Genomic DNA, 288358 nt, shown 5'->3' with positions numbered 1-288358 from the left:
CATTGTTCCTTTTAAAAAAAAAAGTTTGACAGCCAGCTGGTTTCTGCAAGACTGACGAGCCAAAACAACAGAATGCTCAATCCGAATCTGCTGAATCAGACCCAAAACTTTGCTGATTTTGATCATGAACTTGCCTTTGTGACTGCCTTCATCACCTCATGTTCCTCACCCCACCCCAGACCATTTAAGAGGCAGGGGGATCATTTTAATCATTTCTTTTTGAAGTAGATATCTCTTTGATGGCGAAAAATGCAGTGTCATGGAATCAGCTCAGACACAAAGGGCTCAGGTGACATCAAACCTGGTGTCTCCATTGTTAAACTTCCAACAACATCTGCATATGTTAAGCCTACCTAGGTTCCTGTGGGGATCAGGCTTTAACATGAGGAAGTCGAACTTGAAAGCATAGGAAGACCCACATTTTGCACGCGTTTGCATTTAACTCAGGAATTTCTCCCTCCCCCTCCCCTTCTGGACTCCCTCCACAGAATCTCACCAATCTGCCACAACCCCTCCCTGCCCCCGGCACTCGCAAATGCAAATCACTCATAGAGCAGACCAGACTGAGCTGTCAAACTCTCCTTCTTGTTCTGGAAATCCACTCAGCAAACATGAAAAAACAACAACACACACACAGAAATACAAGTTTGGAAAAAAGCTGAATTATCCTCAATGGCCCCTCCACACATCACAGATGAGCACTGGGGCATACCTGAAGCCTCGGGATTCCCCCCACCAAGCCGCTGAAAACAGAGGATTTTGACACAAAGAGTTGGTGGAGGGCAGACGACTGCAGAACCCTATGTATGTGTTTATTAACACACCCATAGGGGCGACACAGAAAGTTAGTTGCCATATACTGAGTCAGACCTTTGGTCCATCTTGCTCAGCACTGTCTGGCAGCAGCTCTCTAAGGTTTCAGGCAGGAGTCCCTCCCAGCCCTTCCTGGGGATGCTGCCAGCCAGGGACTGCACCTGGGACCTTCTTCATGCAAAGCAGAGGCTCTGCTAGGGAGCTACAACCCTGTCCCCAGCCGTGTGTGGCAGGCAAGAAGAGAACGGCCAGCAAGGGATCATAGTGGAAGAGGGCGTTTGTGTTCTCAAGCCGTGGATTTGGGTGTGGGAAGAGGCACCTTGGAGGTCCTCCAGTCTGCCCTGATTTTCATCTGCATGAAGATGGCTGCCAAACCAACTTGGCTCCGGAGGGTGCCAGGAGCTAAATGCCACTTTCTCCAGAGCCATTCAGCCTCCTGGCTCAGCCTATCTTTTGTGATTTAATCATGAGATGTGATTTTCCTTTTGCACGGGTGTGCGGAAGATTCATGTGGCTGTTTCCCGTCTGCTGCCTTGCCTGTCTCAGCCAGGTATTCCACTCCATGGCCATGTCCTGGCATACCACAACTCTTTCCTCTCGATCCTGCGTTCACAACTACATGCACGCACAGAAACATCATCAGGCAGCTGATTGAACCAGGACATGGTGGTCTTCCAGGATATGGAAGCTGCCTTCTACTGAGTCAGACCATTGGTCCATCTAGCTCAATATATATTTCTCTAAGGTTTCTAAGAGACTCCTGGGAAAGATTCCAGCCATGTGTGCAGGCGCATAGCCTCCATAATGGTCGCTGGGCCACCGGGTGGCAGCCGAAATCCATCCAAGGGGCACCTGGACGGGTGAAGAGGGGCATGATGAAGGCTGGCAGGGGGAGGTGGGACCTCCACAGACACACAAACACACACGCCACTGTCTCCAGGAACTCCCCCAAGGGGGAATAAGGTTTAAAAAAAAGAGATATATTTTTAATTTTTTTTAAAAAAGAAAATGGTCGGTGAATTCCCCGCCCGGACCGGAACGGGGGGAGGGTTCGAGGGGATACCAGACCAAACTAGCCCAGTCTAGTTCAAGTCCGGTCTGGACTCAAACCGATCCGGGCCAGCCAGTTCTGTGCACATCCCTACTGAACATGGGTCCTTCTGCATTCAAGACATTTCTTGAATTCTTTTCAAGACCGGTACAATTTATCTAGATCCAGGAGAAGGAGGAAGATGTCAGCCCTCTCTGATGGACTTCACAGAATGCCAGTCTCCCTTAAATATATGGATTGTGAGCTCATACTAGTAACAGAGCCTGACGCTGAACATCACCAACAGGCAGTGCAGAGACTTAAAGAGAGGAGAGATGATCCGTGTGACAGCAGAGAGGATTTGTCGAGCCCCCTCTGAATGGACTGGAGACTGGGCGTACAAAGAGACCATGTGACTGAAGCCAGGAAAGGGGGAAAGAATTGGAACATAGGAACAAAGCAAGCTGCCTTATACGAGTCAGACCATTGGTCCATCTAGCTCAGCATCGTTTACTCTGACTGGCAGCATTTTCTTAAGGTTTCAAGCACGAATTTTTCCCAGCCCCACCTGGAGATGCTGCCGGGGGTTGAACCTGGGTCCTTCAGCATGCAAAGCAGATGCTCTTCCACTGAGCGATGGCCCCCAGATTAAGCTTTTTGCTGCCCAGGTCTGGGGGTGAAGATGGCTGCAACGGCTGCAGGGAGAGGGGTCGAGGGGAATGTCCCCCCTTTTACCTTTTAAAAAACCCGTTGCTGCACAGCAGGATGGGGCCAGCGAGGGCAGCAAGAGATTCTTCCAGCTCTCCTTCTGCCTCCCAGAGAAGGGTGGCAAAATTTGCCACTCCTCAGATTTCGCCGCCATAGGCAAGTGCCTACTTTGTCTGTCTGTTAATCCGCCCCTGATGGCCCCATCCCCTAAGCTAACCTCCTTCTAATGGTTATGCTCCTGGGTTATATGATAGGCATATCTTTCTCATATGTTCTCTGCAAAGAGAATTAATGGACATAGCTCAGTGGCAGAACATCTGCTTTGCAGGCAGGTTCAATCCCTGGCATCTCAAGCCGGGCTGGGGAAGGCTCCTGCCTGAAACCTTGGAGGGTGGCTAAGCCAGTCGAGAAGACACCATCCAGCTAGATGGACCAAGGGTCTGACTCAGTGTCAGGCAACATCTTAGGGGAGGATGTTGCCAGCCTACCAGTCAGGAAGCGTCTTGGGCTGGTGGTCCAGCAAGGAAGCCATGCTGATTGCTTCCAGTTCCAGCTGCTGGCACAAGAGGCAGAAGTGGGAAGCCGGACCTTCAGTGATCTGATGGTCCACCATGGAGCCATGCAGGGATGGGAGGAAGCCCCAGGTGCTCCCACAAGCCTGTAAGAGATGCAACGGGTGCACCCTAAGACAGTGCAGGGATGTGCAAACAGGTTCAACATAAAACATTTTCAACGTTGAACCGGTTCGATTTGACCATTCGAGGTTGAACCGAACCACCCCCTATTTGGTCCAACCCAGGACCGAACACCCACCAGGGGGAGTTGTTAGAGGTGGCAGGGGGGAGGTGTCTGCAGAGGTTTCCCCCTCCCCCTGCCAGCCTCCCTTGATGCCCATACTTTGACCTATTCGGGCCTTCCCCCTCTGGCGCGGCGGACATTTTGGAGGCCACCCCGCCTGCACAATTGGCCTCTGCATGGTCTGGGTCATGCAAAAAGTGAACAAAAAATGTCCGTGAATCCACCCAGACCGGACTGGACCAGGAGGGTTCGAGGGGGTACCAAACCGAACTGGCCCGGTCTGGTTCAGGTCCTGTCCAGACTCAAACAGAACCAGACCAGCCAGTTCCGTGGACACCCCTGTGTCGCGAAGGAGAAGGAACCGGTGAGAACAACAGTCTTGATTCCTAGAGAGGTGCAGGGCTGCAGAGATGAAGCCAGAGGGGAGAAGGCAGTGGGTTATGTCAAACCCTTTATCTCCAGTTTGAGGCACTTGGGGAGAGGGAGGCCACTGGGTGAACATGTGGGGAGCCCCAGGACACAATTTGGAGCCCTGGGAACATAGGAACATAGGAAACTGCCATATACTGAGTCAGACCATTGGTCTATCTAACTCAATATTGTCTACACAGGCTGGTAGCGGCATCTCCAAGGCTGCAGGCAGGAATCTCTCTCTCTGCCCTGTCTCGGAGATGCTGCCAGGGAGGGAACTTGGAACCTTCTGCTCTTCCCAGAGCACCTCCATCCCCTGAGGGGAATATGTTACAGTGCTCAAACATCAAGTCTCCCATTCAAATGCAACCAGGGCAGACCCTGCTTAGCTAAGGGGACAAGTCATGCTTCCTACCACAAGACCAGCTCTCCTCTCCTCTGGGAGATACTGTACTACCTCGTAGGGTTGTTGTGAGGATAAAAAGGGAGGGGAAAACCCATATGCGTTAGGACTTCGTTTCTGCTTGGGAGAGCTGCAAATTCCACTCAGTAACCAAGAGGGGGCGAGGCCCAGGGCTGTGTCAACCAGCAGAAGGGATTTCCCACGTGTTTTCCTCATGTCATTCATTACCAAAACAGTGTGGGTTGCAGCCACAGGGAAGAGGCTCCCACGCTGCTCTGTTTCCCTGTGAGCCAGGCTGCAGAAAGGCAGGATAGTTGGTTTTTAAAGGACAAGGAGTTGGAAGCAGATGCAAAGCATGATCGGAAGCCAGAGGAGAAACTCGAGGAGGAGGAGGAGGAGGAGGAGGAGTCCTGACTGTGACAGGAATGAAGGAAGAGTTTTACCCAAGGAGGAGCAGGAGGGAGGGGAGAATGCTTTCTTCCGTGCTCATAGAAGAAAGGGCTGCCATTTCCACAGGGAAGTTCAGCTTTCTTGCTCCCTGCAGTTGCTAAACAAGCTGCCGCCTCCTTGGGCTTCTTTGGCCTGCTTAGGATGATTGTGGCCAGGTGGGCGCTGCCTGCTTCCATCAGGGATGCAGAAGAGATCCTCCAGGGCCCTTAATTAGGCTCCCGCCAGAGGTAGCGAGAGCCTGGCACATCCTGCCGGCCGGCTTTGACGGGCCCACAGAAAGGTGATGCGTCAGATCTGATAAATCCTCATTTGGCTGCTGACAGGATTTCCCCCGGTGCATTTCTCGGGAGCAGGGGGGGAAATGGCTTCATTAAGCTGCCGTGCTGGCAGCCGAAGAGGCCTGTTCCTGCACTGACATCCTGGCTTGCGAACGCAGAGGCTGCTAGAGATGTGCACAAAACCGGAAAACCCGGTTCGGTTCAAGTAGAACCGGACTTGAACCGATCTGCTTCTGTGCACAATAGAGCCGGGCCCTGTCCAGCTCAATTCTGAACTGGTTCGGGCCCAGAGCAGGTGTGTGTGTGGGGTCGGGGGGGGGGATGGGAAAAAAGATTTTTTTTTAATTAAAAAATTGCAGACTTACTGCCTTTGCAGAGGGGTGCTGCCACAGACACAGGAGGGTTGTGACCCGAGCCATGCAGATGGCCAGTGTGCATGTCTGGCGGCCTCTAAAATGGCTGGGCCGAAAATGGCTCGGAAGGGGCCAAAAATGACCAGGAGGAGGCCAGCAGGGGGAGGGGGAACCTCTGGATACTCTTCTGCAGCCATAGCAGCAACCCCAAAGCCTAGAAATGGTGGTAAGTCTGCCATGTTTTTTAAAAAATAACAAACAAAAAACCCGAACCGGCCTCGGATCGATGAGCCCTTGAGCCAGGCCAGTTCGAGGGCAAGCCAGCTCATCCTTAAGCCGGCTCGTTCATCCCTAGAGGCTGCACCAAAACTGCCCTTTGTGACCGGATGCTGAAATAAAGACTACTGGTCAGACCCATGGCTGGTTATGCCAGGAACCAGACCTGGCCAGGGCTGGGGTGCCAGTTTCAAAAATATTTACTTACTTACCTACTTGAAGCGGGGAAGTGACTTGACTAGCAAGCCAGAGGTTGTCAGTTCAAATCCCTGCTGGGATGTTCCCCAGACTATGGGGAAATTCCTATATCGGGCAGCAGCGATATACAGTAGGAAGATGCTGAAAGGCATGATCTCAGACTGCGCGGGAGGAGGCAATGGTTCTGTTGTTTTTATCCCCCCCACCAGATTTTTAATTTTGATTTGTTTTCTTTCCCTCAGTGGTGTCTTTTGAAAATGAAAGTAACATATGTTTATTACTTTAAGTAATTGCTCTGGACTGAAGTTCTGTTTGTCCTCCTCCTATGAATATTTATATTTTTCAACAAAAGGTCTCAAGGCAGTTTATATAGACAAGCAAGCAAGCCAACAAAAGATGGTTCCCTGTCCTACAAAAGCTCACAATCTAAAAAGAAATATTAGGCAGCCTTCAGAAACAGCCACTGGAGGGATGCTGTGCTGGGGCTGGATAGGGCCAGTTGCTCTCCCCCTGCTAAATAGAAGAATATCACCTCTTTAAAAGGTGCCTATTGGGCATCTTCACAGTGGCCGTGTTTTTTCATCTGAGGTCCCAAGGCTGGGAACTTCTGGTGTAAAGAACTGCAGAACTTGGTTTTCTGTAGCTCCCCCGTGTAGATACACTTAATACAGGTTAATGTTCTCCACTGGACTTCACCAGAGATTTCAAAAGAGAGGTTTCAGAAGAAAAACACCAAAATAAATGAACCCACTTTTGAAAGTGCCCTGAAGACGCATTTCTTTTAAAGCCAGGCTTTTAGTAATCTTTGAATGCTTTAAATGATTTTAACAGCTTGTTTTATTTTGTTTTTGTTGTGTTTCTTTTTGTGAGCCCCCCAATGGAGTCAGGCAGTATATAAATCAACCAACCCAACCAAACAAACAGTTAGAGAAATAGAGAAACAAACAAACAAACAAACAAATAAAATGGCCCAAGTTGGGTAAGAAAGGTTGTGTGGGTGATGTCAAGTAAGTGCACGTATGCAAACATCAGAATTTGCATAATGGATTTCCTTTGGAAGAACTGCCTGTGTTTTCTCATGGAATTCAAAATCATTTAGTGTTTGCAAATGGAACCACTTGAACAAGATGAGCCATTTCATTTCCAGGCATTTCGGTGGAGAGGAAAGCAGGCCAGCCTTGCCGTGCGCCCCCTGGACCCTGGCCTCTCTCCCCGGCCACCGCTCTGCCTGCCTCCACCTCTGCCCCCCCCCCCAGCCTCTGCCAAAATGTCCTCCCCACTCCAGCCTGCCACCCCCATGCTAGCTACCCCAAGCACGAATCAATGATATTTCACACACGGGCAGAAATTAAATATTGACTTTCGTTCGGTTTGAACTTTCCCGTTTGTGCTTCCCGGAGGCTTCATGCGGCCTTGCTACGGATATTGGCTGGAGGATTACGGAGCCCCGTGCTGAGTTAGAGGAGACGGCTTCCAAAGCGCAGGGAGCCCTCATTCAAAGAGAGAGCAGCAGCAGCGTTGTGGTCCCGGGACAATCTGGAAGGCTCTGGCTCCCCTCCACTCTCCTCTCTGACCAAAGCATCCTCATTTGGAAGTGGGACATGGCGGGCCAGTGACAGCTGGTCCTAAGGAGCCAAGGGGGGCACCAAAGGAGGCAGTTCAGGTGGCTTCTTTTTCTCTCTCTCTCGCTCTCTCCCTGAGAGCCACACTGACTGCAGGCTGGCCATTCACCAGGCAGAGCTGTGCACTCTACCTGACGAGTGGCCAGCTTGCAAGGGTGGGGTGGGGAGAGAAACGACCTGAGCTGCTTCCTTTGGTGCCCCTCCGCACCCTGGCTTATTTGGGATGAGCCACTACTGCACCTGACTTGTTCTAATGACCGACAAACGGGGGCCATCCGGACAGGTACCAAGCCCCACGGGTGCTCCTGAGAAATGGCCAAGTGTCAGCAAAAATCAAGGGAGGAGGAGGGGGAAGTGGCCATGTGCTAGCTAAGATCGGGTACTTTGGTAGCAGCCAACCTACATAGTGAGCTCTTTCTCCTGCCAGTAGCTCCGAGGTTCGGGGTGCCAGGACGTGCTGACCTCTGCTGCGCCACCCCCCGGAGCTCCAATAACACACCACGCAAGTGTGCAGTGCATTCCTGGGATCTCCCTGCCCCATGGCTGACACATGCTCAGGAAAACGGCGTTCGGAGAGTGCTCGCTTTCCTAACCCCATTTTGAGGGGAGGCTCCACAAGTGGGTTTTCCACCGTGGTGCCGCTGGGATCAGATGTGATCCCGGCAATTCACGCACACGTGCAAAATCGGGCTGGGACCCCTTAGCCCTGTTATGCACGCATGTGTGAATTTCCTCACTGTTGATATACATAGACATTGGCATCTCACAAGTCCATTTGCACACAGCTCAGCAGCTCTTTAGCCAAAGGGTGCCTCTCTTCAGGCCGGCTGTTCCCAGGGAGAAGAATGTTTGGCTCTTTCCCGGCTATTCCACCCCCCGCCCCCAGCTGCCCTGGGCAATGCATATCTTTGTAGGAGAATAGCTTGATGTGGAACAGCCCTCGATCCAAACTGATTTAGTAAAATTTGCTCCCAAATCCAGTTTTTCTACACAGACAGGGGCGACCCAAGGTACCGCAGTACCTAAGGCGAGGCACAAAATGCGACCTTGCCCCCACACCCCCAATGGGGGCCAGCCCCCTTTCAGAACCAACCCTTGCCAACTTTGAAAGTGGGGCCAGGTTGCCAGCAGCCTCCTCTTCTCTCCTGCTGCTTCTTGCAAGTTTTGCAAAGGGTGTGAGGAGAGGCAAAGGGCCAGGACGGTCCCAAAGAGCTGCTCTTTGTTGCCCTGTGGGCAAGGCTGGCCCGTGGATTTTTGGCCCTCCAGACAAAGCCTGGCTTTGGCACCCACTCTGCACCTGCCCCCATGGGAGGCCGAAGACACGGAGATGCCCGTCCTCCCTGCCACACGCCCCCTCCCTCGCCTGCCCAAGGCCAATGCTGCCTCCATCTCACTCAGCTGCTCAGGGACCCCACTGCTGCCGCCACCTCCTACCTGCCCACCCAGCTGCTTGATCACCTACCTGCCCTCTCCATGCCAGTCTCGGCCTCTGATATGTCATTATAATATGGCATGGTGTGCAGAGGTGTCATGTTAATGCACGGCACATTGAAGCCCAGCCAAGGCCCCGATTGGCGATACTAGACAAAGCAGATGTGGCCGGTGGGCAAGCGGGCAGGCAGGCAGGAGGCGGCGGCAGCCTCAGGCAGCCGAGCGCATGGCAGCAGGGCTGGAGGCGAAGGTGGCCCCACAATGGGCAGCTGATGGCCATGGCTGTGCCCCTCAGCCTGGTGCCGTCGGCAGCTGCCTAGGTGTGCCTCCTATCAGATGGACCAGCCCTGCCTGCTGGTGGCATCCCAGGAATCTGCCACCTGAGGTGACTTGCCTGACCTTGCCTCAGGAAAGGGACACCCTGTTCCCATCTATGTACGAAACAATGTTGTATGTCGCAGTCCCTCCGTTTGCCAAGCTCTGCTCCTTTCTCTACTAATCACTGTCCCTGTTTCCACTCGTTAGGGGTGTCTTGTGAATTTTTCGGGGTGTGTTGCTCGAATTGTCACTCATTCTTCAGGGTGTCGCTGAGGGCTCTCCCTAGGTTTTGGGGGGCCCAGGGCAGGAATAATTTGGGGGGCCACCCCAAGATGAATCAATATTGTTTCAGCCACACCAGCACCAGAAGCTACTCTACTGCTGTGCTGCAGTTTGGGGTGTCTGTAAGCACGGGGGCCCTGGGTGGCCACCCACAAGCCCCTTCCTTCAGACAGGCCTAGTTGAGCTCCCTCCAAGGATCCCTAGAACTTGAATCTCTGAACTCACAGGGGGGTGTGCCTGCCTCGAGTACGCACTCCTCTCAACACATAGGCATGAGCACTAAGGTACCACTCAGTATCTGGCTGCTATTGCACACCCGGCCTTCAGCTGCTGAATCTGTTCTCAACAACTGGCAATATACTGTCGGGCAATTATGTTTTTGTCCTCTATCTTTAACCAAAAGAACAAACCATGTCGCGGGTTTGTTTTTTTACATCACTGGAGGACAGGCTGCTGCAGAATAAATGAATGCAGCATTAAGCATTAATATTAAGCAATAATAATAATGCACGCACAATTTAATCTCAACAACTGACATGTAACTGCATTTGCTATTCATCCATCATGATATGGACCTTTCCCCCCTGTTTTCTCAAGTCCTTTGTGAAGCGTTACAGCCGGAGGACTTTCCACGTTTCCCGCAGGTGGCCAGAGCCTCTGTGAAGGCACCGTTCTGGAATCAAAGGCACTTTCCACAGGAGCCCTGCACACATTTTCATACTCAACAGAACGTCCTGCAGAAATTCAGACTCGGGAGGGCCCCAAGCGAAGCTGGGTGGGAGGAGCATTCGCTTCGTGGATGTTGAGCCGCCTGAGGACCACCCATCAACCTAGTCTGAGATGCTGCTGCTTCCTCCAGCAGCAGGGAGATTCCCATCATGCCCTTCCCTCTCTCAGTGGGCTCCCAGTTAATAATGGTTCTCTTTATCATCTTTTTAAAAAACGTCATGCCTATCCTTGTAATCATTTATACATGTCCCTAGGCTGGGCCGCTGAGTCGCTGCACAAGTATAACTAATTAACAGTGAGGCAGAGAACGCAGCAGCTGGCCAGGTCACTGTGAGACTCCTGTGCGCATTAGATGGGCAGGCAGATATGCAAAGGAGGCAGCCACGATCGGAACATGCTTGCCCATTCTTCTGCTGTCTGTAGGATGCTTTGCACTAGAAAGACCACAAGCTTTTTGCTCTCTGAGAGAGAGAGAGAAAGAGAGAGAGAGAGAGAGAGAGAGAGAGAGAGAGAGAGAGAGAGAGAGAGAGATCATGGTTACATATTAAACAATACATAAATCAAACACATATTCTCTTATTGGATTGTGCTTTTGGCAGTGAAGCCACGCCATGAAAAGCACATGCATCTAGCAGAAAGAGGCAGGAGAGAGGAGAGTGTGAGAGAGAGGGTGTGCATATGGGCCCTATGCTCATGCGCATAACGGATTTCCTTTGCACAGGAAAATCTGGGGAGCTTTCCCTCCTGCCTTGCTTCCACACAATCACTTCTGCCCAGGTTTTCCTCCTTCCTTGCTTCCACACAACCGGAAATTGGGAGCAAACAGCCCCCAAACCTGGATAGGACACAGTTTTTCGCTTGTGTGAATGAGCTCTCTAAGGCATCTGCAAGCAGGTTTGAGTTCCAAGCATGCAGCAGGGGATGCAGCTCTTGTGGCTCTCAGCTGTTCAGTTCAGTTCAGTTCAGTTTGTGGCTCTCAGCTGGCAACTGGGGTTGGGGCGGACGAGCTGGACCTCTCCAAGAGGCCTTGGCTTGCTTGTCCTTGCTCTAAAAAGACTTGGCCAATGAAGAACCCCTGAGAAGCGTGGACAGCAGCAGGTGTGCTGGGCTGATGTTACTCCCAGGGAGGAGGGCAAAGGGTTAACTCACTGGGTAATTGAATCAAGGAACACAGGTGTGCCGTACAAACCAGAAGGCCCTGGCAGAGTATTACACCACTTGGACATGTCTGTATCAGCAGGTGTTGCAACTGGGGAAGAGCCTGAATAAATGAGGTGAGGAAATTTAAAGTGGCAGATGTGCTAATTTCCAGCTTGGAAAGGAGCCGTAAATGCAGAACAAGCTTTTCGCGGAGGGATGGCCAAGAATGAGCATAAATCGGATCAGGGAGCGAGAACAAGCGGGCGTCCTTGACGCCAATCATGATGCATATAGCTGAGCCCTTGGCACGGCTGAGATGTGCAGGCAAAGGGCAGAGAGAGAGAGCGAGAGAATAGATGATCCACAGACCCATGGCCAGTTGGAACAACCCAGCAAAATAGTTCCATCATAATGTCGTTAGCAAAAGGCCCCAGAGGTTTGCTGTGTGGTTAAACAAACAATTTCCTCCACTTAGTACCAGATGACAAGCACTGAACCCATAAGGCATCAGGGAAGATGGAGGAGAAGCAAACTTTTCCAGCAACGTTCAAATCCCAGGCTGCCTTTTTGCGACATTGCGTCAGAGATGGGCAAAATATTTCTAAAATGTATTTTAGATACAAAATACAAATACTCGAGCAAATGTATTTTAGATACAGAATCCAAAATACCTGGTAAACAACCAATAAAAATGCAAAATACAAAATAGTATTTTAAAATACATCTTAAAATACAAAATACAATGCCTGGAAAAAGGAAACAATTTTGAGATGTTCATTACTTATCTGAACTTGTTTCCATTTCCTTTAAGAAATACAAGTTTTTCAAAGATAAAATCACTCAAGTTGTGCCTTCTGGGGCTGTGAATCATCCCAGCACAGGAAAATAATTGTTCTATGGGACCACATGATGTTAGAGTTGTATTATATCTTAAAAAGTAGCCATTGAACAATGAGATACCTATCCGACATACTAATGTGCTTGGATTTGTCCTGCAAAAACTGGAGTATTTCCAGCTGTTTTAACACTCAACCAGATCAATAGTTCCAAAACAACTTAATATCCTGTTTCTTTTTGCTATGTTTCTCCATTCTCACCATCCTCTCTGGGCACCTGCAGGCATTTTTCTGGGGTGGGTGAATATACACAAAGTATGTCAATAGAAATCAAAACACAACAGGATTATCCACCATTAATCTTGCTTAGAGTAGACCCATTTAAATAATTGAAAGTTAGTCATGACAAAGTCTGCAATCCTATCGCTGTGGTATAGACAAATGAGTTGTATTTATGGTGAAGAAATCATATGGTCAAATCATATGGGGAGGAGAACAATTCCTTTCCCCCCAATTCATCCACTCCCTGCTTTCCTCCCTTCTCGATACTATTCTTGAAGCACTGAGAGCAATGGTGGGGTGCGTGTTTTACAGGAATGACTCAGAATCTTCTAAACCCAGGCTGTTACTCAGTAATAAGCTTTTAATCCAGTCTATGCAGCAAGGGCTGCTTGATTTACTGCATTGTTCTGTGTCTCCCGCAGTGATACTGAGGCTGTTCTCATGACCGGCCTAACCCAGTGTGAAGTGTCGAGATCCTCACGTTAACCTCGTTTTCTGGATCGTGTCATTATGGCAAACACACTCAGGGGGCTGGAGGGGGGGGTCCCAAAAATGCACCACACACTCGCACTGTGCATTACTGGGGTTTGGGGGGGGCGCCTGACAGAGTTGCCAGATGAGGTGTGGGAGAGCAAGCCGCTGCTCGTCTAGGTAGCCGATCCGCCCGCCCAGCCACGGGTGAGTGCTCGTCTGCGGGGAGGATTGGGCCAATCCACTCTCCCTGCAGACTGCCAAGAAGCTCTTCGCACTGATCATGAGAAGAACTTCTTAGTGTCTTGCAGGGGTTCTCAAGCTTGGGTCCCCAGATGTTAGACTACAACTCCCGCCATCCCCATGATCTGGAGGCCCAGTTTGAGGTAGAGCATTTGTGCCTTGTATGCTTCCCTGCCCACGCCGACCACATGTCTCACAATTTCATTTCTTTGCAAGGAGCTTTCTAATTTGACCCTAACTCCATCTGTCCTGCACGGAGCTTCGCCATCAGTTTTCTATAACGGGGCAAAAGCACCCCTGGCAGACTCTGAAGGCCTGTACTTTCTCTCCCAAGCCATGGTGTCAGCAGCTTGCATTTACAACCTAGGCCAGTGTTTCTCAAACTTTTTGGAGTCAAGGACCGCTACATTCTTCGTGCAGAGTTTCAAGGACCGCTACATTCTTCATGCGCAGTTTCCCGGACCAGCAGTTAGTAAAGGGGTTTCAAGTCTGTCTGTCTATCTATCTATCTATCAGACTTCTGTACTGCCCAAAACTTGCATCTCTGGGCAGTTTAGAATGAAAATAATATAAGCATTAAAATAATTAAATTTGGAATCTTTTGCAAACATGGAATATTAGGGGTTCTTAACCTTGGGTCCCTCAGTTAAACTCCCATAACCCCCAACAACAATGGCATTTGGCCATTATGGCTGGGGATTATGGGAGTAGAAGTCCACCAACGTCTGGGTACCCAGGGTTGAGAACCCCTGAATCTAAAAGCCTGGGTGAACAAATTTGTCTCCAGTATGTCTGGAGTGGAGGTGCTTGTGATTACTCAATGGAGAGGGGATGTTGGGCCATTAGAAAAATTCAAAAGCTACATGGGGCCAATGAAAACAACATACAAGCAAGCCCCACTGATGCAAGAGGGAAACAGCGTTCCCTCTCAAGGCGCCTCGACCACAACAGGCAGCTCGGTTTCAATCAACCAACCTTTGGCTGCAAACAATGAGCATGCAAGAACCAGCAGCCCTTCAAGTGGCGCCCACTGCCATACTTTTTCCTCCATGCCCCCGCACCGCATACAGTTTGAAGCTGTAAAGATAGGGAATAAGATAGCTGTAGGAAGATCTCAGCAGCACGTGGAGGCAAGGCACAAGAAGGGTCCCATGCCTCCGTGATACTCTTCCTGTTCCGTGCCATGTGCAAAATTGAGGAAGTGAGTGCCTTGATTTCAGTTGTGGGGGGGGGGGTTTGACTCCCAGTCAGGGACCGGCACTCAACCCTTCGGGGACCGGCAGCGGTCCAGGGACCGGTGGTTGAGAAACACTGGCCTAGGCGATTCCTCAGCACGATTTCCAAGAGGAATCGGCACCAACAAGCTAGATTGGCGAATGGGCAGCCAGCAAACACATCTCCTCTGCTGTAAGCAGCATTTAATTTCGGTTTTCCATGTGAAAAGCAGACAGAGCAGGGATGGAGATCTTTTTCGTTGGGCAAAAAACCAATTTGGTCCATTTCACTTCCCCATCCCCACACCAGTGCTGGGCCATAGGCAGCCACAGCAGATAATTATATTGTGAACCGCCCAGGGACTTTTTTGAATGGGGTGGTATATAAATGTACTAAATAAATAAATGAATATCAGATTCGGGTATTATCCTTCCTCCTTCCGGGAGGCCTAGGTTCCAGGCAATGTGGAGAAAGTGTGCTGAAGCAGAGACATTTATTGGCCTGGGTCAAAGTTCTGGTATTTGCCCAAAGAGAGTAGGAGGCAGAGAAGCATAAAGCTGGAGACAGATAAAAGAGAGGGAAAGGGTGGGGAGTGGAAGAGAACCAGCAGTGACTCACCCTATTCAGCCCAGGGGCACCAAAGGAGGCAGTGCAGGTGCTCCTCTCTCTCCTGCCCTGCCCAAGAGCCATGCTACCTGCAGGCTGGACATTCATCAGGTAGAGCTGTGTGGTTAACCTGATGAATGGCCAGCCTGTAGGCAGCATGACTCTTGGGTGGGGCAGGAAGAGAGAGAAAGGAGCTACTTGAGTTGCTGGAAAGCAGAGGCAGCTGCACCTCCTTGGCTCTCAAAACATGCCCCCTGCCAGTTCGTCTGCCCATTTGGACATGTCCATCTTTGTTTTTGCCTGGGACAGTGACCCCACTCTCCTGGGGTTGCTGGAAATTGGGGTTCCCTCTCCCACGCAACACCGGTCCGGGAATTTTGAATGAGAGTAAAGATCTGTCCCTGGTCCCAGTGTTTCCCCAGTCTGCCCATCCGGCCACGCCCGGATACATGGAGTGTCAAAATCTCCTTGGGGCGCACCAAATGTTTCCCTGGAGAGGAGGAGGGTCGCTATGCAAAAGTTCTATCATTAACCAGAGAGCGCGGGGATCCCACGCGAGCGGGACCCCTTTGTTGGTTTAGCTCAGCTCATGAGCGCGCCGTCTGATGAAAGACCAAAGGTTTTGGAGAGCCTAAGGTCCTCCCCAGTAGACTGGCCCTCTCATGAGACTGCTAGTCCGCCGGTGGCAAGCCGCCACGGAGGCAGGAGTGTGGTTTGGTCTGCACAGACTGGTTTGCCAGGGTGAGCCCTGGCAAGAGCATCCTTGGTCACAGCGGGCCAGCAGACTCCCGGGTCCTTTCCCCTCCCGCATTTACCTGTCTCCTCCTAGGAACTCCTCCTTCCCTTTCCTGAGTAACAGGAAAATAATGCCGCCAAGATTCCACCCCCCAATAAATTGTACTTGTGCAAGACTGTTTTGTTTTGGGGCTCTTATTTGTTTTATTTTATTTATTTAACACATTTGTATACTGCCCAAAACACAAGTCTCTGGGCAGTATACAACAAAACAATAAAGACAACCAATAAAAAGGTTAAAACATTACAACAATTTAAAATGTAAAACTTTAAAACTATTAAAACCACAATTAAAACAGTATCTAATTAAAAGCCTGGGTGAACAAATGTATCTTAACTGCCCTTTTAAAAGTTGTCAGAGATGGGGAGGCTCTTATTTCAGCCGGGAGCGCATTCCAAAGTCTCGGGGCAGCAGTGGAGAAGGCTCGTCCCTGAGAAGCCACCAGACAAGCTGGTGGCAACTGCAGATGGACCTCTCCAGATGATCTAAATGGGAGGTGTGGTTCATAGCGAATAAGACGTTCTCTTAAATACCCAGGGCCCAAGCTGCTTAGGGCTTTATAGGTTATAACCAAGACCTTGTATTTTGCCCTGAAACATATCGGCAACCAGTGTAGATCTTTTAAGATAGGAAACTTATCAGCAACCAGTGTCGATCTTATGAGACTTGTGGTGCAATTGCTGTCAGAAGAACGTCTGGCATGGCATGGGATGGCATTTAAATGGTTTTAAATGCCCTTTCCCTGCCGAGGGCGGGCAGATGATTCTGAAAGGCACAATCATGCTCAGCACACCCCTTTCAAGATTGTAACCAATGGCTACCACTCAATGGCTGCTGATGCCTTGCCCACAGTCTGGAGATGTGAGAACTATGGAGCTTGCTGGGATGAGAGGAGAGCTGGTCTGGTGGTAGCAAGCATGACTTGTACCCTTAGCTAAGCAGGGTGAGCCCTGGTTGCATATGAAAGGGAGACTAGAAGTATGAGCACTGTAAGATATTCCCCTCAGGGGATGGAACTGCTCTGGGAAGAGCAGAAGGTTCCAAGTTCCCTCCCTGGCAGCATCTCCAAGGTAGGGCTGAGAGAGAATCCTGCCTGCAACCTTGGAGGAGCCTCTTCCAGTCTGTGAAGACAATACTGAGCTAGATAGGCCAATGGTCTGACTCAGTATATGGCAGCTTCCTATGTTCCTATGATGCAGCCTCAGCGAACCAGGAAGAGGGAGAGGCTACTCCCTCTTATTACTGCGTACAATTCTGGTCACCACATCTTTAAAAGGACATTGTTGAACTGGAGAAGGTGCAGAAGAGGGCAACCAAGATGATCAGGGGCCTAGAGCACCTTTCTTATGAGGCAAGACTACAATACCTGGGGCTTTTTAGTTTAGAAAAAAGACTACTGCGGGGAGACATGATAGAGGTCTATAAAATCATGCATGGTGTGGAGAAAGTGGAGAGAAAGAAATTCTTTTCCCTCTCACACAACACTAGAACCAGGGGTCACTCCATGAAATTGATTGCCAGGAGGTCTAGGACCAACAAACGAAAGTACTTTTTCACACAACTTGTGATCCACTTGTGGAACTCTCTGCCACAGGATGTGGTGACAGCCAAGAACCTGGATGGCTTTAAGAGGGGTTTGGATGACTTCATGGAGGAGAGGTCTATCAATGGCTACTAGTCGGAGGGCTGTGGGCCACCTCCAGCCTCAAAGGCAGGATGCCTCTGAGTACCAGTTGCAGGGGAGTAATGGCAGGTGAGAGGGCACGCCCTCAACTCCTGTCTGTGGCTTCCAGCGGCATCTGGTGGGCCACTGTGCGAAACAGGATGCTGGACTAGATGGGCCTTGGGCCTGATCCAGCAGGGCTGTTATTATGTTCTTATGTTCTTATGCCCTGAAAATGGAGGTTGCCGGACACGGTTGGATGAACGTCTGATTCACGGCTAGAAAAATCAACCGCAGGTCCGGTGACCTCCAGTTTCATGTTACGTGTGAATGCGGCCATAATACGATGCTTTTCTTATATTCTTACCAGCTTCCCTATCCCCCCTCCCCATTCCTGACTCACAAATGCCGTATCTATAAGTATTAAGCAAGGTCTTAAAATCCTGTTAACCACATTAGTCAAATTTAATTCCAAGAGTTATCAGTTACTACAGATTTATCTTCAGGGGCTTACTGTAATGAAAAATGTATGGGCATTTAATAAACCACTGGTCATAATGCAAACGACAACCAAAATATACCTTTCAAAAAATAGCCCCATGGTTGTAAAAATAAACCTTGTCCTCTTTTATTTGGCATCTATGAATGGGGCCTGGTGCTGTTAAGGATACAGACATGTCAACAGAGTTACCAGGAGACTTAGAAAACGAGCACAAATCCCCTGGTTATTTTGTTCATTTTCTAATTCCCTTTTAAAAAGAAGTATAATATTTATTCTATTACATACATGGGAGCAGTGCGAATAGCAAAAGCTGTCGTCAAACCAAGAGAAAAATAGCCCCGTCCCCACCCCTACCCCCTGATTCTACTCCCTTGCTCATAAAGTTTGCACCTTCTTAGAAGAAGACTAAAGCATAGGAACATAGGAAGCTGCCATATACTGAGTCAGACCAGTGGTCCATCTCGCTCAGTATTGTCTGCACAGACTGGCAGCAGCTTCTCCAAGGTTGCAGGCAGGAGTCTCTCTCAGCCCTATCTTGGAGATGCTGCCAGGGAAGGAACTTGGAACCTAAATGCTCTTCCCAGAGCGGCTCCATCCCCTGAAGGAAATCTCTTCCAGTGCTCACACATCAAGTCTCCCATCCATATGCAACCAGGGTGGACCCTGCTTAGCTATGGGGAAAAGTCATGCTTGCTACCAAAAGACCAGCTTCTCCTCTCCTTATATGAACATATTATGCCACCTTCTACTGAACCCGCCCACAAGTGCAGCTCCAGAGGATTGGCCAGGCTGGGCAAATGTCCCACCAGAAAAGTAATCCCTTTACCTCTCCACCCCCCCCCCCCATTTCTGTTTCAGAAATCGAATGTGTGAGACAGCGCTTGCCCATCCAGAAATACATTTTGTCACTTCTGCCCCCCCCCCCACAATTGCAAGGATAACATGGGACAAAAGGCAGCAAATGAAGGTACCCACCCTTCATTCAAGCCATAAGAACAGCCCTGCTGGATCAGGCCCAAGAAGGCCCATCTAGTCCAGCATCCTGTTTCCCACAGTGGCCCACCAGATGCCACCGAGAAGCCCACAGGCAAGAGGTATGTGCATGCCGTCTCTCCTACTGTTGTTCCCCTGCAGCTCGTCTTGAGAGGCATCTTGCCTCTGAGGCTGGAGGTGGCCCATAGCCACCAGACCGGTAGCCATGGATAGATCTGGAGAGCCATGGATAGATCTGTCCCCCATGGATTTGTCCTACGTCAGCTCTGAGTGCATTTTCCTACGACCAGCTACCTTTCCTGCGGCCTCACTTCATTGCGAGATTGGCCTGACAAGGAGTCTCCGGCATGCCGCGCCAGCAGGCTGGAGATCAAGGTGAGTTTATCTGTGGGTTCCAGAAGCCGCCCCGAGCCAACATGCAGGCAGGCCGATGAATCACGACAGCCGTTTTTTATTTTTAGTGCTCCGCTGCATCGGAGGATGCCAGGAGTAAATTAAAGCTGCCATTCTGCTTTTCCTGGCCCCTCGCAATATTAATTACAGAGAGGCTCACGTTCCCGCCATGCCACGTCACGTGGTCGGCTGCTGCTGTGGCTTTGTCTACACTGCAGCCAGGCTGCAACCCAGGAGGCAGAGATTAACCGATCTGGAGCAGCATGCAGGGAAACGGCAAGACGGCAGGCAGCCCCGCTTAGGGGAAGCTGCCGCCCCCACGTCTGCCTGCATCCCAAACTGGCGCTGACCACTCTACAGAGAGTCTTGGCTCCAGCTTGCACTGCGGTCGGAAATGGCATAGTCCCAGCCTGCTCGGGAAGACTCTACCACCTCACCAGACAGCATGTTCTGAACTAGCCAGTAATGTAGGGTGCGTCCCAGCTGTCTCCGTTTTCTAGGGACATTTCCTATCTCCTGGAATGTGTCCCTGCTAAATCACGGTCCCTGCCTGCTCCTTGTTTTTGCCTCTTGGGGATACCTTCTTCAATTGTGTGTTGCCGGAGTGGCCATTCTTTAGGTTTCAGCCAGGAACAGCTGGCCCCAAGGAGCTGGGGGCAAATGGGACACAGCTGCCTCTGCTACCCAGTGCTCCCTTTGCTCCTCTCTCTCCCACCCCTGTAGACTGGCCATTCATCAGGTAGAGTTGTGCAGTTCACCTTCCCAGCCCAGCATTACTGGGAGTCACGCTGTCTGCTGGCCGGCCACGCACAAGGGCTCCAGTTCCGTTCCTGGCAGCATCTCCAGGTAGGGCTGGGAAGGACCCCCGTCTGAAATCCCAAAGCAGCACCACTGCCAGTCAGTGGAGACAAGCCCGAGTTAGCTGAACCAATGGTCTGGCTGGGTGTAAGGCGGCTTCCTATGTTGTGAAAGGATCCAGTTTGCATATTAACATGCCTTACTTTACATAATTTATTTGACTTTTCCGAATCAAGAGAAGGGGGCACAGGGCTTATGGAGGAGACTGAGACCCCACCACTCCCCGGAGTAGGGGAAATCTTACCCAGTCCCTCCGCCTGGCTTTTAACGTTTCTGTGGGGATTTCCTAAAGCCTATCTGCGCAGCAAGAAGGCCTAGGAACTTGGTGGGGTGGTGGTGGGTTAAAAAGAATGCTCTGATCCTTTTTGAAAACAAACAAACCTCAGCATTGAATTCTGCATCTAATACTGGAGCTTTCCCAGACAGCAGGCTTCACCGCTGGTTTACTGCGAGTTCAAAGTTGCCCCAGAAAACTGACACAAAGAGGCTCTTCACATGGCAGGTCACGGAGCCGGTGGGGGCTGCAGGGAATGGGGGCTGTGTGGCCCCCAGAAGTTCCTGCCCCGCACGAGCACGGGGGGCATCCTGGAGAGACCCCCGAGCCTGGGAGGGGGCTTGCAGCCTGCCAGTCAGGGGTCTACTCATGTGTTGCTGCATGTCGCAGTAACACACGAGCACAAAAACAAGGATAATGGAGCGATCGCTCCGCTAACCTCGTTTAAGGGGAGGGGGATTCACGGTGGCTTGTGGCTCCCGTTGCCGCACACGATCGCCCCAAAGTGGGCTGGGCTCCCTTAGCCCGCTGTAGGGCGATCATGGGAAGAGCCTCAAAAAGTGGACTTTTACCCCAGACTACACTCTAACGTGCAATTAAAAAACACAAATTGTGTGTGTGACGTGTTCCCTAATGGCTCGCAGGGATTTCAGGGTAAATCGGGCTGATACGTGAATGCACCCCCTCCATTCCAGAGGAGATGTGAGCTGAACGCTGGGTGTGAAGAACTTCCTGCCATGTAAGTACATGTCTTTATTGTTGTAACCACTGGTCATATCTTAGTTAGCAAGTGGCTACCGTTGCTTTATTGAGGCAAGTCTTACAATCAGTGGGACCCGCCTTGAAAGGGTTTGCGGGGAGAGCCGGCCTTACACGAGCAACACAAATCGGGCTAGGCTCTCCTAGCCCGATTTTTGCTGGTCGTGAGAATAGCCTCATTGAGGCTCACGATTAGTGAGAAGAGCCTGGGGAGGGCGTGCGAGGAGAGCGGGTTAAGCCCGCTCTCCCCGCAGACGAGCAGCAAGTCCTTTCTGGGCGGCGGCTGTGGCCACCCACACGACAGCCGGCCCCGTCACGGAGCCGGCGGGGGCTGGGGAGTTCGGGGGCAGCACTGCCCCCCCATAGTTCCTGCATGCCATGCGCGAGCGCACAGGGCATACCGGAGAGACCCCGAGCCGGGAGGCTGCTTTTCAGCCTCCTGGTTGGGGGTCTCTTTGCGAGTTGCTGCGACAACTCACGATCCACGAACCCCGGTTAGCCACGCCGCACCAACGGCAACTCACGATCCATTGCCCCCGGTTAGCGGAGCGCTGCTCGTGGGAATAGCCTCATTGTCTCTTAAACTTTGAAAGAGATTTATATCTACTAAGCTTTTCTCTAAATTGTAGAGAAAGGTCTTATGCCATATGCTTTATTTATTGATATAACTGCAAATAGGATTTTAGGCTAATATTTTTAATTGTCTTCTATTAAGATTTTTTTCCTTTTTCTGTCACGTTACGTTTATGTTATGTTTCATGTTTTTTGCTCTGTTTTAGTGTTATGTTTTATGTTTCGTTATGTTATGACTAGTGCTTACAACAATAAATAAATGTACTTAATAATGCAGCGTTTGTTTGGGTTTGTGCTGCTCCCACAGAATCACAGCAACACATCGCCCTAACACCGCCTGCCACGCAGGAGCTCTAGGTAAAGTGGTGAAGGGTGCCAAGGAGTCAGTATCGACTCCTGGCACCCACAGAGCCCCGTGGCTGTCTTTGGTAGAATACAGGAGGGGTTTGCCATTGCCTCCTCCCATGTATGAGATGATGCCTTTCAGAATCTTCCTGTATCGCTGCTGCCCAATAGAGGTGTTTTCCATAGCCTGGAAAACACACCAGCGGGGATTTGAACCAGGAACCTCTTGCTCCCTAGGCAGATTGCTCCCCCGCTGTGCCATTAGGTGACCTTGGACTGGGCCTAATAATGAAGCTTTTATATGCCAAGTATCCTTATCCCTAAACTGATATGCCTTCAGATACTTATGACAACGTATAAACGGAGTCAGACTCTGGTCCATCTAGCTCAGTACTGTCTACACAGACTGGCAGCGGCTTCTCCAGGGTTGCAGGCAGGAGTTTCTCCCAGCCTTATCTGGAGATGCTGTCAGGGAGGGAGCTTGGAACCTTCTGCATGCAAGCATGCAGAAGCTATTCCCAGAACAGCCCCTTTCCCTGTGGGGAATATCTTACAGTGCTCACCGGTAGTCTCCCATTCAAATGTGAACCAGGGTAGACCCTGCTTAGCAAAGGGGACAATTCATGCTTGCTTCCACAAGCCTCACCCCCTCCACATTGTTCTAGAGGGACCCCTGGACTGAGCTAGTAGGGTTCCTCTCTGGGCATAGTTCTATATATCTATATTTGAAATGTGTCCGTCATAGCTTCTCCCCCAGTCCAGTTTTCTGTATTCTGTACAGTCACCGCTTGCCAACCAACCACTATGGTTCCATTCTGGCAAAACCTCACTGTTGGCAAATTCATGGTTGGCGAGGCATTAAATTCTAGGGGGAACCATGGCTTAGGGGAACCATGGCCTCAAAAAAAACTAAAAATAAAAGGCGAAATTGGAAAAAAAAGGAAAAAGCTTAAGAATCACAAACAACCTGTAATATCGCCAAGAGTCACCAAGAAGAATGGGCAGATCGAACCTCTGGAAATTTTTTCAAACCTTCCCCCCAAATCACTCAAAGGTATTTTAAATTGGCAAGGGGCAGCGAGGGGCAGCAAGAGGAATGAGCAGATTGAACCTCTGGAAACCCCCCCCCCCAATGCTGAAAAAAAAAACCCCATCACAAAAAAACCCCTTGCCAACCGTGGTTATTCAGGCTGTGGTTGCCAAGACCTGTCACAATTTCCCATCCGCATATACTCAAAACCACGGTTGGTATAACCATGGTTGTCAAGGGATGGCTACATATTTCCATATTAGGAGGGATGATGGGATGGGTAGAGGATATATATTTCTCCGATGCATTTCTGATGTTTTGTCGTGCAGCCATAAACAGCTCCCAAAAAATTGTGAAGGAGGGAACTGAAGCGAAACCCAGAGTTTCCTTCCTTCCTCCAGAGTAGAAGACGGCCCCTGGGAGCAGATGGAGATGCTTCCTTCTCCAGGAAGGAAGGAAGCAGCCGCCAATATGAAGCGCTCTGGGATGGCTTTTCCGATAGACTTCTAAGGCTTTGTGCTCTTAATTCCACATTAATTGGATATAGGTGACAGTGGTGTGAAACGCGGCTTGAATTTTAATGCAAGAGGCCACGGCTACAACATTTATTTAACACACAGTAATTGACTTACAAGACCCAAAGAGATAATCTGCTTTCCCCCCCGAATTGTTAAATATGTATCTAATAATGGCCCTTTTGGCTCTCAAGAGAAACACACCAGGAGGAATCTATAGAAAGGAGACTCCTTTACCTCTCTGGAAATGTATGCAACGTCTTATGGGAATTTCCAAGGAGACGTTAAGAAGGAGAAAGGAATTGCAAAAGGTCTGGATTAATCTATAGGGGGGCAGGTGGGCTTGAGGGCTCCGTTTAGGTGAGCCACAACAGAAGGGCGGGTAATAGGAAGGCTTATTCACCATTCTTCTTCTGGCTATTTAATAATGGGGGTGGCAGGGGAGGGTTTCAGCTCCTGTCGTGGAAGCGAGGTCAGAACAACAGGTTCTTATTATTAGGAGGGGAAACAGGTCAAATGTGGCTGCATATCACACTTCTGAAGGATGTGAACAGAATTAATCCTCATGCTGAAGAGCGCTAATGGATATTGCATTTTCCTCCACTTAGAAACAAAAAGAAACAGACCTGGTCTACACATCTACAAGGTAAGGTAAAGTGCGCCATCAAGTCGATTTCGACTCCTGGCGCCTCCAGAGTCCTGTGGTTGTCTTTGGTAGAATACAGGAGGGGTTGACCATTGCCTCCTCCTGCACAGTATGAGACGACACCTTTCAGCATCTTCCTAAACCGCTGCTGCCCAATATAGTACCAGCAGGGATTCAAACCAGCAACCTTCTGCTTGTTAGTCAAACATTTCCCCGCTGTGCCACTTAAGGTGACTCTACACATCATCAACAACTACAACTGCAACCAATATTTATATACCACTTTTCAACAAAAGTTCCCAAAATGGTTTAGGAAAGAAAGGTTGTGCCGTCGAGTCGGTGTCGACTCCTGGCGACTAGAGAGCCCTGTAGCTTTCCTGGTAGACAGGAGGGGTTTACTATTGCCATCTCCCTGCGCAGTATGAGATGATGCCTTTCAGTCCCTTCCTACATCACTGCTGCCCAATATAGGAGTTTCCCATATTCTGGGAACCACACCAGCGGGGATTCGAACCAACAACCTCCTGCTCTCTAGGCAGGTTACTTGCCCACTGTGCCATCAGGTGGCTCAAAGCAGTTAACACAGATATAAATAAATAAACAAACAAACAAACAAACAAATAAATAAATAAATAAGATGGCTCCCTGTCCCCAAAGGGCTCACAATAATAATAATAAAAAGAAAATAAGAGAGACCCCAGCAACAGCCACTGGAGGGGATGGAGTGGGCCAGTTGCTCTCCCCCTGCTCAATAAAGAGGTTTGCCGCTTTAAAAAGGTGCTTCTCTGCCTAGTTAGCAAGGATATACTTCAAGTTTCCTGATGTCCACTCAGTTAATTTTAGATTCCGCTCAGGTTGAATTAGGAAGGTGCCACTCTGAATGCAGGTCCAGAGTGCCTTGATATTGCCACCCAGAACAAAACCTTTTGTTCTGCTTCTGCACTAAAACCCTGCCCTTAACCACTGAGAATCCTGATTTATCCACCCTGCTGGTTTCTGAAATTTCACTGGAGGTTGTCCACAAACGTAAGCCTTGCTCAGTTGTTCTGTAACCACACTGCAGGGGTGAGTATTGTGGCGGGGATTATAACCAATTGTGTACACTGTCCAGGGGAATAGGTTTATGAGTCATGTCTGGGGAGACAAACACTGTCCTCAGGGAGAGATTATCCTGGCGAATGTGAAAAATGCTGGAATGCAAGCCATTGTAACCATGGGGAGGGAGCATCTCTTCCTGAACACAGCATTTGTCTCTTTCAACAAACAGTATCCTTGGATTGCGGCGGGCTCATGGGATACATTATCACTCGGTCAGGGCTTACGGGTATATTTGCAACCCTATGACTGAACAGGGCTTTTGTTTCAATGGCACGTTCAATCTTATGGGCTAGAAACTTGCTTTTGCTTTTTTAAAAAGATGTTAAAGAAACCTCCTTAAAACGAACCTGCAGATAATGAGGCGCTTCACACAATGCGTGTGAAGCACCTGGCGTGGGCCTGTGGGGAGAGTGGGCTTAGCCCGCTCTCCCCGCAGACAAGCAGTCGCTCATAGCTGGGTGGCTGAGCTGGTGGGGGCTGCGGGGATCAGGGGCCGTGCAGCCCCCGGAAGTTCTAGGATGCCCTGCGCAAGCACACAGGGCATCCTGGAGAGAGCCTCCCAGTCGGGGGTCTACTCATGTGTTGCTGCGTGCCGTGGTGGCACATGAGCACAAAAACAAGGTTAACAGAGCGATCACCCCATCAACCTCGTTTAAGGGGAGGGGGGTTTATGGTGGCTAGCTGCCGGGAGTCGTGTGGCTCCCGTTGCCGCACATGATCACCCCAAAGCGGGCTGGGCTCCCTTAGCCTGCTTTGGGGCAATCATGGGAATAGCCTCAACGTTTAACTCATAGCTTGGTCCTCTGTCTTTTCAGGAAAAAAAATGAAAATAGCAGCCCTGGAGGTCAAGTGAATCAGGATGGAGACTGCCACACATGGAGAGGGGATATTTGTGATGTAAACTAGAAGTGGCTCGTCCTGATGAGCTGTGGGTGGGGTACCCAAGGAAGCACCGATGCCTTGCCTTTCTGGAGCTCTGTTTGCCCCTCTCTCTTTCTCCCCACTCGAGCGTTAATGAGTGCCACACTGCCTGCAGGCTGGTCATTTGTCAGGTGGACAATTAACTGCGCAGTTAACTGGGCAGCTCTACCTAATGAATTGCCAGTCTGCAGCCAATGCATAGGGCGGAAGAGAGAGAGGATCAAATGGAGCTCCAGGAAGGAGAGTCAGCTGTGCCTCCTTTGGCACCCCAACCCCTACATGGCACTTTAGGATGAGCCCTCCCTCATCTCAGCTTCCTCTTTCTTCCTGCAGGCTGGACATTCATCAGGTAGAGCTGCACAGTTAACTGATGAATGGTCAGCCTGCAGATAGTGCGGATCTCATTAATGCTGGGATAGGGTGGGATGGGAGAGGAGCAAATGGAGCTTTGGAAAGGAGAGACGCCTGCTTTGGTGTCCTCACTTGCTCATTAGGATGATCTGCTCCTGGAACGTGATGAAAATCCCCCTTGTCAACGTTGATATTAGTTTCGGGAACGAAGTTTCTCTTGGCCCCAGTGGGAGCTGCCCTCCCAGGGCTAACAGTGCTCAGGAGGACCAGTTTCTGGAGGCGACCATGCTGCCATAGGAAAGGGTTGAATCCCAACTGCCACTTGCTGCAATCTTGATTGGGGGCCCTCTGTGGAATATACTTGTATGCAGGGGCATAACGAGGCTGGAGTGGGCCCAGAGACAAAATTTTAAAATGGGCTCCTCGCTGATACGCACACACTCACTTCACATGTTACTTGCCTCTGGGGGGCCCCTCGAAGCGTGGGGGCCCCCAAGCAGCCGCCTCCCCTTGCCTGATGGTAGTTACGCCCCTGCTTGTATGTGAAAGAAATAACAAGTTGTTCTAGTCAGAACTAATCAACCTACTTTCCTTTCTCTGTCTCTACAACTGGACTAAATTTGGTTCAAATTGAGGTCCACAAGCTAGATCTCTGGCACCTCAAATGTTCATGTGTCCGCCATCTTGGATTGGGGTGGATGATGTCACTACAAACCACACCATTGAGGTTTCCCTGTGTGTAACTCACTACAGCTGTACCAAATGTGGTCCAAATTGGTTAGACAGCCCTCAAGTTAGCCCAATTGTGCCTCAAAAATTTACACATCTGCCATCTTGGATTGGGCTGGCTGACACCATCACCAACTACGCTGTTGAGGTGTCCCTATGTGTCCCTACAACTGTACCTGATTTGGTTCATATTGGTCCAGGCATTGCAAAGTTTATAGGGATACACACACACACACACACACACACACACACACACGGACACACTGAGGCTCTTTTCACAATTGGCGAGAAGAGTCATGAGGGGGTCTTGAGACGAGCCTGCTAAGCCCACTCTCCCTGCAGACGAGCAGTCAGTCTGCTTCGGGCGGCCACAGTGGCTGCCCACATGACTGCCAGTTCCATCATGGAGCCGGCGGGGGCTGGGAAGTTTGGGGCCCACGCAGCCCCCGGAAGCTCCACAAGTGTGCAGGGCATGCAGGAGAGACCCCCGAGCCGGGAGGCTGCTTTTCAGCCTCCCGGTCGGAGGTCTCCTTGTGAGTTGCTGCAGTGTGGAGTCGTGCCGCAGCAACTCACGATAAAAAAACCTGGGTTTGCGGAGCACTTGCTCCGCAAACTTGGTTTAAGGGGAGGGGTAGTTTGGTGGGTTAACCACCTGGAGGCAAGCCTGGTGGTTCTCACAATCCACAAAAATTGAGCTAAGCTCCCCTAGCCCGATTTCAGTGGACCGTGTGAATAGCCTCACCGAATGCCCAGTGATCTGGAAAGTAGGCTAAAAATGGGGGTCCAAGCTGTGGGTTTGACGTGCAGTCCGGCCCAGACAAATGCCATCAGAGCAACCAGGTTAAGTAATATGCAAACAGTGACTCAGTTACCGTGGAGAAATAACCGAGATGAAACACTCCGAAGCTGCCGCTCTACAGATCCTCAGGGAGGCCTTATCTGGCTCCCAGCTCCTCGTCAAACACATCTTTTATGCCTCCGAAGGCAATCGCGATGTTAAATGCCATTCCATTTCATTTTACACATTATACCATGAAATCTGGTACAAGGAACGAGGGAGGGCAGCCGGAGCCGTCACATACAAAAGGAGGGCCGCTGTGCTTTCCTCCTCTCCGTGTGGGGGAATGTTGCGATGGGAGCCTGAAGGATCGCAGGCTCAATTAGCGAAATTGATTGCAGTAAACATCTCACATGCCACACTGGGTTTGGAATAATGGTGTGTGTGTGGGGGGGGGGGTGACAGTTACCCATCTAGATGGCAGAGGGGTACAGCCAGGCACCCACCTGGGAAGGGTTAGGGTTGCTCTCCTTTAAAAAAAAAAGTCATTACACCCCTTGCAGTGCTCAGCACCAACTTTATTTAGTATCCTAATCCTACCATGCGTCGATTCGTTCTGTGTGGGTTCCAATCCTTCTCTTCCCGACTCGTGCTCAGCCCCTCAGATTACATTGTCAGGCTGCTGAGCAATCATAGGACTGAGTCAATGCGACTCAGCTGGGACTTGGATTTCCTTTCAGATGCCTTCGCCTGAAGGGCTTCCGTTTGTGGTGGTGTTGCAGAACATTTGCAGCACTCAGTTGTCATGACATCGACAGAACATCAGATCCCGAGTTTCGGCAAAGAATGATGCATGGCTCCCTCTCTGCCTTGGCCTCTTTCATCCGGCCTCATGTTTGGGGCTTCAGGCAGGGGTTCTCAATCGTTGGCCAACAGCAACCATCATTCCCCACCACAATGGCCAAAGCTTAACCAAGGGGCAGTTTCACCCCCTGCCCCAACCATCTCTACATTTGAGCTGAAACTGAAGGTTGGGAAATGACAAGAGGAAGTACTTTTTCACACAGCATGTAATTAAACTATGGAATTCAATGCCACGGGATGTGTTGATGGCCACCAGCTTGGATGGCTTTAAAAGGGGCTTAGACAGATTCATGGAGGACAGGACTATCCATGGCTACTAGTCTGGTGGCTATAGGCCACCTCCAGCCTCAGAGTCAAGATGCCTCTCAATGCCAATTGCAGGGGAGCAACAGCGGGAGAGAGAGCATGCACAGAACTTGCCTGTGGACTCCCCAGAGGCATCTGGTGGGCCAATGTGTGGAACAGGATGCTGGACTAGATGGGCCTCCTTGGGCCTGATCCAGCAGGCCTGTTCTTACGTTATGTTCTTAAAGTCCTCAGTGGAGAACGTTAGCCTCAGCCCCCCTCTTTTGTTTGAAGATGAGAGCAACTCTGGGGGTGCTCACTCCACACCCAACAAACGTTGCTAATCGCAATGAAATACGTTTAGCTTCCTCGACATTCTTGTGGACGGCTCACCTTAACAGGAACCTGCACATTCATTTCCATAGCACCGACTACGTTGGGTAGGAGTGAGGGCATCCATCTGTCAGGGCTGGTCTGGGAGCAGCCAGAGGCAAACCTAGACCTCAATACAGGCCTTGGCAGGTCCCGAGTCCCAGATAGGGTCCACGAAATTTTGCTGGCAGGGGTGACCCAAGGTATCACAGTTCCCGAGATGAGGCTCCAAATGCTGCCTTGCCCCACATCCCTGGTGGGGCCCAGCCCCCTTGCAAGCTTTGGAAGTAGTTCTTACCAGGCAGGGAGGACGGCAGGTTGCCAGCAGCCTAAGATCACAGGAAGCTGCCTTCTACTGAGTCAGACCCTTGGTCCATCTAGCTCAGTATTGTCTACACCAGGGCTGCTCACCTTCGGCCTCCTGCAGATGTTAGTCGACAATTCCCATAATCCCTGGTTATTGGGCACTGTGGCGGGGGATTATGGGAGTTGTAGTGCAAAAACAGCTGGGGGGGGCTAAGTTGAACAGGCCCAGTCTTCACAGACGGGCAGCGGCTTCTCCAAAGTGGCGGGGAGGAGTCTCTCTCAGCCCTTTCTTGGAGAGGTTGCCAGGGAGGGAACCCGGAACCTTTTGCATGCAGAACCCGGAAACCTTTTGCAGAAAAAGAGGGAAATTCCCAAATATTCCCAGATATCCCTGCTTTCCACCTCTGTTATCTTTCAAAACAGGCATTTTACAGCAGGAATTTGAGCCCCGTGGAATGTTGACAGAGCCCTAAAGAAAGAGATATTCTCACAGGCTTCCAAATTCACAGAGATATTATGGTATACAACTGCATCGGAGGAAGAGCATTCCTTTTTAAAATATAATTTTTATTAATCAGTTTTACATATCTTTTTAAAGAAAAGGTGGGGAGGCGGAATCAACAAAGCAGTTTCACAGACAAAAATCAGCAATAATGTGGCAAGATGTTAAGCTTACCGCGAATATCTATCAGATACAAGACAATCAGAAAAAGAAAAATCATATAAAAAGAACTATTCTCATTTCAGAGAGAGAGAACATCCTTCCAAAATGTAAAATGTCTTCTAGAACCATGTAAGCTGTCTGGATGTTGGCTTGCATATGAGCACTCTTCAGCTCTGAATGGGTCAGCAAAAGACTGGATAAAGAGCTGATTGATACCCACCCAGCATCTTTGGGATTCCTTTTTCTTTTGGCTGATTTATCAGTCCTCTTCCCTCCATCCCCTGAGGCCAGAGCACACACACCCCCCATCATGGGCAGCCCCCCTGGTTCCCAGTTCAAGCCCCAGAGTGCCTGAGAACATCTCTCTGAGCAAGATGGGAGCAGTAGCTTTAACTGCAAGAAGAAATGCACTTATAGGAAAATAATAAGGCCATGTCCTAAGGAGCCGGGATGGGTATTCCAAAGGAGAAGCAGCTGCCTCTGCTTCCTGGCAGCAGCTCCTGTTGATCCTCTCTCTCCCACCCCACCCAAGAGCCACACTGCCCACAGGCTGGCCATTCATCAGGTAGAGCTGTATGGTTAACTACATAGCTCTACCTGATGAATGGCCAGCCTGCAGGAAGCGATGCTCTCTGGTGGCATGGGAGAAAGAGGAACAACCCGAACTACCTCCTTTGGAGCCCCCTTGGCTTTTTACAATGAGCTGCTGCTGTAGGAAAATATGATGCTATAGAGCAGGTGTTTCCACTGGTCCTCCAGATGCCGCTGAACTACAACTCCCATCAACCCCCGCTACAATTTATTGTGGCTGGGGATGAAGGGAGTTGTGGTTCGGCAACATCTGGGGGACCACATGTTGGGGAGCTCTGCTAGAGAGATTCAGTGGGTCATCCAAAGCCTTTCCACATCTCTCCTCTCTCAAAACCTTTACAGCAGGGACCTGAGCGCCCCCAGATTCTGACCCAGCTCCAAGAAATATCGGTCTTTCTCTGCGAGCTTCCGAATCCCCAGAGAGGGTGGGTTTTACTAGGGGATATGTGACTGGGGTGAGAATTCCACGGAATTCTGCTGCTCGCAGACACCCGTACTGCACGCTCCCTGCCTCTCTGTCTTGCTCAGCGTAGCTTCGGTGCTGCCAGCATTCAACCCTGAACCTCAAGTCCCCAAGCAAAGCGTTACAGGCTCAAAGCATCGCCTCTGCCAGCTAATCACAATCCATCAGCATCCAGCCAGACACTTGGGGATTCAAGGCCCGGACCTGAAGAGGCCTTTCCAGACAATGAAGTTAACGAAAACACTCCAACCCGCGGCTGACGGGGAGCCGCCATGGCAGCTGCTGAGATATGGACGCCGCGTTTAATTAAGTCAGCATTCTTCTCCTTCCCCTTCTTGCGGAGAAATGCATTTCAGGAGAGGCACCCCTGGCCTCCTCCCCCCCCCCGTCCCTGCTCAGGAATGGAAGAGCGTTACATGTGACTGCGTGCCGTTTGCTCCCGCTCCCCAAAGCTTCTTGCAGAATCGCTTCCTCGGCACAGCTCAGCCTCCAATGCATCTGTCTTCATTAACATGTATTTATTTAAATAACCCATCAAGAAAACTCCAGTAATGAAGACAGGAGACTTGTGCCACCGCCTGTAGACGGCCCGCAAACTTCAGGCCCCACACTCCCGCCACGGCTTTGTGGCAATGCACCACGGGAACCTTTCAGCACCACGGGAACCGGACTCAAGATCTGATGGGGCGCCTCTGCACTCAGCAGTCGGATTTCGTTTTTTAAATCAGAGGCTGTGCTGTCTTCCTGAGAGCTGTGCTGCCTGCAGGCTGGCCATTCATCAGGTAGAGCTGCGTCTCTACCTGATGAACGGCCAGCCTGCAGGCAGTGCAACTCTCCAGCGTGGAGAGAGAGAGAGGAGCCACCTGAGCTGGCTCCCTTGGCTCCGTGGGCATCCGTAGGACCTTCTTCTCACACTCCTGTATCAATGTCAAATGCAGGGAACTGTGGCCAGTATTGGGAGGAGGGACAGATCCACCCCTCTCCTCACCTTCGGCAGTCGGCACTCCTTCAGTGCTGGCTGGGGGCTAATTTCTCTGCCTCTCTGAGACAAAGAAAGAAGCTCACCACTGAGAATCAGGAAACGGGTGGAGGTGGCTCTTTCCCCAGTCCTGGCCACACCCCTTGCATCACCGTCAGTCTGCAGTGGCAGAGAAAGTAGCCCCCAGCCAGCACTGAACGAAGCGCTGACTGCCAAGGGTGGGGAAAATGGAGCTGCCCCTCTTCCCAATACTGACTGGATCCAGGGGGAGCAGCGGCCCCCCTGGCCCCCCTGTGGACTCCCATGTTTGGCACCCCTGATACATTAGGAGTTGTGATGTGCACAGAACTGTTTCTGCCAATTTGGTTTGAATCAGAAACGGATTTGAACCGACCCGGCCCTGTCCAGTTTCGGTCATGGGTGGAGGTCACTAGAATGGGCTAGAGAGGGCTCAAACTGGGCTGCCACCAGACCTGTCTACTCTAGGGGAGTCTGGTGGGGGGTTGTGAGGGGGGGGAGCAGCTGCCACCAAAAATTAAGTGCCCCTGACTCCCCTCCCACCCCCTCTTTAGCCTAATGGAAGCCCTCCTGCCCCTTTACTGGTAAGGGGGAATCCTCACAGGATTCCCCTTTGCCAGTGGACCCCGATCCGGTCCGGTTCAAAATGGGGCCAGTCCAGTTCACACTGCAGTTCGAATCAAACTGGTTTGCACACCCCTATTTAGGAGGAGCCACTACTGCTTCCTACCACAATTGCAAAGATCATGCCTTGAGCGGAGCTACAGTTCACCAGCGCAGCCATGAGCAGCTCGAAGTCTGTCAGGACCTGACCCTGGCATCCAAAGCCTGAGAGTTCTCAGGCAGGCATTTAGCCCCACCACTGAGCTCTGCACACCGGAGAGAACTGGAGGGTAGCCAGCAGAGGTTCACATTAGCTTCTGAAAGAACGAAACAGGCATGGAGTGGGGTCCATGTTTTATACATTCCAGATGAACGACCAGAGCTCCAGATAAATGTGTCCTTCACCCTCCACCAAAGGTTGCTTGCTTGCTTTATTTGTTTGTGTATTGTATTTCTGTACTGCCTGAAATAGAAATCTCTAGGCTGTGTACATGTTAAAGCACAATATAAAAACAAAATAAAACAGAATTCATGAAATAGGTACTGCTTCTCGGCCTTTTGGCTAAGATCAAGAGAAGCATAAAAAATCTTGATAAGTTAAAAAAAATATGAAAATTTCAATTTCAATTAAAAGCCTGGGAAAACAGGTACGAGTCTTCCGCCCTTATTTATTCCCTTATTCTTCCTGTCTGGGAGTGAAATAAGGCCCAGGGCAGCATTCGGGTTTTGGTTACCTTTGGAGGAGAGTATTTACTTTACACACACACACAGAGGCAAGCAGCATGCACACACCTAGCTGGCCGCCCATTATATGCTACCCGACAGCAAACCCCCAGGCAGAGATCGGTGTTCCCCTATAAAAGGGATGATGATGATGATGATGATGATGATGAATTCAATTTCTATACTGCCCTTCCAAAAATGGCTCAGGGCAGTTTACACAGAGAAACAATAAATAATTCCCAGATGTTGTTGACTACAACTCCCATCATCCCAGCCACAACAGCCTTTGACTGGGGATTATGGGAGTTGTAGTCAACAACATCTGGGAGTCAACAATGATCCCTGTAGTCAACTATGCCCACTTGCATACTCAGCATTCGCCCCTTCTGTCTATCTGTCCTTGAAACTGCCCAAATTTGGTCTCTTCACACTCTCAGCTGCCCCTGCCTTCAGCAAGAGAAGGGTGATCTTTGTCACCGTCCCCAAACTCTGATGGTTCTCCCATTCCAAACACTCCCAGCAATCACCAGCCATCTCCCAACCACTACGGCCCTTGGGGAAACATGAAGCAACCATCCTGAGCCTTTAACAAATGACCTGCTTGAAGCATGGTCTTCAAAACAAAAACATATTTTTGTTTCAACTTGTTTCCAGACAGATCTGAGCCCCAGTGTGAGACCCCCCCCCCAGATGCCTTAGCATCCATTTAGCTAGAAATTAAATACAGGAAGCCTCTAATCTTACCTGCAGCCACAGCCTGGTCTCCTGGCAGATGAGGTGAGGTGATTCTAAGTGGAGTTGGCATTTCCATTAGATACAAAGCCGGGGGTGCATTTATTGGAGACCCCTAACCTTACCCATAATCCTAAGCTTGATATGCCCTCTGAGTCCAACCTCTCTGTTGCTAGAAGCCTACACAGTTGCACACCTCCCCAGTTCTTTAAAACAAAAAAAAAAAACAACCTAGAACAAATCTCATTTTATGCACAAAGCAATTTTTGGCATGCTTATTGCCAAGTTTATAGTAACTGCACGATGTGTTTGCACCACAGAACCATAGTTGCACATGGGGTGAGGTGGCGGGATCAAAGTGAATGCATTGCAAGAGTTTCAGTGCATAATGCAGATGGTTACAAAGCACAACTGAGGATTCTTTTGAGTTCTCATCTGAATATATCCCTGGACGTTGGTGTTCTGAATTACCTACTTTTGTTTCCAAAGTGGAACCAATGCATTAGGAATCCTCCAGGGTTCTGTTTTTTAATTATGAATGTAATGGGTTGGTGATTGGCTGTAACTCACTGGAAAAGCACCTGCTTTGCATGCAGAAGGTCCCCGGTTCAATCCCTGGCAGCATCTCCAGGTAGGGCTGAGAAAGACTCCCATCTGAAACCCAGAGTATCCGACCAGGGCTGCACAACTTCAGCTCTCCTATGTTGGATTACAACTCCCATTATCCCTGACTATTGGCCACTGTAGCTGGGGGTGATGGGAATTGTAGTCCAAGAACTACAGTTGGGTCAAAGTTGTGCAACTCTGGTATAGACAATACTGAGTGAGTTGGTCTGACTTGAGAGAGAGAGAGAGAGAGAGAGAGAGAGAGAGAGAGAGAGAGAGAGAGAGAGAGATCTGTATTTATTTGATTTATATACCGCCCTTCCAAAAATGGCTCAGGTGGTTTACATCAAAATAAAAACAATTAAAAATAATTAATTAAAATCAAAACTAAATCAATTAAACAATTAAATTCATTTAAATGTTAAAATCATTAACATTAAAATCATTTAAAACCAACATTAAAAATTTAAAACCATAAATCTAATTAAAAGCCTGGGGGAACAAATGGGTCTTGGCTGCCTTTTAAAAAGTTGTCAGAGATGGGGAGGCTCTTGTTTCAGCAGGGAGAGCGTTCCAAAGCCTCGGGGCAGCGATGGAGAAGGCCTGTCCCCGAGCAGCCACCAGACGAGCCGGTGGCAACTGCAGACGGACCTCTCCAGATGAGCTCAATGGGCGGTGTGGTTCATAGCGAAGAGAAGATCTTCTCTTAAATTCCCAGGGCCTTAGCGGTTTAGGGCTTTGTAGGTAATAACCAGCACCTTGTATTTTGCCTGAAAACGTATTGGCAGCCAGTGCAGTTCTTTCAACACAGAAGTAATATGGTATCTCCTAGATGACCCAGAGATCAACCTGGCCACCGCATTCTGGACCAACTGCAGTGTCTGGATTAGGTACTTTGTATCCTTTGTATCCTTTGCATCCTTTGGAGCCCCACATAGAGTGCATTGCAGTAATCCAGCCTAGAGGTTATCAGCGTTTGTATCACCTTTTTGAGGTTATTCATCTCAAGAAACATATGCAGTTGGCGTATCAGCCAAAGCTGATAAAAAGTACCTCTGGCCACCGCCTCAACCTGGGACACCAGGGAGAGGTTCAGATCCTGAAGCACCCCCAGACTGCGTACTTGCTCCTTCTGCGAGAGTGTGACCCCATCCAGAAATCGTCTCCTGAGTTCTGACCCTGCACAATAAGTACATCTGTCTTATCTGGATTCAGTCTCAGTTTGTTATCCCTCATCCAGCCCACTACTGCCTCCAGGTAGGCATTTAGGGAGGTTATGCCTTCTCCTGATGATGTTGACATGGAGAAAAAGATTTGGGTGTCTCCCAGCGGTTTCATGTAGATGTTAAACCACATCAGACACAATATGGAGCCCTGAGGGACACCATAGGAAAGTTCAGATTTGGAAGAACAATCTGGAATCTGCCCGTGAGGTAGGAGTGGAACCACTGCAAAGCAGTGCCTCTCACCCCCAATCCCCTCAGATGTTCCAGAAGGATACTATGGCCGATAGTATCCAAAGCCACTGAGAGATCCAAAAGGACCAACAGAGTCACACTCCCAATTGAATTCCCAATTGAAGATCATCCATCAGGCTGACCAAGGCAGTCTCCACCTCATAGCCCTCCCAGTTTGAAATGGGTCTAGATAATCCGTTTCCTCCAAGACCGCCTGGAGCTTGGAGGCCACCACCTTCTCAACCACCTTGCCCAGCCATGGAAGGTTGGAGACAGGCTTGTGGTTGCTTAACTCTGAGGGATCAGAGTCAAGATATCATGGTTTGACACGGTATAAAGCAGATTCCTAATTTTTCACAGACTGCTGTGAATGTGCCGTTTGCCATAACTTTCAGTTCATTCATTCATTCATTCATTCATTTGATTTCTATACCGCCCTTCCAAAAATGGCTCAGGGCAGTTTACACAGAGAAATAACAAATAAATAAGATGGAACCCTGTCCCCAAAGGCTCACAATCTAAAAAGAACCATAAGAGAGACACCAGTAACAGTCACTGGAGGTCCTGTGCTGGGGGTGGAGAGGGCCAGTTACTCTCCCCCTGCTAAATGAAGAGAATCACTACGTTCAAAGGTGCCTCTTTGGCAAGTTAGCAGTTCCTTCTCTTAATTTGCGTCCTTTGGCTCCCTACATTACCAATGTACAGTGATACAATTGCCAAAAAAGCGGACTTGAATTGGTACAAGATTCCTTTTGTGGGGTGTTTTTCTAATGTGCAGAAATGCATGCGTGCATCATTAAAACACTGCACATAAATAAGCTCAATGACATCATACATCAAACCATGCATCTGATTGCTTTTCTCTGTGCAATGCGGATATGTGCATCAGTAATGTGTGTGGGGTGCGGAAGACAGGAATGGACTGAAAAGTCTGCTCCAATGACAGAATTAATTTTAGAAATTCTTCATGCTAAGCTGGGATTTAAGAAGAGTGTAATGCTGGGTGGAGTAAGGAAGCAAGGACTGGCACGGAGGTGGATCTGCTCATCCATATGGCAACATAACCCCTTTCCGCATGGGAATCAACCTCCCAAATTTGTGATACAGCACAGAAAATGTGCAATAGGTTTTCCAGGGCTAAGAGAAGCTGGCAAGAGGGATGGGATCTTCAAAGTAACTATCAAAGAGCCCAGTCACCCACCATCAGACGGCCAGATCTTTAACAGCTGAACAAAGTTGAACTGGTGGTAACCTCATCTGTTTTAAAGCACTTTCTTCAAAAGAGAGGAGAAGCCTTGATCCAGTTTCTGTGGTGTGTACGCAGACTCCGGCTTTCTTCAAGAGAGGAGAGAAAAAGAGACGGGGAGAAGTGGGAGGTCAAGAAGCATCAAGAGAAGGTCGCTCGGCGAAGAAGCCGTGGGTTTCCACGCTCGGATACAGCCCAGGAACCCGAAACATGGAGCACGAAAGAGAGAGCAAACGAGTGCGATTTTGGCCAAGCAGGAATTGTCAGGGCGGTAGGGCCATGGGGCAGGAAGGAGGAACAGCGAGGAGACTGAGGGAGCCCCGAGGGCAAGTGGGGAAAGAAGGGCCAGCCCTCCACTGCATGCCGCCCAGCCACCCAGCGAGAAGGAGGAGGAGCTTGCGTTATCACCTGGGGACTCTGTGGCAGCCTCTCTTCCCCCTTGGCAAAAGGGGGGTAGTCATAGTGGTAGTGCTGGTGGCAGCAGGAGCCCTTCCCCTTTCATTCATCCATGGGAAGAGTGGAAGGGAGAGGCAGCACAGCAGTCCCTCCTCCCCTCCCCTCTCCCCTCCTCTCCTTCGTCCATCCTCTACCCTTCCTCCCCTCCCTCCTCCCCCTCCTCTCTTCCGCTCCTCTCCTTCCTCCCCCTCGTCCTCTACCCTTCCTCCTCCTCCTCTTCCTCCTCCTCTCCCCATCAGCTTACCTCCCAGAGGCCCCTCTGCCCTTGCAAGAGGCTCTGATGGGCAAGGCAGGAGAAGGCAGCACTGCCACTGGCCTTGCCCATCCACCTCCCCATCTGCAAACCGGGACATCCCCCAGCGGGGCAGGGAGATTCCCACTGGTGGATGAAGAGTGGGGCAGAAGCTCCGGGGAGTCTCCTCAGGTGCATCAATATCCTAAGCTTTCTCGGCGCACTCTTACTGCAGCAGGGGGGAACCCCTAGAGTCGCCCCCCCACCCACCGCCGACACAGTTCTCCAAGAAAGCTCAGAACTGTGGAGCTAATTCTGAGGCCAGCCGGAGGGAGCTCACCCATCAGTATCACACACACGTGAGCGGCAGGCAGGAGAGCAGGGGAGTGTGTGGCGCCCTGAATTGATGGCTGGACCCAGAGCCCAAGGGCAGTGGGGCCACTAGCAGCTTGGCGTGCCGTCCCCGAGACCCAGCAAGTGTTTCTATCCCATTAGCCACAGGAGAGGCATTCTAGGCTGCAGCTTCCTCCCCCCCCCAGGCTCCTCTTACTGTACTTTGCCTCTTATTTGTAAATCAAACTTCTACAGGGGAAAAGAAAGCAACACGCCACGTCAGGAGCAATCAGTCCTTGCGAGCTGTAAATGGTATTTTACTGACCCAGAACTAATCATGAAAGAAAAAAGAAATTTTCCATTAAGTCCTAAGTGCTCGGTTATTAAGCATATTTATGCACCTCGAGTCTGTTAGTAACTCACAGCAAAAAGTAAAAAGTAAAAAGTAAATCAAGCGGGGTGGGGGGTGGTTGATGTATTTTTCTTCTTCCTTAAAGTTTTACTTTCCTCCACAGAGAGAAAGAGAAGAAGTTTGGAAGGGCTGGAGTTAGAACACAACATGTTGCTCACCAGCTCAGTTCTCTGACAATGGGCATTGCCCAGGCTCTTGTGCTAAAAGCATGCCCTCCTCTCCCATCTCTAAAATAGACTTTGCCGTCTACCTTCTTAAGCCTCTGGCCTAGCTCCCTGGGGCTTTCTGCTTGACTCCAGATTCCCACAGACTAGTATGGTCATAGGGCTGCAAGAAGCCCCCCTCCCATTCCTGAGAAGTTTTGCTAGTCTTCCTGAATTGCTGTGGTTGCCCCTCGGTGTTTAGCACATGGTCCATCTGAATAGGAGGAACCCCAACATTTATAATGAGATTTCACTGTGAGGGAGACCCAAAGCTGTGCAAAAACCTCTCTGGGAAACTTGACAAGTCTTGTCAAAATCACATCATTTTCTCTGGAAGCATCTTGAGGCTATTCTCACTAGCATTGGAACATAGGCAGCTGCCATATACTGAGTCAGTCCATTGGTCTATCTAGCTCAGTATTGTCTTCACAGACTGGCAGTGGCTTTTTCAAGGTTGAAGGCAGGAGTCTCTCGCAGCCCTATCTTGGAGATGCTGCCAGGGAGGGAACTTGGAACCTAGATGCTCTTCCCAGAGTGGCGGTTCCATCCCCTGAGGGGAATCTCTTCTAGTGCTCACACTTCTAGTCTCCCATTCATATGCAACCATGGAAGACCGTGCTTAGCTAAGGGGACAAGTCCTGCTTGCGACCACAAGACCAGCTCTCCTCTCCTGCCTCCTTAGCCAAGCCTGGGATTAGCTGCCCAGGACAACCACTGGCATCCACGTCGATCCCAGCAGTGCCACCTCACCACATCCAGCACCGAAGCCTGGCTCTTAGCCCACGTTAAGGGAACAAATGCACCATGAAACCGACTGCAACGATCTTATGTCCGTGTGGGCTCCTTGCAGCTTGTGCTGACCCAGATACGGGGGCCTAGAGCACCCATCCCCTGGGAGAATCCCCCAGTGAACCATGTACTGTGGGCTATGTGGAGGCTGGGGCAAGTCCCGGCCTCAGAGCGATCCACCCTGCTTTGTGCTGCACAGAGCACTGCTGATTGTGTGGGTGGGACTGGAGCCACCATTGGGCAAAGGGGTTCAAAGAACCCGGGCTGCCACCCCCAGGGGCTGCACCTCGTGGCTGTCAGATGCAGGGGGCGTGGCTAGCCAGCCTCTTCTGCATCTGACATCAGACGTGGGGGGTGGGGCCTGCGGCAGTCGCAGAACATGGGCCACCACCAGCCTCCCTCCGCCACTGTGTGTGGGAGTGCGCTCCACTCTCTTCGTGGGCACAGGGAGAGAGGGGAGCTGGTCTTGTGGTAGCAAGCATAACTTGTCCCCTTAGCTAAGCAGGGTCCACCCCAGTTGCATATGAATGGGGGGCTGGAAGTGTGAGCACTGCAAGATATTCCCCTCGGGATGGAGCCACCACTCTGAGAAGAGCAGAAGGTTTTGAGTTCCCTCCCTGGCTTCTCCAAGGTAGGGCTGAGAGAAAAATTCCTGCCTGCAACCTGGGAGAAGCCGCTGCCAGCCTGGGAAGACAATACTGAGCTAGATATGCCAATGGTCTGACTCAGAATATGGCAGCTTCCTATGGTGTTCCAAGCACAGCATGATCATCTGGGGGGATGTCAAAGTTTGTGAAGCCTTCCCCCGGCCGGCCTGCTTGCCTGGTAGGTCGTGTGAATGGCCCCCTTAGCTGCAAATTCGGGAGCCACCTGCAGATTCACTTCAGCTTTTGCTTGAGGTGAAAATAAGAACTGAAAACCTCAGATAAAACAGACAGACCCTATCCAGATTCAGCAACCACGAAGCAGACACATGCTAGAAAAGCAAAGTCACATAAGGAAGCTAGCATAGATCAACAGCCGCCCTGTGGCCTCTGAATCAGAGAGGAAGGGCTCTGAGGCTCTCCTTTCCCTCCCCATCCCGGGGAACCATTCTCCTTTCAGGCTGATCCAATCCTGAGGCCAAGCAGTCCTCGATTACTGGCTTCTCAGTGTCCTCTCTGCTGCCCTCTTTAACAAATGCCTAGCAATCCTGCAACCTCCAAAAACTGGGAGGGGAGCTTTGGATGTGTGTGTGTGGGGGGGGTGTACTTAATGGCTGGCACAGAGGGAAACACAAAAGCAGGAGCGTGGAAGTAACAAAGGGGAACGTTGCAAAAGAAAGAGCTAGACGTTTCTGCCACAGAGGCCTGTGTTGCTCCTCAATACACATCCTAGTACCTCTTTGGAGATGGAGCCTGAAAGGGTACACGGCTTGCCAGGAGCACCGAGGTGTAACAGGGAGGCTTTTCAGATCAACAGCAGCTGCACCCCTGCAGAGTCCTCTTGTAATTAAAAAGCTCCCCTTGGCGATGCAATGCTGTTGAGGCTCTCATCAATCAAACCGATCCCAAACCCAGGCCTGCCTGGGCTCCGTCCTCACTGTGCTGCTGGTTAACAGAAGATCCAACAATGCATGGATTCATGAGATGGTTTCCTGTCCCACTGAACAGAAGTGGAAACGGTTCAATCTGGGGTCCAGTATGAGTTATGTGGATGCACTTTGGTGTGAATAAATTTGGAGCTAAGCAGAGTCTACACGCAGGCAGCAGCTAAAAACACTTGTCTGCCAAAAGAAAGAAAGAAAGAAAGAAAGAAAGAAAGAAAGAAAGAAAGAAAGAAAGAAAGAAAGAAAGAAAGAAAGCAGGCCTCAGTTGCTGTTCAAGTGAGCCTGACATCTTCTACAAGAATTGCAAAGGAGCTTGGCATGCCCAGGCATATTGTTAACCTGAGAAACTGCTGTGTGTGTGTGTGTGTGTGTGTGTTTGGTTTGGGGGGGCACATTTGTGGGGGAAGTGAGGCCCAGGGAAAATCACCAAGTGAGTTGGAACCAATGCCTTCCTGGATCCCACATCAACCTTTTGAGTGTGATGTGAGAGCCAGGAAGGCATGGGTTAAAAATCTCATCTGGGAACTCACTTGGTAGTCTTTGGTACGATATTCTGCCCAGGCCTCACTTCCCCCATTTGCAACATGGGGATTATGATTGTTGATGAGCAACTAGGGCCGTCCTTAGAGAGCCTTGGCGGGGTGCAGGGCCCGGGCAAATCAGTCAGTGCAGGGGCCCTTTCCAGTTAATACTAATGTGTTGTTGTTTTTTAAAGAGCGGGTCCCGGGGCGATTGCCCTGCTTGCCCTGCCATATGGACAGCACTGTGAGCACCTCCTCTGTCCCCAGTCCTGGTCCAGCAGGGCTCTTGCCAACCTTGAGCTTCAGCTGGAGCAAGTATCTGGGTGAAGACAAGAGTTGCAGAAGTGGATTTGGACCTTGGACAACTCCAAGGGAGATCAAGAGTGAAGCAAGGAGATCAGAGTCTCAGACAACTCCAAACAGGGAGTACTGAGTGAATCTTAACACAAAAGCAGCAAGATTTGTTCCAGCAAAGGGCTGGAGAGCTGGTCTTGCGGTAGCGAGCATGAGTTGTCTCCTTTGCTAAGCAGGGTTTGCCTTGTTTTGCATTTGGATGGACTGCATGTGAGCACTGTCTGCTGCAAGATATTCCCCTTAGGTGATGGTTCCCTGTGACAGGGATTCCCACTGCCAGATATTGTTGACTACAACTCCCAGAATCCCCAGCTGCAAAGGCCTTTGGCTGGGGATTATGGGAGTTGTAGCCAACAACACCTGGGAATCCCTGTTAGAGTGAACATTGATGCTGAATCAATGATGCAGGGGATTCCCCCTGATGCAGGGGATTCGGGCAGTGCCAGGCACTTGGAGTCTGGGCTGTGGTGGCTTCCCCCTATCTCATCCCTTAAATCTATCTCTGGATAGGGAAGTTTCTGGTTCTGGGGATATGATACCCCCGCCCTTTACTCATGTCAGATTAGCCCCAAAGTGGGATACTTTCCCCAAATCAGAAATTACTCGGGTTATTTTCTGAACCATTCTAACTTCTGAACCATCCTGCCCTCTCACCCACCCAGCTCCAACTCCCCAACCACCTCCTCCCCCTTCTCTGTAAACAACACGTAACCAACTGGGGCAGCAGTGATGGTGTTCCAGTTGAGGGAAGAGGGGAGAAAACAAATCCCCTGTTGACTGAGCAAAGAGGCACCTTTTAAAAGTGATGATATTCTGTATTGAGCAGGGGGAGAGCAACTGGCCCTATCCATCCCCCAACAAAGCATCCCTCCAGTGGCTGTTGCTGGTGTCTACCTTATGTTTCTTTTTAGATTGTGAACCCTTTGGGGACAGGGACCCATTTTTCTTTCTTTCTTGTTATTTCTCTGTGTAAACCACTTTGGGGACTTCGGTTGAAAAGAGGTATATAAGTAGTAGTAATAGTAGTAGTAGTAGTATAGTGGTGGTCATCTCTCTCTCCCTCCCCCAGCACAGTAGTAGCAGATCAGCAAGGCCCAGTGGACATTTTTTGGGGAAAGTGAGTTTCCCAAGAGCCACTGAGTCCTTTCTTTCAGAGTGCTCCCATTGCGTTAGAGAAAAAAAGGAGGGACAGCTCATGTCTTGCTCCCCCCCACGTCCTACAATCAGAGCATCTCTCCTTCCCTGGATGGGTAAGTGTTGTTTAATGGAAAACTGGGGCTTTGGGGTTAAAGGGGCTAGGTGAGTGGGTTGATGGGTGAGCTGGGAATTCTTCTCTGTCTTAGATTGCATCTGAGCCACAGAAGAATTCAAGGGCTTTTCAGTGCTTACTTCTTATTGGCTACCTCTTCTTTTAGGTGAGGATTATGAGCCCCGAAAGCTCATATCTTGACCAAGCCTGGCAAGTTTCACCAGCATCACTAATAATAACAGATTAGCCCCACAGGGCTGCTGCAAGGATTACTGAGATAATCTACATGGAGAACACTGAGCATTTAAAATGCAATATATATAAATAAGAAGCATTTAAAGTGTTAGCCTGCAGGCAGGATTTTCTGATTTTAATTATTGTTGTGCAGTGTCTAGTAACTTTAAGCATTAAAAAAAAAGATGATGGCAATGTCAATTCTAAGTATTATTATTTCCAATGTTTGTCTCGTTCCATTAGCTCAGATTCTCCCTGAGCTGGCCAGCGTAAAACTTTGTGTGGCATAGAAATGCAAGCAGTACGTTTCCTTTCTCCAAACTAAGCCCTTGTGGAAGGAACAGGGAGACAGGGGACTGTGTATCTGGAAACCCTCTCCTGCCAACAAAGAAAGCCTTACAGTACTTACATATGCACAGGTAGGAGAATTCCCACCAGAGGGTAATAAATTATTTAATCGGTTACATTCTAATTACTTGGGCCCTCAAAGTGGAAGCGTGAGCTGGGAAACAAGTAAGCAAGCACCTCTCTCCTTGTTAGCTCCCTCCCCCCGCCCGCCCTGGGCTCACTCACCAGAGAGGTGCATCCACCAACAGACGCGATTTTCATTCCACTTCCACTAGGCGAACAATCCATTTATACTAGTTCTCGGCCGCTTTTGAGGTTCAGGGATTTCTCTGCTCTGCTTACTGAGTTGCTAATGGCTGCAGCTAAATATACATCTGTGTTTGTAACAAGGTGTGCCAAAAAAAAAAAAAATAGACATCAGGAAGGGCAAGGAAGAGAAGACAGAGGGTTTCAGCAGGGCAGGCACTTTCGCTAGGCAACCAACTTCTCAGGACAAGCCCTTTGCAAAAAAAGGCTGGTACTGACGGGGCCAAAAGGGGCACCAGAGGATCAACGAAGAAGCATCAGAACCAAACTTCTTGTCTTTCCTCCCAAGCCCTCCTTTCCTCGTACGTTTCTTCTCCACTGATGTCCCACACAATCAGCGTACTAGGATCTGGAACATCCAGTATGAATCCTAGCAAACAGATCCAACAACCATAAGCACAAAAACACACATGAGAAATGAAGTATAATATGAGAAAGTGTACTTGGATCAATGTATAATATAAAAATAGTTATAATGAATAATCATATATAAGAATATAGATCAAGATGTAAGATACAATAAATAATGTATAACCTAGTAAGACACCATAAGATATCATTCCTAACATGTACATCATTATAGCACACTCCATCGTAACATACACAAGAGAAACCCAGTGAATCACTGTTTCAAGAAACTTTACCAAGTGTCCAAGTATAGATCCCAAGCTGTTTCTTGTAAAAACAGGTAGTATCTTCAAAGTGAATAAGAACCATGTTGAAGAACTTTGAAAACATAGAATAGGTCCTCTTTCAAACTTCCAAATCTTTTTCCTCTGTAGGTAGATGCGTTCTAGTGCACAGTCATCTAATTCACATATTTCCAAAAACACTGACCTCCCAGTCTTTTCTTCTATATGACTTCAATTGCGCAGTCATATAATTCATATATTACCTAAGAGACATGTCATAAATCAATATTCTAAAGGACTTATAAAATTATTTAAGATCATCTTATAATTTGAACACACGGCCAACAAATTTCATACCATGAGCTAAAGCACTCAGAGAGGATTGTGGGTACTAGATCATTATTTAATAATGACTCTTTAGACAATATTGTAGTTTTACAACAATGGAAATTTCTTATCAAGAAATCTATTAGATTAGCTTTATATGCAGCAGCTTTATCAGAATATTGTAAAAATGTGATCATTCCTAGAGGTCTGAGGATCAAGAAGAGTCCTGGTTTATTTGTCGGAGATCTGACATTAAAAAAATCAGTGGGCCTCCATTTTGAATGTTTTACGCCAATTGAATTTGAATTTGAATTGAATTGGTCAGTTTCCATTTGAATTCAAATTGAATCTGAAAGTTCAATTCATGCACATCCCTGTTAGGAGAGATTTGGATGACTATTCCATGCATTTAAACATTTCTAAAATTAAAAAATTTAGATGAAAAAGATTACAATAATGAATCACTATATCCATGGTTACATCAGAGACCTTTTGGTCGCAAGGTTTCCTTTCAGACTTCTTCTAGTTATTCTTCTGATGTGGACTATACAGATGAGCAAATTGGCTCTGTTGATGCCTCAGATATGGAAGATATACATAGTGATCTTTAACCCCCCCCCACAGACACAATGTGTTTGTTTTTTTTAACCACAACCATTCTTCGAAAATCAAAACTACAGAAAGAATAAAGGAGGGATGTTTTCAATAGGGGGGGAAAGCTGAGTTGTTAATCTATTGTCCTGTATATTGAGTCCAAATGAGTTGTCTTTATTGAACAAAGGAATGTCTTTTGTTCCCACTTCAACGTATAATGTACTTATGACTACGATAGAGCTTTTATAATTGGCCAGATTACTAAAATAAATTTTGGTAATGTTTCTGAAGATAAATATGACAAGTTTAAAATCAAATCTACCTTTACACCTGTTTCATATAATCCCTATATATGTACCTTGAAAAAGTTGTTTTAAGGGACATTGAACATATGGAACATAGCCAACATATGGTTTATCATAATTATTCTTTAGAAGAAAAAGTTGCATTAGAGTCCTAAAAGAAGAATTCTGATATCGTTATTAAGCCAGAAGACAAGGGAGGTGCTGTTTTTATCTTGGATGAGAAAGATTATTTGCTAGAGGTTCAACTAGTATTGCTTAGAAGCTGAAGGTCTACCCATAGCAACACCTTGAACTTGCAAATAATATGTGTCCTCAAAACAAAAATGTTTTTTCTCCAACATGATGTCTAACAGATCCAATTAAAAAATGGGCAGGAGGATGTAACGTCGCTCTAGAATAATGTTATTCTAACTGTATTATATATGTTAGAAACTAACATTATTTTGGATAGAGATGTAAATCCATATTACAAATATTTACTTTATTGTGGGTGCTTTATTGGTGATATTTTCATCATTTCAATATCAGATTGCTCAATTCAATTGTTTGTTGATTGGATTATCACTATTAATGTGCACATCCAATTTCCCAGCCAAATGGATTCACACCAAATTCCTTTTCTGGATGTGAGGGTATATAGAGAACCGGGTAAAATCATGACAAAAGGATATCATAAACTGATAGATAGGAATTCTGTTCTACATTATGCTAGTTTTCTTCCCAGACAAATGAAGGACAATATATCTTCTCGTCAATTCCTATGATTAAAACGGAATTGTACATCCTCGCAAATATTTCGACAACAAAGAGCTGCATATGCATTAAGATCAAGGGGCTATCCCCAACGAATTATAGAAATGGCTGTGAAACTATCTGATGAAAGTTCCTAGATACAAACTTTTTGCAACAAAAAATGAAAACAAACCAAAGAGACTATATTGGTCTATTGAATTTACACGGACTATTCGATGCATCATTTTTGAAACATTGGCACTTAATCCAAGACTTGCCTGGATGTATTCTTCCTCCTTGTATTGGATATTGTTGTAAATATAGTTTAAACATCTTTGATATAGCATATCTTTAATACATCAATTGTCTGAGAGACTATTTTATATTGGTTTTTCATATACTAATTTCAATTTGAAATAACTCAGTAAGAGCCTTTGAGAGTGAGCAGTAACCAGTGTATTATGTATACAATTGAGAAACCATTGCAACTGGGGTGTACACAGTAATTGTCTTTCTCTCTTTAAGACCTTGGGGTCAGGTCAGCAGATTCCACACCACTTTTTCCTGAGAGTTACTCAGTATTCCTGAGACCTTTCAGAAGCAAGGGTCAGTTTGCAAAAGAGTTCAGGTGAGATATCTTCTTTATAGTTTATGAAATGATTATATAAATTTGGGGTTTAGTCTGTTATGTCTTTGAGAGGATTTACTCAGATGGACTTAAAGAGATATGTATTTCTTGAGGATTGTGTATAGACACAGACTATTGTTTAAGGAGCTTGTGAATTGCAAATATTGTTTAAAGCATTTGTGAATTACAAAAGGGCCAATACCTTTGTAGATTTGGTCATTCTGAAGTAGTACTTTAGGTCATGGTATGAAATTGGTTGGTTGTGTATTCAAATTATAAGATGATCTCTATAACATTTGGAATATTGATTTATGACATGTCTCTTAGGTAATATATGCATTATATGTCTGCACATTAGAAGTTATCTACTCACAGAAGAAAAGAAAAAGTCAGTGTGTGTCAGTGTGTAAAAGTCAGTGTGTAAAAGAGTTTGGCAATGTGTGAATTAGATGACTGTGTACCAGAACTTAGGGATGTGCAAACCGGTTCAATGTCAAACAGGTTTGACATCGAACTGAAGCCCAACCACCCCCATACGGCTTGACATCGGACTGAACCCCCCTGGCTGTTCGGGGTGGGTGGGTTGCAAGCTTTTTCTGTTAAAACATGTTTTTGTTTTAAAAAAATGTACTTAACCTCTCCGGGGGTCTTCTCTGAGGCCACTGGGAGGGGTGTGTCTCCGGAGGTTCCCCCTCCCCCCAAGGGCCTCCATTATGCCTCAAATTGCCCTATGCGGGTGGTCTTCGGCCTGATCTGGGCATTTTGGAGGCCGCCGCGCATGCCCAATGAGCTTCTGTGTGGCTTGGGCCACACCGTACCTTTCACCTTCCTTCATGTGCAGGCCATGCACAGGGTAGGGTGAGGCTGCCATTCCCTCAGGAATGGCCCGTGGTCTGCCATCAGAAGGAGACCCCCTCACCTGGTCCTGGTAGGACCAGACCTGCTGCCACGCCTTGGCTAGATAGGTAATTGCAGCAGGCCTGTCTGGTAGCATCTTGGGATCGGGCCTTCTCTGTAGCCAGCCCTAAGCTTGGAACATGCTCCCTGCTGAGATATGAGGCTTCACATTTTTGGCAGCCTTCGAGAAGGCCTTGAAAATGCATCTTCTTTGGCAGGCTTTTGGCTGAGTCATTGTTTTTAATGGTTTTAATTGCTTACATTGTTTGTTCTAAGCCCTGTGAGACGGTTCATGGAGCTGGATCAAGGAGTTAAGCCCGGCTGACCTTCTAATTAATGCCACTCAAATCACTGAACCACACTGTCCCTTTGCCATTGGATGCAGAAAGATGATTTAGCAGGATGTTCTGACAATATCACTTTCCTATCAAACCTTTTTCCTCATAGAGTTAGCCAACCGCGACACTCTGCATAAGAACCTAAGAACAGACCTGCTGGATCAAGCCCAAGAAGGCCCATCTAGTCCAGCATCCTGTTTCACACAGTGGCCCACCAGATGCCACCAAGAAGCCCACTGGCTAGAGGTGAGGGCAGGCCCTTTCTCCTGCTGTTACTCCCCCACAACTATTGAGAGGCATCCTGCCTCTGAGGCTGGAGATGGCCCACAGTCACCAGACTAGTAGCCATTGAGACATTGAGTAGTCACCAGACTAGTAGCCAGAACCTGTCCACCATGAATCTGTCTAAGCCCCTTTTAAAGCCATCCAAGCTGGTGGCCATCACCACATCCCATGGCAAGGAATTCCATAGATTGATTGTGCGCTGTGTGAAAAAGTACTTCCTCTCGTCGGTCCTATATTACCCAATCGTCAGTTTCATGAGGTGACTCCTGGTTCTAGTGTTGTGAGAGAGGGAGAAAAATCTTCTCTCTGCCCACCCTCTCCACTCCATGCATAATTTTATACACCTCAATCATGTCTCCCCTTAGTCACCTCTTTTCCAAGCTAAAGAGCCCAGATGCTGTAGCCTTGCCTCATAAGAAAGGTGCTCTAGGCCCCTGATCATCTTGGTTGCCCTCTTCTGTACCTTTTCCAGTTCTACAATATCCTTCTTAAGATACGGTGACCAAAGCTGTACGCAGTACTCCAGATGTGGCCACACCATCGTTTTGTATAAGGGCATTATAATATTAGCATTTTTATTTTCAGTCCCCTTCCTAATGATTCCTAGCATGGAATTAGCCTTTTTCACAGCTGGTGCTCTGGCCTTCGATCCAGCACTGTTTTTGGGTTGGGAGTTAATTTGAGGAATAAATCTCCCAAGGAGGGGAGTCAGCTCTTTGACATCCATACATCCCATGACCCCCCCACCTGCCACCACCTACCCTGTGTGCATGCATGCATGCACGCACACGCACCCTCTGCACAATTCACTCTCTGGTGCCTTGAGCAGGAGCTGGCTTCAGAGAGCCACACCGCCAAAGCCAGCAAGCTCCAAGGCCTTGACCTCTGAGTAGTCATTAATGGAAGCCACAGCAACATTCACAGATGCTAAAAGGCAGCGGGTGCTGCAGCCTGGCCGAGGACCAAAGAGGGTAATTGACTTCAGCATCCCTGGATTTGCTGGCAGCCTCGGCTGGAAACAGAATCCATAAAAACTGTCCGTGTTGTGAGGGGCAGCAAGGCACGGTGAGGCTTCAACTGCTTTCTGACACAGCCGTCTCAGGGGTGTGTGGACTCCTGACCTCAGAGCCTCAGCTGGGGACCCATGAAGTCATTGTTTCACAGCCAGTGGTGATTGACAATGGAGCTCAGGGGTCAGCAATTCCTGGGGGGCGGGCGGGGGGGAGTGCGGTTTACAAGTAAGGATGTGCGAACTGGCTCAACCTCAACCCCGGTTCCCCCTCCCCCCGGTCATGACCTGGCCAGGGTGCGTGCGTGGCGGCCTCCAAAATGGCCACTGCCATCTCAGAAAGGGCCCAAACAGCCTGACAATGAGACTGGGGGGAGGCTGGCAGGGGGAGGGGGAACCGCCAGAGGACCTCCCAGCGGCTGTGGCAGCACCCCCAAGGCCACCACTGAACCCGGCAGTGAGTAAAAAATAATAACAATTTCTAAAAAAAACACTTTACAACCCCGGAACTAGCTCAAATTCGAGCCAAGCCGGGGCCCCTGTTTGGGGCCATAAAACTGAACATGCCCGGTTTGCCCAAACCAAACCAGGCAACCTGGTTTTTGTGCATGCACCTATTTGCATGCAGTTTTGAAAAAAACGGCGGCAGTTGTAGGCTGCTTCTAAGCTCTCCTGGTGGGTCCGTGAGTTCTGCAGTGTCTTTAAAAATGCATTTTACCTATTCCTCTCTGTTTTAATTTCTGCATATTATTGGCTGATATTCTGTGTACCTGCCTTGCACCAGAGCACTTGTGCAGTTGCTCAAGAGTGTGATTGTGCACACACAGTTGTGCGATAGAGGGCCATTAGAAATAATGGTGCTCTCTTGTGCTACTCTATTTGTGCAATTCTCCAGCCTTTGCACAGGAATGCTCTTTTGCAACTGTACAAACACTTCATTGGAAAGCAGATGGAGGGCTGTGAGTTTTAATGCATATTTTAATTTTCAGCCAGTTGTTCTAATGCATATTTTAATTTTCTAGAATGGCAGGGTACAAATATTGCCAATAATTAAATACATACATACACTTTTACCAGTTGGATGAATATGTATCATGCTAGGTAATCTGGGATCTGAAGACCTCCGGATTCTGTAGAGCTCTATTCCTGATTGGTGGAGTTTGGGCAGGCTCTGTCCAACCTCTGTGTGCAGTTTGCTACTGTGGTGTCCAATCTGAGCAGAGAATCCACCATGCTCAAAGTACTCAGGGACCTCTGAGTGACATACAGATAAACTGATCATATTCTTCAAGTACCATGGCGGGTAACAAGAGTAGTCAGTGGTGTCCTATGCAAAACACGCAGGAATTAAAGCCTTTGCAATTCCAAAGTGCAATTTCTTTCTCCCAATGAACAAATGAAATGCCACAGATGGCTCAGAGTATGATACTTGAAATCTGCACACGTTATCATTGCATTCTTGCCTGTTCAAACAAACTGTCTCCAAGCCCTAACGGAACACAGGAACATAGGGAGCTGCCTTCTACCAAGTCAGACCACTGGTCCATGTAGCTCAGTATTGGACTGGCAGCAGCTTCTCCAGGGTTACGGGCCAGAATCTCTCTCAGCCCTATCTTGGAGATGCCAGGGAGGGAATCTGGGACCTTCTGCATGCAAGCAGGCAGGTGCCCTTCACAGAGAGGCCCCATCCCCTGAGGGGAATCTCTTACGGTGCTCACACATGTAGTCTCCCATTCAAATGCAACCAGGGCAGGCCCTGCTTAGCAAAGGGGACAAGTCATGCTTGTTACCACAAGACCAGCTCTCCATGCATTGCTAAACATAATGCTTTTCTACTGCTTTTCTGTTTTGCCAGGCTTTTAGTTGTGTGTTTTGTGTGTGTGTGTGTGTGTGTGTGTCTCGCGGGGGTGGGTTGTTTTGTCTTTGTTGTTGTTGTTTTAATTTATGTAAACCGCCTTGAGTCTAAGGAAGTCGGGTGGTCAATAAATCTGCTAAACAAACAGATAGACAGACACACAAACAGACAAACAAACAAACAAACGTCACTCTTTAGTATACTGATCACTGCGATGAACCCTTCAATAGTGTCCATGTCTTCACTGTGAGTTTCCTAAACCCCAGTAATGAAACCCTTCCACAGCTGTTGTATGCTGGCTCCATACAATTGTTCACACAGCCGCAAACAAAATAGGAGAAACGCCCAGCCTGGGTCGGAGAGCTGGATGTGCTCCTGATTGGCAGTTGTCTGCGTGCAAACTTTTTGGCAGGAGGAAGGCAGCGTGATTGTGTGTGAGGCAGCTGCTGGCAAGGACAAGCACTCCCTGCCTAGATTCCATCCTCCACTTTTTGCCAAGATTGGTGGAAAAGCCATCCTACCCAGCTTGACCCACGACCCACGACCCATCTCCCCACCTCCTACCTTGATGTTTCCAAGCACACGGCCAAAAACTGGGAGTGCGTCCAGCTCTCTTGCCCAGGCTGGGCCCTTCTCCTCCTCTGCCAGTGGCCGTATGAACAAACCTATCAATTAGTGCAGACACAGTCGGGTGATTCACATGATGAATACTAGGGTAGGAGATGACCCTTGTTTGGGAGCGGTGCACATTCCGGATACTTGATTGTCTGTGAGGAGAAAACAAGGTCAAAGGCTCCTTCTGTGATCGTGTGCTAAGCAGAGACTGGCCTGGAGGCAGCTACAGTTAGGGGCCAGCATTGAACAAAGCCCTGACTGCTGAGGATGGGGAGAGGCACAGAGCTGTCCCCAATATTGACTGGATCCAGGGGGGAGCAACTGCCCCCTTCTGGACTGCCACACTGCTGGAGTCACTATAGCCCCCTTTCCGGAGAAGCCCGGTGTCTTCTAGAGCCTTGTGCTTGCAAGGCGAGAAGAGACGGCTTCACTGCCCGCCCCCTCCTCAAGGCAGCCAGATGAAATAGGTGAACAAGGATGCGGCAGCATGAGACATAATTTAGAAGGATTGGCCTTCCCCCAGAGCAGCGGCGTCCTGGCCCAATGAGGGATGTGAGGAGCTGTAATGGGAAGGTAATGAGCCTGCATAAGATAAAGGGACTCTTCCATCCATGATGCTAAGGCAACATGGGCAGGAGGATTTCTACGATCCGCCACCCACCCACCCAAGCTCCAGCATGTCCCAACGTTCTGCTCGGCTGACTGCCCGCAGGGCTTCCTGGGGCTCAGCTCCAGAATCTTTCGGTTCAATCTCAGAATGCATTTATACATGTCCTGGGGTGTTTCTAAAAATATTATTCAAAGCGACATACAGGATAAGATGACAGTTAAAATGAACCAAACTGAATAAAACCATTGAGTTAACATAACATCTAGATTAAACACAGCAGTCACAACAAGAAAAAAATAAAACTGCCTTGAATGTTTGTTGAGGAACATTTTTGGCATAAAAGGAGGGAGGGTCTGGAAGGGCCCAGAGCTTTGATTTTATTCCTCTTGCTTGTACATGGCTGCAGTTTTGATCAGCTGCTACTTTGGCCCCCATTTTTTGTTCAAATCACTCTTCTCCTGCTAAGAAGAAGGACGCCGTCATGGAGTCAACCATATTTGGCTGTGTGATGATGTCACGGAAGGTAAACAGAGCTAATTCAGAGTGAGGGCAATGCCTTTGCTTCATTTGTACTCAGTGGTGTTGTCATGATTTGGCAACCCAATGACGTCACTGAGGCCAAATGAAAAGAACTGAAACTATTAAAGACTACTGGCTAAAATGAAATTTGAAAGGGTTTAGCCTAGACAAAGCAAAATTAGCAATTTAGGGGGGATTTCAATATGATTAGCAATGTGGGTGGGTGGATGTGATACGTCGCTCAGTTGGGTTGGCACCATATCCCATCTACGTGAAACTGGAAGTTTCATTTGGAGGATCCTGCTCAAGCATACCAAAGGGTTTCTCAGCTGAAACGAGCACGAGTTTTCAAAGGAGAGCTGTGTGCATCTTTGGAAGATTCGAGCCATTTCCTTCCTAACAGCCTCTTGTCAACAGGAAAGGGTGGGAGGCGGCGAGACCTTAGCCACTCCATTCTCGGAAATGGTTCTGAATAAGTGCTGAGGTTTTCCACTCCTGCGCCCCTTCTCCTGCATTCCAAAATCACCTTCTTCTGCATCTGAGAGCAATTAGACCAGCCTCTTGCCTTTAAAAGAATGAGTCCATTTGCAGTCGGGTGGCGTTTCCCGTTTTTGCTTTTCAGCTCTCTAATGGGGCCGAAATGAATAAACCGGCACTGGAGGAGAATAATAGATGGCAAAGGAAAGTCAGCAGGGATAGAGGGGGAAAGGAGATGGGCGCCTCGATAATGAGGAAGGAAGGCAGGTGGAAGAGGGGAGACACCCTGCCGCTCCTGGGAAGAGGCATTCAGGAAACCAGAGGCAGCCGCCTGAGCAGGATAAAGTTGGAAGGAGTTTGTGGGACAGGTGTGCCTGCCTGCTGGATTTAGAGAGGAGAGGTGTGTAGTCAAAGCACACTTGGGCCACCGACTCAAAGCTAGTTCTGCTTCCCCGTAGCATTGTGGGTGGGAAGGGCTTCCCCATTAGTGATGGTGCTGAAGTTTGGAAACGAGAGGACTGAGAACAGACTTCTCTGCTTCAGAAACCCCTAAGCCCATTCCAAGCCAACACCAAGTTCCCTCAGAGGTTCAGGTCTGGCTTGTAATGGGCTTGGTCCCTTCTGGACACAGCCGGCCACCCTCTTCCTTTTACCACGAGGACCTACCAAGCCATACAGTGTGTGCAACCATATCCTGGGAACAAAGATACTTGATTTTGTCTGCAAACATTGGAGGGTCTGGGCTTGGCTCACGTGCTGGGGGAATCTGGCCCTGGACCACCAGAGTCAGATGCAGAGGTGTTTGACCAAGACCTGGCTCTTGATGGGCACCTTGGCAATGAGTCTGAACCGAGTCAGGCGGGGACTAGAACTGATGAGCCAGGCAGGAGTCCCTGACATGCCCACTCAACCCCCAGTTAGCATGAAGACCACCGAGGCAGGGAGTAGGGACCCCCCTGAAGCCCTTCCGGAGGCCTTGGGACCAGGGGACGCTGCAGCGTGAGTCTCCCTGTGCTCTATGAGACAGCTACCTGGACCATTGTGGGTGTGATGGGGGGTCCCTTCAAAATCCCCACTGGACGCAGATTGGCAGTGGCTTCTCCAAGGTTGCAGGCAGGAGTCTCTCTCAGCCCTATCCTGGAGATGCTGCCAGGGAGGGAACTTGGGACCTTCTGCATGCAAGCAGGCAGCTGCTCTTCCCAGGGCGGCCCCATCCCCTAAAGGGAATCTCTTACAGTGCTCACACATGTAGTTTCCCATTCAAATGCAAACCAGGATGGACTCTGCTTAGCAAAGGGGACAATTCATGCTTGCGACCACAAGACCAGCTCCCCTCCCAAATATTTTCATCAGTGAAATGTTACTGCATATCTCAGACTCTGCCAAAGAATATGTGAGCATGGCTTTTAGGCTGAGTCCTGGCCAGCCCAGCACTTACACACACACACACACACACACACACACACACTAGGAATCCCAACACAGAGGTGGAATGCGGGTGCAGGCTGATCAAAAGCTTTGCTGGTTTCCCAATGTACACCCCCCCCCCCGCCCCCTGCCCCCACTACCGGCACATTCAAGGGCAATCACTTTATCTGATGGAAATAGAAAGCTATTGCCATAGTCCCTTTGTGTGGGTGATTTGTTCCTTTCTATTTTTGAACCATTTGAAATATTAAACAATTAAATTGTAACTCAAGGCACAAAACACACTTACATGCATGCCTGTGTGCATTTTCTCCACTAAGAGCTCAGGCTGGTCTTTGGCCCTAGAGGTAGCCGCGCCATCCATTATGGCTGAGAGTCGGAACACCACACGCCCTACTTTCTCTCTTCTGAAAAGGGGCCAGTTCCCTCCCAGGGTAATGACCCTCCATTCAATTTCCCAGGGTGGGGGTGGGGGTGGGGAAAGTAAAACACATTTGCCCCAATCTACAAGGGCGAGTGCCTGACTGACTGCCAGTTGGATGGAAGATGAGCCGTGCAACCTTTCCTGCCCCGCCTTTGTGTGCTTGTGATGAGAAGTGAAAGGCTGCAAGAGACGATGCCGTGAGACGCAGAAGACGTGGGAGAAGGTTGCTAAGAGGGCCACCCTCCCGAGCAGTGGGTCGCCCAGGGCTTGCTCCCACAGAGATACTTCACTTGATTCTTCCGTTCGCCAGTTTTCCCTCGGGCTGGGCCAAACTTTGGCCTGCATCTGGGAGGAGCTGTTCACCACCTTTGGCTTTTGCCACCACTGGTGTGTTGTGGCAGCTGGCAGTCACAAGTCCTTATGGCTGCGACTCGTGAAGTCGCCCATGTTTCCGCCGGAAGCTGCCTGTCAGGGCTCAGCCATGGGCAGGAGCCACTCGGGGGAACGAAGCTAGAAGAATACGCATACGAATACGACAAATATTTGTAGATACCGCTTTTCAACAAAAGTTCCCAAAGCAGTTCACATAGAAATAAATAAAATGGCTTCCCTGTCCCCAAAGGGCTCACAATAAAAAAACAAAATAAAACAACAACATAAGATAGACACCAGCAACAGCCACTGGAGGGATGCTGTGCTTGGGATGGAGAGGGCCAGTTGCTCTCCTCCTGCTAAAGAAAGAGGATCAACACTTTAACAAGGAGGCCTCTTTGCTCTTTTAGCAGGGATGAAGAACTCTGGATGAGGAGAACCAGGCAATCCGTTTAGGGTTCAGAGACCAGAGGTCAAGCCAAGCAGACAGTCCGGGGTCAAGCCTGTAGCCAGAGGTCAGGAAAACAGCCAGAGTCAAGCCAAGGAGACCATTTAAGGGAGCCAACAGCCCCCACCCGTCACAATGGAGACATTTATACCAAGGCAAGGCCTGCCTCGGGCAGGAAGCATTTACACTTCTTCCTGTGGGGAGGCGGGGGAAGGGGTCACCCCACAGGGTTGCCAAGGGTCTATAAGTTCTGAACCCAGCTGCAGTGCCGCAAGTTGCCACAAGGGGCAGCCACATGTAGAGCCTCAATGCAGGCAGACCTTCATCCTTCCTCTGTATGATGCTGTAATACTAGAAGTTCTAAAAAAAAAAATGCACGGCTGAAAAACAGAATGACGTCACATAACCAAACTGATGGCAATCCGTTCAAAGAATACAGGCCACAGAACTTGGATTTACTTACTTAGTCATATTTACATATGATATATATAAGAGACAGCCAAAGCCAACACAACAGTTGGAAAATAATCTACAGACATTATTAAGCAGGGTATGAAAAAGTACTAGAGTGAGAAAACAAGCCCTTGAAGAAGACCGGTGTCTGGGCCGAAATGTGTTTGGTGACTCTCTAGTACATATGAAGAAACCTTATTTTGGAATTTATTATTATCTTGAACATTAGTAAGTAAGTTTATGAAGCATTATCCCATCTGATTGACCATGATTTCATCTTCATTTGGATATCCTGGACAGCGACAGAGACATCAATTGCCCTCTCTACATCATAGGAACATAGGGAGCTGCCATATACGGAATCAAACCATTGGTCTATCTAGCTCAGTATTGTCTTCACGGACTGGCAGCGGCTTCTCCAAGGTTGCAGGCAGGAATCTCTCTCAGCCCTCTCTTGGAAATGCTGCCAGGGAGGGAACTTGGAACCTTCTGCTCTTCCCAGAGCAGCGGCTCCATACATCGAAGAACTATTTCCTTTTGGAATTTAGTACAATTTCAGACACTGACAGGATTGGACTTTGGACATATTCTGTTAACAAGGGATGTGTACGAAATGCAATTTGGTGTCCGAATCACAGCACATCCTTTTAAAACAGAGGACTTACACAGTCCCTTTAACACGGAGGACAGCAGGTCCATACCAGCTCCTCTGCCGCTTGCCGCCACTTCCTTAATTGCAGTGCTCCTCCCAGCTGCCCTCACACGATGCCAGCACACAAATGGCTTTGGTAGCCATGTGCGTGCTGGCAGCTGGGGGAGAGCACTGCTTGCATACAATGATATCTGGGACTCCAACTGCCCCCACCCCCACAATCAGTACCTCTCTCTCTTATTTGGATTCAAATTCAGTTTCTTATCCCTCATCCAGCCCATTACCCCCTCCAGGCAGGCACTTATGAAAGTGACAAATGCACTTATGAAAGGCACTTATGAAAGTGACAAATGTTCTCTTCTGGAAGAGTTCTTACACTGACGCTTATGCAGTTATATGAGTTCTGTTGTTTGGAAGCCACTTTGATATTTTTAAATAATTAAAAGTAGGATATAAATGACATGAAATGTTTGGGTGGTGGTGGGAGATAGAGGGAGGATAGAAATGGCAAGATTTGCCACCTGGGAGTTGCAAGTTATGTGGAGGATGGGAATTGCCACCTCTTGCTTTGAAGAAAGGCGTGACAAATCTGAGCAGGTGAAGCCATTTCTAGCCTGAAGAGATGGGGAAATCTTCACAAGTTTAATTTCTATATGCCAGGGATCTTCTAACGGCACAGGAGCAGGAGAAGGTAGAGTTGGCAACCCTGCCTGCTGGTGCCTCGTGCCCACCACTGGGGCCTGGGAGTTCCGCCATCCTTGCTTAGATTCAGAAAGTGACAGTTGCTGAGCTGCATCCCGGGGCTGGGTTTGTTGACCTGGTTGCCATGGCGCTGGGGTTCCGACGGATCCTGATGGGGCTGGAGGTTCCGCTGCTGCCCTGGGAGCCCCTGGACTTGACTGGTGGTGTCGTTCTCTCCTGATGCTCACGCCAAATTTGGTCCATTTTGGGCCACGCGGGAGCACTGAACGTGGCCTCCTCTGGTGAGGAGTTCAGAGGGAGGTTTCACCACCCTACCCCAAAGAAGCCCAATGTGGGGATGGGGGGAGAGACCACCAAAGTTCTCAAAGCGGTTTGGATCAAGGTGGGAAATCTTGGAGGTGAGTCCCTCCTGGTCCCTCTGGGCTGACCCTGGTGGGTCTGAACAAACTGTCCCAGCCCATCCTCACTGCTGCTCTCCTCTCTCCTTGGCAGGACATGGGAGAAGGATGCCCCTTACTCCGCGGCGTGGGCAGCCTTGGTGGGGCTACTCCTGTGGCTCCTCTCAGGTATGTCCTCCTGCTCCTCCTGGGTTATCTGGGCCCAGTCTTGATTTATGGCACCTTGGATTTGAAGACCACTTGGGACCCTCTCAAGAAGCATGGCCCCTGCCAGGGTTTCATAAGCTGCCCCCCCAAAAGAGGTCCCTGTTCACAAGAAGCACCAGACAGAAAGGAAAGGCAGCAAGGGCAGGCAAAGGGATCTCCAAAGCCCATCAGTCTGAGCTAGCTGGGCTTTGGGGGAGGCTCCAGGGGTTCAGGCACAGGAGGCCAGGGAGGGTTCTCATGCACACTGAGCTCTCTTCTAGGGTTTCAAAGGAGGATGGGTGGGGTGGGGGGATCGGTCCCCTAGTCTGTTCTCTGAGGACTGGGGGGCTGAGAGGCTCCATGGGCTGGTGTGCCTGGCCCAGCATTTCTCAGCCCCTGGATTCCAGGTGAGCCCTGCAGCCACCCAGAGCGGGAGGCTGGAGCCAGGTTTGGCTGGCTGCTTCTTCAGGGCTGGATGCCCTGGTGCCTTCTTGAGCGGTTGCAGGGGAAAGGGAGCAGTTGGGATGGGGAGCAGTGGAAACCCCTCTGGGGGGCAGAGGAGGTGGTCATGGCAGCCCCTCGGAACAGGTGGTGCTGAGTCAGACCATTGCTCTGCTCGGTTCATGGTGGTCTACTCTGACCGGCAGCCGCTCTCCAAGCCCCAACCAGGGAGCTGAGATCTTTTTCCTAATGGAGATTCTGAGCTTCAGGACCCCCCACCCCAAGCTACAGCCCAGCCAGGGGAGAAGAGGGGACTTGGGCAGGTGCTGCTTGTCTCAGCAGAGGGCTCCCGGGGTGGGAGAAGCTGCACTTCCCAAGTCCTACCAGTCATAGCTAGGAAGCCCCACCAGTGTTTCCTCTAACAGGGAACCCCAGATGTTGTTGGCTACCAATCCCATAATCCCCAGCCAAAGGCCATTGCAGCTGGGGATAATGGGAGTTGTAGTAGTCAACATGGAATGCTCTGTTAGCAGGAATGCTGAGCCCCACCCTCTGGCTACCCCAGACTTCCTGCTAGTGATACGGAAATGTTCACTAAGTTGCTGGGTGGGTGCGTGGCAGGTTGTTGCTTTGAAGGCTTTGAGGGAGGACTAGGCCTCACTGAGAGCCTGGCCGGGTCTTTCCTAATAAGGGGGAAAGCCCCGAAGCACAAAACAGGAGGACCAATGCGGGACTCACACTCACAGCCCCCAGCAGAGGAAGCGGCTTTTGTTGTGTCCCAGGAGTGGCTGGGAAGCTGTTGGGGAAATGGGAGGGCAAGATCCTTGCCTGTGAGTAGGAAGATCGGGTCTGGCTCCGTCCGGTGCGTGAGGGAAGTGAGCTTCCTTTATTGTATTTCTGCTAATAATGAAAACTATCTCTTCCAAGCTGCTTTATGAAGGGATGGTTGTTCCTATTGCACACTCTTGTTTTTCTTCTAATCTAGTGCTTGTTTTTATTGCACTCTCTTGTTTTTCTTCTAATCTAGTGCTTGTTTTTATTGCACACTCTTGTTTTTCTTCTAATCTAGTGCTTGTTTTTATTGCACTCTCTTGTTTTTCTTCTAATCTAGTGCTTGTTTTTATTGCACTCTCTTGTTTTTCTTCTAATCTAGTGCTTGTTTTTATTGCACACTTTTTTTCTTTTAATGTAACTCTTGTTTTTATTGCACACTTGTTTTTCTTTTAATCTAATGGTGGCCATTTTGGAAGCAAACATCCAGTGAGATGGCGGCACATGGTGGGTCACGTGATTAAACAGCATGGTCATGGGTGTGGGGAGCCAGCTGTGCTCCGGAGCTTCTCTCCAGACCCAGAAGTTTAGGAAGAATGCATTAGAGAAACAAAAACAAATAAGAGCAAAAAGAGGCTATAAAATTAACAAAACAAAAGGTAAATTGAATGAAAAATCAGCTGAATGAAAAATGAAAAATAAAGACAAACATGAAAATAAAGTTTAAATGAAATGTTTGGGGTTTTTTCTTTTTTTGCAAGACTCTAAATACAGGTAGTAGCTTAAAAACATCATCAACAAAAAGCATTTTGAGAACAGGAAGTGTCCCTTTTACTATTTATTTATTTATTTATTTGATTTATATACCCCCCTTCCAAAATGGCTCAGGGTGGTTTTAGTCAGCAATGCAGCTGATTTGGGCCCAATTTGGCCCAATTTTGTATGGCAGCATGGTGTGCAGTGGGAGGCTGAAAATTTTTAACTCTGAAAAATGGTTTTTTGCCTTGAACCCAGAATGTTGGGGGCAATATGCTAAATCATTGTAAACCGCTTAGAGAGCTCCAGCTATAAAGTGGTATATAAATGTAAGTGCTATTGCTATTGAAGTGGCCACGCTCCTTTTCCAAATCCTCCTCCCAAACACTGTTTCGAGGTGCAGAGGAGCCACTTCCTGCTTTATGAGCATCTGTTAAGGACCCCTTGAAGGAGGTGTGACCTTTGGACCCCAGAGGCCCTGGAAAGATCAAATGGGCGCTAGAGGACCCATTCCTCTCTCTTCCCTTCTTCACAGAAGTCATTCTTGGATGGCTCCATGATTTGCAGTGTGACCAATGGGAAGGAGATCCTGGATGAAGCAGTTGCCACCAGTTCCCCGAGGAGGTAGAGTTTCTTCTTGAAATGTTGTGTAGGGAGGTATTCTGACCCCCTGCCAGCCTGGATCTGGGATGGATCCAGTGCGGCTGACAGGGCAGACAAAAATGGCGTCATCTTACATCTCGTAGAAGAATTGACTCCTGCAAGATGTGGTGATGTCCACAGGGGATAGCTTCCTGGAGGCATCGGGCTGTGCCCTGTTGGAAGCTAGATGATTCTTTGGCCTGATCCAGCAAGGCTCTTCTGAGGTACTCGTGTTGTGTCTTGTTTCTCACTGCAGTGTCTATAATTGTCACTTCAGACCGACCTCTGAAACCACATGGAGAGAGGAAGTGGCTTAGGAAGACCACAACAATGGGAAAGCGGAGGTTGGGGAAGGATTCTGCACCCCTTTGCCTCTCTCCCAAATCAATCGCTTTCTGGGTGCATGTGGTTTGGACGTGAGGCATCAAACGGTTCCCAAGACCCTGACATAGTTCAGTTAATGAAAGGGTCTTTCTGCAAATTCTGTATACTAGCTGTGCCTTAAAGAAATGCACTGATATTTCTTTTAAATATTGCTTTTCTTTTGGTACAGAAATAAATTTTGGATTCTGACTTGACATGCTTTCTTTTTTTTGACTGGAGCTCCACGGTGCAGCCAACAGATACCAATGGCCATTTTGAAGGATGGTGGCCATTTTAAATAAGGGCTGCCATTTTGTTGAGCACAATGCATCATATCACAATGAAACAAAATGTCCACAAGTATGTGGTGGCTGTGTCAAAAATCAGAGCCCCCAGAAAGTTCAACATGAGTACAAGAGCATGCATTCCTCTCCTCTGTCTCATTTGCAGGGTCCTGACACCCAAGAGGCCGAGATCCCACTGGTCAACATGAGGGCACAGCTGGATGTGGAGAGCTTCATCAGTTCCTCGAGGTACTCTTTTCTCAGCTTGAGGGGCAGCTCCAGAGCTCATGGAAGCAGAGAGCCTTCCTTAGGAGCCCAGTGTGTGTGTGTATGTGTGTGCGTGTGTGTTGTGTATGTGTGTGTAGCAGGGGGTGGGCCTGGTTAGCTCAGCAAGAAGAAGCGGGGCTGGAGCGGAGAGCAGGTCTCAAAGCCCTGAGTACCATGGGGGGTTATTTTTCTCCTCCTCTCACAATTCTGGAAGTGACGTTCACCTGATGAACTTGAAGGGCAGCAGGTAGAGGACAGAGGAGTGTAGGCCCTCATTACAAGAACAAGATATATGGAATTCATTGCCACAAGATATGCTGATGGTCACTAGCTTCAAAAAAGATTTAGAGGTGATCCTCTTGGAAAAGAGCCCCATTTAAGGGTTTTAGCCACAATATGAGTGGAACTTCCATACCCCTGAGATGCCTAGAGAAACGCATGGGGTGTGTATATGTGTGTAAAGTTGCCAGCTCCCTTGGATTTCCAGGTATTTCCTGAATTTAAATCACTTCCCCCAGCGCCTGGTTAGCCCATTAGCTTTCCTGGATCCCCAGCTTCTTTTTCTTTTTCAAGCTAAGCTCTAGCCTTAATATAATCGGAGTTAAGGAGCAAAATGTGCGGCCGCTGTTCTGTTCAACTGCTGGACTTTGAGAAAGGCCGATGAAGCACAGGAGACTGGCTGGGAGAGGTTCACACCATAAGTCATCCCCTGAGGAATTTTGCCTTTGTTTTTTGGCAGCTGGGGATCTCTATAGGGCACTTGAGAGGATCGCTTGAATTTGATGAAAACCACTGCCTACCTGTGTATTGTAATTGTGGCCAACTGGGAGAGGGTATCTTGCCCTGGACCTCCCCCAGGTTCGTTTAAAAAATCCTCCGGTCGAGCGGCCACCAGTCTCCTATGAGACAAAACTAACACAGAAACCTTTTAAAGAGCATGTAAGCCAAGCAGGCACATGGGGAGACAGAACGGAGCACGTCTCCAGCCCTTGCAGAGAATGAAGCCTCCTTTTAGGAGGAGGAAGCAGGCATGTGGTGGTGGTGGGGGGACACTTCACCTCACAGGCATGTGAGCGGGGGGGAGGGGGAGACACACACTTTGGAGACAGCAACCTTCTCTTCTCTGCAAGGAGACCTCACAGATTGTCCGGACCCTGCTGGAGAGGGTGGCCCTGGAGAAGACCTGCTGGGAATCCCTGTGCTCTCCGCACAGCTGCCTCCAGGGTGTGGCCCTCTTGGTGAGGTAAGAGGGCAAGTGCTGAGATTGCTCAGGAGGGCTGGGGGAGATTTGGGTCAGGCCTGCACTCTCAGGGCAGGCCTCCCTCTCAGGACTCAGCAAGGGTGTGTTGCAGGGCTCTCTTCCAGACACCCTCTTCAGGCTGAAAGAATACTTGGCTTCCATCTTCAGCCTGGAGGAAGATCCTCGCAGAGGTGGCCTCACACTCTCTTCTGTTCTCTTCTTTTAAAGGCAGCCAAGGGCAATCTGCACCTCCTGTTGGAAACTCCCCCCCCCCGCCCCTGTGACACCTGGAGGGTGGCCCTCTGGCTTGCAGAAGCTGCTCCACAAGATCTCCAAGTGCAGGGGCGTAGCTAGAGGAGAGGGGGCCCATGTTCATCCCTCTCTCTGGCGGCCCCCCAGAGTGAGGGAGATAATGAAGAAAATAGGGAGGGGTGGACCTGGAGGGCCCTCAGGAGCTGGGGGCCTGTGTTCTTTGAACCCTTCTGCTAAGTTATAGCTACGCCCCTGTCCAAGTGTCTGGTAAGAGCAGCTCCTCCCTGTCCACCCTTCGGCTCTGAATCAAGGTCACTTGGGTGGCCCTTTATTCTCACAGGATTTGTCTTTGCTTGTGATCCCAGATTCGGGAGCTCAGCTCCGAGAACGCCGTGGAGATGGAGACCTCCAATGCCCTGGGATTCTTCCATGGCTAGCAGGTTTCCGTGAGGAGAACCGCTGCCATGCTCATCAGGAAGCGATACGGGATGTTTGGGTCTCCCGTAGTGGGTCATCTTGGTGGGCCACATTTCACTCTCTTTGAAGGCACTACCAGAAGAGTGTGAAGGTGCAGGAGATGTTCCCTCTCCAGGAGGGCTGGCCCACTGAGCGTTCGCTAGGTCTCTTGGTGTTATTTCCTCCCAGGGTGACTTAAGAGGAGCCCCTGCAGGAATCGCTCAATCTGTCAGCCAAGAACAGATGTGACAGATGCAAGTGGTGCTGTGCCGAATGTCTGGAAACAAAGGATGGGGCAGACACAACAACAATTTGCACACAATACTCTCCTGCCTCAGCAGCCTGTCCATGCGCCCACCCGGGACCAGGACCTGAAGGCTGACGTGTGGCTGATGAGGGTCTTTCTTCCAGCCGGGGAGCCGCCCCCACCCCCTGCCCCTGGCAATACACATCTCTTGGGCAGCAAGTAGCGGGTTATTGCATAGCTCGTTGGAAAGAAGCACAGTCCCCCGCCCCGCCCAGCTACACAGGGCTACCTGGCACAAGCAAAGCGGCTCCCTTTCCTGCTCAAGGAGTGCTGCTCCTGGGCGGCTGGAGGACCCGATCCATCCAAGAAGACCTTCGAAACATTGCCATGCCTCCAAGACTGGGCTGAGTAGGCAGCGACTCCCTAAAACTTGGTTGACCTTGCCATCCACCCCTCGTTGTGCACAATCCTGGGCTTCCAACCCTCCCAGGGAGAGAATGGGCTTTGCTGGCCAACCTGTTGGGGGACGAATAGGAATTTATTTTGCTTTCCACTAGATTGGCCTAGTGGGAAAGTGTTTTTTGTTTTTTTTTGCCTACTCCATTTCCTCTCTAGTGAATTCAAGTTAATTAGAATTGTCATTACCAAAGTTGTCGTCTATGAATAAAGCTGCAGCCCTTTCATTCCTATCCAGTTGTGTCCGAGTTCTCATTGGCCTCCTGCCTTTCTGGGTGTGGTGGCCATGCTTTTTTATGATGGTTGATGTCTGTGCCAGCTCTCTTCAGTCATCACTGCATGGTGCTGACTGGTCCACCTGGTGGTGGTGGTCTGTGTTCTTCTGCTCCTCCTGTTCCTTGTTCATTTGATAACTGGAAATGGTGCTCCTTCCTTCCGGCTCCCAGTGATGGGGTCGCTCCCTTTCATAAGTGCCCCACGCCATGGCAATCTGCTTCCGGGCACGAGGCCTTGAGTGCCAATGCTTCTGTGGAACTTCTCTGTTCCCCCAGAAACAAAGCTTTTCCTTCACTGCAGCCAGGATGTAACATCCACTGTTCCCTGGCCATTTAGGCTTCCAGGTGCCCAAAGGCTCTACTGCTCTTCTCTGAAATTCCCATCATGCTCATTGACACTCTCCTCCCCCCACACACAGCGCCTTCCAGGATACAACAGCATTGCAAGCCAATGTGAGGAGAATTGGGTCTTGATTGTTGCAGCCCTGTGAGTTCTGAAGGCAGTGATCCGAGATGTCCCCCCGGCCGCACACTTGGCTTTGGCCTGAGCGAGGGGTGGCCAACCTGAGGCTCTCCAGCTCTTTTCAGACTACAACTCCCATCACCCCTAGCTGATTGCAGCTGGGGGTGATGGGAGTTGTAGTCCAACAGCTAGATGGCCTTGGGTTGCCCATCGCTGCTCTAAAGGCCTTGGCAAAGGACTGGGCTAACATTGGGGCGGGGCAACCATGCATCTTGCCTCAGATTGTTCCTTCCACCCCAGGAAGGAAATATTCTTCCCTGGCTAGAAACTCTCCTCCCCACAATTCCGAACTGCTGCCGCTTTGCAAACCCACCCGTTCTTCTCTTCAAAGAGGATTGGTCTCTTGTTCCTCCTGCCGTGCTGGGCTGAAGAACAGCTGCCAGACCGTGGTGGTACCTGGCCTCACCTCTTCTGCAAGGAGCTCTGTTGATGTGGCCGTTTTCCATCCATACTAACCAGGTCACTCGGGCTCAAGGCGATCTCCAAATTCTGCCCCCCCCCCGTATTTATTGTCAAGTAATGCCATCCTTCCCTGTTGTCTCTAGAAAAAACCCCACAGCAGCTGGGGAGGAGATGCAGGTGTTTGGTTGGTTTCCTTGCAGGATCCCCTGGAGCTTGGTGGAAATCAGCAGCACAGGTTAGTGGTGCACTCACTCCCATACAGATCACTCTGGCATTGACCATGCGCTGGGCTCAGCTAGCACAAGATCACTCCTCTGTCCTCCCTCAATTTTTGCTGACAGACAAGCAGTTCTGGGGAGTTGGTTCTTTGGTTCCCAAAGGCATGGGGCTTGGAGCCTGGCTGGATGCTACCCGGATTTTGGTGCCTATCGGGAATCTCTGCACTTCAGAAATCATGATTTTGCAATACAGGAAAAAAAATCACCCATCCCTGATTTTCGCTTCCTGTTAAAATTAAGGTTTTAGCTCACGCCTCTCAAGCCCCCTTTGCCTTTTAAGAGGTGGTTCCCATTTTCCATTTTGAGTCAGATAACTAAGTCAGCACACTCCTGAAATCTATAGTGAACATAGGAGATTCCTCCTCACATGAAACATTTCAAGGGAACCCCAATGTATTTTTGGCACTCTACCTACCTAGGTGGTTACCAAATTTCGCCAACAGCAAGAACAAAACGGAATTCAGAGGTTCTTCCTCAGGGAAAAGGGAGGAGGCTTGGGCAAAGTCAAGAGTTTTGCTAATACTCTGAGTTTCTCCAGGACTTTTTGAACCCATTTTCAGCACTGGCAACTTCTAAATTCACCTTGAATGTTGCTTGCAGCAGAGAAAGAAAAAGTGATGCCAACCCCAGAGGAGATGTCTCTTTCTATGCTGGTGAGGCCTCTCACCAGGAGCGGCTTGTCCTAACAAGCCGGGGGCAGGAGGAAGAGGAACAGCCACCTTTGCTTACTGGAGCAATGCCTTTTCCTTTCTCTCCTGCTCCAGTATTAACAAGAGCAGCACAGCTGCAGGCCGGCCACTCGTCAGGTATTGCTGCCCAGTTAACCGCACAGCTCTACCTGACTAATGCCAGCCTGCATGCAGCTGGCCACGCAGAGAGAAGCAAAAACACAGAGCAGGAGAGAAGAGCAAAACAGAAGTCCAGGAAGTCCAGGCAGCTGTGCCTCCTTGGGCAACCGCCTTCCTTCAGCTCGCTAGGAGGCTGGAGGAGTGCAAATCCCATGTGCAAATCATTGATGCCCAAAGAACAGGAAAACTGAGACCCAGACAGCAGCAAAGATCCACAGAGTGAATTTTTATTTCCAACAAACACAGCGCCTGCCCGGCCTGGGATAGAAGTGGGGATGGGGGCAGAGAGAGAGGGGCGGGGTGCTCCAGGGGGGAGAGTGGCTCAGATTCCAGCCTGTGTGGGATGCGGCGGAGAAGAAGCCAAGTCTTTTGCCCTGGGTCCTGGGTCCAAAGATTGGGAAGAATGGCGGAAGGAGCAGTGTCTTGAAGGCCGGGGGGGGGGGGGGGACGGGACGCGGGGCAGCGACTTCTCTCCCAAACCTCTGGCTGGCCATGCACACAGTGCATGGCGTGAAGAAACGTCCAGATAGAAAAGAGTTAAGATCGGCTCTCTGCACCCAGGAGGGGGCGCCCTGCCCCACCGCCCGAGTCCTGTGGGTGCGAGGATCAGAGAGCCATCGGCGGCGTGTGATTGTGTGCGCGCTTTTGTGTCCTGACGGTGAATCACTGCAAGGAAGAGGGGCAGCAGGAGGCGTGGGGAGGTCCGGGGAGACAAAAGAGCCCCCCTCATGCTCTCCAAGTGGGCCAGGTGCCTGTGGGGTGTGCATGGCCGTGTCTATGTGACAGCTGGGGGGAGGGCACAGTAGCTCCTGCTGCCCCCTTCCGCCCAACAAGCATCTACAGGGGTGGCCACGGTTGCCCAAAAAACCCAATAAAACCACCAGAAGGGAAGGAATTGTCTTTGCTTTGTTTTCCTTCTTTTTCCAAAGTGTCCGTGTGAAAATATATATATATTTATGTATATATATATATATATCTATATATCTAGAGTGCCAAATCCCAGAGTCCACGAGGCTCACACTTCCGTCTGGAAGTCCCCCTCGGACAGATCCAGGCTCATGCAATGTTTCTCCCAGTCAGCCGAGTGCATCTCCAGTTTCTCCCGGTGCTTGGAGGGCAGGGAGCTCAGCGTCATGGCCTTGAACGTGCTCCAGGACTTCTGCTTCTGCTGCCGGCTCTCTGGGCTGGTTATCTCCTGCTGCGGACAGCGGGGAGGAAGGAGAGGCATCAGGCCACAGGAAATGCGAGGCTGTCTCTGGAAAGGGGAGCCCCCCCCCCGTCAAGTGAGGTCCTTCCCATAATGTTGAGCTCACATATTCACTCCCAGTTCCCCAGTATTGGCTGCCATTGGTGGGGTGGAGAAATGCACCCCAGACGGGTCCAGTCACAGAGCCATGGGTTCTGTGCAATGCCCCTGAGCCTTGGGCCTGCCCCCCAGCCACGCCCACACAAGCCACCAAGGAATTCTGCTTCCGGTGTAGCCCAGAAATAAAGCCAACCAATTTTGGGTGCTTCTCCCTCCCTCCCTGGCATTAAACAGAGGTCTGAAAATCATGCCGAGCCTTCAAGAAAGGTCCTTCCCCTAGTCACCATCTGCCCCACCTCACAAGACAGGGGACCCCTTTCTGAGGGTTTGGGCAGGCTCCTATGGGAGTAGGCAGTCCTGGTTCCTAAGCCATTCAGGACTTGAGAATCTGATGCAAAATGGCAGGGGGTGTGCATATCCTTAGATCTTTCCCAGATGTCCTAATGTCCTCATGGCATGCTCCTTTATCACATGGGGGGCAGTCTGTCCAAATCACACACCCCATGTGATAAAGGACCAGCATTCTCTCTAACAGGGAATTCCAGATGTTGCTGACTACAACTCCCAGCATCCTCGGCTGTGATGGCCTTTGGCTGGGAATTATGGGAGCTGTACTCAACAACATCTGGGATTTCCGAAGGAGGTGGGTAGAACCTTGGACCGGCCTAGTCTCATGTGGAAGGATCGAGGCCAACGAGCAGGACCCATTGGCCCAATCAGCACCGCCCTCTTGGACCACTGATCACATGCCCTAGACATCCTCTGCATGCAGTGAGACCCTTTTGCTTGGATTTCCCAAATGATAGGGGACTGTTAGCTGTAGTTCAGGGGCAGGCAACACTGCCTCTCTAGCTGTTGTTGAACTACAACTCCTATCATCCCCAGCAATAGATTGTGGCTGGGGATGATGAGCATTGTAGTTCAACAACACCAGGAGAGCTAAGGTTACATGCCCCTGCTTTAGTTGTTCTTCTGATGGTCTTGGTCCATCTCCTACCTGTTGCATCTGGGGCTAGGTGGCAGAGAAGACCACATCCTCCCCTGCCCCATTGCTCTCTCCTCATCTCTGAGTATCAAAGGGCACTTACACTGGGCATATTCTTCTCCCCGCTCCCTGAAGAGACGCTCCACCGCTTCTCTCTCTGCACAAGAAGAGCAACAATTAATTCCTGAGGCGAAGGGTCCTCTCAGCATCCAAATCAACACAGCTGGAGTTTCTTGTCTTGGTGAAGGGTTTCAATTTTTTGGCAAGGTTTAGCTGAGGGGACTACTCGATTTGGGAGCAGTTCTCCAGTATTTCTGCTTAACAGGTGAGATCCACAGGCTGTTGGGAAACATCACGCCTGCTATAGCAGGCGTTTCCAACCAGGGGTCTCCAGATCTTTGCAGTCCAACATCTGGGGACTCATGATTGGAAAGCACTGCTCTGCACCACACGTGGTCTTGGTCAGAGGCCTCTCTTCACCATCAGGGAATTTGGGGCCTCCTACTTCTCAGCACGAAGCTTCCATTTCTAGTTATTGTAGCTAACTGTTTCCGCCTGCTTGACAAGATCATTGGAGGGGGCTCTGCTCCGCATGCCGATGGTGAGATCGGCTTGGCTGTCACGCCCACGGGACAGGGCCTTCTCAGTCATTGCCCCCAGGCTTAGGAATGCTGTCAAGGCTGAAATCCGCCCCTCAGTCTCCATGACAGTTTTTTGGAAACAAGTAAAGACGTGACTCTTCACCCAGACTTTTAAATGAAAGTATTGTTTTCACTGCTGCTGCTTTGTGTTTTTATGTATTATTGCCTTTATTTATTTGTTTAACATATTTTTATACTGCCCAAAATTCACATCTCTGGGCGGTTTCCAACAAGCAACAAAGTTAAAGCATTAGTTAAAACAATGACAACAGAAAACTTAAAACAGTTGTTAAAACAAAATAAATGATATGGTAAAAGTTAAGATATTACAATTCAAATTTTAAAACAATGTTAACACTGTTAAAACAAAATTTAATTAAAAGTGTCTTTAAAGACTTTTAAAAAGTTGTCAGAGATGGGGAGGCTCTTATTTCAGCAGGGAGCACGTTCCAAAGCTTTGGGGCAGCAGCGGAGAAGGCCCGTCCCTGAGTAGCCACCAGATGAGCTGGTGGCAACTGCACCTCTCCTGATGATCTCAATGGGTTTTTTAAATGGGTTTTTAATTTTAATAGATATTTTTATATTTATATTATCTGTACTTTTGTATTTTAATTATGCATTGCTTTAATTATATTGTAAACCACTCCAAGATTATTTTAATGAAACACGGTATACAAATTGAACAAACAAATCAATAAAGAATGCTGTCTCAAGCCAATCTGGGCACCTTTTTCAAACAATCATGTGTACTGGTGGCCATGACAGCAGTCAGCAGCAAAAAGTTGTGCAGGTTAATTATGTACTGTGTGGGGCTGAGCTCTGCATATGGTCAGAGGCACAATTATTCCACCCGTTCCAGGGGTGTTCTGCACAGGTACGGGAGCTGCTGAACCCTGGCACGGAGGAGGCCCTGCTCAGTTCTGCCGCCAGGTGCTACTTACGTCTCAGCGGGGAGGGGTTTGCTTTGCTCCAGCCTTACCTTGGCGGCATTGGTCGCTGGGGCCCGATACCGATCCAGCGTGTGGAACTTCTGGTTCAACTCATGGTAGAGTTCCGAGTGGCGCTTTCGGGTGTGCATGACTTTCTTCAAAGCCCCGGACAGCGGAAGGAGAGCAAAGAAAGTCAGATGCATCACTGGAACCTCCCTAGCCACAGAGACATCATCTCAACCCCGTCCCAGCCGCACATCTATCCATTGCAATCCTAGTGGTTAAAAGCACAGTGGCTTGTGAGGCCGGCCGCGGCTGGATAGGGCTTGAAGGGGAGGCAAACTTACATGCCGCCACACCCAGCATGGTGCTGACCCCCTCAGACAGCTGCCGTGCATGTGTGGATGCTAGCTGAGCGATAGGGACAGGGCGCCCTCCCCGTAGGCTGCTAGGCTGGCCATCGCCAGTTCCCGTAGGGTGCTGGGTGGCGGTAAGCTTGCATTTGCTTCAAGGGATATCCCACGGCCCTCACCACCCCCACAGCAGGCCTCACAGGCTGCTAGTGCTTGAAGAGATCAACGGAGTTAGGAGCCCTTCCCCCCCGTTCTCTTCTTCACTCAGCCTTAAGCAAGCTCCCCAGTTCCAGTACATGAGGGCGAGTGATACAGACCAACATCTAAAAGTTTTTAGGAGGATTGCCAATGTAATTTATGGGGAAAGCTTAGTACATATAAGGGGGGGGAATTCTGGGCTAGTTCGGATGATTTCTCCCCACCTGAACCAGCCCATGTGATTCAAAAGGAGGCTACTGAGAGCGTGGACATCCTTAGCTTTTCCCCAGGTTTTTCTCCTGACATGTTCCTTTATCTCATGGGTGGCAGCCTGGTCCAAAGTACACACACACACACACACACACACACACACACACACACACACACACACACACACAATATGAGATAAAGAAACCCACTGGGAGGGTGTCAGGAAATGTAGGGAAGCCCAAAGGACGTGGGGTTCTTGGTGTGTCCCAATTTTAAGCACGTGGGCCGATGTGGGGTGTGTGGCGAGGAGAGGGGAAGATCAACCAAGTTGGCTTCATTTAAAAAAAAAACAAAAACCCGTTCTCCTAATCATAGCAGAATCCTGCAAAATAGCAAGCGTGACACAAAACCCATCCAGTTGTTTTTGAGCCATGGCTGGCCCAAGAACAAGGAAAGGGTCCTTGGGCAAAACGCAGGAGGGAGTGCAGCTGGTAGAAGACAATGGTAAGAGAGCCGAAAGCCACTTGATCGGGATGTTGCTTCTGGTGGCCCAAATGCACCGGGGGTGGCCCAAGGGATGGCAGCTCCTGCGGCAAATGCTGCCTGGCCAGCCCTTTTTCCGGGGCAGGGAGGAGGGCAGGTGGCCAGCAGCTTCCTCTTCCCTCCATGTGAGCTTTGCAAAGAGCAGAAAGAGAAGTGCTCCTGGCAAGGCTGAGACACATCCCGAAGAGCTGCTCTGATGGTGGCAATGGGGGGCTGTGCTGCTGACGCCCCTGCCAATCGGCTGCCTGAGGCAACTGCCTGGCCCGGCCTCATGGAAGGGCCGCCCTTTCCATACACACACCCTTTCAACCTGCTTGTCTCTCTGGTCAGACTGCTTTGGAAGGGTCTCCGAGCACTACAAAGCCCAGCAAAACCTGTGAACAGGGAGAAGGCGAGCGGGGCCCCCTCCCACAGCTGAGAAGCGAGGGCCTGGCTCCTCCTAGACATTACTGGATGGCAGACAGATCCAGAGTGCTTCTCCTTTCCTCAGCCGAGGGCTCCAATAGCAGGAGATTTTGTCAGGTCAACATTTACAGGCTGAAACCAGCTGATGGCAGATCTCTAAGGCCTGTTGGAACGACGCTCCCCTATCAAATCTTTCCCCATAACTGGAGGGATATTACCTCTTCCCCCATAAACCCAGCTAAAATACTCCCGTCCCCGACTCCAGCATTTTAATCAACTGCTAACAGTCTTTAGTGCCCGTTATAAAACTTGGGGGCCCGTTTCATCGGATTATGCTTAAATCAGAGCCAAGAATGTGGCTTGGGAAGAGAAATAAACCAAACTGATATGATTTTAGAAGCACGGGGAAGGGCAGTATCATCAGTATCGTTTCATGGCGAGATGCCCAAATGTGGATTGGTCGTCTGACAAGAAAGAATCTCTGGCAAAGAAAAGGCCTATTCATCTGTTGCACTGTATGCATGTCTAGATGTCTGCACACATGTTCATGCTGGTGTGCAAAGGGATGTACATGCATGCATGTTCAAAGAGAACCTGTGTGCAGGGCCCCTCAAATCCAGGGTATCTATGACAGTGCCCAAGTCAAGCATAATCTGCGAACAGTTTCACATAAGTACAGATCCATCTGTGTGCACATTGTATGCAGACTGTTCATGCGTCGAATGTAACGCGTGGGTAAGGCTATACTTTTTCTCTCCATTCACATCTGGCTCCCCCACCAAAGCCCTGATGTTATTGGCCAAAATGTGGTCTTCAGCTGCACATCTGCGGCATTTTGTGGTGGCAAGCATGAACTGTCCCCTTGGTTAAGCGGGATCCATCCTGGTTTACATTTAAATGGAAGACTACATTTGTGAGGACTGTAAGACGTTCCCCTTAGGGGATGGAGACACTTTGGGAAGAGCATCTGCATGCTTGCATGCAGAAGGTTCAAAGTTCTCTCCCTGGCATCTCCAGGATAGGGCTGAGAGAGACTCCTGCATGCAGTCTTGGAGAAGCCACTGCCAGTCTGTGTAGACAATACTGAACTAGATGGATGAATGGACTGACTCAGTAGAAGGCAGCTTCCTATGTTCCTCCTTCCAAATAGCCACAGAATGCATTGAATTTCTGAATGGCCAATGGCCAAGTGAAAATTCTATGCATTCTTATGGCACTTTGGAATCAACCAGAGCTTTTCAGTGGGCATTCCCTGTCATCCATTTCAGCACATTCCCTAGGCCTGACACATCTGCTTTGCATGCAGAAGTTCCCAAATCCTCTCTATGGCATCTCTAAGAAAGGGGAGAGATTCCTGCCTAGAACCTTGGAGAAGCCGCTGCCAGTCTGTGTAAACAATACTGAGCTAGCCGGACCAATGCCTGGCTCCGCAGAAGGCAGCTTCCTAAGTGGGACTGTATAGAGCAACAGGTATCTGTTCACCATAATCCTCCATTTGCAATTATGAGGAGTCACTCCTATGTTGAGCTTGGCCATAAGTGGAAGTGAATGTTATCAGAGGGGGAGAGGAAAGAGTCACACATGTGTGAGAAAAATTATCCCCCCTCACATGACCAGAATCTTTAGACAGGGGCACTGCAGAGGGAGAAAAGCAGAAGGAAGGAAGATGATAGAAAACTGAGTCCAGGCTGCAGTGAAAAGATGGCCCACATCTGAAGAAGGCGACTAAAGCAACTGGACTTGAACCAACAGGCAGCTTGGCAGATGGTGTGCATGACCATTTTACAAAGTGTATTGGTTTTATATCAGTTTCACTTGCATGGCTTGCCCTGCAAAGAATCCTGGGAATTGTAGTTTTGAAGAGGGCACAATTCCGAGTCCTCCCATCTTTGAAGCTACAATTCTGAGGGTGTGATGGTGAAGAGGGCGGGATTATTAAGCCAGTCTAAGCCTGCGGTGCAGATTCACTGAGATCAAGGCAGATCCAAATATCGCACCAACTCCTACTGGGCAGAGCATGAGAAGACACTCCCACACAGCCAGGGATGCCGCTGCGCTCTATCAGGGAGAGAAGAATGGGCCCAAGGGAGGGAGGGATGTCAAAGGGTTCACCTACCTCAAAGTCCAGGTCGGAGTACCGGAGCCTTTTCCTCTGGGGAGGGTGGTGTGAAGCAGAAAGAGAAAGAGAAGCAAAGAAAAAGCCATTTACTCATTTGCCCAGCAGTGTGTGGTGTGTGTGTGTGTGTGTGTGTGTGTGTGTGCGCGCACACAAGAGAGAGGTTTGTGTTCAGGTGGTGGGGCAAACCACCCAAAGAAGCAGATGAGTGTGTGGCATGGAGAGGCGAACTGTAATCAGCATGGGAGGGGGCTGGAACAGAATTTTGCCAAAGCACTCAAGGAACAGGGGGAATCTTTATGGGGACTGGGTAGGGTAAGGAGTAAAGGGTCCCAGGACATTCTGGTTTCTAACTGAACGTGTGTGTCTGTCCATCTGTGTCCCATAGAGCTTGCCCCATAGAGATGCAGAAGGCAGAACACCCCCCACCATCTGTGTCCTGATCCTGTCGTCCACAGTGGCAGTCTTCAAATGGAAACTGGGAGTGAGGGCTGCGCATCACCTGAGCGGGTGTTTTTTTAGCTCTATGATAGGGGGCACCCAAGGCATTATGGGAATGAATGGAGGGGGTTCATGTGACGCTTTAGGGAAACTGACATTTTTGACCCCCAAAGTAGCTTTTCTGCCAGATCGCCCACTTTTCCTTGAGGGGATATCACATTAAAGAGACCACTTGGACCTCCAAACAAGAACACGATCCATTATGGCTACCACCTCCCCAACGCCTCTCTGTCTGCCGTCCTGTATGCCAACATTTAATGACAACCCAGGAGCTTTTCTCCCACCCAGCCAAGCCACAATTTCCTTCCCGCCTGCAAAAAGCCATCAACAACAGTTGCATTGTGTGGTTTCACACAGAATCAGCATGTGCACATTAGCAACCCCCCACACCACCCCCATCACCCAGCGTGTCAAAGGCAGCAGTTAATTAACCGGGTTTCCCCCACAGCCAGCTTTGCCTTTCTCCATGAAAATCTGCACTGGAGGGTGGGAATCAAAAAGCTCTCTCCAGCCACAGCAATGGGGAAGCTCACAGGTCGGGGAGGCTGAGCAGATGCCATGTCTGATGAGTGGCAGAGGAAAGGCCGGGGAGCAGAGGGGAAATTGGACCCCAATGAAGCTCAGGGCTCTTACCCAGGAGGGATTACCTTGGCTGGCAGAAAAGAGCCTTCAGCTGGTGGAAGGACAGGCTCCTTCCATGATCACTACTGAAGCCACTGAGCCAGGACTATCTAGCTACTTACAGAAAGGAAAGTTTCCAACTTGTGGCATGCACATCTCCAAGGGACACAGCTATGCTGGCCTTAAACAGCTTTTCAAGCCAGGCACTCACCCAGAGGAGCCTGGGAGCTGCTGTTTTATGGGAACAGAGGAAGCTGCCCTATACTGAGTCAGACCCTTGGTCCATCTAGCTCAATACTGTCTACACAGACTGGCAGCAGCTTCTCCAAAGTGGCAGGCAGGAATCTCTCTCGGCCCTCTCTTGGAGATGATACTCTTCCTAGAGCGGCTCCATCCCCTGAGGGGAATATCTTACAGTGCTCACACATCAAGTCTCCCATTCATATACAACCATGGCAGACCCTGCTTAGGAAAGAAGTCAATTCATGCCTGTGACTACAAGACCAGCTCTCCTCTCCTAGACCAAGAAGGGGCTAGGGATCTCTAATAAAGGATTCTTAGCATCCTTTCATATTAACATTGCTGGGATTCTTTGGAAGAGCCATGACAGTTGCAGTGATATAAGTGTCTGGTGGCGACTCAGGACCGGGCTTTCTCTGTGGCTGCCCCGGGGCTTCGGAATATGCTCCCCGCTGAACTAAGAGCATCTCCTTCTCTGCTTGTTTTCAGGAAGACCCTCAAGACTTTCCTGTTTCCGCAAGCTTTTTATTTAGATTTTTTAAAAATAATTTGTTTTATATTGTTTTTATTTTGTTTTATGTGTTTTAACTTGTGATTTTTAATGTTGGAATTTGCACACTGCTTAGAGATTTACATAGGTGGTATAAAAATATGATAGATAGATAGATAGATAGATAGATAGATAGATAGATAGATAGATAGATCTGTCACGCAGAGAGAGAGCTATGCTGCTGTTGATACATTGCAACCATCTGTTGCAGTGATTCATGGGCAGCCACCTCTTTTGTGGAACCCATATTCACACCCAAGCATCCACCTGGATTTCTGCACATGCAGAGTGGTACAGGTTGAGTATCTCTTATCCAGACATCCGAAATCCGGAATGCTCCAAAATCCACACCGTAACAAAAACAAAAAACAAAACGCCTCATCTCACTCGCTCGCAGATTCCCAATTTTGCTGCTTTTAAACATGCAGTCAAAACTTTCTTATTTCAGAAGGCTGTTAGTGACGGGTTTTGTCTGTAATTCTCCCTAGTTGCGGCTCTGTTTGAATGTGAAGCTTTTTAATGTTTTTGATGTTCTTGCTTTGGCGCTAGGGGGAAAAGGGAAAGCCTCGCCTCCACTCCCTGCTCAGTTTTGTGCCTGCTCTGTTGGTGTCTGTTTTGGCGCTCTGGATCCCATGCCCAAGATATCTCATTATTCAAATATTCCGAAATCTGGAAAAATCCGAAATCTGGAACACTTCTGGTCCCAAGCAGTCCGGATAAGGGATACTCAACCTGGTACATGCTTTGATATCTATGCAGATGTAGAGTTCTATGCACACCTCTAACATTGCTGAAGCACACGGGGGTCTTAATTTGCCTGCTCAAACAAGCACACAGGCGTGTGCACAGAGCCAACTGTGTGGTCAGCAGACTCATATGGAGACACTCTTCCTGGATCATACTATTTCAGATTGCTGGCAGGGGATCATGTGTGTGTTTATTCCCTTGTATTAAAAAGTAAAAATGAAAAAGAAACAAAATCCCACCCCTGTGCATACAAAACACTGGCAAGCTTGAGAGAAGGCTCAGCTGAATCCTTTCCCCCTAATTTGCTAGATTTTGATGTGACGGCAGGAGGTTTTCGTTGGGTGGAGAGCCCTTCCAACATGGAAACGCTTGCCTGCAGTCTGAAGTGGTGTGGTCCACAAGGGCTGGGCCAATGAGGTTGCCAACTGGCTAGCCTGGACTCTTCCCAGAACATCTTAAAGCGTAGGGCGCCTGCGGCAGTGAAGCCAAGGCACAGACAGGGCAGGCATCAGCCTGGGAGGAAGGAGCCAGAGAGGGCTGTGCAGGACAGAGAGGCAGGCTTAGGACACCCTGGTGGGAAAGGCTGCAGGGGGTCATTCCATGTTTGAAGGGAGCCGGCACTGGACTGCAAGAGGTGCTGAACCCAGCCAGCTCTCAGATAAGCATATCTCATCAGGGCATTTCTCCTGCCTCAGGTGTCCTCCTGAAGCCACCGAATGGCGCAGCGGGGAAATGACTGGCCCAGCAAGCAAGAGGTTGCCGGTTCGAATCCCTGCTGGTATATTTCCCAAACTATGGAAAACACCTGTATCGTGCAGCAACAATACATGAAGGTGCTGAAAGGCATCATCTCATACTGTGTGGAGGCAATGGTCAACCCCTCCTGTTTTCTCCCAAAAGAAAACCACATGGCTCTGTGGGCGCCAGGAGTTGACACCAACTCGAGGGCATAACGTTACCTTTAGGTGTTGTCCTACAGCCAAATAGCAGGAAGTTTTGCTGTTTTAATATATTTTTCCAGATCCTCCAACTGGAACTCGAGGGACTACCCAACTAAAGGAGCCATTTGGATCCAAAGGCCAGAGAACCACCCAAGACACGCACCATCTTCTTCTCCGCCCCTCCCTTTCCCATCTTGTATGTTGAGCTCTTGGGACATTCCAAAGCCAATGAGTGAGAAGCAGGAGCAGCTTGTCCTAATGAGGGTGTGTGTGTGTGTGTATGCGCCTTCCTGGAGCTCTGCTTGCTCCTCTCTCTCCCACTTTGCCTTGAGGGTAATGAGAGCCGTGCTGCCTGCAGGCTGGCCATTTGCCAGGAGTGGGGCTCTCATTAATGCTGGGGTGGGGGTTGACTGCACAGCTCTAGCCAATGCTGGGGCATGCAAGAGAGAGGAGAAATGGAGCTCCAGGAAGGAGAGGCAGCTGTGCCTCTTTTGGTGTCCCCCCCACTCATTAGGACCTGCTGCTCCTGCTCAAAGGGAGAGAAAAGGATGGCAGCCAGCCACTATCTGCCAAGAGTACATAGGAACATAGGAAGCTGCCATATACAGTCAGACCATTGGTCTATCTCGCTCAGTATTGTCTTCACAGACTGGCAGCGGCTACTCCAAGGTTGCAGGCAGGAATCTCTCTCAGCCCTATCTTGGAGATGCTTCCAGGGAGGGAACTTGGAACCTTCTGCTCTTCCCAGAGCGGCTCCATCCCCTGAGGGGAATCTCTTCCAGCGCTCACACTTTAGTCTCCCATTCATATGCACCTGCTTAGGTCATGTTTGCGACCACCAGACCAGCTCTCCTCTCCTGGTTCAATCCCTGGCAGCAGCATCTCCAGGTAGGACTGGGAGAGACTCCTGCCAGAAATCTGGGAGAGTGGCTGCCAGCCAGAGTAGGCAACACTGCTCTAGATGACCCAGTGGTCTGACTCCGTATACGGCAGCTTCCTGCGCACACCGAAGCCCGTGCAAGCTGACTCTCGCTCTTACCTCCAGGGAGCCCACTTTCATGGTGGATCCGGGCACTGTGCGTGGCATGGTGCGGCTACGCTCCGTCAGCTCCGAGGCCAGGATCTGCCGCACCGTGGGGTGCTGTTTGAACTGGAGGCCGTACGGATGCTTGACCGTCCCATAGGGCTGGTTCAAGTTCACGTTGATGTGGTCCACGGAGGCAAAGCTGGGGTAGGACTCGGCCTCCACTGCGTGGCGGCCCTTCGCCAGGCCCGGTGCCTCGTCCAGCTTGATGTTGAGCTTGCCCTCCTCCCTGGCGAAGGGCTTAAGGCTCACGGTCCTCCGGGGCAGCACCATGTAGTTGCTCTCCAGGGTGGCCTCTTGCGGACGCAGCCAGCCGTACTCCAATTGCCGCAGGTTGCTCTCGCCGCACAGGTAGACCGGCCCCCGCATGGCGTCCAGGTTGATGTCCTTCTTGGCCGGGGGGTCGCTGAGTTCGTTCAGCCCTTTCACCACATTATGCGTCATTTTGGGCACCTGGACGAGGATGGAGGTGGGCGGGATATTCCCAGGGAGGGTGGAGAAGCCCAGGCCGCCCTCGGAGCTGGTGTTGAGCTTCGGATCTTCGTCCCCATCCAGGGAGATGCGCGACAAGGTGCTCGTGATGGTGGCTGGGTTGCAGGTGTTGACCTCTTTGAAGAGGACTGGGAGGGAAGAGGGCAGTCCAATGGAAGGTGCAGTAACAGGTCTCGAGATGGACCAAGGGGGTGTGTGTGTGTGTGTGTGTGTGTGTGTGTGTGTGTGTCCCTGCTCTGTGGGAGCTCCTCGTCTTATGGGGGAGGGGAGCATGCAGACACCCTTCCGTGGGGATCCATCCCAGTGTTTAAACTTATGGGGTGGGAATGCCAGTCGCTGGACTGGGTCACCAGAGAGAGAGATAGGTGAGGCTCTTCCAAGCACCTGGACACCTAGGTGGGTCAGAGAGACCCGAGGTGAGGCTGGGATGGGCCCGCGCATGTTTCTCTACACATGCAAAGTGTGAATATGTATATTTTTAATGATGCTGGTCTGGGACGGTTCTATCTACATGTGCAAAGTATACACACTTGAGATTTTTAGGGTGGGAAGCCACCTAATGGCGCAGTGGGGAAATGATGTGACTAGTAAGCAGAAGGTTGCTGGTTCGAATCCCCGCTGGTGTGTTTCCCAGACTATGGGAAGCATTTCTATCGGGCAGCAGCGATATAGGAAGATGCTGAAAGGCATCATCTCATACTGCGCAGGAGGAGGCAATGGTCAACCCCTCCTATATTCTACCAAAGACAACCTCAGGGCTCTGTGGGCGCCAGGAGTCGGCACTGACTCGTCAGCACACTTGACCTTGACCTTTATGGGGCATGACATGTAGGGAGAAGCGAGCGTCTGGTGGCCAGCTGTAAGTATAGGATGTTGGTGAGGAGTGTGCCTGGGAGACTCATTAGCCGGAACCTGAGAATTCCCGGGACCAGCAGCTGGCCCCGCTTGCATCCTGACCCAACCCCACTTCCTGCAGTGTGTGCTGCCTTGGGGCCCAAGAACGGGTGGCTGGGATTAGTCTCATCAGCCACAAAACTCCTGATCCCCACCTCACTGGGACTCAAGTTCTGTAATGTCCTGGCAAATAACTTTAATAGGCTCCACCCCGATTGGACCCACAGGTTGTGGCCACTGGACTGACCCAGCCCTCCCTTCCACTAACCCAAGCAGGTGTCAGGAACAGAAGGAGATGGCCTCACCTGTCTGACACGCCAGGTCAACATCCTTTTCAAAATCTGTCTATAAAAACACAGGAAGAGGGGGAGAAAGGCAGAGAGAGAGAGAGAGAAAGAGAGAGAGACCAGCGAGAGAGATAGAGAGAGGAGAAATGAATGCATCGTGGGTAGCAAATTAAGTTCAATTATATTAATCAATTTAGCTGCCCCCCTCCCACTAATGAGACAAACGTTCTGGCAGGAAGGGCGTGCTTTTTGAACTTTTAATTTTTTAAAAAATGACCAACGGCAGGAAAATAAACCCACATTCAAATGGCTCCATTGTGCATGCCCAATTATATCCAATATGGCGGCACCAAAATGGATGACTGCTTGAACATGGACACAGGCAGGTTGTGTGCGTGCTCAAGTATCTCAGAAATGGCCTTGCCCATTTCCAAAATGGCAGTGCCAACATCTTGACGTGAGAGTGGCCATCTTGGATCTACCCAGGGCTGCTCAGTGCAGTGCCCTTCACTGCAAGGCCTGGGGGGCCAGCAAAGGCTGACTGCAAACAGAAGGGTTATGGAGGAGCCATGAGTACTGCCTCCTCCTGGAGCTCAGGCTGGTCCTGATCCAAAGCAGTGCTTCAGCTGGCCTCCTTAGGAACCCCTGGTAAGGGAGGGAGGCCCCACACAGTCAGGTGAACACTTCATCTCCACAGTCAGAGTTTAGCCTTGTCCCGGCATCATCGCTGCTCCTGGGATCCCAGGGGCAATGGAGGGGGCTCTAGGGCCAGGACAGGAGCCTTTGTGGGTCCTCAGTGGTGTTCTAAGGGGGAAAACAGCAGGAGGGGCAACAAACTCTGTAGGATCTAAGGGGATTTCATTGGGGCCATGCTCATCCTCCCCCCGCCCCGAGAGGGAGTCCTCTGGGTTGGAGTCTGGATCATCGGCACTCCCCCAGTCTCACAAATAGGGAAAGCAGGCTGTCCGAGCTGGGCTGCAATGGTGCGGTCCAACTGGTCTAGCTGTGCTCCTAGGACACATGTTGCCTGCTGCCCCCTTCACTTCCTGACCGCCAGCCACAGCATGGGCCCCACACTCACTCACCATGATCTGGACTTGCCCATTCTTGCACGAGTCGGGAGAGTTCTCATTCTCGTCGCTCTTGCACACTCCGATCTGACACTTGACCACGTCTTGCACCTGGGAGAAGCAGGGGACCTTATGATAACTGACGGTAACCTTCGGGTAACCGTCTAGTTGCCCACCTCCTCCCTTGCTAACTCATGATGTCCCACCCTATTTTCCACACCGGGATTACAGAAGACCAAGCCCCACCTGAGTTCATGGGGCAGATCTTTGCCAGATTACATTATAATTATTTCTGGTTTACACAGACAGGTGTTATTGACTGGTTTGTTTTATCCAGACATCGAGTCCTTCCCAAGGACCTGGGACGGCTGAATTTTATTATCAATATTGTTGCTATTATTATAGATATTGTTGCAAAATATAGGCTGTTCCCAGTAAAGTTGCTTTTTGTAATTGGCTGATGGTGATTTCTGTGGCCCCTATGGTGTTGAGGTGCTCTTTAAGTTGTTTTGGAATTGCACCAAGGGCATATTATTAATTACTGTTAATAATTCGATTTCTATAACACCCTTCCAAAAAATGGCTCAAGGAGGTTTACACAGAGAAATAATAAACAAATAAGATGGCTCCCTGTCCCCAAAGGGCTCACAATCTAAAAATAAACATAAGACAGACACCAGCAATAGTCACTGGAGGTCCTGTGCTGGGGGTGGAGAGGGCCAGTTACTCTCCCCCTGCTAAATAAAGAGAATCACCATGTTCAAAGGTGCCTCTTTGCCCAGTTAGCAGGGGTGATGTGGAGATTTGGTGCCTCTCTTCAAAAAGTGCTGGACCCAACATGTAGCTCATCTGGCAGCAGAGAGGAATGGGAGAGGGGGTGCTCAGGGGCTTGTAGGCCAAAGACTGAAATGTACTAGCTTTCTGTTAGATGTGTGCACTCGGGGGAAAACATTCTGATTCTTTTCTTCTTTTTTCATTTGGTCATTATTTTAAGTCATATTCATTTAAAAAAAAATTGTAGGAAAGAAGGGCAAATCTTGCTTTTTACTCCAATACACAGCTGCCTCCTCATTACAGGATGTTTATTACCCATATACCCCAAAGTGCAACTGCCTCATCTGGTGCCTTCTCCGTGGTGGCCCCTGGACTTTGGAATGCGCACTCTGTTGAAATAAGAATCTCCCTATCTCTGGAAACTTTTCAAAAGGCATTGAAGACGCATTTATTCACCCAGGCTTTTAATCAGATTTATGGTTTTAATTTTTAATGTTGGTTTTAAATGATTTTAATGTTTAAATGATTTTAATTGTTTTAATGTTTTAAATGATTTTAATTGTAAACTGTCCAGAGATGCCAGTTTTGGGTGGTATAAAAATATGATAAATAAAATAAAATAAAATAAAATAAATTTATTTAAAACCCACACTGCTTCACAACCATGCTGCATCACAGGGCACAGGGGTCCCAAAGATAGCCTCCGGAAGAAGGTGCTTCTGTGCTGCACCTCCTGCTGGGAGCTACAGTCATTCTGGGGCCCAAGAATTGGTCGCTGGGATTAGCCTCATCAACCACGAAACTGATCCCCACCCCAACGGGACTCAAGTTCTGTAATGTCCTGGTAAATAACATTGATTGACTGTACCCGAGATGCAGGTTTTGGGTAGTCTATAAATATGTCAAATGAAATAAATACATGCATACATAAAGTACGATTTACTTTCTCCCTACAAAATAGAAAAACAAAAGCAAAACGGAATGGCAACGAATAGGGTTCCAAAAGCAGATATCCTTCCGTCCAGTGGCAAGTGTGCGTCAACATCAAGTATTACTAAGAATATTTCTATACCGCTTTTCAACAAAAAGGTTCTCGAGTGCTTTACGCAGCAAAAGAAGTGAGAGGATGGTTCCTGGCCCAGAAGGACTCATAATCTAAAACCAAAAGGGCTCAAGGGAGACAGCAACAAAAGGACACTGGAAAAGACGCAACACTAGGATGGAGAAAGGCAATTGCTCGCCCCTACGAAACACCAGAGAGCCCGCACTTAAGTCAGGGGTGGGCAATCCTGCCCCCCCCCAGCTGTTGGTGAACTCCAGTCACCCGCAGCCACAATATACAGCTGGGGGGCCAGGACTGCCCACCCCTGACTTAAGAGTTAGTTGCCTCTTTGACCAGTTAGTCCAAAATTTAACTGCACAAAGGAATGCACAGATCTCTTTTCAGCAGTGCAGGGACCAGCATCTACTGACCTCAGGGGCCAAATCTGGCCCCTTGAGGGATACTAGGGGTGGCCCTTTATGAGGCAAGCAGAGGCACTGGCCGCAGGTGGCAGAATGCTGGGGCACCCGCAGGGTTGTAGGATGCCCCCTGCCACGGTCATCGGAGCAGCTCCCTGGGACCCTTCCAAACTTTGGTCAGGCGCCTTTCAAACCCTTGCAGACCCTTCGAAACGTTGCAAGGAGTACCTCTCCCCGCACTCTTTGCAAAGACTGCCAGAGGCGAAGGGGAGGCAGCTGGCACACATCCCTCTCCCCTGACTACTGGGCCACTTCCAACATTTGCAAGGGCTGGTTTCGCAAGGGGGCTGGCCCCACCATGGCTGAGGCACTGCAGCACTTTGGGCCATCCCAAGGCTTGTACAGAGGCCAGAGTGCATGCAGGTAGGCAGCAGTGGTCATAGATGTGGGACTCGGGGGGGGGGGCGGGGGGCAGCAGGACTTCCTTGCCTGCCGCCCTGAAGATTCTCCTTCATATAGGGCCAAGGGTTAGGGGGAATTCCCTGGTGTGTGTGTGTGTATTTGAAGGGGGGGGCAAATTCTGGCCAGGAATGGGTCCCCTTCCGTGGCTGTCTCCAGTTCTGCAACAACACATTTCTCACGGCTGTCAATGCTTTTACCTTGAGAGTATTTATGAGGCATTATGCCAGCCTCCAGCCACGCCACCCCGGCCTTTTGTTTATTAGCCTGTATAAATTCTGACTTCTCAGCTTAGCGGGCCTAAAACACACCGGCCGTCCCGGACGACCTTCTCAGCACCTTAACATCAGATTTAATGGCGCTAAGCTACTGATTTTGCAGCAAGGACGCGGCCGTTACAGCCACCCCCTGCTCCTGACAGGAGAGTGAGCGATGTGGGGAGCAGCTGCGGGCAGCGATGGGTGCTGCCCGCCCCACTTCCGCCCACCGGTGGTTTATGTTTATGGAGCAGTCACTTGCCGCCCCTCGTGGGAAGACAAATGGGGCATTGGAGGGGAGCTCCGGCCTCCGGAGCAGAGATGGATGAGATCGGAAGGAGAAGGTTGTCTCCAGGTAGACGGGAGGAAATGTAGCCAAATCCCTGCCCACGTCCCAGACGGCCATTAATTGGATTGATTGATTTAGAACGGGAGGAAACGCTGGGAGTGCAGCGTGGCAAATGCTGTTGTAAATAGTTGGGGGCATAAATTTCTTCACGGCCCTCCCTCCTTCTCGGAGTCCCCTCTCGAAGGCTAGCTGAGTTGCTACATCCAGCATGCCACTGCCCCCACTGCAACGGGCCGGGGGGGGGCATCAAAGGAGGCACAGCAGCCTCCTTCCCGGAGCTCTGTTGGCTCCTCCCTCTCACCCTTCCCACTGCTTGCTGACTGCAGGGTGGCTGTTCATCAGGTCAAGCGGTGCTGTTAAGCCGATGAATGGCCAACCTGCAGGCAGCATGGCTCTCGTTAACGCTGGGGCAGGGGAGAGAGGAACACACGGAGCTCCGGAAAGAGGCGCCCTCCTGGCTCTTAAGGATGAGCTGGCTCCTGCCCATAATGTATAGGACAGTCTTTTGCAAGTGTTTCTGAATTAAAACTGGAAGTATGCTTCACGCTTCCAGCCCAGGACGCTTAACTTGGAGCATGCAAGGGTAAGAATTGCCCATCCCTGGAGGAGCTCAACTCCTGTGTTTCTACACAAGTCACTGAGCTGGGCATGCCTCCCGACTGGAAAGTGATGAGCCCGGGGCAGTGACTCATGCGTGGAGGCAATCAGCAGCCTTCTGTGAAGAGGATCATTCTACGACACGGGGAGTGCCTGGATGATCGAATCGCATCCAAGGCACTCAGGAGAATTATCTACCCTCTGGTGGGCGGCGGATCAGGAGGAGGCAAGCTGAGAGCAGGGCATCGCCCAGGGACACAATGGAAAGCCTCCTCTATTGGTGAGGGCTCGGGGGTTTCAGAACTTTAATTCGTGAAGTATTTTCGTTCTTGCAGACAGGTAGCCCCCATGCTCCGTGGTCCCGCAACCCTTAGTTTTGTGTAGCTCTTGTCAGGCCACGTGCACCCAGCCTTGTTAGTAATAGTTCAGATTCACCTATCCGTGGTTCCTAGGTGGCTGGCCTCTGAGGTCATTTCTGGCCACATTTTTGCTGATCGGAGCCAGATTGTGGCTCTTCCATAAAAGTTTTTTTAAAATTCCTTGCAATTTTTCATGGAAAATTGGCACAATTGCTGGACAGCTGGAGACCTGGAGAACATGGTATGTTACTTCCTTTCTCTTATTTCTGCCTCTTTTTTTGCCCTCCACGAACCTAACCCCCCCACAATTCCCATTCACTCAAGGTCTTGTTATCCATGTTTTCGTTATGCAATTGTAGGCGGGACTGGAAGCCCCACGGATAAGGAGGGACACCTGCATTTGTCATGCTAGCTCTTGCAGCAAACAGCTTGGGAATCATTCCGCTGATAGCGTTTGCCTTTTATTCGCCAGGCTTCAAACTGCTCTGTCCCTGGGCTTTTCTCTGCAGTCTGTGCCCTTCCTCCTATCGAGAAATGCAAAGATGGTCTGGGAAGGGTGCTGTCCAGATCAGAGTGTCCCTGCTGCGCTTGCAACACTATCATCGCAAGTGCACTGAGGCGTAGAAGCCTTGCCAATTTGTAATTAATTCGTGGGGGAAACCATAGGATTCATGTTCAGCCGCCAGTTAAATTAATCTGTTTCCCCGCTTGCTGAATTCAGAATTGGTGCCCCTGGCTGACCTAGGAGAGAGCAGCAGCAGGGATATGTCCCCCATGCCAAACCACCCAGCGATCTGTGCCCGGTGCCCACCTCTCTGCGCAGAAAGCAGTGGACAGTGATGATGACGAAGCCCTGGACCGAGTTGAAGACGGCGAAGAGGACCTGGAAGAGGATGGAGCGCCGGTCGGTCATGGCGAGCACGGCCGACATCCAGGTGAGCGCCAGCAAGGGCAGGACCACGCAGGAGCTCCACAGCGATGCCCTGGGAGGGGGGTGGGAGGGGAGAAGGTGAGAGAGACAGGCGCAGGAGCCAATCACAAAAGGAGAGGGGGGCTTCGAGGAGGCGGGGAGAGCACAAAGGGGGCCACCCATGCCACTGCACAAGGGCTCTTTGTGTCCAATCGGTTGGTGTCCAGAGGAACCCGGATGGCTGGCAGGGAAGGGCAGGCAAGGCTCAGTGCTGGTGAACGAGGGCCCTGGGGACAAAGATCGGTTCAGCCCACCTCCCCGCCCCCGGTGCTTAAATTTTTAGAAAGGGATGCGGAGGCTCCGATCCATCACGCGACACCACACCCTAAAGCTGGCGAGGGAAAGGCACTCTGCACTTGCTCAGAGGCATTTCCATCCATTCCTGCTGCACGCTTTGGCCCAAATCTGGTGGATTCCGATGGCCTCTGTCCAAGAGGGTGAGAAGCAAGGCCCCCATTCTGCACACCCTGCTCCTTCTCTTCCCTATTCCAAATCTGTCTTTCTTCAACAGTCCCTTGCCTGAGCCCCACTAAGTATGTTTTTGCTGCCTCTCCTCAGCTGGTTCCCCATCCCTCCCAGCTTCCAATTTTCTGCTCACTCTGATGTACGACTGCATTGCTTTTGCCTTATACATGCTAAACAGACAGTCAAACAAGCTTGCAACCCTGGGATGGGATTCCTGGTTCTTCCTGCATCTCTGTTCTGAGGGGGAAAACCCTCAAAAATGTCCTGCACACAGAACTTAGAACAAAGTATGTCTTGTGAAACCCTGCCTAGAACAGCACTGAATTAAAATGCCCAAGAATTCACATTTCCTACAGTTCATGTCTGCTGTCACCTTTTGGGGGGGGGGCAGTTTCTCTTTTTGCCTTTCAAATAAATATCATCTATATTCCTGTTTGTTTAAATAAATCCACTTATTAATTGCATCATGTACCATGTCCATTTACCCTCGGCCTTCCCACGCTGTCCTGGGTCACGTTATCAACGCTTCCCCAGGATAAAATTAGGGTTTTGTTCTTCTTTTTAGAAGGTGAGTTTAATATGTTGTTTTGGCTGCTTGGACAGCCAGATGGTGTAAATTTACTGAGGTTTTTGTAGGTTTGGGGCTCCATGGGAGTCTAGAATGGGGAAAGGTAGGCTAGGAAATTAAGGAACATCTTTGTGCTCCCTTAAAGGTAAAGTTGCGTCGTCAAATCAGTGTCGTCTCGACAGCGACCACAGAGCCCTGTGGTTTTCTTTGTAGAATATAGGAGGGGTTGACCATGGCCTGCGCAGTATGAGATGATGCCTATCAGCACCTTCCTATATCGCTGCTGCCCGATAGAGGTGTTTATACCAGTGGGGATTTGAACTGGCAACCTCTTGCTTGCCAGGCAAGTTACTTCCCCACTGCGCCATTAGGTGCCCCCTTATCCCTCATCCTTATCCTGTGTTGCATTCTCTTCCTAGATGGGTCCTAATTGTTTTCCAGACCCCTAATAGTCAGGGGTTCTGGAAAGCAAGCTTTATACACATGCCCAGTTGAAGGAGCTGGGCATGTGTAGCCTGGAGAAAGGGAAGACTGGGGGGGGGGGCATGACAGCACTCTCTGAATGCCTGAAAGGCTGTTGGGTAGAAGGTTTTGCTGCCTCAGAAGGCAGGACCAATGTAATGTGCTTCCCTTACAGGAGAGTAGATTTTGGTTGAACATTAAGAGAAGTGTTTGACTGCTAAGAGCAGTACAAGGGAACCAGCTGCTCGGGAGATGATGAGCTCCAGCTTGCAGGATGGCTTCAAGCAGAGACCAGACAGGCACTGGTTGGGGATGCTCTAATTCTGGATTTTCTGCACTAAGCGGGGTGTGTGTGGACTAGATGACCTCTAAGAACCCCCTCCAATGCTAGGATCCCATACTGCTGTCGTCTTTTCAAAGTGGGGAGAAATGAAGAGGCAACATTTTTCTAAGCTGAAGATGTGGCTGAAATATCTGCTTCGATCCATAAATGTCAAGACAGCTCCAGCAAAGAAGCCCCACCCCCACCCCTGCACACTCTTAATTAATCTGGTTGCATTTTTAAGGGGTGGTGGGATGAGAGCAACGTCAGAGAAACCCCTTTCAGCTCCAGCGCTTCAACTCAACGTGAGTCGCCATCTTTGCCTTCCCAAGGACACAAATGATAATGAAAAACTTTCCTGGGCAGGATGGATTCCTCTGTCTGCATCTCGGTCGTCCTCAAGCAGAAAGCGAAAGAGAGGCAGAAAGGGGGAGGGAAGGAAGGCTGGAGCTTATGCATGCGATTAATTAGATCTAACTATCTTTTAATTTTAATGTTTCCTCTCGCGCTACGCTCGGCTGTTATATGCTCATTAAAGCAAATGCAAGGAAACACAGAGAACATTCCTGGCAATTTAAGTGGGGACTCACACAGTGGGACCCAGTGTGGCTTTCGCCCCATTGCCAAACATAATTCGAGGGTTTGTTTCCTTTACAGCAGGGGGTTCCCAAGCTTGGGTTCCCAGCTAATCCCCTAGCCACAATGGCTGGGGATGATGGGAGTTGTAGTCCAACATCGTCTAGGAACACAAGCTTGAAAACCCCTGCAGTGAAGCATCTTCTCCTTTGGACAGCGGAGAATGTTTATGTCAACACTGACAGTCTTAATTCTGTTCTCACAAGGAAGGGTAATGCACTGGGAAGTTCTCCTGCACAAGACCCATTAAAACATATGGGAACTGGATTGTTGCCATTATGGGAAGCCAGTGAGGCACAGTGTCAAACTACGACTGGGGGTCTTGGGTTCCAATCTCCCTTCACATATGAAACTTTGTGGGGGCTCAAGGGCCAGCTACTGTCTCTCAGCCCAACCTTCCTTGCAAGGCTGTTAAGAGGGTAAAATGGGGCGTGGGGAGAGATCCACAAACACTGCTCTGAGCTTGCTGGAGAAAAGCCAAGATTATTATTATTTTTTTAAAAGGGGGGGCCTCTTTGCTGGAAGTTTTCAAACAGGCTGGACAACGATTTGGCAGGGATGCTGTTGTAGACTAAAAGACCTTCAAGGTCCCTTAAAACTCTGGTTCTAAGGAAGCTGCCAATGAGGCCTAACTTTAGAGGTAGCACTAATCCATTTGCAAGAGAAAAACGGAACTCTCCTGTGGCCCCAGGCTGGATGGGGGAAGCAAGTATGTTTTCTGCCCCACTGCCAAAATAATCCCTATCTCAAGCAATTCACACACCAGAGCTCTTTTTAAGGGCTTCTTCAGCAAGGAGGTTTTTACTGTCTTTAAACATTAAATCCACTCCCCCCCCCCCCGTAAGCCACAGCAGCCTTGATTCCCTGCCCATCTCCCCGGATGTCGTCAGCAAGAGAGCCGGGAGCAGAATTGTAACTGATGGCGGAGTGAGTACAGCCTGAGGGCCTTGCAGGTAGCAAATGTGTCCTGCAGCTGGGAGCAGAAGCCTCTCTGTTGACGGATGGCAGAAGGGGCAGAGCAGTTACTATGCATCCTAGGATGCCAACGCCTTTCCAAGAGCAAAGGCTGGCCCATACAGAAGGCCAAGTCAAGCAGATCTGGGGGCCCCTAAAAGGGCACCTTATGCCACCTAATGGCGCAGTGGGGAAATGACTTGACTAGCAAACCAGAGGCTGCTGGTTCGAATCCCAGCTGGTATGTTCCCCAGACTATGGGAAACACCTATATCGGGGAGCAGTGATATAGGACGGTGCTGAAAGGCATCATCTCAGACTGCCCAGGAGGAGGCAATGGGAAACCCCTCCTGTATCCTACCAAAGACAACCACAGGGCTCTGTGGTCGCCAGGAGTTGACACCGACTTGACAGCACACTTTTAAAGGGCACCTTAGGGTTTCAAAAGCACTTGCAGATGTATTTTTGAAAGCTAGGCAACGGATTAAAGAATTGCCCGTTTTCTGCCCTTTTATTGACAAAAGTATTTTGACAGTTGCGTGAGGGCAGAAGCTGAGACACAAAATCCATCTCACTCCTCTAGAATGTGTGGGCTCACTGGTTCACGTACACATTTTTGGCAGTGCTGGAAAGCACCTCCTTTCGGGATGATTTTTCAGCAAGGAAATGCTTGCTTAGTTGTTTCAATTGTCTTCCCGAAGGACTGCCTTCTCTAGCATCAGGCAGCTACCGTGTCATGATTTCATCATTCCCTTTGTTACACGACCCCTGATTTTGTGGGGTAACCCATGGGACTAATCCGTGAAGAGAGAAGCAGAAGCCATTGGTGGTGGGTACAGAACTGAAAGAACAGCAGCCTGAAGAAACTATGGGTAGCATCCAGTGACTCATGACTAAGCAACACTGAAATCTATGTTAGTCATGACTAACTTACGTCCTATTAATTTCAGTGGACCTTAGTGCTAACTAGCTTAATCAACAGCAACAATGAATATTTACATACTACTTTTCAACAGAAGTTCCCAAAGCAGTTTACATTGAGAAATAAAAATAAATAAAAATGGCTCCCTGTCCCCAAAGGGCTCACAATCTGAAAAAGAAACATAAGATAGACCCCAGCAACAGCCACTGGACGGATGCTGTGCTGGGGCTGGATAGGGCCAGTTGCTCTCCCGCTGCTCAATAAAGAGAATCGCCACTTTTAAAAGGTGCCTCTTTGCTCAGTTAGCAGGGGACTCTTGAATCTGAATTCTTGTCTATAGCACCAAATAGAATATAAGAAAATGATATATTCAGATATATACATATTTGCACAGGTTTGGTTGTGCTTTTTTGTGGGGTGGGGAATTTCCACCCTTATATAAATGGCTATTTTCAGCTCCAGAATGAGATGGGGTTTCCACCAAGGCAGGGATCAGAGAGAGACACAGATCTTGGACAGCTCCAAAGCGGAAGGGGATCAGCACCTCGGCTAGCTCCAAGCAGAAACCCACAAGAGCTGGGTCTAGCTCTAGCCCAGGGCTGCACAACTTCGGCCCTCCTGCAGATGTGGGACTACAGCTCCTATCATCCCTGACTAATCGCCACTGTGCTAGGGACTATGGGAGTTGTAGTCCAAAAACAGATGAAGGGCCAAAGTTGTGCAGCCTGGTCTAGCCACATAGGGAAGTGGTTGCCCCAGTGGCTGCCTGAAGCAGACTGCCCATGGCTACTGCCCACAGCTGCTGCTCAGGCAGAGTAGACTGGCCCCACCCCTTCCTCAGGAAGGCTCTGTTGCTTAAAGGGGCCTTGCCCGAGTTTCTAAGCACTGGCGCTGACAGCGCTGGGGGACCTCTACATGGGCAAGCAGGCCCTCAAGGGACTCCTCCTAGTCAGAGGATGAAGGCAGTGCCATCTCCTTGGTTCATGATGGGGTGCTGGCTCAGATCCCCCCACCCCCCGGTGAGAGGGGTCCTGGAAGTGCGGTGTTGCTCAAAGTCTGGGCCGTGGGATCTTCCCACCTCGTCTCTTTCCCTAAACTATCTGCTTCATCCTTCCGTTGTGTGTGGAGTGGGGGTCCCAGATCTGGGATTATGACTAAAATTGAACATACTGGGCACAGTCCTGGTTTGGGCAAAGGATCGGTTCAGTGGTAAGGCATGTGCAATACACGCAGAAGGTTTGAAGCAGTTTCCCCTGTAACTGGGATTTCCCAGATGTTGCTGACTACAACTCCCATCATCCCCAGCCAAAGGCCATTGCAGCTATGGAGGATGGGAGCGGTAATCAACAACATCTGGGGATCCCTGTTACAGGGAACATTGTCCTGAAGTTCAGATCCTGGCATCTTCAGTTACGCATTCTCAGAGAAAAGGGCTGGTAAGAACTTTTGCTTGAGATCCTGAAGGGCTGCCGCTGGGCAAGAATAAACAATGCTATATGAGTCAACTGCCTGACAGTATAAAGCAGCGGTAGGCAAACCTGGCCTTCCAGCTCTTGCTGAACTACAACTCCCATGGCACCCCAGCTCTTGCTGAACTACAACTCCCATGGCACCCCAGCTCTTGTTGAACTACACTTCCCATGGCCCAAGATTGCCCACCCTGGTATAAAGTCACTTAGTACGTTCAGAAGTAAAGAACAAAGCTGTTTTGCAAGTGAAGAAACCATGCTCATTAAGCGGCTGCTTGCAACGCCTGTCAGAGTGAGCAGCGGCTTCTTTGAGTGAAAGGGCTTAGCATGCGGCCAGCCGAGAAGCAGCATCCCTCAGCATGCATCGTCAACAAGAGAGCAAGAGCCAGAAGGGAGCTGGACAGAGCAAGTGCATGAGCACTGCCAGGAACTAACATGGCGCTGTTGGCCGTGGAAGAGAGCAGGGCCGTGCTGGAGACCACCCCACACGTGCTGCATTTTAGCAGCAGGCTGCCACAGGGGGGGTTATTGAAGCTGGGGGGGAGGGATGTCCCATTCCACCAGTGCACACCATTCCACAGCACGCCCCCACCCAGCCCGGTGTGGAAGGGAAGGGGGCACAGGCAGGAGAAAAAGCCGCCGGAAGCAAAAGGAAGGCCGAGGCCGCGAGACAGACAGGAGGCAGGAGGGGTGGAGGACACAGGAAGAAAGCAAATGGTGTGGGGGGTGACAGAGAAAAAGAGAGAGAGCCTGGATTAGTTGCAGGAAGCACAGCTTGTTAATGGCTAGTGTGGCAAGGCAGGCATAAATCCAAGGGCAGGCTTTATCTCCTTCTCCAGGTGCTGGGAGGAGGGAGAGACTGCCTTTCCGGGGGAAAGGAAGAGACTCCACTGGAACAGGCTTTTCTGTCTCAGAACTCTTCCTCCTCCCCTGGGGAGGGGAACTGGTCTTGTGGTAGTGAGCATGACGTGTCCCCTTTGCTAAGCAGGGTCTGCCTTGATCTGTATTTGGATGGGAAACGATACGTGAGTGCTGTCATAGATCCCCGCCTGTTACCTTGAAGAGCCACTGCCAGCCAGTGTGGACAGTACTCAGTTGGATGGGCCAGTGGTCTGACTCGGTAGGAGGCAGCTTCCTATGTGCCTAAGAGCTTGGCTGGGACCGTTCTTCTCCCCATCTCTCCCCTTCCATTCTAACTGCAGGCAGAGCTGGCTTCCTATCCCACCACACCCCAGAGATTCAATTCAGCCCCCCCCCTTTCTTCCCTGCTCCCCATCAGCCCAAATGGTGTGGGTCCTAAAGCTCCGAAGGGAGGCTCTCCCCAAGAAGAGAGGCCCAGTTATGGGGTGCCCCCCACTTTCACGATTCAGGCACAAGCCTCTTATGTGTGTGGGGGGTTGTTTTGGGGAGCCTAAAGAGCAAACACCAAAGCGCTGGTAGGCCTGGAAGAATCCCCCTGCAGGGCTCAACTTGGGTGGAGCTGTGCCTGCAAGCTAGCCCTGCCCAATTCTGGCAGCTCACTCTTCCACTGCTGGCTTAACCGGCTGTGTCCCATGGGGAGCAGAAGTGCTGGTATGTCCTTGATTCAGAGAGCTCTTTAGGGTTCCCAAATGGAAGGTGGGAAGCAGACTATACTTCTTATGACAGCTACTAATTCAAGGCACTGTGCCACCATGGGGTGCCTTTGCTGGAGGCTTCCGTGGCACATCCTTCTCCGGCTAGAACGCGACTCCCAGCTGCACGGCTGCCACTTCCAGCAGCATCCACCCCTCTGGAGAGCTCTCTTCCAACAACCTCTCCGCACTACTACTGCTGCCTGCCTGCCTGCCTGCCCACCCTGCTTCCCACTGTGCCTGGCTTCGTCTCGGTTTCGGAGCAGCAGAGGAAAACCAAGGGAGCTCCTGGCAGGGGCCTGTCGCAGAACAGCTAGCTGCTACTGGCGCCCGGAAGCTTCACACCAGGTAGGAACCACGTGCACAAGCTCCAGTGTGAACTGGGGCTTTCACGGCAGGGCGTTCTTTTTTCTCCTCTTGCTGCCTTTAAGAGGCAGAGCATCTCTGTCATGAATGAACAGTGAGGCAGGAGCCAGGCACATCTGCTTGGGCAGCCTGGTCCCATGCATCAACCTGGCCTTTCTGACATGACAAAGATACTCGTTGTCGAGAATATTATACCTGACAGATTGGCTGGTGTGTGCACGTGTGTGTCTGTATACACACAAATACACACACACACACACTGGCCTAAATACACATGGCTGGCCTAAAAGGTTTTCTTGGTGGAGGGTGCACCAAAAAAAAGGAGAGGGGGCAGGTTTGATCTTTAGTTGCTCTCCATTACAATACAACAGTCAAAATATATTTATTCCTAAAAACTTTGAGGGGAGCAGGCCTGCCTTAGCCTCCACAACCCCCCCCATCCCCAACTATGGGTTTAAAAGAAGGAAAGGTTTTATTCACACACTGGCCCAGCAATTCCATCCTCAGCCACAGGCCAATTCAAAGGTGACACTGAAAGCAAAACACAGACAGAATCCTGAGGATCCTATTAGGGCGAAATATTGGAAGTTTCTCTGAAGAAAGTTAACAATAATATATATGTATTTATGAAATGAGCAAAATCCCAGGAGAGGGGTGGAATGGGCTGCATTTATTGTACATCTCCAAGTTGCCCCCAAATTTGACCTCCAGTGAATTCGGGTGAATTTGGATGGCCATTCTCAAGTGAAAAGTCGATATGAATTCTCAAGGGATGCTAAAAGAGTAAGGTTAGGGATGCTTTCTCGTGGGGACGTGTGTGCCTGCAAATCTCTTCCGTTTCCCTCCTCAAGCGGAAGCAGCAGTCCCATGGCATAAATGGGAACTGCAGGAAGGGCCAGGGTGCCTGGTTCTCCCGTGGTGAGCATGGCCACTTCACTGCAGAATGAACGATTCCGGGGCAGAGGGGCTTTCTGGGGCTGGAGAGTGGGGCAGGCTTACCCAGCTCGCTGCTTTTTGGACTTATCTGAGATTCCATCCCGAGACATCAGCTTGTTGAAGACAATGATTCCAATCAGCATGTTGACCTACAAAGGGAAGCAAGGAATTGCATTCATCTATTAGGGGATTTTAATCTTGCGTTTTCACTAGAGAATGCCTAGGGCGGTTTATGATTGGAATCCAAATACAATTAAGTAAGAAAAGCAACAAAGCAGCAAGATACTCCTTTGTCTTCCTGGCTAATCTCTCTCACCTCACCTCACCACGGTACCAATAGAAGAGCAGGGGACAGAGGGATTGAAAATGTCTCTCCTGGTCCTGCTAGCTGCCACGGGCCATTTTCACTGCCTCTCAGGAGTGGGGTGAGTGAGTGGAGGGTCAGCCTCGTTTACCTCCCAGCCCCAGAAATGGCTGCTCATGTGGGCAAGGGTCAGTCTATTTGAAGGGAGAGGTCATGTGACCTAGGCCAAGATATTCTATTGGCTCATCCTCCTGACTGGTCTCTTTTGTCTTCTTCACACAACCAAAGGCGCATAAGCAAGAAGAACAGGAATGGAGGAAATGCCCATACATGGATGGGCATTGCAGCCCCAACGCAAGCCCCAGTGCCCCCCAACATGCCTTCTGCTTCTGCCCATGCCAGAACCCGACCCCCTCACAAGCTGTGGCTCGTCTCAGAGTGAGAGGCAGTTTGGGTCAGCTCTACTGGAATGAGCGCCATTAAATTCCCTTGGGCTGTGCCTTTACGGGGGGGGTCTTGTACATCAGCACAAGGGAATCAGCACAATGAAATGGAACCACGCAAGAAGCCAACGAGCCGGATGGTGCCCATGGCAGAACAACCTCCAGGTACCTACCAGAACGATCACAGCAGCGGGGCCGACAAAAGCGTAGAGCAATCCTCCTTCAAGGGACAGCCAGCAGCTGGGGAGAGAAGGATGACGTCATCACCAGAGAAGAGGACTCAAAAGAGGCCTTCATTTGGAGACCCCTCTTGCATATTCCTGGGACATGTATTTAAGGCTGCTAAGCGGCTTGCCCTCACTCCACCCTCTCTCTCCATTCCTTAGGTCAGAAGCCCCTCCAAGGTCCTGCCTGGATGTACTGTATCTGGGGTGTAGAGCTTCCTTTTCAGAGCCTCAACGCTCCCTCCGATCACACTCTCATTTCAATAGGGCAGGGAGAGCACTGCCCCTCCCATGAAACTTACTAGCTGGACGTCCCATAGCCTTTGGTCCGAGTAAAGCCAACGGAGACGGCAACCACCAAGGCCGGCAACCCTGGGCGGGAAAGGAATAGTCAAGGTGGTGGATGCGATGGTGGAGGGATTCAGAATCTCAGAGGACCCGTGGAGAAGTGCTCCTCTCCCCGTAGGCCTCTCTGTCAAACAAGGTCTGATTCAGACCACTTTTGCGTCCCAGTGGTTATAGGGGTGAAGTCGCCACACCCTCACTTTGAGTTCTGCTGCAATTGGAGACGGGCAAAAAGCTGGCCTCCGGACTTGGTTTGGAATAGGCCTGATCTCGAACTCTCAGAGAATGTTTGAGCCGTTCCCTAGAGTTCTCTGAAAGCTCAGGCCTGGGGAAGTTTCCCACCAGTGCTTTGCCATTCCCATCCTTCCTTGGTGAGGAGGGCCCATCTTGACCTCCTGGCCCACACAAGGTGCATTTTGGGAAAAGAAAAAGCAAACAGCAAGGAAGAGCAAGGAGAGCCAATCCCAAAGTGAGCCAAGTCAAAACTTCAGAGGGAGGACTTGGCCCACCTCATAACCCACTTGGGTTTCCCAAACTGGTGCTATTCGTTTCTGAACCTATTCAGGTGCAGAATTCTGTGTCGTCACCAGAGCTGATTCTGTTGCACACCAGATAGGAGGCCCTGGAGTAAAACTCTTTACCTCCATTTTTAAAATACATGAAACTCTCCAGAGGCTTTTTTTTTTTTTTGGCCAGAATTAGTTCACACATGACTGCTCAGCACCACGGATGCTTGCCACCACTGAAAAGTACTGGGTGGGTCAGTGACAGCATGGAACCGTACGGAAATTCCATCCATGGTGTTGGAACTGCAATGATGCCCATGGCCACTTGGTGCTGTGGCCCTCAAGTGATAAATGCTCACATATGACCCACCCTCCCACACAAATCCCTTTGGTGCCTCTCCCTCTCCCTCCCTCCCTCCACCACTCAGTGACTTCTAGAGCTTACAACCAAGGACACCAAATTCTGACTCAAGATGAGGAAAAGACGGCCTCCTCTTACCCCATCCGAGGCAGAGGAAGCGTTTACGGACTAGCCGTGTCCGGATCCGGCCAATGACAGCCAAGTAGGATTGCCAGGCCTCCGTCAGCACCCAGCAGAAGGAAGAGAGGAAGAAGAAGTGGAGGAAAGCAGCAGTCATGGTGCAGACACCCTGGAGACGCAGAGGGGAGGAAGAGGAGGAAGCAGAAAAAGAAGAGAGCCAGAGTCATGAGAAGACGGAATGGGACAGGCTTCCCCGGCTTCCCCACATGGAGCAGCCAGCTGGCTCCTCAGAAAGGGCCACTGGGGGTCTCCTTTGAGCAAACACCTTTGGTGGGAGATCTGGGTTCAAACCCTAACAATAATCAAATTTAGCATCTATGTCACTCATCTGAAAGGCTCAGAACAATGCACACAGACTGTTCTGGCAAACCTTACAACCAACCTAAAAGGTAGGCCAGACTCATTACTACCACAATGCTGATGGAGCCTGAAGCTGAGAGATTAGAGGCTTGCCTGCTACGGCCGCCTACTGAGCAGTGTCCCCTCTGACAGGGATTCCCAGATATTGTGTGCTACAACTCCCATAATCCCCAAACAAAGGCCATTGTAGCTGAGGATTCTGGGACTTGTAGTCAACAACCTCTGGGAATCCCTATTAGAGGGAACACAGCTGCTGAGCCCCAAGTCAAAGAGGCTATTCACATGATGGGACAAAATCAGGCTAGCGGAGGCTAGTCCGATTTCGTCCCATCGTGTGAACCACCAGGCTCAGCTGCGAGCCCGGTGGTTCCTAAGCGGGTAACCCGCCTAACTACCCCTGCCCTTAAACCAGGTTTGCGGAGTGAGCGCTCCACAAACCTGGTTTTAAAAATCGTGAGTAGCTGCAGCGCGGCTCAGCACAGTGGCTACTCACGAGGAGACCCCCAGAGGGGAGGCAAAAAGCTGCCTCCCGGCTCCGGGGGTCTCGCGCAGGGCATGCTGGAGCTTCCAGGGGCCAATCAGCCCCCGATCCCCCCAGCACCCGCCGGCTCCATAATGGGGCCCGCTCTCCCCGCTCACCCTCCCCAGGCGGGTCTCATTGATCGTGAGACCCGCCTCAAGGTCTGCTTCTGAGCCGGGGTTTTCCACCTGAGCTGCTAGGTTAGTACACCCTGTTGTTTCTCCTGCGACATCACCATGTCAGATGCAGTGTTGTGGTGCTGTCGGCAGCAAAACTGCATGGGTTGTCCCAGCCTGCTGGGTTAGTGCGGGCAAATGAGGCTGACGGCTGGAGGGGGGGGGGGCCAAGGAGCAGGGAAATGCCCCAAGAGAGCGTGTCTTGGAAACAGGAGGCGCTCTGTGACTCTCGGAACACAAGAAGAGGGAGATGTTGTCCGGCTCTGCCGTAGCTGCAATGCACATCTAGGCAGCTGGAGAACAAATGCAAACGGGCGAGCCTACCGTTCCTGACACAGGATGATGGCTATTGTTTGTCTGCAGGTAGTAATTCCTTCGAATTTAAGACCAGCTCTGTATACAAAACACGGGCAGCCCAGTCATGTATCATGGTGGTGCCGGATGCCAAAGCCCCAGGCAAGCAGCACAACTGATCTACCCTCTTGTTCCCGCCGCTCAATAAAGCACACGCAGCCCACAAGCCACCCCGCTGCAAAGTGCCTGCTGTCCCTGCCAGCCGTCACCCATTGCTCTGGTTTTAATCAATGGCCGTATCAGGTTGCTGTCATGGTATCACAGAGACAAAGTGGCAAAGAGGGTTTTTCTCCTCTGGCTGGGCTCCGCAGACTGGAAAGGAGCCGCCTGCTCTACAGCACCGAAGAGAGAACCACCAAAGAGACCACAAAGCAAAGTTCAGGGAAGGACGATCCTCCAAATGGGGAGAACCCCCCATGTTGCAACAGAGAGCAAGGTGTGACCCACCAGTGACTTGAGCTAATCCCAGCTCTGAACTTCCAAGTCTCCATGGGAGGAACCCTGAATTGTTTCATTGAATTTCAATGTTTTGTGGGAGAAACTCTAAAATTCAAATTTCCCTTTGGAGAAATTCCAGGTTTGAGTGCCACCTTGCAGAAGTAACCCTACCCCTAAACAGCTCAGGTCGGTGTCCTTAGGGCACAGTCTAGGGGCACTGACTTAACTGGCTTGCTAAAGCTAAGCAGGTCCAGGTCTGGTCAGTGCCTGGATGGGAGACCACCTGGGAACCCCACGTTCCCTGCCTTGAGTTCCACCATGACACAAGAAAAGTGGGATATACCATATATGAAGTAAACAAAAACCTGTATCCCACAAAACTATTCCAAGGGCAGCGGACACATACTGCAGCCTTTCAGATGCAGTTCCCTGCACTCCCCTGCTGACCTCTGACCAATCAAGTTGTGCACGTCTTCAAGGGCTACAGAAGCCTTTAATGAATACAGCAGTGCAGTTAAGTAAAGTATGCACACCATGAGCAACAATGTCTGTATCATAAACTCTTTGGAAAACATACCCCTCTCATCCAAGCTCACAAGGATTGCAGCTGGCAAAATAGACCCTGCGCTGCACAGACGCACCAACAGCTCCTCTGGCGTAAACGGCCCCCTCCTTGTCCTCCTCGTGCCTCTAATACACTTTCCCAGCTCCTGATGTCTCTGGTACATCAAGGGAAAATGCCGTGGGGTGGTGATCTATTATGCACGAGGCTGCTTGCCAATAAGGGCGGGAGCAGTGGCTGCGCTGCCTGGGGCTGGAGAGGAAGGCGGCAGCATCCTTTGATCTGCCTCAACCAAATGCATGCGTTCAGCTGGAGGGTTCACACTGCAGAACTGGTAGGTGTGAAGGAGAGAATGGATGAAGGAAGGCTTGCTCCCCACTGGAATCGCCCCCGCCATGGAGAGAGACAGAAATGGCATGGCCAAGCAGTCACTGCAAGCAGTGTACATACTCATTCCCCCCTCCCTCAGCCTGCTACCTCTGGTCAAAGGGGTGCTGTAGGCTTTTGTTGTGCTTCAAAACCTTCAAGACTGGTTTGACCAGAGGCCACAGCATGACAAGAGAAATGACGAAGTGCAACCATGCCAAAGCACCACCAGCCATCTTTAAACACGTGGTCTGTTTTAAGACCTGGAATGGATTGGGTGGAGGGTTTTTTTTGGGGGGAGGGGTCCAAAAAGCTGGTGGCCTGAGCTCTTGTGGTGGGTACGTGGACGGGGGATCGACAAGAGGAAACCACAAGCAGCTTGGCTTTTGTCAGACAACTCAGTCTTGGCAGATTGTACACGGAATTGGCATCTAGTTGCAATCTAAGTAGGGACAGGAAGGACCCAAACGTTAGAGTGGATTGGGGAATCTGGAATTGTGTCAAGAACCCCGGAGACTAGAACCAGGAACTCCCAGCTCTGTGCATGGCTTCTTCTGTATTGTGAGAAACCAGGCTGTGTTTAGGAGTGCTGCTTGGAGCAGTAAGGGTTCCCAGGCTCTGGGCAGACTCCGCCCACCTGGGGCATCAGGGTTCCCAGGTTCTGGGCGGGCTCCACTTACTCAGTCTGGTCATGGAGCCCTCATTGTTTGGGCTAGGACCTTGCCCGGGCAACCCCTGGCTCTGACTCCTGACTTTCCCCCCTTCCTCTGACCCTTGATGCTCTCGAGCTCCACCCTGACTCCTGCCCATGGCTCAGTCTGGAGAAACTGATTCGGCTACCCATTCTGGCCCCATGCAAAGAGGCCTAACATGGCTCAGCCTTTTTGCACATGCCCCATGGACTCCAATACAGCAAGGGGGACAGTGAGGCTTCCAGATATGTGAGGCAGGGGCCTAGAACCATGTGGGGATCCCTCCAGCTGTTCTAGGTCCATCTCACAAGCTGCTTCCAGAACATGCCCAACAGAGCCAAGTTCTGTTTCCAAACTATTTCTTGCTGGTCTGGCACTCTGGGTTCCAATTTGGTGGTGTGGGGACTGTTCTGGGAGCAAAGAGGTATAGTCACTGTAATTTTGAGCTGGTCTGGAGAAGAGGAGAGCTGGTCTTGGGTAGCAAGCATGACTTGTCCCCTTAGCTAAGCAGGGTCTGCCCTGGTTGCATATGAATGAGAGACTTGATATGTGAGCACTGTAAGAGATTCCCCATCAGGGGATGGAGCCGCTCTGGGAAGAGCATGTAGGTTCTAAGTCCCCTCCCTAGCAGCATCTCCAAGACAGGGCTGAGAGAGATTCCTGCCTGCAACCATCGAGAAGCCACTGCCAGTCTGTGAAGACAATGTTCCTAATCCTCTCCCTAGCCCTCACATTTACAGGGGTCCACTTAGGGTGTCCTGCTCATCTCACCCCCCCACCCACCCCCCAAAAATCAACCTCACTCTGGAACTGATGCCTACCTCCATTCCTGCCTCCCTTTTCAACCTTCAGGACTAGAAACTAGCTATATAAATAAATGAAAAAACAGAGCTGCCGGGTACTGAACTCAGCACCCAATACCAAATTCCACACAATGCCTACAGTGCTGCCTTTGCCTCTGATAAATTAAGGACTCCCCAGCGGCCGCTGCACCTTGCTGTTCTTCCCCACCCCAACCCGCTTCCTCCCTGGTTGCACAGGCTGCAGATAAGCAAACATTTCCATTCCCCCCATGCAGACAAGCCTACAAGGACAGGCTCCCCCACTAAGCATGACTCATCTCCAAGCAGCTGCTGCTCTGTCACCCTCAGGGACACAGCCCCAGAGCAGCCGGCGAGAGCTCCCAGGAAGGCTCCTCGGATTCTGCAGGGATTGAGCAGAGGCACCCCGAGGGAGCAGAGACAGGGATGCAGAGTCCAGCGTTCAGTTCCCAACTGCATTCTGCTGGCCTCTGGAAAGCAGAGTTGCTGTGCTGCCATTCGGAGAGGCTGAAAAACAGGTTCTGGAGACAAACGCTGCAGAGACATCTGGCCAGCAACTGCTGGAAACATGTCGTGGCATTAAGTGGACCCACTGTCTGACCCAGCAAGGTAATTAAACTGTCTTGACTGAGCTCACCACTGCACAAGGCAGACTGTTCCACTGATGAACAGCTTCCTGTGGAAATCTTCCTAATGAACAGCCTAAATCTGCCTCCTTGTCATTCCAACCCATTGGTCCTAGCCTCAGGAGCAACAGAGATCAATCCTGCTTCTTCTTCCGCTGTGTGGCAGCCCTTCAGACATCTGAGGTCAGCTATTCGATTGTGCCCCAGTCTTCCTTTCTCCGGATTAAACACACCCATTTCCTTTGTGTGTTCCTCATGAGAACATAGCTCCCAGACAGCTCCCAGAGAGCTGATCTTGTGGAAGCAAACATGAATGGTCCACTTTGCTAAGCAGGGCCTGCTTGGGTTTGCATTTGAATGGGGGGACTGCATGTCTGAGCACTGTAAGGTATTCCTCTGAGGGGGTGGGGCTGCTCTGGGAAGAGCACCTGCATGCTGGCATGCAGAAGGTTCCAAGGTCCCTCCCTGGCATCTCCAAGACTCCCAGCGGCATCTGTTGGGGCCGCTGTGTGAAACAGGATGCTGGACTAGATGGGCCTTGGGCCCGATCCAGCAGGGCTGTCCTTATGTTCTTGAGATAGGGCTGAGAGAGACTCCTGCCTGCAGCCTTGGAGAAGCCGCTGCCAGTCTGCAAAGACAATACTGAGCTAGATGGACCAATGTTCTGACTCAGTATATGGCAGCTTCCTATGTCCCTATCATCTTTGCTGCCTTCCTCCGAGAACCCTTTCCAGTTTCTCAAAGTCATCCTCAAAAGGACCTTCCCACAGTGGCCTTGAGAAGCCACACAACCAGGAGATGAAGGCATGCCACCTCTCCATCCACTGTGTCCCTGCAGCTGGTATTTGGAGGCATCCTGCCTCTGAACGTGGAGGTAGCCTACAGCCGTCAAGACTAGTAGCCACTGAGAGACCTGTCCTCCACGAATTTGTCTAAGCCCCGCTTAGAGCCATCCAAGCTGGTGGCCATCCATCACCACATCGCGTGGCAGAGATCCTTGATGCTACCCGAGCGATCGGTCTGGGACTGAGCCTTCTGGTGGGTGATGGAGAGTCTCGTCAATGGCAGTGGGAGCCAGCCCATGGCTCAGCCTGAGCTGCTGCTTGCCTGGGCATTGGGGGCCGATTAATGGCACATTTTGCCCGACGAGGCACTTCAGGGTGATTTTAGACATTCCAGCTTGCAAGAGCCAGGTGAGGAATGCCACGGGAAGACTGATGCATGGAAGCAATTCTCCTCACCTTACTGAGCATCTGGGACTGTCCCACAAGGATCAACACATTGGAAGCCAAGATGGAGACGCAGAAATTCAGGAGGATGATGGAGCGCTCCGATTTGATAAACCTGTGAGACAGAAGGGAGGGAGAGGAGTGTGTCTGCATCTGGGTCCTAGGGCACTTATGTGGACCGCTGACTGCTACAAGAACACAATACGAGGAGCTTCCTTTCCCCAACAGCGCTCCAGTGACACATCGGGCCCAAACCATATGGGGCTGTTCAACGGCATGAGTGTTCTCCACAGAGCCAGCAACACGTTCTTTGGTGGGGTGCAACAGATTCCATGGGGAACATCCAGATGATCAGTCTCACTTGTGTGGTTTTCCATTATGCTCCATTTCATAGAATTTTAGAACTGGATGGGACCTTGGAGATTTTCTAGCTCAGTGCAGGAATGCTCAGTTGCAATCTGCTCTGTGCAGGCATGTCTGCTGGAAATTTTGAGATTTTCAAAAAATAATAGGAGGTAATGAAGCTGATGACGAAAATGACTGCTTGTAGATTTGGCACCAAATTTAAGGTCTTGCTTTTAAATGACCCTCAAAATCAAATTTTAAAACCAAACCAGAAGGTCAGATATTATTAGTAGCAGTTCGGCCTAAGGAGCTGGGGGGTGGGCACCAAAGGAGGCAGCTTGAGATGATCCTCTCTCCCGCCCCACCTGAAAGCTGTGCTACCTGCAGGCTGGCCATTCATCAGGTAGAGCTGTGCGGTTAACCACCCAGCTCTTCCTGATGAATGGCCAGCTTGCAGGCAGTGCGGGAGAGAGGGGAGCAAGCCTCCTTTGAAGGCGGGGAGCAAGCCTCCTTGGGTGTCTCCCTGGCTCCATAGGACAAACCATTACTAGATACTAGAGGTTTATTTATTTTTGGTTAAAAATAATAATAATAAAACCAAATGTGTGCAAAAAACCAACATACACTACAAAACGTGTTAGCTGCCCTTCACCCTTTGGCTTCAACCCCCCAGGGCTATTTCAACTCAACTTCAGAAAGCCACGTCCCACTGCCACACCCTCACTCCCCAGATTCTGATCTAACCATGGTACATCGTTATAGCTGCACTGGTATTTGGGTTAACCATGGCTAGCTAAAACCAGAGTTTGCGTCATCACACCTAATCATGGATTGCTGGGCCAACCTACCTCCAAAAAGCAGCGTAGATCACCAGCAGGGTCAACAAGGCCATGCAGGAAACTGCACAACCAATCATAAGTGGGACTGAGGGGGACGTGCCAGAGTCCATGACCTGCAAAGAGAGAAAGAGGAAGGCTGCAAAGGTGAGACGCTCTTGGGAAGTCCACGTTCAAAGGAAGAAGCCGCAGCCACAGGAACCTGCTGCACAAGAAATAGAAATCCCCCCTCCTCCTCTAGGAGGCAAGAAAGGTCCACCAAGCCTTGGGAGAAGCCAAACTGATGCACGTTTTCACTGAGCTGGCTCCAAGGTTCTCCCTGCCACTCTTGATATATGCTCAAGACTCAGGTTCTGCGCAGAGAGGATTTTAGACAGACTGATATCATACGAGCAAATCAAGATTACAAATTTCTGTCAGCGCCACAACAGTATAACTGCCATGGCCACCCCCAAAGAATCCCGGGAATTGTAGTTGGTTTTGATCGGGAAGAACTGTAGTTCAGTGGAAGAGCATCTGCTTTTCATGCAGAAGGTTCCCCGTCCCGTCCCGTCCCTGGCAGCATCTCTGGGTAGGGCTGGGAAAGCCCAAATTTAATAACTGCTGCCAGTCAAGGAAGATGATGTTGAGGGAGATAAATGGTCTGACTCGGTATAAGGCAGCTTTCTATGTCATTTGATGAAGGTGCTTGGAATCCTCTCTCTGTCCCCGAACTCCAAACGACAATTCCCAGGAACCTCTCAGGGTGGGTGGGGGAGCAGGGAAGAGGAAGGGATGACTATTAATCCAGCTTAAGTCGATGGCATAAATATTCCTTTTGACCTAAAAACCTCTATATTAATGGGGCGAGGGGTGGTTTCAGTAGCAACCCGTAACAATGTGCGGACAGACCCTGACTCCTCCAAAGCAGCCCCCCTTCTCCAACAAGCAGGAAAGCCGTCACCCTGGAACAGCCAGATTGGGAGCCTGCCTGCTTCTGTTTTGCTTCCTGGAGCACATGCCTTTGGGCCTGGAGGTGGCCGGGAATCAGTTGCAGCTTCTCTGCATTCCTCAGGGGTGACTCTCTATCTCCTTGCCAACCGTGCGTGCTTCTGGAATACCAATGACCTGGCCTGGCCAGGGGAGCCTGAAGGAGACCCAGCCGCTGCAGGCAAAGAGTGCAGATCTGGAGCTTGCCTCTGCCCCTCACTTGCGACAGCAGCGGAGTCGGATTCCCAAGCACGCCCCCAAGATGGTCGCCTGTTTGCTCCTGGCACTGGCTCCCCCCCCCCCTCCAATCGCTCGGCATATTAATGCCTTGAAGGCTTGCTAATAACCCTTGTAAATTTCAGCAGTCCCAGCCGAGAGCCTGGTGGGTGAGAAATGCTGCAGAGAATAGATCTACATTATCTACTGCAGTACTTAAGGCTGTCTGGGGATGAGAAGGGTTCAGAGAGAGGGGAGAAAGTAGGAGGGTGGAAACAAAGGGAAGGTTTGGGGAAAGAAGTGTGCGGGGGTGGTAGTCCCTGGGAAGGGAGAGGGAAAAGGCTCATGCTGGGGAGGGGAAGAGGGAGAGAAACAATCAGTGCTTAAAACTTCCAAGATAAGCAGTGCTGGAGAGATTCAAGGCTTTCTGGGCATCATATTCTCTGCTCTTCACAGGAACACAGGAAGCTTTCCTATACTGAGTCAGACCCTTGGTCCATCTAACTCAGTCTTGTCTACACTGCCTGGCAGCGACTCTCCAAGGCTGCAGGCAGGAGTCTCTCCCAGCCCTACCTGGAGATGCGGCCAAGGATTGAATCTGGGATTTTCTGCATGCAAAGCAGATGCTCTTTCATGGCGCCATGACCCCATCCCCTAAGGGGAATATTGCACAGCGCTCACCTGTAGTCACCCTTCCAAATGCAAACCAAGGCAGTCCCTGCTTAGCAAAGGGGACAATTCATGTTTACTACTGCATGACCAGCTCTCCTCTCTGAAGCCACTTCCCAAAAGGGTTGAAATGGTTATCCAGTAACAAGGGGATAGGCATTCTGCACACGAACAGAAACACTCTCTGTTGTAGCCATTTCACATGTACTCTGTCTTGGGGGACCAGTTCCTGGCCAAGATTGGAGAACATGCATGATCTGAAGAATGGGAGCACCAGGGTGGGGTGAGGAGGGAGGGAGGGATGGCAGCTGTTCAGGAAATTACAAGATGGTGAGTCCTTACAGGGAAAGAATAACCACTGGCAGTGAGAAAGGCTGGAAGGAGAAGCTTTAATATTCATTCATTTGCCATCACCTATATTGTCCTCCCCCCCTCCCTTGCAAATGAAGGCTGAGCTTCTCCATTTATTTTGCATATGGTTGAGTGAGCAGACTTCCGGCTTGTGAGTTGTTTTTTTGTTTAAATGAGCTGCAACATGTAAAGGACTGCCTCTGGAGTTGTTAGGTTGCACCTTGCTCTGGAAGGTCCACCACCCGGAGCTTTTGCCTCTGAGCACATCTACAGCCAAGGGATTTATTTTCAGTCAGCAGCAGAACTGCGCTCACAGCTTTCCTGCACAAAAGTCCGCTCCTGGTCTTCCCGCAGCCCTTCTTCATTTCAACAGCCGGATTTGGGAGAACGGCAGAGCTGGAGAGGGCCCTGGATAGGCCCCATCTAGGCCAATCCCCTGCTTGTTGCTGAAATCCAAATCCCAGCTTTGCCTGAACACCTCCAGAGTCCAGCCTGGAAGAGCTCACTGCCCCACCAGGGCGTTGGTTCCATTGCCAACCTGCTCTTACCACTAAGAGGTTTACATAGGAACATGGGAAGCTGCCATATACTGAGTCAGACCCTTGGTCTATCTAGCTCAGTATTGTCTTCACAGACTGGCAGCGGCTTCTCCAAGGTGGCAGGCAGGAATCTCGCCCAGCCTTATCTTGGAGATGCTGCCAGGGAGGGAACTTGGAACCTAGATGCTCTTCCCAGAGTGGCTCCATCCCGAGGGGAATCTCTTACCGTGCTCATACAACAATTCTCCCTTTCATATGCAACCAGGGCGGACCCTGCTTAGCTAAGGGTACAAGTCATGCTTGCTGCCACAAGACCAGCTCTCCTCTCCAAATGCTCGGTGGGAATTTAGCCTCTTGTTAAGTCAGCCCTTGAAGCAGCAGCAGCAGCAGCAGCAGCAAACAAATCCTTCCCATCCCTTCTTTGAGAGCCCTTCTGATATCTGAAGAGTGCAATCATGTCCCCCTCAGTCTTTTCTTCTCCAAGCCAAACATACCCAGTCCCTTCACCTCTTCCTTCCTTTCCAAACCAGTGTCGCTGCCCTCCTCTGAACCCTTTCCGATTGTCTATGCCAGGCCTGCGCAACCTAAGGTTGGTGTGCCCGGATCCAGCCCACAGAGACTCTTTTGCTGGCCCACAGGTAGGAATATCCAGCCGCGGGAGCCGTGAAGACCTCCGGAGCTGCCTTGCTGATGGGCAGCTCGGTTCAATGCCGTTGGCTGCTGGAGACCAGACACCCCCTGCCTCGGGGCTGGAACCCTCACCCCTCTTCTTCCTCACCTTTATCCCCTGACCCCAACCTGGGGCCGGCATGCACTCAAGGGCCCCCCTCATTCAACAGGGACAGGGGCCTGTTTTCTGACCATGGTTCTTAGTTTGGGCCCCTTGATACAGAGGAGAGAGCCACAAGGAACTAATAATCATTGCTTCCACTAATATTTTTTAATAATGAATTGTCATGGAAATTAATGCACTAAAGAACTGACCTTGGGCCCTACATATCAAGGCATGGGGCGGCTCCAGCCCATCAAGGCCTTTGAGCTGTGTAGCCCTGGCCTACTCCCTTTCTGAAGCATTGAACCAATGGCCTTTGGCCACAGTGGCTGGGGATGATGGGAGTTGTAGTCCAACAAAGACTAGAGGCAGGCCCTTTTGGTTGTGGCCCCTCAGCTTTGGAACACCATCCCTGAAGAGCTTCGCCATGCTCCCTCCCTCAGTGTTTTTAAAAACAACTTAAAACACACCTTTTAAAGGGGGCTTTTTAATGGTCCATTTTTGGTTATATCTTGGTAGGTACTTTAGCTTTTTATAATTTTCAGTTTTTTAGCTTAAAAGCTAACTTTTAATTTGAACCTAATAATGGCACAGCGGGGAAATGACTTGATTATCAAGCCAGAGGTTGCCGGTTCAAATCCTCGCGGGTGTGTTTCCCAGAATATGGAAAACTCCTTTATCGGGCAGCAGTGATAAAGGAAGATGCTGAAAGGCATCATCTCATACTGCGCAGGAGACGGCAATGGTAAACCCCTCCTGTATTCTACCAAAGACAACCACAGCACTCTGTGGTCGCCAGGAGTCGACTTGATGGAACACTTTACCTTTAATGATGATTGTAGTTTAATCTGACTTTTAACTTAAGGAGGCCCATCTAGTCCAGCATCCTGTTTCGCACAGTGGCCCACCAGATGCTGCTGGAAGCCACAGGCATGAGTTGAGGGCATGCCCACTCTCCTGCTATTGCTTCCCTGCAACTGGTACTCAGAGGCATCCTGCCTTGGAGGCTGGAGGTGGCCTATAGCCCTCCGACTAGTAACTATTGATAGACCTCTCCTCCATGAAGTTATGCAAACCCCTCTTCAAACCATCCAGGTTGTTGGCTGTCACCACATCTTGTGGCAGAGAATCCCACAAGCCAATTATGCATTGTGTGAAAAAGTACTTCCGTTTGTTGGTCCTAGATTTCCTGGCAATCAATTTCATGAGATGACCCCTGGTTCTAGTGTGATGTGAGAGGGACTTGTTTTGTTCAATTGTTTGTTCAGCTTGTTTGCTCAATTTGGTTAATTTTATTACTTTTATTGTGTCTTGTATCTTTTTTATTGTTGTGAGCCGCCCCGAGCAGTAGTGTACTGGAGGGGCCGGGTATAAATATTTTAAACAAACAAACAAACAAACCAAAACCAAACACCATGGGGCACAAATCTGAGAACCCTTGTGTCAAACAAATCAGAAACTTTTGCCAATCCATGGCAGATCAGCCAGAGATCTGCCTGTAGACCCAGAGGTACCTTCCACCTTCTCCAGTTGCATGGCTTGCAGAGAGAAAGGAGGGTGGGTTGTGCATATTTGTGGCATTTTTGGTCGGCAGGTAAGCCCCAGATACCAGAGACTCTCACCCTTTCAACTAAACATCATCTCAGCCGCGATTTCCCCACAGTTAGCTTGCCGTTGGCATTCTCTTATGGGACCACTTCACTGGCAAGGGCATAGCAGTTGCTATGGAAACCATGTAGGTTTAGGCCTAGTCAAGAGGCTCCTCCTCTGGTTCAGGTTCGAGGCCCAGGTCTTGTTCTCACAACCTGCCCTGCCAAAGGACCCCCTTAGGGTCTGGCCAGGGGGAGGGATGCTCTTGGGCACCACAATGTCCCAAAGCCTAGCACTTGGTTGTTTTTTTTTTAAGTAACACTTCTCACCATGGCTCAAATGTGCCCTGGAAATAGTTTCAAAATGGGAGGAGAGTTGTGAGCCAAAAGGTGTGCATCTTTGTGTGTGTGTGTGTGAGTGTGTGTGAGTGAGAGAGAGAGAGAGAGAGAGAGAGAAATGTAAGAAAAGGAAGAGAAGAGATGCCCACATACAAGGGTTTACATGTGAACAAGTGATAAGCTATCATAATGGTTAAGCTTCTAATGTGTTAAGATTCTATCAGTGCATATGATGAAAGAGACCAAGGGAGAAACAGGTGACTGCTATTGCAAAGAAGAAGAAGAAGAAGAAGAAGAAGAAGAAGAAGAAGTAATAGTAGCATTAGTAATACCACCACCACCACCACCACCACCGACAACAACACAGCCACCGCCACCAGAAAATAGGAAATGCTTCACATTTCTAGTGGGGTTTAGTGTGCAAATCATAGGAACATAGGAAGCTGCCATATACTGAGTCAGACCATTGGTCCATCTAGCTCAGTATTGTCTACACAGACTGGCAGCGGCTTCTCCAAGGTTGCAGGCAGGAATCTCTCTCAGCCCTCTCTTGGAGATGCTGCCAGGGAGGGGACTTGAAACCTTCTGCTCTTCCCAGAGCGGCTCCATCCTTTAAGGGGAATATCTTACAGTGCTCACGCTTCTAGTCTCCCATTCATATGCAACCAGGGGGGACCCTGCTTAGCTAAGGGGACATGTCATGCTTGCTGCCACAAGACCAGTTCGCCTCTCCAATCACTGAATAACAACTCAATAACCCATACAACAACCCTGCAAGGTAGATCTGAATTATTAATCTGCCCCCAAATAACAGGTGGAGGCCTGAGGCTGTGAAGCAGTGCTTGGCCTAAGGTCACCAGGTCAATTTACAGAAAGGGGAGCCAAACGAAAGTGGGATTTTCTAGATGACAGCCCACACTTTTAGACATTACTGCCAGCTCTCAAGAGAAAGAGAGAAGAGCAGCTGGCACACAGAAATGTGTACAGGAGACTGCACAAGTGGGCACAACAAAGATGTAGTTCCATGTGCCAGCGAGTGTAACCAATTAGCAGGCACGTGACCTAGTGGATTCCTCCTGGACCAAGATCAAGGAAAAAACTGTAGTGGATTTCTGACCTCGTAATAGGGACAGACTTTAATACTACCCCTTAACAGGAATTGACAAAGCACACAATAACTGTCCCCATCTCACGGGTTCTTCCCCGCTACACATACAGACACCCCCCCAAACCAGTGCAAGACATTCCAATGCCAGGTGCTAAATCGAAACAGCGCTTTTGCCCTACACAGCCACCCAGGGCAAAGCCCAGCGAGGGAGGCTCCTGCACAAGCCCACAGGAACGGTGAGCTCCTGCACGACTCCCACCCACTCCAGCAGGACTTCTGCAGAAAGATCTCCTGCTGGGCCATGCCAAGAGGGTGGCGGCTGCCTTATCCTCCACTCGGGCCAGGCCACATTTCACAGCACCAGCTCGCCTCGTGGCTGGGTCCCCTCTGTCAGGGGGAGGCGGGGAAGCGAAGGCCAGCCCTCTCCTCTCGCCCTTGGTCAACACTTACCAGGTCCTTGGGCAGCTGGGCAATCACTGCGAAGGTGGACAGCTGGCTGCAGTGGCACTTGGTGTGAGCAGAGAGAGTTTCCACGGTCTGGCAGCTTTCAGTGTCCCAGTTCCCAGCGCCAACCTCTCTGATTGATGGAATGCGAGGGAGAAAAGGGAGAAAAGGGAGAGAGAGAGAAAGAGAGATTTCAAATGATCAAACGCGCTGTACACCCTCTCCCAGCCCACATCCCTTTGCCTCATTGCCTGCTTTAACCCTTTGCTGGGCAGCGCCCGGCCGATGGATTGCTGTTCCCAGCAAGGCGGGCTGTCTGTGTGTGCGCAGCAGGAGCCTGGGTTCTGTCTGAGCTGTTTGCTTTATTTCCTGACCCAGTTGCTGGGGTGAAAAGTCTCCCCTCCCTCCCCATCCTTGGGCAGAGAGCTCAACCCAGCCCCCTCCCTCCCTACTGCTCCTGGCATAGCCTGACGTTGCTACAGGCTCATCTCCCTGGTGTGGGGTGGGGGAGAAAGGGTTGCTATTGCAGTGAGCATTTGATTTGATTTGAAGGTTGATGCCAACAGGGGTTTGGGAGATGGGCACAGAGTTTGGACGAAGAGGGGGTCCGGCAGGCATGCAGGAGTCCTCCAGGGCTTTGAGCCAGCTAGTCTTTTGGCCTGCTCAAAAAACAGCCAGGAGTTTTTATGGTCTCTCCCTCTCTCTCTCTCTCTCTCTCTCTCATGTTTGCAAGTTTGCATGGTAGTAAAAGGTATCGCCATACAACTGAGAATGACCACAAGGGGAGTTGAGGCTTAAATGGTAAGGCTGTGTGCAGTGCTTGTAATCAGGATAAATATCGACCCAATTCTAGTAATGACAGAATCGTGCATTTGAATATCATGGTGGTCTACATTTCATCAAGCCAATACATTGGACTGGGGGTGGCAGGATTATCCTTTAAATAAGACCCAGCACCGCACAAAGAAAGTGGCTGCCTAGAAGCCAGCCACGGCAGCAGGAATTCAAGTTGCCTCCTTTGCCTCCATCTTCTCACCCCAGAATGCACCAGGGCAGGAAGCAAGGTCATTACATTACATCCTTTTCCTGATGCTTTACTTTGGAAAGCAACAGGAATCAAAATGGTTCCTCGTGAAAAATGCCCCTATACGGTTTGCATCACAAGGGAACAGATTATTTCCCCCCGAATCGATGCACAGTCCTCCTAAGTGCATGCAGTCTCAGGTGGCTCATCAGGAGAGGTCCCGGCCTCAAACCTGAAAGTTCCCAATTCATCCTCCAGTATCCCTGAGGGAATGCTTGATGCAAGGGTGATGGGACTGAAGATCATCCCATGGAGGTGAGGTTTTTAGTGGAAGGTTCTCTCTAGTCAATGTTGATTGACAAAATGAGGCTGATGTAGATGCTTTGACCCATCAAGGGGGAGCTGCACAGAAAGTTTCTTCCAGGCACAAAGCAGATGCAGCCACACATCCAAATGCACCATCCCTATCCGCATGGTCACCTGGGCCCTGCTGAGTGGGCTGGCCACATCTTCTGCCACATAATGTTGCCCGTGACTACAGCTGGACCGGGACTAGAGTATATCAGAGAGGGTGAAAAGGCCTGGATGCAAAATTGGCCAGGAGATTAGAAGATTAAGATCTATCTTATCCACAGTTACATATTAACATTCATCTAAATCTCTGCACACCAAGTTTTCAATGCGCTCTCTGCTATGGCCCTGAGCTATCATCTTCCTCGAGTTAACTGCAGCGAATTCTGAACACATCTGCATGTAATAAACGTGCCCACTGCATGTGTGTGGGTGTGCCTGTTGGTGTCTAAGTGGCGTGTGGGCTTTGGCTTAGCACAAACAAAAAGAGGACATACCCAGAAATGCACAGATGGTCCTTTTTCTGCAGAGGATGGAGGGGTGCTTGGCTGCAAACCAACCTTTTGGAGAAAATGCATGTGATACAGCTTCAGCCCAGCTCCTCAGAGAAGAATGGACATCTGACTGTCACCAGGCCAAGCTCTGGGCACAAATCTGAGCTATGCCAGTACCCCGAAGCATGAGCGTTGAGGAAGGACAGAGCATGCTGGAAGGTCCCATTTTGGCCTTCCAAAATAGCCTGGTCTAGCTGAATAAGGTGCTTGGGAACCAAGGCAGAACTTGTCAGCATGGGAAAGAAAATCAAGAACTGAAGCTACAGAATCCAACTCGGCTCTGTCTGCTCCTGATGCATTTCAGCAGTGCCAAAGTCTCTTTTTCCAGTCTTCCTGCAGCCCTTGGCATTTCCAGGGGACTCAAAAGATTTAATCAGCTACATCCTCAGTTCAAACCCCATTGGCATCATCATCTTCTTTCCACATTTCAGCTCTTGCCATAGAAACATCAAACATAATACGTTGTGATAAGCATACGCTCTCCTAAATGAGGATTATATCTGTCTGGGGGAAATGTGACATGTAAGCCAGCCGGGATCCTGATTCCCTGAAGCAGAAAACCGACTTGGGGCAAGCAAGAGCGAAGTGGGCATAGCTCAGTGGTACAGCACATGGTAGGAGCATATCGGTGTTCCAATCTCCATCATCTCCAGTTAAAAGGGAGTCTCATTTAGCAGTCCTGGGAAAGACCTCTCGGAGCTTGGGGCCTTGGAGAGTTTGCTGTCAATCACCATAAACAATACGAAGTAGCTAGACCAATGGCCGGACTCAGCATATGCTTCACCTGGTCCAAGATACACAACAGCCTTGGCTCCTTCTATTCACAGCATCTCCAAGCCTCCAGAATCAGAGCGGCCAACGTTTGATGTTTACCTACTCCATATGGTGAGAAGAGGGAAGCCCTTGCTGGCCAAGTGGAAAAATAAATGCCATGATGCAGTCTGAGCAGCTAATTCTGGCTTCCACATCCTCCAGAGTTCACAAGGGGAGGAGGCAGCCTGGACCTCCCAATCTCTCTCTTCTATCAGCGGGGAAGAATTCTTTCTCCTTGGCAGCTTCCACACTGTTCCTGTCCCTGCCTCCGCAGTGCTGTTTAAGCAGCACCGTGCTGTGGCAACAATGCAGAGTTGAGAGGCAGCAAATGCTTTCTGATCTCAAAGGTGCAAGAGCCATCAGAACATCTTCAGCTTCCCAGGAACATTCAACATCTGCCAGCGCAAGAGAATTCCTTTGCTGCTTTTGCACTTCCAAACTACCAAGAAGAACTGAGGAACAATATCTTGTAAGGTTCAGGAAGGTCCTTGTAAGGAGTATGGGAAGATGATGTTTCAAGGTTGCATCCACCATGTAGCTCAAAGGATTAGCCAGAAGGTGCAGGATCAGGAAAACCAGGCAAAGCTTAGAAGAAGCAGTTCTTGTAGGCTAACCAGTGGGGAAAAATGTAGAGGTGAAGGCAAGAAAGCAGTCTGGGACAGACGCAGAGGCTCCCAAGCTGGTTCTGGGGAATCATAGGGTTCTCTGGAAGCTTATCAAGAGTTCCTCAAATAGATCAGGAGTTCCCAAACTTGGGTTCCCACATGCTGCTGGACAACAACTCCCATCCCCCTTTTGGCCATTGTGGCTGGGGCTGATGAGAGTTGTAGTCCAACAACATTCAGAGACCCAAGATTGGGAGCTGCGGAATTACAACAGTGATGGCAGACAAGTTTTCCTCAAAGACTTCCTGCCTGCTGACCTTCTCGTAAAGAATGCAGTTGCAAGAGAGCAAGGAATGTATTTGACAGCATGCTCTCCATTCATGCAGGGTGACAGTGTAGGTTAACAGGTCTGCCCCAGAATCCTTTGCAGCACACAAGGGTTAATATATGCAGGAATTTCATGGCATTCAAGTCAACGTGGAAAGCCTTTCCTGAAGGTAGAAGGCTTGAAAGCCATTGAAGGAGAGCCATTAGCAGGGAGTTTCCACCACTACGGGCATTCTGTTGAGTACAGTCAGTGAGCCAATTGTGGTACAGAACTTGGGAAGATGCAACATGTGTCTGGGAGTCTTACAACCTACATTAGATTGAACTTGGGATCCGCTATCTCCTGACTACCTTTAGTAACTTTAAGCAGAGATTTCCCAGCTACTCAATCATTCTGTAGCTAAGCAATCCAGCAGCACTAACAGACTGGAATCCTTCCTACAAATGGGGCCAGAACATTTGAATTCCCAAGCAAAACCATGAATAGTTGATAAAACATTTATTAGGAGTCGAAATGCAGAGACATTGCTGGCAAAATGAGATGATAAAAATCCAAGTATAAAAGCTAACTTTTACTGTCCTAAGCTAATGGATTTATGAACTCCAAAGAAAGCCAGACAACCAGTCCTGTGGAATAAGTTACTATCGATGTACAAGTGTAGCAAGCTACTTTCATCTCAGCAAACACAGAGAACAAGTCAGTCTCTCGTCCCTTAGATGTAGTTGGGTTGGACAGAAGCGGTTTAATTTGTCCAAAAAAAAAAAAAAAAGACAAAATAGATATCTCTCTAAAAGAAATAAAAATGCAACCAAGTATTTGGGGTGGTGATCTCACAGTCCTATGCAACTCCTGTCCAACTAGTTCTCAAACGCTGATTGGGACACGAAGTCTAATTTCCCATCAAGATAGTTCTTGAAACATATAGGTATCTGACAGTTACGCAAGATGGCAAAACACATTTCCTTGTAGTTCAAAGACATATTAAAGCATGCAAATGAAGCTACCCAAGCAGGCATCTGCTCTACTGGATATGAGGCTCCAGTGATTAACAATTCTATCAGAGTTACTGTCCATGTTAAGCATCTGTTCAGTGGTCAGAAACTGCCCTGGTAAGGTATGGAAATCCTCTTCTCACTTAAGTTCTTTGATGTGGAAGGAGACCCTACTTCAAAGAAAGGGAATGATCTTAGTCACTTTGCCTTGCAAGTAACACAGATGGAGATCAAAGAGGTTTTAAAGGGCTACCTGCTGCAGGAACAAATCCATCGGTTGTGGAAGATAACTTCAGTGTCAGGCAGAATGTCTAACCGGTTCCTTTGAAACTCACAAGCACACTGACATAGCTTTGATTAGAGAAACAAAGATGGATCTAATCTAGCTGCGCAGGAGAGACAACTCTGGGAGCTCTTTTAAGACAAGAGATTGTTAGAGGGTGCAGATCAGTGTTCTCGCTAACAGAAAATCCCAGATATTGTTGACTACAACTCCCAGCATCCTCAGCCAAAGTCCTAGTCAACAACATCTGAGATTCCCTCTTACAGGGAATACTGGTGCCAACCTAGTTTGAGTCTGGCGATGATCCACTATACAGAGCTCTTCAAAGAAGATTAGAGGATTGATGATGAGTCGGGTCTCATGATCCGTGAGACCCGGTTTTGCAGGGTGAGCAGGGAGAGTGGGCTAAACCCGCTCTCCCTGCTCATGAGTGGAGAGGGAGCCCTGGGTGCCTGGATCAGCCGCCCCACACAATTTCCGGCTCTGTGACGGAGCCGGCGGGGGCTGGGGGGAGGGGGGGCCGCGTGGCCCTCGGAAGCCCCAGTATGCCCTGCGCAAGTGCGCAGGGCATACTGGGGAGACCCCAGGACCCGGGAGGCAGCTTTTCACCTCCCCTCCGGGAGTCTACTCGTGAGTAGCCAAGGCATGGAGCCACGCCTACTCATGACCAGATAGCCCGGGTTTGCGGAGTGCTCGCTCCGCAAACCCAGGCTATGGGAAGGGCTACAGGAGCGGGTTACTCACTCTAGAACCACCGGGCTCGCAGCCGAGCCTGGTGGTTCTCACGATTAGCAAAAATTGGGCTAGGCTCTCCGAGCCTGATTTTTGCTAATCGTGAGAATAGCCCCATAATGTGTTTTAGGTGGTCATTCACACAATAAAACAGTGTTCTATGCAGGTTTGGGAGCTATGTGTGCTCCCAATTTCTGGTTGTGTGGAAGCAAGGTTAGAGGAAAACCTGGGTAGAAGTGATTGTGTGGAAGCAAGGTAGGAGGAAAACCTGAGTAGCTTTCCCTCCTACCTTGAGGAGATTCTCACAGTCAGCAAAAAGTGGGCTAAGGGAGCCTAGTCTGCTTTTTGCTGATTGTCTGCTGCCACGGGAGCTGTGCGGCTCCTGGCAGCAAACTCTCCTAATTCCCCTTCCCTTGTGTGAGGTTAGTGGAGCTAGTGCTCTGCTAACCCCGTCTTTTTGATCGTGTATTGCTGCGGTGCAGCTCTGCGGCGTGGCAACACATGAGGAGACCTCCGCCGGGAGGCTGAAACAAGCCTCCCAACACTGGGGGGTCTCTCCAGAATGCCCCGCACACTTGCATCCTGGAACTTCTGGGGGTCTTGCGGCCCCCGATCCCCGCAGCCCGCGCTGGCTCTGTGACGGAGCTGGCAGTTGTGTTGGCAGCCGATCCGGCTGCCCTGGGCTGTCTGGGGATTGTCTGTGGGGAGAGCAGGCTAATCTCTGAAGGTGGGTCTCACTGATTCTGAGACTCGCCTCCTCGCTTCCACACAACCACTTCTACCCAGGTTTTCCTGTAACCTTGCTTCCATACAACTGAAAACTGGGAGCACACACAGCTCCCAAACCTGGGTAGAACATTTTCTGATGGCATGAATGACCTCTGTGATGGTTTATTGTCTTTTTAAACTGTGATCTGCATTAGGTCCTTTTGGAGAAAAGTGGACTAGACTTAAAAAAAATAAAATAAAATGTAAATAAATAATAATTTAAAAAAACAGGAATAAAATAATATCTCCTTCCATTATAATGAGTAAGTAGGAATAGTAACAGGATGGGTAATAAAGAAAACATGTAGAAGGGATCTAAGAAGATCAGGGGTGGGCAAAAATGGTCCTCCAACTTTTGTCAAACTACATTATCCCCAGCCACAATAAACTGGCAGGGGATAATGGTGATGATGGGAGCTGTAGTTCAACAACATCTGGAGGTCCAGGTTTGCCCCTCCTGCTCTAGATGCTGTTGGACTACAATTCCCATCACTCCCAGCCACAATGAACTCTGGCTGGGGGTGATGGAAGTTGCAGACCAATGAACTCTGGCTGGGAGTGATGGAAGTTGCAGACCAAAATATAGAAGAGCCTTACACCAGAGATTCTCAAACTTGGATCCCAAGATGATGCTGGACCACAACTCCCATCATCCCCAACCTTCGGCCACTGTGGTTGGGGATGATGGGAGTTTTGATCCAACAACATCTGGTAACCCAAGTCTGCGAAACTCTGGCTTAAGACGCAACTATCGGCATTACAAATCCTGCTCAGTTGGATCCCACAACTAATCCATCACTTCTGTAAAGAGGAACCACCGGCAATCCAGCAACCTGTTTACTTGCTATCCCAGAATTTGAAGACTGACAGGGCCAGAATGAGAAGTGTCCCTTGCAGGAGGCTTGGAGAAAAGAGGAAACCCAAACAGATGGGATTCAGGAATCCGTTCTCAGGATTCTGGGCTGTTGTGCCCTGTACTAAATTTTGTGGGGGAGTTTCTGCACTTGTGTGGAACACACACAGCTCTGGTCATAGGTGTTGCATCAACACTCAGGCAATATGGGAGCACATTTGCCTGAAGCATAGTTTCAAGATTCCCAAAGCCCTTCCAGAAGAACCGCATCAGCTCCCTAAGTTATTGCTGGGCTGTAGGTGTGTTTCTCTGTGACTCCGAAGTTCAGCCTGGGCCCGGAATGAGCACCAAGAGATATAAACTCTAGCTACTTCTTCTTTTGTATTCAGAGGGGAATCTGTCCTATTTTTGGGTCTGCCACTCCCTCCTGGCCAGCTGATAACGAATTACATCTGGCAGGCAGGAGGCATCAATCTCTAAGTGCCTGCTAATCAATAGCTGTTATTAACAAAGTTAACCCACAGCGGTGGCAGTGGGGATGGGAGGGAGGCGGCTGGCCTCATTAAGGGAGCGGCTTGCTCTTGGTGCAGGCAGGGAAGTGAGAAGAGGCATTGTTGGGTTCCTTTCTGATGTATAATGAAATGTGCACCTCGAGTACAATGCAGACAGGGAAAGGGAAATTTCAGCACCAGCAGAGTGGACAGCTCTGAGAGGACCTTGGTGGGGAGGGGAATCTTTACTGTTCCAGTTGCTTTTTAAAAGGCCAATGCAAAGTTGGGGAGATGGGGAGCACACCTTTCTCCACGGTGGGCCCTTGCATTTGTAGAGAACAGAATACAGCATCACTGCATCACAGCCTGGCTCAGAGGAATTACACAGAACAAGGTAACAAGGAGAGCCTTCAATACAACGACGGATGCTTTGAAGGACGTCTCACCATCTTGTGTGTGAACGTGTGGGGTGTGAAGGGAGAAGCTCTTGCGATGTGAACAGCTGAGTACACGATCCTTCTGAGCACCTGATCCAATTGGTTCCAAGTCTATACAGGTCAGCCTTTAAGCACCAACAAACCCGATTTGTTCATTAATGTAGACGGGGCCACAGCACAGAGGAAGAGCATCTGCTTTGCACGCAGAAGGTCGCCGGTTCAATTCCGGGCAGCAGTTAGGGCTGGAAGAGACTCCTGCCTGAAACTTTGGAGAAGCTGTGGCCAGTCAGTGTAAACAGCACTGAGCTAGATGGACCAAGAGACTGATTTGGTATAAGGCAGCTTCCTATATTCCTAGATAGATACATCCAGCTCGATTCCTTTACTTTCTCTCCCCACCAGGTCCCACTGTTCAAAGCAAATGCTACCGCTTCCTACGTTAATTAATTGCTAGCTAGCTCTGCCAAGTATGTTGCTAATATTACTGATGGAGAAATAAGGCTGAGAAGTTGTGATTGAACCAAGGCTACCTTGTAGAACCACAGATGAGCAGGTAAACAAATCCCGTCACTTCCAATGCTGTCATAGCCAGGGAGGAGTTTACTGGGCAGGTGTGATGGTGGATACATCAATATGACGTGTCCTCTATCTAGTCCAGGCCTCATACAGCAAAGTTTTGGATAGGGATTCTCAACTGCAGATCCTCAGAGGTTGTTGGACTACAACTCCCATCATTCCCAGTCTCCAGCCATTGTGGCTGCCAATGATGGTAGTCCAACATCCTCTGGGGAGCCAAGATTGTAAACTCTTGGCTTGGGACAAGATAGCCAAAATGCAGTCAACGTATTTCTACAGATTGCTGCCACACCCCACCCCCAGATAGCACTGATGGCCGGAGATTATACCAAGAAGGCTACAGAACCACAGAATTTTAGAACTGGAAGTTCCATAAGAGGTCATCTAGTCCAACCCCTACTCAGTGCATCTGAGCAAACACACATATTCAATCTGAGCATCACACTGAGGTGTCACAGCCAACTAAATCTCAGTAACGCACAAAGGTCTCATCCAGAAATACATCTAAGACAAGAAATGTTTTATTTTCTGCCAAAACTACTCTGAACAGAAGCAACAATATCCTGTGACCCTCACAACTCTACACCTTTGGACATCTTGAGAGAAGAGACGAGCAGGACAGAGACAAAAGGTTACCCTTGATATGGCTTGCATCCATTACAAAGATTCTTTCTTCTCCACCCCGACATGCCACAATCCCAGGAGGTTGCCCATCCTCCCTCCCTTAAAGGCAACATAATCCCTCTGACCCAAAACATGCAAAGAGACTATTCCAGCACAGCACCTACAAAACAGCTTTCTAAAAAGCCATCTCTTGAGCACAGATTCAGAGAAAAGCTGAACAGGGAAAGTGTCAATCAGACAACTTTTCCAGGAGTTGCCTAGGACCCTCTCCGTGGGACTGATCTAGTTAAAAAAGGGTTGTGGAAATCAACTGGCTGTCCACCTCTCTGCCGCGATCAAGGAGTCCTGGGGCTACTGATGGTATTACTTTGTCCTGTCTCTCACAAGGCTTTCCCACTTTTGGCATGGCAGCCAGCTGAGAAGGACATTGTAGTTTCCAGGAAGGAAGGAGTGTGGGAAGAAGAATGGGTAGCCATGCAGAATCGGACCAGAGCACACGGACCAGAGCAATTGCTTGCAATGGTGGGATAACTCATTTGGATGCGTCCTTCTGCATTGTTGATCTCAGCTTCATTTATGCCCAACGGCCCCCTGCTAGTCAAACGTCGTCTTCCACCCCAACTATCATGCGTATGAATGTGCACCTCATACATGTTCAAGTGGCACACATTCAAACACATGATTGTTGGGGTGGAAGCAGACGTTTGACTAGCAGAGGACTGCTGGGCATAAGGGGTGCAAAAGGACGTATCTAATGAGTTATCCCACCACTGAGATAACTCATATCATGCGGATGTGCTGTTTGTAGTCACACAACAGTAGTTGAAATGTACTCACGCTTTGGTGTATTCCCAGGTCACACAATGTGGGTGCGAGGTGCCCTGGGAGAGAGGCAGAGAGATTAGTCAGGTGTAGTTAGGGCAGAATTGGAGATCTTCTCAGTGCCCACAATGCTGTGGTTTTCTGGGTTCTTCTCTGATTCCATAACCGCAGCAAATGTTGATAGCTTTCAGGAGAGAAATCCTCCCTCCCCTGGGATCTGTTTCTGAATCTGGCATTAGATTTCTGGCATGGCTAGAAAAGCTAGTGGGTTCGGGGTGGGGAAGTCAGGCTAGGTAAAAATGGTCCTGGGGGAACTTTGGGCATGTTTTCTGCAAAAGGGTGGTGAACAAAACAGGACTCTCTCTTTTGTTATTCCCCCTGTTCATGGTCTTGTTGTCCATGGCTTCCATTTTTATCCACTCATAAGTGACACAACATGTCCTCGTACAGAATTATTTGGTGGGGAACTATGGATTAAAAAATTATTACCCACAATCCCCACAACACAACAACACTTGATTACTAACAGAGTTGACAGGGGCAGTGTGTTAATGCCGATGTGGGATAGGGGGGAAGGGTGGCTGCCAGCCCCAGAACTGCCATTGCTGGTGCTGACAAGCCCCCTGCATTGGTCCCCACTTTGAACCTCCCTGCATATTGCCCACAAATGTCTTCCCATTTTTGCTACCCATGAATGCAGCAGCAAAAATGGAAGGAGGACATTTTGTATTAGCCCGAGGAGGGACCAAGATCTCCCTCTGCACTTAAGTCACCCTTTGGCCCTCTCGTGATCCCTCTTCACAAAGCTGGAATTTAACAACCTTATTATTTTCTGTCACACAAAAGACATCAGCTGAGTTTGTGGGGAGAGGGGAGTCAGGAGGCTACCACTGCCCTGGCACACCCCCAGGCACACACCCCACGAGCCCAGCCATGCCAGTTTGCCTTGGGGATCCTTTGCACACTTACGTTGATGATATGGGACAACTCCACCACAATCAAGGGTTCCATGGCTTTGGTTGGTGGCTTCACCGTCACCGTGAGAACTTTGGACATGACAGCCAGGGGGCTTCTGTGGATGGAAAGGAAACTGGTTGACCCAACTCCTCAAAAGTGGCATGAAGGTCAGGCTCCTGGGTAATCTCAGGACTCTGCAAAGGTGGAATGGTTTGAGGCAGGAGGCAATCTCACAACTGCCCCAACTCCATTATTTACCCCAGAGTGTGACTGTTAAAAGATTTGGGGGCGGGGGCAGGGGAGGTGAGATATATACACTATTGTTGTCAGGTACTATCACCCCACAGCCCAAAATTACATGCCATTCAAATCTACAGTAGAACATCTTCCAGGCACGTGCTAATGCCACGTGACAAAGGCATATCAGGGACATACCTGCTGGTGGCCTCAGAATTATGTAATTTCCGCCCTAGGGATACTTCCCCGTGTCAAAGCCCAAGTATCTCTCTGAGAAACGAAAAACCAGGTGTTCTTAAACCCGGGTCCTCAGATGCTGTTGGACTAGAACATGACTGCACAACCTCCAGCTGTTTTTAAATCACAACCCCCACCTTCCACAGCGGCCAACAGTCAGGTATGATGGGAGTTTCAGTCCAATATCTGCAGGAGGGCCAAAGTTGTGCACCCCTGGGCTAGAACTCCCACCCTCCCCAGCCACGATGGTCAAAGGCTAGCTTAACGACATCTGGGGGACCCATGTTTGAGAAGCCCTGCTCTACTGGCTTCCACGGACTGGGATGAGCCAGTACGAGCTAGGAACTTATCAGAGGCCAGGCCAATCCAGAGCCTTTGTACTGCCTGCTAGTCACAGAGGCTGACACTGCGTCTCCCAGTTTCCTTCTGCAGAGCACATACAACCCTTCAAAACAGCACACTGGGCTAAAGGTTTGGATTACGCCTCTCATTCAAGCTGCAGGGTCCCTGAGACATGTTTTCTGCACGTGTGTGTCCCTACATGCATGCATTTACATTGTGAAGGTGTGAGTGGTTTCACCAAAATGTGCCTGCTGTGTAGAGTATGCACCAACACACAGACAGAGGCATTTGCTGAGATACCCCCCACCCCCACGCCTTCTACACATCACCTCCATAGTCACTTACCTGGGAGGGGGCAGGATTAGTCCCAATGTACGATACAAGATGGCGCCAATGACGAAATAAGAGGATTCATCCATTTCTACAGAGAGAAAGAGGGAGAAAAGAACGAGATTGATGGGGAGATGATCAGGCCCAGAGAGAGGACTAACGAGCCCAGACCAATCCCTACTAGTGACATGGAAGCTTCCCCCGGCTTGAAGCAGAATGGACTCCCTTCAAAAAGTTATAGGGGGCTACTTTGGGGTCAGGCTCATTTCAAGCTGCACCTGAACCTCATGGAGATCAGGCTTGGCAGTTTCGAAACTCACGAAATTAGCTTCCAGATTGCCTTATTCGAGGCTCTGGGCCCTCACTATTATCTACTGGTGAACTCAAGAAAAGAGAGTGCTGGTCAGATGCTTTGTTCTATAAGGAGCTAATATCCACTTCAGAGCTCCATCTCCTTAGCCCAGGGGCATTGGGGGCTTGCCGGCCATCTGGGGTGAGGCCGCCCCTCATGGTTGCCCACATGCACCAGCTGTGCCCCTTGCATTGGCTTCAGATGCAAGTTGATGCAGGGGGTGTGGCCAGCACCTGGAAGGATGGGTGCACAGCTCCTTCCTGGGCAGCAATTGTTTTGCCAGTTTTCTTTCTCTCCCTTGTTTGGAGACAAACCAAGCACTGGCTAGGAGCAGGCGAGGGGCCACACAGAATGTTACCAGCCAGCGAGCACTTCTCCCTCAGATCTGTGCAGGGCAAAAGCAACCCAAGAACCAGCCCCCACGGCCCTAAGCGAGCATTCTGGGCCCGCTCCTAGGGCATGTGTCCAGCTGTGTAACACATGTAGGTTCCGAGGGTGTCATAATGGCAACATGAGCAAGCTCACCTGATCACACACATGTGCCCAGTGTGCACCCACGTGCGCGCACGCGCGCGCGCACACACACACACACACAGAGATGGATGGAAACTGCTTTAAACAATATCTGTATCCAGTTCCTCAATATTTCAAAATCCAGTTTGAAACTCAGGAGAGAGCTAACTTCTGAAACCACAGGTGCAAAGATGGCTACTGATGCACTGACATGGATGCCATAAGTTCCATGTTTCAAATTCTGATTTAATTAAAAGGAAGGGGGGATTAAAAACCTCTGCCCAGCAGCAGAGTTTTAGTAATTATTGTAGGATATTCAGTGAGGGTGCTCAAGGGGATGGGGCCGCAGCTCAGTGGAAGATCACCTGCCTGGCACGCAGAAGGCCTCAGGTTCAATCCACAGCATCTCCAGGTAAGGGAGACGGGAAAGACCCCTGCCTGACATCTTGGAGAGCTACTGATGACCCAATGGTCTGACCCTGTCTAAGGATGAACCACTACTGCTTTCAGATGTACCAATTATGAATGCTCACAATTTGGCAAATTTGATGTGTGTGTACACACACACACACACACACACACACACACACACACACACTTTCCTACAAGCACGGGGTGCTCTGAGATCATCTGCTGGGTCCTCCTTTTTTATTCTATTCCAGCACAAGCATATATGAAGCAGCACACCCAACCCACTCACAGCTTCCCCCACAGCTTTGTGTGGCTGGCCCAGCACATGCACAAACGCACACAGCTTACCAGAAGAGGAAAGGCTGAGCACCTCCTTGGGAATGAAGATCTTGTCTTCGGAGTGGCGGGCCCAATCCTTCATTCCCCGCCGGCCTTTCATGGGGAAATTGATGTCACTGGAGACAGCAGAAACCGGCTCTCGCTGGATGCTGATCACTGCCAGGGGTGGGAGGGGATGAAGAGGGAGAAAAACAGGGGAAGGGGAGGGCGTCACGACCGGCGTCATATGGCTGAACCAAAGGCCCCTTCCTGAACAGCACACACCTCTCAGGACTGAATTGGGAAATTCATGGCTAGAGGTTGGGGGGGCTGAGCCAATTGTACTCCTCCATGGAGGATGCTCAGAACTCAGGGCCTTCTTCAGATGCAGAAGGGAATAAAGAGTGTGCCGCACGGGGCCCTGTGACTCGCAGGCAGTACAAAGCTTTAAGATTGGCTGGACCTGGTAAAAATACAGGTGGACCTCATTATCCGCGCGAGTTCCATCCTCGCAGTTTATCATGGGTAATGAAACCACGGATAATGAGTAATTGAGTCTATGGGAACGTGGGGATTAGGTTCTCAAGACTAAAAAAAAAGCACACCAAAAAACCCCCACCAGAACGGGCCAAATAAAGTCCCCTACCGTGCTCTGTGGGTCTTCTGGTGTCCAGGAATGCCACCCCCCCAAAAAAAATCCAAAACGGTCCCCAAAATCATGGATTTATCCCCCATCCTTTTTTTTTTTTTTTGCGGAAATGAGCCACAAAATGGCTCCCATGGACACAATGGTGGCCAGAAGTGCCCTCCACAGTCACTTCTAGGAGCCTTCTAGGAACCACGGATACATGGGTTTTAACCCTTTCATATCTAAGGATATTGAAATCGGGTGTCAATATAGAATCCGCACATAACGAGGTTCTCCTGTACTCAGAGCCTAGCCTTCCGGACAACAGAAGGCTTGCTTGGACAACAGAGCAGGGGCTGCTAAACATTAAGGCTCTAGACTGATCTGCAGTTAAAGTAAGCGGATTCCTCCATCCTGTTCCTTTATTATCCCCTGGGTTTTATCTGCCCTGGGTTCCCCTCTCCTGGCGTTCCAGTTCAATGAGGATTCCTAAAATACATTCCAGAGTTGGAACATGTGTAGTCTGCCACAGCTGTCAGGTCCTTGGCATCAGTTCCCACCAGCCCACCCCAAACTCTGGAGTACGTTGATAAAATGCTGCCAACAACAACAAAAAAGCATTGTTGATGTGACTGCACATTTGATGGCATGAAGATGCTTGTTGTACAGTGCTTCATTTATGTGCTCATGTGGTCCGGCTCACTGGTAAAACATCACCAAGAGACCTTGATTCGGCTACTGCAAAACTGCCTTTCTTCTCTTGCAGAGTTTTATCAACGTACATCAGGAATGTGACTGTGGTCACCGAAGGGACTGATAGCTCCTTTATTTTGCATTGATCAGTTACCTGGATCTGTAGAAAATGAATAGATAAATAAGAACTAACTCCTCCTGCCCTGCACTCTTTACAATTTTGACAAACAAAACACAGGGCAACAGAGAGGAGAGCTGGTCTTCTGGTAGCAAGCATGACTAGTCCCCTGAGTTAAGCAGGGTCCATCCTGGTTGCAGGTGAATGGGAGACTCATTCAAATGCTCATCTCATTAAACATCCCCCCACCCCTGCACTTCTTTATGAATACTGTCAGATATTCCCCTCAGGGGATGGAGCTGCTCTGGGAAGAACAGAAGGTTCCAAGTTCCCTCCCTGGCAGCGTCTCCAAGACAGGGCTGTGAGAGATTCCTGCCTGCAACCTTGGAGAAGCCGCTGCCAGTCTGTGAAGACAATGCTGAGCTAGATGGACCCATGGTCTGACTCAATATATAGCACCTTCCTATGTGGTTCCCTGATGCATTGGCCCTGCTTTGGAAACAAGACCAGGCCATTCAGAACTCCAGGAATCCAGGGAGAAATCCAGAAGAGGGAATTTTCAGAAACTTCTCTATCTCTGGCATCCTCTCCAGCAGTGGACTTCAAGGGCCCTAGTTTGGAGAACTCTCTCTGCAGGCCTGGCTTTGGGGTATGTCCACCCACAGCCCTGCCCTGCCCCCCTCCTGACCTCTACAAAGCTGACTCTTCCCCTCCTCCCTTCCAGGCACTCACCCAAGTTGTCCGTGACAATGAGGGAACTCTGGAAGGCCTTGAGAGCATCTCCCACCAAGTGGATGAAATCTTCCACTACCTTCATGAGGAGGACAGAGCCAGGCAAAACCTGGGAAGCACATTGAAAGAAGGGGTTGTTAATGATGCATGGAAGAAATCCCACCACCTGGTCCCGCACACCACTTGCGTCAGCTCACCTGCTGAGCATCCTCCCACTTGTCCCGGTTCTCTGCATCCACCATATAGCTGATGACTTGGAAGAATCGCTGTCGGAGAGAGGAGAGGTTGAGCTGCAGGTGCAGAGAAAGTGCTGGCCATCCCCCTCACTGCACCTACAAACTTGGATTTGGTTAAACGCCTGGAATTTTGCTCGTCTCATTAAAACATCCCCCCACCCCCGCACTTCTTTCTCAACCCTTCCAGTGTTTCTCCTCCACAGGAACTCCTCAATTAAGCTCAACATTTCAGAGCCGCACTTCAGCATGGCGGCAATTCAGCACAACAACTCTGCAGAAGATTCGGCACCCTCGGTGTTTATGTTTTGGGGATTCCTCTCTCTAAAAAGCAAATATCTGCATCTTAACATGCAGAGCTGAGTTTGAAACTGTGATGGCCTGCTGGGAAGTGGGGGAGCGGAGGGAGGAATCCAGTAGTCAAGAGTGGCGCTGGTCGGTCATGCACAGTTATTGGTCTCCCTTTCCCAGGGATAGTAGCATGACCTGTGCAAAATAAGCAGATCTCTGGATGTGTGTTTGATCTGTAGAACTGACTAATGTCATGACCCCAACCCTGAGCAGCAGCAGCAGGGAGGAGAGAGCAGGTGAGCTAGAAGAGCCAGCCCAAAGCCCTGACACCAGGTTGGAGCCTGAGCCCAGCAGCTAGGAGGCCCCCGGACCAGCCATACTGAGCCCAAGCCCCCCAGATGAAATGGTCCCTCCCACATCCCATACTCCCCAAGGCTGCACAACAGGAGGGACTTAACAGAGAGGGGGAGACGTTCTAGGCTCCAAGCCAGAGAGCTGCCCCTTTAAATCTCTCTGCTCTCCAATCAGGGAGGCAGAGCCTGGGTGGGACTGTCTGAGTTTGGAGCTACTCAAGGCTGCAGTTCTTATCTTGGAGCTTTTCCTGGAGCAAGATGCTTTCAGGGAGCTCTCCAGGGTGCTGCAAGCCGGCTTCCCTTGCCTTAGCCTTGCATCCTGTCCTGATTTGGGGGCAGAACAATGCAGATCACAGAGTACGGCGCTTCTTGGGGGCAGAATCTTCTCTCCTTTATATCTAATTCTCTTAAACGTACCTGTTGCTAATCCCATGCGTGGCAGCTCTCATGAGAGTTCGCGAGCAGCTGCCGGATAGGATAGTGACGGGGATGGGGGAGAAAATAGGGATGCCGGCTGGCAGCGGTGGGCCGGCCCGGCCACCAGGAGCAGGAGGCGGAGGCAGGCTGGCCCGGTGGGAAGAGGAGGCCGCTGCTGGGAGTTGGCGGGCGGGAGGAGGCGGTGGGACGGCTTTCTGGCCGGCCTGCCAGCCAGAAAGTGTGCAGTGGGGAGAAGAATGGGGGGAAGAATAAGTCAGAAGTCACAGCCAGAAAGTGCATTGGGGCGGGGGAGAAGCCAGCAGGTCAGGGGTGGTGGGGGGAAAGGCAGCGCTGGTGGGAGGGTGGGCCAGCCAGAGGCGCAGGTGTTCTGTGCCCGGCTCAACTATTTTGTATTATCCCCACCCCCACACCAAGCATAGTGAAAAGACCCTTTAACTGGATCCCTCGCAATGCTTGGACATCACATCACTGCTACTCCTTGCCCTATTGTCATTCAGTCAAGCCTCTCCTGCGTACCTGGGCCCGAGATAAATGTGTTCATGCCCAGGTACACTGTGTGTCCTGAAAGAGCCTGCTCCGCTTCCAGAATCTCAGCACGGTACCTGCACGTCGTCAGATGAAGGGATATAGGTGGCCCTCTTGTAAGTGTCCGTGACGTTGCGGAGGATCTCCACGGAGAAGAGAAGGTCCCCGCTGTAGTATGTCTTGCGGGCCACAAGCTCCAGCAGGCTGCGGACCACCTGGGACATGCCTTCGCCGGCCAGCATGCGCTGCCCCTTGGCCAGATGCTCACGCAGCTTAATTGGGATAAAGAGAGGAGGGAGAAGTAAGCACAGAGACGGAGGCGGACTTGGGTGCTTGTACGGTGACAACGTGAGACTCTGAGTGGAGAATGTTTGACGTTGGGGGGGAATAGCAAGGGCCCATCACTGCTCAAGGGCAAATGGAGAGCCGGTGTAGTGGTGAGAGTGCTGGACTAGGACCGGGGAGACCCGAGTTCAAATCCCCATTCAGCCATGACATTTGCTGGGTGACTCTGGGCCAGTCACTTCTCTCTCAGCCTAACCTACTTCACAGGGTTGTTGTGAGGAGAAACTTAAGTATGTAGTACACCGCTCTGGGCTCCTTGGAAGAAGAGCAGGATATAAATGTTGTTGTTTTTTTAAATGGCCTGTTAGGTAGCATGCAGTACTGTATTTACCCAAATAGAAGGCCACTCTGAATTTAGGACAAACACCTTGGAAGAGAGGGGTTAAAAATATAGGTTATGCCTATATTTACCCCAAAGGAAGAATTTAAGACAATACCCCAATTTCTAACATGAAAGAATACTGGGAGGGGGGGCTTAGTCCTGCCTGTGCTGGGCAACCAGATAGATGCCTCTGGGGAGCCCAGAAGAAGACTTGAAGGCCTTATAAAAAATAACAACCATGTACAAGATTCTGGGCTCCTTGGAGAAAGAGTGGGATAGAAATTAAAAACCAACCAACCAACCATAACAGGTCGTAGGTCTTGATGGACTCCTCCTGCTCCCCCCCGCCCACAGCTCCAGTTTGTCCAACCTCCCTGCAAAGCCGTCAAAGCCAGTGGCCAGCACCACGTGGCACAGCAGCAAATGCCAGGAAAGAATTAGACAGCCGCACTTCCTTTTGTCTGTCCTGAACCTATTGCCAATCATCTTCACTGCGTAACTCCCACTTCTAACCCCCCACGCCCACCACCCCACACATCCTCCAAAATCAATCATGACTGATGATGACAGTTGGACAATAATTATAGTATGATTATATATTTACATATATAATCATACTATGATTATATATGTAAACATATACACATAACAATCATTATTATTGCAGCTGTTTGGCTTGGCCAGTTGCAAGTGACGCAGTCCTGTTACTTTTGCATACTCAGCCACCTTCTAGGCAACTCCCTCACCCCCTCCCTAAAAAAAAATGATAAAGGATCAATACAGAGAGCATAGGAGAGACTGAGGGGGGAGGGAGAGGGAGAATGAAAGAAAGAAGGAAAGAGAGAAGAGAGAAGAGAGAGAGAGGAGGAGGAGGGGAAAGAGAAGGGGGAGAGAGAGAAGGGAAGGGAGAGAGAAGGGGAGAAGCGGGAGAGAGAGAAGGAGAGAGGAGGAGAGGAGGAGAGGGAGAGAGAGAGAGAGAGGAGAAGGGGAAAGAGAAGGGGGAGAGAGAGAAGGGAAGGGAGAGAGAAGGGGAGAAGCGGAAGAGAGAGAAGGAGAGAGAAAGAGAGAAGGGGAGAGAAGAAGAGAGAAGGAGAGAGAGACAAGGGGGAGAGAGAAGGAGAGGGAAGGCTGTTTGCCTGCCAGAGTCTGCACCTACTGAGAGATGTAAGTATCTGTACTCGTGGGACAGGCAGTGTGCAAAGCTGGGCACGCCCCAGTAAGCCACACCATGGGAGTTGAGCAGGCACCGGCGGCTGGCAGACCCTGGGAAAGAAAGCAAAAACCAACTCATAGGGCTCACAGCTGCAGAGGACCCCTGTGCCCAGCCCAGCCCCCAAGAAGGACCCGAGAGCAACTGGGTCAGCTGAACTGCTGGAGAAGAGGGCAAACAGAAGATACCCTTCAGGCGCTGCAGAACCCCTTTCAAGTCATGCTCTATGCAAGCTGAGGAAATGCTCCACTACGAGCCCCTTCGGAATGCAAGAGAATGGTCTGGAGGTGCATACCTTGCAAGTTAACTTGCAGTGCCTGGATGGGAAACCCATATTTGCCACCTTTGGGATGTAGAGGGCCCCGGGTCAAATCCCTGGCCACATCAGGGCTGAGAAAGAGTCCTGCCTGCAACCTTGGAGAAGCTGCTGCCAGTCTGTGCAGACATTACTGAGCTAGATCACCCAAGGGCCTGACTCAGTATAGGGCAGCTTCCTATGTTCCGGCGGTGCATCCACCTTGTTGAAGTTAAGCAAGGCCAGGTCTGATCAGTGCCCAGATGTGAGATTCCCCGGAAACCCCCCTAAATACATGGACGACAGACCTCAAGGCTCCACATGGGGAATGGCCAAGTGCTCTCCCAGCAAGACACTCGGCAGACTGCCTTCAAAGCAAGCCTTTGGATACAACCACTCCAGGCTGAACTCAAGACGCAGTGCACTTGAGGAAGGTAAGCGGGGTTGAGCCTAAGGTTGGCGCTTGGAGGAGGGACTGCCTGGGAAGCCTCTTTGCTAAGCAGGGTCTGCTCTGGTTTGAATTTGGATGGGCAACTGCATGTGAGCACACTTAGCAGATGGAGCCATTGCTCACACTTCTAGTCTCCCATTCATATGCAACCAGGGTGGACCCTGCTTAGCTAAGGGGACAAGTCATGCTTGCTACCACCAGACCAGCTCTCCTCCCATGACTGAAATTATGTATTTTCAGACAGACATGCATCATATATGTCTGGAGAGGTCCCTCTCCAGTTACCACCAGTACATCTGGTGGTGACTCAGAACCCGGCCTTCTCTGTAGCTGGTCCTGGCCTGTGGAACACACTCCGAGCAGATAGCCGTAGTTTGGGCTTGTTGTTGGCCTTCAAGAGAGCCCTAATGTAAACTGCCCAGAGACTCAAGTTTTGGGCAGTATAAAAATAAAACACACAGAGTGTGTGTGTGTGTGTGTGTGTGTGTGTACACACACACACACACACACACACACACACACACACACACACTTCTATTCTGCCCCATCCAAAGGCTCTGGGTGGTACACATCAAGTAAAAAAACAAAAATGAATTTCTTAAAAGGATGTAAAAACAAATTTAAAACAGTGCAGAACCATTTAAAACCAATTAAAAATATTTAAGAACAATTTAAAAACCTTGGAAGGCCAGGCTGAACAAATAAGTCATTAGGGCTGAAGGGGGCGTGGATAGCACAGGTGAGTGGCAGTCTATCCCTGGGACACCACCAAGCCCACTAGGCCCCTAGGGTGTACGCTAGGGGCACAGTGGGCTTGGTGGTGTCCCAGGGATAGACTGCCACTCCCCTGTGCTATCCATTCCCCCTGCATCAGCACCAGACACGCCAAAGCAGGGTGTGTGGCCAGCACTAGGAAGGGGTGTGTGTGTGTGGCCCCTTGCCTGCTCCCAGTCAGCACTTCATTCGCTGCCTGGGAGCGGGATGGGCAAGGGAGTGCTGTGTTGTCTCTGACACCCCAGTGGTCCAGGAACATTTGTCCTCCCTTGCCCAACGACTACTACGCCAGTAGTGTGCACAGATTCATAAAAAGGAGTTGGAAAGAGCTTTTTCAAAACAAGTAGCTAAACATATGGAATCAATGAAATAGCACACACACACACACACACACACACACCAGTGAGCAAAAGCATTCAAGAGCTGCCAAGCCAGAAGCTGTCAATGTAAGAAGTTGTCAATATCCAGGATATAAAGAGTTGCTAAGTGTCCATCCAAATGAACAAGCACGCAAGGCACATCACAATGAGGTTAGGACTGTTAACAGAGAGGCAGGACTTTCCACACTGAAGATACAGTCTGAACTAAAAGGGGACTGTGCGGTGAACTGGAATATAATTGACTGGGGCAGATACACCCTATAAGTCACAGGAGGAGGCCTTTTGTTTCCAGTGGGAAGCCCATGTTAGCATTCAGGTGCCACAATGCATTTTGCCACCCATGAGCCCTCCCTCCCTTTCCACCACACCCTTCTCCTCTGCACTGGTTTAGGTGCAGGGGGGGGGGGCGGCTTCCAGAACATGTGCATGTGATCCCCGTAGCTGCTTACCTGTGGCATTGGGCGGGCATTTGTTATAGACGGTCTCCCCGGCAGCGGCTTTCTTCCAAGTCATGAATGCAACATACTCGTCCTTGCACATCTCGTGGTAGGCTGGGGGAAGAGAAGAGGTCAAGGGGCCACAGGCCCAGCAAAGTCAGGTAGCAACCCTAAAGCACACAGCCATGAGACAAAGTCCAAATGGTGAGTCTGTGTATGGGCTGACAAGCAAATAAATTATCGGCATAGCGGGTGTGCATGTAAGCAGTGGGTGAGCAAATGCATGTGTTTTTTTGCAGGGGTGGACAGGTGTGCATGCCAGTAGCAAAGGAGGCACAGCTGCCTCTGCTTCCCAGCAGCTGCTCAGGTTGCTCCTCTCCCTCCCGCCCCACTCGAGAGCCGCACTGCCTGTAGGCTGGCCATTCATCAAGTAGAGCTGTGTGGTTAAACTGCACAGCTCTACCTGATGAATGGTGAGTGTGCAGGCAGCACAGCTCTTGGACAGGGCAAGAGGTCAACTGGTTAACCGCACAGCTCTACCTAATGAATGGTGAGCCTGAAGGCAGAAAAACTGTTGGACATGGCAGAAGGTTAACTGGTTAACTGTGCAGCTCTACCTGATCAATGGTCTGTGTTACAACACCTGGGGCAAGGCTCATGTGAATTGAAGGATCTTTGCAGCATCCCATGCGCAGACATGGGAATGATAACAACAGGCTCAACAAGCTTCTAATGTAAAATAGCCAACATTCATTGAAAACAAGGAAAATATTGTACTGATTCGTCTCATTTGGGGATTCAGTACAATAAGTCTCCTTAACTAGTAGTAGTAAACCAAATCACTAATGTGGACCAAAGTCGCTTGCATGAATCATCAACAGAGAAAAGTAATGCATTCAATAATATACATTGCAAGAATGGGGTAACCATAGAGTTTGGGGAGGTGTGAGTTCTAGCAAGTCTCCTAGTTGCACAGCCCACTGCCAGGTTGGCAATGTGGATGGTTTCCGAGACAGGTGGGGAGTTAATTAAGAAGAAAAACAATGAATCAAGGGGAACAAGTAGTTAGAAAAGGAAGGAGCAGGCAAAAAGGTTAATGCAGGAGTTCTCCAACTTGGGTCCCCAGATGTTACTGGACTTCAATACCCATAATCCCCAGCCACAATGGCCAAAGGATCTTGGTGTATCCCTCTTCTTAATTGCATGGGTCGCTTTGGCAGGAAAAGTAGTCTCCGATCTGGTCTAATGTGAAGCAAATTGCTGGATTTCCAACAACCATCATCCTATGCAAAGGTCATAGGAACATAGAAGTGGGATAGACCATTGGTCTATTTAGCTCAGTATTGTCTTCACAGACTGGCAGCGGCTTCTCCAAGGCTGCAGGCAGTAATCTCTCTCAGCACTCTCTTGGAGATGCTGCCAGGGAGGGAGCTTGAAACCTAGATGCTCTTCCCAGAGCGGCTCCATCCCCTGCGGGGAATCTCTAACAGTGCTCACACATCAAGTCTCCCATTCATTTGTAACCAGGGCGGACCCTGCTTAGTTAAGGGGACAAGTCATGCTTGCTACCACAAGACCAGCTCTCCTCCCCAAGGGACACTTAGCTGAGTGCTATGAAATACAGACTGATGACAGTCCAGTGAGGTGGCCAGAGAGAGCTGATGCCCAGCGAAGGATGGCTGGGGTGTCTATTTTTGCTTGCAAATTTCTGAGACGGAGTCAACCCATGGTGGAAGGAACCCTTTGGGCAGCAGAAGGAGCGGGAGGCTCTTTCGCCCTCTCAGGGTGTGTGGTGGACTCCTCTGTCTGAGGGACCAAGGACAGGGCCAAGTACCTGGGCATTTCTTCTCGTTGCACGTCTTCACTTCCTCTCCGCTGCCCTCGCACGGGTAGCCCAGCACGCCCGTCCCCTGGCACATGCGGAAGCGCCTCTGCCAGCCTGTGTCGCACGTCTTGGAGCACAAGCTCCAGTGGTTCCAGGGGCCCCACTTGCTGTCCACTTTGGTTCAGAGGAGCAGAAAAGGAAGAAGAATTAGGAGATCCTTTGGAAGCAGCAGCCCCCCCGTCCCCCGTCACGGCTCCGCCGGGCTCCCGAATTAGATTCCTGTCCACCGGGAGCCCAGGCCGAATGGCAGGGAGAGAGGAGGATTCCTCCTTCATCACCGGGATGCAACTGTGCCGGCTGATAATTACTTTAATCAAATATTCCACAGATGATTAAACCCATTTATCAATAATTCAGATCTCATTTAAGCCAAAATGGTCCCTCTTCCCTTCCCAACCAGGCCGTGACCATGAGGGTGCCCTTAACAAATGGAATTCATTTCGACTCCTCAGGAGGTGAACTGCTCGCAAGGCTCCAGTGCGAAGAGGACAGGGCTTGATTGTCCCCACACCGCCAAATACGCAAGCAGGCAACATCCCCGCAGGAACTTTCGGCTCAGATTCCAGAGTGCAAGAGTCATGGTTGGGGTGGGGGGAGATGAAACCAGGGTGATTCCGAGGGTGGGAGTGGGAAATCCTCTAGATTTGGAGGCAAACTCTCAGATTCCTTGACATCCCTGCCTGCCAAGGAATAAAAGTCACTTCCTGAGGCTAGGAGTTATTCCTATATAGGCTAGGAGGTAAGAGTTATTATTAGCCAGGAGGGGCTCGTCTTAATTAGCTAGGGGGGGTGGCGGCGGCAAAGGAGGCACAGCTGCCTCTCCCTCCCAGAGCTCCATTTGCTTCTCTCTCTCTCACCCTGCCCCAGCACAAATGACAATCAAAACAGTAAATCATGTAAAAAATTTTAAAAGAACTATCAATAAAAATTAATTATGAACTAAAAGTCTGATAAAACAGGTGCATTTTCAGAGGTTGCTTAAAAAGAACTTGAAATTCTCTCCTGGTGGATCGTCACTCCTCAGTCTCTATCACAGTTTTTAGAAAGTGTGTTAACTCTTGGCTTCTTACCCAGGCTTTGATACGATTGTCTTTATTGCTGCTTCCTTGTATATTGTGTTTTGTATGCTTATTTTATGCTTGTATTTTACATCTTTAGTCAGACTCATGCTTTTATATATTTTAGCTTAATATTTTAATTGTGCATTTTTATAGTCTTGTTTTAATTTTGCTGTGAACCGCCTTGGGATTGTTTGAATGAAATGCAGTATATAAATTTAACAATGAATAAATAAATAAATAAAGATGGGGAGGTTCTGATTTCATTTGGGAGCATGTTCTGGGGCACTGGGGCCACCCTAGAGAAGGTCCCATTTGGGGTCGCCACCAGTGGTAACTGCAATTGGACTCCTCCAATGATCCGAATAGGAGGTGGGGTTCATGAAGAAGGAGGCGCTCTCTGGAATACCCGGGGCCCAAGCTGTTCAGGGCTTGCTAGAATGTTCAGCGTTTAGAATTCCACGAGAGAAGGGAAAGTTGTCAGTTTGGCTGCAGTGACAAATCTCAGACAGGCTCCAGGGATAGGCTGGAGAGCTTGGAGAGATCCCAGAAAGTAAGGAAGCTAAAAGGCCAGGCAGGCCAGAGACAAGGTGGCAGAAAGAAGAATGTAGAGTAGGCAATGCACGGAGAGGGAGGTGTCCCAAGGAAGGATAAGGTGGCCGAGGCAAAGGGCAGAGGAAGCAGGAGAAATAACTAATGAGAGGACAGGTGTGAGGAAACTTTGCAGTGATTCAGAGGAAGTGGATGGGCCGATAGGGCAGAGAGAGGACTGCCAAAGGCAGCCGGCCACAGAATCAGGGGGCTGAAAAGCAGACACTGGATGGCGCAAAAGTTGGTGCCAGCAGGGGAGCTGGAGACAAAAGCGTCAACACAGATGCTGGACCGGGACAAAAACTAGACCCGGGGTGGGCAAACCTGGCCCTTCAGCTGCTGCTGAACTAGAACTCCCATCAGCCCCGGCCACAATTGTTGCTGGGGAAGGTGGGAGTTGTAGTTCAGCTAGAGGGCTAGGTTTGCCCACCCCTGGTCTAGGGACAGGGGGCTCTCTATGGGCAGAACTATGGGCAGACTATGGGCAGAAAAGGAAAGCACTGGTAGAGGAAGCTTGGAGGGCCGAGAACTCTGTTGATCCTGGTTAGCTGGGCAACGAGGCACTTTTTCAAGAGCGTCTTCTTCACTATGAGCCCCACCGCTCACTGAGGTCATCTGAGGAGGTCCGTCTCCAGTTGCCGCCAACTCGTCTGGTGGCTATACAGAGATGGGCCTTCTCGGTCTCTGCCCCAAGACTGTGGAATGCGCTCCCTGCTGGGATACGATCCTCCCCATCTCTGGCAATTTTCAAAAAACATCTGAAAACCCATCTTTTCACCCAAGCTTTCCCAGTTTTTTAAAACTGTCTGTTTTTAATTTTATGGCTGATTTTAAATTGTTGTATTGTTTTAACTTCTTATATTAGTTAAAATAATATAACTAATTATATTTTATTTGTTTTATGTTATTTGTTATGTTTTATTTGTTTTATGTTAACTGCCCAGAGATGAAAGTTTGGGCGGTATAGAAGTTCAATAAATAAATAAAGACATACATAAATAAACAAACTTTCCTCCATTTAGCAGGCAGAAAGCAACTGTCCCCTTTCAGCCCAGAATCCCTCCCGGAGGCTGGTGTTGGGGGTCTCCCTTGTGTTTCTATGTAAACCACTTTGATAATTTCTCCTGAAATGAGGTATAGAAAAATAGTAGTAGTAGTAGTAATAGGAATAATTGTTTCTTTTTAGGTTGTGAGGTCCTTTGGGCCAGGGAAACAACTTCTCTCTTTTTTTCTTTGCCATGCAACACACTTTGAGAGGTTTGTTTTTATTAAAATATTTGTGTGCTGACTTTCCTCCACCACCACCATGGTAGGTCAGGGTGTGAGAGGGCATGTGGTTGCAACACACAGAGGCCCTGCATTGCTCACACTGGCTGCCAAATCCAAACCCATTTCTTTGCCAAACACCTCACGTTACTATGTCTCTTAAATTCTGAGGACACACAAGAAGGGAAGGCAACCCACCAAAACAGACCATGAACCAAAAAAACCCCAGATGATGCAAAGCTATTTATTGTAGAAGAACAAGTCCCTATGCGTTTCGAGGAATGACCTCTTCTCTGGGGGATATTCTATTTTGGGGTTTATCTTCTGAAATTCTGAAGCAATGAAGTGGGCTTCATCACGACAGGTTCAAATTTAAAATATAGTGATAATAAGAGGGTGGCAATGAGCTGGGTCTCATGATCAGTGAGACCTGGTTTGGGGAGCTAAGCGGGGAGTGCGGGCTAAGCCCGTGAAACCCACACATGAGCGGGGAGGGAGCCTTGGATGGCCGGATAGGCCACCCACAGGACTGCCAGCTCCGTGATGGAGCCGGCGTGGGCTAGGGAGTTCAGGGGCCATGTGGCCGCCGGAAGCTCCAGTACGCCCTGCGCAAGTCTCTGGAGAGACCCCAGGAGCTGGGAGGGGGCTTTTCACCTCCCCTCCGGGGGTCTACTCGTGGCAGCTACTCACCACGCTACTCAATAGCGGCGCGGCTACTCACGATCAGAAAAACTGGGTTTGCGGGGCGGGATACTTGAGCGGGTTACCCGCTCAAGAACCACCAGGCTCGCAGCCGAGCCCGGTGGTTCTCACGACTGTAGAAAATTGGGCTAGCGGAGGCTAGCCTGATTTTCTACGATCATGTGAATAGCCTCAATTTCTTCCAAAATTCCAGTGGACCTGCCAAAGGACCAGTCTAATCCAAAGAACCAGTCTAAGGTTAGGGAAACATTATGAAACATGAAGAAACACCAGCATCCCATCCCACAGGGATGTTGTAAGAGTGAACACAATCAAGGTTCCCAAGCACTTTTCTTCAGGAAGGTTCACGCATCATAAAGGTTATTAGTATCACTGGAAGCTGCCTTCTACCGAATCAGACCCTTGGTCCAGCTAGCTCAGTACTGTCTACACTGGCTGGCAGGGGATCTCCAGGGTTTCAGACAGGAGTCCCTCCCAGCCCTAACTGGAAATGCTGCCAGGGACCAAACATGGGTCCTTCGACATGTAAAGCAAATGCTCTGAGCTATTGCTTAAGGGAAATACTTTACAGCACTCACAGTCTGCCATCCAAATGCAAACCAAGCAAACCCTGCTTAGCAAAAGGGACAATTTATGCTTGCTACCACAAGACCAACTTTCCTCTCCAGATGTTGGGAATGTTCGACTAAAACTCCCATTATCCCCAGCCTCAATGTTCCACAACAGAGAAGGACCCAAGTTTGGGAATCCCTACTGTGGTTAGCCAAGACAGGGATGGGAGAGACTCCTGCCTGCAAACTTGGAGAAGCCGTTGCCAGTCTGTATTAGGCAATACTGAGCGAGATGGACCAATAATCTGGCTCGGTATAAGGCAGCTTTCTATGTAATGTCTGAATCTGCACCAGACAACCACCATGGTTTATTTCAGACAGTCAAACCAAGTTCTGAACCCAGGTTTGTCCCAACCATGACCTTGCGTGATGTCTGAAGTGGCAATTGGGGCTTAATCTTGGTTTGTTTCGGTGGCTCCACCCTTGCAGGGCTCCTGCTTAGAGAGAGGCGAGCCCAGATAAAGAGAAAGGGGGCAGGATGCAAACAGCGCTATGGCAAAACAAACCAAGGCGTGGCGATCATCTGTGCTGCCACTGAAGGCTTGCTGAATGAACTTGTTCAAAGAAGCCGCGCTTCTGTGTGATGCCTGAACCGGCCCCTGAACCCAAAAGCGACAAACGTCAAGAGCAGCAGTTGTGCTGGTCACTGGGGAGGAGGTGGCCATGGGACCCGGGTAGCCCCACAACCTAGTCCTGGGCACCTCTAACTCCTTCCTCCCCCTCTCAGGTTTCCGGCTCCAGCTGTCACTTCTCAATAAAAAACCGGCAAATGGAAACCGACGCCAGGGGAGAGGAAGGCAGCCGAGGGCCATCTGTCACCGCCGGCAGATGATTGGCGTCTCCAAACCTGCCGTGGTGGAAGCAGCGGCTTTATGGAGAGCAGCTGTCGCTCCAGACAGATTGGCAGAGAGCAGCACTGACGTCAAGCCGTGCCGTGCCAAGCGGGACTCCAGCAGAGCCTCTAGGCAGGCAGGCAGGAGCCGTGACTCTTTGGCACTGCTTGGGGGCACCTCACAAAGCCCAAGAGCTGCGCCTCCTACTCAAGGCCAGGAGCTGGGATGGGAGAAGGGCGGGAGGGAGAACTTCCCCCTCTCTAGGGGGCCGGGGACACCTTGCCTCCTTCCGGGTCCCTCCCTCTTCTTGCCACACTTCATTCCTGCCACTAGCAGGCCAAGATGGTGGTGTCCATACCAAGCAGGACCTGGGTGGTTCTGGTCTCCAGATTGGGGTTCTGAGATTAGTCACTGGAGCTGCTGCCAGTCAGGGTAGACAACAAGACTGGCTGAAATGGACCAACCATCTGACTCAGTAGCAGGAGCAGCTCATCCTAAAGAGTCGGGGGGCACTAAAAGAGGCACAGCTGCCTCTCCTTCCCAGAGCTCCGTTTGCTTCTCTCTCTCTCCCATCCCGCTCCACCCCAGTGTTAATGACAGCCACGCTGCCTGCAGGCTGGCCATTTGACAGGTACAGCTGCACTCTACCTGATGAATGGCCAGCCTGCAGGCAGCGCAGGGCAGGAGAGAGAGGGGTAAACAGGGTTCCGGGAAGGATAGGCAGCTGTGCCTCCTTTGGCACCCTGCCCGGCTTGTTAGGATGAGCCGCTCCTGTTCAGTAGAAGGCAGCTTCAGTGTTTGAGTCACTTACAGCAATGAATTATGATTATTTACCTCTGGCTTTTCTAAACGGCTTGCTGTGCCAAGAACCGCAGCACCCGAAATGGGGAATGGCAAGCACAAAGCAGAAGGCTGGGGAAGCAGGAGAGGTGGGTTTTCTGGCCCTGCAGTTTGAGAGGGCCCACAGCCTTTGCATATGGAGACGCCGGGGTGTGTGTGTGTGTGTCTTACCTGGACACTCGGGGTTGTAGCACTCCCTGGCGTCGGCGTGAGCCCCTTTGCACTCTGCCCAGCCGTGAGCGGAGACGCTGCATTTGCGGGTACGCTGCTGAGTCCCGTTGGAGCACGACACGGAGCAGCGGCTCCACGACCCCCAGTCTAGCCACTGGCCTTCCACTGGCAAGGAGAAGCACAAGACAGAGACCCATCAGCACGGGGTGGAGGCAGGGAGACTGGGACACAGAGATGCCCTCGTCTCCCTTTCGCCCCACCATCATCACTACCATCTCAGGCAGCTGCCTACTCTAAGGCGGGATCCCCCAACCGCCAACCCACGTTCCCCTGATGTCGTTACACTCTCTTCCGGGTTAACGCCCATGGCCCATCCAGGCACCCTGCCTCCGAGGGACCTGCCCGGAGCAAGGAGTAGCAGAGCAGCTCCACTGAGACAATCTGGGAAGCCAGCTCAGCTGCATGCCAGGCAGAAGCAAGGGGAGGAAAAGGAAAAGGGAGCAGCCACAAGGCCAAGCGGGTTATGACGGGGCTGCACAACGTTGGCCCTCCTGCAGGATGACAAGATCGTCCCCGGCTAATGGCCAGTGTGGCTGAGGATTATGGGGAGTTGTAGCCCCCATATAGCCCACCCCTCCCTATTTTCTTCATTATCTCCCTCACTCCGAGGGGCTACCGGAGAGAGGGGTGAACATGGGCCCCCTCTCTCCTAGCTATGCCCCTGGATGGTGTCAGACATCACTTGGAGCCACAGATAAAGCCTGGTTCTGTGCATTGCCTCCAAGCCTCATGAGAACACGCTCCCCATTTCCTGCCCACATTTATTATATTTTTATACCATCCCATCTAACAGATCAGGGCAGTTTACAGTGAGCATTTACTTCCAGTTTAGGATGAATGCAGTTTGAGCACAATGCCCGAACTGACTGATCTGGGCTTATTTGATCCTATTTACTTGAAACGAACTGCAATCTGCACCGAAGGTTTGAAGCGTGCTACAGATGGCAGTTTATTTCAAGCAAGTCGGTTAGAGTAAACCAAGATTGGTCAGTTCAGATATCGCGATCGATCCTGGTTTATTCTAACCTAAATTGGAAGCAGATATTCTCACAGACAGGGGCAAAGACAAATCCCAAGGCTTGGGGATGCCATGTGGGGCCTGCATGGTGTCTGAACTGGCCCATTGGGCGCCAGGACAGAATGGAGGCAACATTGTGGGGAAGTCAAGCAGTACCACAAACAGGAGGGGGCGCTCCATCCCAGAAGGAAAACAAGAAGCAGGAAGACCCCCACTCCCTGGCAAAGTGCCTCTATCTTCTGATTGTTATGTTATGCCCAGCATGGTCCCAAAGGGTCCCTTGGTCGAGGAACCAGAAATCATCACCTGGACTGCTCAGAAATTCTGCTGGACCCTTATAGCGATATCCTCAAGCACTACCTTCTGAGTCAGCCTTGGACCAAACAAGGGACCGAGGAAGCAACTCCGTGATGGGACCGAGGCATTCTGCTTTGCTTCAGCCTCTGAGTCCAAGCCCACTGGTGTCTGTAGGCCTGGATGCATTTAAATGCATGTACAGTGGTGCATTTCAAAGAATTTGCGGCTGTGTGTGAGTTATTTTTTTAAAAAGACATGGGGACTAGGCCCTTCAAAAATGAACAGATTGCATCCATTCTTCTGCTATATGTGCACTGAATATTACATGTGAAGAATTCTCTGTGTGTGCGGATAACAATTGTCTGCAAACAGTGTGCATGCTGAATGCAACAAGTGAAAGGGGTTTAGTTGCTATTATTGTTCATTTACTACTGCTACTGCTACTAGGAACAGTTATATACCGCTTTTCAACAGAAGCTCCCAAAGCGGTTTACAGAGCAATAAAAATAAACCAAATGGTGATAAAATAAAAGCCTCTCCCCAAAGGGCTCACATTCAGATGGCACTCTCTGATGACTTTCAGGGAGGCTTACAGCTGTTACTGTGCACCCGAGGGCATTGAGATTTATTGTTTCTGTTACAGCATGTGCAGAGTGCCACTAAGTGCTACAACATGGGGCTTAGGGGCGGCAGCAGCCCACTGAAGGAGGGCTTGGCCTGCTTCAGATCCCCTTCCAAATCCTCTCCTTGACCCATTTCCCATCGCTGCCTTTGCTTAAAGCGGTTTCCTGCCTGCCCCTCTGTGGAGAGCTGGTCTGGTGGTAGCCAGCATGACTTGTCCCCTTAGCAAAGCAGGGTCTGCCTTGGTTGCATATGAATGGGAGGCTAGAAGTGTGAGCACTGCAAGATATAAAAGATCTTTGAAGACTCATCTTTTTAACCAGGCCTTTTAGATTTTGTAATTTTAAATATTGTAAATGCTTCATTTTAAGCAGCTTTTTTTGGAGTTTTAATTGATTTTAATGTTTAATTTATTTGTATTGTTGTTTTATGATTGTGAACTGCCCCGAGACTTTGGTTTGGGGCGGTATATAAATGTAGTATCATCATCATCATCATCGGGAAGGACTCGAAGTCTGGATAAAACAAACCAGCCAATAACACCTGTCTGACTGTGTAAACAACAACAACAACAACAACAAAATTCCCCTCAGGGGATGGAACCGCCACTCTGGGAAGAGCATCTAGGTTCCAAGTTCCCTCCCCGGCAGCATCTCCAAGAGAGGGCTGAGAGAGATTCCTGCCTGCAACCTTGGAGAAGCCGCTGCCAGTCTGTGAAGACAATACTGAGCTAGATAGACCAATGGTCTGACTCAGGATATGGCAGTTTCCTATGCTCCTGCGTTGTTTCTCTTGCCTTGCTCTTTCCTCCTTGCCTGCAAGCACAGATTTCCCACTTGCTAGAAACTTCTCCTCCTCTGCCAGGATCTGGCCCTGCCAACAACTAGAGACCCTGCAGTGTCCGACATATGGACACATTTGCAACAATCCCTCACGCAGCATGGAAGGTCGACCGAAGCATGTACAGAAACAAATGTTCAGAGGGCCTCTTTGCCCCAGGAGCAATCCCAGCAAGGAACACTGCGCTTCTTCGAGGGCTCTTCCCTTCTCTTCTGTTTCCACCTCCCCAGGCACCTAGCAGGCCAGTCAACAGCTGGGGGCTGCATCCTGCCCGAGGGGCTGTGCATTGTTCAAGGTCGGCCTACAGTCTCACCCCAAGAAGCAAAGGCCAGGACCGGTGTATAGAAACAGGAAGGAGGAGGGAGAAATGAACGGCAGCACGTTACAACTGCCGCCTCCTTGAGGAAACCATACAAGAGCGGCTCCATTGCATAAACCCAGAGCCCGCTTCAGGCTGAGAAAGCAGGATTGTGGAGGAACCTCTGAGGGAATTCGCCGAATTTTCACCTTTGGCGAAACCCTGATACAGCCTTCACATTTTACAACGTCCAGCACGATCGCAACGTTGGATCCTACCAAGGGGAGCGACCGCACCCAAAGCACACCATGACCACTCCACGTCTCCAAATTTCTGATGTCACTGGACCAAGGCGGGATGCCACCACACGGAAGAACAGCCAACTTCTCAGGTGATGCTCAGACCTCCTCTGGGAGGCACACTTCCCCACCATCACCTTCTTCTCCTTCATCCTGCCCCTCAGTGTGGCCGTTCCTGCCACTAACTTTGGGATGGTGAGCGGCTCTTCTGGTAGTGAGCATGAATGGTCCCTTTTGCTAAGCAGGGTGTGCCTTGGTTTGCATTTGGATGGGTGACTACATGTGAGCTCTGCAAGATATTCCCCCGAGGGGACGGGGCTGTAGCTCAGTGGCTGAGCTACAGTGAACATAAGAATAGCCCTGCTGGATCAGGCCCAAGGAGGCCCATCTAGTCCAGCATCCTGTTTCGCACAGTGGCCCACCAGATGCCGCTAGCAGCCACAGGCAGGAGTTGAGGGCGTGCCCTCTCTCCTGCCATTACTCCCCTGCAACTGGTGGCTGTTTGGCATGCAGGAAATATCCCAGTTTCAGTCCCTGGCAGCATCTCCAGTTGGAACTGGGAGAGACTCCTGCCTGAAACCCTGGAGAGCCCCTGCCAGTCAGTGTAGACAGTACTGAGCTAGCTGGACCAAGGGTCTGACTCAGAATAGGGCAGCTGCAGAATCCAGACGACCCTGTCTTGCAACCTGTCATCCTACAAAGGAGCCACCTCACAAGCTGACAACTCCAGGCCCCCCAAAAACATTGCCATGAGAACCGAAAGGGGGTGGGAGAGGAGAAAGAGGGGTCAGACCTAGGGGGGAAAGGTGAAAGCGAGGACAGAGGCCAAGGGCTCAGAGAGCTGGGGATGGAGAATGCCCAAGATGTTCACAGGTCCCCAAGCCCCAATACATGCCTATACACAGGAACATAAGAAGCAGCCTTCTACTGAGTCAGACACTTGGTCCACCTAGCTCTGTGTTGTCTTCACAGACTGGTAGCAGCTTCTCCAAGGTTGCAGGCAGGAATCTCTCTCAGCCTTATCTTGGAGGTGCTGCCAAGGAGGGAACTTGGAACTTTCTGCATGCAAGCATGCAGGTGCTCTTCCCAGAGCAACTCCACCCCCTAAGGGGAATCTCTCACATTGCTCACACATGGAGTCTCCCATTCAAATGCAAACCAGGCCTGACCCTGCTTAGCAAAGGGGACAAGTCAGCTTCCTACTCCTCTACTGGTACCACAAGACATCAACCATGACCTGAAAACACAGCTGGAGAACAGGCCTTGTCCAGCACTCCGTGGGCCTTCAGATCCGATCCGAGGCTGATGCTCCGTTTTCTCATGCTAGGGAATTTTATTATTTATTTACATTTTATATCCCGCTCTTCCTCCCAGGAGCCCAGAGCGGTATACTACATACTTGAGTTTCTCCTCACAACAACCCTGTGAAGTAGGTGAGGCTGAGAGAGAAGTGACCGGCCCAGAGTCACCCAGCAAGTCTCGTGGCTGAATGGGGATTTGAACTCGGGTCTCCCCTGTCCTGGTCCAGCCCTCTAACCACTACACCACGCTGGCTCTCACAAGAATGCCTGTGCGACTTGGACCCAGGGGTGGGGTCTAAGGATATATTCACTTTGCGGCAATGGGAGAAATTGGGGAGGGGATCCGGAGGGGGGGGGAGGAGAAGAGGGACATCCACGGCGCTGGTTACTAACCGGGGCAGAGTGCGATACTGCAGGCCTTGGCCTGTCCCGCGGCCCCCTCGCAGGCCTTCCCGCGGTGCTGTGGGGCTCTGCACCGCCGCATTCTGGTCCGAGACCCTCGCCCGCAAGTCACGGAGCACAGACTCCAGGGGGACCACTCCTCCCACAGGCCGTGAACTGCAACACAGCACATGGGGTCATGCCTGGGGGGTGGGTGGGCTGCTTCTCAGCTGGGGCAGGATTCTGGGTGCAGCGGGGAGAAGAGGGAAGTGGGACTGGTTGGAGTGGGGTGGAAACAGTGAGACAGAAGGAGAAAGGGCTTGCCTGGTCTTCCCTGGACAGAGCAAGGAGCCCTGGGGACGAGAGGACGGAATTTAAAAAAATAAAGAAAGACATAAGGCGAAACACCATGAAGAGCTTTCTAACAAGAGGCCTCAGGGCTGGGGTGGTGGGTTAGGGTTAGGGCATGGAATAGGGGATACAGGAGACCTCTTGCAACCCTGATTCATTTCTCTGTTAACCTACCGATCAGAGTGAATGCTGAATGCTATCAGCCCCTAAACCTGGGGGTCTGAGGGATGCAAGGATTCACATGATGTTGCCATATACCGAGTCAGACCCTGGATCCATCTCACTCAGTATTGTCTACCCGGACTGGCAGCGGCTTCTCCAAGGTTGCAGGCAGGAGGAATCTCTCTCAGCCCTGTCTTGGAGTTGTGGCCAGGGAGGGAACTTGGAACCTACATGCTCTTCTCAGAGCGGCTCCATCCCCTGAGGGGAATCTCTTGCAGTGCTCACACTTCAAGTCTCCCATTCAGATGTAACCAGGGTGGACCCTGCTTAGCTAAGGGGACAAGCCATGCTTGCTACCACCAGACCGGCTCTCCTCTCAGTCACCACCCAGCTCTGACCAACAGAGAGGGCAGCAGGGAAGCCAGCCAGACCTGCCAAGGAAATGGCTTCATGGTTTTGGAACCTCCCCATTCAAAGGCAGTATATCTCCGACTACCAGATCCTGGGGACAAACAGAGGGAAGCTGGTGCTCCCAGGCCTTGCCTGCAAGTTTCCCAGCATGTGCATGGTCACTGTTGGAATCAGAATGCTGGATGGAAAAGGGGCCCTTGGTCTGATCGGGGGGGGGGACGGGACCAAAGGTGGCAGCTCGGGTTGCTCCTCTCTCTCCCACGTTGCGTGCAAGCAGTCCATTCATCAGGTACAGTTAGCCGCACAGCTCTACCTGATGAATGGCCAGACTGCAGGCCGTGTAGCAATCAGGCGGGGTGGGGGAGAGAGGAGCAACCTGAGCTGCCTGCTAAGGAGACCCCCCACCCCACCCGGCTCATTAGGAAGAGCCTCTTCTGGTCTGATCCAACATGGTGGCTCTTCTTAGGTGAAATGCACAGCTGCCATCAGCCCGCTTCTATCGCTATCATCCGGCTGAAAAATGTGTGACGTGACTTGGCAGCCAAAGGCGGCCAGGGGAATGCTGAACATAGCGACATGCCTCGCATTCAGCGAGATCTGCCCTCTGCACGCTGCAGCCGATGTGGTGCATAGCAGAGCCAAGCTACAGCAGGCATCGCGAGCCCAGCCATGGCCAGGAGAGAGAGTGGAGCAGCATCATGCCTCGGTGGTGGGCACAGTGCTCAGCCTGGCCTTGTCGTGCTGGCAGACGCTCAGTGGCAAAGACACCTGCTCTCTGAAGAAAGCCCAGGATCTTCATCCTGACTAATCTCTTCTCTGCCTTCTTCCTCCCAGAGTCAGAAGCCTCGAATCTTTTGCTTCTACAGAGCGGTCAGTTCCCAAACAGCAATTTTCGTCAACATAAGAACAGCCCTGCTGGATCAGGCCCAAGGGAGCCCATCTAGTCCAGCATCCTGTTTCACACAGTGGCCCACCAGATGCCGCTGGAAGCCTACAGGCAGGAGTTGAGGGCATGCCCTCTCTCCTGCTCTTACTCCCCTGCCTCTGAGGCTGGAGGCCTCATCCTGCCTCTGAGGCCGGAGGTGGCCTATAGCCCTCCGACTAGTAGCCGATGATAGACCTCTCCTCCTTGAAGTTATCCAAACCCCTCTTCAAGCCATCCAGGTTGTTGGAAGTCACCACATCTTGTGGCAGAGAATTCCACAAGTGGATTATGCGTTGTGGGGAAAAGTACTTCCGTTTGTTGGTCCTAGATTTCCTGGCAATCAATTTCATGGGGTGACCCCTGGTTCTAGTGTTATGGGAGAGGGAGAAGAATTTCTCTCTCTCCACTTTCTCCACACCGTGCATGATTAATAGATCTCTACCACATCTCCCCGCAGTCGTCCTTTTTTCTAAAATAAATAGCCCCAGGTGCACCCTGTTTAGCTGAAGGGACAAGTCATGCTTGCTACCACAAGACCAGTTCTGTTCTCCTCTCCTCCATGATTTTGTCTAAGCCCCTTCTGAAACCATCCAAGCAGGTAGTCTGGGATTATAGCAGCTGTAGCCCAACATCTGCAGGAGGGACGAGGAGGTGCACCCCTGATCTAAAGTAAGGAAGGCTGGGAAGGATCCCTGCGACAAGGACGCTTGGGCAGCAGCTGCCAGTCTGAGCAGACGATGCTGGGCTAGATAGAATGACTGTCTGACTCAGCATCAGGCAGCACCACATATTCAACTGGTTTTCTACACGGAGAATAAATGGGTCCATTGGTGACTGCCAGCCATTCGCCACATGCACAGTGACACAAAAACCTCAGACTAACAGATGTTTGGGATTAGCAGCCGGCAGATTATCCCCATCCTCTCCTCGCTGCAATCCTTTTGGAGGCATGTAGATGGCTAGTGCCCAGCTAACTGGACCGTTGCCCAGCCCCCATAAGACCATTTTGATCGGATCTGCTCTGATGCTTCCCAACGTCGACCTGGGCGCCTCCCATTTCAACAGAGCAGCAGAATCCCGCAGCTGAAAACCAAAATACATGTTGCTCCCTCTCCTTCCACCCCGCCACTTTAACATCGTTAAACACAGAAACGTGGCCAAAGCACATTCTGAATGTGGGAACTTTTAGGGCATGGGTTCCACCCACTGCTGGAGGGTCTTCCCAGGTAGCCTGGCCCCAAGTGAAAGGATGCAGAAGATGGTCAGAAGGCAACTGCACTGAAGACAAGGCAATAATTCCTTATGGAAATTCCTTGGTCCTGATGTTTCATCGGACCCTGCTGAAAGTGTTTAATGTGTTGCAAAGTGCAGAAGGAATCAGTCTATTTAAAAGCCCCATCCCTGCATGACTTAACTGGGGAGAGAGGTTGAGGCTATTCACACGACGGGATGAAATCAGGCTAGGCTCCGCTAGCCCGATTCCGTCCCATCGTGTGAACCACCAGGCTCGGCTGCAAGTCCGGTGGTTCCTGAGCGGGTAACGCGCTCAAGTAACCCACTCCGCAAACCCGTTTTTAAAAAATCATGAGTAGCCGCAGCTACTCACGAGGAGACCCCCAAACGGGAGGCTTAAAAGCACTCACGCAGGACATACTGGAGCTTCCGGGGGCCGTGCAGCCCCTGATCCTCCCAGCCTCTGCTGGCTCCATCACTTGTATGTGCGGCCAATCTGATCGTGAGACCTGCCTCGTTGGGGTGGCACAGCAGAAGCACCCTGGTTAGCCACAGCCCCATAATGGGACACCACACTTCCCACACACTTCCCTTCCCACCACACTTGGGACACCACACTTCCCACCGCCCCAGGACATCGCCAACTTCAGCACTTCACCGTGGAGCAGGAATGCTCAACTTCGGCCCCCTGGCTCCTATAATCCCTGGCCATTGGCCACTGTGGCCGGGCATTATGGGAGTTGTAGTCCAAAAACAGCTGGGGAGGGCCCTACATTGAGCAAGCCTACTATAGAGGCAAGCACTGAATGCAGTGTAAGTCACTGGGAGGACCTGGGGACACCACGTGGGGATGCCAGTGGGCTCAGACCACGTGGGGGGGGGGGAGGTGTGGCTAGCTGGCGTGCGACAGGAAGTCCTTGCGCATTGAGGGATAATGCTCCAAGATCCGTGGCATAAATATTGTGGCACTGTTTTTACACCGAAAAATTAAATCTTGTTGGAGTATAATTGGCTGAAGCATGACAACAAGAAATGTACCAGAAAATGAAGCTTCCCTTACTTCTGTGGCAGGCTAGATTGTTGTGCAATTAAGCCAATTGCGCATGCAACGTGCAACCATTATTCAGCTCTACATTAATTTATAGTGCAGCCTGTGCTTTCCAGTCAGGGACATGATGTGCAATTAACTCCCGGGCACGTGCAAGCCACGATGGGGATTCACATCTGCATTACATTCATACAGCTGGTGGTGTTTCTAGATGGGGACACAAGGCAACCTCGTTACCCGCAGATCCAGCACCTGTGGTTTCGCATATCTGTGGTTTGGGAACTGACATCTGACCTCAGCCTATGGGGGGGGGGAGGTGGGGAAGGGGTTAAATCTGCATACCCACAGGTTGTGGGGGGGGTGGCCGGAAATGACCTTGGAGATAATTTCCGGCCACCATTTTGTCAAACGGAGCCATTTTGTGGCTCGTTTAGTAAAAAGAAAAGACTTCTTTTCTTTTTTTAAAAAGGAAGTATTTGAACTTGGGGGGGGGGGGCGGATTGCTGGATCACTGGAGCCCTGCACAGCATGGTAAAGGTAAAGTGTGCCGTCAAGTCGATTTCAACTCCTGGCACTCACAGAACCCCGTGGTTTTCCTTTGTAGAATACAGGAGGGGTTTACCATTGCTGCCTCCCGCACAGTATGAGATGATGCCTTTCAGCATCATCCTAGATTGCTACTGCCCGATATAGTACAAGCGGGGATTCGAACCGGCAACCTTCTGCTTGCTAGTCAAGCATTTCCCCGCTGCGCCATAGTAGGGCACTTAATTTTGCCATTTTAAACTGTTTTGTATGAGAGTTTGGGGCCTCCAGGAAACTAACCCCTGTGATCCCATAGACTTAATTACTCTGTATTCGTGGTTTCTCTATTCTCTATTCGTGGTTTCTAGAATGGTCTATTTGTGGTTTCTAGAACGGTTTCTCTATTCGTGGTTTCTAGAACGGAAACCCAGGGTTACAGGTTTTACCACTGCGCCACCAGGGGCTCTACATACAGAGGTCCACCTCTACGGTGCATACTACAGATGGGGAATATGCACGCCAACTGTGCATGTGACACACAACAGTGATTCCGATTTGCACTGCTGCCTGTGTTCCTGGGCAGGATCCGTGACTGTAGAGAACAACCAGATCGCAGTTGGCAACGGTAATTTGAATCTGCTTTGCAAAATGGGCGATGCCACCATATGGGAAGGCAGAAGTGTGCGTCAAGATTAGGTCAAGAGTTCTGCCCCTCCCTACAGCCCTAGCCAGCGCCAAAGGATTGCTGACCACACATCTATGAATAGTGGCTTGCCTGCATTTAACTACAGCCCATATTAACAATGTTTCATAGACTGATCCAGAACATTCTTCATCCAGGTGTGCAGATCCCCGAACAAGCATCTGAAGATTTCCTTGCTCATTTTACTGAACTCCCCTTGACAAACCTAATATATCTTCAATCCTCCAAACATGCATTTCTCCCCTCACAAGTGTCTCCCCCACCCCGGGAAATAAAGTAAGAAGTTGCTTCTCACGTTTTCCCTCTGTCTGCCTCCTGGCCTTCATATACAGCCAAGGGGAACGGCTTCTGAGCGTCTTCTAGGCACTCTCCAAAGAATCAATCCAGCGCATGTGGAACGGGGTGGCTTATACAGGCAAAACCTATTCTGTGGCTATTTTGCTCTGTTTTTATGGCTTCACTTTTGCACCTTCCCAAAGGCCAAATTTAGGAAAGTCAAAATGATCTTATCAAGTGCTATCCAACTATTCCTGGCCTGAAATGCCACCACCCCATTCACAGAGGACACAACAGTGAGGCATTTGGGGCCAAAGGTTCACAGGGGGAAAGTCCTGGACTGGCACTAGACAAAACACACACTGGTCAGCACGGCACAAAGTGGATACAAGGTCACAGAAGGAAGTTGCCTTATACCGAATCAAGCCATTGGTCCATCTAACTTAAAATTGTCTACACAGGCTGGCAGCAGCTTCTCCAAGGTTGCAGGCAGGAGACTCTCTGGAGATACTGCCAGGGAGGGAACTTGGAACCTTCTGCATGCAACACAAATGCTCTAGGGGAAGTACTAAAAGGAATGGTGGGGAATGCTACTTGAAGTGCACTGGTTCCTTCCAAATGTCCATGGAATGAATTCAATTTCCAAATGGTGAATGGCCATTCGGAAACTCCATGCATTCCTATGGCCCTTTAGATGGAAGAACATAGGCAGCTGCCATATGATGAGTTAGACCATTGGTCCATCTAGCTCAGTATTGTCTACACAGACTGGCAGCGGCTTCTCCAAGGTTGCAGGCAGGAGTCTCTCTCAGCCCTATCTTGGAGATGCTGCCAGGGAGGGAACTTGGAGCCTAGATGCTCTTCTCAGAGCAGCCTCATCCCCTAAGGGGAATATCTTCCAGTGTTCACACATGTAGTCTCCCATCCAAATGCAAACCAGGGTGGACCCTGCTTAGCAAAGGAGACCATTCATGGTGGCTACCACAAGACAAGCTCTGCTCCTCTGCAGCTGGAGAGCCAATATTCCCTACCCTTGACTTCGCATCATGGAACAAGGCCTGTGATCTCCCTCTGCCCCCCAAGATAGCTACGTTCAAGAGCACTCGAATGATTTCCTGGCCAAAGCTAATCTACACTTAATTTGACATTCATCTGAATTCGTTCACAATAATCTTCTCCATCTTATCTTATAATTGTTTAAAGCAGCAAAATTAGAATTGCAATAAAGTATTTCATTTTGTCTTTACTGAAACCTGGGAAACGTCTCTGTTAAGGTTAATGCAACTTCTAAAAAGCTAAATGTGACTCATTCAAAATTAATCTCCTGCTTTTTCAATATAAGGTCTTCCAAGTTTTGTTTTCCCACTTCCGACTCTCTGCTTTACAAAAGGGACCCACGGATTCTAATTAGGGGTAGAGACAGATCCAAACAACTGACAATTCTGATATTTTCAAAGGGAGGGCGGAGACTCGTTCTTTGTCCAAGCATGCTCTGGTGCAGCCTCAGAGCTTTGGCACTGGGCACAAACGAACCCGAGTCCACCCTGAGCCACCATCCCAAGCCTGTTAATAAGCTAGTTCACACAATCAATGATGGGGTAGGATGGGCATCCTACCAGATCCAGGAGATGAATGCGCTCCTGTTCCATGATTACGTGTGAGTAAAAAGCAAGGTAAGAGGCAAGGGAGATGACCATCTGTAAGGCTCCTGGTGGGTACAAGGGTTTTTTCTCCAACCTCATCAAACATCTGGATGCAACTGCAGGGAAGGAGGAAGCCCTCTGGCCCAGGGGGAGCCTCACAGAGGATCACTGCCAGCACCTCCTACCTTGTTCTCCCCCTTGCACATGATCAGGGAACAGGAGCGTGAGCAGATTGAGATGCAATCCCCATCTTGGGTTGCATGCTTCTCCTACCCAAGTTCTGGTTGTGTGAGTGAGCCTATCACTGGTGGCAGTTCAGGGCCATCCCTAGTGTATGTGTATGTATTATTTTTCTCTGAACCCATGGATATATATCTGAGAGCTGAAAGTAAGGCCTCTTGTATCTGATAAAGTCGATCACAAAACGGGGGCACACAGAGCTCCCGAAATGGGGTAGGGTGCTTGTCCTCCACAATTCCTGATCATGTGAACTAACTTAGTACAGTGCAAGGGAGGTTTCAACCATGGCCCTCACCAATACAGGGTGTTGCTTTCCCTCCACCCTCCCCCGTTAGTTTGAACATTATGCCTCCAGGAAGAATCTCGTGCAACACAAAAAGCTAGCTTGCTAGGCTGAGATTTCCATTCATCCTAATAAAAGGATTGCGTTGCCGTTGCCATGTCATTCCATGATATGCCTGCTCTCATCCACTAGGTTAGATGTCCCTGTTCTCGGAACATAGGAAGCTGCCTTGTACTGAGTCAGACCATTGGTCCATCTAGCTCAGTACTGTCTACTGGCAGCGGCTTCTCCAAGGTTGCAGGCGGGAATCTCTCTCGGCCCTATCTTGGGGATGCTGCCAGGGAAGGAACTTGGAACCTAGATGCTCTTCCCAGAGCAGCTCCACCCCTTAATGGGAATATCTTGCAGTGCCCACACATCTAGTCTCCCATTCATATGCAACCAGGGCAGATCCTGCTTAGCTAAGGGGACAAGTCATGCTGGCTACCACAAGCCCTGCTCTCCTCCCTTCTCTGTCTTTTGCTTTTCGGTCTAACTTGCTGGCTTGCTTTATTCATAGAAAGACACAAGGGGTGAGACCTATGGAGAAGACGGGAATCGGACTCTCGCCCATAATACCCGAATAAGGAATTCAGACAAATGAAGTCCATGATGAATCCAGATCAAACTGGGCCGGGGGTGGGGAGGGAAGAGGGAAAGAAAGAGAGAGAGAGAGAACTTTTTTCTTTTCTTCAAATGACCTCACAAACAACCCCTAATTCAGCTCCACCTGGTGTTTTCAGACAGGAGTGAGATTTTTCAAGCTGATCGAGATCTCTCATCGATTACCTGTCATAGGCTCCGAATACTAATTAATGCGTAAACTCTTCAACCTCCTTTAAATCAACGCTACTAAAAGCTGCTCTACAGAAAGATTCATCCAGCTTTTAAAAGGCTTCAATAAGCAAATATTCACAAAAAGGGTGGGCGTGGGTGGGGGGGAACCAAGGACATTTTCACAAGTGACACTCAATCTCATCAATCTTCTGCTGGGCATGTGCCTGTTGAAAGGGCAGGATTCATGCGCCACCTTCAAAGAAGGCATTATCGGTTGTCAATCACCACCTCCAGCACCCACATTGCTCTGCAGGAGAGAAAGCTGACGCCTCTCTGACTTTAGAAAACAGCAAAAATTGTATTTCTAAGCGGGGAGTCAGATCAAATCGGAATGATAAACCAAACCTTTATTTGTGTCCCCAAAGCAGAATAGAACCTGAATATTATTTGACAATCTCTATTGAACCTAAACTGGAAGAGAACTCTAAAATAAATTCAGGCCACCAATAAAAATACACACTTTCCAGGCAATTTATGATGAGATCTTTGGGTGCATTCATTTGACTCAGAAGCAACCTACATGAATAAGTTGCTCATTCTGACTTAAAAATGAGAGAGGAAGACAGACTGTATTTATTGACTGCATTCCTACCCTGCCCTTCTCCGAGAAGCTCATGCATGGTTCTTCTCACCCCCCTGTTATCCTCACAACAGCCCTGCAAGGTAGGTTGGGCTGAGAGATGGCACCAGGCCCAAAGCCACCCAGAGAGATTCATGGCTGAGTGGATTTGAACCCAGGTCTTTCCAGTCCTAGAGTGACACCAACCACTACACCACACTGTCTCTAAAATGGTGACAGTGACATTGAGATACAAGAGTCTATCCTCCCTCTCCCACTTCATTGAGCTTCTCACTCAAAATACAGGTGAGAGGCGAGGCAATAAAGTGGAAAGAAGATTTTCCCTGGCTTCTCCCTAGTTTGAATTTCACCTCTGCCATGAACCTGTTAGGTGGTCTTAGGTGAGCCAACGTGAAGTACTTTGCTGCACAAATGCCAAGCAGTGGTGCTGTTCTATGCATCGGGAAATCCAGTCACAGATCTTCTGCATAACGTGCAGTTTGGCTCAGAAAATAAAGGTTCTGCTAAAGAAATCACAGAATGTAGAGTTATGAACATAGGAAGCTACCATATACTGAGTCAGACCATAGGTTCATCTAGCTCAGTACTGTCTTCACAGATTGGCAGCAGCTTCTTCAAGCTTGCAGGCAGGAATCTCTCTCAGCCCTATCTTGGAGGTGCTACCAGGGAGGGAACTTGGAACCTAGATGCTCTTCCCAGAGTGGCCTCATCCCTTGAGGGGAATATCTTACAGTGCTCACACACTAAGTCTCCCATTCATAGGCAATCAGGGTGGACTCTGCTTAGCTAAGGGGACAAGTCAGGCTTGCTACCAGAGTTGAAAGGGTCCCTGAAAGTCTTCCAGTCCACCTCCCTGCTCGGTACAAGAAACATCCCTGAGAAATGGCCGTACAGTCAGGGTTCAAAAATCGCCAGAGAAGGAGAGCATGGGGCAGACTGTTCCACTGTCAAACTCGAACATTCCTTCTAATGTCTAGCCTAAATCTGCTTCCTTGGAACGTCAACAGATCAGTTCAAAACCTGTCCTTGGAAGCGGGAGATAATTAGTCCACTCCTCCTTCTATGCAACAACTCTCTAGGCATTTGAAAGCTATTCTACCGTCTCCGTTTACTCTTTTCTTTTCCAGGCTAAACACACCAAGCTCCTCCGACTATTCCTCGTAGCATTTGGTTCCCAGATCCCTCTCCATCGTTAATTGTCAATCCGGCATCCATGGTCTCGCGTATCCACACCCAGGTAATTGCCATCCAACCTCAGTAGACATGAAAAAAATCCGGCACTGAAAGGATTAAAGTATCATGTGTCTGTGGGTCAGGGGTGCGCAGAAATGCGGTCATTTCCGCATACCATTTTAATTAAGGGAGCCATTTGCTAGCTCATTTCTGTTTTTTAAAATATATATTTTTAAAACACCCATGCTTTTTCGCGGGGGGTGGTGGGGAGAAGAAAAACCCATCGTTTGGGAGGCATTGCTGGACAGCTGGAGACAGTGCACGGTAGGACACCCCCGATTCCCCCCACATTTTGCTTGTTTTTCATGGCTAGGGAACCTCCCCCAGTTCGCATAGACCTAATGCCCTGTTATCTGTGGTTTCACTATCTGTGCCCGCCCCCGCCCCCAGCCAGCAGAACAGAACCCCCACAGATAATGGGATTTTCCTATATCCACCTCTGAACCATTTCTAGTCACTTGGTGCGGTGAAAATATGCTGACTTACTGGCTTCAACCAGAATGTATTCAGGATTCAGAGCATGTAAACCCAACATGGGGGTGGATTTAAAAAAAAACAAAAAACCCACACATTTTGCATCTGTCTTCTTAAAGGCCTGGGCACCTCAAGGCAGGAGACAGCATTGCAACTTTAAGAGTGAAGGGTTCAATACTCTCCAATTAAACAGTGCACATTAAAAATGATGTTGCAAATTTGTTATTAAGTGTCCAAGTTATTTTTATTTCATGCATCCTTCATCGTCCTTATGGGCTGTGGCTGACACCCATTTGTAACAAATTAGCGTCATTAAGCTGCTCTCTCCGGTGTACCAGAACTGAAGCCGTTGCAGAATTGTGGGCTGAACAGAATCTTTATTGGCTCCCACCAAGATAGAACTGGAACAACTTCAGGCAAAGCAAAACCCCAAATGAGAAGAGAACCATTTGGGGCTTGATTCCCTGCTCCTCACAGCACAGAAGTGTTCACACCTGAACATGCAGAATGCAGGTGTGGTCTGACATCACTGAGCATGTGCTGGGGACACAAAACAAAACAAAACAAAACAAGGCAGGCACCATTGTGATAATGAAGGGAGAAGTGGTAAAGGGGTGGAGGGAAGGACAAACAGGACCGCCCCTCCTTGTCCTCCTGATCTACCTGGGCAGGTAGCCGTATTATTGCATATCCGGGTTTCCCGCAACAGCCCGCTGCAGAGTGTCCCGTAAGGCGACGAGACGCAGGAGCGAGTCCGCACCTGGGTTCCTTGCCCACAGGTCAGTGAGCAAACGCTCCACTGGGACCATTCTTCTGCCGCAGGGTCTCCTGTGGGAGAAACAGATAAACACACACGCAAGAAGACAAGAGAAAAAGAGTTTCAGCCATCTGTAGAACAGAGGGGGTGGGCCACCTGTCCGTGTCTCCCCCACCCCACCCCCGTACACCTGCTCTCAGCCTGCACGCTTGACTACAAGAGCTCTGCAACTCTGTAAACTGGGAAAGACGAGGATCCTCTCCAGCTTTGGGAGCTGGGCCCGCTCCCAATTTTTGGTTACCCCATCAGCCTAAACATGGGTAGGAGAAGGGGAAAGTGGTTGTGTGGGAGGCGGGAGCAGTGTTCCCTCTAACAAGGATTCCCAGATGTTGCTGACTACAGCTCCCAGAATCCTCACGCAAAAGCCATTGCAGCTGGGGATTCCGGGAGTTGTAGTCAACAACTCTGGGAATCCCTGATAGAGGGGACACTGTCTCCAACAGCACAGTCCAAGGATTTCAACTCCTGGCACCCACAGAGCCCTGTGGTTGTCTTTGGCGGAATACAGAGGGGGTTTCCCATTGCCTCCTCCCACGCAGTATGAGATGATGCCTTTTAGCATCTTCCTTTATTGCTGCTGCTCAATAGAGTACCAGCGGGGATTCGAACCAGCAACCTTCTGCTTGTTAGTCAAGCATCCCCCCGCTGCACCACTTAAGGTGGACAGCACTGTCCTACCCAGCGAAGGCAGGGAAAACATTGCCAGTGCCTGCACCTGCCTCCTACATGATCACTTTCCACCCCTCCTACCTAAGATTTTGCAGACAGACGGTCAAAAATTTGGAGCGCACACAGCTCCCAAAACTGGGCAGGGCACATGTCTTATACAGTTTACCTTTGTGACAACCAGCCTTGTTAAAGGTAGGCGGGGGGTGGGGGGAGCGATGATTCCCCCCCGACCACCACAGAATTCTCCTGCTAACTGAGCAAAGAGCCACCTTTTAAAAGTGGTGATTCTCTTTATTTAGCAAGGGGAGAGCAATGGGCCCTATCCATCCCCAGCACAGCATCTTTCCTGTGGCTGTTGTTAGTGTCTCTCTTATGTTTCTTTTCTAGACAGTGAGTCCTTTGGGGACAGGGAGCCATCTTTAATTAATTAATTAATTAATTAATTAATTAATTAATTAATTCTATGGACATAGGAAGCTGTCATATACTGAGACAGACCATTGTTCTAGCTAGCTCAGTATTGTCTTCACAGACTGGCAGCGGGTTCTCCAAAGGTGCAGGCAGGAATCTCTCTCAGGCCTATCTTGGAGATGCTGCCAGGGAGGGAACTTGGAACCTTCTGCTCTTCCCAGAGCAGCTCCATCCCCTGAGGAGAATATCTTACAGTGCTCACATGAGGTCTCCCATTCATTTGTAACCAGGGTGGACCCTGCTTAGCTAAGGGGACAAGTCATGCTTGCTACCACAAGACCAGCTCTCCTCCCACTATGTCAACCGCTTTGGGAAATTTTGCTGGAAAGCGGTCTATTAATATTCATCGTATTAGTATTCATACCAGAGGGTTGAACCAGACACATTTCTGGCAACACAACAGGCTGCTTCATACATGTAATTTTATCACTGGAGTCTTGCAGGTGCACCATTAAAGGATTTTAGCCCGCGTATGTGAACAAGCGCCCACAGAGAGAACTGCCTGATGATGTGGCATCACCTCCAGGACAATTTATGCTCTGTAACTGCGGTGTCAAAGCCTGGATGCTCCCCCCCCACCAGAAAGCTCCCCCTCCTAGTAAACTAGAATATTGGGGGAGGCCATAACCCTCCCTCTCACCTTGAGATAGAAGGATGCTGTTTAAATGTGGGGGCGCTCGCAAAAATACAACCCACCCTCAACCAGGAGCCTCAAGTGGCCCAGCCCAGAATCTGATGACTCCTTCCTGCAGAATGTGTGAGCCAGTTTTCAGCTGTCAACGTTAAGTGTTGAGCAATCAATGACGACAAATCATGTACAGGGATGTGTGAATCAGCCCCATGACTCATACCGACAGCTGGGAACCCCAAAGGCAAAGACTCATTTGACTGAAGTGCTCAAAGACATTGCTGGCATCCATCTCCCCCGGTCCCTTTTTTAATGCCGCCTTTTGATAGTGGAATGCAAAGCTTCATAGCCTATATCTCCAAGCACTGGAAAGTTCAGAAGCAACTTTTGCAAGACCAAGTTTCCATTGAAGGCATCGTGCCTTTGTGATAAGCTGGGCTTTTAAAGAAAAATGTAGACTGGGCCAGCATTAAAGGAGGATGCTGTGGAAAACACAGCCGTGCAGGTCTCCAAGCAACGCTGGCTCAGGCCCTGCAAAACTCAACCAGCTCTCAACAAGGGGCATGAGGCCACAGTGGCAGAGCATCTGTTTGGCATGCAGAAGGTCCCAGGTTCCCCAGGTAGGGCTGAGGGAAACTCCTGCTGGAAGTCCTGGAGAGCTGCTGCCAGTCAGAGTAGACACCCTGAGAAAGATGGACCAATTGTCTGACTAAGCAGGTAGCAGCTTCCTGTGTAACACACAGAAAAATCAAAAGATTAAAATTCTTTTCACCATTCCTGAGACAGGGCAGAACACTTCTGCCTGCTCTCCTCTTGTGGGTTCCTACAATTTGCAGAGAGACATAACCACCCCCACATTTCTTAGTTCCCCCTATGGCATGTGACACAACCATATCACACATGACTCTGGGTTTCCAGAGGTTTCCAACCTGTGCTCTTCCAAATGCTGCTGAACTACAAACCCCATAATTCCCAGCTACAATGTATGTTGTGGCTGGAGATGGTGGGAGTTGTAGTTCAGCAACATCTGGAGGACATAGGAACATGGGAAGCTGCCATATACAGACTCAGACCCTTGGTCCATCTAGCTTAGCATTATCTACACAGAGTGGCAGCGGCTTCTCCAAGGTTGCAGGCAGGAATCTCTATCAGCCCTATCTTGGAGATGCTGCCAGGGAGGGAACTTGGGACCTAGATGCTCTTCCCAGAGAGGCTCCAGCCCCTGAGGGGAATATCTAACCGTGCTCACACTTCTAGTCTCCCATTCATATGCAACCAGGGCAGACCCTGCTTAGCTAAGGGGACAACTTGTGCTTGTTACCACAAGACCAGTTCTCCTCTCTAACTCAGACCACAGGTGGGGATCCCCTGCTTTAGGCAGAGCCACTGCTAGGATTGCACTTCTTGGATGGCAAAGGGAAACATGCATTTAAGTCACAGAAGCTTCAGCCAATCCTGTTATGCAAATAGGAGTTCAGCACCAACCTGCTGGACAGCTCCCTGAATGGTGAGCAACTTCATGCCAGGACTTATTTTATACCTTACAACAGGAGTTCTCAACCTGGGGACCTCAGATGCTTTTAAGCCTTTGTGACTGGGGATGATTGGATTTGTAGTTCATCATCTAGGTACCCAAAGTTAAGAATGCCTGCTCCATAACAAACGTGTCTCCCACCAATCAATCAATCAATCAAAACATACATACATACATACATACATATATACATACAGCATGGATTTGGAGGCTCCTCCTCATAAAAATCATCTGAAGAACACCAAGGAAAGCCAAATAGGTTTTGATGCAGCTAGTTAGATTTATCAGAGGGATTATGCCAATTCCTAGGCCTGCCACTGGATTTCTCCCAAAATGAAACACAAACTTGGAGAACCAACAGCCAAAGAAATTTGAGCAAAGCCAGGAGAAACTAGACTAGCAAATCGTGCATGTACACTTCCCAAATCCCTGGGTTTTAGCTACAGGTCGATGGCACATTTTCCTGTAACATGTTGAAGGGCAACAGAGACTCTGAAAATGAAACATGACACCCCCCCCCCGCCCCACCAAAGGGCTCTGTGTGTGTGTGTGCTTCTCATGCATGCCAATGTCTTCCAGAGACACGGCTGGCCCACCGAAGAAACAAAGGGGCCCAGATTCTGATGTGATCTGAAGAGCCTCAAGGTTTGTCCCATGGCTTTCTGTCTTTGCTGTCCCCCAACCGGGCTGGGGGTGGGGGGGACGGTCAAGAAGAGGCCTAACTCAGTCAGCCAAGGTGGTGCTGAGACCTCCTCTTTCCCCTTCTGTCTTGAACAGGCAAGGCACTGACATTTACTACGATCTAGTTGTTTATTAAATTTGATGATCTATCTGAAGTTACTGGATGGGCCTCTAGTTGAGGACATCCATTTAAATTAGAGAGGAACAGATGGAAGGAGAAGCAGGGGAAGGGGGTGCATTTTTCTGAAGAGCAAGTGAGAGAGAAAGCAAATATTAGCTGAAAGGGGCGTCCGTGTGAGAAGCCGGTGCTGCAGAACACCGACCTTCAAATACGAGGGTAAAATGAGCATTAAGGTGCGGAGTCCTTTCTATTCCGTCTGTGGCAGGCAAGAGTGAACACAAAAGTGACTCCATTAAGGAATAACAACAGGTGCAGTGAACAGTTGGGGAAATGCAAACCTGGTGATCAGGACTGCCTGGCCAGACTCAATATTTATCCTAAGAGAGGGCCTCCAACCAGAAGCCAACGGTTTCAACAGGAGCTTGCCAGCACCCCTGCTAACCTGGCAAAGAGGCACCTTTTGACGTGGTGATTCTCTTTATTGAGCAGGGGGAGAGTAACTGGCCCTCTCCACCCCCAGCACAGTATCTCCAGTGACTGTTGCTGGTGTCTATCTGATGTTGCTTTTTAGATTGTGAGCCCTTTGGGGACAGGGAGCCACCTTATTTACTTATTATTTCTCTGTGTAAACTGCTTTGGAAACTTTTGTTGAAAAGCAGCATATAAATATTATTTGTTGTTAAAAAAAATTGTTTTAACAAAAAACATTTGTTAAAAGTTTTTTAAAAAAACGTGTTTTTTAAAAGTCCATGCTTCCAGTCCTCAGTGCTGCAGACAAAACATCTAACACTCTATAGAGTGGTTCATGCCCTAGTTTGGGAGTGGTACACACCCCCAATTTGTCTTTGTCTGTGGCCCATTCAGATGTTATGTTGTACGTGTGTACAGATGTCTGTACACTTGTACATGGTTTTGTGTAAATGACTTCATGTTAAAAGGGAACCTGGGTACATGCCCCTCAAATGCACGGCACAGAGAGGAAGTGTACTGCTGTACCTTTATGCAACATGACGTGTGAATGGTTGTATCTGCGTAAGGATCTGTACCTGTGTACACTGTACACTTGTTAGCAACATAGGGAGCTGCCTTCTACCGAGTCAGACGCTTGGTCCATCTCGCTCAGTATTGTCTACACAGACTGGCAGCATCTCCTCCGAGGTACCAGGCAGGAATCTCTCTTGGAGATGCCAGGGAGGGAACTTTGGACTTACCTGTCTCCTACCTTATTTTACACTCACAGACAATCACAAATTGGGAAGCTCTGAAGTAGGGTAGGAGACATCTTCAACCCTAGTAATCACCCTCTGAGCCGCCCTTCTTGGTACTAGCCGGCATCTGACTGACTTTAAACGAGCCATCAGCCATGGCTAACTTGCCCTTTTAATTTCAATGGGACTTCTTCCTCAAGTAAATTCAGGCAGGATATTGTCAACTACTCCCTCCAAAAGAGTTTAAGAAGTTCTGATTCTGCAAGAATGACAATAATGTGGTAGTTATTGAGAAAACCAGCCCAGATCTTCTCTGCACCGGGGACCACCCTGGTCAACCCAGTTCTAATGCTTGAGAAGCATCTCCTGCGTTCTTCTAAAGCTCATAAAACCGGCGGGGGTCTTCTGGTTAGCCCTTGCTGTTGCCGAATTATCCTATGCCATAGCTCTGTGGGAGAACACACAATTATTTGGCATTTTACAAATGAGGCACAGGAAGAACAACTTGCCCACGGCACCTTCGTAAGCAGCAAGGCTGAGCAGGGAGAGGGGTTTGGAGCTTTGCATCTGCGTGCCCGAACTCAGCACTCTTGCCCCTGCACTATCCTCACTTCAAGGGCAAAAACCTTGCCCAAATTCATATTTGCACCACTGGCCTATCAGAGCCCTCTAAACACTCCAGGATCTCGGCTCCATTTGTCTTCCCACACGATACCCGCAATGGCCCAGAGATGATAAATCAAAGACAAGGAGGAGAGTGGTGGAGAAGGAGGGTGAATGGCGCTCACAGTACCCAGACAAATTTGCTAAATAAATACATAGGAGCTAAACAATTAATACATTTGTTTTCTTTATGGGTCTCCAAGGAAGGCGCTAAGAGAACGCATAAATGGAGCAAATTAAACTCAGTTGCACTGGGGCGGGGGGGAGAGGGAGGGCGGGGAGCACCCACGTCATCACAATTCACTGTCACCATGAAAATGATGGTGCTCGAGGGACTGGTAGGGACGGAAGATGAGATGCAGATTTCTCAGCCATTGGAGGCGGCACCTTAATTAAAATGCGTGAGATTATTAGGGCTAGTGGAGAAGCTGATGAACAGTCTGTCTTCGCTTAGGCTGGGAAACCAGTCGAAAGATCTAGGATGCTCCAGTGCCCCCAAAGCGGTTGTCTTTGAGCAACACCAGCGCTTTCTGAACATGGTCAAAACCTGCCATACTGGAAAAGCCATAACCCTAGACACATATCTTTACAAATAAGTCAGTGCCTGGGTTCTGTCACATTTTAGTGTATCCGGGATATTAAAACTTGGAAAATATAAAGTGGAATATAAAAGCATAAAATATGAAGTAGAATATAAATGTGGAATTATGTGAAGAGAAGCCAAAGCTGCTTCCAGAGGCTCCCAATGAATTCTATGGGACAGTGTAATTCCATGGGACAATGTAAAATGGGGACAGTGTAATTCCATGGGACAATGTAAAATGGGGACAGTGTAATTCCTTGGGCAATATAAAATGGGGACAGTGTAATTCCATGGGACAATGTAAAATGGGGACAATGAAATTCCATGGGACAATGTAAAATGGGGACAATGGAATTCCATGGGACAAAGTAAAATTTCAGGGGCTCCCACTGAATTCCATGGGACAAGTCCCCAGAACAGATGCGGCCAGCATATGGCTCTCCAGCTGCTGTGGGACTACAACTTCCATCAGCCCCATCCTCAATAAGTTGCGGCTGGGGTGATGGGAATCATAGTCCCACAGCAGCAGGAGAGCCTCAGGTTGGCTACCTCTGCCACAGACAATGGAGTCACCAGGGACAGGGACAGGGTCTACAACACAGCCGTGTCCCTGGGCCCATGCCTTCCCCTTCTGCCATCTTAGCTTTTGCTGAACCCAGTTTGCGATAGCCATTCAGATGGCATCTGCCACGAGCCATGCAGATCCCCTGGAGATAAGAATCCAAGAAATGGTCCCAAGAATGTTGAGACAGGCGATCACCCAGCAAGCTGGTGCATGCAAACCCCACCCCCTGAAAAATATATCAAAATTAATGATGTCACCAAACATCACAACTACATAGATCAGAAACCAGGGCTGCAAATGTTGTAGTGTGCATTTAACAACAGACAGGGAGGCTTCTGGAAGTAAAATCTGGCTGCACCATAAACTGACAAGGTTGAGAAAATATAGACTAAGGGGATACCTAAACGAGAATGCATTAAAAGCCTATGCAAAAGCTAGAGATTAAATGGGTTAAATTTAACTTCTTTCTCTGCCCATCCAAAGCTTCTCGAGACTTGCTCATAACTGTGTCTATCTTTAAAAATACCCCCCTGGGGTCATTTGCTTAGCTCTTCCTGAGTGGCAATTAGTCTCCACAACAAAAAGCAGATGGGAGCTGAAGGCAGCAGAGGCAGAATTATGAGCACATTTAGGAATGTCAAAGGGAAAAAAAGCAGTTTTGTTGTTACTGCATATCCCCCAAGGATGCTCATATTTCCTAACCTGTTTCTGATCGGGCTGGCTGAAATTTCCCCATTGCTAACTGAAACTCTTTTGGTTTCTTTCAACATTCTTCTGTTATTTGCAGTCTGAGAAGTACCCTCTAAAGCTGGCTTCAACATTTCCTTTTAGGAGAAATCCAAGGAGAGCCTGACAATGTATTATCCTGGAAAAGCCGTTAATCTCATCAAAACTCATCTTGGCTCCCTGTAACATTCCTTGTCTATTTCACCTGGGGAGGAATTTCCAAATACTTGAATTGAATTTTGTATTAAACGAAATTTCAGAGGCAGATCCACTACCTGACTGATTGATTGATTGATTGATTAAGTGCCATGAAGTCGGTGTCAACTCTTAGTGACCACTACCTAGCCATGGTCTAAATTAGAATCCAAATCCGATACACATGGAATCCGATACACATTTCCATGATAACATGGAAACTCAATTTCAGAACTGTACTTGAAAACTTGTGTGTCCTCCCTTTTTATTGTACCATCATTGTTTTTCTGTTCTTTGAATATTTTGGATATTGAGAAATTACAATACTCAGTACTAAATCTGGCTGTTGGAAGGGATCAAATTAGAATACTCCAACGAATTTCAAGATCTCCCATCACTTGACCACAGAAGTTCTTACCTGTTTGTGCCATGTACACCCCTGGCTCATCTGCCGATCGTGGCCACTGAGTCTTCACCTTCTGATCCTCCTGCGCGCCATCCCCTGAAAGACAGAGGTCAAAGTGAGATGGCTGTGGCAGCCTGTGGGCATGGGGGGTATGTGGAAGAAGAGGGGAGTGGGGCTATCTACCCAGAAGGATGCAGCTTTTGCAGTGTTGGACAGACAGTGCAAAACACTCTTCTCTTATTACTAAGAGCTGGCATGGAGTGGTGGTTAGAGTGCTGGACTAGGACCGGGGAGACCCGAGTTCAAATCCCCATTCGGCCATGAAACTAGCTGGGTGACTCTGGGCCAGTCACTTCTCTCTCAGCCTAACCTACCTCACAGGGTTGTTGTGAAAGAGAAACTCAAGTATGTAGTACACCGCTCTGGGCTCCTTGGAGGAAGAGCGGGATATAAATGTAATAATAATAATAATAATTTTAGTGTAGCCAGAATATTAGAACTTGGAAAATATAAAGCGGAATATAAAAGCATAAAATATGAAGTCAAATATAAAAGTGGAAATACGCGAAGAGAAGTCAAAGCTGCTTCCAGGGGCTCCCACTGAATTCCATGGGACAATGTAATTCCATGGGACTCTTCTCTTATTACTAAGAGCCAGCATGGAGTAGTGGTTAGAATGCTAGACTAGGACTGGGGAGACCCGAGTTCAAATCCCCCTTCAGCCATGAAACTTACTGGGTGATCCTGAGCCAGTCACTTCTCACTCAGCCTACCCTACCTCACAGGGTGGTTGTGAAGAGAAACATAACCATGTACACCACTCTGGGCTACTTGGAGGAAGAGAGGAATATAAATAACTAAATAAAATATTAGTATTAATTTTTAGGGCTTTCAATGGGCATACCACTTTACAGAGAAAGCCCCCCAAACCAGGTCCCTGTTGTTGCAAGCTTACAATCTGAAATTAACACAAGAGGGAAGAGAGGAGAAGCAGGAGAAGAATGTGTACTGGGCTCACTTACATGTGCCTGGATTGAACCAGAGCAAGAGGACAAAAGGAGGCCAGCATCCCCCACCCGACCCCCAACAAGTAATTAGCCCTCTCCACCCCTTGCTGGACCTGTGAGATTGCTCTTTATATTAATGCAGCTCCCGATGGGCTCATTTCCATTTATGTTTAGGTTGGAAGCAATAATGTGAAATTTACCATTAGCTCAGAAATGCAGCATGTGTTACTAAGGTTGTCCCACCATCCACAATGCATTTTGACACACACACACCATACTTGTTATGGTTCTGCAACTATACATGCATATGGGGGTCACATTCCCGCCAGATGAGGACAGATGATGTCCAAGGCGTTTTTTTATGGGGAAAAGTGGGGTTTGATGAAGATTTTGAAGAGGGATTTGAAGGAAGAGAGAGAGGCACCCTCGGCTGTGTGTGTGTGTGTGTGTCTGTGTGTCTGTGTCTGTGTGTGTTCTGAGAGGGAGTCCCAGCAGAAGCATCCATAGCCTGTCCTCACATATACTGGAAGGCAGGGGCGTAGCAAGGTTGGAGGGGGCCCAGAGACAAGATTTTAAAATGGGCTCCTCGCTGATACACACACACACAAACACACTTCACAATATATAGTGCACTCACACTCACATCCCCATTATGAATACGGTGAATATCTAGTTCACATTGAATCTAGTTTTTTTACACTCTGCTCCTGCCAATCTCCAAGAGACTCAACATAATTCATAGGGCGTGCAACATGGGCGTTTGGGGAGTCATGTGATGTGCCTCTGGGGGGTCCCTTGAGGCAGTGGGGCCCCAAGACGACTGCCTCCCCTTGCCTAATGGTAGTTACGCCCCTGCTGGAAGGGCAGGGCAGGAGCGGGGGCATAGCAAAGGCTTATACAATGAGGAACTGTTGGAGAAGTAGAAAACAAATTATTGACTCTCAAGCCCCTCCAACTCCGAGGCATCCAGTGAAACTGACTGGTAAGAGGATTAGGAGAGACAAAATGTTATTTATTTGAGTGTTTATCAGCCGCATTCTCTGCCGAAATAATGGCACCCAAAGGGGCAACGGAAAGAGCAATCTCAAACCACAAAACAAAAGGAAGTGCTCCTTCCTGCACTGCATAGCCAGACAGCCAAAGGGAAGCCCGTGGCTTTCAAAGGGAGAGCAGGAGGAGGAGGAGGAGAGGGCTGGTAAGAGCTCTCGGCCAGGAGAGCCCCACACGGACCCTTCCTTCTCCTCAACTAGGCAGCGGACCTCCCAGCACAGCTACTAGCTCCCTCCCCATGTCTACCCAACCAGACTACACTGGGTGGAATGCTAAGAGCTTCAGAAAACGTCCGGCAAACCATGACAGCCCAACCCATTTACAGCTTGTATACAAGTCCCAGAACCTGCACAATTTTATGCACAGGGCGCATGCTGACCTGTGACGGTGGCTGAAGCCCGAGCACATCTACCCGTGCCCATCTCAGCCACCCACAACTACGTGTGTTAGTTAGCCAGGTCTAACTGCATGGAGATCTGACATCTTTCAGCATTTCAGAGGGGGCCCTAGATCAGGCCTGCTCAATTTAAGCCCCCCCCTCCGCTTTTTCTGGACTAAAGTAAAAGGTAAAGTGTGCCGTCGAGTCGGTGTCGACTCCTGGCGCCCACAGAGCCCTGTGGTTGTCTTCGGTAGAATACAGGAGGGGTGGGCCATGGCCTCCTCCCACCAAGTGTGAGAGGCCGTTCAGCATCTTCCTATATCGCTGCTGCCTGATATAGGTGTTCCCCTGGGAAACATACCAGCGGGGATTCGAACCGGCAGCCTCTGGCTTGCTAGACAAGTCATTCCCCCGCTGCGCCATTTGGTGGCTCACGGGGACTACAATTCCCATAATCCCAAGCCACAGTGGCCAATAGCCAGGGGTTATGGGAGTTGTCGGCCAACATCTGCAGGAGGGCTGAAGTTGCGCAGCCCTGTCCTAGATCAACACATTCCACCTCTTGCTGGGCTCCCCACGGCTTGCCTCCACACACCCCTGCCCACCTGACCACTCACTCACTGCCACCGTTGCCATGGCGGCTCAAACGCCCCAGTGGCCCCCAATAGCAGCTGGTCCTAACGAGCCAAGGCGGACAAAGGAGGCAGCTGGGGTTGATCCCCTCCCCTCCTGCCCTGCCTGGAGCCGCTCCGCCTGCAGGCTGGCCATCCGTCAGGTACAGCTGCGCGGTTAACCGGGTCAGCCTGCAGGCGGGGGCGGGAGAGAGAGAGAAGCAACCTGGGCTGCCTCCTCGGACACCCGCCAGCTTGTTAGGACCGGCTGCTACTGGTGGCCCTTTCCCCGCGGACCTCCACGGCCGCCATGCAGCTGCTCACTCCCTGCCGCTTGTGCCGCTGTGGCTTAATGACGCCATCGCCCCAGTGTGAGCCCACCCAAGCAAGAACCGCCACTGGGCAGCGACCTGATGGGACCTCGCTGTGGCCAGCCAAAGGGAGGCAAGTCAGCAGTCATGGCTGAGCGGCTGAACAGGGGGTTGTGGAGGCAAGCGGTGGGTGTGCTCCATTATTCCTACTACACCCTGGGTACACGGGGGGTGATCGACTGCACACCCCCAGCCCCATTTGGCATCCCATGTGCTCTGTACACATCGATTCAGTTGTGGATGTCCACCTGCATTCTCTCTTTGTGGGCTCCTGCTTCTCGTCCTGACAGACAGGTTGCCTTCCAGGGAAGCATGGCCACCATGCCCACATTTCCCCATAGAAAGCCCCAGGGCTCCCCAAAACACAGTCAGAAAGCCAGCGTCCCCAAGCATAGTGGAGTCTGCCCTCTGGAGGCTTAATTTGTCTCAGATGCTGTGCAGGGGGGCTTCTCATCCAGAGTTGTGGACTTCTGTCGCTCTCCTCAATTTGCAAGTCTCTCTCTCTCTGGAGGCAACAGGACCAGCAGAGCTAATTTATGTACAGGGCAGCACCAGAGAGATGAGGATCACGGAGGTTCTCCGCCAGGGAACATTAGCTCATTGTGCATACAAATCAAGGATGCAATGAAGGGTCAGAGGTGATGGGCATCAGCACCACAGGCAATGCTTCTCTGAATTGTCTGTATATAGCCGCACAAAAATGAGAGTTTGCAAGCACTGACGGAATCCTTCACCAGGCAAAATGGCAGACAATCCCAAACAGCCAGCCTCCCCCTGGATATTTGTCTCTGTGGTTAAATTCTAGAGACATGCAAAGATTCAATACTTTTTGCTGTTCTGACAATTGAGGTATGCTGTGAAAGCCAGACGCTGGCTACGCTCAATAAGAACGGCTCTGATTCAAGGTACCATTTATATTGCAAAACGCTAAGGGGCTGTGCGGTTTGCTGGCGAAGATGAAAGGCGTTTCCAGACAGCAATTCCAAATGCAATTTTACTCCCTTCCCACACACTTCTGCAGCCTTTCACAGTCCCTCCCTAGGACCGGGGAGACCCGAGTTCAAATCCCCATTCAGCCATGACATTTGCTGGGTGACTCTGGGCCAGTCACTTCTCTCTCAGCCTAACCTACTTCACAGGGTTGTTTTGAGGAGAAACTTAACTATGTTAAGAAACTTAGTTAAGAAACTTAACTTAACTTAACTCTGGGCTCCTTGGGGAAAGAGCGAAATATATATTTTTTTGAAAAAAATCAAACTCTGGCCACATACACACAGTAGAGTCCCCGCGTGAATTGTTCAGCGCCACCTGCTGGGCAGTACTTGCATTCCATGACGAACCACCATTTGCCAGAAAAGCAGTACTCCGTTTTTCAGAGAATGCAAGATCTGGCCATCAGAGGGTGCTGAGAAAACTGTGCAAAGACCCCGCTCTAACCAGTATGTGGCCAGAGAGCCAATCTGAGCTGGGAGGGACCACGAAAGGCTGCAGAAGAGTGTGGAAAGGAAGTAGGGCTGCACTTAGAACAGCTTCTTGTTGCTGCTAGAAACACCTGAAGGCAGTAGTGGCTTGTCCTACAGAGCCAGGGAGGCGCCAAAGGAGGCAGCTCAGGTTGCTCTTCTCTCTCCCACCTGAGACCCACGCTTCTCGCTTCCCTGAGTATGCCACATCTATGCCCTTCCGTTTCCTCTGCCTGTTGGTGGGGAAAAGCTGGGGATTCTCAACAGCCGGAGAGGAGAGGCGCACGTGGTCAGAAGGAAGGCTGAAAGTTCACATCACACTCTGAAATAGCCAGCCCTAGTATGAGCTATGTGAGAATCCGGCCTGGGACATCACACTTCATCACAGTCAAGAATGCCTAGAAAGAGAAAGAAGAACCTGTTCCCAGGTCTGGAGTCTGGACCCATGCTCCCTCTATGGTGTGTGCATGTTTGCGCACACACAAGTTTTTTTGATGTCTGCTCAGCTCATTTTAGATCCCTCTCCGGTTGACTTAAGAAGGCCTCACTCTGAATGCACCTGTGCACACACTGCCCTGATACTGCTGCCTGGAACAAAACTCATTCTGCACGTAGATGGAAAAAGTTAGAGGGAGCATGGGTCTGATCTCCCCACCATGACCACCAACCACTTTAGAAGTGGAAGAAGCATCCTGACTTAGGGGTTCATGAAACATGGAGAGCAAATGTGCTTGGACTGCGGTTCTCTTAGTTCCTTTTTGGCCTAACCCCAAGAGGGAATTGGCCTAAGAGGCATAGGCTGAATTTGTGCAGCCAGGGGTTCTCAACCCTGGGTCCTTGGATGTTGCTGGACTACAACTCCCATCACCTCCAGCTGCAATGGCCAAAGGCCATTGTGGACGGAGGCAATAGGAGTTGTAGTCTAGCAGCATCTGAGGACTAAGGGTTGAGAACCACTGATTGGGAGCAATCTGTTCAGATGTCACTGGAGCCCCCCTATGTGAGGGTCTCTCCTCCTGCTTACACACACATGGTACAAAGACTGTACCTTCAGCCTCTCCACCACGCCCCACATCCACTTAACAGATTGCTGCAGTGAGATGTCACAAATTTATGGCTCAACTCACCAAAAATAACAAGAGATCCATCAAGGGCACTTTGCGTGAAATTAACAGGAATGTGTACGAGCCTGACAAAGATGCATACTCAGCACCACGTCCAGGGGGAGGGGTGGCGGGAAGAGAAGGGGGCTCTTGCTTCTTCTCTCTCCCCTTGCTTAATTCCTCACCACTTTTATTTTTTAAGCCATCCAGTTGTCTTGAGAAGGGAACTCTCTCTCAGCTACAGTTTCCAACCCAGCAATGAGCAACAGAAGCAAAAGGGAGGGTGATTGTTCATAGGGAGCTACTATCCACCGAGTCAGACCACTGGTCCATCTAGCTCAGTAATATTCCACACGGACTACTACTACTACTATAATATTTATATACCACTCGTCAACCAAAGTTCTCAAAGTGATTCTGTAGAGATGTGCACAAATCATTTTTTAATTCTATTTGTGCCCCAAAAAATCACCTCTGATTTGTTTTGTGTCCAAATCTACCCCACCCCAATCACCCGCAGATTCGATTTGTATCTGATTCAATTGGACCACTTAACAAGGCCCTAGGGGCAAGGTGGTGGGGCGATTGGTTGATTTTTAATGAATTTATTTAGCTTTTACTGATTTTGTATATTTCCACCATAGGAAATAATGGGGATTCAAAGTCGCCCTATCCTAACCCTAACATGGATCCCCAGTTTTCATTTTTTTAGAAAAATGCTAAGCTCTAGCCCTTGTAGAAGTGGAGTTATGGAGCAAAATGTGTGGTCATTATTTTTCAAGTGTTTGGATTCTTTGGTGTATAATAAGCTTTCCTCATAATGAATTCCTATGAAGATTCTTTGGACACTTTCATTTCTTCTGTTCATTCTGACTGCCATTGGACAGTGCCAACTGTCAACTGCCATTTATCAACTACACCACACTTCTTTTTGAAGTGTTTAGATTCTTTGGTGTCCACTCATTTGCGTGGCCATTTTAATTAATTAATTTTATTTATTTATTTATTTATTTATTTTTGCATTTATATACCGCCTTTCGTTAAAAAGATAACCCCAATTATTAATTAATTAGCTTTATATGCTGCCCTTCCAAAAATGGCTCAGGGCTGTTTACATCAAAAACGTAACTAATTTATTGGTGAAATACATTAGGATAGGAGAGGGAGAGGGAACGATATGTTTCCATCTGCTCTCTAGGAGGAAAGGAAGAGGACTGACTCAGTTCAGGTAGGAATGTGCGAACTGGCTCAAACTCGAGCTGGCCCGGACTGAGGGCTTGCCCTTGAGCCGGACCAGGCTTGGTTTGGCTCAAGATCGAGACGAACCCCCTGGGTCAGTTTGGGTTTTTTCTTTAATGGTGGACTTGCCTCCTCTGAGGCCTCGGGGGTGCTGCTGGCGGCCATGAGGGGGATTTCTGGCGGTTCCTCCTCCAGCTGGGTTGACTGGCCACGCAAATGTCCTGTGTGCATGCACAGCAACCTCCAAAATGGCCTCTGCGGGCTCGGAGAGGGCCAGAACGGCCCGAAAATAGGCCAAAACGGCCTGGGGGAGACCAGCAGGGCGATGGGGAACTGTTGGAGACCGGCCCGCGGCTGCCAGAAGCACCCGCTGAGGCCTTGGAGACAGTAAGTCCCCCTTTTTTAACAAACAAAAAACTGGCACCCCCAAACTGGGCATTAACTGACTCAAATTTGAGCGGAGTTGGGCCCCTCGTTCTGGGTGCCGAAACCGAACAGGCCCGATTCAGTTTGAGCCCAGTTTGGACTTGAGCCGAACCGGGAAAATTGGCTTTGTGCACATCCCCAAGCACAGGAAGTACCCGAGGAGTCAAAGCAGGGGTCATAGAGTAGAGGCAAGCAGGGACAGGTAAGGAGACCCTCACTCGCTACCTCTCTAGTCCCAGTGCCCCTAGCAGTCATTAGGATAGTCAGTGCAAAAGGCTGATGCACTGCAACGACTTCTCCTACCTGGCCAACCCAGAGGCTTCATGCTGCCCGCCAGTCACAAGCAGCCGGGTCCTGGGAACAGGGGGGCCTGCAGCAATACCGGTCGCTGCAACAGGCAAGCAAAAGCCACCTCTGCATTAGCCAAGCCTGAGAGGAAGCCAGGCTCCGGATCTTCTGCCTTTGCAGTGCTGACCTGGCACCTGCCTTCCTGGTCCACACAGCAAGACCTTCTACTTGCCGAACCCCCAGCTGCAGCTTCTCCTGTTCCCACAACTGATCTCGGGGGGTGAGAGTGGGGGGCTTGGACCGGGGAGCACGCCCTCTGGCCTACATTTGGGTTCAGCAGCTGCGTCCGCTTACTGGAGCGAAACCTCGGAAGGCACGGAGCGAGGCCCTCTTGCCAAGAGGCGACAACTTCCTGGTTTTCAAGAACTCTTCCCTTGCTATGGTTGGTGGTCTGTTCCTCAGCACCAGCTGTTGTGTTAGTGTTCTGCTTTTGCCTTGTGTTATTTTTATTTTTATGGGGGTTTTAAATTGAGTTTTACTGTTGTTGTATTTTTATCCCTCATTGTAAGTAGCTTTGAATACCTTTATGTGTGTGTGTGTGTGTGTGTGTGTGTGTGTGTGTGTGTGTACGTACACACACACACACACACACACACACACGGAGCATGGGCATCTACTATCTGAGAAAAGAAAGGAGAGAGAGAGAATGGCCATTTCAGCAGGCCGAGGTTGCATTTCCTTTGGTCCTGGAACAAGCCAGCTGTACAAAAATGGGAAATCCCATCCCTTGCAGCCCTCTTTCCGAGGGGTTATTTCAAGGAGCATACACAGCGGTCTAGAGAGGAGGGGGTTGCTGCCCCCCCCCAGTAAGATCACCGAGGAAACAGCCTGCCTGCCGCAGAGTCCTACCCCCAGGGTCTGCCAAATGAGATTCTCAGCTGTAAACTGGACCAGCTGCCTCCTTTAATAACCCCATAAACTCTTCAGCGCAGGCTGCCTTGATGTCTCTGGCTGCTGCCTGCCCGCCCCGGAGAGGGTCTGAAGCCAGGTCTGCATCTGTCCGACAGGCTGGGCTTGGGGCGGCAGGGCTGAGGGCCAAAAGGGAGCGGCCAGTCAATTTTTTAAAAAAAGCTTAGTCACAGATTAAAAGCAGCCCCTGATGATGAATCGGTGGGATTGCTACAAGCAAAGACGGAGGGACCCGCAGCTCCCGAGACAGTCACCTCTATCCATGTGGGCGGCACAATTTACGACCAGAGGCCTTCAGCCAAAGATTTAGCCGGAGATTTCAAATCCATATGTGACCTGCAACCTTCCCCACCTCTGCAGTCACATAAGCCTCTCCTCTCTGCCCATCCCCTCTCCCCCTTTCAGAGTCCCTTTCTCTTTCCGCCATTCCTCTGGTCCAGTGCTCCCTGTAACAGATCCCTAGATGTTGCGGACTACAACTCCCATCATCCCCAGCCGCAGTGGCTGCTGGCTGGGGAGCATTTATTTAACCTATTTCATTCATTCATTCATTCATCATGTGAGTTGCAATCAACAATATCTGGGAACACGGCTCTGGGTCACCCTCCCCCGGACCTCCCTGCCCTAGGCAGCCCGTTTGCCTTGGCCCGCTGCACCCCCAGACTCCCTTCCTAGCCCCCGCTTCTTCTGCCCCCCCCGCCTTCCCTAGGCCCATCTCCCTATTCTGCAGCTCTCCAAGACCCAAGCGGCTCCGAAATTCTGAAATGGCCGGTGCTTAAACAGGGACGAACAATGAGCAAGAACCTGATGCCACCGTGTGCAGCAGCAAGCCGGGGAATGCCCTGCACTTAGGCAAGGATGCGCACACACACACACACACACACACACACACATTCCCAAACGGAGTGCTGAGGCACACTAGTCCACTGCAAGAAAACTGCTCATGTACTGCAAGAAATACAGTATATTCAGAACTGCTGAGCACCCAAAGAACCCATCTCTGGAGAAAGCGGCCCGCAGTTCATGGCTCTGGCTACGCCTCCTGCTTCCAGTCAGCGTTTGCTAGGTGCACAAGATCCTGACCCGTGAGCCATGCAAACTCTCCCAATGCAGAAGCACAGCAGAGCTCCCCGACCTCAGAGGGGGCTGCATTGTCATGTCTCTGCATGAGTCCTGGCTCAGCCATTGACTCTCTCCAATCCAAGTGGCCATCACCACACTTTGTCGCAGTGAGTTCCACAAGCAAAATGTGTAATGTGTGAAGAAGGGGCTTCCACGTGCCTGTCCTGAATTGCCTGGCCTATCTATCTATATCATCAGGTGACTCTGAATTCTAGGATTATTGCGGGGGGGGGGGGGCACTTTCTCCACAACATGCAGAATTTTGCAATCTCTAACATGTTTGCCCTGTATAATCTTTAGGGGGGGAGCCCCAAACACTTTAGCTTCTCCTAACTGGCCATTCTGGTTTCCTTGTTCTACACTTTTTGCAGAACAATATTCTACAATATTATTTTTGTAGCTTCTCCTCTGGGAACCAAGGCAGGTGGTGTCATCCTCTTTTGAACAGTGGGTGCAGCCAAGGGTGGGAGCTGGGGGGGGGTGCTGAGTGTGGGGTCAATGGGGGGGGAGACCAACGCCATGTCTCAAAATTAGGGGAGAGCAGCGTTCACTAAGGTGTGCGCATGCACGCTCGCTCGCAGGTTTTTTGATGTCCGCTCTGTTAATTTTAGATCCTGCACAGGTTGAATCAGGCAGGCCCCATTCTGAATGCACGTGAGCGCACACTGCCTTGATACTGCCGCCCAGAAAAAAATTCATTCTGGGCACAGATGAAAAAAATTAGAGAGAACACTAAGGCGGAATACAAATTCCTCCAGTGAGTCTTCAGCTAGAATTTGAGGGTAGTAGCAAAATAGGGGTCAATAAAGTAAAGCGAAGTGTGCCATCGGGTCGGTGTCGACCACAGAGCCCTGTGGCTGCCTTTGGTAAATACAGGAAGGGTTGACCATTGCCTCCTCCCGTGCAGTATGAGATGATCCCTGCTGCCGGCTATAGGTGTTTCCCATAGTCTGGGAAACATATCTGTGGGGATTCGAACCGGCAACCTCTGGCTTGCTACTTTGTCCATTTTTAGTGGTGGGAGTGGGGCAAAATTAACCCCCATTGCCAGAGCTCCTCCAGAAGGTCATTTTGCCCCCAGAAACCCTTATCAACAGCAACAAATATTTATATACCGTTTTTCAACAAAAGGTTCCCAAAGCAGTTTACATAGATACAAATAAATAAATGAGATGGCTCCCTGTCCCCAAAAGGCTCACTATCTAAAAAGAAACATAAGACACCAGCAGCAGTCACTGGAGGGATGCTGTGCTGGGGGTGGAGAGGGCCAGTTACTCTCCCCCTGCTAAATAAAGAGAATCACCACATTTAAAAGGTGCCTCCAGGGGCATAGCTATAATTGAGCAAAAGGGTTCAAAGAACACGGGGCCCCAGCTCCTGAGGGCCCTCCAGGTCCACCCCTCCCTATTTTCTTCATTATCTCCCTTACGCTGGGGGGCCGCCAGGGAGAGGGATGAACATGGCCCCCTCTACCCTAGCTACGCCCCTGGGTGCCTCTTTGCCCAGTTAGCGGGGATCGCTAACTGGCATCGCTTATCAAAGCAATGCAACATCATAACCCAACAGAGTTCTGTTGTGGGGTTGGAGGGGGGGGAGTGGAGAACCTCTAACAGGGCAAACTCCCCATGAATGTGCTCAGACCTTTGACCTTCACAAATCCTTGAAAGAGCCCCCTGCCACCCACCCCTGCCTTTGTGACTGCAACATTGGGGTGTCTGGCAAAAAGAGCTTGTTTCTTGAACAAGATCCCCGGTGCCAAGCGAGAGGGGCCAAAATGCAGAATGGGAGAATAAAAGCATCTTATCCTCTTGATGGATTCTGAGCTGGGTTTCGCTCTCCATCCTTGACAGCCCAGAATGGAGCTGTGCTGCCCTAGTTGCTCGGGGTTGGCTCGTAGCAATAAAGACAGCCAGAGGAAGAGCGGTGCTCATCGCTGCGGTAACGGGGGCCGGTGTGTGTCGTCTCTGCTGAGCGACAGAAGCAAAAATGGGCAGCAGTGATGGGGAAATGAGCCAGGAATAGAACAGAGCAGGGCCATCAAGGAGGGCGAAGACGCCATTAGGCAGGGCAGCGAGGCTCCCAAGGGGACCAGGACCAGACCGCAGCAGAGGGATGCTGAAAATGGGACAGGGCTAAGGGATTTTTCTGCAGGAATGCAAGCTGAGCAGCGGGCAACGCCTTTCCCCCTAAATGTTGGGTGCTCTTGCCAGAACCACCAACATACTGCTTTATACTGCGTTAGCCGCATGGTCCGTCTAGCTCAATATTGCCTATACAGGCTGGCAGCAGCTTCTCCAAGGTTGCAGGCAGGAGTCTCCCTCTCAGCCCTTTCTTGGAGATGCTGCCAGGGAGGGGACTTGGGACCTTCTGCAGGCAAAGCACATGCTCCAGGGTATGTACTGAAATGAATGACGGGGAATGTCCGCTGAAAAGCTCAGGTTCCTTTCCAGAGGGCCATGGGAATGGATGCCATTTCCAAATGAGCCTAGGCCATTCTGAAAACTGCAAATGTTGCATGATGAACATTGTACCTAGGAACAGAGGAAGCTGCCATATACTGAGTCAGACCCTTGGTCCATATCGCTCACTATTGTCTACACAGACTGGCAGTGGCTTCTCCAAGGTTGCAAGCAGGATCCTCCCTCAGCCCTGTCTTGGAGATGCTGCCAGGGAGGGAACTTGGAACCTTCTGCTCTACCCAGAGCAGCTCCATCCCCTGAGGGGAATATCTTGCAGTGCTCACACTTCTAGTCTCCCTTCCATATGCAACCAGGGTAGACCCTGCTTAGCTAAGAGGACAAGTCATGCTTGCTACCACAAGACCATTTCTCATAATGAACATCGTACCTCTCAGCCCCCTCCCCACTTCCACTGTAGGGGTAGTAATTCTGGCCTACCCGACAGGGTGCTTGTAAAGATTCTGGAACACTGGGAAGAGAGCGAGGCTGGGAAGTGGAAAGTCACTGCTTTGCGTCTTGCTTCTACCATGAACTCAACAGGCGATCTTCAGCGCTCCCTCGCAGCCTCAGACTTCATCTTACTGTTATGTATAGCTCTAAACTGATTTTTGTCCAGAGACCCCAAAATAGCTCCCAACACAATAAAACATCATAAAAAACCACAATAAAAGGTTCAAGCGAAGCCACAGCAGCAACATAAACAAAAATCAGGACTGAAAACAGAGACGGCAATACCCAGCAACCCAAAGAATCAACCCAAAGGGAAAGCACGACTCCCCCACAGAAGCCCCTCTTCGTCAACCCCCAAAGGTGTAGGTAAAAAGGGCAGCTTTTAACTGCCTCCAAAATCCTAGGAGGGGGAGGTTAGTATGAATCTTCCCAGGAAGACGGTTCCATTCATCTGCACTATGAGAAGTATTGTGCTGATCCACCTTGCAGGACTGCTGTGAGATGACTGGAATAATGGTGATTACCTTTAAAGCCCTGACTGGCTTAGGTCTGGGTTACCTGAGAGAGAGCGCCTTTCTCTACAAGATCCCCACCGCTCATTAAGATTATCAGGAGGGGTCCGTTTTCGGGTGCCACCAGTTCATCTGGTGGAGACTTGAGATCAGCCTTCTTAGTTGTCACCCTTGGGTTGTGGAACACACTCCCCGGGGATATGAGGGGCTTATCTTCCTTGGAAGCCTTCAAGAGAGCCTTAAAGACCCATCTTTTTAGCCTGGTTTTTAATGATATCTGGTTTTAGTTTTAATCTGGTTTAAATGTTTTTTTAAATTAATTGTTTTATTATTATTATTATTTTATTTTATTTTATTTCAATGTAAACCGCCCTGAGCCACTTTAGGAAGGGTGGCATACAACTAACTAACTAACTAACTAACTAGCTAGCTAACTAACTAACTAACAAAAAAATGTGTGTGGTGTACTTTTAAAAAGTCAGTGCTATATTCAAATGCCAACTATTACTTCTTTTTCAACTGTGCCCCCAAAAGACAATATCAAAAATGGGCAAGGTAGTTTACCGAAACTGGATACCCACAGCATACACCAGCACTTCCCAACCTGTAGAACTATGACTCCCATCACCCACTGCCACAATAAACTGTAGCTGGGGGTGATGGGAGTTGTAGTCCAGCAATATCTGGAGTTGGGGACCCCTGCCATACACAATGGGGAGTGTAGCTCAGTTGGTAGAGCAACTGCTTGGCATGCAGAAGGTCTCAGGTTCAATCCCTGGCAGCATCTCCAGGAAGGGCTGTGGAGGACCCCCTTCTGAAACGCGGAAGAGACATGGCCTGTCAGTGCCAACAACCCGGAACGCAAGTACTCTAGGTCCCTCGATCTTCAAGCATGTCCCTCTCCGTGTGGGGATGATAATACTGGCCGACCTGATAGGACTGTTTAAAGCCTACTAAGAGGATGTTTGCAAAGTGCTTTGCAAGTGTGCTATGAATGCTGAGTCGTCATGAGGATGAGGATGATAGATGAGGATGGTAAAACAACAACAACAACAACAACAACAACAACAACAACAACCCTAACGCCATGCTTGTGCAATGCACCCAGCTGCATTCGTGTAAGAAGATCAAGCAGTTGCTGGAGGGAATAAGAGAGATGTTTGGAAATGCGCAAAACTTCCCAGCAAAATATGAGGGCGGCGACAAGTTGCACATCTGGCTGCACAAGCACAAACATTTGTGCGACACCAAGTCTGGAATGCCAGACTCAGCACCACACCCTTGAGCGAGCACAGCGTTAGGCAGGATGTGGGCCACGCTTTCAAACTGTGACGGCTTCTACATGGGCGAAGGAAGGAATTGCAGCACCCTCCATCCTGCATCCGGCGTACTTCCCATGAAAGCAAGCAAGAGGGGACGCGGTTTGGCCAAGCCCATGACAATCCCGGCCCGCCACCCTCTTTTGTCCCAGCTGAAAAGTCAAGAGTCTTTTCTTTGCAGGGAAGAAAACGGCAAGAGCTTCCTCGGAACGGCACACGGCAAAGAGGCCTGTCGGCAGCCTGCCCACACCCACACCGGCTCTAATTAACTCCCCGAGCCCTTCAGATCCCGTCAACAGCCTCTCAAAACGCTCCCCTGCTAAGCCGTTGGCGCCAACGCCAGGGCTTTTTATTATTATTGTTATTATTAGTATTAGGCACATCAAGTATTGCCGATAACCGTCTGTAAATTACACAAAGCCGGACTGCTTGGCACCGGTGAGCAACACCCCCCATCTGGTCACGGCGGGCAGTGGTGTTCACGTACGCCTGTCCTGGAAAGCGTCCGCCCCGCAAAGCGTCTGGTGATGGGCCCAGCAGATGCTTCACGCCACGAGGAAACAAATGGCAGCAAATAAAAAACAAATCTGTTCATTGGCTTTAATATTGCCAATAATGGCCCTGGACGGAGAGGAGAGGAGGGGATGGGAAGAGGAGAGGCAGAGGCTGCCGCCACTACAGCACCAACACGCTGCTGGTCAAGGAGGGGAGCTATCAAGGCCACCCAGCGTGTGGGCCATCTTTCAGCCAGGCGCCAGCTTTATTTAAACTAGAATTTTTGGCTTCAACTTGGCAGGGGGGAGCTGGGGGGAATGGGGCCAAAACCCCATTTTGGGGGAGCCAAAACCCCATGGGGTCTCCGCCTCCAGTAATCATTTTTCCACTGGTGCCTCTTTTATGGAAGCAGCTGCCGCCACCGTTTTTATTTTCCAGAATCCCGTTCAAAGCACCACTGTCATAAGAGCATAAGAACAGCCCTGCAGGATCAGGCCCAAGGCCCATCTAGTCCAGCATCCTGTTTCGCACAGTGGCCCACCAGATGCCGCTGGAAGCCCACAGGCAGGAATTGAGGGCATGCCCTCTCTCCTGCCGTTACTCCCCTGCAACTGGTACTCAGAGGTATAGCCACCTGATGAGTAGCCATTGATAGACCTCTCCTCCATGAAGTTATCCAAACCCTTCTTAAAGCCATCCAGGTTGTTGGCTGTCACCACATCTTGTGGCAGAGAATTCCTCAAGTGGATTATGTTATGGAATTATGGATAAATCAACAAATGGATTACTGGGCAAGCAGTCAGCTTGCCCAACTCACGTTTCGCCCGCAGGGGTATAGCTAGGAGATAGGGGGCCCGTGTTCACCCCTCTCCCTGGCAGCCCCTCCAAGAGAGGGAGATAATGGGTGAAAACCGCAACGGGTGGAGCTGGAGGGCCTGGGCTGTTTGAACCCATCCGCTCAATTATAGCGGATAAGGCTGTTCGCCCCGTGCCCCACAATCATGAAAATCCCTCACCTCCGTTTTGTGACTTTAACCGAGCTCTAGTTTAACCCAGTTGTGCAGTTAAATCGACAAACATTATAAGCCTGCACACACACACACACACACACACAGGGAGGGAGGGAAATGAAGGTTGCTTTCTGGGTTCAAAAATAGAAATTTAAGGGGATTCTCTTAAGAATCTTAAGACCCACTCTGGTTGGAGTTTTAATCCACCACTGAGAATTCCACTCCTACCCCTTACCCCGCCCCCCCCCCATACCAATGCCTGAAATCCACTCCCTGTCTTACTAGAAGCAAACGGGAGAGAGAAAACCAGCGCACCGATGGATCCCCACCTCCCTGCTCTGATCGTCTTGTAATATATAGCAAGAGTTCCAACCTTGGGTCCCCAAATATTGGTGGACTACAACTCTCATCATGCCCAGCCACCGCGGCTGAAGGAGATGATGAATGTTGATGGACCACAAGATCTGGGGGCCCAAGGTTCGGAATCTCTGCTCTGTGTAAGCCCTCCATTCAAGCACAGCCGACCTCTCAGCACAATGGGCATTTGTGTTAAGTGTAATAAACTTACTATTACTATTACTGCTGCTGCTGCTACTGGACACTTCAACTGTTAAATAACGACAGGCTTACACCAGCGCAACTGGATTTTGTTGTAGGCGCCCTTGGACCAGAGCTGCTGGTGAAATCTATCACCTCCCCACCTCCGCGATATCCAGACCTGGGCATGTATTATCCATCCCACACAGGCACACACACAAAGCCAACAGCCTGCAGCTGGTCCCAGAGTCTGGCCAGCTTCTCTGCTGCTGCGTTTCATCCCTTCTCGGCCGCTACCTCTGCTGCGCCGAGCACCTTGACAGTTACTGGCTCCATAAAATGGGTCCAAATTTACTAACTTTCACTCCTCACTCTATAATCCATGCCCTGCTGCCCTTCTTCGCTGGGAGCATTCATTCTACTGCACGCACAGAGTCTTAAAAACATCTTTCCATCCACAGCCGGCCAAAAAAAAAGAAAAAGGCCCTGCCAGCAGCAGATGAGGGGATCTATTCCATCTCAAAGCAAACCGGCTGCTTTGGTTCCATTGCCACCCCAGGGAGCCAGTTCCAGAATCCCGGGGTCTATATGTGTCACATTTCCAATTTGGCATCAACTCGCTCAATTTGCTAGCTTGATCTGCAAAGTCTGGGCACGGCCGTGCTGCGGATTCCTTTTCCCCTCCACCACCAAAAGAGGAGAAACAGTATGGATTCTTAGTACAGGCAGAGTAGTACAATCCTCCACATCGGACTGCAAACAGGAACGTACTGGAGTCAACGGCCACATTATTCCGTATGTTATTTGCTTCCCGAGGGGAAGGAAAATGTAGGTTACATAGGAAGCAGCCTTATAGAGAGTCAGCCCTCTGGTCCATCTAGCTCAAAACTGCCTACACTGACTGGCAGCAGGCCCTCCAAGGCTTCAGGCAGATGAGTTCCCAGCCCTTCCGGGAGATGCCAGGGTTCTTCTGCATGCAAAGCAGACGCTCCTCCACAGAGCTACCATCTTTTCCCCAACCTACCTACCTATCTATCTATCTCGTTTGTTATTTCTCTGTGTAAACCACCCTGAGCCATTTTTGGAAGGGCGGTATAGAAACAGAATGAATGAATGAATGAATGAATAAAATTTATCTATCTATCGTATTTTTTATACCACCTGATATGTACACCCCTAGGGGGTGCATTAAAACACACAATATAAAAGAGTCAAAACAGATTAAAATTCCACAAAACACAATGAAAACAATCTCATAAATCAGTTTTTCAAAATTAATCCCAGTGTCTTGAGGGTCCTCCTGAAAACAAATGGAGAAGGAGATGCTCTTATTTTAACAGGGAGCCTATTCCAAAGCAGTTCACATGACTCCTACTAGAAAGAAGAATCATGTGTACCCTCCGCCACATTGCGTTACTGAATGGCATGAAATGAGATCAGGGTGGGAGTCTTTGGCCCCTCTGGAGGCTTCGGTTTGGGGCAAGTGTTTCCGGGGGCACTACACGCAGGGCAAATTAAAGGCCCAGGACGGGGGAAGAGCAGTATCCTCCCAGGCGCCAGCACGGCTCAACCCTGCAAAGCAGCTCCTTGGTCCTTGCAACCTGGCGTGGCGATAGGTTGCCCCTCCGGGTCAGGTGTGGGTCTAGCCTGACCAGCAGGCACACTCTGGCCTTGCTTGTGTCCCTACTCCCCACAACTGTGGCCTGCCTCCGGTCCGTCGTGATGCTTCTTCCCCATTTTCTTGGGGATCCTTTGCACTGGACCTGCTGCAGCTTTAAGAACCATCAGCAGTCAGAAAGCTGCTTATTTTGTTCTTCTTTAACTGCAAGAAAACCCCTTTGAGAGGCTGGAAAGACAACATACAGACTAAGCAAATACAGCACAAGCAGTTGGTCCTAAATTGGTCAGGCAGTTCACAAGTCAGCCCTCTTGTGCCTCAAACGTTCACACATCCGCCATCTTGAATTGGGGTGGATGATAACTATGCCTTTGAGGTGTCCCTATTACTGTACCAAATTTGGTCCAAATTGGTTCCCACTTGCACCTCAAATGTTCACGAGTCCACTCTCTTGAATTGGGGTGGATGACATAATCACAAATTATGCCATTGAGGTATCCCTATGTCCCCCTACAGCTGTAGCAAATTTGGTTCAAATAGGTTCGGCGGTTCACAAATAAGCCCTCTTGTGCCTCAAATGTTCAAATATCCGCCATCTTGCATCAGGGTGGATGATGTCATCACAAACTATAGATGTGTCCCTACAACTGTACCCAATTTGGTTCATACTAGTCCAGGCATTGCAAAGCTGATAGGACAGGGACACACACACACACACACACACACACACACACACACACACACAGAAAATGCCTGGTGATCTCATACGTAAAGTAGGCTAAAAACTAGGGATGTGCATGAAACTTTTTTTGTGATTTGATTCAAATCAAATCAGCCTGATTCAATTTGAACTCGAATCTGCTGCCCTTGAACCAAAGCAGAATTGCTTGAAATTTAATTCAAATTGATTTCGGTTTTAAAGGGCTAAGGAGCAGCAAAGCGGGTTCGGTGGCAGGGCGCCAAGGATGCTGACTACCACTCAAACTGCAAAGTGATTGGGCAAAGTGATTGGGTTGATGTTTTAACAATTTTTTTAGTTTTAAGTGATTTTGTGTTTTTCTGCCATAGGTAATAACGGGGATTCAAAGTGGCCTCATTATTTCCCATGGGTAGTGCCTAGGTGCTTGATAGCGGGTTGGGGGACAGAGTTCCATGGGTGCCAACTACCGCCCAAGCTGCAAGGCACTGGGGCATCCTGGTGATTTTTAGGGAACATAGGAACATAAGAAACTGCCATATACTGAGGCAGACCATTGGTCTATCTAGCTCAGTATTGTCTTCACAGACTGGCAGCAGCTTCTCCAAGGTTGCAGGCAGGAATCTCTCTCAGCCCTATCTTGGAGAAACCAGGGAGGGAACTTGAAACCTTATGCTCTTCCCAGAGCGGCTTCATCCCCTGAGGGGAATATCTTGCAGTGCTCACACATCAAGTCTCCCATTCAGATGCAACCAGGGCAGACTCTGCTTAGCTATGGGGACAAGTCATGCTTGCTACCACAAGACCAGCTGTATTTTAGAATTCTGGCGTTAACTAACTTTTTCTCACAATGAATCCCTATGAAGAAACAATGTAACATCAGAGAATCTAATGTGTTTAGACTCTCGGATGTTATATTACTTCTACATAGGGATTAATTATGAGAAAAAAGTCAACACCAGAGAATGTCCTAGCACTATATTGCAGTGATTAAATTTGAAACAAGGCATTGGCAATGTGAACGGCACCCTGCTCTCCGCGTAGGAACTGTGGTATCACAACGCAGGAAGTGTGGAAGCACACTTCTCAGATATACCATGACCCCATTGCAGGGTCTAATCTGGAAAGCGCCCAGGAGAGAGAGGAGCAACTGGAGCTACCACTACCTCCTTTGGCGCCCCCTGGTGGCTCCTTAGGACGAGCCACTACTGGGCTCAGTGCATTTCTACTCCACAGCTGTTCTTCAGGGACATAGACTAAACAATGCAACTCAGCACTGCTATTTACACAGGGCCCCTCGCACACAACTTGTCCCACACCTGGCTGCCAGGGACATGGCCAGCGAGAACACCTTTGCTCAGCTGTGGGGCTAGCAGGCTTGACTGTGCTTCCCCCAACACATTCAGAGGCGGGGAAGCTCTATCAAGCCAGACCACCGGTCTCTCTAGCTCAGTATAGTACACTGACTGGCCGTGGATCTCCCGGGTTTCAGGCAGGCATCTTTCCAGCCCCACCTGGAGATGCATTCAGGGATTGATCCTGGGAACCTTCTGTATGCATGATGCAAGCACTTACCCCTTTCGACTGGGTAAGCAGAGACTCGAACCCAGAACTTCAGAGTGCCGCTCCCATGCTGAGCCAACAATCCCAGCCACAAGCTGCCCGGTGCAAACTGACTTGACCTGCTGGGATGACTGGTTCTGCGGCAGCTCTGCCCACCAAGGGCCACTACCCCAAGCCCCACTTAGATCCAAGTTGAAAGCCATGCACATCTCTCTCTTCTCCTCTCCTTAACCCTCCTTGTATAAGGCAGGTCCCTCCAGCATGCCGGTTGCCATAGCTACCTGATGGTTTTCAACGGCCTCCATTTTAACCTCCCCGGCGGCAGAGCTGCAGCCGTCTCCCAGGCAGGTGGCACGCCTCGGCCAGGGGTGGGGAGAGGAGAGGAGAGAGAACCCACAAGGGCTGCTTGACGCATCCCCCCCCAAAAAAGGGCCCTGGTTCGTGGTTTAGTGTGGCGGGCGGCGGCTTGGCCCTGCAGGGGTCCTGGGAAGATGGGCTGGCACAGGCACTGGCAAGGAAGGGGCTCTGCGTGCCAGCGAGCTGCACCCGGGCAGCGGAGGAGAAACTGCATGACAGCTGTGAGCCACACTGACAAATGGACCGGAAGAGAGGCCAGAGATAGAGAGACAGCCTGGAGAAAAGGCAGCTGGGAACCATCAAGCCACAGAACGGCGGAATTAAGGACGCGGGAGATGCCAGCCCCGGCCGGCTCATTGGCCCGGGATGACCAGAATTGCCCCCCACCTCCCACCCCACAACTCTGACATCAGCCGGAACCAAGAGCGCAAACACGGCTCTCCCTCCTCTGTCAATCCCTCCCAGCCTTTCACACAACCCACGTTCGGTGCACATCCGCGGGGCTCTCCTTTCACCCGTGTGCCCAGATGCATGGTTGTGAGCCAGCGTGGTGGTGGCTAGAACGGCTTTAGACTGGGACAGAGAGAGAGCTGGGTTCGAGTCTGCGCTCAGCCATAAAGCTTACTGGGGGACCTTGGGCCTCTCCCGACGGCAGGGGTGGGGCGTGCTTGTATGGTGCCCCACGCTCCTTGGAGGAAGCGAGAGGGGAAATCCCATCATTCAGGAGCAACCCAGATACTGAAAGACCTAGTGCTGGGGGGCCAAAATGCTGCCTTCCCCCAGGGTGGGGGCCAGTCTCTTTGCAAGCCCTGAAAGTAGAATGGGGGGGGGTCAGGAAGGGGGAAGGTTGCCTGCAGCCTCCTCTTCTCTCCTTGGGGTTCCTGCAAGCTTTGTTAGGAGTGTGGGGGGAGGCGCTCCCTGCCAGGCTGGCCAGGGTCAGTCCAAAGGAGCCGCTCTGATGGTGGCAGTAGGGGGGGAATTGCCACCCCGCTGCCACTCAATAATCTGCCACCTGAGGTGACCACATCACCTCGCCTCGTGAAAAGACTGCCCTGCGATCATAGTTATCCAGAGGGCACAGTCAGGGCCAGTTTAGACCATCTGTAGATGGGTGGGCGGAGGGAGGAGAGAGCAGGCACCACTTTCTGTACTCCCTCCTTCAGCCAGCAAGTGTCCTGTGCTCTCTGAAAGCGCCCTGGGGCACTGTCCCACTTTGAGAAATCTCTCTGCACACACCAATCTGGCATGTCAAGAGACAAGGATTCCACCTAGTCCCCGTTGCATACAGTTTGACTACTGACAGGCACCGATTTTCAAATGGGTCACACTTCCCCCATCCGTTCACTACATACAACATATGAACAGACTTGCTAGATCAGGCCCAAGGCCCATCCAGTCCAGCATCCTGTTTCCCACAGTGGCCCACCAGATGCCTCTGAGAAGCCCATCCACCGGAGATGAAGGCATACCCTCTCTCCTGCTGTTGCTCCCCTGCAACTGGTATTTAGAGGCATCTTGCCTCTGAGGCTGGAGGTGGCCTTTAGCCACCAGACTAGTAGCCATTGATAGACCTCCTTGAATTTGCCGAAGCCCCTTTTAAAGCCAGCCAGGCTGATGGCCATCAACACAACAAGTGGCAGTGAATTGTTGTGGTGCTAAAATGTTGGAGAGGGGTTACAATTCAAAAATGTCTGCGGTCTGGTCATTCTCACAGTCTGCCCAAGGACAGACAAAGAAGGCAGATTCTTTCAAAGTTTAAGGAGAATAAGAAAGATCTCCCCCACAACATCATATGACAGGGGTTCTCAAATATGGGTCCCTAGATGCTGTTGGACTACAACTCCCATCATCCCCCATCACAATGGGCAAAGGCTGGTATTGCAGCCTAGCTATCTCAGTCGGTAGAGGATGAGACTGTTAATCTCAAGGTGGTGGGTTCAAGTCCCACATTGGGTGGGTGCTATTTTTGAGCTGGTGTAGTGGTTAGACGAGGACCAGAGAGACCCGAGTTCAAATCCCCATTCAGCCATGAAACTCACTGGGTGACTCTCGGCCAGTCATGTGGCTCTCAGCCTAACCTACCTCATTGGATTGTTGTGAGGATAAACAGGCAGGTAGTATCCTGCCTTCCCCCGCTCTCCCCAGCCCCAGCATGTACGAACAGATTCACTTTGAGTGCCTGGGGTTAAAGCCACGGTGGGGCAAGAGGGAAGGAGGCAGCTGGGCAGGGCGAGAAGCGGGCAAGGTGAGTCCCTACGGCTCACTTTCCGTCCCTTCTGCTCCACCCCGACTAGCCGCCACCTCTAGGCAGGTAATTGCTTGCCTTGATTTGGTGCAGTGCACATACACCCTTCTGCACTTCCTCCCTCTTGTGCCACTGGGCTGGTTATGAAAAGGGGAAGGATGTGGAAGAGGCAATGAGGAAAGGGCAGTCTTCCATTTCCTCCCCATTCTCATGACTAGCCCAGAAGCACACAAGGGAAGTGGCAGAGGAGGGGTGTGTTTGTGTGTGTGTGTGTGTGTGTGTGTGTGTGTGTGTGTGTGTGTGACACTCACACCGTATTTACCCACATAGAAGGTGACTCAATGTAAGATGGTATCTTAAAAGATAGTGATTAAATACAGGGGATGCAGGTGATTTACCCAACACAGGTGATTTACCCAAAAGATAGAGGACTCTGTGTCTAAGACAACCCCCACCCCCCGCAAAATTTAACAGGCAAGAACGGGGGGGGGACGACTTATCTTGGATTCAGTATACAGTATATAAAATCAAGCAGCAGCATTGCTGCCCCAATCGAAAAACACAGCGAGGGGCAAGGAGAGGGCCGTGGCACTTGACGACCTTTCTTGGGCTACCACTGCATGGTAGTCAAACCCTGGAGAGAGACCCACCTGAGAGAGGTCTAGCTTTGCGTCTCTTTGACTTTCTCCAGAACGCATACATCTCCCTTGAAAACTAGAGCCGGCTGATATTCTGCCCGGCCTTACCCGCCCACCCCCCACCCCCCTTCAGCCCAGCCGCGGTCAACACGCTCTCGAGGAGGAGTTTGATTCCCGATGGCCCAGCATGTGATGACTCTGCAAATAAAAACACATCTTCCTCCCCCTGCCCCCGCTTCCCAGCTACACTAACGTTTTATGTCCAGGTGCCTCGGGGTTTTAATTGAATGTCACACATAATTTGAGGAAGGTAACCAAGAGTTCAGGCCGCTGTCCTTCGAAAGCAATCACAGCTCTGGCGATTGCAAATCATTCCCATGCTTGCCGCAGCAAAGGGCGAGGAGATCTCCCCCCTCCCACCACCAGCCCTGGCCCCATGCAGCTCAGCAGGGGTGGGGTGGGTGGGCAGGGGAGGGAGGGAGGCACCGCTGCTGTGCCAAGGTGAGGACTGGAGGAAAAGCACAGGGGAGCAGCACAGGGGAGCATCGTGCTTAATGCTGAGCCCTGGGTGGAATCAACGACACCGTATTTAGCCCCCACATCCCGCTCCCCAAGAGCTCAGAGGGCTGTGCACAGGGCTTTCTCCCCACACCGCCTTATCCTAACAACTCTACGAGCCAGACAGGGCTGCATAAGTGTGGCCCGACTCAGGTCACCAAAGAAACTTCGTGGCCAAGCAGGGGCTTGAACACATGTCCCTCTGGTCTCCCTCAGATGCTCTAACCACTATACTGCACTGCATGGTGTTCCACACCCTTCTTCCACCCATTGGGACTATGCACAATTTTCCATCTCATAGGGTTAGTTTGGACAATATCTCCCTCCCACCCCCACGAATAAAACAGGGAACACATTTAGAGGAGTAGCTCAGATGAACTGCACCCCTTCACTCAATTAAGGAATGTGCTCAGAGGGCGTCAGGATGAGCAGGGAAGACATGGTGAGGGGGAGAATATTCCCCAAACCAGCCCAGGGGACTTGTGGGAAATAAAAAGAGCAGCTGTCAGACAGAAGTTGCCAGGAGTAGCACCACCGCAGCCCGCAGCCTCTATGGCCTCCAGTTCTGACCCCATTGCTGGAAAAAGACCAAAATGCCCTCACTCGCTCACTTCCACTGCCTGCGGATGGGGCAGCGAACTGGGGAAGAAATCTGAGCTCAAACTTAGAGAGGAGAGCTGGTCTTGTGGTAGCAAGCAGGACTTGTCCCCTTAGCTAAGCAGGGTCTGCCCTGGTTGCATTTGAATGGGAGACTTGATGTGTGAGCACTGTGAGATATTCCCCTCAGGGGATGGAGACGCTCTGAGAAGAGCAGAAAATTTCAAGTTCCCTCCCTGGCAGCATCTCCAAGATGGGGCTGAGAGAGATTCCTCCTACCTGCAACCTTGGAGAAGCAGCTGCCAGTCTGTGTAGACAATACTGAGCTAGGTGGACCAATAGTCTGATTCAGTATATGGCAGCTTCCTAAGTTCCTAACCTTACACAATGGCTTTTGCAATGCAAGCAACCCCAAATAGGCAGAGCTTGCAAACCTTACAGATTCACTTCCCCATCCCATCCCAACAGGGGCGCAGGAAGCTCACGCACAGGAGGAGCTCCCAGCGGTGGCCCCTCTCCTGTATTGCTCTGCGCATAAGCGCGCACCGGCCACGCCTCTATGTATGATGTCATATGCAGGGGGCATGGCCACTGGAGGCAAGTGGAGGTGCTGCCTTTTTGCCGCTTCCAGTCGGTGCTTCCTTCAAGCGCTGTGCGCGCGCGCTCTTTCTCTGCCCCATGCGAGGCAAAGAAAGAAGCACCCAGCCAGCGTCTGAAAGAAGCACTAGCTGAGAGAAGCTTCAGGAACATGCGGCCCATTTTGCTGTAGCTATGGGTGGGGCGACGAGCACCTGGCGGTTCTGACGGCTCCAGAAGTGCTTAGGGAGCCAGCAGCCTGAGGATACTCACCCCCACCGTGATCCTTTATAACCGCATGCCTGCATCCCAGGAGCACAGATGTTACTACTACTTATGTGCCACTTTTCGAGAAAGGTTCGCAAAGCGGTTTACATCGAAAATAATAAATAGATTGATCAGTTGAGGTGTGTAGATGTGGCAATGGCTCCCCACACTTGCCAAAATTCCACCTTGCAAGCCGAGTATCTTTGCAACCTGGAGGGACAGACGGGGTGGGGCGAAGATGGAGAACCTCCTGCTGCCTGCCCGGCTAAAGGAAACAGGCAGCCAAGTCCTAACTGCCTGACATTCTGCAAAGAAATGCACACTGCAATCTCAGAATCCACAAAACCCTGCAGAAAACCCGCATGTAGTAATGCATCGTATGAACGCACACTAATGAGTCAATGCCAAGGATTTCATGGGAATTCAACGGGCACAAGGCAGAGAAAGAAAAGGTCACTCCTTGGAGGACCCCAAGTACAGTGGGTTTAGCCAGCTGGAAGAGGAAAACTGGTGGCCTGCAGGCTGGCTATTCAGGAAAGCAAGGGCCTGCAGGCTGGCTATTCATCAGGTAGAGCTGCATGGTTAACCATTTGCTCCTCTCTCCCATCCTGCCCAGCATTAATGTTAGCTAGTCTAACCTACTTCACAGGGTTGTTGTAAGGATAAAAATAACCATGTACACCGTTCTGGACTCCTTGGAGGGATAGAAAATGTTTTTTAAAAAATAAATTGAGGAGAGCCATGCTGCCTGCAAGCTAGCCATTCGTCAGGTAGAGAGGCAGGGTTAACCACGCCGCTCTACCTGACGAATGGCCAGCCTGCAGGCAGTACACAGGGTGGGAGAAAGAGGAGTAAACAGAGTTCTGGGAAGGAGATGCAGCTGTGCCTCTTTCGGCGCCCCCCTGACCTGGGTGGAAGAACCACCTCGCCAAAGAAAACCATCTCGCGGAGGTGGGCGCATGTACAGAGAGGGGGCCGAGGAGAGGGCAGCAAGGCAGCCGTTCAGAACAAGCCTGCTGGCCCAGCGAGAAAAGGTTTAATTCCACTTTGGGCTCATGCTACCCTCGAACAAGCAAATGGCCTCATTCTGCCTGGTTAATAGTCTGGTCGGACTGCATGACGGCTCCTTTATATTTCGGCTGGCAATAACAGGCACCTGGGCTGTCATAGTCAAGGGTAATTGGCCACGGGGAAAGGGGTCATTTTCCCCATAAAGTGCTTTCTGTGTCTCCGCCAAGGCAGAGCAACAGGGGTCTCCTGCTCTCTACCGCTGCGCAGGCTCAGCACGGCCAAGGCTGGCAGGGGAGACGCAGGACAGCTCAGCTGGGGCGACAGGCCTGTTTAAGAAGTTGCCGCTTCCCGGCTCCCAAGATGACCTTGTGCCGAAGGCCCAGAGAGCTGGTCTGGTGGTCGCAAGCATGAATGTTCCCCTTTGCTAAGCAGGGTCTGTCCTGGTTTGCATCTGAATGGGAGACTACATGTGTGATTTGAATGGGAGACTACTCTGACGCTCTCTGAAGCCACCCTCTCTCAGCCTAGCCTCCCCCACAAAGTTGTTGTGAGGCCACTTGTATTGCAGGCTAGCAGTCATTTTTTCCAAGCTCCTCACCTTGCTCCAACCCAACCAGGCTATTTGCTGAGCTGCTGTGATGTCACAGAAGTTCCCTGAACATTCTAGCCATTTATGCTTATGAAAACCTCACAGGAACGGCTGTGAGCTGTTGTTGGGGTATTGTGGAGAGAGAGTGCTGAGTGACAAATGGCCCAAGTACAGTGGAAAAGAGAAGGACTGGGATCAGGAAAGCCAGGTGCATGAAGGAAAATGTAGTATTGCTTTGGCACATTCATGTCTAACAAAGAGAGGATTGGCTACATCTTCCAGCCAATCAGGGATCATGTAGCCAGCTCCAGAAGATCACAGCACCATGGAGCCAATCAAATTTGGGTATGTGATGACACCATATAGCCATGTCAGAGTGAGAGCAAGGATTCTTTCCCTCACTCTGAATGGGATGATATTTTCATCCCATTTCACGACCCCCCACCCCGAACTACTGATGAAATGGGGTGATTTGCATGAGGTGAATTTTTCACGAAATATGCCCTCATTTCAGCTCACCCCCAATTCTACATAACATTAGCAAAGTTGACAAGATATTCCAGACTAAATTAACCCAGAATGGCGCATGCGAGACAAGGGCGAGGCCCTCTTAAGCAGAACCACACAACTCTGCCCCTCCACCTGTTGGACTACAACTCCCATAAACCCCAACTATTCGGTCACTGTGGCTGGGGATGCTAGGAGTGGTAGTTCAACAACATCCGGAAGGCCCTACTCTTAAGCAACGGATTACCCTTCTGTAAAGATCCCTCACTGGAACACTGTGTCCCTAGAGCAGGCATCCCCAAACTGCAGCCCTCCAGATGTTGCTGAACTCCAACTCCCAGAATCCCTAGACACAACTTTTTGTGGCTGGGTATGCTGGAAGTTGTAGTTCAGCAACATCTGGAGGGCCGCAGTTTAGGGATGCCTGCCCTAGAGTGTCAACCAGTGTCCCCTGTAACAAGGATTCCCAGATGATGTTAAATCAAATCAAATCAACTCCATTACAGTCCGAGACCAGCATAACCCAGATGATGTTGACAACAGCTTCCAGAATCCCCAGCTGCGACGGCCTTTGGCTGGGACTGATGGGAGTTGTAGTCAACAACAACTGGGAACCCCTGTCACTGGCGCCAACCACCTGCCACGCGTTCACGGCCACTTACCGTATTTAATCTCTGGAGAGTCTACATCATTCGCATTCCCAGAATGCAATTCGGTCACGCAGCACTCACTGCTGCTGCTGGTCGCAGGTGGCGTCAGGGCGTCGGAGAGCGTCTGGTTGGGCTGCGGGGGCGCCGGCAGAGCTTGTGGGATCTGGCAGGTGCAGCCCGTCTGCGAGAGGCCACAGGGCTGGCCGGTGCCCAGACGGAGACACTCCTCCAGCCAGCGGCACAAGACGCTGCAGGTGAACTGGCTGGAGTTGTTGTTGTTGATCAGGAGGACCTCCACGAAACGGAACTCCACCGCCTCCGGGGGCAGCAGGCGGGTGGCCGCCTCCGGCTCCTCGGCCAGGCACAGCTGCACAAAGTTCTTGTCGAAATGGAAAAAGGCGAAGGGGCCTCCCCCTTGGCAAAGCTCCAGCCTGCCCTCGCCGTCCTCCGCTGCCTCTCGCTCTTCCTCCTCCTGGGGCAGGGCCGTCACCTCTGGCTGGCTGCAGGTGTCATTGGAGAGGTAATGATCCAGCGGCAGAACCATGGGCGAGTAGTGGGTGCAGACTTGCTCCTCCCGGTTGAACTTGAGATAGAGGGAGTACTTGGTCGGGTCCGGGTTCTCCAGGGTCCACGAGCAGCCGGTGGAGACCGTGGGGAAGAGGTCCTTCAGCGAGAAGGAGCCGTAGAGAACCCCGGAGGCCAAGGCGGAGCAGGCGCTGGGAGCTGGGTCGAAGCCCCGGGAGAGCCACAAGCGACACAATATCACAGACAGTAAGAGGAGTCCAGCAGGGTTCATCCTATGACATTTGCCCTGAGGAAAGGGAGACAGAGAGAGGGAAAGGGGTGACACAGGGTCTTGCTAGGGGAAAAGGGTCCCCAGGGCTCAACTCTGGAGCGGGTTTCAATACCGCCACTGGAGCGCATGAAGCAGAAGGGGGGAAACCCAAGTGTCCAGTGGCCATCCGTGGTTTAAGGTTCAGAACAACTCAAAAGTGCCCCCAGAGGAAATTCAACAGGTGCAGAAGATGCAATCAAAAACAACCAAGGCATATAAATCCCAATTGCATTTTGAGCAATCCACGCTTCATCAGGAGAGTGTACACACACTGAAGAAACAACTTGCATTTATTGCAATTGTTTAATAATGCACTCCAAAAGGAACCAATGATTTATGTCAGAGCAACTGACTAGTTGTCTAAGAAATGGCAATATTCTTCTAAATGAATGAGAGAGCATGTGTGTGTGCACGCATGTGCATACACACACACACACACACACACACACTGCAGTGACTGCATCTTCAGTGATATGCTCAAGACAATTTACAAAACCACTGTACAAACATGCAATATTTATTTTATTTTTATGCAGCATATTCAGCATCAGGGATGGGCCTTCTCCCTTGTTGCCCCTGGACGATGGAACGTGTTCCCTGCTGAAAAGAGCCTCCCCATCTCTGAAAACTTTTTAAAAGGCAGTGAAGACACATTTGTTCACCCAGGTTTTTAATTCGATCTACAGTTTTTAATAGTTTTTTAACAGTGTTAACATGGATTTTAATTTAAATTGTTTTAATGTTTTAATTCTGTTTTAATTTGTACAGCCCAGAGACATAAGTTGGCCAGAGACAGTAATCAGAGACATAAACTTTAATTAATAAATAAACAAACAAATAAATACATTAAAAAAATATTTGTCCCCCCACCCAAGAAAAAAACCCAAACAATTCACATCTCTGGGTGGTTTACGAGAAACATCTCACACACAATAAACCACAATTAGAAATAAAATAGCAGGAGAGATAGCAGCTAAAATGTATAAAAGGCCTGAAACGCTTAAAATGTCTTTGCCTCCCTTCCTACTATTACTTAAATACTGCTTTCCAGTGAAAAAGTTTTCAAATTGGTTTACATATAATAAAATAATAATAAGGGCTAACAGTCTAAAAAGGAACACCCAAAGTTTCTCGCATTTCTAAACTGCTGCTGGAAAGAAGCAGGCACCTGGGAAAGAAAAACATTCCCGATAGGTGCTTCTTTCCTTTTTAATGTCTACAGTCCCTGATGAAGAGCCAGTCACTCAACCAAATGCACTGGGATTTATGTTCCCTGACTCAAGAGCCTGACCTGCTGCTGGCAGGCACCTGGATTGCTGAAGGATTCTGTAGAGCCATGCAGTTCGAGGACTGGAAACACCATTAAGATTCTCACTGGAAGAAAGGTTCCCAATTCAAAAGCTGTGATTCCTGAACAAGCTGCAGCCCAACACCTCTCACTTACACACTATTGGGGGTGAAGCACAAAGAGAAGCCAGAATATGCACCATTGTAAGGTCACCGTACCTTAAGAAGTGCCCTTCTCACATCTGCAAAGCCATGTTGTCAGGGTAAAGAAACTGACCGAGTTACAGAGGCTTCGTCGTATAATTGGTGGCAGCAGAAATAAGTACACGTATACAGGCCAAGGTAACATCCAAAGTGAAAAACAACTGAAAATAAACCTTACACACAGCCCTGGCCCAGACCAAATGCCACACATATGTTCCGTATGTCTCCATGTGCCAGAGAGCAAGCGGGGCTTGCATTATTTAAAGTGGCCCCTCAACAAAACAAAAAAAGCACTCTAGCACATTAGACTCCTTGACAAATGAAACTTCCTTATCTTGAGTCAGACCACTGGCCCATCTGCTCTCCTTTCCACTCCTGTCTGGAGATGCCAGGATTCGAACCCTGGACCTTCTGCATGCAAAGCAGATGCTCTTCCACTAAGCTACAGCCTCACTGCACAGGGAACAGCTGATCTGGGGTAGCACACAGTCACGTGCTGCTCCACCTGACATATTACAACCCAGAAAGGCAGTAGCATATGATTTTTCTCAGTGCCCTGAAACCATTTAACAATGCTCCTAATTAAAGTGCTGTCCTCTTCCTTTGAAGAAAATCCAACTTTTCTAACCATCCTGGTTGATGCCATTGCAGTAATCTCCCCTCCCTCTCACCAGCTTAAAAACCAAACCGTGAAGCAGAGTTTTGTGTGATCTGACAGCCTGCAAGTTGGGTAACGTGGACATCAAATGGCCCAGATAAAGAAGTTGCCACCTGTTCTGCAATCTGTAACAACACTGCTAAATTGCTTCAATGGGGGATATTTTAAAACAAAACAAAACAAAACAAAAAAAACACCTGAGGATTGTAGGTGGGGCAGAAATATCTAAATCAACAAACACCCTTCCAAAGACTCCACCCTCTGCTAAAAGATTTGAGGAGCATCCTCCCTTTGAGAAAGAGCCAACAGCAGCCAGCCACCCAAACCTCCTTGCAGGAGTCCAGACCCGCCTTCCCTCCCCCATGCCGCATTTTCGTTTTAATCTACAAAGCTGTTAAGCACAAGCAAGCTGGCAACGGGTAAGTGCTGTTTATGGAGTCATAAAGAGCCAGACCTCAGCCTCATAAACCCCCACAAGGCGCAGAGGTAGGGACCTGGGAGATTTTCCAGACCGAGGAGGGAATGGAAACGCAGCGGGCATCCCAGCAACACTAAAGACAAAAGGTAGCTGTAAGGCTGGGGGGGGGGGGAAATATCCAATTTCTAGGCATCAGCACAAAACCACTTTTTGGAGAAACCATCAGGGTCTTGGGTTGCTGGTTGTTGTTTTAAAGCGTCAGACCTACTTGAGGCTGAACAAATATTGCAGTAATCATTCTCTTAAGATATGCAAATAGGACTATTCTCTCGTCCTTAGCTTAATTGTTAAAGATGCTTCTTTAATGGGCATTAATGGCCAAAAAATTTTTTTGACTCAATGGCTTATGATTGCTAGTGGCAACTGCGATGGGACCTATCTGCAAGCCATAGTGGGGGCTTCAAGCAGTGTTCTGTGTGTGCACTTGGGTGGGGGAGGCTAGAGACAAGTACTTTGGGGATCAAGGTTGCAGCCGGCAAAGGAGGCGAAGATCCGAGACATGCAGCAGGCCAGAAGAAGAGCCTCTGCATGCATGCATTGTGAGACACAGGCTGCTTGCTTTGGGGGGGACAGATGCCATTCACTTGGCTTGTCTCAGGTGCCCGGTTCTTCACTACTCACACAGGCTCACAGCAAATTAGCAGATATTGGAGGAATTACAGCCAGTTCTCTCTAAGACACCACACAGAATCCTTCCCTCTGCGATGGCTTGTTCGCACATGCAAAAGTCACTGCCTGATGCCGGATCATCAAGTAGTCAACATGCATGTGTGAACCAGCCTTCAGAGTATTAAGTGGCGGGGGTGGGGGAGCACAGAGGGACAGAAGAACACAGTCCGGACAGAAGAGCACTGGGGCTCCTCCCAAGAAGAGGCAAAGTGAGCAGCAAGGGAAGCAGAATCACCAATTTCTAGAAGCTTGCACACCCAAGAGGAATCATCCAACTGCAAGCAGAATCCTTGGCCCAGCTGAAGAGCCTGGCTTGGCTTGGACAAACACACAGACACAGACACACTCTTTGAGCTCGGAGTGAAATATGCTTCCAATCGATCCAACAGATGCAGCCACCCAGAGCTCTGCTCAGCAACTAATTTTCCCCCAGTGCCTCTGTTTTAAGCACAGCAAAGGCTGAACAGCCTGCTAGGGCCAAGAGGCAGGCAAGGGGCTCTTAAACTCCCCTCTCCCCAGGTCAGGAGACTCTGGCAGAAGCCCTCCCCCTGCTCTGCATGTCATGTCGGCTGCTCACACTTTCCATTGTGCCTGTGGAATGGGAGGGAACTGCTGCAGTGCAGATGGGAAGGAAGTCTGCTCACACTCACATGCATGTGCACATGTGTCTCTGTGTGTGCGTACGCACGCTCCAGAGCAAGCTGGGATCTCCGAGGCAGTGGCTGAAGAGCATAAGAAAGCGAGGGCTGTGCTGTTCATATCATGGGGGACAATAACGGCGACAAATATGTATACACCGCTCTTCAACAAAGTTCTCAAAGTTCAACAAAGTTCTTTACATCGAAAAATAAACAATACATAAATAAGTTGGTCCCCTGTCCTCAAAGGGCTCACAGTCTAAAAAGAAACATAAGGTTGACACCAGCAACGGCCACTGGAGGGATGCTGTGCTGGGGGATGGATAGGGCCAGTTGCTCTCCCCCTGCTAAATATAAGAGAATCACCACTCTAAAAGGTGTCTCTTTGCTCAGTAAGCAGGGGAGGTGGGGATATGTTAGCTTTCCCCCTGCACCTTGGGTGTGTGTGTGTGTGTAAGAAAGCTGCAATTGTGTGTAATAAGAGGCAGGATCCACAGAATGGAATGGAATGGAATGGAATGGAATATATATATACAGGTGAAACTCGGAAAATTAGAATATCGTGCAAAAGTCCATTTATTTCAGTAACGCAAATTAAAAGGTGAAACTGATATATGAGACAGACGCATTACATGCAAAGCGAGATAAGTCAAGCCTTAATTTGTTATAATTGTGATGATCATGGCGTACAGCTCATGAAAACCCCAAATCCACAATCTCAGAAAATTAGAATATTACATGGAACCAAGACAAGGATTGAAGAATAGAACAATATCCGACCTCTGAAAAGTATACAGTGTACTGTGCTTGATTGGCCAGCAAACTCGCCTGACCTGACCCCATAGAGAATCTATGGGGCATTGCCAAGAGAAGGATGAGAGACATGAGACCAAACAATGAAGAATTGCTGAAGGCCGCTAATGAAGCATCCTGGTCTTCCATAACACCTCATCAGTGCCACAGGCTGATAGCATCCATGTCACGCCGCATTGAGGCAGTAATTGCTTCAAAAGGGGCCCAAACCAAGTACTGAATACATATGCATGCTTATACTTTTCAGAGGTCCGATATTGTTCTATTCTTCAATCCTTGTCTTCTTGGTTCCATGTAATATTCTAATTTTCTGAGATTGTGGATTTGGGGTTCTCATGAGCTGTATGCCATGATAATCACAATTATAACAAATTAAGGCTTGACTTATCTCGCTTTGCATGTAATGCATCTGTCTCATATATCAGTTTCACCTTTTAATTTGCATTACTGAAATTAATGGACTTTTGCACAATATTCTAATTTTCCGAGTTTCACGTGTGTGTGTGTGTGTGTGTGTATGGGGCTAAGGACATATGTGGCAAGTCCCGCCCTCGCAGCAGCCATGACCAATGCACGCCAAAGAGCGCCTTCCTCTTCTAGCCTGCTCCAGGAAGAGCAGCAGCATAGCAATAGCAATATAGCACTTACATTTATATACCGCTTTATAGCCGAAGCTCTCTAAGCGGTTTACAATGATTTAGCATATTGCCCCCAACATTCTGGGTACGCATAGCGGCGGTGGCGGCGTGGGTCAGCTCCAACCGCTGGCCTCTGTTGTGTCACCCTACCGAGCCGGGACAGGAGAGTGCACCAAGGGCCATCCGTGCAGGCCAGACAGGAAACCTCCCGCCCTGGGTGTCCTCACAGTCTCCACCGCCATCCCGGATGGTGGGCGGCTTAAAACGGGGGGAGGGGAGTCAGGGCAGAGGGCCAGATTGGCCGGTGGGGGGACAGGGAGAACTAGCGTGCAGGTGCTCTGCGTACTTTCATTGATTAGTCCAACGTCCATATCAACAGCAAGATCCTCAGAATCAGGAGCTATGCTCTACCACAGACTCGTCTGAGCCCTTGGGCTGACTTGGTTATACTTGACCACAGGCAGGGGGTCCCAACTGGTGGAACTCCAGATGTTGCTGGACTACAACTCCCATCATCCCCAGCCACCCTAAACTGTAGCAGGGGATGATGGGAGTTGCAGTTCAGCAACATCAGGACCCTGCCCTGCAGAATCAAACCTCCTTCGCTAATGGAGTAGGGGGTCAACAGACAACAGCAGTATGGATGGCAACCTCCCGAGTTTAGAGTTAGAAGGGACCTGGGAGGTCTTCTAGACCAGGGATTCTCAACCTTGGGCCCCTCAGTGTTGTTGGACTTCAACTCCCATCATCCTCAACCAAAGGCTACTGGGGCTGGGGATTATGGGAGTTGAAGTCCAACAACATTGGGGGCCCAAGGATGAGAAACCCCATTCTAGACCAGGCCTGCTCAACTTTGGCCCCCAAGCTGTTTTTGGACTACAACTCCCATAATCCCCAGCCACAACACCCATAATCCCATAATCCCAGTCAGGGATTATGGGAGTTGTAGGCCAACATCTGCAGGAGGGCCGAAGTTGAGCAGGCCTGTTCTAGACCAACCCTTCGCTCAAAGCAGGAAAACTCTTGCAGCATCCTGGACAGACGGCCACCCTCCACTTGGAAACCTCTAATGACAGAGAGCCCGCCACTGCGGAGCCAGGCTTTGAGGGTCACCGTCAAAGAGGACTTACAGCTAGGAAATTCTCCCTGCTTCCTTAGAGCTTCAACCCACTGGACCTAGTCCTCCTCTCAGAAGAGAACAAATCCACTCTTCCTTCTCCATCTCCTCCTCCTCCTCCTCCATGGCCACCCATCAGATACTGGAAGACGGCCATGGTCCTTCCCCTCAGCCTTCTCTTCTCCATGCTAGACACACCCAGCAACAATAACCCTTCCTCACAGGACTTGGTTTCCAGATCTCTCCCCATCTTCGAGGCCGCCCTCTAAATCCATCTCAGATGCTGAACCCTCCACACGTTACAATCCTTTCTCTGACCCCGAGGCTGAGACGACCACCATGAATTGGAGGGGGAAGGATCAGGAGGCAAAAGCAGGACTGGAACTACATCAGTTGTGAGGGGTGAAACTGGAATGGGGGTGGGGAGGGGGATAGCATCTTGTCTGCCAGGTTGCTCTTAATGGCTGCCTTGTTTTAAAACCCAAGATCCCCCTAGAACAATTCTCTGTGGTGGCATAACATGGTTCTAACACAGGCTGAACCTGGAACCATCGGCGAGCACATCCTATGGTGGACCAAGTGTCTGGACATCCTAAAACAAATGACAGAGAACGCCCACCAAAATGCACTGGTTCCTTCCAAATGGCCCCGGATGCAACGAATTTCTGAATAGCTTCTGGCCATTCGTAAATGCAATGCTTTCCAATTTCCATGGCCATTTGGAAGGAACCAGTGCATTTAAGAACATTCCCTAGAGGTCTAGGCTCTAACACTGGCTTCTGGGTAAAAAATGGCAGCCACCCCAAAGGCTGCTGTTGAGGCTAGCGAGCTCTGCCCCTCACTCCCAATTTTTCCCCTTCGCCCCAGAGAATTTCCCCTTTGCCTCCCATTTCTTCTCCCGAAATCAAGCAGTAACATAAAGCCCTTCTCAGGGCCACCCCAGATACCTCTAGTTCAGGGGATCCCAACCAGTTGTACTCCAGATGTTGCTAAACTACAACTCCCATCACCTCCAGCTACAATGTGGCTGGGGATGATGGGGGTTGTAGTTCAACAACACCTGGAGTACCACTGGTTGGGAACCCTCCAACTAGTACAAACTGCCGAACCTTGGCCCTCCTGCAAATGTTGGACTGCAGCTCCGATCATCCCCGACTACTGGCCACCGTGGCTGGAATGATGGGAGTTGTAGTCCAAAAACAGCTGGAGGACCAAAGCTGAGCAGCCTTGTTCTAGTGGGAGGTTCAGACATTCTGCAGGTCTGCGCCCGAGTACACTTGGCGACTCAAACAGGGCTCCTAAAAATCTAACTCAGCCCGGCTTTCCTAGCTTGGCTTGGCTTCCAAAGGTTAGAAACAGACCCAAAGGACACCAGCTATTCCATACTTCCTTTCCTTGTTCAAAGCAAGCCATTAAAAAAATAAAAATAAAATAAAAATCCTGCAAACCTTGTCCGGGTTTGAACCAGAGATTTTGGCAGTCAACTGTCTCTGTGGAGCCCTCAACTACTGGACAAGCTGTCACATGCAGCCCACAGCTGCTATGCACTACTAGGCAGCGGCAGAGCATACGACGCGTCGCAGGAGCACATGCAAGAGTGTGTGCCTCCCCCCCCCCACACACGCCCCATAAAAATAGAAGCCCCTCCACTTCTAAATTTAGAGCCCAGGAGGCGGCACCTGACACCGAGACAAATGAGCTGCTGTCAAGAGCGCCGTCACGCTGAGAAATGGGTGTGCAGATACGGAAAATAAGCAAAGACCAAGACCGGGGGGACACCGCGGGTTTTCACAACTTCCGCAAGGCAGCGGTGATTTCCTGCCCAGCTTGGATGGCTGGGTAGAAGAAGAAACAACAACCCAGAAGTTCAGACAAGTTCATGGAGGAGGATAGGTCTACTTGTGGCCAGGATAACTAAGTGCAACCTCCATGTCGAGGAGCAGTATACCTGGGGAGGGCCATCACCGTCACAACCTGCTAGAGTACTTCCCAGAAGCATCTGGCTGGAAACTGCAGGCAACCGGTGTGGGACTAGATCCACCTTCGGTCAGATCTAGAAGGGCTGTTTGGGTATCCTTATGCCAGTCTTAGACTATCTCATCAGGCCTTCATCTGCACATTGGGGGGGCTGGGGGTTCAGGCCTGGAACTTGTTCAAAGGTGGCCACAATTGATATATGCCATAACCAAATGTCGACTGGCCAATAATCAAATGTGCATCATTGTGATCCCAGACCCACCTCATTGGGGCACACAAGCACACAGGAAGCGGCCACCGGTCCATCTAGCTCAGTACGACCTACATGGCAGCAGCGACGCCAAGGTTTCGGGCAGGAGTCGATCCCAGCCCTGCGATGCTGCCGAGGAGTGAACCTGGGATCATCAGCAAGCACGTCCTACAGTGGACATCCTAAAAGGAATGACAGGGAATGCCCACTGAAATGAACTGGTTCCTTCCAAATGGCCAAGGAATGCATTGCATTTCCAAATGGCCAGAAGCCATTCAGAAATTCCATGCACCCCATGGCCATTTGGAAGGAACCGAGGCTTTTCAGTGGCCATTCCCTGTCATTCCTTTTAGTACACTCCCTCGCGTCTACATGATCAGATGCAACGGTGTCAGCCGAGTGGATTAGGAGTGGATTAGGACCATCACTGGTCCATCTAGCTCAGTACTGTCTACACTCACTGGCAGCTGCTCTCCCATGTTTCAGACAGGAGTCTCCCCAGCCTTACCTGGGAGATGCTGTCAGGGGTTGAGCCTGGAACCTTCTGCATGCAAAGCAGATGCTCCTGCCCAGAGCTATGGCCCCATCCCCTGAGGGGAACCTCTTACAGCACTCATATCTATTCACCCATCCAAATGCAAGCCAAGGCAGACCGGGGCTTCGCAAAGGGGACCATTCATGCTCACTACCACAAGCCCAGCTCTTTTCTGCAAACAACTTAGTCCAGGAGATGAGACAAGGTGGGACACTGGAACCCCTGACACCAGAAGAACCAGGGGGACCTGAATCAGCACCCCCCGCCATGACCCAAGGACACAGCATTCTCCAACTCCAAGGCATTCCCCCAAAACCTACCCATCTCAGCAGAGCCTCCCAGCACTTAACATATCTCAGCTGGACTACTGCAATGTGCTCTACCTGGGGTTGCCTTTGAAGATGACTCAGAAGCTTCAGCTGGCCCCAAATGCCGAGACCCAGCTGCATAGATTCATTCCATTATTCATTTAATTGAGAAACACATATACAGTGCACTGACTTTGGTTTCTCTGAGTGGGGACTAGCTCTGGTTTCCAGATGGTTCTCTCCACCTTCCTCTTTTACCTCCGGATTGGCAGTTGGGCCCGGCAGTAAACCAGGGGGGTCGGATTGAGTCCAGGTGTCGCCAGTTGCTGACCCCCTTAACATAAGGTTCTCAACCTGGAGTCCCCAGATGTTGCTGGACCACAACTCCCAACATCCCTGGCCACAATGGCCAAAGGCCAAAGGATCATGAGAGCTGTGGCCCATCAACATCTGGGGACCCCAAGATGAGAAACCCTGCCCTACTAAACCCATCATGCTGTTGGGACTTAAATCAACATCAAACAGCAACACACCAACTGCAGTAGTAAAACATTCCACGTTGTTGTAATATACCTTATTATATTATAGCCTGCAGAGATCTCTACACCTGCCTGAAACTATCCCTGCTTTGCTTCACATCTTTTTGAAGAACCTTTTACATTTCTTATGGCTCAGCACTGTCAAAGGTTCGGGTTTCCATGAGGATTTCCCCCATCAATCCATGCACAACAACGACAGGCATTCTCAACCTGGAGTTTGCTGGACTCTGTCCAACAGCATCTGGGGCCCCAAGGCTGAGAACTCGTGACGTATCTATTGTTTTCATGGTCACATCCTGACCCACACCCCTCAGCCCGACTCCTGCGTGTACCGATTACAGCTGCACATCAACTCCAAGATGGCAACCAGGGGATGGTGTCACCTCCATGGGCCAGGCACTTTACTGGATCCACGTAGAAGGGGGTCTTTTGCCCAATACTTGGGTCTGAGGGCTCTGACAGGCTGGTCAGCCAAGGGGTGCCTCACAACAATGAAGGAAGAGTCGCAAAGCAATAGGAGTCAGCTGCAATATCATGCCCAGATCCACAGATGAGGATGCAAGAGACAGTAGCCAAGTATCTGTTTTGCATGCAGAAGGTCCCAGGTTCAATCCCTGGCAGTATCTCTGGGCAGCGCTGCAAGAGATCCGTCTGAAACCCTGGGCAATAGTGAGCTATTAAGACCAATGGTCAGAATCAGGGCAAAGCAACTTTATAGACTCATATGCACAGAGGAAGGACTGTGGCCGAGAGGTAGGTCATCTGCTTTGCATGCAGAAGCCCTGGGGTTCAAGTTCTACTTTCCCCAGGTACGGATGGGAAAGACTCCTGTCTTAAATGCTGGAGGGTTCTGCCAGTTATTGTGGGCAACATTGAGCTGGATGGACCGACGGTCTGACTCCATATAAGGCAGCTACCTATGTAAGCTACCATGCTGAAACTCCCATGAGTTGCAGAGGATTCTGGGTAGGGTCCGAGGCCACACCCTCTCTGTGCGCATGGGGGATGCTGGCCAGACCAGCTGGGCATCGCCGCCCTCGCTCCCCGGGAACTCAGAGTTGCACAGCTTCCACCCAGCCCTCCCCTGCAGCAGCTGCACAGTGCACTTGGCTGCCCTGGCACACCAACTATCTCTCAAGGAAGCCTGTCCACCACTACTGACCTCCTCACTGAGGAACCCTTGATGAGCTTCCAAGGAACTTCTGGGCTCCCCGGAGCATAGGCTGCAAAACCACCACCCGACGCCCAGAGCCTTCCACTATGGTTTTTATACAAAGTGCTTTTTATTCTAGCAAATGCAGTAAATTGTTCCCCAAAGGCATTAAGCAGGCAGGTTTATGCAGTTCTTCCATCTGCCTTTTGAACATGCCCTTCCACAGCATAGGATTCTATTGTGCCGCGATACTTTTGTGTAATTGTGTTTACATTCAGTCTAATTTTCATATGAATGCTCATGTGTACACCTAACACAGAGCTGTTGACAAGGGAAATAAAACATACAGCAGTATTAGCGGGTGTCTGCCCCCACCCCCGCCCCATGTTTATGCGTCTGTGCAAACAACAGGTTCCTAACATCCCATCACCCTGCAACGTGACCAAGAGACAGCAGAACCCAGAATGAAGCAATGCAAAAGAAGGACCTCTTCAGCTATGGAAATGAGCACAGGCTCTTTCCTCAATGTCTGGAGTCACCAGGGACAAGGAGGAGGTTTAGCCCCCACCCCATTCCAATGGTATCCTATAGTACACTTATTTTTTTCTCCTACCACTAAAATCCACCATTTGCTCCTTGATAGAAAACTAAATTGCAGCACGACAATTGCAATTGGTAGGCCTGTGGGTCATGACAAACCCTGAAATACCATGACCTGCTATCTAAGAGCGTCAAACATTAAAACCAAATACAAGTAGAAAGTGTGACCCCGTTTTGGAGAAATATATGAAGATTTAGAAAAATTCAGAATGAGCATTTTGAGGACATGAAAATTCAGAACACATTTGGGAGCAAATTCGTTTCAGCTCCTTGAAGGGCCCCTGGTACAACCTCGGGTTCTTTTGTGTCTTCAACCAATGAATCAGACGTCATACAGAACCTGGGATAAAGCTGTGCTCCACACCACCTCCCTGGGCTTTGACTGTGTGCATTCGTCTCCCCACCTCCCACCTACCCAGCCCCACGTGAGCATCTACTTCCTAGTTAGGCTAAAATAAGCAGTGAATGGTGGTGTCATCAGAACTCCACCATTTTGGCTTATGCTACCTTCCTTGCTTCTGAGAACCCAACATCTTTACCCAAGGACTGAAGTGTGCGTTACAGATCTCAGCTTAATCTGAAGCAAATAGGTTAAATAAATATTCATAATAAATAAAATAATAATAAATAGGTTGATAAGCAGAGATTGATCAGTTCAGACAACACCGCCTCAATGTATTTTAATTCAAATAAGAAGCCGATACTCTCACGGAGATGGGCAGGCGGAGCTCACGGCTCCCGAAACCCAGGGACATCACATGGAGTCTGACTTTATCCAAGGTTCCACATGACATCTGAACCAGTAAAGAGGTTAGGAATATAGGACACTGCCTTATATCGAGTCAGGCCCTTGGTCCATCTAGCTCAGTATTGTCTACCCAGACTGGCAGCGGCTTCTCCCAGGTTGCAGGCAGGAGTCTCTCTCATCTCCCTTTCTTGGAGAGGCTGCCAGGGAGGGAACTTGGAATATTCTACATGCAAAGCAGTTCCTCTAAGGAATGTACTTGTCTGGCGGGCGGGTGGCGCAGCCCGGAAAAGGAGAGACCGTGACGCGGGGAGACGGGCGGGGCCGTGCAGGAGGAGAGGAAACAGAGGAAGCGGCAACAGCTGTCGGAAACCAGGGGAAGAAGGGGTGAATAAAGCAGGGTGGGGGCCGGAAAGGAGGGGCAGGGGCTGTTCAACCTGCCAACGGCTATTTAAGGAGCAAGTTGCCTGGGATGAGGGGCAAACAAGGAGAGTGGAGGACTCTGCGGAGAGCAGAGGATCAGCCACTGTGAACCCCTAAAGGCCAGAGGAGGAGGAACTGGGTGATAGTCAGCCCACTCCCCTCCTAAACTCTGAAGCCTCGTGGCAAAGTGGTAGGACTCACTGGGAGCTTGGCGTGACAGTACTAAAATGGACGGCAAACACCCTGGTTCCTTCCAAAGGACCATGGAATGCACTGAATCTCCAAATGGCCATCGGCCAAGCATTCCTATGGCCCTTTGGAAGGAGGAACATTGGAAGCTGCCTTATACTGAGTCAGACCCTTAGTCCGTCCAGCTCAGGATTGTCTGCACAGACTGGCAGCGGCTTCTCCAAGGTTGCAGGCAGGAATCTCTCTCAGCCCTATCTGCAAGGCTGAAGTGAGGTAAACACTCCAGGGGACAGAAAAACCAGGGGGCTGCCATCTTATTACCTCACTTCAGCCTCTGATTCAGGGCTCTCAACCCACCATTGACCCAACTAAGACTGATTGATTGCAGGGGCGTAACTCTAATAGGGCAAGAGGAGACAGTTGTCTGGGGGCTCACTGTCTTGGGGAGCCCCCCAGAGGCAAGTCACATGACTGACTCCCCCAGCCGCGCACCCGCCCGGGCTTCCTTCAGTTGTATTCATCCTCTGAAATTGACGTGAGTGTGAAGACCTAGAGCTACCAGAACAGCATGTCTTTCTCTAGTACCATTACATGACTTGCATCATCCACAATTTACAAAACCTTTTTAAAAACAGCCTCATTTAAGATTTCTTTACTTTATGAGCTGAGCTTTGTGGGGGGCATTTTAAAATCTTGTCTCTGAGCCCACTCCAACCTTGCTATGCCCCTGATTGATTGACTGATCGATTGACTGATTGATTGACTGCATTTCTAGGCTGCCCCATCCAAAGGCTCTGGGTGGTGTCAGTAACTTAGCCAACTTAACAATCCTTTCGCCTTCCCCAGAGATCAACAACGCTGTTATTGTTCGCAGCAGCAGCACTGTTAATCTCTGAGGAAGGAGGTTCACTTGACTGTCCCCTTCCACAAGAGAAGGGCAGCGATCTGTACAGGGACCCCAAAGGAGGAGCAGAGGGGTGCAGCGGAAAACTTGCACATCTCTGTCCACGTGCACCAAATTAAACAGAGGGGACTTCCGACTCTACTCTGAAAAACAGAAGCCAAAACTATCCTTGGGGTGGGTGTGGGGAGTTGGTTTCCGGAGAGCAATCCAGCGAGTGTGCCCCCATAGCCTTCAAACAGCTTTTTAACAAGTCATTAATAAAATAATGAGACTAGGGTTGCCTTATTAAGTCAGACCTCGGAATGCATAATGGGTTTGAGGCCACCTTGGAGCTATCCGGTTGCAAAGGGATGTGGAGAAGGTGAAAGAGAGCCAAGAAAAGGTGGAAGGTCTGCAGGGAGGCAGAGAGAGCGGGCTGGGGGGTGGACCCAGGAGAGCAAACATGCTCATTTCCTTCCATTCACACCTGCCTGGCCCTTGAACACCAAAGAGATTTGGGACTGGCGATGCAATATAGCAGAAGGGACCACCGGGGCGATGCTGGATGTTGTGGAGACCCTCCAAGCTTAGGGAGGGGGGCTGCCAAACGCACAAAGAGGGGAGTTGCATATTTTAAATCCATATGTCTATCAGTTTAAGAAGCCAAGTTATCACTACATGACATTTATGTATATCTCATCCTTCCTCCAAGGAGCCGAGGGCAGCACACGTGAGATTTCCCCACTTTTGTCCTCACAACAGCCCTGTGAGGTTGGCCCACAGGCAGGAGCTGAGGGCATGCCCTGCTGTTGCTCCCCTGCAACTGTGATTTGCAGGCATCCTGCCTCTGAGGCTGGAGGTGGCCTATAGCCACCAGACTAGTAGCCACTGATAGACCTGTCCTGCATGGATTTGTCTAAACCCTTTTTAAAGCCATCCAGGCTGGTGACTGTTACCCCATCTTGTGGCAGAGGATTCCATAGATTAATTATATGTTGTGGGTTTTTTTAAAAAAGGACTTCCTTTTGTCGCTCCGAAGCTACCTAATGGCGCAGCAGGGAAATGACTTGACTAGCAAGCCAGAGGCTGCCAGTTCTAATCCCCGCTAATATATTTCCCAGACTATGGGAAACACCTATATCGGGCAGCAGCGATATAGGAAGATGCTGAAGGGCATCATCTCATCCTGTGAGGGCGATGGCAATGGTCAACCCCTCCTGTATTCTACCCAAGACAACTACAGGGCTCTGTGGTCGCCAGGAGTCAACACCAACCCCACGGAACACCTTACTTGGCTAATTTGTCGCTCCTAAATGGGACCTTAAGTGGACTAAGTCTGCCCTGTCATTCTCATGACCAGCCCTACCCAGGGAGGGCAGTGCTAGCCGGAGGCAGGGCTGGTCGTGAGAGGCGCCCAGATCACTCTCAATCCCAGCGCTCCTCCCCTGGGTAGCCCTACATTTAAACCCCGGCTAAAAGCAAGGTAGGAGGACATATGCACACCGCCAACTTCATGCATCAAGTCCTGCAGATGCTCGCACCGCTGGCAGCCATACTTACCATAGAGCCGGGAGGTGGGCCGGGGAGGAGCAGCACCCCGGCAGCCAGGAGATCTCCCAAGGCACCTCACGTGCTGCACTGTGCAATACCTGGAGACTTCCTCCCCCTCTTCTCCGGCACGCGGCTTACTGCTCCATCTCTCATGTGCACACATGGGTGGAGGAGCCCTGTCCGGGCCCTGAATCACGTGGGGGGAGGTAGTTCAGCTCCTGCCTTATCCCCAGCCCCTACGTTTGTGTGCACGACCTCGGTATGTATTTGGGGTGAAGAAAGGTGGCTCCTTACATCTGAGGTTTACAAACGGTGTTGCTAGGAACTGGGGGGAAGGGGTGGTCCATGGAAGCGTATCTACAGTTCCTCTGCATTTAGTTGAGGCCAACTGTTGTGACCCCCAAACCGAGGACCCCACCACCAACTGGGGGATGAGACAGGGTGGGGGAAATCTATGAGCCAGACTCCATGTTGGCGGGACCCCCAGCACCAGGAGAAGTGCCATTTTAGAAGGGCGGTATATAAATCGAATAAATAAATAAGTGGGGGACCCAAGTCAGGACCTGAGGACACGGCTCTGCCTTCTTCCTCCAACTAGGAGGAGTCTCCTGAGGACCTGCAAATATCAACGAGAAACCCCAGCACAGGCCTGCACAACGCAAGGCCTGAGGGCCAGATCCAGCCTGCAGGGACCTGTTTGCTAGCCTCCCCGGAGGAATAAAGGTAAAGTGTGCCATCATGTCGATTTCGACTCCTGGCGCCCACAGAGCCCTGTGGTTGTCTTGGGTAGAATACAGGAGGGGTTGACCATTGCCTCCTCCAATGCAGTATGAGATGATGCCTTTCAGCATCTTCCTTTATCGCAGCTGCCCAATATAGTACCAGCGGAGATTCAAACCGGCAATCATCTGCTTGTTAGTCGAGCATTTCCCCCGCTGCGCCACTTAAGGTGACTCCACGTACGAATAACCTGAGGCAACAGCAGGAGCAAAGCACACCCCAGAACGGCAGTGTCACTCTTTGGGTCAGTTCCCTCTTCTCTAGGGTGGGGGCACCTTCTGTCCTCTCCAGAAACTGCTTTACACCACCATCCTATGCACATTTAGTCAATGTTCTACAGTGTACCCAGCAGTGTTCACTCTAAAGACGTGTGCATGTGCACGCACTGACACTTTTTTTGATGTCCACTCAGTCAATTTGAGATCCCGCTCAGGTTGAATCAGGAAGGCCCCACTCTGAATTTATGTACGCACACACTGCCTGGATACTGCTGCTCAGAATAAAACTCATTCTGCACACAGATGAAAAACATTAGAAAGAACAGTGGTATCCAGTAAGGCTTACTCCCAAGGAAGCCTGCCTAGGATTGCAGCCCCAAAGCAATGTAATTTAGGGAGGGGGGAGGCCTTGGCATTTGTCTGGGGCTGGCATGCACTCCAGGTGCCCCAATGACCGGGGGGGGGGACACCCTATTTTCTGGTGACCCTCCTTGGCTAAAATTGTGGGTCCCTCAACAGGAAGGAAAGAGCCTTAATATTGTAAATTAATTTTAACATAATAATGCACTGATAATTGTCCCCCAATCATCCCTACTGCACACCAAGTCATGATTGGTCCCAGCCCTCTGGGGGACATGAGAGGGGCACCCGTCCCCTGGCTTCTCCAGAGCCAGGGCTTACAAAAGCGGGCATGGCCCCTTTAAACACAGATCCTTCCCTAGGAAAGGGGCGAGGCCAAGACATTCTGCCTAGGCAGCAGCCTTGAAAGCCAGCAATCGACTCCAGAAAGCTGCTGGAGCAACATCCCATTAATGCTGCCATACCCAGTTCCTGCAATCCCACTTGGTACTAGCCGAGGTTCTGATTCTTGGAGCTGTCCAAGGGCAGTATCCCTGTAATTGGCCAGCAATATGAAGCTTCAGGACTGGCCAGACCTGGTATACATACTCGGAGCATGGCCTCCTGCCTTTGCCTGGCCCACAGAGGGGGACCTTCTGCCTGTTGCCACCCTGCAGCGGAAACACCCGTGTCAAGTCAGAATCCGGTTTCTCTCCAACACATTGCTAGGGAGATTTCTCTTGCAGCTCCCAGCCTATTCCATGAAGACTGAAACTCAAACATGTTCCTGGCCTGTCAGGTTGGCCTGCACAAAGCCTCGTGCTATGCATGCAGGGGCAGGGGGGTTGTTAAAGTGCTCCCCCAGGGTGCTTTTCTCCCAACTTCCTGTCTCTTTGTTTTAATTAGTTCCAACAGAGCGAGCCCCTGACAGTCATTCGTCCTGACGGCCCAGGATTGTTGCTGTCTGCTCTGATCCCACCGGTCTTGCAGGAGGAGTCCTGCAGCGGGAGCACGGAGGGGGGGCAGGAGAAAAAGATCATGGAGATCAAGATGCAGCCCACCTCCTGCCGCCAGTCTCCATCCCCCGACACACCTGGGTGGCAACGGAGGACGCTTGAAGACTGGTCTGACAATTTCACTGCGTTTAAGGAGGCAGAGGCTGCATCCATCACCGCATGGGTTCTCTCGAAGGCAGGGATCAGAGTTTGTCAACCAGCTAGCAGTTGCCATAGATGAAGAGTCAGCATCCCCATTGTCAAAGGATGAGTCGGAGGACACTGAGGATGGGGAAGTATCCCTAGAAAAAGCTGTGGAAGGTACCACCCCTGCTGCAGCAGCAGAGCCTCCCAGGCGGCAGCCCTGCCCTCCTCCTAACTCTTTCTTGGAACTCCTAAAAAGGCAGAACATCCGCCCCTCCAGCTCTGCCAGAGCTAATGCTTGAGAAACAGTGTCTGCAACGGGGGTGGAAGGGGAAACACCCGTCTGATGGCAGTACTATTTCATTCCCCAGTTGGTGCCATGCAATTGCTGGAGCAACGTCCTAGCTTGCTGCGTGTTGATGCCTTGCATCCAGCCTCTTGTATCTAGTTGCTGCCCCCACTGCCCACTGCCAGTACTGCATATAAGGAAGTCACCACGTTAAAAGGTGCCTCTTTGCCAGGTTAGCAGAGGAACAATCAATGCAATTGTGCCTTCTCAGGTAACAAAGTACCCAAAGTGGATAATGTAAGTGGCACCTGACACCCCATGGTGGTAAAAGAAATAAATAGTCATAAACAACTTTGTTAGCCGCCCCATTAGTTGTTCTCTGGGTAGTTCCCAACAAGAACAGCAAGAAGTTCTGGTAAGAACTAATCTGTTGCATACAAATTGTTTATGTCCAATTCAGTAATTGAACAGGAAGCCAACTTTAAACTGAGAAACAAGGGTTTGTAATTTACTACTAACTAAAACAGAGACTAAGAAAATAAACTAACTAACTGTCCCTTATGCAATGAGAGGGAGAACCTTTCAGTTTTAATTTAATTTCAGTAACTGGTCCTATCCACCCCCAGCACAGTATCTCCAGTGACTGTTGCAGGTGTCTATCTTATGTTTCTTTTTAGATTGTGAGCCCTTCGGGGACATGGTTCCATGTTATTTGTTTGTTATATCTTTGTGTAAACCACCCTGAGCCATTTTTGGAAGGGCGGTATAGAAATCGAATGAATGAATGAATGAATTCAAGACCACAAGTAAGAAGCTGACAAACAAACTGACAAACAAACCCTCAAGCCAGTACATGGAGACAAAACATACAGACAACCATGTCCACTACAAGAATGGAGACAATGCAATGGCAAAATCCCAGCATAATCTGCCTAATTTCCTTCCACTGCAATCTTCATTGATAATTAACCATCTTCACAAGCTAGTCCACTTCTGCCTCAAACATGCACATGTCCGCCATCTTGAATTGGGGTAGATGACATCATCACAAACTATGCCATTGATGTGTCCCTATGTGGCCCTACAACTGTACCAAATTTGGTTCAAACCGGTCCAGACATTGCAAAGTTGATAGGGACACAGACACCTGGGTGATCTCATAAATCTACTTTCCTTAAGGAAAGTAGGCTTAAATATCCAATCAAAATACATAAACACACACACACAAAATTACAAAATAAAATACGAAAAACATTACAAAAAGTAAACAGCTGCCTCACCCTACCTGCTGTTGGGAGCAGCCCTGGAGGTAACCAGTGCTGGGCCCCAAAGACCAATTCATTCCAGATTATGCCCAGTTTGCCCCACCCCACCATCTGCCCCGACAACCTTCTCCCCACTCCACATCATCATGCAGTGCTGTCAACTGTGTGACACACTCCAAAATGAAGCAAATGGACATTGTTTATCCCAGTTGCAGAACATGGCAACTTCCCTCTGCAGAATCCCAGAGTCCATCTGGCCGATGAAAGGGAGGATTCTGCAGGAGCCCTGCCCCTGCCGAGGTCTGGCAAGGCAGTACAAGAAGGGAGGGAGGGGGAGGGGGGTGAGCTTGCCCAGGGCACAGCAGCGGCTTCACAACTGCGCTGTTCTGCACTCCCCAGCACCTGCCAGGAGGATGCAGCCTTCACCTGAGCGACAGACCCATTAGCACAGCTGAAAGCAGGAGCCAGATACGGAGAGAGCTCCTGACCCCTCTGTAAGAAGGAGCCAACTTATGTCAGATAACAGGAATGGCGCTCCAGGCTTTTAGCACGAGACTTGAGGCGCTTCCAAAACGGCTTGCTTGGGACTCACTCAAGGACTTCTTGATAACACAATTCCATCAGCACAGTCAACATCAGGGGTGGGTGTGGGGGGGGGGGATTCTCCAGAGACAAACCTGTAAACTGGATTCAAAGGCAACTGGGCCAGTCTAGGGAAGAGGCTCAAGGACAAGACCCTTCTCCCTTCGTAGGAACATGGGAAGCTGCCATATACTTAGTCAGACCATTGGTCCACCTAGCTCAGTATTGTCTTCACAGACTGGCAGCGGCTTCTCCAAGGTTGCAGGCAGGAGTCTCTCTCAGTCCTATTTTGGAGATGCTGCCAGGGAGGGAACTGGGAACCTGAGATGCTCTTCCCAGAGTGGCTCCATCCCCTAAAGGGAATATCTTGCAGTGCTCACACATCAAGTCTCCCATTCATATGCAACCAGGCCAGACCCTGCTTAGCTAAGGGGACAAGTCATGCTTGCTACCACCGGACCAGCTCTCCTCTCCACTTCCTCCCTTGGCCACCATTAGCAGCGATACTCCTAAGTGGCAGAGACTAAAACCTGAGCACGCTCAACTGTCTCACTGGGTCAGACCACAAGTCTGTCTGGTCTAGCCTTCCGGAGCCCTCAGCGGGTCACAAGCAGGACACAAAGGGAGTGACTTTCCCCAGACATTTGTTCCTAGGACCTGGCATTCAGGGGCACACTGACTCCATTTCGAGAGACTCTACTTACTAACATGGCAAAATGCAATGTATAGTCTTGCCTGTCTTGGAAGTGTGTGTGGAGTGGGGGAGAGGGCAGAGATGCAGAATTCATGCAATACACAATCTCGTTCGTTTTAATGCCTCTTTTCTCTCTCTCCTGAAATTGCCTATGAAGGGGAGATTGGCGGGAGCTTAAGAGGCTTCCTTTTAGCCATCAGAAAGCTAAAAACATAAGTGAGTGGTAAGTCAACGTGTGTGTGTGTGTGTGTGTGTGTGTGTGTGTGTGTGTGTGTGTGTGCGCGCGCGCGCGCGCGCGCGCGCGCTTTTCTACAGGCCAGATTTTGCCTGCTGACCGCTGCCCAAATGCCTGTTGCACAAGCTGGGGGCCCTAACCTGCCCACCTAGCAGGTGCCGGAACCTGCCATTTCCAGGTGGGGGTGTGAACCACCATCCAAGGCCGCTGTTCCTCTTCCTGCAGTTCCCAGTGGGGCTCTGTCCAAGGTCTCGTTTGTGCTGCAGCCCCTGCTAACTGGGCAAAGAGGCACCTGTTTAAAGTGGTGGTTCTCTTTCATTAGCAGGGGGAGAGTACAGTAACTGGCCCTATCCACCCCCAGCACAGTACCCCTCTAGTGGCTGTTCCTGGGGTCTATCTTGCGTTTCTTTTCAGACTATGAGCTCTCTGAGGGGAGGGAGACATCCATCTTTCTGTCTGTCTGTCTATTTCTCTACATAAACCACTTTGGGAGGGAGACTTTCTTTCTTTCTTTCTTTCTTTCTTTCTTTCTTTCTTTCTTTCTTTCTTTCTTTCTTTCTTTCTTTCTATTTCTATTTCTCTCTATAAACCACTTTGGAAACTTTTATTGAAAAGCAGTATATACATACGTGTTGTTGTAGTAGTCAAGCTGACCTGCCAGCCACATCAACTTTGAATAGCAAAGCTGCTGAGCAAATGCAGAGGGCATCTACCTCCCTTCTGAATGAGTATGGTGGTTCGCTGCCCAACTAAAAAGTAAAGAACCAAATTCTCAGGCCATAAGGCACAAGCTGCAGACAGGCTGCCCAACACACACTCACACCCCTTTTTACCAGCACACAGCAGAGGGAACACGGCTCCCTGCAAAATGTACTCCTGGTTTCCCTTTTCTAGCAGCCACTTACCAAAGTGTGTACTTTTCTCACAACTCCCAGCTCCTCCCCCCTCCCCACACAGAGTTTCATTTGTGCCAGAGTTCAGCTCAGGAATCTGTTGTAAATAAATCTAATAATGTCCTTCCTCTCCTTTCTCAGCTGGAGGCAGGAAGCCACTCTGCTGAGAGATGGTGAGGAAGGCAGATCACTGCACAAGAGAAAGGGACGCAGTCCTTTGCTTACAGGGACATTTAAAAATGGCACCAGACACACAGACAGGTTAGCCCATCAAAGGGCCGTGGGGAGCTTTCAGTCTGACACCCGGCGTCCTGCTCCGTGCACCCTTTGCGTTGCGGCTTCAAGCGCAAGACAGTGCAGAGCCACCACACGGGCACCAGACCCGACATCGACAAGGCGGTTCCTGCTGACGACCCCAGGCCCGTAAACCATCATTCAGCTGGTTGCCTGCGGTGAACAAGAACTGCCGGCAGGCAACCAAGCACAGAAGCGTCAAGGCTTGAGGAAATCCAGACCTTCAGGAGCCACTTGATTTGCGACGTTAAAAAAAAAGAAATGTGAATGTTTAAAGCCTCATGCATTTTTTAATGCACCGCAAAGGTGGCAGCGGCTCAAGACCAACGCTCCTTGTGACAGGGATGCCCAGATGTTGTTGACTACAACTCCCAGCATCCCCAGCTGCAAAGGCCTTTGGCGAGGGATTATGAGAACTGTAGTCAATGACATCTGCTAATCTCTGTTACAGAGAACACTGATCAAGACCTCTGTGAGCCTAAAGCAGGGCGCCAAATCCCACCCCTCCTCAACCCCCTTCTCCCCCTTTTTTTAAACAGGGGGCATCTTGCTGTCCCATTGGCGTCCCATTGGCACCCCAGTGTTCTGCCACCTGAGACAACTGCCTCACCTTGCCTCACGGAAGAGTCGCCCTTGCGCCGAGGTCTAGAGATCGACTTTTTAAAAGGAGGAGCCAACAAATTGCCTAGCCTTCTAAGAAAGCTGCAACCCGACTCTGTGTGATGAGGAAAGGCTCTGACATTCCTAGAGCAAGAGCAGCCATGAAGACTGCTAAACCGCTTCAGCCCCGACGTCGTGAGCAACAGGACTCAGATAACTGCAAGAGGCAAAAGGCTTTGGAGATGCTCTGGATGGCAAGGAAGCGTCCGATTCGTACCTCTTCCCAGAGCAATGCAAGATCAGCAGCAGCACAAAGACATTTGGGGGTAGATGCGGAACACACACACATACCGCACAGCTTTGGAGCAAGAGGAGCAGGTCCATGATATATGTACCTGCGGATAGCGATGTGAAAACCGGCTCGACCTCGAGCCGGTTCACCATTGAACTGGTCTGGCTTGAGGGCTTGCCCTCACATGCAAATGGCCAGGGTGCATGCACAGTGCCCTCCAAAATGGCCCCTGCCATGGCCCCAAAATGAGCCGAAACGGCCCTTCTGAGAGAGGGGGCGGACGGCACGGGAGGAGGAACGGCCAGAGACCCACACACACACGGCCGCAGCAGCACTCTCCAGAGACGGTGAGTTGTATAAATAAATAAATATTACTATAGAACTCCCGAACAGGCTCGAATTCGAGTCAAGCCAGGGTGGGTCTGTTCGGGGGTGGGGGAGCCAAACCAAACATGCCCGTTTGGGTTCGAGTCTGTTTCAGACTTGACCCAAACCGGGCAAACTGGTTTTGTGCACAGCCCTTCCTGTGGTCTTTATAGTCACTCTGAAATTCTGACCACTACACCACACTGTCACTCCATAAGCCCAGCACACGGGTGCCCACAAGCGTTTTGGCTGTAGTGTGGGCTGGCCACATCTCTTGCCGCCCCACTGCCTACAGACCGTGTCTCCGTGCACACACTGGGGTTATCCGAATTCAGCGCATCTAAAGCAACTTTCTAGCCTTTATGGCTGAAAAGTTAGGCTCAAAAGGATCAAGGTTAATGCCTGGTTAAACACCAGAAGCTGGGGGGGGGAGCCAAAATGAGCTCCCCAGTGGCCAGAGGGGGGCGTGCACTTGGGGCCCTGCAGGATTCCTTATGGCACATAAATGGTATATCGACACCACCACCAGCAAAGCAACACACCCCAGGCAAGTAATTGTTCGTGGGCAGCTACATTTGGAGGACTTAACGACAAGTCAATCACAGTCCTAAATAATCATAATTATCTGTAATGATTACTATGTGATTTGTGCTGCAGTTAATTAGAATAATCCCCCCTCCCTGAAGGGTTTAAAGAAAAAAAAATCTGCTGCCAGATTGTTCACGGACGTCTTTTTAGTTGTGCAAAAAGTTCACGAGTCAATCAACGTGACTGATTCACGGATAACTGGCTGCTGCCCTGGTAAAAACGGCACATTCTGCAAAGCGAGAGATGTCCTTTTGCCAACCCACAGTTTGCAGAGTTCACAAAATTCAGGTTGGTCTCCTGGCACAGATTACCTGAGGGCAGAAGTCTGGCTTTCCACCCCAGAAGAGAGAGCACAGGAGGTCAGGGCTATCAATGGCTGGTGGCTATAAGTCACCTCCAGCCCCAGAGGCAAGATGCCTCTGAATCCCAGTTGCAGGGGAGCAACGGCAGGAGAGAGAGGGCCTGCCCTCGCCTCTTTGCCTGTGGGCTTCTCGGAGGCATCTGGTGTGCGGCTGTGGGGAACTGGACGCTGGACTAGAGAGGCCTTGGGCCTGATCCAGCTGGGCTGCTCTTACGTTCACACCCAGATCTGTAAGGAGAGAGTCAGTCCAAGACAGACAGATGCACACACCAGCCCTCCCTGCTGGATCCGGCCAAGGGCTCAGGGCAACCCCCCTCTGCTGGCCCATTAATCCGCGGCGCCACCATCTCTCAAAGCCAGATGCAAGCAGAGCCCCGTCCGACAAGGCTTTCAGGAAAGGGACTGTTTTATTGCGATAATGGAGAAAGAGCGGCAGGGGGGGCGGGGGGAGAACCAATTTCCTGTTGATATTTTGAAAGCATCCATTAAGGACCGGCTTCCCTCCTGCCCGGGGAAACTTTCTCTGTCTGCCCCCAACAGCTGTGTGCGGCTCAGCAAAGCGAGGGGGAGACCGATGGAGATGCAGGTCAGCCGAGGACAATCCGAAACGCGCCTTTGAGAGCCATCGCCCAGGCTTCAGAAGCCAGAGATGCACAGCAACCATTTTCTGCTGTTAAGCCTCCTGCCCATTTCCATGAGCCCCTTTCCCAGAACAAAGCCAGCCCTGAGCGAGAATTATGACTGGTTTGCCCCCATGCAAGTGTCTTCCCGGACAACTGCCTCATTTGGTTATGCGTTGCTAGTGTGGAAAGGCCATCAAAGAAGAAGCCACGCTGCTGCGGATTGGACTTTAAAACTCCCTGACAGGATATGCAAAAGCTGGAAGGGACTTCGGAGGTCTTATAGTCCAACCCTACTACAGAGCAGAAAACTGCTACAGAATCTCTGGCAGATGCCTGGGCAACCTTCGTTCAAAAGCTTCTAAAGCAGGGATTCCCAACCTCGGCTACTCCAGATGTTGCTGAACTCCTATCATCCCCAACCACAATACACTGTCACTGGGGTTGATGGGAGTTGTAGTTCAGCAACATCTGGAATACCACCGGTAGGAAACCCCTGTTCTAGAGCCTGGCTATCCAACATGCAGCAACCAGATGTATGTGTGAAGCAGGCTTAACGCCCACTACCGTGCATTAGCCAGCTTGGCGTAGTGGTTAGAGTGCTGGACTAGGACCAGGAAGACCCGAGTTCAAATCCCCATTCAGCCAAGGATCTTCAGTGGCTGACTCTGGGCCAGTCATGTATCGCTCAGCCCAAAGTACCTCAAAGGGTTGTTGTGAGGATAAACTCACCCATGTACACCACTCTGGGCTCTTTGGAGGAAGAGTGGGATATAACGTAAAAATAAAAATAAATACATACTTGCATTTTGGGCGCTGCTGAGCTTTCCAGAAGAGCATTCAGCTCTTCTGGTGTGCAGTCAATAAAGTAATTCAGGCAGTAACAACCAGGATGGTGTAGGTGGTAAAAGTGTTTTCCAGCTAAGACTGAAGAGAGCCAGGATGAAATCCCCACTCAGCCATGATGATCACTAAGCAATCTTGGTCTGCTCAACATTTCTCAGTCTGACCGACCTCACAAAGTTGTTGTGAAGACAAAAGAGAGATAGAACCATATATGCTGCCCTGACCCCCTCAGAGGAAGAGCAGTATATTTATTTAGGCATATTTCTATACCTCTTTTCAAACAACAAAGAAGATTCCACACAGTTTACACAGAAATAATAAGATGGTTCTCTGCCCCAAAGAGGTCCCCAATCTAAAAAGAAACCCAAGGGCAATACCAGCAACAGATGTTGGAGACACCCCACGCTGGGCTTAGATAGGGACAGTTGCTTCCCCTCTAGAGAGGGTCACCGCTTGGGAAAGGTGCTTCTTCACGCAATTAGCAAGGGACATGATAGCAAAGACAAACTAACATTGTCTTAGGAAGGGGATTGAAAATAAAACTGCTAATATTATAATGTCCTTATACATAACTATGGTGTGGCCACACCTGGAGTACTGCACACAGTTCTGGTCACCACATCTAAAAAAGGACATTGTAGAACTGGCAAAGGTACAGAAAAGGCAACCAAGATGATCAGGGGCCTAGAGCACCTTCCTTATGAGGCAAGGCTACAGCACCTGGAGCTATTTAGTTTAGAAAAAAGGACTGTGGGGAGACATGATAGAGGTTTATAAAATCATGCATGGTGTGGAGAAAGTGGATAGACCAGCAAACGGAAGTATTTTTTCACACAACGCACAATCAACTTGTGGAATTCTCTGCCAAAAGATGTGGTGACAGCCAACAATCTGGATGGCCTTAAGAGGGGTTTGAATAATTGTATGGAGGAGAGGCTAATAGTCAGAGGGCTATAGGCCACCTCCAGCCTCAAAGGCAGGATGCCTCTGAGTACCAGCTGCAGGGGAGTAATGGCAGGAGGGAGGGCCTGACCTCAACTCCTACCTGTGGTCTTCTCAGAGGCATCTGGTGGGCCACTGTGTGAAACAGGATGCTGGACTAGAGGGGCCTTGGATCTGATCCAGCAGGGCTCTTCTTATGTTCTTAAACATCACAAACAAGAGAGGAGAGCTGGTCTTGTGGTAGCAAGCATGTCTTGTCCCCTTATCTAAGCAGGGTCTACCCTGGTTGCATATGAATGGGACACTTGATGTGTGAGCACTGGAAGAGATTCCCTTCAGGGGATGGAGCCGCTCTGGGAAGAGCATCGAGGTTCCAAGTTCCTTCCCTGGCAGCATCTCCAAGAGAGGGCTGAGAGAGATTCCTGCCTGCAACCTTGGAGAAGCCGCTGCCGGTCTGTGAAGACAATACTGAGCTAGATAGACCAAGGGTCCAACTCAGTATATGGCAGCTTCCTATGCTCCTCTGTTGTGTTCCTATCTATTTAATACATATGAAATGTTTGGAAGAGCCTTGCTGGGAGGATGAATCGAGAAGATTTCAGGTAACAGGAGGCTAAGGATGCATCTCATAAGGATGCAACAAGAACTGGACAACCACTGAAATCTGGCTGGCTCTGAAACAGAAGAGGAGTCTTTTATCTTGAGGGAGCTCCCATCAACAAGCTTCCACCAATCTGGGGGCCAGGGCACGCTAGGACATCCTCTCCGAGAAGGCAAGTTTCCATCCCTCACACACCTGACTGGGTCCTGCAAAAGCAATTAAATGGAAGCCGAAGAAGCAAACGCCGTCTGCAAAATCCACCCTCTCTGACACTGCAACCGCCCTAATGCCATTGTTTTCATTTCCAAACGTTATGCAAAACAGTGGCCAATCACCGCGGCTTCATCAACGTCTGCAGCACAGCGCCCCCTAGTGACCCTCCAGTATTAGGTACTGAGCAACGAAGGACCAAACTGAAAAGGCAATTGAATTTATCCCATTATATTTGGCCCCGGCCAATGTCTTTGGATTTTTGAAAAATGCTAATAGCAGCCATAGGGGCCTCAGGGCACACGGGGGCCACGGCAGGGGGAGGGGGGCTTTATCCCTCTGCTCCAATATAGGCCTGATATTCCAGAGGTCTCCTGCAGCTGATATTTGTCTCAAGTAGGAATCTCCCAGTTGGGGGTGGGGTTGGGGCGTTGTTGCAGACGGGGGAGGACTAGCAGACTCCACCTTTAAAGATCCTTGTGCATTCCTAAGCTTGCTCAATACTTGTTTCCTTTCCTGCCGGAGGACCCTGGAACTGCAGTTTCCTCTCCCTCCCAACCCAAGTCATTCAACAGGGAGAGAGGGGAAGTGAGACCTCCCACGAACCTAGGCAGGAATCGATGCTTCCGGGCATGCTTTAAAGCAGGATTTCTTAACCTTGGGCCCCCAGATATTGTTGGACTACAACTCCCATCGCCCCCAGACATGGCCTTTGTGGCCGAGGATGATGGGAGTTGTAGTCCAACAACATCCGGGGGCCCAAGGGTAAGAAACCCTGCTTTAGAGCAAGCAGCCCTTAAGGGCCAGGAGCCCCCCCACTACCTCCAGCGACCCCTTTCTACCACCAATGTCCCCACCCTTTTAATGCCAACCAAGTTGGGATGGAAAGGAAGGAGGCAGCTGAAGTCAAGCTTGCAGAAGCTTTTTTAAAGCTCTCCTAGGAAGATCAGGGTTTCCCCACCACACTCGCACACACACGCACACACACACAAAAGCTCAGAAAATCCGAATTAGGTCTAATGTGAGCCCAGGGGCAGGGGAGGGAAACGCTCACCCATCACTGTCTCTAAACGCAAACCACGCAGAAGGCTGCACTGTAAGACAGGCTCTCCATGTGGACAATGTTCAATGTGTCCCTGCAGAAGCCATGGAAACAATTGCTAGCCATGGCGGCATTACCAGGGCGGGGGGAACCAGATTGTGGGGATTTTGCAGGAAACTGCTTCGCACAAACAGCTTGCCACAGGCTGAAGCCTTTCCGTGGCTCCACTATCAACAGCCACCAGACTGCTGTTTCCTGGGGAGAGCTGAATCACAGAGCAACCTTCTCGTGGCTGGGAAGCCAGCAGAGGTGCTGTATGTTGCAGTTCCATGGAGGGCAGACGATCTTCCTAAGGCTCTCAGGCTTCCATTTTTAAAAGGAGCAAGTTTCTAGTCCTTAAGTTTCAGGGGATCTGTTTGAAAGGAATCAGTCACCCCTCAAGAAGCAAAGGTGAAGAAGTGGGCTTCCAGGGGCTCTTCCTCCTGACAAAGAGTGCAGAGGGGTGGGGGATGTTCCAGACTAAATTATGCAAAAAATCAACATATTTGCACAGGCTTAGGGCAGGGGGGTCCCAACAGGGGCTACTAGTACCCCTAGGGGTACCTGAGGGGCTCCCAGGCAACTCAGAGCCCTCCTGCCTACCCAGAGAGCTATATCCAGGACACAACCCTCCACAGCCCCTGCCTGGGTGACCAATAAAGAGCAGGGAAACCTTGAACCCACAACCCTGCGGCTAGCAGAACAGAGGTATGTGGAGGGAGTGAAGGAAAGGGGCTTTAGCTTCCATCCAGGAATGCACTACCTCCCCTACCCAAGACCCAGCAGGACAGCCCCTGTCTCAAAGCGGCATCCGTCTGATGGAGGACATTGCCAAGAACATAGGAAGCTGCCTTCTACTGAGTCAGACCATTGGTCCATCTAGCTCAGTACTGTCTACACAGACTGGCAGCGGCTTCTCCCAGGTTGCAGGCAGGATTCTCTCTCAGGCCTATCTTGGAGATGCTGCCAGGGAGGGGACTTGGGACCTTCTGCTCTTCCCAGAGCGGCTCCATCCCCTCCTGAGCGGAATCTCTTCCAGTGCTCACACATCAAGACTCCCTTCCATATGCAACCCTGGTGGACCCTGCTTAGCTAAGGGGACAAGTCATGCTTGTTACCACTAGACCAACTCTCCTCTACAGAAGCAAAGAAGGACCAAGAAGAAAGGAAGGACCAAGCTAATAGACTTACACGCCACGGTTTTTACCACATTCTGTTTTTATGAGGAGATGCTGTGAACTATGACAAGATAATATTCTGTTCTTGGTCGCCTTCTTAAGAAATTACCATGGCTGTCGGCTTGAGAAAATCAGCCCAGGCGCAGGAAAGACTGGCGGGGAGGGAGTGGAGGGAGACCGTGGCCTCTAGTCATACAAATTCACCGTATGCATGTATTTATTGCAATGCAAGTTTCTAGACCCTAGGGTTGGAACGGAAAGCTCTATTATTTATTATTATTTTTTATTTATTCGATTTCTTTACCGCCCTTCGAAAAATAGCTCAGAGCGGTTTACACAGAGAAATAATACATAAATAAGGTGGATCCCTGTCCCCAAAGGGCTCACAATCTAAAAAGAAGCACAAGATAGATGCCAGCAACAGTCACTAGAGGAGATGTGCTGGGGGTGGAGAGGGCCAGTTACTCTCCTCCTGCTAAATATAAGAGGATCACCACTTTGAAAAGTGCCTCTTTGCTCAGTTAGCAGGATGGGATCCTTGTCAGGAATAAGTACTGAAGCAGTCGATGGCTTTGGATCTCTCTTAAACCCAGGATGCTGAATGCAGTGGGGAAGCTCGATAGCCAGTAGCTGTGTTTGGGAGACATTTCAGAAGGTATTCCTGGCGCTGCTCCACGTCAGGGAGAGTTTGCATATTTAGCAGAATCAAATGGTGAAGGCTTGCCTCGACTGGACCACTTCAGGCTGCTGCTGGGGGAGAGGGGTGTCCGAATGGTTCCTACAAGGGTGCATGTGTGTGAACAGCCCTTGCACACCAAAATTAAAATAGCACGCCAAGGAGAAGGTTAGGTCGAGCCGCCACCCAATTAGGGAACATCCACGACACCTCCTTCCTGGGAACCTTGATTAGTGGATGTTCTTTGGTGGATGTTCACTGCCTGGGGTCTTATTCCTCTCTCACTTAGCCTGCCAAATGCTAAGGAGCTTCAGGTAGTAATTATACTCCAGAGACATAAAAACAGCAGACTCCGTTAAAAAAAGACGACTTGTGAATAATTACTGGGGGGGGGAGAAGGGGACTGCTGAGCAAACACCCTCTTGCCACCAATAAACTGCATCATGTGCAAGCAACAACTCAAAGTCAATCCCTAGACCAGAGGTTCCCAACCTGGGGTGCCCAGATGTTCATGGACTACAACTCCCATCACCCCCAGCCACAATGGCCTTCGGCAAAGCAGCAAGCAGATGTTGTAGGGTTTGTTCATCTCCCTGCCCCACAAGGGCACAGGCAAGTATTCTAGACAGTCAGATGGTGTGAGCCAGCATGGTGTAGTAGTTAGAGTGCTGGACCAGGACCAGGGAGACCCGAGTTCAAATTCCCATTCAGCCATGAGACTTGCTGGGTGACTCTGGGCCAGTCACTTCTCTCTCAGCCTAACCTACTTCACAGGGTTGTTGTGAGGAGAAACTCAAGTATGTAGTACGCCGCTCTGGGCTCCTGGGAGGAAGAGCGGGATATGGAAATGTAAAAATAATAAAATAAATAATGGCTTTAAAGCAGCAAGGAATGAGAACAGCTGATGAGGAAGGAAGCAGACACTGTAAGATTTCCCAACCCTGCCTCGTTTCCCCCTTACACAGGAACATAAGAAGCTGCTTTATACTGAGTCAGACACTTGGTCCATCCAGCTCAGTACTGTCTACTCTGACAGGCAGCAGTTCTCCAAGGTTTCAGGCAGGACTCTCTCCCAGCCCTACCTGGGACTTTTAAGCACAGCAGGTTTTACCACAGGTTTACGGGGAGGCTTTGCTGCAAACTCGATGTTGTCCCAAAAAACCACCACAAATAGTGGATTATTTTACCCTGGAGATAAATAGGGTGACATTTAATGCGCAGTGGAAAAACCCCAATTGTGTGTGAACTGCTCCCTGATAACTCGCAGGGACTTTGGGGTAAATCTAGCCAACATGTGAATGCACCCCCTCCATTCCGGAGGAGCTGTGAGTTCAAGGGCTTCAAAAGTCTCGTGTGAAAGGCTTCCGGGAGATGCTTCCAGGGAGTGAACCTGGGACCTTCTGCATGCCAAGCAGATACTCTGCCACTGAGCTGCAGTCTCATCCGAAAATGAATGCCACGAAATGCCCACTGAAAAAAAGCACGAGATCTTCCCCAATGGCCAGAGGAATGCATGGGGAGGAAGGAAGGCATGCCATTGGCCATTTGGAAATTCAATGCATCCCGTGGCCATTTGGTCCAATCGAGCTCTACCCTGACCGGCAGCATCTCTCCAAGGTTTCAGGCAGGAGTCTCTCCCAGCCCTACCTGGAGATGCTTCCAGGGAGCCAACCGTGGGGTGGGGGTGGGGGGCTTCTGCAGGCAAAGCAGATGCTCTTTCCTGCTGAGCCAGGACTCCATCCTCTTCAAAGGCAAAAAGAAGCATTTTCAAAGCCAAGGGAAGGAAAGAACCGAAAAGCAGGGTCCTCCAACCACAGGCCCTCCGTGGAACCAGCCTCCTGGTCCTTAGCCCAGACTTTTAAATTGCCACTCGCTGAGTAGCCCAAGTGAGGTGGGGGAAACCCCCGTGAACGGGAGAGCCCCCAGTCAAAAACGCACCCGGGCAGCAGCGGCCTCCTGCCAGCCACGGCGCGGGGAACCTGGCTTGGCCCTTCCGCAGCCAAGAGGGGATGCAGCCTCTCTAATACAATTAGCCTTTGTTTAGAGTTTTCATTATCTCATTCAGCAGCCGCCATGGAAAAAAAGATAAGGGAGGGAAGATTCTGCAGTGGAGAGGCTGGCCAGCTTCCATTTCGTGTTCCCCTCGATTAATCCCAAAACCAAACTGGAGGAGATCCCTCCTGAGCGGTGTGGAAAGAGACAGAGTCCCCATGAAAGGCTTTCAGCCGCTGTTAGCAGGTTGATCCCGAAAACCTTTCACTGAATCAAAAGGCAAGCAACGTGGGACTGTTTCCAGCTAGTTGCTCTATTTAAGGCTCTGATCTGGTATACTGGGTAGCCGGAAACCACAATTTTAGGCTCAGCAAACTAGCCAGCCATTATCGGCGGTCTCTTCCATCAGATCCTTTTCTGGCACACAGACAGAGGGCTTTGGGAGAGAAGCAGGTCTTCTGTCCCTTGTCCTGGGAGATAGAGAGGGTAAGAAACAGGGGGAGCCCTCTCCGACTGCTCCGAAAGGATTCCGGCTGCTTCTTACCTTCTCAAAACTAGACCTCTGAGGAGGACGTCCATGTGGTGCTGGGTGTCTTGCTTGCCAAAAGGCTGGGGGACTCACCACTGGGCAAGCTGGAAAGTGGATTTGCGGGTGCCTGCGGGCTAGAGTGGGCTTCTCAACCTTGAGTCCCCAGATGCTGTCGGACTACAACTCCTTAGCCACAGCGGCCAAAGGCCATGGGAGTTGTAGTCCAAGAACAGGGGAACCAAGGTGGAGAATCCCTGGGGCAGAAAGACTGGGGAAATCTGGGTTCAGTTCTCCATGATGCTCACCTCAGGGGGCCTTGGGCCAGCTATCATCTCTCAGCCTAACCTACCCCTTAGGGTTGTTGTGATGGTACAAAGGGAAGGGGAAAATCCTGCAGACAGCTTGTTTGGAGGGAGAGTGAGATAAGAACATAATGCAAATAACAAACAAATTGATTTTTTTTAAAAAAACCAAACTGATTCATAGAAGATAGTTCTATTCAACAACTGACTATGACAGTCAAGCGGAACTTCCACATACAGGAGCAGCGAACCTGCAAACACCAGTGGCAGGGAATAAATTCTTCCAGAGGCATCCAGCTGACCAATCTTAGAAACCAAATGCTGGACTAGTTTGACTTTTGGTTTGATGGGGCAATTCACTGATTGTGTTATGATCATTGAGCTGTATAAGTAGGGCAGTTTTTTCACCCTGGAGCTATGCAATTCCCTAAAAGGGATGCCATGGACCCCCCGCCAGCCATGGTGAGATTCAGTCAACCCTAAAGGGACAAACTGGCGGGGGGGGGGGGAGTGAGAGTTGTGCAACTGCCATTAAAGAGCACAACACAGCCATATTTGGGGAGGCTCCCAAGCCTCCCAACTGCCAGCCTCCCTTTATGTACTCTGTATGAGCCTGCCTCGGTCATAGGACGCTGGGCAGGGCCAGGGCGGGGTTGTGACAGTCACACGAGCTGCAGAATACAGCTGGAGAAAACAGACAAAAGCAGCTTTTCCCTCCTTCCTTCCTTCCTAGCTTTGGGGGCCGCATCTCCAGGTAGGGCTGGGAGAGACTCCTGCCGGAAACCTTGGAGAAGCCACTGCCAGTCAGTGTAGACAATATTGAGCGAGATGGACCAAGGGTCTGACTTAGTAGAAGGAAGCTTCTTATCGTCCTAACCAGGCCTTCAGGGTCGCAAACAGCGTCCCCTCTAAGGTGAATGCCCATGTGCCTGCACACAAGTTTTCGGATGTCCGCTCAGTTAATTTTAGATCCTGCTCAGAATGAATCAGGAAAGCCCCATTCTGAATGCACATGTGCGCACACACTGCCTTGATACTGCCACCCAGAACAAAACTCATTCCGCACAGAGATGAGAAAAATTAGAGAGAACATTGGACACACAGCTGGCTTGAATCCTGTCTCAAATTCAGACAATCAACCAACTGACCCTCAATGGTCATTATCTTACGACTTACTGCTAATCTCTGCCCCCTTGTGTGTGTGGGGGGGGTGGTGGTTTGCAGGGAAAGTGTGTGACTAAAGACCCTGCCTAAGGTGACAGATCTGGGCACGGTTTAGAAATAGCCATCTTTGCAGCACCTGAGCGGGTTCCCTCTTGGTGGCACTTCACACACTGATACACACGTCAAAACGGGCATGTATGAGGAGATGGTGACGGCCTCCCAAAAGGAAAAGGGCAACACTGTCTTTTTGCCTGAGCTCACAAAACACTTGCATTTCACCTATATTGTGAGACTAATTCAAGAAAAAGACCCGAGGAATTTCGAGGGGAAAGTTACGGGTATCGCACAAGATTAGCATCTTCACCCATCTCTACCAACCCTTCCCGACACCGTTTCTTTCTTTCTTTCTTCTTCTTCTTCTTGTGGGGGAGAGAGGGGGAGAAGAAATGCCAAACCCTCTCTGGCAAGACAGCCTTGGCTGGACTCGCCCCTCCCTCTCTGACGCTCCCAGGAACAGATCAAGGGTCTATTCAGCAGACAGACAAGAGCGGCGAATTCGGCAGCGAAGGGACACCCCCAAAATCCCCACTCAGCGTGCAGCATTTGAGCAGTGCAGCATCGGAGAGCAGCTTTTCTGCGCTTCCGTCAGAAGATAGATTTCTTTCAAAGGGTATAGATGTTTTCCTGATAACATCATAGTAGCAACAGGAAGATAGGGCAATTCCTCGAAGACCTTATTATAATTCACAGAGACTTCACAGAATATCAATTAAGGGTGGAAGGCAGCAGCGTCGGCCTCCAGTTCCCCGCGGCTGGAAGCAACGGAGGGCCTCCTGATTGAGCGTTTTTGGGGCAAGAACAAACAACTGGGGCAGAAGCGATTCTGACAGCCAGCAGGAGACAGTTTAAAGAACGCAGCACAAAGTTCTCTAGGATTCCAACCTCAACAGTAGACCCAAACAGTGTTCCTCTAACAGGGATTCCCAGATGTTGTTGACTACAACTCCCATAATCCCCAAGCAAAAGCTGGGGGTTCTGGGAGTTGTAGTCAACAACAACTGGGAATCCCTGTTAGAGGGAACACTGGACCCAAATAAAGAATCCTAAAATTCTTTACGACCCCCTGCTAACTGCGAAAACGACACCTTTTAAAGGGGTGCTTCTCTGATATTTAGCAGGGGGAGAGCAACTGGCCCTATCCAACCCCAGCACAGCATCCCTCCAGTGGCTTTTGCTGGTATCTCCCTTACGGTTTGTTTTAGATTGTGATCCCTTTGGGGTCAAGGGACCATCTTATTTATGCATTATTTATTTTTCTATGTAAACCGCTTTGAGAACGTTGGTTGAAAAGCAGCATATAAATATATTTGTAGTCATCATTGTCATAGTAGTAAAATTGCTAATACCCCCAACCAACAAAAAATATTTTAAAAATCATTACAAGTTGTATCATGTTCCACCATAATTGCTATAAAATTGCTATACAACAATAAGAATGCATAAAGACTTGTGAGGCTCCAAATCCTTCACATATTGTTCAGAAGGTCCAGCATTTCATAAAAACATCTAGCCCCATAAGTAGTAAGATGGTCTTGAAGTCTAGAATCTTCTATCACAACTCCACAAAGATTGCCAAGCGGTGTCAAGCCCAATTCTCAAAAAGAATAAAATGTCCATCCAAAGCGGAGTGTCAAACAGAGCCACCAAGAGCCAATGTTCAAAGAAATAAATCTCCACCACGTAATAAAATGCCAGAAGGGTTTCGACGGCAAAACATCTTCAGTTGTAACCCATCCATGTAATGTCTCCAAATAATGTATATCACAAATATCTATTCCTGTATCAAGCCTCGTTCTCTGTATGCATTTCCACCCACTATCAGTGGTCCATCTTACTCCTCTCAGGTCTGTTACCTTTTATAATTTATTTATTTTTTAGCAATTTTAGGATTCGTTATTTGGATTTAAAGCAATAGGTAGTTGGTTACAGTCTCGAACCCCTCTTAGAAGAGGGTGGCTTGCCACAGGCACATGGCTGTGGCTGAAGGCAGAGAGAGAATCTCCCCACCATCGACAACAAAATAAGTTGCAAAAAGGCAGAGTAAGGGAGGCTAGGGATAAAGAAACACGGAAGGGAAAAGGAGTTATAGTCCAAGAACATCTGGGGACCCAAGCTGCCTTCTATCAAGTCAGGCCCTTGGTCCATCTAGCTCAGTATTGTCTGTCTACACTGACTGGCAGCGTTCTCCAGGTTTACACAGGCAGAGGTCTTTCCCAGCCCTAACTGGAGATGCTGCCAGAGACTAAAACTGGGACCTTCTCCATGCAAAGAGGATGCTCTATCGTGGAGCTACAGCCTCATCCTAAAAGGGACGGCAGGAAACGCCCACTAAAAAGCACTGGTCAGTGGTTCCTCCCCAATGGCCATAGGAAGACATGCATTCCTATGGCCATTTGGTCCATCTAGCTCAGTACTGCCTACTCTGACTGGCAGCAGCTCTCCAAAGTTTCAGGCTGGAGTCTTTCCCAGCCTTACTTGGAGATGCTGCCAGGGATTGAACCTGGGACCTTCTGCATGCCAAGCAGATGCTTTCCCACTGAGCTATGGCCCCATCCACTAAGGGGAATATCTTAAGTAGGCAGTGCTCCCATGCAGTCACCCATACAAATGCAAACCAAGGTGGGCCCTGCTTAGCAAAGGGAACCATTCATACTCGCTACAGCAAAATCGGCTCTCCACCCCAAACTCCTGTTGAAATCAACTTGTCTCCTGGAAGAGCTGTCCATAGTGCTGCACCCTGCCCCTTCCCAGAACTCGTGGAGTCTTGCCCAGAAGATGGTACGGAGACAGCCCTGACCAGGAGAGGGGCTTGCCACAAACCTGGTTTGGCTACCGATATGCCCAAATTCTGCAAGACCAGCCGGGATCACGCTTCACTCGAGGCAGCCACCAGAGCGAGAGCCATCAACAGCTAAGGCTAGTCAAGTGCTGGTGGGTTCAAACCATGGTCTGAAAAGCCCCCTTCCAGCCACAGTCTGTCTTGCCCACGTTGGCAGCCAAGACCACAGACCACAACTCTAAACTCTGGGAGCCAAGAACACAGACTGCCACTCTAAACCCTCGGAGCAAAGCTTGTGGTTCACAAGACGTGCCGAGTCACACCCATGTTGCAGCTCGGACTGTGTGCCTGGGGATCTCCCAGACTCTAGCAGGACCTTCTCAGATCCAAATTGGCATTGCCAGAGACCAAGCAGAAAGAGATGATACTTGGTAGGGAACGGAAGGTGAGGGGAGGTTTGACAGCAGGGCCCCTCTCCCACACTGAATCTCTCGTAATCATGAGAGTGTTGGACTAGGACCTCGAAGAACCGCGTTCGTATCTCCATTCCACCATGAAACTCACTGGGTGACTCTGGGCCAGTCATGTATCTCTCAGCCTAACCTACCTCACAGGATTGTTGTGAAGATAAAAAAATGTACACCGCTCTGAGCTCTCAGAGGAAGAGTGGAAAATAAGTGTAAAAACAAATAAAAACAAAACAAAAGGGCTGAACAAGCCTCTGAGTAGCCCAGACGACTTGGGAAGACCCCAGGACAAGAAGCAGCAAGTCCGGCATGCATACCCAATGAAGCCTTTCCCAGGAAATTCAAAGGTAATCCCTCGGTAAGGAAATTCCTCAACAGAGCAACCTCCCTGCCCAAGGGTGAAACCGATTCCCCACTACTGATTAAGTTAGCCATGAGGACTCCAGTCTCGTGATTAGGTCGATCTCATAGGATAAACCTCACACCCACAGCAATCTCCACCCTTAGGACATTCAGCCTATCAGAAAACCACAAGCTCAGTTGCAGGACAGCCACCCAAATAAGAAGCCTAGAAGGCGGAAGGTGCTCAGCCCTCCTGTCAAAAGCGCTCAGTCTTTAGGGTATAAGGACCCCTCCCCAAACTAGCACTTTTGTTCAGAATGGAGTATGTCGTTGAACAGAACGGGACGTGCTGTTTGGCGGCATCTTTTGGTTAGCCTTGTCAACTTTGGCTAACCCAAAGGCTGTTCCCTGGGATTGAGGCTGCCCGGTTTCTCGTTACCCTGGCCGCCCACCCCACTGAAAGTCGAGATATAGTGTTCATTCTGTGAATGAGTCCAAGCCTGAGTTGATATCACCACCCTTCCTCGCAAGCTGCACGCCTGGCCGCCCAGGGTTCCCCTCGCCACGCGGATCTCGAACCTCATAGTTCCACTGCAAGGCAGAGCAGCAAGACAGGTTGGATCAAGACCCTTCTCGCCACGGCCCGCTTTAGAACAGGGATTCCTTCCCCCCGCCCTTTTTATTTCTTTTCTCGCTTTTCAAACAATGAAGCTATTCTCACGTGCTAAGATCTCTGAGAGCTAACATTCTGCGGCAGGGAATTCCATGGACTAATTATGTGCTGTGTGAGCAAATATGTGATGAGCCAGCGTGGTGTAGTGGTTAGAGTGCTGGACTAGGGCCGGGGAGACCCGAGTTCAAATCCCCATTCAGCCATGAAACTAGCTGGGTGACTCTGGGCCAGTCGCTTCTCTCTCAGCCTAGCCTACTTCACAGGGTTGTCGTAAGGAGAAACTTAAGGATGTAGTATACCGCTCTGGGCTCCTTGGAGGAAGAGCGGGATATAAAATGTAAAATAAACAAAATAAATAAATATAAGTAAAATAATTTCTTTTGTCGACCCTAAATTTCCTGGCAATCAGTTTCACGGGATGACCTCTGGTTCTAGTATTGTAGGAGAAGAGTTTCTCCCTGCCCACTTTCTCCAAACAATGCATAATGTTATAAACCTCTATCATGTCTCCCCCTAGTTGCCTTTTTCCCAAGCTAAAAAGCCCTCCATGTCTTGCCTCGTAAGGAAAGCGTGCCAGCCCCCTGACAGTTTTTGACTGCCCTCTTCTGCACCTCTTCCAGGACTGTTTGAGAGCTGGTGACCAGAACTGTATGCAGTACGTGAATGTCCGGGACAAGAAAATCAGGATAGTTTATCTGCTGCTTCATTCCCACGCCACCCTGCATCCCCAGACCCCGATCTGAAATGGTCTGAACAGTACAACAGTCTAAAAATATCAAAATAAGAACAGTAAAAAATACACGCATCAGCAAACATTAAAACAATCCAAGGCAGACAACCATCACGTCCTCTTTAAAGGCTGAATGCCCAGGCAAATAAGACTGCAGCCACCTCAAGAAAACCTGAACAGACAGAGGGGCATGGATCTCTTCTGGGAGCGGGGTCCACAATTGAGGGTGGGGCGCTAATCACAAATCACTGGAGCACAGAACTACATAATATGTGAGGTGACAGCCCCAGAACATTTGAAGAGGTAAAACATAGAAGGAGGGAAACACATTAACGGGAAGGGCCGTCACTCAATGAGAGAGCATCTGCTTTGCACGCAAAAGGTCTCTGGTTCAACTGCCGGCAGCATCTCCAGGTAGGGCTGGGAAAGACACCAGTCCGAAATCCTAGACAATACTGAGCTAAATGGACATAAGAAGCTACCTTCTACCGAGTCAGACCCTTGGTCCAGCTTGCTCAGTATTGTCTACCCAGACTGGCAGCGGCTTCTCCAAGGTTGCAGGCAGGAGTCTCTCTCAGCCCTACCTGGAGATGCTGCCAGGGAGGGAACTTGGAACCTTCTACATGCAAATGCTCTTCCCAGAGCAGCCCCATGCCCTGCGGGGGATATCTTACGGTGCCAACACATGTAGTCTCCCATCCAAATGCAAACCAGGTCAGACCCTGCTTAGCAAAGGGGACCATTCATGCTGGCGACCACAAGACCAGCCCTCCAATGGTCTGAATCAGAACAAGGCAGTGGTTCATGTGTACAGAAGACAGGCTGCAGCTCAGGGGCAGAGCAACTACTTTGCACGCAGAAGGTCCCAGGTTCAAGACCTGGCAGCATCTCCAGGTAGGCCTGGGGAAGATTCCTGCTTTGAAACCTCGGAGAGATGCTTCCAGTCAGTGTAGACAAGACTGAGCTAGATAGACTATTCACTTGTACCAGTTCAAGCAAAAGTAAAAGCACTATCCGCACATCATGTTCAACACACATGGAAGGAGAGCAGGTCTTGTGGTAGCAAGCATGACTTGTCCCTTTGCTAATCAGACCCCACCCTGGTTTGCATTTGAATGGGAGACTACATGCATGAGCACTGTAAGCTATTTCTCTCTGGGGATGGGGCCTCGCTAGGAAGAGCACATGTATGCTTGCATGCAAAAGGTTCCAGGTCCCCTCCGTGGCAGCATCCCCAAGATAGGAGGGAGACAGAATCCTGCCTACAATCTTAGAAAAGCCGCTGCCAGTCTGGGTAGACATTACAGAGCTAGATGGACCAGTGGTCTGACTCAGACGGCAGCTTCTCATGTTACTATGTAATCAATGTGTGCACACCTTATGTCCAATATGTATACAGCAACACACACAATTGGTAGTCTACACTTTTGAAGGGTCCAGTCCTTAGGCTGATTTTTAAAGTGAGCATATGTGCAGTCACTCACATGAAAACAAGAATGAGTGAGTGAGTGAGTGAGTGAGTGAGTGAGTGAGTGAGTGTGTGTGTGTGTGTGTGAACACTGCATGAACAGCCCTTCCCATGAGCTGCAGGGTACTGAACTGCAAAGAGAGCAGATTTCAGCAATGGCACATTTGTAAAATATAAATAGAACCCTGGACTTAAATAAATAGAACCAACAGACAGGGGAGAAGGGGGTATCCCGGGGGGTGTCCCAGAACTCCCCACTGGGCCGCTAGCCAGGAAGAGGCTCCTGCCCTCCCCTTCTGGCACACTGTCACCTTCCACCCCGAGGAGGCTGAAAGCATCCTTGGCAGATCCTCCGAGCGGCTGTCGTTAACGGCGGTGCTTATGCCAACCGCCGAATCAGGGTCGCTATCAGTGGAAGCCATGCGGCCTTCTTCCTGAATGTATTTTACCTTAACTGTCAGGGTTTTTTTGTTTTTTTAAAAAAAATGGTTTTCCAAATGGGAGGCAGAGCTTCAAAGCTGCTCCAACATTAAGGATGACTCTCTGCCAGGGAACGCTCTGTCCCTGCTCTACAGCCCTGACTGATTTCAGGAGTCCCCGAGAGGCAGGGAGAGGAAGCGATGGAGAAGGTGGAATGCTCTGGGAGGAGCAAGGCAGAAGGCACTTGATGGGTCCTCTTAAAACAATACTTGGCATTTACAGAGTTTTCAGAAGGCACTTCACAGGACATGTTGGGACCCCATAAATTTGCCCCCTCCACTTGTATATGTCTATCCCAGGGATTCTCAACGTTGGGTCCCCAGATGTTATTGGACTTCAGCTCCCATAATCCCCAACCAAAGGCCACTGGGCTCGGGGATTATGGGAGTTGAAGTCCAATAACATCTAGGGACTCAAAGTTGAGAATCCATGGTCTATCCAATACTTGGAGAAGGGAAGCAGGATCACCTTGGACAGCCCCACACCGTCTCCAATACTAACATTCCCCTGAACACACAGATGTGTGTGGGGAGGCAGGATTGATCCCACTTCCCCCGCCCCCACTCCCCAAGGCATCGGATAGATGCATGCAAGGGAGAACTTAGGAACAGCCATTCTATAGCACTGCACTTTATGACACCCTTATGAGCAGGGGACTGACAATCTTTGGCTGGAACGGGGAAGCCAACAAGAAGTGTGTGGTTGCCAGGATCTGGCCCTTCCACAGAGGAGGGATGCATGCCTCATGCTGTGCCTCTGGAATGCGGCATGGATCAGGGATGGTCCCTCGCTTGCATCCTCAGCTCCAAAGTTGAGAGCTGGTCTTGTCAATGCAAGCAGGGATGGTCCCCTTTGCTAAGCAGGGTCTGCCCTGCTTTGCATTTGAATGGGAGACTTGATGTGTGAGCACTGCAAGAGATTCCCCTCAGGGGATGGAGCCGCTCTGGGAAGAGCATCTAGGTTCCAAGTTCCTTCCCTGGCAGCATCTCCAGATTGACGGCTGAGGGAGACTCCTGCCTGCAACCTTGGAGAAGCCGCTGCCCTAGATCGACCAATGGTCTGACTCAGTATAAGGCAGCTTCCTAAGTTGAATTGCAGCAGCAGATGTTCCCACAATCACTTCGAGCTTCCAAATACTTGGGAGACCATAGAAGCACAATGAAACACACAACATGCTCCAGCCTTCCTCTTGAAACTGGAGCTGGGGAAGGTGGCGGGGGGGGGGATCCCAGCAGCCGCCCCAGGCGTGGAAGGTGCTCAGAGGACATTTAATAGAACCAGTACTGCCCCCTTTCCAGGGCTTGTTCTTGTTACTTTACATTTTAAGGATTTTTATGCGCCACCCTCCAAAAACAAATATTTCCAGAGCAGTCTCCAAGTTAAAACGGTAAGACACAAAGCAAGACAACAACAAAGCAATGCAGAGAAAAATAAAGGGCAGCTGAGAAAAACATTAAAATAAATCAGGGGGAGAAATTAAAAGCCTGGAAAAACAAGAGGTCACCTCAGACACTCACGCTCAGCAATTTGTAGACAGACCCAACTGTGTATGGATTTAGAGGGTCTGGGAAAGATCTCCTACATACAACTTCGTATCTCTTATCCACACACAATTTTTTGACGTGAACATGGGTTTGAAAAGACAGTTGCATCCATCCAAGTTATGGAAAAACATGTCTGTTATCTTGAGCATTAATGACACTGAAGAGGAGCAAAAGGTCGAGACATGTATGGCGAGTCTGGATGGTTCCTACCATTTCCACTGCTGATTTGACCCAGCGTTATGTTCTTGACTACAACTCCCATAATCTCCAACTGCAGTGGCCATTGCAGGATAATGGGAGTTGTAGTCAAGAACATCTGGGAATCCCTGGTAGAGGGAACCCTGCCCAGCCTTTGGTTCTCATTACAGCCAATTGACACATTAAAGGTAAAGGGTGCCATTGAGTCCGTGTTGACTCCTGGCGACCACAGAGCCCCGTGGTTGTCTTTAGTAGAATACAGGAGGGGTTGACCATTGCCTCCTCCAGCACATTATGAGATGATCCCTTTCAGCACCTTCCTATATTGCTGCTGCCCAATATAGGTGTTTCCCATAGTCTGGGGAGCAGACCAGCGGGGATTCGAACCGGCAACCTCTGGCTTGCTAGTCAAGTCATTTCCCTGCTGTGCCATTACCCTCCTGAATAAGGGAACACATTGTTATGACCCCTGACCCAGGATTCCCCTCCAATTGGGGCAAGGCAGAAAATTCAGGGGATGAGGTGGCGGGGGGGAGAGCTATGAATGCCCACGTGATTGCCCTCTCCTCTGAACTATTAGCTGGTAGATCCAGAAAACTCTGTTCGAGCAGAAATACTGCCCCTGAAACTCAGATGAGATTGAGTCAGTTGTGCATGTGCTCTTGTGGTGTGCCTTTTATTCAGACCTTATTCAGACTGAAGGCCAATCAATCCTGTTCTAGAAAAATTTCTGGGAGACCAGACAAATTGTATGTTGATTATTTATTAACAGACATGAATTCGTCAATTACATACTCAGTTGCGAAATTATGCAGTTCTGCAATAAGAGTCCGACATCCTGGGCTTGCTAATGGGCAGAATAAGTGTACAGGAGAACCTCAATATTCATGGGGGTTCCGTTCCAGGCTGCAGCCGCAGATACTGAAAATGCGAATATCGAGTCTTTGGGGGCTATGGGATTGCAGGGATTAGGTTTCCAGTTGGCTGAAAATCAACTGATTTTTGCAGGGGAGGAGCTTCTTGCCATGCTCTGCTGTCCCTCGAGTCATGCTGTGCCCCCAAATCGGCCGAAAATTGGTCGAAAATAATGTCGTCGTCCCCCCCCCACCGCTTTCATCCTTTTTAAAAAAAACAAAGATGGGCGCCATTTTGTGGCTCCAGCAACGAAAATGGTGGCTAGAAATGACCTCCGTGGTCATTTCCGGCCACCTCCAACCTGTGGATATGTGAGGTCAGGATGGTTCCCCCCCACACACACTTTTCCCCCCACGTATGCCAAGGTCACAGACCTTTTTCCTGACCGAGGATATGCAAATCCGTCGATAACGAGGTCCACCTGTAGAGTTGTGTAATCAGCATGACTGTGTTTAAAGGTATATCACTGTTTTAGGCAGGGCTGCTCAACTTTGACCCTCCTGCAGACAATGGCCTACAACTCCCATAGTCCCTGGCTATCGGCCACTGTGGCTGGGGATTATGGGAGTTGAAGTCCAAAAACAGCTGGGAAACAGGCCTGGTTTTAGGTGTTCTGGTCAAAGACCATAACGAAGACTGGCTGGCTGATCCCAGGTGGCTCCATGCTGCTGGAACCCCCTGCACCAAGAGAACCAGGGAACCCACTGCAGCACCCCACCCTGACAGCACTGCCGCTGTTTTCCGACTCAGAGAAGTCACTTCAAGACCCACCAGTCCTAGCAAACAGCCCCCAGCTTCACCAAAGACAGCACTGAAGGAACTGGGCAAGAGAGAGAGCCTTTCCTAGGGAAAGGGAGGGTGTGATTCACCCTGTTGGGGCAGCAGCAGCTATGAAAACCGGCAGCCTGCGACAGGAAATTGCTGGAACAATGTTCCTTCTCTATTGCAGGGCCCAGCTCTTGTTTCCCTGCTCAGCGCTGTCCAAGGTTCTGGCCCTCGGAGATGTCCGAAGTCTGGTGCTCTTTTGGATCCCTGCCTTGGTGGATACCTTGGCCCAACCTAGAATAGGATACATGAGGATTTAAGTCCTCCTCTACCTGGGTTACAATACCCAAGGAGGAAACATATTCCTTCTTGCAAGCAAACAGAACATGCAAAGGGTACCTCCTAACAAGTGATTCGCCTTTTCAGGATTTGCCCACCCAAGAACCCCCTTGGTGCATTTCCTCCTCCAAGGTTGCCTCTCTGCTGCATTCATTCATTCATTCATTCATTCAATCATTCTTTAGATTTGTATACCGCCCTTCCAAAATGGCTCAGGGCGGTTTACAGCATGATAAAAACAAAACAATTAAAATCAAACTATTAAAACACAACAAAACCAATTAAGCAGCTAAAAACCCTGGAAATCAGGGCAACAATTTAAAACAATGTAAAACAGTTAATCATTTAAAACCCTGGAAGGCCAGGTCAAAGATAGGTTTTAATTTCTCCACATTAGTCATTTCCTATCTGCTGTGCATCTGCGGGGGGGGGCATCGTGTCCTCAACAGGTGCTACAGATGCACATCTAGCACCCCACACCTGGTGGCTTAAGGAATGCCATCTCCAACCAAGGGGGCTGCATTGCTACCTATCATGGCCGATGGCCATTAAGAGACCGATGCCGCTTTGATTCATCTTAATTCGACCGATGCGGCTTTGATTCATCTTAATTCATTTTTAAAGACGTTTGTGGCAATGGCCACTCCCAGCATCCCACAGCAATTAATTCCACTGACTATTTCACCATTTGAAAAAGTTGCTTTTCTTTCTCATTTGCTACCGATCCATTTCCCCAATAGCCCCAAGTTTTGTATGTTGAGTGAATGAAGAATTTTCCCCATCTCTGCTCTCACGCGCACACCCAACACTCTACACTATTTGATAACCTCTTTCATGATTCTCCTTTGGCCATTGTTTTGGTCCTCATCAAGAAAATTCCCAACCACAGAAGATTTTCTCCATATGCAATACCTCTAGCTTAGAAGGCTTTGAAGGATACTTTCTAAAAAGGATTTGACAAACCCATGGAAGAAGAGAGGTCTATCAACAACTATTTGCATGAGAGTCAAGATATGCGAACCGGTTCTAATTAGTGGTTTGACCTCGAGTGGTTTGACCTCGAACCAGATCCGAAGGCCACCACTGCCATTGCTGAGCAGTAAATCATTTTTTAAAAAACTAAAAATTGAATATACACACAACCGCCTCGAACCGGGCCCAAACCAGTTCTAATTCAAACCAAACTAGGCTGTGTTCAAGGGCTGCCAAAACTGAACATACGCAGAACTGGGCAAACCAGTTCTGTGCATGTCCCGACATGAGAGGAGAGCTGGTCTTGTGGTAGCAAGCATGACTTGTCCCCTTAGCTAAGCAGGGTCTGCCCTGGATGCATATGAAAGGGAGACTAGAAGTATGAGCACTGTAAGATATTCCCCTCTGGGGATGGAGCTGCCCCGGGAAGAGCAGAAGGTCCCAAGTTCCCTCCCTGGCAGCATCTCCAAGAGAGGGCTGAGAGAGATTCCTGCCTGCAACCTTGGAAAAGCCACTGCCAGCCTGTGAAGACAATACTGAGCTAGATAGACCAATGGTCTGACTCAGTATATGGCAGCTTCCCATGTTCCTATGAGAGCCAAATAGAGCTTCCATGTTCAAGATATACCTCTCAACACTAGATGCCTGGAGACAAACAACAGGAAGGACTTGCTGCCTTTATGCCTTTTTTGTAGCATGCTGTCTCCGTGTTTTCACACAGGCATCCAGTCAGCCACTGTGTGGTGAATGTTGGTGGATTTGAAGAATATTGGTGAATTTGACTTTTTGGTCTCATCTCAAATGTCTCCTCCGCTTTACTTCAGCCTTCCGATGCTGCTATTCTGCTAAGTATTTCCTCATTCATTCACTTCTCCTTGCATCTTCTTATCCTCTCAATCTCAACTCTTCTTTCTTGCATCCCAGAGACTTCAGGAAAACAGGCTGCTTTGCTCAGCAAGATCCAGCTCCGAGATAGGAGCTGAGAGGCAACCCAAACAGTAGCGGCTTGCCCTGATGAGCTGGGGGCAGGGTGACAAACGAGGAACAGCTGCCTCTGGTTCCCAGCAGCTCCGTTTGCTCCTCTCTCTCCTGCCCTGCCTGAGAGCTGCACTGCCTGCAGGCTGGCCATTCAACAGGTAGAGCTGTGCAGTTAACTGCACAGCTCTACCTGATGAATAGCCAGCCTGCAGCCAGTGTGGCTGTTGCTAACATCGGAGTGGGATGGGGTAGGAGAAAGAGGAGCAAGCAGAGCTGCTGGGAACCGGAGACAGCTGCACCTCCTTTGCGCCCGCCCCCAGCTCGTTAGGACAAGCCACTACTGGACCCTAATATTTGCTGGAATCAAGACACCAGATCTGGATCCTGAGCAGTGCACGGTGCAGAAGGTTTCAGAGAGGCTCCCTAGCAGACCGAGAGCTTCATTCAGGTGGGGTGGATTTGGCACACTGGTCAAAGACCGGCAACCGAACGCCTCTTGTGTGATCCTGGTCAGAGAAGGTAAAATACCGTATTTTATGGACTATAAGACTCACTTTTTTCCTCGAAAAATATCTGCCAAAATTCAGGAGCGTCTTATATGTTTTAACAGTTTAATATGTTAAAACTCTGAAAAACTGGATTAAAATTAAGATGCGTCTTATAGTCCTTAGCGTCTTATAGTCCGTAAAATACGGTACTCCACAAAGCCAAGCACATCACGGGCAGCGACAGCTTACCTTTGAAAAATGTGGTGTTGGTGTCATATGTTAGCAAGGGCTGCCCACCTCCTAGCCCTGTAGCCATCGAAGGCAAACAGGGCAGGACCGTGAAGCTTCCCCTTGGTGGCCAACGGCTAGAAGTGCAGAGGTCTCCAAGTAGAAGGCAGGCATCCATGGCACAGGTGGCCAGGACCATGCATGCCTCCTTGCCGCCTTCTTCCAGGGAACAATCCCTGTGGGGCTGCCTGCCCTTGCATGACCCACGTGATGTAGTGGACTCGGGACTTGGATAAAGTAGCTGTTAGAAGAACAGGAAATGCTGGTAAAAATAATCCGAGGAAATATGGCCTCCCTACCAAGTCAGACCCTTAGTCTGTCTAGCTCAGGGGTTCTCAGCTTTGGGTCTCCTGATGTGGCTGGACTTCAACTTCCATAAGCCCCAACCCAAGGCCATTGGGGCTGGGGATTATGGGAATTGAAGTCCAAGAGCATCTGGGGACCCAAGGTTGAGAATCCCTGGTCTAGCTCAAAACCATCTACACTGACTGGCAGCAGTTCTCCAAAGTTTCGGGCAGGGGTCTTTCCCAGTACTACCCGGAGATGCTGCCAGGGATTGAATCTGGGACCTTCTGCAGAGCAAAGCAGATGCTCTTCAACTGAGCTACAGAAGTTTATAATGATCCTAAAAACATGTACCCCTAAAGCTGAAGGGGAGGGCTGCAAAAGGGAGTAGGGGTGTGCACGAACAGGCTTGGTGCTCCCTTTCTGGAGCGCCAAACCTGTTCAAACGCCGGCGTTCAAGCTGGCTTGAAGGCTGTGGTCGGGGTGCCTTTAAAAAGCCGGTAAGGAGCTCCTAACCTGCTCGCCCCCTCCCCACCGCTCCCACACACCCACCCACCCCCATCGGCATGGTCAGCAACACTGATCAGGGCTGCAGGAAGGAATGCTGAAGCCTCGCTCGGCTGTTTCTAAAATGAGCAGGGGGATAGCAGAGAGGAGGGAGGGAGCAGGTAAGGAGCTCCCTACCTGTTTTTTAAAGGGCACCCCTCCCCGCTCTGCGAGGGAGTGCACGGACAGCTCATGCACACCCCTAATAGGGAGCGCCTACTCCAGGCACAAATACTACCAGTTACAGCACTGGCACGTGGGGAACTCAACTATAAGGACCACCATCATGAGGACTAGGCTGTGCTTCCCAACTGTAGCACAGAGCCCGGACTACATTCAGGGTCATGCCATGAACCGGATTGTGAAGAAATCTAGGACTGACAAAAGGAAGTACTTTCTCCACACAAGCACATAATTAATCCATGGAATTCTCTGCCACGGGATGTGGTGATGGCCACCAGCTTGGATGGCTTTAAGAGGGGCTTAGATTAATTCATGGAGGACAGGGCTATCAGTGGCTACTAGTCTGGGGGCTATAGGCCACCTCCAGCCTCAGAGGCCTCTCAATACCAGTTGCAGGGGAGCAACAGCAGGAGAGATTGCATGCCCTCAGCTCTCACCTGGGGGCTTCTCAGGGGCATCTGGTGGGCCACTGTGGGAAACAGGATGCTGGACTAGATGGGCTTCCTTGGGCCTGATCCAGCAGCGCTGTTGTCAATTAAGTTGTGGAACACACTCCCCAAAGCATTAAGAGGTCTTTCATCCCTGGAGGCCTTCAAGAGAGCGATAAGGACCTACTTTTTCAGCGTGGCTTTTAACAGTATTTAAGTGGTTTTAGCAGTTTTTAATGAGTTTTATGTTAATATTTTAAATAGTGTTGTGTTTTTTTAATCATGAACTACCGAGCTATTTTTGGATAGGCAGTATATAAATGAAATTAAACAAACAAAAATGAACGAACTGCCAGGAGCCAGAAAGCTCAGCCAACCCATGGGGAGGCGGCTTCTGTGGGTTGCCATCTTCACTATCAGCTAGCCTCTCCCGCTAAAGTCCATCTGCAGCCCTTCCTGATCCCTTCTTTTGAAGGAAGAGCCCAGACAAGGTCATAAACTTCCAGCGACCAGAAGAGACCAGGAAAGCTGGTCTTATGATCGCAAGCATGAATGGTCCCCTTTGCTAAGCAGGTCCACCCTGGGTTGCATATGAATGGGAGACTACACTGTGAACCGCCCAGGGGCTTCTTGGTATGGGGCGGTATATAAATGTACTAATTAAATAAAAATAAATAATAAATGGGTGAGAACTGTAAGATATTCCCCTCAGGAGATGGGGCCACTCTGGGAAGAGCACCTGGCTGCTTGCATGCGGACGGTTGCAAGTTCCCTCCCTGGCAGCATCTCCAGATAGGGCTGAGAGGGACACCTGCCTGCAACCTTGGAGAAGTCGCTGCCAGTCTGTGAAGACAATACTGAGCTAGATAGACCAATGGTCTGTCTCAGCATATGGCAGCTTCCTATGTTCCTGGCAATGTCTTTCTTATATCCCTCCTTCCAAAGGGTCATTGGAATGCATGGAATCTCTAAATGGCTGTTGGCCATTCAGAAATTCAATGCATTCCATCCATGGACATTTGGAAAGAACCAGATCTTTCCACTAGGCATTCCCAGTCATTCATTTTAGTGCATTCCCGAGATCATCTGCTTTCCAAGTTCCCTTCCTGGCAAAATCTCCAAGATAGGGCGGAGAAAGACTCCTGCCTACAATCTCAGAGAAGCCGCTGCCGTCTGTGTAGACAACACTGGGCTAGATGGACCAAGGGTCTGACTCAGTATATGGCAGCTTCCTGTGTTCCAATGACCGTTGCAGGGATTCTGACTCTTGGGAACTCAGATGTCGTGGGACTACAACTCTCATCACCCCTCCCCACCACCACCACAACCGCCAAAGACTGGGGAGGGGGGTGAGAGAGTTGTCATCCCACAACATCTGGGAAGGAACCCAAGCTTGAGAATCCTCAGAGTACCATAAATGCTTCCACATATCACTAGCATACAGTAGCTCTTGTGGGTGAGCCAGCCTTGGCTGAAAAGCAGGCTTTATATATAATATAGATAAATAAATAAAGTCTGCTTCCAGCTGGGTGGATGGATCAATAATTGAACGAGTGTTGGGTTCTGTACAGCAGTCTGAGTCCTTTTGATCTCCTTCCCTCTCTCCTCTGATCCTCTGGGCTTCTGCTGAAGCCACCTCGCCCGTCCTGCTACCTTCCACCTCCCCCGGCACCCTGTGGATTTCCTTCTCTTGCTCATGAATTCCTTCCCTTGCAGAAGGGAAGAACCAGGGCAAGAAGTCCTTACAGCATCTTCTGCATCAGCATCTTATTTTAAGATGAGACTTGGCTCTTGTGGTCCGAAGACGGAGGACCGCTGCAGTGCCACAGAATGCAAACAAATCCCCCAACGCAGGCACAGAACCTCCAAGGAACCAGCATGGAAGGGGTGAAAGCCACGTCGATGGCCCCAGAACTCACAGTCATTTCTTCCTGTCCTCCTGGGCAGAAATAAAACTGGCTAGAGTGTCCTTATTAAACGTGACACATGCCTCGTGCTCTCTCTTGCTCTGCAACAGCTGTCATAACAGGAGAATCTGGACAGAAAACAGAAGAAAGCACCCTTCACAGAATTACAACTGGATTTCCCGGACTGACCCACACAGGCCGCTGAGGGTGGGGGCACCAATCCCTCAGCAACGGATTGGACGAGAGAGAGAAGGAGAGAGACTCTTGTCCTGATCTGATCTCGAGTTCTCTGAAATTTGCGGAGATCCCTGTACTGAAATGAGGAACCAGTCTTTTCTGAGTATCCATTGCTCAGTGGTCAAGAACGATGCAGAAGGTTCCAGGTTCTATCCAGCAAACGGGTGTTTCATGAAAGAAGGCTGGACAGTCTTGGAGAATACAAATACGATGAATATTTATACACCGCTTTTCAACAAAAGTTCCCAAAGCGGCTTACATAGATATAAGCAAAAAAATAAATTAAATGGTTTCCTGTCCCCAAGGGGCTCACAATCGAAAAGAGAGACCCCAGCAACAGCCACTGGAGGGATGTTGTGATTGGGATGGAGAGGGCCAGTTGCTCTCCCCCTGCTCAATAAAGAGAATTAAAAAAAAAAAAAGAACCCAAAAGATCTCCCATGAAACTAGCCAATAGAAAGAAAAATATATAACCACAATATGATGGAAATTTACTATAATGGAAAGTATATTCAATGTAAATAGAACAATGATATATACAACAACAAATAGAATCCATGGCAGATATGACCATGTAAATGATAGAGTCCTCGGATTGTATATCAAAACAGAGCAATGGAGTCTATGATGAAATTGATGGTAAAGACATCCACACACTATGGTGACCCCGTGACCTCCGTTTCGAAAGGCACTTTATCAAGTGCTGATGGATATGGATCTTGTGAATTGACATAAATCAGTATACTGAACTTTCTTGATAATAGACAGGTTGCATTGCCAAATGTAGTATAAACATTCTTGTCTCAAAGAGATTTGAGCTGAAGGAATACTCAGTATTGTGCTACCTCTTCTGTTGTTTCCAGAAAATGCTCTTGTGAAAGTAAGTGCAAAGTTTTTGCTCATGTTTCTCTCAACCAAGAGAATCACCACTTTAAAAAAGTGCCTCTTCTAAACAGAGAGCCAATGTCGACCAGGGTATTTATTTTTTAATATGTTTAGGGTTTTTTCCCATCCAATAGCCTTTAAAGTGGCTTAAAAGTTGAAAACAGCAATTTTTAAAAAAAAACAACAATAAAAATCCAACTAAAAAATAAAATAAAAATGCAAGAAGAGCAATATTCAGAAAGTAAAATGACACAAACTGCCCTTTCAGTTTAAGTCAAATGATGGGGGGAAGGGAAGTTCATTGTGGTGAAAAACCTGCAGCATGTGCACTGTACAAACATCTAGAGGCTGGGAGTTCCACAGTCTAGGTGCTACTACTGAAAAAAACCTGTCTTGCATTAGCACAAGAGATACCTCTGAAGCTAGCAGGGTAATGAAAAATGCCTCTGCCAAAGATCTCAATGAACAGGCAGGCTCATTTGGGAGGACCTTAAGAGACCTTTAAAGCTCTCTGTAGTGGAGGCCCAGGGTAATAACCACCAGCACCTGAACATGAACCGAGTCTGTGAAGTTCAAACAGCAGGGAAACAATGCCATTTCTGCACTGAGCACCTGTCAACAGTCTGCCCACCTTTTTCTAGACCCCCTGGAATTTCCAAACACTTTTCAAGGGACGTCCCACATCCAGTTCAGGGATGATAATGGTGTTTGTGGGTGACAGTGGCCAATTCTCCCTTCTCCCAGGAGGGATGCATGCAGCCGGGGCACCAACCAAAGCTATGCAAAGGCACTCCTACCCACAGCTGCCCGTTGGCCTTCTGGGAGCAAAGCCAGGTCTTCAAACACCCCCAGATTGCAAACCTCCATTCAGAACAGGCTCCAGTCAGAAAAGTTCCAGATTAGCCTTCCTATCACCCCAAAGCACCCGCTCTTGTCCTGATTAAGTTTCAGCTTGTTTGCCCACATCCAATCCCGAAAGGATCCCAGATGAAAAAGGGAAATCGAGGTGTGTGTCAGCGGAATCAAGCCGGCATTCCAGCCTAACCCCTTCCCAGAAGTTTCATGCAGGTGCTAAATACATGAGAGATCCCACAGGTCACAGGCCACAAGGTCAAACACAGAAGACAGTACTGGATCAGACTCTGTAAGGTAGCTTTGTGCAATCTTATGCTGGAAAGTTAAGGGCCCCCCTGAAACTTGGCAGTCTGCAGCCAAAGGTGTTGCAGGTTCATATTTCCAAATCAGCACGAGAACTTCATCCGCCTTCACCTCTCCAGTTTCTGGGCTGCGGATGATGGGAGTTGTAGTCCAACAACATCCAGGGTCCCAAGATTGAGAATTCTCTGCTTTCGTGCCTTCCAGTGTCTGCTTAACTCTCAAACCCCCACATTTTTGATCCAAAATGAAAAACGTAACCTCTCCTCCTAAATGAGGGCGGGGGGCTCTCACCTCCTCCAACGGAAGCACACACAAAATCTCCCTGATCATCAAAACATCCCTGGAGTGGCATGGCATCTTCATTCAACTGCATGAATGACACACAGCTTGACTCTGCCCCGGGCTCCGCTCTGTACTGGACCATCCACTCTTCCTCTCCCTGCTCAAGGCAGAAGGAAATGGCCCCCCTTGCCCAGAAGACGCGACATGTGACGACGCGACGCCTCCATTTGAACAGCTCTGGAAGAGACTCGGTGCCCCATTCCAGAGACACAGGCAGTGGTGTCCTTTCCTTGACTGCACAATTAGCCTCCTGCACCCCGCACGGATGCTCAAGGGAGGTCTCGTAGTGTGCTGTGTGGCAAGGAAAGAGTTAAGCAGTGACCTAGAAAGGCAGAGGGGGTCACTCAAGCAACTCGTTTCTGGGGGCCATCCCATCGTCAGCAGCCACTGCCAAGATAACAGCCAGCTGAGACCGGAGTTAAATAACATCCATCAACGCCTCCAAGTTGACTCCTCTTCAGGGGGGAAAGGAGCACACAGAAGAGTTCCCTATTCACTGTTTCCCAGTCCCTTTGCTTTGCAGAGCTTTCCACCGAACTGGAGGGACTCGAGGATCTTCTCCCCACTCTGGATCCCACACGACATCAGAATCCCACACACAGCCATCTCTCCCCTCCTCTCTCTGGATTAACGCCCTTAATCCAGATTAGAAGGCTTCTCAAGTGCAGCCTGGCAGCAGACAGACTGTGCCAGTGATCCCAATAGAGCAGAGAGCTCCTGTGGGTCTTTTCTCATTGGAGGGAGGTCCCGGGGCTTCGGCCAAGGTGGAAGATACCTGCTCTGCCAAGGAAGCCTCCAGATTCATATCCCAGATTTGGAACAGAGGAAGCTGCCTTATACCGAGTCAGACCCTTGGTCCAGCTAGTTTGGTATTGTCTACACTGACTGGCAGTGGCTCTCCAAGGTTTCAGAGTGGGGTCTCTCCCAGCCCTACCTGGAGATGCTGCCTGGGATTGAACCTGGGACCTTCTGCATGCCTGCAAAGCAGATGCCCTGTGGCCAATGGGGCCAGCTAGCTCAGCACTGCCCACACTGACTGGCAGCAACACTCCAAGGTTTCAGGAAGGGGAGTTCGCCAGCCTTACCTGGAGATGCTGCCAGGGACTGAACCGGGAGCCACGGCATGCAAAAAGCAAGGCCTTACCACTGAGCTATGGGCCCCATAACCTCACGGGAATATCTCACAGCAGGAAGTGCTCAGAGGAAGTCGCCTGCCCAAATGCAAACCAGTGCAGACGCTGCTCAACCAAAGGGACAGAGGCACACAGGGAGCTGCCTTCTACTGAGTCAGACCCTTGGTCTACCTAGCTCAGTATGGTCTACACAGACTGGCAGCGGCTTCTCCAAGGTTGCAGGCAGGAATCTCTCTCAGCCCGATCTTGGAGATGCTGCCAGGGAAGGAATTTGGGAGCCTTCTGCATGCAAGAATGCCAAACGCTCTTCCCAGAACAGCCCCCCCCCAGGGGAATATCTTAACAGTGCTCACACATGTAGTCCCCCACTCAAATGCAAACCAGAAGCAACCCTGCTTAGCGAAGGGGACAATTCATCCACGTGTCCGGGTGCATAGGGGGAAAGCTGTGGCCGTGGGGTGGCATGCATTCTGCACACATCCAGAACATGCTTAGGGCTGCACACTCCAAGCGAGGGTTGCTGCCTTCCCAACCAGCTCTAGGGTCAAGGCCCTGCAACAGGCGACTCCAGCAAGCCAGCCAAGGCACGCATTTCCACAGAACACCACACACAGTCTCAAGAACCCTATTCCGAATACCAAGTGGGGAGCTGCATTTGTTTACAGAGATCAGCACTGAACTCACGGCTGGCTCTAAATCGTACCAAGGAACTTTCCCCACGCCCAGCTCTAACTCCACGTATTTTCCGAGCCGATCCAGATGAGAAAGTGGCCTGCCCATCACCTTCTCTCTGGCCCCAATCCCCACCCCCTTCCCTTCAGACCCAAACTGGCTGGCTAGGCCAGTGGGACCAGCGGGGAGAGAGAAAGAATCCCCCACCCTTTCCCCGGTGCCTCAACTAGGATGAAGGGCCCAAATCATGATTCCTGGGAAATGTCGGACGCTGGGGAAGGGAAGGGAGTGATGATCTCCCACCTTCCCTCTCCTCATGCTTGGACTGGAGGGCAACTGCCCTCCCGCAGATGTGGGTAAGTCAGGTTTCAGGAGGCCAGGTCTGGGCGGATGAAAACAAGGCGAGGTGGAGGAGATTTGTACGGTCTCTCTCACCATGCAAGCTGGGAAAGAGTGCAGGAGCATCATCGCAACGCTCACTTCTTCTCCATGTGCTGAGCCTCTCCTGCCCTCCAAGCTCATATTTGGGCCCAAGCTTTGCCCAGATTCACGAGGTCTCCGATACGAAACCAAACGCATCTCTCTCAGTAAACCACAAGCAGCCTTACAAGGGCAACTTCATGCTGGCTACCAGAAACCCGACTCTCCAACTGGAAGGCAGAGCGAGGATCTACCGTCCAGAGTAGCCACCTTTCTGCCTGTGGAACATCTCTAGAAACCCTGTCAGGATCTGAGCTGCTTCGGCAAAGAGACAAATGCAGGAGGAACCAGAGAAGAATGCTAACCAACAGGGACGGGGGCGGCGGGGGGACAAGTACACCCATATGCATTCAAGTGACTCATCATCACTACACCTCTCCCCACCAGCATCTAAAAACCCATCTTCACTCTCTTCCTTATACACAAAGACAGTCACCACACACCCTCTTTCACGGCACTGTCGTCTTCCCAACCAGAAATCAGCTCAGACTAGCAAGTGTAGCAACCGCTGCTCCAAATGGGCGATTCTTGGCATCAGGGTTTATTTACATCTATATGAAGCCATTTTGTCCACTCAATTAGAGGGCTCAAGATAGATACAAATGCTTTCCAGTAAGACACACACACATATATATGATGTGCCAGAAAGGCTCCTTTGAATGAATTTAATGTCAGCCACAAGAAGCCCACAAAAAAATTCTTAGAAGAGGTTTGGGGAGGTTGCTCAGGCTCTGACTTGGGCGGATCTCCATAGGAAGGAAGTTCAAGAGCTGTGAAGAAGCTACCCAGAATGCCTGTGTGCCTTCAAGGTTCAGGACAGGCACACAGACACCAGGAGAGCAGAGAAGCCAACAGGACATGGATTATAAACATACAGAGAATATGAACATATCACCCTTGGCTGCTGAACAGGCAATGGCGACACTCTAAGCACAACTCCTTGTGGGTAAGCAAGACTCTACCAGAAAATACACTGCTATCCGAATGAAACACCTATAAAGTTGTGTTTGTTTGAAGCTAAAACCCAGGATCAAAACTCAACAGCTGGGGCATCAAGTGGCAACCGGCATGTGTGAATCGCTAACTAGGACCAAACACTACAGACAGAACCTTCACATCCCTTTAAAACACAATCCTTTTCAAGGGGGTTGTTTCACACATTCAGATGCGAGTCATGATCAAGGGATCACGTGCACGTGTGAAAAGGCTTTAAAGGGGGGGGAGTAACCCGACGGCACTGGGACCATAAGGTGTCGTTTCTCCTGTAGCGGGAGCCAGAGAACACTTCTGCACAGAATAAACCACCTTGTTTTTTGCTTCTTTTTTAAACCCAATACTTTTTTTAAAAAACTGTAGTTGAAGTGAAGCTCCGAATAAATACGGTTTCCTTCTTCGCCGCTGCTCTCTATCATCCATCTCCTCCCTACTGGTAGCCTTCCATATTCCGAATCTGCTGGGGGGAGGTGCGGGGGGCGGGAGATCCTTCCCGCTTCCCACCCCCCAGAAAGGAATATTGCGGCTTGCAGAGCGAAAGCAATTAAACTACTAAAAGCTGCCTAATCCAATTGCAACTTGGCCAGCTAATGAGATCCTGTACTCCGCTGCTTCGCTCGGAAAGAGATGACCCCCCCCCCTTCATTAGGTAATGCAACATCAAGCGATCAGTCTTTTGCTCGCCCCGAATTAAGCCACTCCGGAGACGAACATGACGTGACCTCTACAGAATATGCAAGTTATTCAGATGCACACAATTCGGATGCGAGCTATCAGAGAAGTTGCATCCATAGAGAGAAAGAGATCTACGGAGGAGAAGCGGGGGGGGGAGAACTCTGGCTCCCTCCCCCGCTTCCTTGCCTTCTTCGCGTCAATAAATCCACACACGGATAAAAGCCTCTCATTAGATCTAGCCGATTGATTCCTATTCTTTCGCATCGCGTTAAAAAGCCAGCAACAAGAGAGAGGGAAGCAGATTGGGGGGGGGGGGCGCCTTCCCTGCGAATGCATGCAATCGAAAATGCAGCAGAGGAGGGAGAAAGAGGCCAGCAGAACGAGGAAAAAGGAAAACCGGACACTTGTATCTCTCGCCTTCTTCATGGGAGAAGAGAGAAACCTAAAAGAGGCGGTGTATTCTCTTTGCTCGCCGCCCCCCCGCTCCACCGCGGCCAACTGCCACCGTAAATATCAGCAGATGAGAACTTCCAAATTTACGCAACCACATTTGGACTTTTTTTTTTTTTTTTTTTTTTTGCAAAATCCTTTGGGGTGGACCATGTTGCTGGGTTTCTTTTTTCTTTCTTTCTTTTTTACTATTAGTATTATCATTATTGCAATGAAGGGCTCTCTCCAAACAGGATCCAACTTGCCACCTCAAAGGGACGCCTCTCCTGTCACGGACTGGCGGCGCCAGGCATCCAGAAGCTACGCGAGGGACCACCATCTCTCTGTAGTTCAAGCCGTGCTATTTATTTGCAAGGCGGAAGGATGGAGAGGGGATGGGGGGGGAGAAGCGGGGGAGGATTCAGCCTGCGCTCAATGGCAACCTCTTCTAATTGCAGCAACTTTAGTTGGAGGCGTGATGGTGGCGGCGGATTCTCCGCTGCAACCTCGGGTTTAATATGGGGGGGGCGAGCAAAGAAGAAGAGCTGGCAAACGGGGGGGGTTGCTGGCATTCCGATAAGGGAGCGACACCCGACACCCCCCACCCCCGCGCAGCTCCCCTCCCGATCTCTTCCTCTCCTCCCCCCCCCCCCCACACGCCCCGCAAGGGCTCGATCCTGCCGTCTGCTGCTGCTTACCTGATCTTTGTTTAGCAGGACTTTAAGAGCTTCTTCCAAGACGAGGTAGCAGCCGAGCAGCTGAAGTTTGCCATCCCTTGCCGGCGGGGGGTGGAAAGAGAGAGGGGCGGGTACAGAGAGGAGTGGGGCGGGGGGCACAACAATCGCTGCCTCCCCTCCCCACCCAGAGCTCCGGGAAGTTGCAGCGCCGCGAACGCCTCCGTGAATGCTCGGGGGGGGGCGCTTAAAAAAAAGCAAAAGCAAAAGCAGCTCCCCTCCCTCCCCAAAATAATGAGGAGGAGGAGGAGGAGGGCGATAATAATGGAGGGGGGGAGAGCCCCCCTCCCGGCTCGGCCGCCGGAACTATTGCAATGGCACAAGCGTCTCCCGGGGCCGGCGGTGCTGCAGGCGAGGAGAGTCCCTTGCAGAGACAACGCCGCCGCCGCCGCCGCCTCCGCCGGGCATCCTCCGGACTCCGGCACGCGCGCCTCCCTCTCCCGGGCCCGAGGGCAGCCGCCGCCGCCGCTGCTGCTTCTGCCTGGCGTCGCCTTCCCTTGCAGCAGGGCTGGGCTCGCGCCGCTCCGGCTCCTGCAGGGCTCGCGCGGGAGTGTGTGTGAGAGCAGCGGCGGCAGCAGGCATGGCGAGAGTTTGCGCGGAAAAGGAACGCGGGCGGGGGGGGGGCAGAAGGGGGGAGCGAGGAGGACGGCTTGCCCGGCTTTAAGGAGGCCCCGCACAGATCCCGGCGGGGGGAGCCAGGCGCCCTCCCGGACCTCTGCGCCCAAGAGGGGGCATTCAGACGTTACGACCAGGTTGTAAGCGTCCGCGCGCTTGCTTGACGGGAAGGGCCGGTTCACGCGTTCTGTGCTGAGACTCCTCCAGGCAGGGGTGTAGCTATAAATGAGCAGATGGGTTCAAAGAACCCCGGGGGCCCCAGCTCCTGAGGGGCCCCCAGCTCCACCCACCAATCACAAGAGAGGAGAGCTGGTCTGCTGGTAGCCAGCATGACTTGCCCCCTTAGCTAAGCAGGGTCCACCCTGGTTGTATATGAAAGGGAGACTAGATGTGTGAGCACTGGAAGAGATTCCCCCCTGAGGGGATGGAGCGGCTCTGGGAAGAGCAGAAGGTTCCAAGTTCCCTCCCTGGCAGCATCTCCACAATAGGGCTGAGAAGATTCCTGCCTGCAACTTGGGAGAACCTGCTGCCAGTCTGTGAAGATAATACTAGATGGACTTATGGTCTGACTCATTATATACGAGAGCCAGCATGGTGTAGTGGTTAGAGTGCTGGACTAGGACCGAGGAGACCCGAGTTCAAATCCCCATTCAGCCATGAGACTTGCTGGGTGACTCTGGGCCAGTCACTTCTCTCTCAGCCTAACCTACCTCACAGGGTTGTTGTGAGGAGAAACTTAAGTATGCAGTACACCACTCTGGGCTCCCTGGAGGAAGAGTGGAATATAAATATAATAATGATAATAATAATAATAATATAATTATAATGATTATAATTATATAATTTAATTGATTATAAATATAATTATTTATATTTTTAATTAATCCATATATTTAATTCTCGTAGACGTGCCTCAGCCTCTGTGGGGATGTGTCCCAGCAACCCAGCTGATTGGCTGGGCAGCGGAGCGGAGGGACACACCTGATTGGCTGAGGCGCGTCTCAGTGGTGGAGGACAGAGGCGGTGGCCGGCCCAACCGGTCTGTGGGGGCAGGAGGGGAAGACAGTGGGGGGGGAAGCAATGACGGTGGGGAGGAGACGCAGCTGGGCCCAGAAACAGAGACTGGGGCAGAAGATGTGTGTGTGTGTGTTTGGGTGGGGGGAGATGTAACTGCCGGCCCCAAAGAACGCACAGATGCTCTGTGCGGGTCGGCTAGTTATAAATATAATAATAATTCTTATTATTATTATATGGCAGCTCCCTATGTCCCACCCCTCCCTATTTCCTTCATTATCTCCCTCACTCCAAGGGGCCACCGAGAGAGGGGGGAACACGGGGGCCCCTCTCTCCTAGCTAGGCCCCTGTCGTCCAGCTTTAATGAGGCCCCGGACAGAGCCGCGCAACCGTGTTTCTGAGAGGTGGCGTTCAGACATTACGGCCGGGTTGCAAGTTAAAAAGTTCGGTTGCAGGCCTTTACGTGCTTGTTTGGCAGGAAGGGCCGGTCCCCACGCTCCGTAGGGTAAACCCGGCTGGGCCCCCAAGCAGTGAAGGTTGCTCCTCTCTCTCAATGCTGCCTGCAGGCTGGCCATTCATCAGGTAGAGCTGTGTGAGTCCTGGGTGGGGGCAGGAGAGAGAGGAGCAACCTGAACTGCTCCTTTGACGACCCCGTGGCTCCTTAGGATGAGCTGCTACTGGCCCAGATCTGTATCTGCAAACACCGTCTCTTCTTTCTTCCACTTTATCCTCTCCGTCTTCCCAGGGCAACACGCTGCGTCTTCTACCCCACTTCCATTTATTCTCACAAGAAGCCTGTGAGGTAGGGTCGGCTGTAGGAGGGTGACTAGCCATAGTGATCACCCGAACATCATGAGAAGAGACAGGAACTCAGGTGTCTTCAGTCATAGTCCATTGTCTTAGCCACTGCCAGGAGCATAGCTATAATTGAATGGGGGGGGTGTCCCTGGACCCCTGGGGGGGCACTGGTCAGGCAACAGCTTACTCTCCACTCCCCCCTTCTCCCTGACTCACTGGCATGCTCCTCATTAGAGGAGCATCTCGACTTCCGGCCAAACTAGCCACCAGACTAGTAGCCACTGATAGACCGGTCCTCCATGAATTCATCTAAGCCAGGGTTTCTTAACTTTGGGGCCCCAGCTGTTGATGGACTACAACTCCCATCGTCGCCAGCCATGTCCATTGTGGCTGGGGAGTTGAAGTCCATCAACATCTGGGGAGAAGAAACCCTGATCTAAGCCCCTCTTAAAATCATCCAGGCTGGTGGCCATCACCACATCGCATGGCAGACAATTCCATAGATTGATGGTGTGCTGTGTTAAAAAAAGTACTTCCTTTTGTCAAGCCAGTGCTAAAAGTCTAAAGGTAAATGCCCGGCCTTCATTTTCATGGGATGACCCCTGGTTCTAGTGTTGTGAGAGAGGGAGGGAATTGTGTCCACTCTCTCTACTCCATGTATAATTTTATACACCTCTGTCATGTCTCCCCTTAGTCGCTTGTTTCCAAACTAAAAAAAGCCCCAAATGCTGTAGCCTCGCCTCATCAGGAAGGTGTTTTTAGATGTTAAAAAAAATATTTCTGAGCCAGGGAATTGGGTGTGCAAGTGTGCATACGAAAGTGTCTGCATGCGTGGGGACTATTTGCATAGGAGTGAGAGAAAGGGAGTGCCCAAAATGTGTTTTGCTTTTCAATTTCACCCTACGAACACGACAAATATTTCCATCCCACTTTTCAGCAAAAGTTTCCCAAAGCAGTTTGCATAGAAATAAATACAGTAAATCAGTAAATGAGATGGCTCCCTGTCCCCAAAGGGCTCACACTCTTAAAAAGAAAGTGCAAAAGAGATCCCAGCAACAGCCACTGGAGGGATGCTGTGCTGGGAAGATCCAGGGAGGGGGAAGGCTAATCTTTGGCAGGGGGGCCGAGGCTCAGCCTTGTACACCCCTGGACCACACAAGAGAGGCCAGAAATAAAACCTGGACCTTCGTCACATATTGCATCATGGATTTCTGGAATCCGTTGTTATGGGAAGTCGTGAAGGCCGCTAGGGGATCTGGCACATTCATGGAGGATAAATCTGTCCATGGGCTCCCAGTCTTTTAATAGGAAAGCACATAGGAAGCTGCCTTATACTGAGTCAGACCCTTGGTCCATCTAGCTCAGTATTGTCTACACAGACTGGCAGCAGCTTCTCCAAGGTTTCAGGCAGGCGTCTCTCCCAGCCCTACCTGGAGATGCTGCCAGAGATTGAATCTGGGACCTTCTGTGTGCAAAGCAGATGCTCTACCACTGAGCAATGGCCCCATCCCTGCAAAGACCCAGAACCAAGGGAAGGCTAGGGCTGGCTTGCCCTTGCTAAATTTTTCTCTACCCCTCCCCCCCGTTCACCCCTCCCAAACAAATAATTTTAAAATAACTGAATGTTGCTTGCACATAACTCTGATGGGGGTCAGATAAGCTGCCCCCCTCCCTACTCCCTTGTTGGCACCGCTTAAACCTTTAGACTTTTAGCACTGGCTTACTCGAGGCACCTGGCTGTCCCCTGTCGGAAACAGGGTGCTCGACTAGATACACTTTTGGTCTCATCTAGCAGGGCTGCTCTTATATTCTGCTGGACCTTTTGTATGCAAGGCACAGAGCAATGGAGAAGCCACTGCCAGTCTGCATTGAAAATAATGCACTAGATGGACCAGTGGTCTCACTCAGTATAAGGCAGCTTCCGATGTTCCTATGTTGCTCCTGAGGGTAGGACTAGAACCCATGGGTTGAAATGACAAGGAATCCAATTCAGGCTAGACATTACGAGGGATTTCCTGACTGTAGAGCTATTGGACAGTGGAACAGCCTGCCTCATGCAGTAGTGGGCTCTCCTTCCCAGCAGGTTTCCAAGCAGAGGCTGGACAGCTGTCTGTCAAGGATGGTGCCGCAGTTTCCTGTGCTGGGCAGGGGGTGGACTAGAAGACCTCAAAGGTCCCGTCCAGCTCTAAAATTTTGTGAAACTCTCTTTTGCAGCTGATCATCCTATGCACGTAGAGTCCAAAGAGTACGGTTAAGGATGCAAGTTTCTGAGCTACGCCGAACTCTTCTTCAGATTATCGCATACAGATTAATCAGAATTTTTCATTAGACACCAATCTCCATCATGCTAATCTCACCCTTTTGTAAGTTCTTCCGAGGACAAGCCGCTCCCTGCTCGCAGAATGCCTCTTTGCCCAAGACGGAACTGTGTAGGAGGCTCATTTGCAGGAGAATTTCTGTGGTGGGCTGGCACCCATCATGCCGCTGCCGGAGACCAAACAGGCTTGCCACGAGAGCTCGGAGGATTAGTCAGACGGCTGCAGAAGGGGAGGAGCTCAGTGGCAGAAATTATAGATAAATTTAAATTTCTTATGGCATGCGTTGGACTGTGCACATATGCAGCTTTCACGCAGCCTACATCATTGGCTGTGCTGCTGTGATGTCACGGAACGTTCATGAATGTTTTAGCCGCTGAGGGAAGGATTCTGGAGAGAATGTTGGCTACCGGAACCGCTGCTGTGAGGGAACTGCAGAGGTCAATTCGATGGGGGGAAAGTCTCACGCGGGACTTAAGGACAGGAAAGGACTGTTTAGTGTTGATGGGGAGGGGTCCCACAGGAAATGGAATTGGGGGAGTGGGGGGGGTGCTGTGATGCTGGGAAATCTAGAGCTGAATTTCATATATAAGTACCCAGCAAGATTTTGTGCAGCACGTTTTTGTTGGTTCAGAGCAATGGGTGCAATTATTCACAGACAGAGTACTCCGAGTCACAGTAGCTAAATGGAGCCCCCATATTCAAAGGCAGTATGCCTCTGAATAGCAGGTACTCGGTGCAAATAACAGGGTAGAGCTGCTGCCTTCATGTCCTGCTTGTAAACTTTCCAGAAGTGCCTGGCTGGCTCCTTGCAGTGACTGGAAAGGGAAGGGTGGGTGAGATGGACCTTTGGGCCAGGCCAGCCAGGTGCAGTTCTGCCCTCTACTGGTTGACTTTAGAACTGCAACCTAACATGCCATAGGCCCGACACCATTTTGACGCTTTCGGTGCATCAACTAATTACAAAAGAAATACTTTCTTCCTCCTTATTGATGAGAAAACAAAACCATCATTAGTGGAGCTGCCATCCCCTGGTTAAGTGTATGCTACCAATAATGGCAAATTAGCGTCTATCTGGTAATAAAGAGGGAGAAAGAAACTGTAATTAAAAGCAATTAGCAGAGAAAGACGAGCACACAATAATATAGCGATATCCTCATAAATGCAATTAATAAGTGTGTAATGTCGGGACTATCCAGGGATTAATATATGCAAATGCTAATATGTTGCATCTGTGCCGGAGAGGAAATGTCCCATAATAACTCTAAGCAGATAAGCGGCAATTGGACCTGGCTGTGGTCACAATTAAGGTGCACGCATCTCTTCTGGTCTGACTATGCATTTAGAAAGATTAAAAAAGGACCATTATTTCATCTTTGCACAAAGAAGGTGGCAATGCTTTGCAACGCTATAATCTGTGTCCTGTTGCTCAATAACAGAAGCAGAAGACATGGCTGGCAGCAGGAAGGTGCGCTCCAAAAGTCAGCGGGAGCGGCTTGTCCTAAGGACCTGGGGGGGGGGGCGTCAAAGGAGACACAGCTGCCTCTCCTTCCCGGAGCTCCGTTTGCTCCTCTTTTCCCATGCCCCACCCCCTCCCCAGTGTCAATGAGAGCTGCGCTGCCTGCAGACTGGCCATTAACCATGTGCAGCTCTACCTGATGAATGGCCAGCCTGCAGGCAACGTGGCTCATGTAAACTCTGGAGAGAAATGGGATGGGATGGGAGAGAAAGGAGCAACCAGAGCTGCAGGGAACCAGAGGCAGCCGGGCTTCATTTGGCACCCCCCCACACACCACCAGTGAGCCACTACTGAAAGCCAGTGGCCCTGCCCCCCTAATTTGTCACATGGCAAATTTCGCCCCCCTCGCCTAGGAGCAGCCAATGTGGGCTGGGGGCGCGGACGTGTGGGTGTCACAGCCCTCTCTCGACACTGGGATGCTAATCTCAATGACAAATCCCTATTTGGGGCAAGATTCTAGCCAAGGTTAGGGTGTTAGGGTGGGTTTCCTGATCCTTTAATGGTGGCGTTGAATGAATTTTGGCAGATGCAGCTTCTCACCCTGTGCCGTACAGGCTAGTGCTTCCAAAGCTGCTGTTTTTCCAGCTGCCACAGAAATCCTTGGGAGATCTGTCCTCATTTTAATCTGCTCACCAATCTTCTCTGATACTAGTCTGGGTTACTTTGAGGCTTCATTCTGCTTAGAGAAAGAGCCCCTGGTGGCGCAGTGGTAAAACTGCCGCCCTGTAACCAGAAGGTTACAAGTTCGATCCTGACCAGGGGCTCAAGGTTGACTCAGCCTTCCATCCTTCCGAGGTCGGTAACATGAGTACCCAGAATGTTGGGGGGCAATATGCTACATCATTGTAAACCACTTAGAGAGCTTCCAGCTATAGAGCGGTATATAAATGTAAGTGCTATTGCTATTGCTATTGCTAGAGCAGGGTTCTCAGACTTAGTCCCCTTCTGTTTTGGGAACACAACTCCCATCATCTCCTGCTGCAGTGGCCAAATGAGGGGAGTTGTAGTCAAACATCATCTGGGGATCCAAGGTTGAGGACCGCTGGCTTAGAGTCTAAATGGAATCTTCATATAAACTTGAAGATTAGGTAAAGTAAAGTAAAGTGTGCCGTCAAGTTGATTCCAAGTCGACTCCTGGTGCCCACAGAGCCCTGTGGTTGTCTTTGGTAGAATACTGGAGGGGTTGACCATGGTCTCCTCCCGCGCAGTATGAGGTGATGCCTTTCAGTATCTTCCTATATCGCTGCTGTCCGATATAGTACCAGCGGGGATTCGGACCGGCAACCTTCTGTTTGTTAGTCAGGCATTTCCCCACGGCTCCACTTAAGAGGGGTCATAAATCTCGGTGGTAGAGCAGGTACTTTGCAGGCAAAACCTCCAGGTTCCATCACTGGCATCTCCCAGTAGGGAAAGATCCCTGCTGGGAACCTTGGAGAGCCACTGCCAGTAAATCCTGGGTGCCAGTAGGGAACCAGGGAGACTAACTGTGCAACTAAATACAAGGCAACTTTATAGGTTGCATATTAAATAAGGTTTGCAGAGATTTCAATTAATTTCATTTTCTTAAGGGTTCACTAAGATGGTGACATTCTGACCCTTCTTTGAAAATGAGATTCCTGTGATGTCAGTGGGATTTACTTAAAAGTAACTATGCAAGCTTAGAAGATAGTATTAAGATGGTGTGGGTTTTTTGGGTGTTTTGTTCTGTTTTTTAGTCTAGGATCTGCCCCCTCGTGGCCATTAGTGGAATATCCTTGTCCACTGGAGAATCAAACCTTCATTTAAAGCACTTACTATCTCTAATTTTTGATTGGATTCACCCGCACGACCGAAACCTAACCTCTTCCTTGTCCTCTCTCAAGTGATGCTTTCTGTCGCCTATACAGAAATTAAAAGGTTCCCAGCAGTGCATTATGAACCAATTAATGCAAATTTCCATGGCGCCACGGATCAAATTTAACCGTGGCCGCACAAAAAGGTTGTAATTAGAATAGCATCCATGATTGAGAAGGTTATAAGACAGAGCATTGTGGGAAGGAGTGAAAATTAGGCCTGTCCTTTAAGGCAATAATAACTAGTAATATTTACACACCTCTTTGACAATCAGAAACATAAGCCTTCACTACATTACAGAAGAATTTTGGAGACTGTGTCAGAAACTGGCGGAAAGAAACCAGCCGGAGGACCTTGAAAGAGGATAGTAGCTCTTAGACTGTGTTCTGGAGAATTGTGAAATTATTTTTGAATGATTACTAGGGGTTCTTCTTTGAGAAGATCAGTCATGGCAAACATCTCACAGCTGATCTTCCTCTGCAGTGACAGAAAACAACAGCAGATACTAAAGGTTTTGGTTAAAACCAAAGCCCTGTGGGATTTGCTTTGAGTAAAGTCAAAGTTCTTTATTGTGGTACTTGATCAGAGTACAACTGTACTATTGCACTCAATATGCATGGTACAGTATGTCTGTCAATTGTCATAGTCACATTTAGATAAAATAAGTTTACCCAAACTGGGAGCACATCCATACCTAAACGACAGCAGGAGCCTTCATTATCATTACTTCACGAATCTTATATGCAGTGGCACAAAATTTGGCAACACGGCAGGTAACGCATATACTCTTTTCAGTTGCATAAGAATTCATTGATCTTCCCTGCAAACCCTCTAAAAGGGGTAAAATCAATTTACCTTGTGGGATGCTATACAAGTTGCAACAAAGTAAAATATGAGCCAAATTTTCAATTTCATCTGATCCACAGGGACACGTAGGTAGGTGATAGGGTGTCTTTTTATATCTCCCCTCCAACCAAGCCGATGGAAAAACATTATAACAAACTAAGGTGAAAGCTCGCCAAAGTGTTGGACATGTCAAATTATAAAAATAGCTTGCTGGAGTTAAAGTCGAGGTAACCCACCAGTTCTTAATAGAGTTAGGGAGTTTACTTCTCTCTTCTTTTTTAGTAAGCCGCATAGTTAGGATTGCAACCAATATTTCACGGGATCCAGGGAATATGATGTAGGGAACTCTCAGGGAGTGGCCACTAGTTTGGATGGCTTTAAAAGGGGATTAGACATATTCATGGAGGACAGGTCTATCAATGGCTCCTAGTCAATGGCTACTATAGGCCACCTCCAGCCTCAGAGGCACGGTGCCATTAAATACCAGTTGCAGGGGAGCAAGAGCAGGAGAGAGGGCATGCCCTCACCTCTTGCCTGTGTGCTCCCCGGAGGCATCTGGTGGGCCACTGTGTGAAAGAGGATGCTGGACGGGATAGACCTTGGGCCTGATCCAGCAGGGCTCTTTTTATGTAACTCAGGGACCATTGGTCTGCAGCTCACTCATGCCACCAATATATGGGTGTTCCCAGGTGCATCCATTTGTCCCCTAACGATAGCCATGCATTTCTCACTGCCCACGTCCTTCATAAAACTTGGTAGAAAAAAGGAAAGGAAAAAGCAGCAGGGGGAGGGGGGTAATCTCCCAATGAAACCATAAAAGGGGGAAATTGTTTTTCAAGTTCATCTCCTTTAATGGGGAAAGTAATAAGCACTCAGCACTCAACAGAAGCATCTCAACAAGTCACTTAAAGGAAATTTACGAGGCTTTGTCCCTCCTTTCCCCTGGCATTCCAGTCAGAGTATTGTTGTCCACAATGTGTCCTGCAGTTCAATTCAGAATGGATTTCAGGGAGTGGAGCGCTTGCAAGAAAATGGTATCAATATGACTTATTTATTTATACAACACCAGTAAGATGAGCTTTGTGTGACAGAGCCTAGAAACAAAGGGGGAAATGGCTTGTCCCTGCCCTCAAGGTGCTTACAGTCTAAGATTTCACCAATGTGGGAGACAGCGAAGGGAAGGAGGACAGAGAGAAGCAAAATGCAACAGTGCATCCTCTGGACATCATTTCACTGGGGGATGAAAACTAAGTGGCTGAGCAAAACACTTTGCCCAAGAAGTGGCTTTTGAGGAGAGGTTTGGAGCAAGAGATAACACGAGTCCCAATTTCACAGGTGCAAGAAGAGCGGCAATATGACCTCTGCTTAGATGGAGGGCTTTGCTAAGGATCCATAGACACAGGTGCTTTTTATACCTCTTACCCACCAATGGGGTCGGAGCAGGAAGCACCAGCCAATCAGGAACCCAGCAAAGCAGGGCAAAGTTCAGCACCATAGACAGCTCCCTATTGACAGACGCTCATGTGGTGTTTGAATAACTGGAGACCCAAGTAAATGTGCCTGTTTCTGTGCTCATTACCTCTTCACTACCTCTCACATGCACCCATTCACACACAATCATCATGTACAGATGCGCAGCCACTACTCACACACACACACACCATTCACAAAATGCTCTCTCAAACACAGCTCAATAGCTGCCCTCGACTCCGTACTGAACCCTTTCCCACATACAGCCCTGTCTGCACCTGGGCCTTACATGATGGGACAGAACACTTGGAATGTTCATAAACATCCCGTAACACCTCAGGAACTGAGCCAATGGCTGGGGGAGGTTTCATTTTAAGTGAAGCCAGCCTTTTCAGTCAATAACGACAGAGGATTCAAAGCCTGTATTTACCTCAAGGTTGGGTTTTCTTCCTTTTGTCAAGCATGTCTCATTTGCAAAGCAAATTGGCAACACCACTGTTTCCGCACATCTGCATGTTCTGTGCTTTAATGTGATATCTCATTTCTCTGCAGCCCCCTAAAAGGTCATCCAAAGCTGGCTTTGGCATTGCAAATAGATAAACAGGTAGCATATTAACTATTTGTTGATGAGGTAGATGGAGCAGTGTGTGGGGAGAAACGTGTTCAGCCAGTGTGTGTGTGTGTGTGTGTGTGTGTGTGTGTGTGTGTGTGAGAGAGAGAGAGAGAGAGAGAGAGAGACACCCCAAGACTCTGTGCACTTGCTATAGTGTTGTTGAAATCAATGCAGAGGTTCCATTTTTAAAACGAGACCGGAATGCCTCCTCCCATAATTATAAGTTCAGCTTGGACAACTTGTTCAGCCTGAATAAAAATATCGACAAGGGCACAGATTTATCTAGACTCTTACCGGGCTGTTCGATACGTCAAGCCAGAAGGTTGCTTCACCTTAAGGCTGATTAGCAATGGGGTTTTTGTGTTTGTTTTTTTAAACACCATTAATTTACAGAGCAACAGCAGCTTCCCTTCAGCAGGCATTTTCACTGAGATCTCTAAGCATTTAGGGAAAGAAGTATGCATAAATGTATGCAGGCATGCAGGGAGGAAATATGGACGCAGTAACAGGTGGGCAGTTCCAGAGAGCTCCTCAGGTGGGGCTGCTTTGTGGTTCCTAACCTTAAGCCAGAAGTGGCTTGTCCTAAGGAGCCAGGAGAGCACCAAAGAAGGCCGCTCAGGTTGCTTCTCCCTCTCCCACTCCGCCAAAGAGTCGTCCTGCCTGCAGGCTGGCCATTCATCAGATAGAGCTCTACCTGATGAATGGCCAGCCTGCAGGGAGTTCAGGGCGGGAGAGAGAGGAGTAAATGGAGCTCTGGGAAGCACCGGTAGTTGTGCCTGCTTTGGGACCTCTCCTTGTGCCACAGGATGAGTTGCTCCTGGGGAGAGCCACACGGTACCTAAAGAACTGCTGCCTTCCAACTGAATCTACCCACTTGATGGGCTCTGCTCCACCTGCCAACGCTTGCTGAATCCCATTTGTTGAGGACATCGGACAGGGCCTTCTTGATGATGACCCAGAGTTTACAGAGCTCTCTCTTTCTCTCTCTGATGGAACCTGCAGGGCTCCCTGGTTCCCAGTCTTTGGGAGGGAACTGAAGAACACCCTTTGCATTCAGGCCTTTGGCCATTGAGTTGCTGTCTCCCGGTTTCCTTTGAGCTGGTTTTGTAGCTGTGTCTCCTGGTTTGGGGTTATCTTTTAATGACTTTTTACGGTTGCTTTAATTCATTTGTCATTTTTAATTTGTTGTTTGCTGCCCAGGGTTAGGAAAAGAGGAAGCTGTCGTATACTGAGTCAGACCATTGGTCTATCTAACTCAGTATTGTCTTCACAGGATAGTAGCGGCCTCTCCAAGGTTGCAGGCAGAGGAGTCTCTCTCAGCCCTGTCTTGGAGATGCTGCCAGGGAGGGAACTTGGAACCTTCAGCTCTTCCCAGAGCGGCTCCATCCCCTGAGGGGAATCTCTTCCAGGGCTCACACATCAGGTCTCCCATTCATATGCAACCAGGGCAGACCCTGCCTAGCTACAAGTCATGCTTGCTACTCCAAGACCAGCTCTCCTCTCAATAGAGGAGACAGGTTCCAGGACAAAGGATGGTGTATAAATGCAAAGAATGATAAATAAATATGAAAACAGATGCTCATGGCGGGATGGTTAGAAGCTGATTTTTCATTTATTTTAAGGCAGTTGACTCACCAGCAGGGCTCACTTGCATGGAGATTCCGGGATAGCTCCTCTTTGCATGACCAATGCTCCCTGTAACAGAGATCCCCCGATGTTGCTGACTACAACTCCCATCATCCCCAACTGCATTGCAGCTGGGGGTGATGGGACTTGTAGTCAACAACATCTGGGGATCCCTGCTACAGGGATTCTCTATCCCTCAGTAGAAGCAAAATGCACACACCCTCCAGCTCATCCTAACAACCACCGGAGCTTTGAGGTCATGCCTGTTGAATGTCCCCAACTGGAGAGTTGAAGGTGTGCCCTCCCCTTCCCTGTTGGTTGAAGTGTGTCCTCCCCTTCCCTGCCAGCCTCCCGTCTCCTTTCCTGAATTTAAAAAAAACACCTTCTTCATCATTTCCAGCTGGGGAGCACAGAGATTGCAGTTAAAGCCACAAGTCCCATGTTCCACGGCAGAGACTACAAGTCTCCACGTTCCCCCCCTGCAACACTCTTTTCAGGATGGGGGCACACCTGGGTGATAGGGAAGGGTAGTGTGTGGAGGTGTGGTGGAGATACAAGCAACCATTTTTCGTCGGGGCCACTCAAAGGAACCTCAACTTGATCTGAAAGGGGGCCAGACTTTTCCAAGCTCCCCCCCGCCGCCTTAAATCTTGAACCACAGTGTGTGTGTTTTCCTCTCATTAATCAGGGTGCTTTTTTGACCCAGGGCCCCCCACAAGTCCCAAAGCATCGAAAAGGCTGTCAGAAGCGCGAAAGGGCGCGACAGCTGTTCTCCGCCCCCACATGCCTTGGAGGAAGATGGAGTGTAGTGAACATTTACCAAATTCTCGACAACTGGAAGAACAGCTGGACAATAGACACAGTGCTGCGAAGAAGGGAAGCCAGCTGCTGCTCTTCGGGTTTGTTTGCATTGTGTCCCCCCACCGAAGAAAGGGGATTGTTTTTTTCCTCCAAAAAACACTGTTTTGGAGCTAGCTGGCAGCAGAGAGAGGGAAGGGAAATGCGTGTGTGGATGCAGTATCTGTAGGTGGCCATGATGATCTTTTAAAGGCAGCATCGAGCCCAGACAGCAGGGAATGTGGGCTGGGATTTGTCTGGCCTCACTCTATTGTGGAACTCCCTTCATAGGAGACTCTCCAAAGTCTGAGCCTGAGCATTTTGGGGGTGGAATTTCATAACGCCTTCCTGTCCAGGGCTCAGAGTTAAGGCTGCAACGGGGGCTTATTTTCACCAATTTAACAGGACAGATTTGCAAGGATCTTGAATGCAGGTAGTTACATAGGAAGCTGCCTTGTACTGAGTCAGACCATTGGTCCATCTAGCTCAGTATTGTCTATAAAGACTGGCAGCAGCTATTTCAAGGTTACAGGCAGGCGTTTCTTTCAGCCCTTTCTTGGAGATGCTGCCAGGGATGGAATCTGGAACCTTCTGCATGCAAAGCAGATGCTCTAGGGAATGTATTAAAATGAATGACAAGGAATGCCTGCTGAAAAGCTAAAGGGCCATAGGAATGCATGGATTTTCCAAATGGCCATTTGGAAACCCAGCCTTTTCTCCATTCACTAGAAGAGTGCTTATAGAACACAGGAAGCTGCCATATACTGAGTCAGACCATAGGTCCATCTAGCTCAGTATTGTCTTCACAGACTGGCAGCAGCTTCTCCGAGGTTACAGGCAGGAGTAATTGAATAAACAAAGAATAAGAAATGAATGGTCTACAAAGAGGAGAGACTGGAAGCACTTGATAGGTGTGACCGCTAAGTGGGTATTCGGGTCAGAATGAAGAACCAGCTGAGAGGTGTGGAGGCCACTGGAGATTCTGGGGGAGCCCCAGCACAGAGAGGTAAAAGGTGTGCGATCACGAGGGGGGGGCAGGCGGAGGGGGCTTTGCCTTGTCTGGAAGGTGGGGAACCAGCCACTCCGGGGCATGCCCATTCCTTTACCCATCCCTCTGTCTGCACAGCCGTTTGCCTGCTGAAGTTGCTGGCGGATCTCCCCGGTTGACTTATCGTGGATGGATTTATCATTCTCCTCAAGCTCCCGGTTACTGTAGCAACAGACACTTCTACACAACCTTTAACTAACAAGACGAGGCAGGCGAAAACAGGTACATGTTAATGACGTTGGCCACGGAATTGTTCCAAGATGTAAATGTCCATTGGCAATGTCGGGGCCCTTCCGACAAGGAATTAAAACTCAGCACCATCCTGAGCGACGCCTGGCCTTCTCTGTAGATGGGAAGGACGTGGAGCACAAAGGGGAAGGAGAGATTGCATAGCCCTGATGATGGGATTCAGAAGTGTGGCATGCTCAGGCCTGGTTCAGGACTGCAGGTAATGCCCTTCGGATGGTGGCCCTGGCAAAGGCGGCCCTTCCATTAGGCAAGGTGAGGCGGTTGCCTCCGGCAGCAGGTTAGTGGGGCGGCAGCAGGGCCAAAAGATTCCCCAGCCTCTGCCATGGGAGTAGCTCTTCAGGATGGATCTGACCCTTGCAAGCTTTGTAAGACGTCCTCTCCTTACGCTCCTTGCAGGAAGCTTAAGGAGAGAAGAGGATTCTGCTGCCAGGCTTCCCGCCTCCCTGCCCCCACTGCCCGCAGCCAGTTCCAAATTTTGAAAGGGTCCCTTTTAAAAAGGGGGTTCCACCACCCTGGCCACTGGGTCAGGCCCTTGTGAGCACACAGGAGTGCCCAGCATCAAACAAATGGCAGATTCTTCTACATGATCCCCACCGCACATTAAGGTCATCTGAAGAGGTCCGTCTCCAGTTACCACCGGTATGTCTGGTGGCGACTCAGAGGCGGGCCTTCTCTGTAGCTGCTCCTGGGCTGTGGAAGGCACTCCCAGTAGAAATCCGTAACCGGAATTCATTGCTGGCCTTGAGGAGAGCCCTTAAAACCTACCTGTTTGGCCTGGCCCTCCAGGGTTTTTAATTTGTTGTAAAGTGTTTTTAATTGCTGTAAATGTTCAGCCTGGTTCTCCAGGGTTTTTAACTGTTTAATTGTTTTAATTGTTAATTAGTTTTATGCTGTGTTTATAGTTTTGTTTTTAATTGTTAATTGATTTTAATTGTTTTATTTTTGATGTAAACCGCCCTGAGCCATTTTTGGAAGGGAGATATATAAACCGAATGAATGAATGAATAAGATATAATCAGGAATAGAGCAATGAGGAAAAGGTGTCACTTGCCGGTGATGGACAGACGCTTCTGGGCCCGATTTGTCCTGGTGCTTTGCCAATAAAGCGATTATCCTAAAGGGTTGGGAAATAGTGGTGACGGGTACCTAAAGTAATGCCTTCTTCCATATGGGGTCCCCCACCAATAAACTCAAGTCGTCACCTGAGTCCCTGTCTTGGAGGTCTGGACTGCTGTCGGGTTAAGTGGGTGTCATTTCCCAGTGCATTCTGGGAAGGGAAATTATGCCAGCCAGGAGACAAGCAGCTCTTCTCCAATGCTGCTGCTGCTTACAGAGACGGCAACTTTTCCAGTTCCAGTTCAGCAAGGACGCTGCTGCACCACCATTGCTGCCCCCTTGTAAACCCCTCCCGGGTTTTGCAACAGCTTTGTGCCCCCCGCCTCAAAAGAGGACATCTATAATCTTCCTTCTTCCCCAAGTGGTGAGTAGTTCCAGAGGCATGATGGGGTTTAGAGTCTTTCAATGGGAGAGCATAGGGGACTGTGTGGAAACATAAGAACTTAACAAGCTTTGCTGGATCAGGCCCAAGGCCCATTAGTCCAGCACAGGAGCAGCTGATACTAACAAGTTGTGGGGGGGACACCAAAGGAGGTACAGCTGCCTCTTCTCCCCAGATCTGTTTGCCCCTCTCTCTCCCACCACCTGCTGCCTGCAGGCTGGCCATTTGTCAGGTAAAGCTCCGTGCTTAGCTGCCCAGCTCTAGCTGAAGAATGACCAGCCTGCAGGAAGCGGAAGCAGCTGTACCTCCTTTGGTAGCCTACCCTCTAGCTGGTTCGGGGCATCAGTTCCTGGTACAGCATCCTGTTTCACACAGTGGCCCACCAGATGCCTCTGGGAAGGCCACAGGCAAGAGATGAAGGCATGCCCTCTCTCCTGCTGTTGCTCCCCTGCAACTGGTATTTAGAAGCATCTTGCCTCTCAACATGGAGGTAGCCTATAGCCGTCAAGACTAGTAGCCATTGATGGACCTGTCCTACATGAATTTGTCTAAGCCCTTTTCAAAGCCATCCAAGCTGGTGGCCATCACCACATCCCCTGGGGGAGAGTTCCACGGTCTATAGACTGCAAATCTAATCTTTGCTTTATTTGCAAACATACAAGCTGAGTATAAGTGGAGGCAAACAGCAGACACCCCTACAAGGCAACAAGCCCTCTGCCTACCTCCAATCTGAGAGAGAGAGAGAGAGAGAGAACACTTGTACCCAAAAGGTGCCTCCAGCTGAAACATCACCCTCCACTTTTCCCAGATGGCAAACTGCATTTTGGCTCATACACACGCGTGCAGTTCTACCTGGCAAATGGCCAGCCTGCAGGTAGTGAAATAGAAGGAGGAGCCACTGAAGCTGCTTCCGGGAAGTAGGGGTGTACACAGAACCAGGAAGCCCGGTTCGAATTGAACCAGACTCCAATCGAACCGGGTCTGGTTTGATTCCATGCATCTTGAGCCGGGCTCCAGCTCGAGGCCAAACCAGTCCGGAGGCCTCCTGGGAATGCTACTGCAAGAAAGTTTCCCCTCTCCCCACCAGCCTCCCCCTGGTTTTTTGAGCCGGTTCAGTCCATTTTGGGGTCTTATCAACCCTCTCCTGATTTACGGCAGCCATTTTGAAGGCTGCCATGCATGCACACTGGCTATTTGCACCCCCAAAAAAGACCAGGGGAGGCCAGAGGGGGAGAGGAAACCTTCAGAGACACACATACCCTGCGGCCAAGACAGCACCACCCCAGAGGCCTCAAGACCCAGCTGTAAGCTTTTTAAGGGAAAACCCCTATTTATTTATTACGTATAGAACCCCCAAGCCAGCCCAGGTGGTTCAGCTCAAAGTTGAACTGCCCTGTTTGGCTTGAGGGTGAGCCATTGAACAGGCCCGGTTCGATCCCAAACCGGCTCGACCTCGAGCTGGTTCAGACATTCCTACCGGGAAGCAGAGGCAGCTGTGCTTCCCTTGGCTTGTTAGAACCAGCCGCTACTGGTCCAAAGCCATGAAGCAAGTTGGGTTGTCTCTGAGAGGAGAGAGAGTTCACCAGGCCATGTGAAGCCACACATCCAAACATATACTCAGGCTCTTCTTTGCTTTATGAGTGAAGACTGGAAATTAGAAGATTCTACAAGAGGAAACAGGGCTCTGGAGCAAGAAAGTCGCCATAAATATTCATGGCGATTAATATACATGAGAGCCACAAAGACGCTGCCTAAGCTTTCCGTGGGAGTGTTATCTTTTCTGCTCCTCTTTGTGTGTGTGTGTGTGTGTGTGTGTGTGTGTGTGTGTGCCTCCCTTCCCTTAGCAAAATGTTTTATGGGGAGGAAAATACACCCGACTTTTTTTCAAAGCAACAAACCAAAAAGCTTCTCCTTCTAATGTTTGGGAAAATAGGCCTCCCAATCCCCCACTGTGGAACAAAGCTTAACCGCGTGGCCCCATTTACGCGGCTGGAATGGAGCACCTTGAAGCGCCAAGAAATGAAAGCTTTTTTTTTTCCCTTTCTGCAAAAAAAGGACCTTCCGTCGCTGTTTCTCAGGGACACAAAAGCTCTGATTTCTATCTTGAGCTGCTCCCGCAATGTCAGAGAAACCGATTTCAGAGGAAACATGATAGCAAGGCGGAGAATGACCCCTGCACCTCCAGTCCACATGCCTTGCCTTCTTCAGTGACACCAACCACTCTCCTTCACTGCCCTTTTTGCTCAGAGCTTCCTCCCGGAACAGCGACATAGACCCCAACATCGGCTGCTCCTAACAAGCGAGGGCACCGAGGCAGGAAGGCAGAGAGAGGCACAACTGCAGCTGCCAGGAACCAGAGGCAGCTGTGCCTCTTTCGGCACCCCTGCCTTGTTCATCAGGACCAGCTGCTGCTGCTGCTGGTGGAGCCCTCTCGTTCGTTCCTTCTCTCATTTTCTCCAAATCCCTCCTCTTCCATGAAGCCCTGAGCTCAGCGGTGGATTACTTGCTAGTAAGTGCACATAATAATTCAGCTCTGCATCTCATTTCCAGCCCAAACAAGCCTAGAACTGCAGACAGGGCTGTCATTAGGGCAGGACAAGCCGGGCAAGCACCTGGGCCCCACCCTTGTTGCTGCCATTAACATTAACTGGAGAGGGGGCCCTCACTGGCCGATTGGCCCCAGACCCTGCACCCCACCAGGGCTCTCCAAGGACACCCTGACTTCAGAACAACATTTGCTTAGGTTCACCCCGCTTACCTTCGCCTGTTTCCCTTTTGCTTTTGCAAAAGACAACAGAGAGCCAGCATGGTGTAGTGGTTAAAGTGTTGGCCTAGGACGGGGGAGACCTGAGTTCAAATTCCTGTTCACCCATTGAACTCTCTGGGTGACTGTAGGTCAGTCACTTCTTTCTCAGGCGTACCTACCTCACAGGGTTGTAGTGGGGAGAAACATAAACCTGTATACCACTCTGGGCTCCTTGGAGGAACAGCAGGATATAAAAGTAAATATATATATTTACAATCTCTTTTTGAAGGTGATGGGATGAGGGGAAAGTCACTTCTCCCTTCACTCACAAAAACCAGCAGCATACCTTGGTTTTTACATTATAAATCAATCAGCCTGAGCCTGCTAAACTGAACCAAAGGGTTTTTTTTTTTAAACTACCCCCCAAAATAGACCAGCCAGCCACTGAACAGCAAGAACAATCTTGGTGGTGGTTTAAGTCTCCATACTCGGTGAAGGACTTCTGTGTGCACACACCAAAAGTCCATGGATGTTTCAGCATGAAGAGAGACAGGGATTGGGTCCAGAAACCCTTTATCGAGTGGTTATCACAACTCTAGCCTTTAGAAAAGAAGGTGGGAAGAGGGATGGAGATCGGACCGGTTCCAGAGACCAAGTCACAGGGAGGGACTCCCCTCACTTGCAAGCATTTGCAGCATGATTTGGAGTTCCAGATTGAAACCTTGGCCACCAATCACCACAGTTAGCTGTTATGTCTGAATGCAACCAATGAGATACTCCTGACACTCCTTTAAAGAGTAACCACCTCATCTTTTCTCTCCAAAGTAGCACATTAGCATCAGGTGTTTGCTTTTCAAGAGAGTTTTTATTTAGTAAGATGCCTTTGTAGGAGGAACATAGAGATTTTGCTATTGTTTGATATACTTACCAACAAGAGAACAAAGATGCAGTCCATGTGAGTGTAAATTTCTGGTGGATGCCAAACATTTTTTAAATCTTAGTCTCCCCCTGTTATCCGATTCTAGAAAAGTTGGTGTGCCATTGGATAGTTAGTTTTAGTCTTGTATATTATTGATTTATGCTGGAAACCTCTTCTAGAGTTATTAAAAAATATGTATGGTTTGATACTTACATCTTGCAAGTAAAGTTCTTTGTCAACGATTTTTAGATAACCAACAGGATTCTATAGTGATGATTCAAGCTTTGCATATGGAGGTTTGATATATTTTGTATATCTTCGTTTTTAGTTCTTCCAGTTATGTATGTTTTAGTCATGACTATTTACTTGTTATGTGTTTACAGTTGCCTCTGAAGAAGAGCAACGCTCAAAATGTGTTGGGCCTAAAATAAGGACAACATCAATTTGCTCAGCACCTCTGGTTTCTCTTCGCGCTTCATTCTGTCTGGCTTAATCAAGTCCACGAAGAGCAGCCCTCCCCATCTTTAGCCAAACATGCCCTTCCCCAGAGCCATCTGCAAAAACAATCTCTAAAAAGGTAAGAGGGCCAGATCCACTCAGCCCCCCCTCCTCCTGTAATTCAAGCATTGCCTAGGACTGGGTCTATCAGATTATTTATTTTTTGAAACTTCTTATATACCGCCTTCTCCAAAGACTCTACACAGTGAAAACAACAGAAATATCAACAACAATCAATTTTTTAAAAAAATTCTTGAAGGGCAGATGCCTGGCAAAACAGGTGGGTCTTAAGAAAGGCCTTAAAAGCAGCCAGGGAGGGGGCTGAGCGATTGGGCAGGGGAGTGTTCCAAGAAGAGGGAACTTCAAAGATTATGCACCTCTTGCTCGATTTCGAAGGGTGAGAACAGGCTATAAAAGGATCCAGTATTAATTTCATTCAAAGGGGATCCCAACCGTACTGAAAAGGGCATTCATGAATATTATAGACTGGTAGAACTACAAGCTCACTGCTCAGGATTTAGCCTCTCATCTATCAAGCTCCCTTCTTTTGCTCTCTCCACACTTCAGTGCCGCTCAGCTGAGCATGGCTCCTCCTTCCACAATTAAGCGGTTCTTCCAAGGCAGGGGAAGGAAGGCTTTGCGTTTGGCCTCGGGGGTCCTAGAGAAGTAGCAGCACCTTTCTCCTTCCCTTCATCAATCAGACTTGACTAGAACTCCAGTTTGATTGGTTTGTTCGTTTTTGTTTTGCTTTTTTACATTTTCTATCCTGCTCTTCCTCCAAGGAGCCCAGAGCGGTGTACTACATACTTAGGTTTCTCCTCACAACAACCCTGTGAAGTAGGCTAGGCTGAGAGAGGAGTGACTGGCCCAGAGTCACCCAGCTAGTTTCATGGCTGAGTGGGGCTTTGAACTCAGGTCTCCCCAGTCCTAGTCCAGCACTCTAGCCACTACACCACGCTGTTCTAATGATCCTGGTGACGGGGGTGGAGGGGGAGATCAGTCTCTTGGCCAATGTTAGGAGAATCTCTAGACCCTTCTGCCACCCCCTTCCCAAAATCTGGTGCCTATGTGGGAAGAGGTTGTAGCTCAGTGCCAGGATGCAAGCTTTGCACACAGAAAATCCTAGGTGCAATCTCCGGCAACATCTCCAAGTGGAACAGAGAAAGACCATGGTCTGAAAGTCTGGGGAACTGCAGTCAGTCAGTGTCAAGAGTACTGAGCTAGATGGACTCAGTGGGAGGAAACATCACATGTATATGTTGGAATAATTCAGGGTCCCACTTAGGCAAAGAAAGGGTTCCTACACCTCTGTATCTGGACAAACAAGGTGTCCTGACTAGAGGTGTGGCAGTACCACCTCTTGTGGTACAGAGAGAGGGCTCAGGTTCTCCAGCAGTTAAACTGAGGCATAACTTACTTATTCTATATGAAGATCTGAGATTATCAGACTTTGGCGGATGGTGGGGGGTCCTATGCAGGTCTACACAGAAATAAATGCCATGGAGTTAAACAGGAATCACTCTTGGGTAGGGTAGATAGGAGCTGGTCTTGTGGCAGCCAGCATGACTTGTCCCCTTAGCTAAGCAGGGTCCACCCTGGTTGCATATGCATGGGAGACATGATGTGTGAGCACTGTAAGAGATTCCCCTCAGGGGATGGAGCCGCTCTGGGAAGAGCATCTGAGGTTCCAAGTTCCCTCCCTGGCAACATCTCCAAGATAGGGCCGAGAGAGATTCCTGCCTGCAACCTTGGAGAAGCTGCTGCCAGTCTGTGAAGACAATACTGAACTAGATAGACCAATGGTCTGACTCAGTATGTGGCAGCTTCCTATGTTCCTGTGATTGTGGGCTGAGAATGGATCCCCACCCCTCTGCATTCATGACAAAAGTCATTGGCTGACTTCTAAGCTGAATTAGTCCTATTGAAATTAAGTACTCCTTTAGAGCTACTCCTGAGTAGTACTATTTAGTAAGTCTCTGGATGTCAGCCAGTGTCCCATGTTAGAGGCTGATACAAATGATGCATCTTGCTCTACCCACTCATTGCCCATTGGGATAGGGTCACTGCAGCTCCCTCGGACTGGATCTCTGACCCTTTTCACTCAACCATCTTTGGTTCTGCATAGCCATGCCCAGCACATCTCCCTCTTGCATTGCTGGGTTTTCCTTTGTAACAACATCCACCACCACCACTCCTTTTCTGTAGGCTTGCTGGGTGGAAAAGAGGACAGGTCTTCCTCTCCAACCTTCCATGGATGCACAGAAGAGGGGGTTTCAGCAGATGCAACTTTCCTTCCCCCTTCATGACAAGTTGCAGCTGTTGAAATCCCCTTTTCTGCACATCTCTTAAAGGAACAGGAGGCCTGTCCTCTTTCCCATCCAGCAGTCCTATCTGTGCATGTACAGCCATGTGGGAGCCCTTCGCTAAGGAGCGATTTCTAATTTCCTAAACTAGACAAACATGCACATGTGCATGTAGAAACACTTCATGGATCTGAGGAAGTTGGCGTTGGCCATGAAAACCCTTAGGACTCTTTGTCACCCGTACTTATTTAGCTGAACACAATGGAGGTTGCGCTGCTTATTTGACACGGCATACAGAGAACAAAACCATGTTTACCTCTTTCTCAGGATAATGAGGAACTGGATTCTGGGAGGTACGGGGAGGAGACCTTGAATCTCAAAGGACTTTGTGAAAAGGGAAGGAGCTCAGAAAGGAAAGAGAAGCGTGATCCAGCAAGGACACGACTCAAACCTCAAGTGTCAAGAGGCTGTAATAATTTCCTCCTGGGAGGTATCAGCACTCCAAGCAAAGAGTGCTTCAGAGTCCTTATTAAAGCCTGCTGAAGGGGACAAGTCACAGTGCCCTCCAAGATGGCATCTAGGCTCTTTCAAATAGAAGCTGGGGCACCTGAGGCCCTGGGGGCAGCCCTGCCTTGAAGTGAGCTGAGGCAGTTTCTTGGGGTGCCAGAGCAGTGGCAAGATGATCCCCTGCCCCCCCTCTTAAAAAGCGAAAGGGAGAGCACAAAGGAGGGGGCATTTGGTGTCCTGCCCCAGCAAACTGAGATCCTGAACCCTCAGTGGCTACTACTACTATGAATACTTTATTTTATTTTTCTTATTTCTATACTGCCTGATACGTGTATCTCTAGGCAGTGTGTGCAGTTTGAAGTGCAACAAATATAAAACAGAGTAGAAACAATTAAAACAATGTCACAGCATTAAAAAATAGTTAAAACAATTTCATGGGATTTAAACAGTTTGAAATTAATTTCAGTAAAAAGCCTGAGAACAGGTGTGTCTTGAGGGTCTTTCTAAAAGCAATCAGAGACAGCGGTGTTCTTATTTTAACAGGGAGCCTATTCCAGAGCCTCAGGGTAGCCACAGAGAAGGCCTGGTCATGAGTCCCCACTAAACAAGCCGGTGGCAACAGTAACTGGACCTCCTCAGATGATCTTAATAGGTGGCAGGGGTCATGAAAAAGGTGCTCTCTTAAGTACCCTGGACCCAAGCCGTTGAGGGTTTTATGGGTAATAACCAGCACTTTGCATTTCGCTTGGAAATATATCTGTAGCCAGTGCAGTTCTTTAAAATCAGTGTCATATGGCCCTTTCGGGTTGTCCCAGAGACCAGTCTGGCTGCCGCATTCTCTACCAATTTAGTTTCTGGTCTATGTACAAATGCCAAAGAATACTGACATACCTCCAGGCCCTACACACCCACTAACAGGTGCCTGTACACATGCACATGGTTTTGTAGGAGCATCTGAATTTGTATGCGCAGGCATGCATTTAAAAAGTGAACCTGTGCAGAGACCCCACTCAAAGCCATGACTGTCAGACTGCCACAGAGGGTGAGGCAAGCAGTGGGGTCTCTCCATCGGCCTGAGGAGAACCAAGTGCCTTCTGGAGCCTCTCCTCTGACAACTCCCCCCCCCCTTTCAATTTTTTTAAAAAAGATTGTGAGCCCTTTGGGGACAGGATTATTAACTTTAAACATGTTGTAAGCCACTCTGATCCTGTCAGAAAGAGTAGGAGAGAACTCTAATAAACAAACAAACAAATGCAGCTTACAGATCGGAAGAGCACTCCTGCAGGGTTTCTCAAGCAGTGGCACTCCAGATATTGCTGAACTACAACTCCCATCATCCCCAGCCCCAATACATTGTAGCTGGAGATGATGGGAGTTGTAGTTCAGCAACATCTGGAGTCCACTGGCTGAGGAACCCTCTGTTACTGTACATGAGTTGAACATGTTGTGTGGAGAGTGGTATATATGTATACAGAATATACTATGTGCATTGAACATAACAAGTGAATTGGGCTTCTCTCTGTGTGTCAAATGGGCATTGTGATGGCCATACTTTTACCCCACCCCCCTTTTTGTCAAGGATCAGTTAGCCCTCAGGCAGTACAGCGGACTTCTTTTGTCAGAGCACGTGTAACTAGCCGGCCCTCCCACGGCGGAGCTGTCAGCTAACGTGGAAGCAGCAGGTTCATTTCAGCTCGGAAGGCAAAAAGCAGCGGAACGCAGCAGGCAGGGGTGTAAGTCAACAAAAGAATGTCTTGCCTGTGGCTCTGGAAACTGAGAGAGCCCGCGCGGCCTCTGCGCATCGGAGCTTGTCTGTCATCCAGCAAGGGGCCCCTGCAGGTTCAAGACTGACAATGCCTCTTGAGCCCTCACAGAAGGCTTGGAGCCAGCCTTCCCTGAAAGGAGAGCGTGCATCATTAGCCGATTAATCAGGAGCAAAGAAGCCAAGGAGCTAATGGCACCAAATGGACACTCCAGATCCTGCAATATTTCACAGATGAATGCAGGAGCATTCCTCCTTACTTGTAGCACCCCTCTTCTCACCCCACGGATCACTGCCTGAGCCCCCACCACTGCTCCCCCACCCCACCCCAATGTGCCATCATGACACATCGCCGAGGGCCGCCCTCAGCTTGCTGTGTGCTGTTGTGCTCCTTTACTCTGTCAATGAACTTCATTACTCTGTCAGTGAAGGGAGAGCCACAGGGAACAGCTCCAGGGAGACAGCTAGGTTGGGCGGAAACAGGGAGCCAGGTCAGGAAGGCGGCAGGGATGGAAGTAGGCTTCACGGCCTGTCAGCTCTGCGCTGGGGCATTTAAAGACTGAATAGGGGAGCCAGGAGATCCCCAGGAAAAGGACCTGGCTGAATGCAGCAAGCCAGGAGGAGGACTTAGGTGACACACTAACCTCCTTCCCTGGCTGTTCCTGAGGCTGACCTTTTCTGTGCCTACCCAGTCACTCTGGAGTTCAAGAAGGGCTAGGAGCCCACCTTGTCCCCTGCGAGTCTGACAATCCTGCCTGAGGTGGAAAAACCAGGCAACACCTTGTCACCACCAACAGCTGCCGAGACGCAGAATTCAGGCCCTGGCGGCAAGGATGGACTGGGCAATGAAGTGGCGGAGAGATGAGAGGATGCTCAGCTCCAGACCTGTGGGCTGACCCTTTAAGGACCCACACTTTGCCACAGAGGGGTGGAACCAGAGGGAGCAAAGGGACATAAAAGAGCTCAGCGGGGGTTGAGACTCCACTGGGTCAACTTGTTCTCTTGGAGCTCTCCCAGGTCCTGCAGATTGACCTTGCCTCACCTCGCGGGAGGCCAGGACAGGACTGTGCCCAGTATTGGAGCCCATTCTTGCACAGGACAATTGCCAAGTGCATAATGTACACTGCGGAGATTTAAAATTACATGACCTATACTATCTTGTCCATGGTGTGGGAATGTCGATGTGAGAAAGACAACAGAAATATAAGCAGAGAAAGGGTGCTCTGAGTCCTGCCTAGCACAGCATGAGGCCCTTCAAGGAGGAGGAAGTTTTTTTAAAAAAAGTGATTGCATCCTGTCATTACAGCAGACAACTGCTTTAGCTTGTCTAAGCCCTTGCTTCAAACCCGCCACATCCAAACAGAGCCCTTGAAGAGTCTGGTTCAGCCGGAGGACAGGCAGGGATGAATTTCAGCCAGGTTTGTCCGGCATTTAGCACCAGGGGTGGGGGCGAGGAGGCTCTCCGCAGCTCAGTCACAGCAAGGTTCTTGCAAAAAGCCTTTCAGGACCCTAGAGCAATGCAGAATGCGTGCCCAAAGAGATCCACGGCCATTTCAGGTCAGCTCAGAACACAGGGATTCCCGATGGTATGTCAGATTTTGCCTGCAGCAATCCTTCCACTAGCCCGGTACCCTTGAGGAACTGGTACCACTCACATTGGAAACCCCACATTCCCCAGCATGTCTGCATGGACAGAGTTCCTGGAGAGGAAAAGGAAAAGGAGGCTCCAAGCCAGAGTGCCGCTTCTTTAAGTATCTGCTTTCTGGGTGGGGAGGGGCAGAGCCGGGGAGAGGGAGTGCGGCCCTCGGGGAACGGGATTTCAGCAAGCTCTGGATCTTCTTGCTCACTCATCTGAGGACCTGCAACTGCAGCTGCTCTGGTCTTGTGGCAGTGAGCATGAATGCCCCCCTTTGCTAAGCAGGGCACACCCTGGTTTGCATTTGAATGGGAGACTACATCTGTGTGCACTTAAAGAGATTCCCCTTAGGGGATGGGGCCCCTCTGGGAAGAGTACCTGCATACTTGCCTGCAGGAGGCTCCAGGTTTTCACTCCCTGGCATCTCCAAGATCGGGCTGAGAGAGACTCCTGACTGCAATCTTGGAGAACCTGCTGCCAGTCTGTGTAGACAACACTGAGCTAAGTGGACAAAGAGTATGGCTGAGTATGAGGAAGCTTCCTATGTTCCTGTGTTCCTTTAGCACTCTTCCAGTGGGTTTCCCATTGGAAAAGGGTGGGTTTCCAAATGGCCATTCAGAAATTCCATGCATTCCTATGGCCCGTCGGGAGGAACCAGAGCTTTTCAGTTCCTTGTCATTTATTTTAGTACATTCCCCAGAGCGTCTTCTTTGCATGCAGAAGGACCCAAGTTTCCTCCCTGGCAGCAGCTCCAAGATAGGGCTGAGATAAATTCTTGCCTGCAACCTTGGAGAAGGTGCTGCCCGTCGACAATACTGAGCTAGATGGTGAAGGGTATCACTCAGTATAAGGCAGCTTCCTATGTTCTACCCTGACATGAGTTCCCATTCACAGACAAGACAGGTACTACTGATAGTACTACTTCTATTTATAAAACTTTGCTTTCCAAGCAAAGAGCTCCAAGGGGTTTGCACAGAATAATAATATGGCCCCCTGTCCTCAAAGGGCTCACAGTCTAAAAAGGAACATAAGGCAGACACCGGCAACAGCCACTGGAAGGATGCTGTGTTGGGACTGAATAGGGCCAGTTGCTCTCTCCCTGCTAAATATAAGAAAACCACCACTTTGAAAGGTGCCTCTTTGCCTGGTTAACTGGGGAGTCGGATGGCTAAACCCTGCCCATGTGGACCCCAGACACTGAGCAACAAGCTTTCCTTCCTATCTGCAGAGCCCTGCCCAGGGTTAAGCTTCTTGATCACACTAGAGTGTGACATTAAAAATTGGCTTGGCTACACATACATTCACTGCACTTCATTCATGCCCAGAAGAATCTCTCCAGGTACCAACATCTCAAAGTTCTTATCAGGAAAGACCCTGGGACTGAAATTCTTCTTCCACATGGGATTACTGGATTCATCTGGCTAGATTAAAGTGTATCCCCAGCCCTACAGTGCTAAGATATACAAAATATAAAATATAGATCCACCAAAGGGAATCTGGAGTTCTCATTGAAACCAGAGCATGTTCTATAGTTTTGCAGAGTTGACAAGGAAGTTCAGGAGTGGGATTTGGCATTTGAGAATCTCAGAATCTTCTTTCTCTTTATTTTTCCCCCCAAAAGCAAGTTGCTAGCCCTCATGGATGAGGTAGAAAGCTAGAGAGATCCATGCTCTCTCCCTCCATTCTGAATCTTCAGTCACCTGAATTCTTGCCCCCACAAACACCCCAACATTAGCTGATTCACCTGAATTATAGAAGCAGAATACATAATGCAAAGCATCTGCAAATGAACATAATTTGCATAATGCATTCTGATTGCAGCATTTGGGTGTCCAGGTCGCTAAATTTGGGAGGTTTGTGGGAGGCCAGGAAAAAAAACAGAGGAAGAAGGGATGTCTCGTATAGCGTTGATATAGCAGTTTCTAAAATTGAATTTGTGGTTCAATTTTCTCCAGGAAGAGGGACACTTTTCCATCTCAGGCAGAAGACTTGACAGCCAATGCTTCAGGCTGTGTTGAGAAGTCCATAAATTAAATGCTTCTGCAACTCCAAAAGACAATGCTTTCCCCAGCTAATGATAACATTTTTATATTTTTTTAAAAACACAAAAATTGAATTGGATCAAAAATTTGCATGAAGCTTATTAGAACACCCTGCAAATACCGGCAAACCTAATTCAAACACATTTGGGTGATAAAATGATATTGACTCCGAGTAATTAAAAATCATTTCCATATTCAAATGGGACTGATGGAGGAGAAGTGGCTTCCCTTAATTGCTTGCAGGAGAATTATTGACTTTTGGAGTTTTTAGCAGCAGTGTAAACGAGTCTTAATTCAGTGGCGTGTGAGTTTGATGGAGGAAGAGGCAGGGTGAAAAGGCAGATGGTTCGGGGAAAATAAATACCAGATCATCAGCAGAGAAAATGGACTCAGAGGGATGGAGGTGGAGTTGAAGAGCACAGCCTACAATCTGCCAAGAATGACATTGCATCTGAAGGAAACTGACCGGGAATCCACTAGGCTGTAGGAAATAACATGCCCATTGTTTTAGAATGCTCCCTTCCGTAGCCGTATCACTGCTCAGCCAGACCTGGGTTCTGAAGAAGCCTCCTTGGAGAAGGACAAGGAGCTGGCCCCTTCAGGAGCCTCTGGCATGGACCACGGGCGAGTGGTGGCCTCGGCCCCTGAAGAACAGACAGCCCTGGCCCCACAGGAAGAGCCTGAGCTCCTGGGGCCCGGCCCCAGACCATTCATCTGGACCCAGCCCTATTCCAGGAAGGATGGAGCTTCCTGGTCCCTGTCCAGAGCCCCTGGCAGAGCTTCCTGGTCCCTGTCCAGAGCCTCCTTCCAGGAGGCCTACTCAGGAGCAGGAGGAAGCAAGCATAGGCACAGGCCTCCGTTCAGGGCCAAGGATGGAGCCTGCACATTTCAGGTGCAGCTAGTCCTTGGCAGGCTCCCTAGAGAGCTTCTGGGGCCCACGTGCCTTCTGCTCCCGGTTCCAGCCCGGCTTGAGTTCCAGTCCTCTGCCTCAGCTTTGCTTGCCTCTGCCCTAGCTTGGCATCCAGCCTGGCCACCAGCTTTGTGCCTCTTTGAGCCCTTCTTGCCTGGGTCATGGGCACTGCCGCTTCCCAGGCTGACTCTGACAGAGATTCCCAGGCCAGCTCAGGCACCCCCCTGTCAGAGCCAGGTCCGTGAGGCGTGGCGAGGCAGCGGCCTCAGGCGGCAATCAGCGGA

General features: G+C 50.0%; 1 protein-coding gene, 1 long non-coding RNA gene and 2 other non-coding genes across 14 annotated transcripts; 2 read left to right on the top strand and 2 right to left on the bottom strand.

Annotated features, from left to right (window-relative positions):
- The first annotated feature begins 59874 nt into the window (after window positions 1–59874).
- LOC128333142 (uncharacterized) lies at window positions 59875–66345 on the top strand. Of its 3 annotated transcripts, none has more exons than XR_008310863.1 (5): window positions 59875–59919; window positions 62441–62529; window positions 63361–63443; window positions 64592–64704; window positions 65599–66345. It is a non-coding gene; the product is annotated as an uncharacterized LOC128333142 (long non-coding RNA). The 3 variants fall into 3 exon arrangements; XR_008310862.1 differs by lacking the exon at window positions 59875–59919 and adding an exon at window positions 60989–61240; XR_008310861.1 differs by lacking the exon at window positions 59875–59919 and adding an exon at window positions 60989–61808.
- Window positions 66346–68644: 2299 nt separating this feature from the next.
- Window positions 68645–258767, bottom strand: ADGRB2 (adhesion G protein-coupled receptor B2). 9 transcript variants are annotated; one of them, XM_053267535.1, is made up of 31 exons: window positions 258435–258767; window positions 198344–199142; window positions 169664–169747; window positions 161048–161212; window positions 144307–144471; window positions 138184–138348; window positions 136362–136463; window positions 133959–134065; window positions 132213–132407; window positions 130493–130561; window positions 130296–130404; window positions 128155–128301; window positions 126546–126621; window positions 125397–125499; window positions 124443–124486; window positions 114181–114307; window positions 107191–107294; window positions 106010–106112; window positions 99812–99962; window positions 98764–98833; window positions 98411–98477; window positions 97554–97639; window positions 95011–95109; window positions 88619–88790; window positions 83567–83662; window positions 82500–82539; window positions 80764–81428; window positions 76126–76160; window positions 72350–72470; window positions 70833–70886; window positions 68645–69636 (listed from the first exon to the last, which is right to left on the bottom strand). In XM_053267535.1, exons 2-31 carry the CDS (start codon window positions 199125–199127, stop codon window positions 69454–69456), a joined length of 4488 nt encoding a protein of 1495 aa, XP_053123510.1. In that variant the 5' UTR covers window positions 199128–199142; window positions 258435–258767; the 3' UTR covers window positions 68645–69453. The 9 variants fall into 9 exon arrangements, with proteins under 9 accessions (XP_053123510.1, XP_053123503.1, XP_053123504.1 ...); XM_053267528.1 differs by having other exon boundaries at window positions 72350–72454; window positions 76125–76160; window positions 258435–258566; XM_053267529.1 differs by having other exon boundaries at window positions 68645–69633; window positions 72350–72454; window positions 76125–76160; window positions 258435–258566.
- TRNAN-GUU (transfer RNA asparagine (anticodon GUU)) lies at window positions 192577–192649 on the top strand. Its single transcript has one exon. It is a non-coding gene; the product is annotated as a tRNA-Asn (tRNA).
- On the bottom strand, window positions 236437–236506 carry TRNAA-GGC (transfer RNA alanine (anticodon GGC)). Its single transcript has one exon. It is a non-coding gene; the product is annotated as a tRNA-Ala (tRNA).
- Window positions 258768–288358: the final 29591 nt, after the last annotated feature.

Source organism: Hemicordylus capensis, chromosome 7 (assembly GCF_027244095.1).
Source record: "Hemicordylus capensis ecotype Gifberg chromosome 7, rHemCap1.1.pri, whole genome shotgun sequence".
Lineage (NCBI taxonomy): Eukaryota > Metazoa > Chordata > Lepidosauria > Squamata > Cordylidae > Hemicordylus > Hemicordylus capensis.
This window is presented reverse-complemented; position numbering and strand designations above follow the sequence as displayed.

What these genes read in the sequence shown, in the direction of transcription:
- ADGRB2 (XM_053267535.1), bottom strand. Translation starts at nt 199,127, where the DNA reads ATGAACCCTGCTGGACTCCTCTTACTGTCTGTGATATTGTGTCGCTTG. An exon ending in ACAGATACTTACATCTCTCA is followed by an intron (nt 132,408 to 133,958) that starts GTAGGTGCAGAC and finishes ATCCCAATTAAG; the next exon opens with CTGCGTGAGCATCTGGCCAA. An exon ending in CTTCATCTGACGACGTGCAG is followed by an intron (nt 130,562 to 132,212) that starts GTACCGTGCTGA and finishes TCTCTCCGACAG; the next exon opens with CGATTCTTCCAAGTCATCAG.